The sequence below is a fragment of the Triticum aestivum genome, chromosome 5D (assembly GCF_018294505.1).
Source record: "Triticum aestivum cultivar Chinese Spring chromosome 5D, IWGSC CS RefSeq v2.1, whole genome shotgun sequence".
Taxonomy (NCBI): domain Eukaryota; kingdom Viridiplantae; phylum Streptophyta; class Magnoliopsida; order Poales; family Poaceae; genus Triticum; species Triticum aestivum.
Genome location: NC_057808.1, coordinates 165,255,168 through 165,543,525, shown reverse-complemented (window position 1 = coordinate 165,543,525; position 288,358 = coordinate 165,255,168). Strand labels below are relative to the sequence as shown.

At 45.7% G+C, this 288,358-nt stretch overlaps 1 protein-coding gene across 4 annotated transcripts in view; it reads left to right on the top strand.

Annotated features, from left to right (window-relative positions):
• Window positions 1–285,396: 285,396 nt before the first annotated feature.
• Window positions 285,397–288,358, top strand: part of LOC123119958 (SAGA-associated factor 29 homolog A) — a 58,377-nt gene continuing 55,415 nt past the window's right edge. For 2 of the 4 annotated variants that reach the window (XM_044539941.1, XM_044539940.1), the window contains exon 1: window positions 285,398–285,726. In XM_044539941.1, coding sequence (XP_044395876.1) covers window positions 285,567–285,726 — 160 coding nt within the window. In that variant the 5' untranslated portion in view covers window positions 285,398–285,566. Of the gene's footprint in view, window positions 285,727–288,358 lie in introns of all 4 variants that reach the window. The other 2 variants (XM_044539939.1, XM_044539938.1) reach the window with 2 other exon arrangements.

Here is a 288,358-nt window from a genome sequence, read left to right as displayed (position 1 = left end):
TACTTCTGTCGACCTTGTCTGCCTTCTGATCTACCAAGTATCTAGGGTAGTACTGCTTCAGTGACCGTTTCCCTCATTACAGAAGCACTCAGTCTCGGGTTTGGGTTTAACCTTGGGATTCTTCACTAGAGCAGCAAACGATTTGCTGTTTCATGAAGTATCCCTTTTTGCCCTTGCCCTTCTAGAAACTAGTGGTTTTACTAACCATCAACAATTGATGCTCCTTATTGATTTCTACTTTCGCGGTGTCGAACATCGCGAATAGCTCAAGGATCATCATAACTATCCTTGATATGTTATAGTTCATCACGAAGCTCTACTAGCTTGGTGACAGTGACTGTGGAGAACCATCACTATCTCATCTGGGAGATTAACTCCCACTCGATTCAAGTGATTGTGGTACTCAGACAATCTGAGCACATGCTCAACGATTGAGCTTTTCTCCCTTAGTTTGCAGGCTTAAGAAACTTGTCAGAGGTCTCATACCTCTTGACGTGGGCACTAGTCTGAAATCCCAATTTCAGTCTTCGGAACATCTCATATGTTCTGCGACGTTTCAAAAACCGTCTTTGGTGCCACAATTCTAAACCGTTAGCATTACGCACTGAACTATCACGTAGTTATCAAAACGTGTATGTCAGATGTTCCGCAACATCTACAGACGACGCTGAGGTTCAGCACACCGAGCGGTGCATTAAGGACATAAGCCTTCTGTGCAGCAATGAGGACAGTCCTCAGTTTACGGACCCAGTCCGCATAATTGCTACTACCAACTTTCAACTAAATTTTCTCTAGGAACATATCTTAAACAGTAGAACTAAAGCGTATGACATAATTTGCACAGACCTTTTGACTATGTTCATGATAATGAAGTTCATCTGATTATTGAACTCCCACTCAGATAGACATCCCTCTAGTCATCTAAGTGATACATGATCCGAGTCAAACTAGGCCGTGTCCGATCATCACGTGAGACGGACTAGTCATCATCGGTGAACATCTCCATGTTGATCGTATCTACTATACGACTCATGTTCGACCTTTCGGTCTCTTGTGTTCCGAGGCCATATCTGTACATGCTAGGCTTGTCAAGTCAACCTAAGTGTTTCGCATGTGTTCCGAGGCCATGTCTGTACATGCTAGGCTCGTCAACACCCATTGTATTCGAATGTTAGAATCTATCACACCCGATCATCACGTGGTGCTTCGAAACAACGAACCTTCGCAACGGTGCACAGTTAGGGGGAACACGTCTCTTGAAATTTTAGTGAGGGATCATCTTACTTACTACCGTCGTTCTAAGCAAATAAGATGCATAACATGATAAACATCACATGCAATCAAATAGTGACATGATATGGCCAATATCATTTTGCTCCTTTGATCTCCATCTTCGGGGCACCATGATCATCTTTGTCACCGGCATGACACCATGATCTCCATCATTGTGTCTTCATGAAGTTGTCACGCCAACGATTACTTCTACTTCTATGGCTAACGCGCTTAGCAATAAAGTAAAGTAATTTACATGGCGTTATTCAATGACACGCAGGTCATACAAAAAAATAAAGACAACTCCTATGGCTCCTGCCGGTTGTCATACTCATCGACATGCAAGTCGTGATTCCTATTACAAGAATATGATCAATCTCATACATCACATATATCATTCATCATATCTTCTGGCCATATCACATCACATAGCACATGCTGCAAAAACAAGTTAGACGTCCTCTAATTGTTGTTGCAAGTTTTTACGTGGCTTGTATAGGTTTCTAGCAAGAATGTTTCTTACCTACGTAAGACCACAACGTGATATGCCAATTTCTATTTACCCTTCATAAGGACCCTTTTCATCGAATCCGTTCCGACTAAAGTGGGAGAGACAGACACCCGCTAGCCACCTTATGCAATTAGTGCATGTCAGTCGGTGGAACCTGTCTCACGTAAGCGTACGTGTAAGGTCGGTCCGGGCCGCTTCATCCCACAATGCCGCCGAAATAAGATAAGACTAGTAGCGGCAAGAAGAATTGACAACATCGACGCCCACAACTACTTTGTGTTCTACTCGTGCATAGAAACTACGCATAGACCTAGCTCATGATGCCACTGTTGGGTAACGTAGCAGAAATTCAAAATTTTCTACGCATCACCAAGATCAATCTATGGAGTAATCTAGCAACGAGAGAGAGCAGTGCATCTACATACCCTTGTAGATCGCGAGCGGAAGCGTTCAAGAGAACGGGGTTGATGGAGTCGTACTCGTCGTGATCCAAATCACCGATGATCCTAGCGCCGAACGGACGGCACCTCCGCGTTCAACACACGTACGGAGCAGCGACGTCTCCTCCTTCTTGATCCAGCAAGGGGGGAGGAGAGGTTGATCGAGATCCAGCAGCACAACGGCATGGTGGTGGAAGTAGCGGGATCCCGGCAGGGCTTCGCCAAGCGCAAGCGGGGAGGAAGAGGTGTCACGGGAGGGAGAGGGAGGCGCCAGGGCTTGGGTATTGCTGCCCTCCCTTCCCCCCACTATATATAGGGCCAAGGGAGAGGGGGGCGCAGCCTTGGCCCTTCCTCCAAGGAAGGGTGCGGCCAGGGGGGAGTCCTTCCCCCCCAAGGCACCTCGGAGGTGCCTTCCCCCTTTAGGACTCTCCCTTTTCCTTGTCTCTTGGCGCATGGGCCTCTTGGGGCTGGTGCCCTTGGCCCATATAGGCCAAGGCGCACCCCCTACAGCCCATGTGCCCCCCCCCCCGGGGCTGGTGGACCCCCTTGGTGGACCCCCGGACCCCTTTCGGCACTCCCGGTACAATACCGATAAAGTGCGGAACTTTTCCGGCGACCAAAATAAGACTTCCCATATATAAATATTTACCTCCGGACCATTCCGGAACTCCTCGTGACGTCCGGAATCTCATCCGGGACTCCGAACAACTTTCGGGTTACCGCATACTAATATCTCTATAACCCTAGCGTCACCGAACCTTAAGTGTGTAGACCCTACGGGTTCGGGAGACATGCAGACATGACCGAGACGACTCTCCGGTCAATAACCAACAGCGGGATCTGGATACCCATGTTGGCTCCCACATGCTCCTCGATGATCTCATCGGATGAACCACGATGTTGAGGATTCAATCAATCCCGTATACAATTCCCTTTGTCCATCGGTATGTTACTTGCCCGAGATTCGATCGTCGGTATCCCGATACCTTGTTCAATCTCGTTACCGACAAGTCTCTTTACTCGTTCCGTAACACATCATCCCGTGATCAACTCCTTGGTCACATTGTGCACATTATGATGATGTCCTACCGAGTGGGCCCAGAGATACCTCTCCGTTTACACGGAGTGACAAATCCCAGTCTCGATTCGTGCCAACCCAACAGCCACTTTCGGAGATACCTGTAGTGCACCTTTATAGCCACCAAGTTACGTTGTGACGTTTGGTACACCCAAAGCATTCCTACGGTATCCGGGAGTTGCACAATCTCATGGTCTAAGGAAATGATACTTGACATTAGAAAAGCTCTTAGCAAACGAACCACACGATCTTGTGCTAGGCTTAGGATTGGGTCTTGTCCATCACATCATTCTCCTAATGATGTGATCCCGTTATCAATGACATCCAATGTCCATGATCAGGAAACCGTAACCATCTATTGACCAACGAGCTAGTCAACTAGAGGCTTACTAGGGACATGGTGTTGTCTATGTATCCACACATGTATCTGAGTTTCCTATCAATACAATTCTAGCATGGATAATAAACGATTATCATGAATAAGGAAATATAATAATAACCAATTTATTATTGCCTCTAGGGCATATTCCCAACAGTTTTCCCCTCTCTATCTTGTTGTGATGAATTGAGTTTTTCCCTTTGAGATTTCGTTGTTATCGGATTGAATACTTTTATGGATTTGAGAACACTTGATATCTGACTTGCAATTGAATACTCGTGGTGACAATGGGATATCATATTGATTCACGTGATATATGTTTTGGCACACAACTCGCGGATTCCCGAGGTGACATTGGGGTAATCTATGCATAGGGGTTGATGCACGTTCTTGTCTTTGTTTCTCCGGTAGAAATCTTGGGGCGCTCTTTGAAGTTCTTTGTGTTGGATTGAGTATTATGAATATGAATTTGCTCTGGTGTTATTTTAGTACGAACTCTAGGATAGATCGAACGGAAAGAATAGCTTTGTGTTATTTTAGTACGGACTCTTGAATAGATCGAACATAAAGAATAGCTTTGAGGTTGTTTCGTACCCTACAAACAATTTATTCTTATGTTCTCCGCTAGATAAGAACTTTTGGAGTGATTCTTCGTTGCACGTTGAGGGATGGTTATATGATCCAATTTTATTAGCACTGTTGAGAGATTGTACCAGCGAAAGTACAGACCCTAGGCCTCATTTTCAAGCATTGCAGTACCATTTTTGTGCCCGTTTACTATTTGCTACCTTGCTGTTTTTATATATTCAGATTATAAAAATATATTTCTACCATCCATATTACACTTGTATCATCATCTATTCGCCGAACTAGTGCACCTATACAATTTGCCATTGTATTGGGTGTGTTGGGACACAAAAGATTTCCTGTATTTGGTTGCACGGTCGTTTGAGAGAGACCATCTTCATCCTACACCTCACGGATTGATAAACCTTAGGTCATCCACTTGAGGGAAAATTGCTACTGTCCTACAAAACTCTGCGCTTGAAGCCCAACACGTGTCTACAAGAATAAAATTGCGTAGTAGACAGCTATATGATACCAATAGGATATGGTATGTATGCAATGGAAGGCGGATCGATGATCCCTAATGTGCACAAGTAGCGTGGCCCGGCAATACTCAAATGGCTAGTCTCGATGGGCAAGTAACATAAAATGGGCTAGGGGTTATCAATGCAATTGCAAGGGGAATATACAATGGTGGTGTCGTCGAGGTTACCGTCGAGGGTTTCTCGTTTGTACGCAATGGACGGATGATGGTGAAGTAGTAAAAGTCGATGACGACCTTGTGCCGATGATGAGTGGCCGTGTTCTCGATGTCGAACCGTTCCTTATTAGCTTAAACACCTTAGGAAAAAGAAAAACCGCAAACTCAAAATCTCAAATGTCAAATGGTGGTAGAGGAAAGTGGTGGTCATGTAATGATGGATTATGCGAGTAGGCAATGCGGAAGTGGAGGGTTAAGTTGATGTGGCGGAAGTGTATGGTGGGCAAGCCTATGCGGAAGTGGTGGTGGTTGATGAACAAGCAACTGTCCCTAAGTAGCCGAAACACCTTAGGAAACTCAAGTCACAACTCAAGCAACCAGTAGTGCTACGGTGAACAAAATGGGTTAGGGTGCGGAAGGCTACGGTGGTTATGCGCATAATGTGCTGGAAGCCCTCGGCAAAGATGCCAAAGTTGTCAAAATTTGATGATGTCAAATGATGTTGGTGGTATTTTTGTGGGATGGGGATGTCAATAGCTTCTAAACGAGCTAAAGAACGTCAAAATTGGAGTTCGGATGAATGAGTTATGGCCGAAACAAAAATCAGCCGAAGCTGATATCTACAGGTGTCGGACGTCCGGAAATGGACGGATGTTCGGTCGTCGCACGTTCGATCGAGCTCGGAAATCCACTGTTTCAGCTCGGGATCAGGGTGTTGGATGTCCGGTAAGTACCGGACGTCCAGTGGTTCCTAGGGCTCCGGACATCCGGTAAAGTGGCGGTCGTCCGGTGGGTCTGGGTCAACGCGAGATGTGAGTTTCGGCACACGATTTTGTGAGGAAATTGGGAATTTTTGGGTCAAAATTGAGGAGATTTCGTGGATGAAAGATGGGGAAACTTGGGGAAATGCTAGAGCCACTTGAAACCAAGCAAATCCATGGATCAAAATCAACAAAACATCATCAAACCAACAAATCACAAAAAATATTGGGGCTATTTTTGGTGGGGATTTTTGAAATTTAGGACGAAATCAAGCAAAATAAGGCTAGAAAAATGGGGGTAGGGGCTCCAAATTCATGATCAACGTGGCTCATGATACCAAGATGATGTAGGGTAGAACCCTAGTGGCCCGATCTTTCACGATTGGAGCGGAATCCCTCGAAGAACATGAAGAACACGGGGAAGAACGGAGAGACATCACAAGGGGAAACACTCAAGAACAAGTCCAATCACACATCCACTACACAATCAAACACACAAGATCCACAAGGTACATGAACAGCAAAGGGAAAGATACAAGGTAGAGTTCATCTCCATGAGGAGGTCGTGATGATATCCTAGACGGATCTTCCCTCAAGGGGGTCTTGAATCCAAGGTGGATCTTCTCCGTAGAGACCGTGGTCTCTCTCGATGGAGTAGATCTGTATGGATGAGCAAAGCTCTATCTCAAATGAGCTAATCCTTTGCTAACCATAGAAAGGAGGTGGAGGTGGTCTATTTATAATCTAAGCCACTAAGGGATAAGTGGGAGGGGGATACAAGGCCAAAGGCCCGCGGCTGCACACAGGCAGGTACCGGACGTCCGGTCGTTGTCGGACGTGCGACGACTCATGGGGGACTGGACGTCCGGCGCGCGTTGGAAGTCCGTCGTTTTGCTTCGGGAAAGGTGGCACAAGATATCCGGTAGGCGTCAGACATCCGGTGGCTGGAGGTCGACGGACGTCCAGAGGTCGTCGGTCGTCCGGCCGCTGTAGCACGAGTCGGCCAGGGTACTTCTGAATGGCGTGGACGTGTCGGACGTCCGGTGGACGCCGGTCGTCCGGGCGCTGTAGAGGGTTGGACGTCCAGTGGCTTCCGGTCGTTCGGTCGTTGTAGACTCTGCAGCTCCTTCTTCTTCCGTCTTTGCTTCCACGCTTCCCTCACGGATGGTGTAGGCGTTCCTTGGCGCTTGCACTCCTCCTCATCGTCCGTAGCGTTCCGACAATACCTACGCATGCACATGAGTGGAGTGTCAAGTAGTATACCATCCTCGAAGGGGTCAAGTGAACCCGTGTAAAGGAGATGATTCACCTTTATGTATGTGAAGTAGATGTCCCACGTGTCACTTGTCAAACAGACTCTTGACATGGTGATGTCCGTAGGGCGTTTGGCAGGCGTCATCTAAGAAACTTAGGGCGGCCTGCGTATGGAGATCGATGGGTAAGCTACACGGGCAAACCGGCATATGTTGACAATGGAGGCCTGGCGGCGGTGGTGGGGACCTTGCTAGGGTTTTGAGCAAGGGAGGGGGGTGTGTGTGTGCGTGTGCGTATCCCCGAGGAGGTTTTGGTGTGTGTGTGTGTGTGGAGGGGGGGCGGGGGTGTGTTTGAGGAAATGACGCAGGTACTGAAAATTTTACTACGCGGGAGTGAAATGCCGGGGCTATTTAAAATTTTGATGATGGTGCATCGCACACGGTCCAGAGATAACAACCGTGTGTTATGAAATAGAAAAACCCTCGAGGCGGGCAGATATTTTCAAGGGATGCAGGCAGGATTGGGAACAAGAAACATCACACACGGTCGAAATACAATAACCGTTATCAAAAAGAAAAAAGCTGCAGGGGGGTATATATTTTTGAGAGGGGAAGCCTCGTGGAGCCCAATGCACACGGTTAGTTTGAGTGAACCATGCCTGTTGCGTCATCCGACTTGTCTAATGTTCATAAATTTGGCAAAAAATGACACGGGAGAGGGTCAGAACACGAACACACTTGCATGTGGACCAAATTTATGTATGAAAAGGGTGGTTTGATTTTCAATACCAAATGCAACTTCGATGTGGCACCTATCTCGCAAAGCGCACGGTATTGCTTGCCCCCACCCCCGTCGTGTCGGCACAAAGGGAATCCTAAGCTATGAATGCATGCCCCCTCCCCCCAAACCGAGGTTCACCTAGCAAAGTGCGAAGTAGCTAGCAGCTCCCCTCCCTCGTGTCGGCACGAAGGGAATCCTAAGCTATGAATGCGTGCCCCCCCCCAACCGAGGTTCACCTAGCAAAGTGCGAAGTAGCTAGCAGCGCCCCTCGTGTCGGCACGAAGGGAATCCTAAGCTATGAATGCATGCCCTCCCCCCAACCGAGGTTCACCTAGCAAAGTGCGAAGTAGCAGCCCCCCCCCACACACACTTTTAGTCGGCGGGCCAGAGAGGCATATCTCACCAAGATGGATCGTAAAACGGACCAAGAATAATCCACCTTGGTCGTACAACCTCTCTCTTGTTGTTGGTCAAAGTGATGGCCGTCCATGCGACCCCAGAGATGGGCTAGCTCGCCAATAATCACGCAAGTAGCTAGTCCCCGAAGACAACCACTGCATGCGTGTGGCCCAAACATATGTATGGAGATGTGTGTTTTTTAGTACACAATGGAACAACTTTAATGTGGCTCCGTGATTTCAAACTAGAAATCCCCACACTGAGTGAGGGTTTCGTTGACGATGCATATGTATGTTACACCACACTTCAAGCCAACGACGGGGATTCATGCATGCATGCGTGCATAGTATATGCGCTCAAACTTAATTAGGTCTGAATCTCACCATGACCTATACTACGATAACACGAACCAAATGAAGAATCCGCCATGGTAACCTATATTGTTGTCGGTCAAGGTGATCATGGATGTCCACGCGGGCCCACGAATATATAGGCTTGTCGCCGATAACCACGCGAGGGAGTGTACCGTTCGAAGGCAACCACTACATGCATATGTATGGAGGTGATGCGTGCATGCATGTTTGAATACCATTTCACAACATTGATGTGGCGCGTGCGTCGAAAATCATACACTCTCCACACAGAGCGAGATCAGTTCATGACGTGTCGTTGTACTAGCCACTTCGACTCGATGGGAGGGATTCATGCGTACACATGCATGTGTGTGTGCTCAAACTGTATCATGCATGTCATCCCAGAGCATGACCTATATATATATACCGTATTACAAGCAAAAAATAATCCCCTCCTAAGTCAAATTAACCTCTCTCGTTGTCAGGCAAAAAGTAGTGATGGACCAAGCGGGCCCACAGATGGAAAGCATCGATATCGCTGATAACCGCTTAAGTGGGTGCGAGAGGACAACCACCATCGCTTTGCATGTGGGCCAAACATATATATGTTGAATACCCAAAATGCACAACTTTGATGTGCCACATGCCTCAAAAACCGTAAACCATGCACCCACACAGAGCGAGGTTCATGAAGTGTACTACATATGATGGTCCCCTCCCCCCTCTTTGATGCATACTATATGCTCCTGCCGTAATATGTACAACCCAAAAGAATCCTCATCGATGGTGAAATTAATTAACCTCTCCCGATGTAGGTCAAAGTGATGCATGCATGCATCGACGATGGCCTCGTGGGCCCATAGATGGAAGCGTCACACGTGAGTGTCCTAGCTAGGATAACCACCGCGTGCATGCATGTGGCCCAAAGAGGTGTTGTGTGATGTTTGAATAGCCAATTTCACAATTTTGATGTGGCACGTGCCTCGGAAACCGAAAAGTCCCGACACTGAGTGAGGTGTACTTGTTCACGGACGCGTACGTATAGTATATATGCTAGTCCCCTCCCACCTCTTCGACGCGTAATATATACCACCATAACACAAACAAAAAGATTCTACCTTGCTGGTCAAATTAACCTCACTGTCGGCTGTTCGTCAAAGTGATGGACGATGACCTCGCGGGCCCACAGAAAGCGTCACACGCGAGTATCGAGTGTCGTGTAGGACAACCATCGACTGCATGTGGCCAAAACATGTATGTATGAAAGGGTTGTGTAATGTTTTAAATAATAAATTCATGAATCTGATGTGGCACCGGCCTGCCTAACAAAACGGCCAACTCACATGGTGGCTCCCAACTCGTAGTGTACTGCGAGCCACCCGCCACCCCCAGACGCACACACCCACACACACACCCCGAATCCACCGCAACTACGATGCATGTTAAATTAATTATCCCGCGGTGAACATATGTTACCAAAGGAGGGACGTTTTAATTTCGAAAAAAATCACAGAGATCATTAAGACGTTTTAGTACATTAATTGATTGATTTTCTACGGGTATAATGTGCAAAAATCAAATTTGAGCTACATGCACACGTGACAGTGCACCTAAATGGATTGCAAAAACACATGTGTCTCACTGGGTGCATGTTTACTCCCCGTGCAACAAATTTCAAACATTGAGAATCTTGATTTTTAAATTCTAGTACATCCAAAACTTATTTGAAGTTCATGAAACTTATCGTGTTGTCATATGGACACCAATACAAAGTGGCATTGTACTTTTTTTGTCAAATGTTGAGACCGGTTTTGATGTAATCTTTATCTAATTACAAATGGGAGATTATTAATAATTGGGAACCAATATCTCAAACGAATTATTTATTCAAACCGTGAGCGTTAGACCAACAATGGATACGTGCCATGCTTCGGTTAAGCAATAAAGCGGCAACATTAACCATCCAAATAGAAAAACAATATATATGGCGTCGCGCGACCCGTGTGCCGTTCGAGCAGGCGTGAGTTGACAGGACGCATGCAAGCAGTCCACCGCACAGGCAGACCGGGAGGCGTGCTTGCCGGTGTGTGAATTGACGGAGGCGTGCTCGCTGCACAGTGTCATCGGGAGGCATGCGAGTAGCTGTGTGAAACTTTGGTAGGCATGCCAGCAGTGCGGAGCGCAGGCTCACTGGGAGGCGAGCCATCGGTTTGACTGCCGCCCGCCTCTCTCCCACAACTCCCACTACTCAATATTAATGGTGCGCCCGAGCGGCCGCAACCCCCATCCTCGCCACACACACACAATCCTCTCTCTCCGCTTGCATCCTCGACACTGCTCTCAGTCCTCAAAGCCGTCAGTGTACGAGGATGCCACCGAAGTGCCCCATCGGATGGAGTGGCGACGCCGGGGCTGCTACAGCACCGGAGCATGGCATGGAGATGGAGACAGAGGTTGCCATCACCGCCGGTGAGTTCTCGCTACACCCTGACATCGTCGACGGCGTCGAGCTTCCACAGCCGGAGGCGGAGTTCCACACCGACTTTGGTGACGACCCCGGCGACGACTCCGACGACCACTCCGGCGATGACGGACAGCTGGTTAGTCATCTATACCCATTTATGTGTCAAATAGATCACATGGTTTCTCTGGTTACTCCTGCCTCCCCCTTTTTGGAATAGAAATCCTATGGTTATGTTCTCCCAATCCATGAAATCTGAGTAAGTTTCGTTAGATCCGTGTAGTGTATTGATTGTTTGGATGGTACAAGTGATAAGTGATTAGTTGTTTTATCTGTGCAAATGATTTCTGCTAGTAATCCAACTAGGGTTAGTGTTCGTGCTAATTATTCCTGGCCAGGACTTGACAATTGATTTTGAATGACCTACATATGTTCGTGCCATTATTTTCTTCAAGATTGGTCTGTACATAGACGACTATGCTTAAAAATCGAACCATAATCTCTGGATATGTATAAATAAATAGCCATAAATTCCTAATCCTACTTCACGGCATGTAATCATTGATTTCATGCCAAATTTGTTTTACTATTTGTATAGGTGATATCTGACGATGTGGACAACGAGGATGAAGATGGCCAGAGGAGGTACAAGAGGCAAATCCTGTGGGAGCTTTTATGCGGGAATGCATAACAGGCGTATTAGGACCTGGAACGGCGGCTATCGATGCCCATTTTGCAACCACAAGCTTCATGACGCGTATCTAAGTGTTCTGGCGCATGAAAGAGGACGGGCCGTTGGCTCCTTCAAGCAGAAGTATTCTCGCAGGGTGGCGCACGGCGCGTACACAGAGTACCTGGAGAAGCTTCAGGATCGTGCCGGCATGTGAGATGAGATGTGGGATCAAACTATGTACGCATGAGTATGCTTAATGATGGTTGAACTATGTACATATGGTTGAACTATGTTTGTGTATGTGTACGCTTATTATCTATGTCTGAGTATGTTTAATCTATGTTTACTTATGTCTAACCGCGGGATATGGATGCAATCAGTTCGGTTGATGCAATCTACCTCCATCTTGGTTTATTGCTCGCCTTTGTAATTTGTGTTAAATTTTGACCAATGTTTAACTGACAAAATGTTAGTGCAGGCCAGCAAAAATTATATCGTTGGATGGGTATTTGAGCATAGTGTTCAATGATATAATTTTTGGTGACATGCATAAACATTTCTTAGTTAAATATTTGGTAAAAATTTGGTAAACATTACAAAGGGGGCCAATAAACCAAGACGGAGGTAGTACGTCAATCACACACGGTTCCCAAAATTGGAACCGTGTGCAATGGCTTTCATTTTGCCTGTTGCGTCAATCACACACGGTTGGCTCTAGCAAACCGTCGCCTCCAAAATTCTTTGTGGGACAGAAAACCCTCACCAGCCAATTCAAAAAAGAAAGAAAGAAAACCCTCACCATCCCCACGTCACAAAAACCCTCACCCCGCCCGCCACCCCCTCCAGTCCCCATTCACACCTGCACAAGCTCCTCCGCGTCTATGCATGGCACCGCCTATCATGGCGGTAACCACTTAGCTCGTTGCTTGCTGCCGCCAGGCTCCCGGCAAAGCCCACCGCATTTCGCCACTTCCGCTTGCCGCCGCCTATCGCCATCGACTTTCTCAACGCTGCTCGCGGTCTACCCAGCTCCGTTTGGTTGGGGAATCTGTCGTACTGAGGGTTCTTTCTCTTGGACAACAAGGTAACTAATTTAATGAGATATTATCTCATCTCTTATCCTAGTTCATCTGCCTCCTTCAATCACCCGGCCTAAATCGCCGTGAATTCATTTTTATTTGAGTTGATTTGAGGGTTTTCTTCCGTTCATAGAGTGTACAGTGCGCGGACACATCAGGACCTTGCGGCCTCTGCCAGACATTCCATCTCACTGTACCAGATGACTTGAGGATGCGCGCGGTATGTTCAATCTCACCCTAAATCGGATGGCATGGCCTACTTTCCTAAACATATTCTAAATATTACTACATTTGGATAAAAGGTGCCACATGCACCATATACGTCAAAGGGGATTTTCCCCCTCTTCTTTCTATATTAGGCAAATTAATGATGTATTGTTCTTTCGATTACTCTCATATTTCCATGACATCATGTTTACCCTATCTGTTTAATTATAGATTTTTGTCCTTCGATTTCGACTATTGTACAGCTCTTTCAATTTGGGACCATATTTGCATGTTACCATATTTTGTTTAACAATCCCACCATTTTCTGCAGCGCGTCCCTTGCTATGCAACAGAATTTGTAGTGCACAATCTTTCGCTTTACATAAATCAAGACTGCAGGGATGTCATACTGCACACAAACCATGGATATACAATCGTTGCTACTGTAAGACTTGATGAACGTGGCGACTCCTATTTGGCACAGGCTTTTGGAAAGAAATTGCTAAGTTTTATGAACTGAAAGCTGGCACTAGAATTGCACTGCACATAAATGTGCCTGGTCATGAGATATATGGTAACTTCCTTGATGATATCATCCGTCTAGACTTTGTTTGAAGTAAGTTTTCTTTTCAACTATCTGCATGTTGACTTACCCAGCAATATCAAATGAATTGTGTAGTATTTAAGCAACCAACTGTTATTCCCTTTTCTTACTATATTCCTACCTAATAACTTCTAGTTACCAATACACTTTTGTATTGCCCTGTTTAGCTTAATATTCCCTGTACTCCCATTTCTATCAGAAAGAGCCGCTGACAAGGAGACTCCGGAGGTGGAGAACGGGGCTGCCAGCAAGCGGAGGTGGGGCGAGCTAGAACCGCAAGCGACTCCAGCAGTCCTAGACTTCATCGGCAGCCTCCCTGATGATATGTTGACAGTCATCATCTCCCTCCTCCCAATCAAATATGGGGCGCGGACAACCATCCTTTCCCGGTGGTGGCGCCCCCTATGGAACTCCAGCCCTCTCGACCTCATCGACACCCACGAGCTCTGCCATGGCTATCGCAAAAGCTTGGATGCATTTTCCAAGATCCTCGGCAGTCACCTTGGCCCAACCAGAGGCCTTAGAATGGGCAAGTTCCGTTCCAACGGGAAGGACCGAGCCAAGCTTGACGACTGGTTCCGATCCCCCGCCCTAGATCAGCTCAAGGAGCTCACTTTTGATGATGGGCATATGCGGTCGCTGCCAACGTCCGCACTCCGCCTCGCGCCCACGCTGCGCGTCGCCAAGTTTAGGAACTACCATTTCCCCCCTTAATGACGCGCCCGCTCTTATTCTACCGTGACTGAAGCACCTCGAGCTCTTCGCCGTCTGCCTCTCAAACGGTGCCATGGAGTGCCTGCTCCGTGGCTGTACTGCACTCGAGTACCTTCGTCTTTTGGCGATCAATGGGTTGAGTACCTTCCACATCACCTCCATGACTCTCTGGACTATTTATGTGTGTTGATGGTGCGGCAGGAAGACATCACAAGATGTGTACCATGGTATGGTCATTGAGGACACACCTGCACTTGAGAGATTACTTGTAGTTGATCAAGAAGGTCCAACAAGAATCAATGTCATTTCTGCGCTGAAATTGACAGTGGTGGGCTACTCGTCTGACAAATACTCCGAACTTGTTATTGGATCCACACCCGTTCAGGTACAATAGCCGCCTTCTACCTCTCCATTTACAAATTAACATTATTTCTATTTTTGAATATGTTTGTTCGTCTGTCATTCAGAAAATGATTCCGACAAGCTTGATCCCGAAACTGCGCGCAGTGAAGGTCTTGGCACTAGATCTATCGGCCCCAACCTGGAGCAAGTTGTCAGTTTCCTGAGATGCTTTCCGTGCCTGGAGAAGCTATATATCGAGGTGATGTTCCTTTCCTGTTAAATGTTAACCATAAGGGAGTTCAATTTGTGACACCTTTTTCCAAGTTTACAATGACAATGTACTATGATTTCTGAAGGATTCTTTTGGAGGATTCCAGTACATACATGTTTCCCCTCCCCCATATTGGTTGCTTGATCCATATGGTTACAATAAATAAGGATTTCTCCTTTGGATTCATCTGTACTAGTTTTCTTAGGGAACTTTTCATCCACTCCAATCTCTTGTGAAGAAGGCTACATTTTTCTAGAATGTAATCAAATGCCCATGTTAATCATGTCAGATCGAAGATGGCATGTTAGTGCATTTTACAAATCCTGCAAACCAAATAGGCCTGTAGTAATGTTCAAAACTGCATGTAGACACTAACACGTTTTCTTCTTTTGCAGATAAGATTAGGCCGAGTGGTGGATAATGTGATACAGTATAACAATCACGTCAAATGCCTAGATCTGCATCTCTCAGAAATTACTTTGAACTCCTACCGAGGGACCTTACCGGAGATTATATTCGCCAGGTTCTTTGTTCTCAGAGCAAGGGTGCTGAAGGAAATGAGGTTTGCCCTACATTTATTTCACAAAAATGAATGGTTTGTTGATCAGCGCCGGCGCCTGCGACAGAATGGAATAGGCTCCAAAAATGCTGAATTTCGTTTTGGAACTTCAGATGATAGAGTAATCGGAAGTCATCGTGTCAACCCCATACATGACTTCTCAGTGGCTGACCCCTTTGCAAAAATTGTGAGGTTTCGAAACCAGACTTAGAAGTGGTAATATTAGTTTGAACCTCTCTGATATCCATGTTCAGCGGATCAGCGCGAGCGTTTGCAGCTGATGAGGTGAATTTCATTTCTAATATCAGTTTGAACCTTGTAATCTTTGAATTTGAGCCATATAACTCTGGAATTTGAACCTTGTAATATTTCAAGTTTTTCTGGTACAATTGTTGAAATGGCATCGTATGAGACTCGTATATTGGTAGCACTATTTTGACCTTAATATGCAATGGTCTTAGATTTTATTAACCATTCTCGAATCTGTTTACCTTATCGATCTCACAGCACACAATCTGTATAGCTAACTCGACTGCGATCTTCGACATTATTGCACACAGTTGGTTTCTTCCACCGTGTGCCCTGTAGACTGCAGAATTAATTGTCGCACTCGAGTGTCCATCATCACCCTTCTGTGTAACTTTGTCCTCATCACCCACGGGTAAACTTATGACCGAAGTCATTACACACACTTCGTTTTTACAAAGCTTTTTGCCAATAAACGCCCACGATTTGTCCCTCTTCTAGCTGACGCGTGGCCAAACTAGCCGAGCAGGAGGCTTGCGCGGTAAACTGCGTGGTAGTGCGGGAACAGGCTCACCGGTGATACATTTGGTGCCTCTTCGAGCCCACGCGTGCGGTGCGGTGTTGTCAAGCGTGCACTGGAATCCTCCGCTATGAACACCGTGACAAGATGTGACGATTACACGCCGGTCGGCCCCCATTTATTATAGAGGCCATTTAACCCATGTGTCTCTTCAACCTTTCGATCGCGCCCACCATTGCAACAAGCACACCCACCACGAGAAATTCTTAGAGGGTATCCTGCGCGGCTCCAATGGCGCTCCGAGTGGCTGTCGACGATGAGCAGCAGTTCACCATGCGTGCCATGGTGGACACCCACAGAAGGTTCATGGACCTGTCGGTGGTGTACAGCAACGACCCTATTTGGGTGGTGCACTCCATCCACATCATGGAGGTGTTGCTTGCCGAGGAGAAGTACAAGGTGGTCGGGTTAGACCTTGAGTACACCCGCGCTCGTGTCGGGTCTTGTCCCAAGGTCGCGCGTCGCCCAGATGTGCATGCGCCACCATGTCCTCTCTACCACTACTGCCTGGCCACAAGGCCTTGCGAGCGTTTCACCAGGTTTGTCAGCAGCCCCCACTACATGTTCGCTACAGTGGACATCACCAACGATGCAAAGGCGCTCAAGAATTTGGGCATCACCTGCCAGAATCTTGTCGACATCCAGGGCCAATACAAGATCTGGGGCAGCAAGGAGCATGAGAAGGACTCACTAGTTCACCTCGCCGAGGCCATCATTGACCCCTACTACAGAGACATGAAGGATTCGTGCAACAAGGACAAGCGTGCCTAGCACTTGACCTGGATGGAGAAACTCGACAAAGCTAATGTCGTGTACGCGGCCAAGGAGGCGTACACGATCTATGACATGTACAGGCGGATCGTTGACATGAGGAAGTGCCTCCTTCCCCAAAACGGCCAAAGATCCAGCCGGAAGCAGAGCAATGGCAAGCGTCATCGCAACAATAAGTAGATGATTAGATCCTCGTTTCTCCTAGTTTAGTATGCATGTAATTGCTTACTTTGGTGTGTGGAAATGTTATGTGTGTAGTCACTTGTGTAATTGTATGCTTAATTTGGTTATGCAATGCTGTCTTTTTAAGTTTATATGTTGATGCTCTGTAAATAGAGCGTAGATGTTGTGCGGACAAATAAAATCACATCGCACACGGACTAAACAATGGAACCCGTCGGTGATGTTTTCGTCAATCACTCACAATTGTATACCAGCAATCGTTTTCTCACAACACACACGGCTTGTTAGCAGCAATCGTCTGTGTTGTTATCGATGTTCGCACACGTTTCCGATTACATACCTATTTGCCATGTATCACACACATCTTGTTAAGTTGAAACGTTTCTGTTCTCTTGTCTCAACACAAACAGTTCATCCGAGTGAGCCACATGCCGTATATCGCACACACCTTGATCTGGCTGACCGTTTCTTTTGTGTTGCCTAATCACAAACAGTTCATCCAAGTGAACCGTATGATGTATATCGCACACACCTTCATCTGGCTGCCCGTTTCTTTTATTCCTCCTGATCGCAAACAGTTAATTGAACTGAATCGCATGCCCTGCATCGCACACGCAACTAAAATCTGAACCATGTTTGATGCATCCGTCATCAGAAATGTTTTGCGCCTTCTTTGACGGTTTTTTACACCACAGTTTGCGATTATTGCATCACACACAGTTTCGTCGAAGGGTCTCTGATCGTAGTGTCGCGTTAGCAGCATCCTGTAGTAGTGTATTTTTCATCCAATGAGCTCACGGTTTCATTAATTTCTTCTTCCATAGTCTCCTGCAAAATATTAGTCTCTTCTTGGACAGTGGAGACTTTCTCAATAAATGCATCAATATCGGAATTGTATTTATAATTATCATAGAAATATTTAAGGATAGAAAATTTTTCAGGTCTATAAATTGAATCATCAAAATCTTTAAACTTTTCAAACAAAGATTCAATTTCATAAGCACCCTTAAAAGCAACAAATTCTTCTATTCGTTCCACATCATAATAATCATATCTACCATTAGCATAAGAAACCAAGGTTTCATTATCACTAAATTTGCATGAAAAGGGAAGGTGTGGAGCGTTCATCCTAGAGCAACAAGTATAATCATATCTCTAGCGTAAATTCCAAGCATACCAATGCAACATATCAATTTGATCCCATAACAGTTTCCCTTTTTGTGTCAAGCGATAATCCCTAAAGTATTCACGTTGATCCAACGTTACTCCCATTATCAAGTTGAATGGGGTTTTCTCAGGATTATCAAAGTAGTGTTTAATATTTTTCACATAACGAGCATCGAAGGTTTTAGGAGGTTCCCCGTCTCCATGAGTAGCAAGTCCAACTATTTTTTTGGTGTTTCGTGTTCCATATCCATAGCTAAAGATAGAGAACAACTTAGAGCGGAAAATCAAAACTACTTAGTGATAAAGAAAACAAGCACACACGAGAATATTCACCCCATGCTATTGCTCCCCGGCAACGCCGCCAGAAAAAGGTCTTGATAACCCACAAGTATAGGGGATCGTTTGTAGCCTTCTTCGATTAATAAGAGTGTCGAACCCAACGAGGAGCTAAAGGTAGAACAAATATTCCCTCAAGTTCTATTGACCACCGATACAACTCTATGTACACTTGACGTTTGCTTCACCTAAACCAAGTCTGAAACTATTTTACAAGAATAAACTACGAGTACTTTGCATGAATAAAACTACAAATAAATTGCAAGGTAATAAAAGTGGATAGCTTTTGTCAACAAGAAAGTCATTTGTCCCTAGGCAATCGATAACAAGTACCGGTAATCATTCTTGTAATTTTATATGAGGGAGAGGCATGATCTAACATACTTTCTCTACTTGGATCATATGCACTTATGATTGGACCCCTAGCAAGCATTCGCAACTACAAAAGATCATTAAGGTCATGAAACCCAACCATAGCATTAAGTATCAAGTCCTCTTTACTCCCATACGCCATAACCCACTTATCCACGTTTAGGCCGCTGTCACCCCCGCAACACCGACAATAAGCAAACCATTAACATATTGCAACACCTTACAGTGGGGGGCCCTCCATTTGCATGACACAGAGGGCACCGTAGGACAGCATCATAAATAAAATATACAATCATACAAACCAAGATCACGATTAACCCACAAGACAAAACGGATCTACTCGAACATCATAGAATAATCATAGATCATTGGGAAATAATATATGGAGTTGAGCACCATGTTTAAGTATCGATTACAGTGGGGGGAAGGGGTGTCACACCGCTGCATAGAGGGGGAGAGAGTTGGTGTTGATGGTAGCAAGATTGTTGATGTAGATCACCGTCACGATCCTAGCCCCGGGGGCACTCTGGTGCCAACGGGAGAGAGGGGGAGAGAGCCCCCTCATTCTTCTTCTTCCTTGGCCTCCCCCCTAGATGGGAGAAGAGTTCCCCCTCTGGTCCATGGCCTCCATGGCGGCGGAGGGGCGGGAGCCCCTCTGAGATTGGATCTGTCTCTCTGTTCCCTTATGTTTCGCGTTCCTGTTTTCTGGCCCTTCACCGTATCTTAAATTCCCGGAGATCCGTAACTCCGATTGCGATGAAATTTTTACATGATTTTTTCCCATAAATTATCTTTCTTGCACCCGAAGAAGGGCCCGAACCAACTTACGAGGAGGGCATAAGACACCTGGGCACGCCCTGGTGGGTTGTGGTCACTGTGCGCCCCCGTTTGCGTTGATTCCAAGCCCCAAAAATCACATATATTCCAAATTAATTTTCCGTACATTTTTATCGCGTTTGGACTTTGTTTGATATGGATTTTCTGCGAAACAAAAAACATGCAAAAAACAGGAACTGGCACTGGATCAATATGTTAGTCCAAATAAATCGTACAAAATCTTGCCAAAAGTGTACTAAAGTTGTATAATATTGGCATGAAACAATAAAAAATTATAGATACGACGAAGACGTATCATGCTGCTACGGCCACGCGGCGGGACATGTCGGCTACTTTTGCGGAGAGGCGGGACATCTCTTGTGCTTCCACTTCCATGCTCGCCTCTCCCTAGTAGCAATATCTCGACCCAGAACTCATGCTGGCCATGCTGTATGCAAGGGAATGACGATGAATGACTTGTTTGTTTTGTGGATGAGGAGTTGAGGAGGAATGTGCAGTCATCTTGGAGTAGTAGTATTTATAACCGAGTACTAATACACTCCTAAGTGGGAAACCGTTTAGGTTTTGATCGGTGTGAACAGTTTTGCAATTAAATATAGCATGGTAGTAATTTGGAATGTAACAAGACGCACGCCCAAGATTTATTGACGGTTCTGTAATTTCTAAGTGCGGCACTATTCCTGGAAGGCGTAACGTGGGCATGCTTTCTTGACCACGTACGTGGCGTTTGCACCATAGGGTGCACTGCAATAGGCGATGTCAGCACATGTCTTGTTCCAACAACCGTGCGCGCTCGTTATTACCATCGCGAACACTTCTTTTAATTATAATGTTTGCCCATCTAGCGCACACACGTTGATCAGTCTAACCGTTTCTGTTTGTTGTGGCTAATCACAAATAGTTCATCTGTGTGAAGTGTATGACGTCAATCGCAGACACGTTGATCTGGATGACCATTTTTGTTGTGTTGCCTAATCGCAAACAGTTCGGCCGTCTGAAGTGTATGCCCTCAATCGCACACACCTTCATCTGGCTGCCCGTTTCTGTTATTCCGCCTCATCACAAACTGTTAATCCGACTGAACTGTATGTCATATATCGCACACACCTTCATTTGGCTGCTCGTTTCTGTTCTTCTTCCGTATCGCAAACAGTTCATTGAACTGAACCGTATGCCACGCATCGCAAACGCAACTAAAATCTGAACCATGTTTGATGAATCCGCCATCGCAAACATTTTGCATCTTTTTTGACTATTTACATCACCGTTTGTGATTAATGCATCGCAAACAGTTTCGTCGAAGGGTCTCTGATTGTAGTGTCGCGTTAGCAGCATCCTGCAGTAGTGAGTTTTGTTAGGGCTTGATCCCTAGTATCCACTATGTTCTGAGATTGATGTTGATATGACTTATCCATGCTTAATGCTTGTCACTTGGGCCCGGGTGCCATGATTTCAGATCTGAACCGTTTATGTTATCACCATTATATCTATGTTCTAGATCGGATCTTGCAAGTTATATTCACCTATTACGTGTTATGATCCATAAACCCCGGAGTGACAGTAGTCGGGGTACTTTCTGGTGATGACCATAGTTTGAGGAGTTCATGTATTCACTATGTGTTAATGCTTTGTTCCGGTTCTCTATTAAAAGGAGGCCTTAATTTCCCTTAGTTTCCATATGGACCCCACTGCCGCCGGAGGGTAGGACAAAAGATGTCATGAAAGTTCTTTCCATAAGCACGTCTGACTATTTACAAAATGCATGCCTACATTATATTTATGAACTGGAGCTAGTTTTGTATCGCCCTAGGTTATGACTGTTATGTGATGAATATCATCCAACGAATCCACCGATCCAATGCCTACGAATTTCTCTTATATTGTTCTTGTTAAGTTACTACTGCTATTGTTACTATTACACTTGCTACAAAATCATCGCTATCACTGTTACTGTTACTATTACTGTTGCTACTACTATCAAAACCATCATATTACTTTGCTACTAATCACTTTGCGGTAGATAATTAATCTCCAGGTGTGGTTGAATTGACAACTCAGCTGCTAATACTTGCAAATATTCTTTGGCTCCCTTTGTGTCGAATCAATAAATTTAGGTTCAATACTCTACCCTTGAAAACTGTTTTGATCCCCTATACTTGTGGGTTATCAAGACCTTTTTCTGGCACCGTTGCCGGGGAGCATAGCTATATTTGTTGAGTCACTTGGGATTATTATCAATTTATCACTATGACGAACCTGAAGGGCACCAAGACTAAGATATTTCCCTCTAAGATGAGGGGAGGCAAGGAATTGCCATCTAGCTCTGTACTTGATTCACCTTCTATTTTGAGTAAACTTGCAACACCACCACATGCTATTAATTCTGATATATTGCAATATTGATGATGCTACTTATGCTATGGATAATTCTTATGATGATGCTAGTACCTTGCTTGATGATAATGTGCCACTAGGTGAATTTATTGATGAACAAATTGCTAGAGCTAAAGATATTGAATAGGCTGAAACTGATGACATTATTGAATCTGAAATTCTTGAGACACCTATTAGACCTAGTCCTCTTATATATGAATTGCCTAAGATACCGGAAGGTTATGTTATGGACGAGGAGACAACTAGAGACTTTATTGCTTGCAATTCAGAAGGTTATGTTATGGACGAGGAGACAACTAGAGACTTTATTGCTTGCAATTATAGGGATGATCTTAAGAAATTACTATGCAAACTGAAAGAAAAATCTTTGAATGCTAGAATGAAATGTTGTCCTAAGTTTGCTACTTGGCCTATCTTCATTGATGATAAGGATTATGAATTCTCTGTCAACCCAGAGTTAATTACTTTGGTTGAATTTGATCCTTTCCATGGTTATGAAACTGAAACTATGGTGGCACATCTTACTAAGCGGAATGATATAGCCACCCCTCATGATGAGAAAATTCGCTATTATTATATTCTCAAATTATTTCCGTTCTCATTAAAGGGTGATGATAAGACTTGGTATAATACTCTTCCTCCTGGTTGTGTGCGTAGTCCCCAGGATATGATTTACTACTTCTCCGAAAAATATCTTCCTCCTCATAAGAAACAAGCTGCCTTACAGGAAATATTTAACTTTGTACAAATTGAAGAAGAGAGTCTCCCACAAGCTTGGGGGAGGCTTCTCCAATTGCTGAATGCTTTGCCTGATGATCCTCTTAAGAAAAATGAAATAATTGATATCTTGTACAATGGACTAACCAATGCTTCTAGGAACTTCCTAGATAGTTGTGTTGGTTGTGTTTTCAGGGAACAAACTGTTGAACAAGCTGAAGAATTATTAAATAACATACTGAAAAAGTATGATGATTGGACTCCTCCTGAACCACTTCCTAAACCCACTCCGAAGAAGAGGGGTATCTTATATCTCAGTCCTGAAGATATACAAGAGGCAAAGAAATGTGTGAAGGAAAAAGGTATTAAATCTGAGGATGTCAAAAGTTTACCTCCTATTGAAGAAATACATGGGCTTGATACACCACCACCCAAGGTGGTAGTGGTAAACTCTTTTATGAAATTTAATGATAAGGACAATTCTTATAATATGCATCTAGTTAGTGCCTACATTAGAGAACAAGATCACTTCAATGCAAATGTTATGAAACAATTGAAATACAACTCTGATATGATTGCTCGCTTGAGTGACTTTTTATTCAGAATTACCAATGATGTTAGAGGTGTAGGAAAACATGCCTCTATGGTTCATTCCCAGTTAGAACAAGTTGCTAAATCTCAATAAGAATTGCTTGATGAAATGAACAATAATATAAGTGACTTTGTTGTTAGAGTAGCATCTAGAGGAGGTAAAATGACTCAGGAACCACTTTATCCTGAGGGATAGCCTAAAAGAATTGAAGAAGACTCTCAAAGAATTAACACTAATGCACCTAGTCATTCTAAAAAGAAGAAGAAAAAGGAAAATGATAGGACTTTGCATACCTCTAGTGAACCTGAGATAGAAAAACCTCCTTAAGCTAATAATGATATTTCTATTTCTGATGTTGAAACTCAATCTGGCAATGAACATTCACCTAGTGATAATGAAAAATATAATAATGATGTTCATGAAGACACTCAACCAAACATTGATAAAGAACCAGATAATGATGATGAAATAGAACCAGCTATTGATCTTGATAACCCACAACCTAAAAATAAAAGATATGATAAAAGAGATTTTGTTGCTAGGAAACATGGAAGAGAAAGAGAACCATGGGTTTAAAAAACCCATGCCCTTTCCACCTAAATCAACTAAGAAGAAAGATGACGAAGAATTTGAACACTTTGCAGAAATGATTAGGCCAGTCTTTTTGCGTACTCGCTTGACTGATATTTTAAAGATGGCCCCTTATGCAAAATATATAAAAGACATCATCACTAATAAAAGGAAAATACCTGAAGCTGAAATCTCCACCATACTTGCTAATTATTCTTTGAAGGACGGAGTACCTAAAAAACTTGGAGATCCGGGGATACCATCTATACCTTGCCCCATCAAAAGAAGCCATGTGAAAACTGCTCTATGTGATTTAGGAGCTGGTGTTAGTGTTATGCCTTTCTCCTTATATAAAAGACTTGACTTGAATAAACTCACACCAACTGAAATATCTTGGCAAATGGCTGACAAATCAACTACTATACCTATCGGTATTTGTGAAGATGTTCCCGTTGTTGTTGCAAATGTTACCATCTTAACTGACTTTGCTATACCTGAGATGCCCGAGGACGACAATATGTCGGTTATCCTTGGTAGACACTTTTTGAATACTGCAGGGGCTGTTATTGATTGCAATAAAAGCAAGGTCACTTCTCATATCAATGGTAATGAGCACATGGTGCACTTTTCGAAGAAACAATTCCAAGTGAATGGTATAAATGTTATTGAAAAATCTTCGACACTCACTATTGGAACTTTTCAACTACCTCTACCTACTGCTAAAAATAAATATGATATACTTATTGTTGGGGATATGGATATCCCCGTTGAGGTAACTTAGTGTTTTACGAAAGTTCTTCGGTTTCATGCTAATCGAAGGTGGTTGTTAATAAGACTTGATCAACTTATTAATGGATCACTTTAGAGAGGTATGAAGTTGGTGAATTTAGTAGGCACAACCTTCTGTCCTTGCCTTTTGTTTTCTGTTTTTCTTAGTTAAATAAAATAAAATGCTATGTTTATCCTGTTTTCTGGATTTCCCGTGCAATAAAAATGACCCAATAAAAGTTCTCAGAATGTCCTGAAAATTTAATACGATTTTTTCTAAATATTTCTGAATTTTTAGTGCAAATAACATCGGAGTGGGTACACCAGGTGGGCACAACCCACCTGGGCGCGCCAGCAGCCCCAGGCGTGCCCTGGTGGGTAGTGGTCCCCACGTGGGCCCCCTCACTTATCTCTTTAGCCCATGTCATCGCCTACCTCCAGAAAAAAAATTCACCATTGCTCTCTCTCCCGTGTTCTTGCTCTCAAACCTACGGATTTTGATCTCTTTGCCCGAAGCTTCGTTTCCAAAACTGTTTTGGGGGATTGCTATTTGGTATGTGTCTCCTCCATTGGTCCAATTAGTTTTTGCTTTAGTGGTTTATATTCTAAATTAGTCCCTACTCTTGGTGCTGCTGTACATGACCTTGCATGTTGAATTCTTAGAGTACCACGTAGTTTGAATGCTCAATATAGCCTCTATGCATGCTTATGAGTAGTTGCTATTAATCTTGTAAAGTTTTGTTGACAAAAAATTTGTGTACTAATTTTTTTTTCAGAATTTATTCATAGGAATAAGATGAGTTTCTTTAGGAGTTCTTTGAGGAGGAGGTCTTTGGAGGCATCATCTAGTAGTGGCTCGGTGCGTCGGTCTTATGTTGAACCAAGCGCAAGTTCAATACTGGAAGCAGCCACCAAATCCTGCCTATGGCCATTGTCGGTGTAAAAAGTAGGGGCCTTCTGTTCCCCTTTACTTGCGCACGGGCAGTTGTATCCACACCTGCGCCCATGCTTGGCGGGGCAGAGGAAGCAAAGAACAAGACTACCCAGGACAGCACTCAAGCCAGAGGCATGAAGAGCAAAGGGGCAAGGTGGGCTTCCCCCGGCAAGAGCCTTGCTGGGGCAGCCTACGTGGCTCGGGCAAGAGCCTTGCCGGGGCGGCCTACGTGGCCCCGGCAAGGGCCTTGCCGGGGCAACTTACCCGACACCAGCAAGACCGCCACCCTTGAGCCTGAGAGTTCCGACACCATCGACAACATCAGGAACCAAGGCTCGGGAGGCACCTGCATGGTGGCATTGAGATCTTTGTGAAGACCGAAGGCCTGCAAGACTAGATGAGAACCAGAAGACGAAGGCCCCCAGCAAGACCCTTGCCGGGGACGCCCACGAGACCCCTGGAAAGATCCTTACCGGGGACGCCCACAAGACCCCGGCAAGACCGTCGCCGGGGACATCTGCAGGGCCGCGGCCAGGCCCACACCTACAAAGGTTTCGCTGCCTCGCACCCGTTCCGACGTGTCAGCCAGCCCACCAACTAGGCAAGCGCCTGCGTGGCAGCATGCAGCTTCTAGGCCAACTAGCCAAGCACTTGCGTGGTGGCATGCAAATCTTCATGAGGACCCTGCCACCGCACTAGCTCAGCAGCCAGCCAGCTAGCGTGGCACTGCATGGCTCGTCAGCTTGGACGTGCGTCGTAGCAATGTGAGGCGGTGACGGATGGGACGAGCTTCTTTGCCGTCCCCGATAAAGCAACATGGCACGTTGGCAGCACATTAAATGCGTTTGTCCTACGGTGCCAGGCGATAGACTTGTACACTGTACATACTTTCCACCTCCTGTATGCCACTGTGGCGACCCCTTTGACATATAAAAGGAGGCCCGAGGCGTACTGAGAAGGATTCGAACTTTTTGAGCTATGATGCACCGCAGCTAGTTCAAGAGCTCAAGAACACCAAATATACACCAAAGCAGGACTAGGGTACGCATCATTTGCGGCCCGAACCTGGCCAAAAATTCCCCCGCATTGATCTTCTAAACCAGCTCTTTGCACAGCCCCGCGCCCCGCCAACCGTAGTAGGGATTCCCTGTGATCCCATAGGTGTCGTTTCCCCGACGTCTTTGACGCGCCAGGTAGGGGGCTGCAATCTGTGAAAAATCTGGTTTAGAAGTTAGCTCATCGATTTCTTTGTCACGATGGCTCAAGAGAAGAAGGTGACGTCGATCAGCCACGCTCTGGTGCCATCGGCTAGGTGAGGCGGTGTTGTCCACAGCCGCAACAACCCTCTGCATGACGACGGAAAAGCTAAGTCTCGCAAAACCTTGAGCAATTTCTTCTTTTTATAAGGTTATCCTCCTCGAAAAATCTAGCCCCTTGTATGGGAAACCTGTACGCAATGGAACCCTTCCGCTATTGGCAACGCCCTTGTTCTGTTTCGAGTCCGCTCAACAGTTCAAGCGGCCGCGTTGAGAACGGCAAGGTGGCTTGTCCGGCTGTAAGCGCCCCCGGCAGGCTGCTAAGGATCCGTTCCTCAAAGCGCCATAGCATGGGTTTACGCACCGGCAAACCTATCCAACTAGGCGTGGGGCGTGTACATACAAGGAAAGATCAAATAGGAAGATAGCATGCTTCATTTCAAAGTACTGTAGAGTTATATTACATCAATAGTTGTTGCGGTTCTAACTTAAGATAAAATTGTCTTGGTCATGAACTCGCAGCGGCAATGAGAAATGCGGTGCCTAGTCCCGGCGCTGGCCCTACACCCTCTTGACTCCGTTGACGCAGCTGATGATGGGCTCGATACGCTCTTCGAGCGCCGTGAGGTCCGCGTCCTCTAGCAAGCTCTCCAGCGGGTCGACGAAGTCGACGCTGGGGTTCCAGAACGCCACCTTGGTGAGCACTTTGGTCAGGGCGCCCCGGCAGAGCCTCCCGGACTCGTTGGCCAGATAAGCTGCTCGATTGGAGTGAAGCTGCTCCAGGGATTCGAGGACGCCCTCGAAGAACAAGGTCAGCCTGGCATTGGGGCTTATGTCGCCTCTGGGGAGTACCTGAAGCTCGGCATGCCCATGGCGGCCAGCTGCATGGTGAGCCTCTCTGCAACGTCGATGAGGCGGCTGATCCAGAGGTTTACGCTCTTCACGTAATCCTTGTGGGCGGCAGCATCATCGCTCCGCAGCCGCTTCTCGTCCTCCAGGCCTTGTTCAGGGTATCCTCCCGAGCCCCGGCCTCCGAAAGCGTCCCCTCCAAGCCGTCCAGTTTCAGCTTCAGATTGTTGATGGAGTCGTTGGCCTCGGAGAGCAGCTTAGCCTTGTCAAAGATGGCGACCTCCGAATCCGCCAAAGAGCGGTTGGCCGTGTCCCTCTCCTCTGTCAGCGTCATGATCTCCTTGTTCAGCTGCCCCAGCTCCAGCTTCTCCACCTTGCCAGCATGGTGGGCTAGAGAATCAAGTGTGTCCTTATGCTTCTGCTCCAGCTCCTGGGCCTGCTGCGCGACAATCTTCCCGATTTCCTCGTCCTTGCTGCGGAGCGTGGCGGCGAGCGCGTGCTCGCGAGCAACGAGGTCCTCCTCCTGGCTGTTCAGCAGAGCCTGCTGCTGCTGTCGAGCAGCCTCATCCTTGGCGGCCTGATCCTTCGCCACCTCCTGGGCCTTCTCTATATCGGCCTGCTTCAGGATGAGCTCTCGCTTGCGCTCATCCAGCTCACCCTGGGCAGCCCTCAGTTCATCCCGGGCCGCGCCAAACCAGACATGCGTCTGAGCGACGCGCTCCTCAAAATCCGCCTCCGCCTTTTCCACTGTCGCCATCCTGGATTTCACTTTGTCTTGGAGGGCACGGTGCAGCGCTTGGAGCTTCTTGAAGTTGGCGCTCATGGCTCGGAGGAGCTACTCTTCTTGGGGGCCGCCGCTGCTGGTGCTCGGTTCATCGACGACCTGGAGCCTAGCAGTGGCGAGCGCTTCATCATCAAAGACCTCCCCCTGGGCAGGCGCTCTGGTCATTGCTGCCCCTGGGAGGCGGACGAACAGATCGTCGCCCACCTTCAGGTACTTGGCCGGCGCGGGGGCTGTAGGGGAGGAAGGTTGGTTATTGGCCACCTCCTCCTCGGCAGGCCCCTTGGCGGCCTCCCCGGCAGCGGCCTTGGCAGCCTCCTCGGCAGCGGCCTTGTCGGCCTCCCCGGCAGGCCCCTTGCCGGCCTCCTCGGCGGCGGACTTGGCGGCTTCCCCAGCCGCGATCCTGGCGGCCTCGGCTTCGGCGTCTTTGGCGACCTCCTCAATGATGGTGTCGATATCCTCCTGGTCCGTCGAGGGAGGATCTGGAAACCAGAAAGGAGAATGAAGCGAGGCCAAAATCAAGGTTCAGAGTGAAGAAATGAGAGAACATCACAAAGCAAAGATAACTGGAGACAGAAGGCAGGCGACTTACCCGTGCCGTGCTGCGGAGAAGTGTTTCCCTCCCCGCCCGCATCCGCTGACGGGACGGAACCACCGGCGCCCGTGCTTGTCCCCTGCTCCTCCTCCATGCGCATGGGGTCGGCAGTGCTCGCCCTTGCCGGGGACGCCCCTTCGGGTGGCGTGGTCGATGGGGGCGGCATGTCGGGGGCGGCCCTCAGCGGCTCCTCCTGCTGTCGCTCTCCTCCTGCAAACCGAGCAAGGTCAGCACCAAAAATTCATGCCCCAACGCCCGTCGATGGGGAGTGGGTAATGAACTTACGTTGGGGACTAAAGCGGAGGCTGCGTCGAGGGATGGTATCCGGGCTGATCTCCACCACCACCGGCGTGCGCGGAGTGCTCGCCGGGGGCTTGGCGCCCGTCAAAGCCTTGGCCCTCTTCGCCGCCCTCTGGGCCAACATCTCCGTGTCCCTACAGTCATGAGATCATGTCAGGGGAGATAGCACAGGCTAAGGGTCAGAAGTGATGAAGGGCGAGGTGCTTACTCCTCCTCCTCCTCTGGCCTCCTCCTCCTCTTCGGGCTGAAGGAACCGAGGTGCCGTCTGAAAGGGGAGGAGAAAGGGACGGGGTCCTGCGCCACTTGGACGAGGAAGAAGCAGCGGCCGCTGCCTTCTTCTTTGCTGCTGCGACCCTTGTCTGGTGCATGGACTGCGCCTGGGCCTATTGCCCCTGTGTGGTCCTGCCGGGCCGGACCGGCTCGCCAGAGCTAGCCCACCGCAGGACGCGTTTCCGCCCCGGGGCTGAGGAGTCATCTGCCTCGGTCTCCTCTTCGGCCGACTCCTCGGCCACGTCTTCGACAAGGGGGGCCCCGGCACCGGCATCGTTGGCTTCCCCGGCAGACCCCACCCATTCGGCGAGCTCTTTCTCTTCTGCGGCCGTGTCGGCCTCGTCCTCCATGGTGCCGACGCTGCCAGCCTCCTTAGCGAGTGCAGCCTCCTCCGCCCTGGCGGAAATGTAGGCCAGCTCTTCCCGAGTGGTGTCGTGGACGAGCAGTGGCTCGTCACGAACGAACCTCTCCGACATGTGGTCTAAGAAGGCCTGCACCCACTCCGCTTCCGGCTCGGCCCAGCTTGGATCGAGGCCGTGCGTGTTGAAGTACGGCATCATGGCAATAATGGCGGTCTGGCAAGAGTTGTTGCTCAACGGGACCACTCCCGCTAGCAACCCAAACATAGACCCGCCGGCCCTGACGGCCTTGCCGATCCTCTCCACCCTGCCGGCCTCGTCCACCTTGAACTGAAAGAGGCTCTGGCAAAGATGGGCATGTTGCAGCACGATGAAGTTGTGCTTCAAGCCAGGGCGGAGTCTCATGACGTCGGCCGCGTTCCTGAAGTCCCGGGCCGGCCGCCCGTTGTTGTGCAGTGTGGCAATCCGGTGGCGGATGAAATCGGCCCCGATCATCTCAAGGGGGATCCCGACCGGGGTGAGGCGATGGATCCTGGTGGTGGCGACCGTGAGCTTCTTGTCGTTGGCATCGACATCGCCCCAGTCCTTGCTACGGACCTGCGGCTTTCGACGGACTCGGCAGAACTCCCGCGGATCCTCCTCCAATATCCAGCACCACCGGCCCCGCCACTCTTCCCACCTCTCCTTCTAGGCACCCTCCAGGTATGTGCCCCTGCCCTGGGTCCTCGGGATCCAGGTGATGCAGCCAGAGATGGCACCCCCTAGCTGGATGCGATAGTAGAAGTAATGGCAGAAAAGTGCCGTGCTGGGGAGCACTCCGGCAAAGCCCTCGCGGAGATGGGCGAAGAAGGCCATGCACGCCATGGCGTTCGGCGTAAGGTCCGGGAGGTGGAAGCCGTAGGTGTGCAGGACGTCATTGAAGAAATCCGAGAAAGGGGGGCAGAGCCCGGAAGAGAAATAATTGACAAAGAAGGGTGCCGGTTTGGACCGGCCTCGGCAAAGGCGGCGGGGAAGATGCGCATGGCAGGGTGCCCCGATGTCTCCCTTCCCCACAAGGGCCTGAACATGTACCTGAGGGTGAGCGCGTCGACCGTCGAGGTGAAGAGGGCGCGCTGCGTCCGCATCTCCACCAGCTTGCTCTCCGGCGCATTCTTCCCCCCGGCGTCCTTGGCCGCTCCCTTGCCCTTGCTCGTCTTGGGCGCCATGGCGGCTGAGAGGGGATGAGGGATCGAAGTCAATGGGGGCGCGGCAGCGGCGAGCAGGGGTGAGAGCTTCGATTTGTGCTTGAGGAAGAAGAGGGGAACGGCGGTTCCGAGATTGGAAAAGGCACAGAGGGTAAATGAGCAGCGCCCCTGCGGTTTTCTCTTTTATGGGGAAGACGCGGGCCGCCTCTTTACTATTCACCGCGAAGTGACGCAAGCGTGCTGCAACCGCCCCACGCACGACCCCCACGTCACGCACTCAATGCGGGTCGTGGGGAAGTGCAACTAGCGAGGGAGTTACCACAGTAAAACTCTGCCACGCGTGCCCGCGCAATGTTCTGGGCCTGGCCCAACAACGCTCTGCGCTTATGTGTGGCCCAGGCCTGGGGGCTCCTGGGGGCTTCTGTACCCCTTTACTTGTGCACGGGCATTTGTAGCCACATCTGCGGCCATGCTTGGCGGGGCAGAGGAAGCAAAGAACAAGACTTCCCAGGGCAACACTCAAGCCAGAGGCATGAAGAGCAAAGGGGCAAGGTGGGCTTCCCCCGGCAAGAGCCTTCCCAGGGCGGCCTACGTGGCCCCGGCACGGGCCTTGCCAGGGCAACTTACCCGACACCAGCAAGACCGCCACCCTTGAGCCTGAGAGTTCCGACAACATCGACAACATCAGGAACCAAGGCTCGGGAGGCGCCTGCATGGTGGCATGCAGATCTTTGTGAAGACCGAACGCCTTCAAGACTAGATGAGAACTAGAAGACGAAGGCCCCCAGCAAGACCCTTGCCGGGGACGCCCATGAACACCTCCGGCAAGATCCTAGCCGGAGACACCCACAAGACCCCAGCAAGACCCTCGCCAGGGCCCCGGCAAGACTCTCGCCGGGGACATCTGCAGGGCCGCGGCCAGGCCCACACCTACCAAGGTTTCGCTTTCTCGCACCTGTTCCGACGTGGCGGCCAGCCCGCCAACTAGGCAAGTGCCTGCGTGGCAGCATGAAACTTCTAGGCCAACTAGCCAAGCACCTGCGTGGTGGCATGCAAATCTACGTGAAGACCCTGCCACCGCACCAGCTCAATAGCCAGCCAGCCAGCGTGGCACTGCATGCCTCGTCAGCTTGGACGCGCGTCGGAGCGAGGCGAGGTGGCGATGGACAGGACAAGCTTCTTTGCCGTCCCCGATAAAGCAAGAGGGTACGTCGGCAGCGCATTAAATGCGTTTGTCCTACGGTGCCAGGTGATAGACTTGTACATTGTACATACTTTCCACCTCCTGTAAGCCACTATGGCGACCCCTTTGACATATAAAAGGAGGCCCGAGGCGTACTGAGGAAGGATTCTGACTTTTTGGGCTAGGATGCACCGTAGCTAGTTCAAGAGCTCAAGAACACCAAATATACACCAAAGCAGGACTAGGGTATTACGCATCATTTGCGGCCCGAACCTGGGTAAAAATTCCCCCGCGTTGATCTTCTAAACCCGCTCTTTGCACAGCCCCGCGCCCCGCCAACCTTAGTAGGGATTCCCTGTGATCCCATAGGTGTCATTTCCCCGACAGCCATGCAACAATTTTATGGCGAGGGCATGTATTAAAGAAAATTTGAGCAATATGTTCACAATGCCTAGCTCGGTCCCTACATGAAGATAAGTGCAACCAACATCTCAGCCTCAGAGAGTCATTTACTAAAGAATTTAAATTTCATCCCCATGAGTCTAGAGTATCGTTTAAACTGTATGATAATCCATTTACCTTACCTTTACAGAGATTTGCTAACTACTGCAAAATTCCCTTTGGGGTTCGCTGGACGAACCACCAAGATCTGAGTACGAGACATTCTTGACTAGCCTTTGCTAGGGTGAGACTAGAGGAGTGACATAAGGCAAGTAGGATTGCAGCACACTTTGTGCCCCTGACTTGAGCCTTTTACACACTGTTCTCACCGGTAATAAATGTTATAACCTTGGAGCCATTGTTGCACGCAGACTGCAACACAACACTGGTAGTGGATATTTTTATGGTGGGATTTATGCTTCACGTCTAGCAAGGGAGCTGGGTGTATCACCTTGGCCTAATGACCCTATCCTGCCCACTCGGCTTAGACTTTGAGGCCATGAAGCGCCGTAAGCTCCTTAAGGGCGAGACCACTGATTATATTTATGACCTGCTCAGTGGGCTGAGGAGGCTGCACCAAGAGCTTCCATGAGCTATCATTCCAGTTATTATGCAGGCTACGAATGGTGATTATGAAGCTAGGCCAAAAGCCTAATCTTGGGGGAGTACATATTTTCACCGACATTACATTCATGTTCACACATTTCATTCCAGTTGGCGGTGTTCATACTTTTTCATTGTATCATCCATGTTGGATTTATTTTCTTGCTTTCTTCTTGTATGTTTGATAACTTTGAGAAAACCCAAAAATATTTCCTACTTATTTTCGGTTTTTCTTTCTAGTTTAATTAGTTGTAGTGTTAAAAGAAAAACCAAAAAGATTTCTCGATTCTTCTTTTTTCTTGTTGGGAGCTTTCCTGTGTAAATAGTTTTTCTCATTTTTTTTCATGTTTAATTTGCTTTCTTCTAGAAAAAATTAAACTCCAAAAATATTTCAATGTGTTTGTCTAAATTTCTTTTCTGATTATTGAGTCATACTAAGGTGAAGACCACGATGAAAATGTTGAGTGACTCTCATATGCATTATTGTTGATCTACAAAAAGCCCAAATTACCTTGTCTTCTCCTTTTGAATAAAATGTTCGCAGATTCTAGCTTAGACCACGGCACCTTTGCACTATTATTATTTGCGAATCGTTCGGTCATGCAAGTGAAAGGCAATAATGACGATATTTGGTGAACTGGTTGTGGCGGAGAGAAACGGGTATGAACTCAACTTGTTTTGTTTTTGTAAATATGTTTGACCTAGTATCCATGATTCATCATATTATGATCAAACATGTTTGCAATGACAATTAGAGATTGTAGTTTCTCATGCCATGCTTAAGTAGCTAGGAGTGGATAATGATTTATCTTGGATGTCAACATTGGGTTAAAATGATTGTGATGTAGTATGATGATATGGTATCCTCCTTTGACTGTTTCGAGTGGCTTGACTTGGCACATGTTCATACATGTAGTTGAATCAAAACCAACATAGCCTCTATGATATTTATGTTCATGGTGTTCATATCCTACTCATGCTAGTATCCAATGGTCATTATGCATAATGCATGTCATGACCATTTTCGCTCTCTAGCTGGTCGCTTCCCATCCTCTTTGCTAGCCTTCGACTGTACTAAGCAGAAATACTGCTTGTGCATCAAAATCCTAAAACCCAAGTTATTCCAGATGAGTCCAGCATAACTACCTATATGCGGTATTACCCTGCCGTTCTAAGTAGATTTGCATGTGCCACCTCTAAAAACTTCAAATAAATATCCTTTTTTGTGTGCCTGGATTGTTCATAGAGCAATAGGAGGTAGTCGGTATCTTCCATGCTCAGCGGGTTATTCTCATGATGAGCGTTTATTCACTCGTCCTTGCATGAGAGGGGCGGTAATAGGATTCCCAGTTCCGAAATCAAATTGCAAATAATTAAACAAAACTCCCCCAGGACTGATGTTGGTATGGACGGTACCCGAGGATTCGCCTAGCCATGGAGTGTGATTGTTGGTGGAGGGGGAGTAAACCTTTACTTTTATCGCTTGGGAACCGCCACTAATGTTTTTAGCATGGAAGATATCAATAACTAATAGTTGCGAAGTAAACAGGAAGGGTGCATTTCTCAAAATTTCATTTATCTCTGTTTTAAAAACCGAGGTCTGGCACCACTGCAAATCCCTGCTTCCCTCTGCGAATGGACTATCTATTTAATTTTATGTTGAGTCATCACCTTCTCAAATAAGAGCTATATTCTAAGAGAACTATTGTCATCCTCATGCATTGTGTATAGTTAATGTTGCATGCATCATGACTGGATCTTTTCTACCATTAATTACAATGTTTAGTCGCTGCTTGAACTTTGGAGGTGCTCTGCATTTATATGCTACGATCTCAGAAAGGGTAGTGAGATACCACTGTTGCCATATTATATCATGATTCTTTTGACAAGGTGTTGTCCTTTGAGATATGTTATCATTGCTCGCTAGTTGATTATGTCATTGATATAAGTTAATATAATTTTTAAGAGTTATTGTTGACATGGTTAGTTATAATCTTGTTGAAAACATGGGTGCTACTTAAGCTTATTTCTGTAAACAAGAGCAAAATAGTTCGTAAAAGTTTTTTTTCACTTTCAGTTTATCAACTAAATAGCTTGAGGACAAGCAAAGGTTTAAGCTTGGGGGAGTTGATACGTCTCCGTCATATGTTCTTTTCCTAACACTTTTCCTCTTGTTTTGGACTCTAATTTGCATGAGAATGGAACTAACCCGGACTAACGCTGTTTTCAGCAGAACTACCATGGTGTTGTTTTTGTGCAGAAATAAAAGCTCTCGATTGGAACGAAACTTTGTGGAGAGTTTTATGCAATAAAAGAAAAATACTGGAGCCAAGAACCACCGAAGGGGGCCCCTCGGTGAGCACAACCCACCAGGGCTCACCCCCCTAAAGCGCGCCCAGGTGGGTTGTGCCCGCCTGGTGGCCCCCCAGACCCTGATTCCAACTCCATAAATATTTATTTTCCATAAAAAAATTCAGGGACGAAGAATTATCTCATTTTTTGATACGGAGCCGTCGCCACCTCCCGTTCTTCATCGGGAGGCCAGATCTGGAGTCCGTTTTGGGCTCCGGAGAGGGGGATCTTCGATCTTCGTCATTGCCAACCCTCCATCGCAAATTCCGTGATGCTCCCCACTGGGAGTGAGTAATTCCTTCGTAGGCTCGCTGGTCGATGAGGAGTTGGATGAGATTCATCATGTAATGGAGTTAGTTTTGTTAGAGCTTGATCCCTAGTATCCACTATGTTCTGAGATTGATGTTGGTATGAATTTGCCATGCTTAATGCTTGTCAGTTTGGGCCCGGGTGGCATGTTTTCAGATCTGAATTGTTTATGCTATCACCATTATATCTATGTTCTAGATCCGATCTTGCAAGTTATATTCACCTATTATGTGTTATGATCCGTAAACCCCGGAGTAATAGTAGTCAGGATAATTTTCGGTGATCACCGTAGTTTGAGGAGTTCATGTATTCACTATGTGTTAATGCTTTGTTTCGGTTCTCTATTAAAAGGAGGCCTTAATTTCCCTTAGTTTCCATATGGAACCCGCTGCCATAGGATGGTAGGACAAAAGATGTCATGCAAGTTCTTTCCATAAGCACGTATGACTATTTACGGAATACATGCCTACATTATATTTATGAACTAGAGCTAGCTTTGTATCGCCCTAGGTTACGACTGTTATATGATGAATATCATCCAACGAATCCATCGATCCAATGCCTACGAATTTCTCTTATATTGTTATTGTTAAGTTACTACTGCTATTGTTACTATTACACTTGGTACAAAATCATTGCTATCGCTGTTAACATTACTATTGCTGTTTCTACTACTATCAAAACCATCATATTACTTTGCTACTAATCACTTTGCTACAGATAATTAATCTCCAGGTGTGGTTGAATTGACAACTCAGCTACTAATACTTGCAAATATTCTTTGGATCCCCTTGTGTCGAATCAATAAATTTGGGTTGAATACTCTACCCTCGAAAACTGTTGCGATCCCCTATACTTGTGGGTTATCAGCGTGTTTCCCTCTCTTGGCCCATAAGGCCCATTAAACTACCGGGGCTTCCCGGAACCCCTTCGGGTGATCCGATGACAACCCGATACACTTTGAAATCTTTCCGATAACCAAATAGCATCATCATATATATATATATATCAATCTTTATCTCCGGACCATTCCGGAGCTCCTCATCATGTCTGTGATCTCATCCGGGACTCGAAGAACATTTGGTCACCAAATCACATAACTCATACAATACTATATCGTCAACAAACGTTAAGCGTGCGGACCCTACGGGTTCGCGAATGATGTAGACATGACCGAGACACCTCTCCGATCAATAACCAATAGCGGAACCTGGATGCCCATATTGGTTCCTACATATTCTACGAAGATCTTTATCGGTCGAACCTTATGACAACATACGTAATTCCCTTTGTTTGTCGGTATGTTACTTGCCCGAGACTCGATCGTCAGTATCTTCATACCTATTTCAATCTCGTCACCGGCAAGTCTCTTTACTTGTTCCATAATACTCCCTCCTTCTCAAAATAAGTTACTCAACTTTGTACTAAGTCTAGTACAAAGTTGAGTCACTTATTGGGACAGAGGGAGTACATCATCTCGTAACTAACTCCTTAGTCACTTTGCTTGGAAGCTTCTTGTGATGTGTATTACCGAGAGGGCCCAGAGATACCTCTCTGATACATGGAGTGACAAATCCTAATCTCGATCCATGCCAACTCAACAGACACCTTCAGAGATACCTGTAGAGCATCCTTATGATCACCCAATTATGTTGTGGGACGTTTCATAGCACACAAGGTATTCCTCCGGTATCCGGGAGTTGCATGATCTCATAGTCAAAGCAATACATATTTGACATTAAGAAAGCAATAGCAATAAACTGAACAATCATATGCTAAGCTAATGGATGGGTCTTGTCCATCACATCTTTATCCTAATGATGTGATCCCGTTATGAAATGACAACTCATGTCTATGGTTAGGAAACCTTAACCATCTTTGATCAACGAGCTAGTCTAGTAGAGTCTCACCAGGGACACAGTATTTGTTTATGTATTCACACATGTATTTAAGTTTATTATTGCCTTTATCATGAATAAGGAAATATAATAATAACAACTTTATTATTGCCTATTGGGCATATTTCCATCAGTTTCCCACTTGCTCTAGAGTCAATAATCTAGTTCACATTGCCATGTGATTAACACCCATAGTTCACATCGCCATGTGAGTAACACCCAAATAGTTTACTAGAGTTAATAATCTAGTTCACATCGCAATGTGATTAATACCCAAAGAGTACTAAGGTGTGATCATGTATTGCTCGTGAGAGACGTTTAGTCAATGAGTCTGCCATATTTAGAGAGTTTGCAAATTTCTATGTCTACAATGCTCTGCATGGAGCTACTCTAGCTAATTTCTCCCACTTTCAATACATATCCAGATTGAGACTCAGAGTCATCTGAATCGGTGTCAAAGGCTTGCATCGGCGTAACCCTTTACGACTATCTCTTTATCACCTCCATAACCGAGAAACATTTCATTACTCCTCTTGGGTAACTAAGGATATTTTTGACCACTGTCCAGTGATCCACTCCTGGATCACTATTGTACCCCCTTGCCAAACTCATGGCAAGGCACACAACATGTCTGGTACACAGCATGGCATACTTTATAGAACCAATGGCTGAAGCATAGGGAATGACTTTCATTCTCTCTCTATCTTCTGCCGTGGTCAGGCTTTGAGTCTTACTCAACTTCACACCTTGTAACACATGCAAGAACCCTTTCTTTGACTGATCTATTTTGAACTTCTTCAAAAATTTGTCAAGGTATGCGCTTTGTGGAAGTCCTATTAAGCATCTCAATCTATCCCTATAGATCTTCATGCCCAACATATAAGCAGCTTCACCGAGGTCTTTCATTGAAAAACTTTTATTCCAACTCCGAGATACTTGCACCAGTCCATAGATGGATCGCTGGAGCTTGCACACTTTATTAGTACCTTTAGGATCGACAAAACGTTCTAGTTGCATCATATACAACTCTTCTTTAAGAAATCCATTAAGGAATGTAGTTTTGATTTCCATTTGCGAGATTTCATAATTATAAAATGCGGTAATTGCTAACATGATTCGGACAGACTTAAGCATCGCCACGGGTGAGAAAGTCTCATCGTAGTCAACCCCTTGAACTTGTCGAAAACCTTTTGCGACAAGTCAAGCTTTGTAGATAGTGACATTACCATCTTCTGCCTTCTTCTTGAAGATCCATTTATTCTCAATGGCTTGCCGATCATCGGGCAAGTCCACCAAAGTCCATACTTTGTTCTCATACTTGGATCCTATCTCAGATTTCATGGCCTCAAGCCATTTATCGGAATCTGGGCTTATCATAGCTTCTTCATAGTTCGTAGGTTCGCCATGGTCTAATGACATGACTTCCAGGACAGGATTATCGTACCACTCTGGTGCAGAATATGTTCTGGTTGACCTACGAGGTCCAGTAGTAACTTGATCTGAAGTTTCATGATGATCATCATTAGCTTCCTCTCCATTTGGTGTAGGCATCACATAAATTTGACGCGTCTAGTAGTTACTCACTTATAAATAATGGAGGGTCGGGAACCACGCATGAACGGTGCTGCGTCGGAGCTTGCACACTTTATTAGTACCTTTAGGATCGACAAAACATTCTAGTTGCATCATATACAACTCTTCTTTAAGAAATCCATTAAGGAATGTAGTTTTGATGTCCATTTGCGAGATTTCATAATTATAAAATGCGGTAATTGCTAACATGATTCGGACAGACTTAAGCATCGCCACGGGTGAGAAAGTCTCATCGTAGTCAACCCCTTGAACTTGTCGAAAACCTTTTGCGGCAAGTCAAGCTTTGTAGATAGTGACATTACCATCTTCTGCCTTCTTCTTGAAGATCCATTTATTCTCAATGGCTTGCCAATCATCGGGCAAGTCCACCAAAGTCCATACTTTGTTCTCATACTTGGATCCTATCTCAGATTTCATGGCCTCAAGCCATTTATCGGAATCTGGGCTTATCATAGCTTCTTCATAGTTCGTAGGTTCGCCATGGTCTAATGACATGACTTCCAGGACAGGATTATCGTACCACTCTGGTGCAGAATATGTTCTGGTTGACCTACGAGGTCCAGTAGTAACTTGATCTGAAGTTTCATGATGATCATCATTAGCTTCCTCTCCATTTGGTGTAGGCATCACATGAATGGTTTTATCATTTATTTATAAATGACGCAGCACCGTTCATGCGTGGTTCCCGACCCTCCATTATTTATAAGTGAGTAACTACTAGACGCGTCAAATTTATCACGTGGGCTGCATCATCTTACAGAAATGAGCTCCACCGTGTCATGTGTGTGGTTGGGGAAGACGCAAAAGACGCAAAGAGTGCTACTAGTACACTACGTGCATGGGTGTATAGCCCACTACTGTACTACCATGCGGTTATTATATATGGGCAAAGAGTATAGGCAGTAATAATGACTAATAAGCCATCAAATCACGAGGCCCGCCTTTCTCTATGTTTGACCGAGGAAGCAGCCATCATTTCACTCCTCGTTGAATATCCATCCGCTGCTACCTCAGCGAATAAATAAAAATCCGCTTCTACCTCCGTAGTATGGTTAATAATATAGCCATGTCAATCACGACGTAGAAATATCATTCACTGATACAATAGGGCTGGATCTAAGGCTGGTGATTTTTTTTACTTTGTCCCTTTCTCTTTTTGTCTCATTTACTCATTTTACATAGGAGCACGTGTAGAGGATGGATATTCCTTTCGATGGGACTTCTTCATGGGGTTTAAGACTAACAGTTCCGAATTATGCCCGCTACCCACCACTCTGAATCATGCCATCTATGATAGGGAGTACTCCCATTGCAACAATGAGGTCCACTAGGTCTAGCACGTCCTGTAAGAAGAGACTATCACGCAAAACATACATCTTGTTGCCTTCTTCCTCATACAGTACGTATGATACGTCCATTTTGCATCATGTTTTCTCACTGTTATTTATAATGTTTTTATCCATAATAATGCTTTATGGAGTAATTCTAATGCCTTTTCTCTCATAATTTGCAAGGAACACACCAAGAGGGAGAATTCTGACAGCTGGAAATCTGGACCTGGAAAAGCTACGTCAGGACACCTATTCTGCACAACTCCAAATAAGCTGAAACTTCACAGAGATTTTCTTCGATTATTTAAGAAATACTAGAGCCAATAACCACCAGAGGGGGGCCACGAGGTGGGCACAACCCACCTGGGAGCGCTAGGTCCCCCAGGCGCGCCCTGGTGGGTTGTGGCCTCCTCGGCCCACCTCCGGTGCCCTTCTTCTGGTATATAAGTCATTTTTACCTAGAAAAAATAAGGAGAGGGCTTTCGGGATGGAGCGCCGCCGTCTCGAGGTGGAACTTGGGCAGGAGCACTTTTGCCCTCCGGCGAAGCGATTCCGCCGGAGGTACTTCCCTCCCGGAGGGGGAAATCATCGTCATCATCATCACCAACAACTCTCCCATCTTGGGGAGGGCAATCTCCATCAACATCTTCAACAGCACCATCTCATCTCAAACCCTAGTTCATCTCTTGTATTCAATCTTGTTATCGGAACTATAGATTGGTGCTTGTGGGTGACTAGTAGTGTTGATTGCATCTTGTAGTTGATTACTATATGGTTTATTTGGTGGAAGATTATATGTTCATATCCATTATGCTATTTAATACTCCTCTGATCATGAATATGTTTATCATTTGTGAGTAGTTACTTTTGTTCTTGAGTTCACGGGAGAAATCATGTTGCAAGTAATCATGTGAACTTGATATGTGTTCGATATTTTAGTAGTATGTATGTTGTTATTCCCTTAGTGGTGTCATGTGAACGTCGACTACATGAAACTTCACCATATTTGGGCCTAAGGGAATGCATTGTGGAGTAGCAATTAGATGATGGGTTGCGAGAGTGACAAAAGCTTAAACCCCAGTTTATGCGCTATTCCTTAAGGGACCGATTGGATCCTAGAGTTTAATGCTATGGTTAGAATTTATTCTTAATACTTTTCTTGTAGTTGCGGATGCTTGTGGGAGGGTTAATCATAAGTAGGAGGTTTTTTCAAGTAAAAACAGCACCTAAGCACCTGTCCTCCCACATATCAAATTATCAAAGTAGCGAACACAAATCAAACCAACATGATGAAAGTGACTAGGCGAAATTCCCGTGTACCCTCAGGAACACTTTGCTTATCATTAGAGACTGTTTTGGCTTGTCCTTTGCCTCAAAAGTATTAGGCTACCTTGCTGCATACTTGTTACTATTATCATTACTTGCTCGTTACAAATTATCTTGCTATCAAACTACTCAACTACTTACAATTTCAGCACTTGCAGACATTACCTTACTGAAAACTACTTGTCATTTCCTTCTGCTCCTCGTTGGGTTCGACACTCTTACTTATAGAAAAGAGCTACAATTGATCCCCTATACTTGTGGGTTATCAAGGCCATTTTTTGGTGCCGTGGCCGGGGAGTGAAGCGCCTTTGATAAGTGGAATCCGGTAAGGAAACATTTATATAGTGTGCTGAAATTTATTGTCACTTGTTACTATGGAAAACAATCCTTTGAGGGGTTTGTTCGGGCTATCTTCACCTCGTCCGGAACCAGAATTAGTTACCCTCAACCTACTGAAAATATTGAATATGAAATTCCTTCGGGTATGATAGAACAACTGCTAGCTAATCCTTATGCAGGAGATGGAACCGAACATCCTGATATGCACTTGATATATGTGGAACAAATTTGTGGATTTTTTAAGCTTGCAGGTTTACCCAAGGATGAAGATATGAAAAACTTTTCCCTTTATCTTTGAAGGGAAAAGCATTGGCATGGTAGAGGCTATGCGATGATATTGGATCATGGAATTGGAATCGTTTGAAATTGGAGTTCCACCAAAAAATTTATCCTATGCATCTAGTTCATCGTGATCGAAATTATATATATAAGTTTTTGCCTCGTGAAGGAGAAAGTATCGCTCTAGCTTGGGGCAGGCTTAAGTCAATGTTATATCCAAGCCCCAATCATGAGCTCTCAAGAGAATTATTATCCAGAATTTTTATGCTCAGCTTTCTTGTAATGATCAAACCATGCTTGATACTTCTTGTGCTGGTTCTTTTATGAAGAAGACTATTGAATTCCGGTGGGATCTTTTGGAAAGAATTAAACGCAACTCTGAAGATTGGGAACTCGACGAAGGTAAAGAGTCAGGTATTAAAATTAAGTATGATTATGTTAAATCTTTTATGGATACCGATGCTTTTCAAAAGTTTAGCACTAAATATGGACTTGACTCTGAGATAGTAGCCTCCTTTTGTGAATCATTTGCTACTCATGTTGAACTCCCTAAGGTGAAGTGGTTTAAATATCACCCACCTATTAAAGAAGAAATTAAAGAACCAGTACCAGTTAAAGACGAAACTATACTTTATAATGTTGATTTGGTTGTTCCTTCTACTTATATTGAGAAACCACATTTCCCTGTTAGGATAAAGGAACATGCTAAAGTTTCAACTGTGGTTAGCAAAAGCTATATTAGAACACCTAAACCTGATGAACAAATTAAAGTAGAACCTAGCATTGCTATGGTTGAAGATCTCTTGGAAGAAGATATGGATGGGCATGTTATTTACTTCTGTGAAGAAGCTGCTAGAATTGCTAAACCTGATAGAAAAGATAAACATAGACCGGTTGTTGGCATGCCTGTCATCTCAGTTAAAATAGGAGATCACTGTTATCATGGTTTATGTGACATGGGTGCTAGTGTGAGTGCTATTCCTTACACTTTATATCAAGAAATTATGAAAGACATAGCACCTGCTGAGATAGAAGAAATAGATGTTACTATTAAACTTGCTAATCGAGACACTATATCACCAGTTGGGATTGTTAGAGATGTTGAAGTGTTGTATGGGAAAATAAAATACCCTACTGGTTTTCTTGTCCTTGGTTCCCCACAGGATAACTTTTGTCCCATTATCTTTGGTAGACCTTTCTTGAATACAGTTAATGCTAAGATAGATTGTAAGAAACAAACTGTGGGTGTTAGCTTTGGTGATGAGTCTCATGAGTTTAATTTTTCCAAGTTTAGTAGAAATCTTCATGAAAAGGAATTACCTAAGAAAGATGAATTAATTGGTCTTGCTTCTATTGTTGTTCCACCTACTGATCCTTTAGAACAATATTTGCTAGACCATGAAAATGATTTACATATGCATGAAAGAAATGAAATAGTTAAAGTTTTCTTTGAACAACGTCCTCTGCTTAAACACAACTTTCCTATTGAAACTCTTGGAGGTCCTCCTCCACCTAAAGGTGATCCTGTGTTTGAATTAAAACATCTTCCAGACACTTCAAAATATGCTTATCTTGACGCTACTGCAGGATGCTGCTAACGTGAGACTACGATCAGAGACCCTTCGAGAAACTGTGTGCGATCCAAAAACGGTGGTGTATGAAAACCGTCAGAAATGATGCAAAAACGTTTGCGATGAATGATCATCAAACACGGTTCAGATTATAGTTGCGTGTGCGATGAGGGGCATACAGTTGATCTGTACGAACTGTTTGCGATCAGACAGAACTACAGAAACGGGCAGCCAGATCAAGGTGTGTGCGACATACGGCATATAGTTCACTCCGATGAACCGTTTGCGATGAGTGAGGTGAACACAAATGATTCGGCGTAAAAAGATGTGTGTGATACCCGGCAAACAGGTCGGTAATCAGAATTGTGTGCGATCGTTATAGACAGCCCATACGGTCTTTTTTTGTGAATTGTGTGCTCGTCAGGGCACACAATTCAACAAACCAACCTGTTGGCGATAATGTAGAAGATATCTGTCGAATACATATTACTAACCGTCTGTGATGAGATTGACAGGATAAACAGAGATATATACAGTCTGCTTAATTTAATCCTTCTTCTTCTTGTTGCTCTTGTTGGATGGCCCCGCGACATCGTCTTGGGGAGGACGCTTCTTGCCGCTGACCGTTGGCTTTTCATCCCCGCCGACGTCGTCATCGTCGTTGTTGTTGTTGTTGCCCTCCTCCTCGTTCGACCATTCCTCCTCATCATCACCGTCGTCCTCTTCTTCGTCCTCCGACGGCTCCTCGCCCGTCTGGTTGTCGTCTGACGACTCCGGAGGCGGCGTCCCTACCATGAACCGGATATAATCAAAGTCTGGGCTCGACGCCGGACTCATGGAAGACGAGCGGGATGATTCCGATGTTGACCTATCATCGGGCGCCAGACTGCTGGCCGAACTGTCGTCCTCGCTATCGCTCGACATGGCTGCAGAGTGCGTGCCAGTGTGTAGCGCGGCCTGCCGGGGGCGATGAAGATGGTGGACACTTAAGCGGGGTATGCAGAGAAGAGGAACTGCCAATTGAAGCGGGGGTTGACGTATTATCTAACCGCCGATATAATCAACCACAATTATTTGTACCCAGTCGCTCCAAATTCCCGGGGTTGCGCAGGACTCCTATTGGCTATTTGGCTGGTTTCCTTTTTCAGGACAAAAACAAGGAACGAGTTTTGGGATTATGCACCTGTACCGGTATGAACGGACTAGGACAATTGGCAAGCAATACATTGAGCTCTTCTTATTGATAAAGCCAGTAATAATCAAACTAGAAAGGAAAAGAAAAAAGACAAAGAAAAATATCTGCACGAATCTTCGTGTAACATCAATGGCATATATAGGACCTAGATGTGCATTACTTAGAGCACATCTAGATGGGCTTTAGCAATACTGTCAAACAAAACCCCTAATCATCATTGCAAACAGCGCATAGAACATGGCTAATGCGACAACCACAACTACACATGCTAGTTCCTTCTTGTCTCTTGTTTTCATCTGTTGCCTGTGATTGATTCTTTCTTGCTTCATCGTACTGATTGTACATTCCAGATCAGCCAGTTTCTTCTTCAGCTTTATGTTATCTTCTGCGAGCTTGGTGATAACACTTCGAGCCCTGCCATGCCATTCTTCATCCAGCCAGTTAACAAAGGCACAAGCCTCATATCCCTGCCAATGTTAAATAGTATTCTGGATGAGCGGTGGCATTAACTGAAGTAAAATGATGAACTTAATTAGCACTAACCTCTAAGGGGCAACTGAGAAACCGCCTGCCAATGTCGAATCCCTCTGTGCATACACGTCGAGCGGGAGTGTGCTCGTGCACACAACTCAGCTTTTGGTACTTCTCGGTGGCACAAAACTCGGAGTCGAACTCGTGTTGCAGGAGTCTGGAGTCAAGCTCCGGATCCGGCGGCAGATCACTTTCCTGGGGGGGTCATTCAGGACGGATTCAGCAAGGAGCCATAGTTTGGACATGGTAAAAAAGAACGGGATAGATTTTAACCTGACAGGACGATTCGGAACCGTAGTACACCTGCCTTCTGATGACCTTAGGCAAGTGCTCGGCGGCGACCGCCGTCGTGGCGGTGATACGAGCGGGAGCAGCCGCACCGAAACCATCAGCACCACTCGTCCGCATTCCCCCAATGTCAGCGCCACGCGAGAGAATTTGGAGGGTATGTAGGGATTTGGAGGAAATGGTACTATATATATGTTGTATACGGCACACTGTTTGTACATGTCGTTTGTGTTAGGTATTACAATGTCACACACGATTTCCGCACCAAACCGTGTGAGAAGACAACGTAGGTTATACACAGTTGCCGTTACATAACCGTATGTGATGTACTACCCTGTCCACATAATTGAGTTACGGTGAGATACCGTGTAAACAGCCGCTCCACGGATATCCGTAAAAAAAACAGCCGCTCTGCATATAGAGATGGCGGCGGCAGCCTAGGCAGTGGCTACCGGAGAAGAGGTCAATCCTCGATCGGTGGGTGGTGGCGGCGTCATAGGAGGTCAATCCTCGTTCTGCGGCGGGAGATTGGAGGAGCTCAACCATCGAGGTCGGCGGCATGATTCGAACACATCCATCACGTTCGATGGCGAGATAGTGGAGGTCGAACTTCAGGCGGCAGCCGCACTAAGCTTTGCTCCTCGACCATGGTGTCTCGGCGTGCCGCCGCATCGTGCTTGTCTGTCTGCTGGGTGGAGGTCGCCGCGCGGCTAATTAATTAAGGTATTCTTTTCGTGAGTGGCTAAATTTAGGTATTCAATTCCTAAGTGTTGTGTTGTACTAGTACTCTGCGTGTAAATTGACTGGCCATTAATTTTGTCATAGCACGTCTGGATAACAACATGGAGCGCCCTCAGTAATTATTAAAATAAAACCTTGTGATTTATGCACGCATCTTTGGACAACAGTTAATTCGTGTATTAATGTTGTTGTTTTGTTTTTATTTACCATTCGTGTGCTGCAGATGGAACGATCTCGATGGATGAAGAATTGGAAAAATGCAGATTTTATTAGTGGCATGACAGAGTTCATGAATTTGGCTGAAAGTACAAAGAGGAGAATTGGTGACACAGATTACATCCTGTGTCCATGTATTGATTGTGCCAATACAGAGTCACATGAAGTTGCAGATGTCTAGATGCACTTAGTCTCTAGGGGATTCATGGATGGATATACACGTTGGACCAGACATGGTGAAGAGGAGATCACGGATGAAGATACCCAGGGCAGCGAGATGCCAAACCCCGATCAGTGTAACATGGATGTTGAATCCTACATCGGGGCACAGGCGTCAAGCTACCAATGGAACACCGGAAAGCCGAAACGCCCACTGGAAAACCAAGACGTCGACGCAGAAGACGACGATCTTGATATGCAAGATTTTGCTACTATGATTGCTGATTTCAAGGGCCCAGATAAGCATATGATTGGGTACAAGGATCTGCCAACCATTGATGCGGACTCCAAGAAAGAATTGTATCCCGGTGGCAAAAAGAAATATTCCAGGTTGAGTGCCACCCTAGCGCTTCTCACATTTAAAGCAGCAAATGGTCTATCAAACAAGGGCTTCACAGAGATGTTAGGTCTTTTGAAAGAAATTCTTCTGGAAGATAATGTGCTCCCCAGAAGCACGAATGAAGCGAAGAATTTTTTTTGCCCATTGGAACTTGAAGTACAGAAGATACACACTTGTTTGAATGATTGTATATTGTACCGTGGTGAGTACAAAGATTACGTGCATGTCCCACATGCAAGCATGCACGATACAAGTGCAGGAGAGCAAAGGACAAGTACAAATTGGACGACGAGATCAAGACAGGAGTCCCGTTCAAGGTTGTTTGGTACTTGCCTTTAATTCCAAGGTTGAGGCATTTGTTTGCAAACCATAGAGAGGCAAAGAGGTTGCGGTGGCATCATGATGAGCGAATTGCGGATAGGTATATGAGGCACCCAAAAGATGGGGCTCAGTGGTAATTAATCGACAAAAAGTTTGAAATTTTTGCCAAGGATCCTAGAAGTATAAGGCTCGGGGAGTGTACTGACGGGATGAATCCTTTTGGCGATATGAGCACCAATCACAGCACATGGCCGGTGCTTCTGTGCATATATAACCTAGCTCCTTGCTTTGTTACGAAGAAAAAATACATTATGATGTGAACGATTATCCAATGCCCAAAGCAACCTGGAAATGACATCGACATTTACTTTCAGCTAATGGTAGAAGAACTGCTGACAGTGTGGATAGATGCGCCTGCTGTAAAATGTTATGATGCTTACAGAAATGAGATTTTCGATCTACATGCCATGTTGGTGCACACCGTTCAAGATATGCCGGTATTAGGCAACACATCGGGACAGAAAATAAGGGGAGAAGTAGGGTATGTCACATGCATGGATAGGACAGCTAACAGAAGACTTCCCAACTCGCACAAAACAGTGTATTTGCGTCATCATAGGTTCTTACGAAAAAATCACCCATACTGAAAGATGAAAGCTGAATTTGATGGTACGGTAGAGGCTACTGCAGCCCCAAGACCCTATGAAGGGGTGGTGGTCCACAACATGGCTAAAAAAATTAATGTTGTGCTTTGCAAGAACCACCATTTGACAGTGAAACTAACACCCAAGGATCAAGTGTTTAAGAAGAAATTGGTGTTCTGGAAATTACCTTACTGGGAGATTCTACGTGTACGTCACTGCATCGATGTCATGCACGTAGAGAAGAACGTATGTGAAAGCATCCTTGGTACTCTGCTCAAGATTAAAGGTAAAAGAAAGGATGGTGACGATTCAGGCTCGATATGCTTGTTGATCAATCACAACGCAAGAGTGAAGCAGAAGATGATGAAAAATTCATCAAAGCTCGCCAAAGTTACAATTTCAGTACAAAAGAAGCAACACAGTTCTTCACCTATTTGTTGTCAGTTAAGACACCCTCTTCCTACTCCGCAAACATCAGAAGTCTCATGGATGTGAGCTCAGGTAAAATGAAGTTGGGACACATGAAGTCACATGATTGCCATGTAATGTTGACACAAATCCTTCCGGTGGCCATCAGGAATCTGATGGACAAAAATATAAGAAACACACTCATTGACCTCTGTGATTTCTTCAACCAACTATGGCAGAAAGTTGTAAATCCTGAAGAGTTGGATCATATGCAAGATGATATTGCAAGAATATTGCCCAACCTAGAGATGTTTTTCCCACCGTCATTCTTTGATATCATGGTCCATCTCACTGTGCACCTTGTCGACGAGATAAAGTATTGTGGTCCTGTGTTTCTTCGCAACATGTATCCCTTCGAGCGGTTCATGGGAATCCTGAAGTGCTTTTGTCGGAACCGTAACCATCCAGAGGCAAGCATCCTACAAGGTTATACCGCGGAGGAGGTGGTTGAGTTTTGCACTGAATACATGAAACAAAGACCTATAGGTTTGCCCCTCTCTCGCCATGAGGGAAGGCTGAAAGGTAAGCCAGTCCTTGCTGGCACGCAAACGGCTGCACCTGGAGAATTGGCAGAGAAAGCCCATTTGACGGTACTGCTTAACGGCCCAGTTCTCATCGCTTATGCCGAAGAACACTTGGCAGAGATACGCCAAAGATTCTTACCAATGGTGCCTTCATCAGAGGTGGAGATGAAGGAGCACAGTAAGGACTACGCCGAATGGCTGAAGAATCGTTTGGCACAAGGATCCATCGATGACATTGCTACGTGGTTGGCACAAAAGCCATCACCTACGATGCTGACGTACCAAGCATATGACATAAATGGATACATGTTCTACACTAGGTAACGTGATAAGAAGACCTCGTATCACAACAGCTCTGTTCGAATAGAATGCATGACTGTAAATGAAGCTGATAAAAGGGTATACTATGGAACCATCAAAGAGATTTGGGAGCTTGACTATGTGAAAGTTAAGGTGGCATTATTCAGGTGCGCATGGATCCCTCTTGGTCAAGTAAGGATTGATGAGTACAGGAAGACCTGTGTTAACAGGACAACGATGGCATATCACGCGGACCCATTCATTCTTGCCAGCGATGCTACCCAGATTTTCTTAGCGGAAGACCCCTTGCATAAGAACGGCCATTTAGCGATGCATGGGAAGAGAAGGGTACTGGGTGTCGACGATGTTGCCGATCAGGACGAGTACAGTGAATTTGATGAGTTGCCAGCCAAGGGATCACGCACCAGTGCAACAGAAAAGAAGTTTAAAATCATCAAAAACCCTAAGTTCATTCGGGGTCAACTTAATGATCCCAGTTCCCACATGTACATGGGAATTAAGCTGTAAGACTAGTCTTTATGCCTAACCTGCAACTTATTGTCGCGTGTACTGAATTTGTGAGTTATGCCCGGTTTTCTGTTGATGTAAGAACCGTTAATATGTTGACCTTGATATGTTGTCAGCTCGGGCAATGAATATGAACTGTTTTTTGTTATTATTATTATATCATAGAGGTAGCACACTCAATCGATCTCACTACAGTATGTGTGAAAAAAATATGCAATCTGGTTTGCGAATAGCACACGGTTCGTTGATGAAAGCCATGTGCCGACCAAACCCCGCCACCACCCTGCCCACGATCTGAGTCATGCTTTCTGATTGGCCAGAACCCAAACCTCACGGATCATACGTCTGCACCGTTGGATGCTCCCAGATCGAACGACGATCCTCCTCCCTTTTGACATCACATGCAGTTCCGGTTGTAATTTTATTTTTATGCACAAAATGCACGTTAATATCAAAAAATGTCTTAAATATAGCTCACAATACCTGAAATGCGCCAGAAAATCAAACCCGTGGTATAATGGTGATTGCATACCGTGGAAATTTTTATGAGGCCAAACGATGAAGTCACCGGCCACAGGAGTTTGAATTGACACGTCTCCTTTTGGAAAATCATAATCCTTCATGTGAGATGCTCCAGTTTGGAAGGAGCGGTCATCAAAACTTGTGCCAAACTTTACCAATTTTTTTCCACGGGGTCGTGACAGCACGCCACAGGCACACATCGATTTTGATGATGCCCGAACTCCATCTAAATTTTCTGTAATGAAAATACCAACTAGGCCTACGGCAGTGGCCGCACCTCGCGGCCGAAATGTTTGAAATTTCTCCCCGCTTCTCGAACAAACGGATGAAAACTCACAAAGTGATGCACAAATGATTTGTACCTTTGCTAGGCTGATAGTAACGGGGTATCATAGCTAGTATCATGCATGCTAACTAGGCAAATTTGATGAGCTGTGATAGAATTAATTAAATGAAGAAAGAGAGGGTTAAGTATCATATCATGAAACTGTATCATAATAAATGTTATGCTACTATGTGTCATGCATGACGATATAAATAAAGTACTACACATGATACTAGCTACTCTATGATACTATGCATTATTAGAGCAAGTAAGTACACAATAGAGTGACATAAGACTAGCCACAATGGGTAGTAACATGGAATGTTACTAGTCTATGTTACTACCTCTATAGTGGGGAGTAACATGCAACACTTCATTTATTAGCTATAGACTCATCTTTCCTTGAGATGTGTGATGTTACTCAGACTAGCCACAATGGGTAGTAACATAGACTAGTAACATGCCAATGTGTTACACTAGTCTATGTTACTACCTCTATAGTGGGGAGTAACATATATGTGTGGTAACATGCAACACTTCATTTATTAGGTTATAGACACATCTTGCCTTGCTATGTACATGTGATGTTACTCATACTACTAGTAACTAGCTATGTTACTACTTTCCTCTCTTTCTTCATTTATTGCTTGCCACATCATCTACTTTATCTAGATATGTGTGATGTTACTACCTATGTTACTCCCATTGTGGGTAGTCTCATACTATAATAAGACTATACCCACAGTGAGAGTAAGACTATACCCATTGTGGGTAGTCTCATACTATAGTAAGAGGTTGGTTGTATATGACATGCCAACTTCTTATAGCTGACCCTTGGCTGTATTATTAACCATGCTCTTAGTGAGGTAGCTAGTATATCATAGATGACTAGCTAGTATCAGACTAGCCACAGTGGGAGTAACTTCAGCAGCAACACCGACTCCAACTCAGCAAACTTGCTTATGTGGCAATAAGTTAATGAGGAGAGAGATAGTTTCTGTAACTTAGATAGTTATTGTAGCATCACATATCCCAATGCAATATGAGTCTGTAACCTAAGAAATGAAGCTTTGCATGACACTACACTTATGTTACAACCCACTATGAAGGTAGTAACATATATAGTCTAGGGATATGTGTATGTTACTAGTGTACTACTCTCCATTGTGGCTAGCTAGTCTCATACTCCCTCCTTTCCGGTTTAGCTAGGCTGGTTGTAATGGTATTATCATAAGCGATATCATGCATGCCAACTAGACTTTCTGGATGATGTGGCACACAAGAGAGGATGTGGTATCATATCATGATACCGTGACATATTAAATGTTGTACTACTACTTTGTGTGATTATTAAGGCAGCCTAAGATGTTAACTTATGATACTATGCATTACGGAAGTAGCTAGTATCCTAGCTACACTATCATATATATATGCATGATACTACTAGTATATATACATATACATATATATATATACATATACATATACATATATATATATATATATATATATATATATATATATGATACTCCCCATTACAACCAGCCTTATAGGGCTCAATTCAAAAATCTCACCAACCAAGGTAGATGGTGAGTGGTGGAATACCTTTTGTACGTAGTTTGCAAGAACACCCAATTAATGCTTTTGTGTTCCTCAAAAATTTATGTTTTCCAATGTATTAATTGCTATACATGTATGCATATATAAAGTACATGCATTGCTCAACTTTCTCTTAATACTTGCATGCAATGATTTAATGCACCTTGGAATCTGGACATGTGATGGGGAACAACCAAATTGAGCCTTATAAAATGGAAAAACTAAAATTTTGAGATAAGCCTATAAACCGGAAAGGAGGGAGTATATATGCATGATACTAGTATATGATTGGCAATACCTCCGTAATATAATGCGCGCATGCATAGTATCATGAGTTAGCATCTTAGGTTCCTTATTAATTACCATGCATGACACAAAGTAGTACAACATTTAATATGATACGGTATCATGATATGATACCACACACCCTCTCTTTCATCATTTAACTGTGTGCGACATCATCCAAAAAGTCTAGTTGGCATGCATCATACCGCTTGATACTCCCGTATTACGACCAGCCTTATTAGGGTGGCCATAGTGGGGGTATCATAACCGGTATCATGCACCCGGGAATAGAAAATATGATGATGTGGCAAAGAAGCAGTAACATAGGTAGATACCGTAACATATATATATATATACAATAAATGATATACTACTTTATGTCATGCATGGCCATAAATAAGGTCATCTATGATATATACTCCCTCCGTAAACTAATATAAGAGCGTTTAGGTCACTATTTAGTAATTTAAACGCTCTTATACTAGTTTACAGAGGGAGCTATAGTACTACTCTATGATACTATATATGCACTATGAAGGTACGTACGTAGTATCATACACTAGTATCATATGCATGATACTATATATATATATAGTACTATTGATACTCCCTATATAAGGCTGGCCATAGTGGTGGTATCATAGCCGACGATGTCATGCACTCGGAAATAGCAAGTATATATGCTGATGTGGCAAAGAATTAAATATATATAAAGAGGGTTAGAGTAACATATAGTAGGTAGATACCGTATCATGTTAAATGCTATGATAATTTGTGTCATGCATGGCAATAAATACGATATATATATATATGATATACTATACACTCTATGTATTATACTATGCGCTATAATTAATTAAAGGTAGTATCATATGTATTGTATATTCATGATACTAGTATATGACACTCTCCACTATACTCATGATTTCTTACCATGGAAAAAAATTAGAGGCGAAACGATGAACTCATGTTTTCATTCGAACAAAAATATGATGTTTGGTAATGTAAATGTTTTCAAAGAGCACACGGTTCACTCACGAAAGCCGTGTGTCCACTAAACCGTGGCCGATGCACCCCCCAACCCCTCTGCCATGCGCGCGATCTGGGTCGTGCGTTCTGATTGGCCGGAACCCAAACCCCACGGATCGTACGTCTGCACCGTTGGATTCTCCTTGATCGAACGGTGATCCTCATCCCTTTCGACAACACATGTACATGTTTTCAAATAGCCCCTCCCAAAAAATGTTTTCAAATAGCACACGGTTCACACACGAAAGCCATGTGCCTACCAAACCGTGGCCGATGCCCCCCCTTGCTGCGCATGCGATCTGAGTCGTGTGTTCTGATTTGCCAGAACCCATACCCCACGGATCGTACGTCTGCACCGTTGGATGCTCCCAGATTGAACGGAAATCCTCATCCCTTTCGATAGGAAATGCAGTCCGGCTAGGAATTGATTTATATGCAAACATGCACGGTAAATGCCAACAAATGTCTTACATATAGCACACGAGACCTGAAATGCGCCAGCAAATCATACCCGTGGTAAAATTGTGATTGGTTTACGTGCGAAAAATTTAGATGAGAAACGATGAACTCACGTCTTCATTTCAAAATTAGTACGTCTTCATTTCAAACGAAATTATTCTGTTTGTGCACACGAGGGCTTAGAGGCAACCGTTTGCATAGGCCTTTCCGCGCGCGGCGACCGGGGATATTTTTCACCCTTTTCACCTAGGCCGCCAACAAACCCCATCGTCCACCCGCGTTTCACTCAACTAGTCCACCCAATCTCCTTTGCCAGCTCTCCACTCCCCCAGATCCATAGCAGAACCCTCTCCAGCACCGCCGTGCTCACCCCGGCCGTGTGCCCGCTCTTCGGCGTCAAGCCTACCTCCACCGCCGTTCCCAACACGCGGCGGCCCACGCCTCGCCGTCTTCGTTTGCTCACCAGCCACCCTTGAGCATATCGATGCAGTAACCCTCGCCTCTCCTGTGGTTTGGCCAGGTTTGCATTAAGAAGCTTGTCAGTTACTGCTCTCCATCGTGGTGAGGCATATTTCCTCGCAATCACTCTTCCAATTTCGTTCCGTATGTTCCCAAATTGGCTATAAAATAACGAAGAGCATATATATGTTCATTATCTACCTTCCTTACTACATATAAGCTGTATTTGTTCCAATAAGTTACTGCCTATTTACATATCGCGGGCGCCCGAGTCACAGAAACTTAACAAATTAGCCGTGCATTTTCTAAATTATTGCAGGGCATGTTTACAAAGCTTGATACCAAGTTGTTAGTTTTATGATTATCCTCCTTTCCCGAGTTCTGCATGTGTCCTCTGTAGATGCCGAGTAGCAGTGACAGCACTCATTCAGGCCATGTATCTTCATCTGATTCGGACAACCCTAGGTCTTCAGCAGATTGTGAGGGATCAAGTAGTCTTGAACGGGATAGAGCTGCAGCAATTACCCTTCCGGCCAGGACATGGAGGAACACTCCAAGGAAGCCCACACACCAGCCTAAAGGTGTATATGAAGTAACCGAGATTGATTTAAAGTCCTGGGCTCCAACTAAACCAGATAAAGCACGCATGAGGTTCAGGAGTGTGTGTGGATTTGTTGGCAGGGCAAGGCTCAACATTAATCTGCCGGGATTTTGGAAGGCTGACACAGAAACACGGTGAAGGATAGTCCGGGAGATCATGGATCACTTCAACATTCCAGAGCAGTGGAGAATGCAGGTGGAACATGCTGCACTGAAGAAGGCTAGGGATGCTTGGAGAAACTGGAAGCACGTGTTGTACAAGAAGTACTTGAGTGAAGGCAAGGACCCAGTCCCCGCACACCCCCAAATTACAAAGGCAGACTAGGCAGAATTCAAAAGGGTCAGGGCAACTCCAGAGTTTGCTGCGAAGAGTTTCAAGCAATCGGAACTTCAGAAGAAGAACATACACCCCCACTGTATGGGTGTGGCAGGATACTACGGCATGAAACTGATATGGGAATAGGAGGACAAAGAAGCAGTAGCGGCGGGTGGGATTCCGGCCTTTAGTGAAATCAAGGGCGAACGCGCCAGAGACTACTTGCGGGCACGTGCAAAGAGGCGTGATGACGGAACTTATTACTTCGAAAACGCACGTGACGCCAAACTGTATGAAGTGATGGTAGAGGCTTCCAAGACCCTTGGAAGGTTCTACTGGAACTCAGGGCCATGCGACATTCTGTCCATTGCCCTGGATACAAAAGAGCCCCCTCGCCGTGCAAGGTGTATAGGCGTTAATGTCCTGCACAAGAGGGCTTTCACTCTCAGCAAAGAAGAAAGGCTTAGCATGAAAAAAGCAAGGAGTGAAATGAAGCAGAATGCATTGTTTGAAAAGCTGAAGAAGGAGATTTATCCGACTGTTCGAAAGGATGTTGAGGAGTCAATGATGATGATGCAGAAGACTCTAACACTGACAGATAGCCAGCAGATGGGAGGGGAGGCGGGCATGGATGATGCTGCTTATTGTGCGACAACACTGCACAAGAGTAGCTGTGCATCAGCTGACCCCAGTGACACTGAGACTACAGCTGCTTGTGATGATGCTATATCTGATCTATCTGGAATGAAAGATAGACTGAAGGGCGTGCTTACACATCATGAAGGTACATTAAAATGTGCAACAGCCTGGGTTTGCCCACCCTTCTTGGAAGATGACCTCTTGTTGGACAATGTGCCATCGAAGTCAGGCTGTGTGAAGTGCTACGTGACTGAAGTAAAGCCTGGATTCAATGAATTTGCCCTGAAGAATGTCCTAGGAGACTTTGACGAGCAAAGGACCTTGGGAGAAACACTGTTACATCACATCCAGTGGCCATGAAAGGAAATAGAGTTCATCGACGAGATTCCTGAAGCCCCGCCAAGAGCAACCAATGTCACCCCTCAACCAGTGACGCTCTCCTTGCAAGAGCAGCTCTCACGGGTTGATGCATCAACCTGTGATCAGCCGGACCGACTTTGTGGCGTACAGGCCATGTCATCCTCTGCCCTAAAGCAGCCAGTGGCAAGGCCTACAACTACTAATGACGCACCACCAGTTCAGTTGCGGGACGCTCAAGCAGCGGGCGGAGACCCAGCTGCAGCACATGCTCAGCAGACCAACCTGGTGGAACAGACTGCAAAGCAGTCTGATGCTTCGGAACTGCCTGCTAAGCAGTCTGTAGGTCCAGAACCAACTGATCATCAGTCCATCGGTCCATAGGCGCAGGATCAGCATACCAATGCATCAGCACTTCCTGCTCAGCAAACCAACGCGTTGGCACGGCCTCCTCAGCACACCGACAAGTTGGCACCACCTGCACAGAAACCTGACATAGCTTCAATGCATCATCAGCAGTCCGATGCCTCTGCTCCTACAGCCCAGCAGTCCGTCACTGTAGCATCGCCAGCTCAGCGGTCCGGCATACATAAACAGTCTGCTAAGAAGTCTGTCCAAGCTTCACCGTCTGCTCGGCAGTCTACCGTGCAGGCAACGAGACGTTCTGCCAGAAATGCTTCAAGTACCAAGAAGGAAGTGGCTAAAAAAGGCTACACCCACGACCACGAGGAAGCGAAGTGGGAAAGTGAAGAGGAAAGAGAACGATTGCCTCTTACTTAAAGCACTCATCGCCCAGAACCAAATTAACAGCAGCTTGTTTGAATCGGGGAGTAATATTATTTCTGACGCCATGGATGATGAGAAGTAGAATTGTTGCTTGCTAAAAGAAAAGCAGACGTACTTGAAGCACGCAATTACGTCCATGGTCAGCCATTTCCTGTTGGCGAATACTTTGATGAGTGCAGCTCCAGGTGCCGCAAGTTACATGAATATTGCATGGATCAAATGTGAGAAGGTCATCACCATTTGCTAGTCCACTACAACAGAGATCATTTCTGACACGATGCTGGTTCCATCATTGTGAGTTTCGAGGACTTACATCTCTTCTTCAACTTCAACCTGCTCGATGCCACTCTTGTTAGATGCGTGATTTTGTAAGTACTTAACAAACTCTGATCAACTTCTCCATACAAGGCTATAAATGATAAACAACTAACTGCATTTTATTCCTCTCAGGGGATTGAACGCGTAGAGAAGACAAAGTGAGAGTGTGTATTTCATAGATCCTGCATTAGCAAATGGCACAACATTACATGAGAAGGACCGACGGGACTGGGCCGTTAACATGGTCGTCCGTATCTTCGAAAACACGTCCCATGCAGAATCATTTCTCTGGCCATATCATGAAGGGTAAGTCAAGTAAACAACCACGCATACACTGATTGTCTTTCAGATTTTGACATCAGTCGTAAGTTCATGGCTTTCTTAATATGTAGCAATCACTGGATATTGGTATTCATTGTTCCAAACAAGAACACATTTTACTACATTGATTCTCTCGGAGAGTCAACAAACGCTCAGGATCTGACGCATCTTCAGCAATTCTTGGATAGGTATTGAATTCTATGATGTTGAAATTAATTTGCATTCATATCTGGTTCAATAATTGATGTTGTCAAAATTCATCATCATTTGTAGTGTGCTCGCATTGTGGGAAACTAAAACAGGGAACCTGTTCAAGAGGAAACTACCTCTGCAGCACGATATCGTTTCTCCGGTAACACACCGAATTCCATTATTTTCGGAAAATTTATCCAACAGTCTGCAAATACCTTTCCTTACGCTAGTCAAATGTTCAAGCTTCTAAATAAACCTCTTTCTATTTTTTCCAAAGAAAAAATAATACATCTAACACATGTTAGGTTGTTCCTAACGGGAGAAATACATAACTAATTTTGTACAAATAATTTCAGTGTCCTCAGCAAGAAGGAGGGACCAACCTTTGTGGATACTATGTTTGCAGACACATGATCTCTGTCTGCAAATCTGCTGATAGTTGTGACGATCCTCGCGAATTAGTCCCAGTAAGTCTATCTTAATTAATATCTTCTACTCCACTCATAGGGCACATTCTGATCTTAAAAATACTGCAGCTCATCTTAAAACCGAGGACCCCTGAACCGCTCCCGGCTGGTGAATTGTTGATGGTTCGGAGATTTATAAGCAACTTCTTCCTAGATCACTACATCAATCCCACTAGTGATGATGAAGATTTCAGCATGGTTTCTCTTGAAACATTGAGTAAGAGTTAGATGCTAAACATATAATGCAAGGATCCATTATTTTCCATCTAATGAGGTCTTCGTATTTCGTACACTATGATTAATTATGTAATGCATAATGTGTGGACAAATCATTGGAATTTAGCTACCATATGTTCAATTGCAATTGTTGCGAAATCTGATGAATGTTCTTCCTGTGGACACTATTTGTTCAATTGAATATTGTGGCGAATTTGCTTTTTCCATGCCAATTCAAAATGGGATATTTTTGTTTATTTGTTCAATTGAATATTGTGGTGAATGTGCTTTTTGCGTGCCTATTCAAAACGGGATATTTTTGTTTTAACCTAGCAATTGCTCCGCACACGGTTCAACTAAATGAGTGTGTGCGATCCACATCGGAAAGCATACGTCAATCGTATTGGAACTGTCGGTGATACACAACAGATCGCAAATGATTCGCAGCGCTACTACATGTGCATAGGTTCTCCCGAAACGTTTGTGATATCGCGTTATCGCACACGAGAACTGGGAGTAAACCCTGCCCAATGCAAAAAACAATCCCAGTCGTATTTTTTTCAGGAAACGTGTCGGATCCCAAACGAAAAGCACACGTCACTCTTGCGGCAACCATCGATGATACCTAACAAATCACAAATGGTCTGCAGCACTTGTATGTGTCCGAAGGGGCTCCTAAACCGTTTGTGATAGAACATTATCGCAGACGGTAATTGTTTGAAAACGTGTGCGATGGAGTCTAGCATGGCAGACGGGTTACGCAGAAAACTCATGTGCGATAGGGCACAAATCACACACAGTTCATATGTTGGCCCGTGTGCCTTACATACTGTTTCCCAAACGGTTCGTTACGACAGACTGTATGGTTTCACTGCGTCATTAGAAACGCTTAATCACCGATACCACATGTGCGAAAGAATTTAGTGTGTGCTGCATTGCACACGATTACATTTTGGAAGGCCTCTGGATCACTGTTCCATATCCCCGACGGTTTCTGGGTCGTGTGGGAAGGACCCCCTATCGCACACACTCACTTGGTGACGGTTCCGAAGGCCGTCGCGGAAAGGGGTAAAAAACCGTTTGTTTAGGACCGACGCGCACCAGTGTGATCAAAAGAAAATATATCCTGTTATTATCAGTGCTAACCTTTCAGAACATGAAGAAGCAAGATTATTGAAAGTTCTAAGGAAGCACCGGGCTGCTATTGGATATACTCTTGATGATTCAAAGGGCATTAGTCCCACTCTATGTCAGCAAAAAATTAATATGGAACCTGATGCTAAACCAGTTGTTGATCACCAACGTCGGTTAAATCTGAAGATGAAAGAGGTGGTAAGAACGGAAATATTAAAACTTTTGGAAGCAGGTATAATCTATCCCATAGCTGATAGTAGATGGGTAAGTCCTGTTCATTGTGTTCCTAAGAAAGGAGGTATTACTGTTGTTCCTAATGATAAGAATGAACTTATTCCACAAAGAATTGTTACAGGCTATAGAATGGTAATTGATTTTAGAAAATTAAACAAGGCAACTAGAAAAGATCATTACCCTTTGCCTTTTATTGATCAAATGCTTGAAAGATTATCTAAGCACACACACTTTTGCTTCCTTGATGGATATTCTAGCTTTTCACAAATACATGTATCTCAACCTGTTCAAGAAAAGACCACTTTTACCTGTCCCTTTGGAACTTATGCTTATAGATGTTGCCTTTTGGTTTATGTAATGCACCTGCTACCTTTCAAAGATGTATGACTACTATATTCTCTGACTTTTGTGAAAAGATTGTTGAGGTTTTCATGGATGACTTCTCTATCTATGGGAAGTTTTTTGATGATTGTTTAAGCAATCTTGATAGAGTTTTGCAGAGATGTGAACAAACAAATCTCGTCTTGAATTGGGAGAAGTGCCACTTTATGGTTAATGAAGGCATTGTATTGGGTCAAAATTTCGGAAAGAGGTATTGAAGTGGACCAAGCTAAGGTTGATGCAATTGAGAAAATGCCATGTCCTAAGGACATCAAAGGTATTCATAGTTTCCTAGGTCATGCTGGTTTCTATAAGAGATTTATCAAAGACCTCTCTAAAATTTCTAGGCCTCTTACTAATCTTTTGCAAAAGGATATTCCTTTTGTTTTTATGATGATTGTCTTGAAGCCTTTGAAACACTCAAGAAAGCCTTAATTTCTCCACCTATTGTTCAACCACCTGATTGGAACTTGCCTTTTGAAATTATTTGTGTTGCTAGTGATTATACTGTTGGTGTTGTTCTAGGACAAAGAGTTGATAAGAAATTGAATGTTATTCATTATGCTAGTAAAACTCTAGACAGTGCTCAAAGAAATTATGCTACTACTGAAAAAGAATTCTTAGCAGTGGTGTTTGCTTGTGATAAATTTAGACCTTATATTGTTGATTCCAAAGTAACTGTTCACACAGACCATGCTGCTATTAAATATCTTATGGAAAAGAAAGATGCTAAACCTAGACTTATTCGATGGGTTCTCTTGTTGCAAGAATTTGATTTACATATCATTGATAGAAAAGGAGTTGAGAACCCCGTAGCTGATAACTTGTCTAGGCTTGAAAATGTGCTTGATGACCCACTACCTATTGATGATAGTTTCCCTGATGAGCAGTTAGCTGCAATAAATGTTTCTCATAGCACTCCTTGGTATGCTGACTATGCTAATTACATTGTTGCTAAATATTTACCAACTAGCTTTACATACCAGCAAAAGAAAAAATTCTTCTATGATTTAAGACATTACTTTTGGGATGACCCACATCTTTCTAAAGAAGGAGTAGATGGTATTATTAGACGTTGTGTACCTGAGCATGAACAGGGACAAATCCTACGAAAATGTCACTCCGAGGCTTATGGAGGGCATCATGCTGGAGATAGAACTGCACACAAGGTATTGCAATCTGGATTTTATTGGCCTACTCTCTTCAAGGATGCCCATAAATATGTCTGATCTTGTGATGAATGTCAAAGAATAGGTAATATCGGTAAGCGTCAAGAAATGCCTATGAATTATTCACTTGCTGTTGAACCATTTGATGTTTGGGGATTTGATTACACGGGACCTTTTCCTTCCTCTAATGGGTATACAAATATTTTGGTTGCTGTTGATTATGTTACTAAATGGGTAGAAGCTATTCCAACTAGTAGTGCTGATCACAACACCTCTATTAAAATGCTTAAGGAAGTTATTTTCCCCAGGTTTGGAGTCCCTAGATATTTAATGACTGATGGTGGTTCACACTTTATTCATGGTGCTTTCCATAAAATGCTTGCTAAGTATTATGTTAACCATAGAATGCATCACCTTATCATCCTTAGTCTAGTGGTCAAGTTGAACTTAGCAATAGAGAAATAAAATTAATTTTGCAAAAGACTGTTAATAGGTCCAGGAAGAATTGGTCTATAAAATTAGATGATGTACTTTGGGCTTATAGAACATCATATAAAAATCCTGGAACATAAAGCTTATTGGGCAGTCAAAGAGCTCAACTATGATTTCACACTTGCTGGTGAAAAGAGGTTATTTGATATTAGCTCATTAGATGAGTAGAGACCCAATCTTATCAAAATGCAGAATTATTCAAAGAAAAAGTTAAAAGATGGCATGACAAAAGAATTCAAAAGCGTGAGTTTAAAGTCCGAGAATATGTTCTTTTGTACAACTCTCGTTTTAGATTTTTTTGCAGGAAAGCTCCTCTCAAAATGGGAAGGCCCATATGTCATCGAGGAGTTTTACCAGTATGGAGCCATCAAAATAAATAATTCCTAAGGTACTAACCCGAAGGTTGTCAATGGACAACGAATAAAGCATTATATCTCACGTACGCCTATTACTGTTGAAAGTAATATTATCCGAACTTTGACACCGGAAGGACACATAAAAGAGTCCTTCCGGAACACTCCAGAATCGTGAAAATAAGGAGGTACGTGATACGGTAAGTAAATGGACTCCGAAAAATCCGCAAAAATATTTTCTATCAGTTTTGGAATATTTTAGAATTTTGGAAATAAAGAAACTTCCAGGAAGCATCCCCTGGTGTGCACAAGACACCAGGGCGCGCTAGGCGCCTGGCGCACCCAGGTGGGTTGTGCCCACCTGGGACACCTCCCGTACTCCGTTTTTCTTCCATGTACTTGTCCTCCAAGATAAAAAATCTATATATACTTCCTGAACCTGTTCTCTTTTTCCCTTGTTGTTTTCTATCAGATCCCATCTACCATGGCTCCTTCAAGCTCCTCCAAAGACAAGTTCTTCAAGAACGTCATCAACCCATATTCGCGGGAGGTGGTGCAGCGCCCTCAGGTCATTGAGATGCATGAGGGGGTGCTTCACCTTCGCGATGTGCCCTGCCCCAAGGGGGCTTGATGCTTTGGAGAAAGATTTCTTCCGGTGCAAGGGGATGGTGGAGCGTGGACTCCATGCCAATCACCTCATGATCACGGACCTCTCTCGTGATCTCAAGGTGGATGGCAAGCCCATGAAGGACATCATCTTCACCTTCAACGAGCAAATCAACTTCCTCCAAAGCCAGACCTATGACCTCCAGAACCAAGTCTTTGAATATGAGGCGAGGTTTAAAGGTATGAGTTTGGCTGCTAGTTGCAGGACCCGCGAGACTCACTCTTCCTCTTATGATGGTGGACCATTTCCATGGAAATATGAGGACAAGGCCTCTTCTTCTTCACCACCACCATCTTCTTCACCACCAAAAGAGAACTGAGTATCGGGTATGGGCACTCCCCTTGGCTCCCGCCAAGGTTGGGGGAGGTGCCCGGTATCGTATCATCCCACTATCTTTTGCTTGTTACCTATCTTAGTTCAATATTTTGCTTTAGATGAAATAAAGTTTATTTCGATCCTTTCTTATTTGAGAGTTTTCTTAGTGATCTATCCTTGTCATCATGTGCAAGTTATATAATAAAGTTAGTTTGAGTTTCTGCTTTCTTTACTTTCATGTTGCAAATAAAGAAAAGAAATAAGAAAGAAAGAAAAAGAGAAAGGAAGTAAATAAAAGAAAGGAAATAAATCAATAAGATCATATACTAATCCTATGGTAGGTGATAGCACCACATAAGGAAACGTATAAGTAGGAAATTTTATTAGAGATTGACAAACATAGCGTTAGTCAATGATGTAACTCATGAAACAATTAATAAGGGAAGAGAACATTCACATATAGATATACTATCCTAGAACTCTTTTGTGATTGTGAGCCCTCATCAAAATATTATATGCCAAAATTGTTGACGTTGGACAAGGAAGACAACTTAATGGTTTATGTTTGTTTATATTCACATAGAAGTCATATTGTCATAGACCCTTTAACATGTGATGCTTGCCCTATCTTTGCTTGCCAAAAATTCCACACTAAGTAGAGATACTACTTGTGCATCCAAAAACACTTAAACCCAAATATTTTTCAAGTGTCCACCATACCTACCTAGGGATTGAGCAAGCTCCCTCAAGTAAGTTGTCATCGGTGCAAAAAGGCAATAAAAATTGCTTCTAAAAGTGTGAGATCATATAGTGTAAGAGAAAATTGAGCGTTGTACGAACTTGGATGACAAAGAATAAAAGCGACAGACTGCATAATAAAGGTTGTCATCTTAAGGGGCAATACAACGTGACGTTCTCTTGCACTAAGGGATTGAGCATACAAACGAATAAGCGCATGGAAACCTCTGCTTCCCTCTGCGAAGGGCCTATCTTTTACTTTTATGTATTTACTTTTATGCAAAGAGTCAAAGTTTTCCTTCTATTCCTTTTATTTTTCTCCTTTGGCAAACATCATGTGGTGAGGAAAGATCTAGGCACATATGTCCAGTTGAATATAGACAGCATGAGTTATTATTGTTGACATCACCCTTGAGGTGAGTATGTTGGGAGGCGAAACTATAAGCCCCTATCTTTCTATGTGTCTGGTTGAAACGTTTTGCTCATGGGTATGAGGTGAGTGTTAGCAATCATAGAAGACTATAGGATGGTTGATTATGTGGACTTGCTAAAGGCTCCGACACGTGACCCTTCCTGAAAAGATGATGAATTGTAGTTGCCAAGTTGACTAAGAACATAGTTTGTTGGTTTCTAATAGAGTTTTTGCTTTATACTTTGATTGTGTGATGAACTATTACTTATTCATGAGAAGTATATGATAAAAGTCCTATGTTTAATTTTGTTGCTGCTATAATCAACATGATTCTTCTATGTCTGATTTTGTTTTTATCGACACCTCTCTCTCAAAGCATGTGGACATGTTTTTCGATTTCGGTTTTCGCTTGAGGACAAGCGAGGTCTAAGCTTGGGGGAGTTGATACGTCCATTTTGCATCATGTTTTCTTAATGCCTTTTCTCTCATAATTTGCAAGGAACACACCAAGAGGGAGAATTCCGGCAGCTGGAAATCTAGACCTGGAAAAGCTATGTCAGGCCACCTATTCTGCACAACTACAAATAAGCTGAAACTTGACGGAGATTTTTTATGGCTTATTTAAGAAATACTAGAGCCAGTAACCACCAGAGGGGGTCCACCAGGTGGGCACAACCCACCTAGGTGTGCCAGGCCCCCCAGGCGTGCCCCGGTGGGTTGTGGCCTCCTCGGCCCACCTCCGGTGCCCATCTTCTGGTATATAAGTCATTTTGACCTAGAAAAATAAGGATAGGGATTTCGGGACGGAGCGCCGCCGTCTTGAGGTGGAACTTGGGCAGGAGCACTTTTGCCCTCCGGCAGAGCGATTCCGCCGGAGGAACTTCCCTCCCGAAGGGGGAAATCATCGTCATCATCATCACCAAGAACTCTCCCATCTTGGGGAGGGAAATCTCCATCAACATCTTCAACAGCACCATCTCATCTCAAACCCTAGTTCATCTCCTGTATTCAATCTTGTTACCGGAACTATAGATTGGTGCTTGTGGGTGACTAGTAGTGTTGATTGCATCTTGTAGTTGATTACTATATGGTTTATTTGGTGGAAGATTATATGTTCAGATCCATTATGCTATTTAATACTCCTCTGATCATGAACATGTTTATCATTTTTGAGTAGTTACTTTTGTTCTTGAGGTCACAGGAGAAATCATGATGCAAGTAATCATGTGAACCTGATATGTGTTCGATATTTCGATAGTATGTATGTTGTTATTCCCTTAGTGGTGTCATGTGAACGTCGACTACATGACACTTCACCATATTTGAGCCTAAGGGAATGCATTGTGGAGTAGCAATTAGATGATGGGTTGCGAGAGTGACAGAAATTTAGACCCAGTTTATGCGCTATTCCGTAAGGGACCGATTGGATCCTAGCGTTTAATGCTATGGTTAGAATTTATTCTTAATACTTTTCTCATGTTGCGGATGCTTGTAGGAGGGTTAATCATAAGTAGGAGGTTTTTTCAAGTAAGAACAACACCTAAGCACCGGTCCACCCACATATCAAATTATCAAAGTAGCGAACACAAATCAAACCAACATAATGAAAGTGACTAGATGATATTCCCGTGTACCCTCAAGAACGCTTTGATTATCATAAGAGACCGTTTTGGCATGTCCCTTGCCTCAATAGTGTTGGGCTACCTTACTGGATACTTGTTACTATTATCGTTACTTGCTCGTTACAAATTATCTTGCTATCAAACTACTCAACTACTTACAATTTCAACACTTGCAGACATTACCTTGCTGAAAACTACTTATCATTTCCTTCTGCTCCTCGTTGGGTTCGACACTCTTACTTATCGAAAAGAGCTACAGTTGATCCCCTATACTTGTGGGTCATCAACGTACCACTGGTACGTACTACTAGTACTACTACTCGTTCTCCTATAAACCTTGCGTTGGCATCTCCAAATTATTAACCTTGCGCTTGGCTCTTCGCCTCTTCGGGAAGTTGAGCAATATATCGTTCTGGCTATCTAAGACCGAATGAATTGTTTCACGTCCACCACGTGGGCGACGGTCGAGCGAGGGGCGAGGGAGAGTGTGTACTATTACATATGTTTCAATATGGACTACATACGGAGCCAAATGAGTGAATCTACACTCTAAAATACGTCTATATACATTAGTGTTTGGAGTATGTACTAGTAGTTCATATTGAAATCGACTAAAGGACATATATTTCAAACGATATGATAATCTCTCTAACCAAGGTAGGGACGAGGAGTAAACGGAGGGAGTAGTAAAATTTTCTCCTCGTCCTGCGACCCACCGCGAGCGTGGGCGAGGGAGCGGGCGTAAGGTATAGTAAGCAAGCTTCACCTCGTCCTGCGAGCCACCGCGCCCGTGGGCGGGGGAGACAGCGTACTAAGCAATCTTCTCCTCATTCTATGAGTTGGCGGGACACATCAAAAGTAATACGTACAGATCATATCCAGTGTATAGAGCCTTGCCACTAAGGTAGGCCCCACATGGTTTGCCTCTTTTTTAACATAATGCGTCAAGTCGCAATTTGTTTGTTCACCCGTGGTAGAAGATCCTCCATCAAGTGGACAACCAACACACATGTCAAATTATCACGTGGGCTGCCTTTTCGTACAGAAATGAGCTCCACCATGTACTCGCGCGGGTGTGGTTGGGAAAGAAACGGGAGTACGTGCGTCGTGCGTGTACCTCTTCTCTTCGTGCACGTCCCCCACCTACGTGGGTGTGTGAGAGAGAGATACAAACCTAGACAGATGGCGTGTGCCTTCATGAGTGTTTTTTATTGGGGGGTGTGATTTCGTGAATGTATTTGTGGGAATATGTGTCGATGATATCTCAAACAAAAATTTGACACATGCAATGTGTCTGAAATAGAGGCGTATCTGTATCATATATAGAGGGGGCAATCCACGAGAAGAGAGGAAGGGGTCATAGATATTGATAGAGTCGAAGAGAGGATCAAGTGGGTGGGTGCGAGATCGATGAAGATAGCCATCGAAATTATGTGTGTGCAAGTCAAAGGTATAGGGCGACTGACCTACTAGAACGTCAGAGGGCACATGGCAAGTTTGTGTGTGGCAGGGAGACATGACTAGAGTGCTTGATGTATCAGTGTGTGTGGGGGGGAGGGGGAGGCATAGACCTAACTAGAGAGGTAGAACGACTCGTATATGTGTTGAGAAGAGACCCAGCTATGTCTTGAGGGAGATCGGTCGACATCCATACATAAGTGAAGGACGGGAAATAGGTTGGGATAGAGAGAGAGAGAGAGAGAGAGAGAGGAGAGAGGGAGGGAGGGAGGGAGGGAGAGGGGTAGAGTGCTGGATGGGTGACGGAGTTTCTTCTCGAAGATGGTGGGAGAGGCCTACTAGACAAACTGAGGGTAGAACTGCAAGATTATCAATAAGAGTGGGGATGTGTTTTTGTGTGTGCGTGTGCGTGATAGATGTGTCGGGACGCATGCATGGATGATGACGGGGGGGCCATGTGTTTGGTAAGCGAACCTAACTAGATCGGTAGATCAATTGTTGCCTGTCAGAGGAAGAGAGAGACATAACTAATGAGGTAGATCGATCGACGCGTGGGAAAAAACGAGTTATAACGACCTAGCTAGCTATATGTATAGCGGGAGATCGGTCGGTGTACATCCATTTGTTAGAGGCAAATAAGGCCCAGCGAGACGGATAGACAGAGAGAATGGAGCTAGGAGGTGGTGTGAGAGGCCTAGCTACTAGCTAGATACGGGGAAGAGTGTGCGATTGTGAGAACGATGAAAATAGGGGCGAGAGTTTACACGTCTGTGGGACCATATGAGAGACACGAGGCATGGACACAGAAAGGAGGAGATGGAAGGTGCGTGTGTATGTTGCAGGCAGACATCGCTGGAGAGGTTTATTGATCGGTGTGTGTCGGAAAGGAGTTGTCGAGAGTGTGGGAGAACGACCTAAAGAAAAAAAATGAATGTGCGCGATGGATAGAATGCTGAGGGAGGGGGAGGGCGAGGAGGGCGTGTGCATGCACGAGAGAAAGTTAGTGCTAGCTACACAGGTTAGAGGATAGTGTGGGTGTAAGAGACTAACAAAGATCATAATTCGATATGAAAGTGGATTCATATATTTGAATAGGAGATCATACTGTTATAAACATATGCATGCATGAATATAGCGGTGATACGCATGTTGTGGTTTTGCACATGTTATACCATAATGTGATAATGCATGGTGTTTGCAACTCACAGCTAAATATCGAACAATCTAGACCATACTATACATCAAACAATCTCACATTTTATTTGAATTTGTGATAATGTGTGGCGTTTGTAGCTTACAACTAAATATCGAACAATCTAAACCATGCTATATATCGAACAATCTCACATTTTATTTGAATTTGTGGTAATGTGTGGCGTTTGCAACTCACATCTAAATACTTGTAGGCGAAGGGGGCGGGGCACCATAGATTATCTGATAAACACATTATACATATGAGACATGGTTTAGATTATGAAGATCTAGCTAGAGCTTGAAATGTACTGTGATTTGAAATCAACATAAAGTGGATTGAAAAAATCGAGTTCGAGTTCATATAGTACACATAGTTCATGTCGACTTAAGAGTCCATTTTCTTTCCTTTTTTGAGAGCCCGACCTGAGAGTCATAATTGACCTATTTGGCATTGCGTTACTACTCGGCCCATATTCAACGACACCTCACTGGCCCAAACAAGTGTACATCATCGAAAAGACACTGAGCTCAAATTATAACTTGAAGAAAGGAGATATACTCTGAACACTGGAGAATGGTGATGCCATCATTTAGCCCACCAGCAGTTCGACACAATAAACAGTTCGAAACAACGATATATACAACATTCAAACACTGACTAGTGACTACTACTGACATAAACAGCAAGACATGATAGTTCATAAGAAGTCTTGCTACACCACCAAAATGCACCTATCTGCAGCGCTCAAAATCTCGTGATCCAGACGAGAATGACATTCCAAATAGAGGCAACTATTACATAGTAAGAGTGACATAGAAGAGGATGACCAAATGACAATGAATGTGCATAACAAAAGAGAGAACTACCCATCCAGAACAAGCAGCTAAGACAACAGGTCTTTCGAAGAGGGATGATCCAACACCATCATAATTTGCAGCCCCACTTCAGCCACCAGTGATTCAGAGACACCAGAACTCCACCCTTTCGACGCAACATCCCAATTACCTATCAACCTGGCTTGAACCACATCATTGCCTCTCGGACTTGAGAAATCCAAGGATCAAAGTTAATCCAGATGCCTTTGTCATTGTTGACAATCAGGGGAGTCTGCTCCCGAAGTCCTAGGGCTCGCCGTGTAGACATAGTTTTCCCTAGCAAACAGAGCCTCTCTGCCATCAAGGTCCTTGCCAACGGTGATCTCTTGGTTAATGGGATAATTGAGTCTGCGAAACATAGAGTGTGAACCAAGGCTGTTTACCCGCCTCCAACTCAAAACTCCTAAAGGCCCCAACAAGCTAGTATCCTGCTCATAGACGTAACAACCACTGTCCAGATACTCACGTATTTCACGGTGCTTGTACACAGTGGGGCTTTTGCAATATAGCTTTTCCGACTCATGTCTGTGAATGATCATCAGTCTTTTGCCGTCGTCTGATCGAGAGAGGAACCATTTGTGCTTCCATGTTTTTGTCAAAGGTGGTGTGATTACAAAGGGCAATAACTCTAGGAACACTTCATCATATCAAAAAGGGCAGGCATTGTTAATGTAAGATCAGCATTATTCAGAGTATGAGTAGGATAATGCAAGAAACAACATTGATCTGTCCCTGATGGAACTGAGAGGAAAATACAGGGAAATGTATACTTGGTTCGAAAATATAGAAGTGCCATGCATGGTTATACTCATGTTATCTCGCAATTGATTCTTCATAGGAAACTACCTGTCATGCATGTCATGTAATCATGTTCTGTCCTCCCAAACAAATTCTTCAAGGAAACAAACAGACCATGCATTGTTATATACTCATGTTCTGTGGGAATTTTTTTTGTGAGGATATTATTCTAGCAATTGATTGCTGAAGGGCGAATATAGGTATGTACACATGGTAAGCATTACAGGATTTCACTACTTCCAAATAGAGAGTTCTCCATATGCACATTTACTTCCCTAATGTATGGTCAGATGAAACCAATAGCGTGATGCATGTTTCTACATCATGAAAATGAGGAAAATAACATGGCTATCGATACACACTCATATTTAGTAGTATATATATTTCTATAAAGTAAGGAGAATATCCATATCTTCCTAACCATTCGATTATTCAAGGGTACAAATTGGCTGTAATGATATGGTCACAATCGCATGAATTAACTCATTCCAAATATAGCTGATTTATGACGTCTCTAATAAATTGCCATAGTTCTACTCAAATTCTGGTCAAAAAGGGATATGTCAATCATCACAAAAAGTTCAAACAGTGTCATGGCATTATCATTAAAATCAGACAAAAACAACTTACACGCACCGTCCCAGCAATACTTGGTGCCATCTACTTTGTCGATCATGTAGATGATGCCATTGTGTCCGATAGCATCACAGAAGTGTGTATCAGCTTTGACGATCCACTACGAGGTGAGTCGTCTCCAACTAAAGAAGGCACTGGCGGAAAGATAGGCGAGTCCGCGGTCCAACAAGGCAATTAGCTTGAAGTCTGCATAATCCGCATATTGTGTGGGCACATGGCAGATTATAATCTTCTGCAAAACAAGGTCCGTCCAACCGACGTGGTAATCGAGATGACTTGGACCGCGACTGTAAAACCCTACATACTCCAACAAAGCAAGGATAATCTCATGGGAGGTGTGGAAGTTCACGCGCACCAACTTTTTCCCATCTTCTCTGATGGCATCCATCCCGTGGGAGTTCATGCCGACCCAGTACATACCTGCCAAGAAGTTTTGGGCGATGCTGATCGGATCGAAGTCGAGGGAAATGGTGTATGGTGACCCACTACATACCTGCAAAGAAGTTTCGGCTATTGGAGGCCAGATTGAAGTCGAGGGGCATGATGTACGCCTCTGTATCATGGTGGGCAAATTTTGCTACACCAGATAACAGCAAGCAGGGTGTCCTGAAAAGCTGAGGCCTCGCTTCGACAATGGATGCGTGCATGTCCCTCGAGCATGCAGCCAGCCATACGGCACTCAAAATATCCACACACAAACAACAAAGCTCGAGGATGTCACTGGGAGATTGCTCCAGTCGCGGCTCATATGGATGCTCTATGGTTCACGTTCGGCCATGGTAGAGTTTGGAAGGTGGGGTTTTTGGGGGCTTGATTTACGGGGGAGAAGGCTCTCGGTGCTGGAGTGGCTAGCAAGGGAATAGTGGTACTGGGGTAGGCGAGCATACCCGGGGGCATAGTGAGATGATGAAGAGTGACGACCTCCGGCGAGATGGAGATGGAGATGGAGTGATGCTAACAGAGAGGGAGACGATGCGAGGCATGCTATACAGTGGCGATGACAGTGACTGCACAGTGCACAAGGTGAGGCTGACTTTGTAACCTGAACACGCCACCTGGACTAGTGTCACCTCGGGCACAGGGTCTTGTCACTTCACTGTGAGGACCGTATGAATAATATTTTTACCATCAAGTGTAGCAGAGTTGTACTACTACTAGTAGTAACATACAGAGTAGTACTGTAGTATAGCGGAAATAGGTCTCCCATGCTAGCATGCCTCTGGGTTCACTTCATCCTCCAGGTAGCATCTATATTGTGAGCGGAACCAAATTCTCGTGTATGCGGAAGCGCGAAGTAGGGCTTTTCTTCTTTTAGGATAACCGCATATTCCTTAACCAGAAAAGGTTGTGTCTCGCAGCCACACGCCAATATCAATCTGAACCAGCTACGACACATTTTTTGTGCAAAGAGATGGATATGTTTGTATATCTGTTCGCCCACCCAAGTGGGTTTTGCATAGATCCCACCTGTCAGGAGGGGTGCAGAAATAAAAAGGAATCATAAAATGTTTCTCCACGGTGATTCGAAAGGGTGATCTCAACTAACCAGTGGCACATGTAGCGATAGAAGGATGGGCACGTACACGGACATGGAACACTCCTCAGTAGGCTACACGCATAGCCTTTTTGTTTTGCAGGTTGGTCTACCTAGTCGTCTAATCAACTGCCTGCATGCCACTTCTCTCATTTACTTCTCCATCGGGAACCGACTTTCCTAGGCTTCTTCACCTCGCCTTCATTTGCATTCAAACCCCACTAGATTCACATCCTCTTGGAGTAATTCCGAAGCCCCTTTAAATAATCATCTTCTTCAGTTAGACTAGCCATCCTAATCCTAATTCTCCAAACCATAGCCCTCATTCCAGCGGTTCCAAATGGCGAAAGAGATCCCTATGCAGGTTTTTAGCATCAAACATGTCCTCTTCGAAGGCTCATTGAGCATAGTTGCCACCGTCACCGACCACCCAAGGGTCATTCGGGAGTGAATCAACAATGGATCCAACTCCCTCCAAAAGGTGGAGATGAAGGTCGTCGATCTCGACGCAGAGTACACGGAGTGTGCCACTGGGAAGATCTAACTGTTTGGAAACATTGCATGGAAAACAAAAAAATTCTACGCACAAGTAAGATCTATCCATGGAGATGCATAGCAACGAGATGGGAGAGTGTGTCTACGTACCCTCGTAGACCGTAAGTGGGAGCGTTTGTTAACATGGTTGATGTAGTCAAACTTCTTCGCGATCCAACCGATCGAGTACCGAACGTACGGCACCTCCGCGTTTAGCACACATTCAGCTCGGTGATGTCCTCTCCTTCTTAATCCAGCAAGACGGCGAAGCAGTGGATGAGTTCCGACAGCATGACGGCATGGTGACAGTGATGGTGAAGCCATCTCCGCAGGGCTTCGCCTAAGCACTACGAAAATATGACCGAGGGACTAAACTGTGGAGGGGGGCGCCGCACACGGCTAAGATATTGTCGTGGTTATGTGTGGCACCCCCTCCCACATATATATATATTGGTGGGCGGAGGAGGGAGCAGCTAGGAGGCGCCCGCCTTACCATATTTGCCGGAGGGGGGAAGGAAAGGGGGAGAGGGAAGGAAGGGGGGGGCCGAATCCCCTCCTTTCCTTTATCCCACTTGGCCGGCTGCCATAGGGGGTGCACCAGCCCCTTGTGGGCTGGTGTGCTCGCCTCTAATGGCACAATAGGCCCATTACCCTCCCGGGGGTGTCCAGTACCCCCTTCGGTATTCCCATGACTACCTGGTACACTCCAAAATACTTCCCGTGTCCAAATACCATCGTCCTATATATCAATCCTTACCTCCGGAGCTCCTCGTCATGTCTGTGATCTCATCGGGGACTCCGAACAACATTCGGTCACCAAATCATATAACTCATAAGACGCTATATTATCAACGAACGTTAAGCATGCAGACCCTACGGGTTCGAGAACTATGTAGACATGACCGAGACACCTCTTCGGTCAATAATCAATAGAGGAACCTGGATGCCCATATTGGCTCCTACATAATTTACGAAGATCTTGTAGCGACCAGACCTCAAACAGTCTGATCTCTGTGCATCAGTGTCATCCCTGGATCGGTAATGCTGACACGCATAGTACTTGAGGATTTATAACAGAGTAGCAATCACACACTTATTACATCGAATGTCTCAAAAGAGAACTTATTACAATAAATATGGCTTAAGGCCATCTAATACGATAATAGCGGAAGGCTTGGAAGATAAACTGAGTCCATCAACTCCAATGGCATCACTGAGTGAAAGACCATGATCTAAGGCACCTTAATCGTCGTCTGAAAAGTCTGCAACATGATACGTTGCAGCCCGAAGCGGGTCAGCACATGGAATATGCTGGCAATGTAACACAAGAGAGTAATGAACAAAATAATGCTATCACTACATGCATATAAGGCTGGTGGAGGCTGTATGGTTAAATTGTTTTGCGAAAAGCCAATTTTTCCCTACAACAAAGGAATAAATTTTATTTAACTATCATGGTAGTTGTTAAACATTGAGAAGGTTCACCCAACTCAATCCCAATTAAGCATCATCATTAAACCCCAATCAAATTTTAGAGTGATGAGATCCACATGATAATCCAAGAACTAGATACTCAAGATGTCCATAACCGAGGACACGGCTAACCATGATTAGTGTGTACACTCTGGAGAGGTTTGCACACTTTTCCCCACTAGACTCGATCTCCTCCGTTGGATTTCTCGCACTTTATAATGTTTGAGAAACGGATGACCGAGACACAGTCTTTCCGAAGAGGTCCCCTTAACCTATAGATAGGCATGTAAACCTACAATCCCCTACATCTGCTAGCCCATCATGGAAAGGTTTCCCACAACTTACTCAACTATGCCAGAGCCCATAATGGCATGTGGCTGCACACGGAAGTTTCTATCATGAATAATCTTATGATCCCTTTGAGCCTGGGTGGCAGTCCATAGGAGAATCACACGGTACCCCGAGAATTACAAAAAATACAGGCAACACTGGGTTCCCCAGGTGCCTCAATCCACCCAGATGTGAATTAAAGTTGCCACCTTAAGTTAACCATTAATTAACAATACTCACATCTGTCATGAATACACTCAAACCCAAACCACGTCTACGAGCATAGCATAGCAATATAAGCAACGTAGAAGTAACTCCCATAGGTTTGATAATAAATGGGTGAATAGGTACTACCTCATCTACTTCCCAAACCCACAATTTAAATCAGATCCTAACCATGCAATTGTTTGAGGGTTGATCTAATGCAATAAAACTGGGTAGTAAATAGGTATGATCAAAGTGTTACTTGCCTTGCTGATGATCCGTGAAACCTAGAGAGTCGTAGTAGCACGCTTCGCACTTCGGGTACTCTATCGCAAACAAACAAGCGTACAATAAGCAATCAAGCAAAGATGCACAGATAAAAGTCAAATAAGAAGATCTAACCAGAAAGTTCAACTTAAGAACTCTGGCTTGCAAAAAGAATCAAATCAAACGACGCGACAAAACTCAAACTGTGAAAGAAACAAGCTTTGATTACTAATCTGGACTAAAGTCAAATTTTACAGTAGCAAAAACATGTTTAAGTTGATTAAACAGAAAGAGGGCTTCGAGACGAAACTCTAGGTGCCTGAATCGCCTGATTCCGATAAACGAGCGAAAAGATAAACTAAAACAAAAATCGGATCAGAAATCGCGATCGAAAATAATCACGGAAAAAATCCGAGAAAAAGAAAAATTGACGAACAGGCTAACGAACGAACGTTCGCTGTCTGTGGTTAATGAGCGAAAACCTTTCGTTAAAACGAACCTACGGACGAACGTCCCCTAAATAACTAAACCGGGAAAAAAATAAAACTGATCTAAATAAAAAACGGGATCTAGGGTTTCAAAAAAAAACGATCGGTTTTTCTCACGAAAATCGAGGGCGGCGGCGGCTACCTCCGGCGGGCTCCGGCGAGGCGGCGGCGGCGACGAGCGGCTCCGGCGGCGGCGGGGCGCGGAACGAGGCGGCGGCGGCGCGCGGTTCCGGCGGCGGCGCGCGGTTCCGGCGGCGGCGAGTTCGGGTGGCGCTAGGGTTCGGGTGTGGGGCTGGCGGCTCGGGCCTTCGGCCTTTAAAGGGCCGGCCGGGTACAGTGTCCCAAGCGGACACGGCCCGGTTAGGTCGGTAACTTTTTTTAAAAAATTATTCCGTGCAGAAAAATAAATAAAAGAAATACTAAACGGACTCCAAAAATCCTGAAATAAATTTTCCCCGTCCTCTAAAAATATAGCAGACAAGGTGAACATTTATTTGGGACTCTAATGCAATTGTGAAAAACGCATATTTTTCCTAATTCAAATAAAATAGCGATAAAACTCTGAATAAAATTCTTATTTGATTTTAAAATTAAATCTCCAATATTTCTTTATTTTGATGAAGTCATTTTATCCTCTCTATTTTATTTTCATAAAATAAATATTCGAAGAGAAAATAATTAAAATCAAACGATCCTCTTTTCAAAATTAGAGAAAACTCATATATGAAAATAACAAAATCCCCAACTCTCTCCGAGGGTCCTTGAGTTGCTTGGAATTTCGAGGATCGAGCCAAAATGCAATAAAATATGATATGCAATGATGACCTAATGTATAACATTCCAAATTGAAAATTTGGGATGTTACAAACCTACCCCCCTTAAGATGAATCTCGCCCTCGAGATTCAGGTTGGCTAGAAAATAGGCGAGGGTGATCCTTCCGTAGGTCTTCCTCTTGTTCCCAGGTGGCTTCATCTTCGTTATGGTGGCTCCACTGAACCTTGCAGAACTTGATAACTTTGTTGCGTGTAACTCGGCTGGCAAACTCTAGCATCTTGACTGGCTTCTCCTCGTAGGTCAAATCGGTATCCAACTGAATCGCTTCCAGTGGCACGGTATCTCTCAAAGGAATACCAGCCATCTCTGCGTGGCACTTCTTCAACTGAGAAACGTGGAACACATCGTGAACTCCTGACAATCTTTTGGACAATTCCAACTTGTAAGCAACTTCTCCCATGTCCCACAAAACGTGGTGCTAACTTTCCCTTAACTCCAAAGCGCTTCACTCCTCAAAGTGGTGATACACGAAGATACACTCTGTCTCCGACTTCGTAAATTGTCTCCTTGCGTTTAGAATCCGCATAACTCTTCTGCCTGGATTGGGCTACCTTGAGTCTATTGTGAATCAACTTAACCTTCTCTTCAGACTCTTTAATCAAATCTGGTCCAAACAACTGTCGGTCTCCAACTTCATCCCACAACAACGGTGAACTGCACCTCCTTCCGTACAATACTTTGAAAGGGGCCATCTTCAAACTGGCTTGATAGCTGTTGTTATAAGAGAACTCTGCGTAAGGCAAATTATCGTCCCAGCTAGATCCATAATCTAGCGCACAAGCTCTCAACATGTCCTCCAAAATCTGATTGACTCTCTCAGTCTGTCCATCTGTCTACGGGTGAAAAGTTGTACTGAACTCTAGCCTGGTTCCCAAAGTTTCATGCAACTGATTCCAAAACTTTGAGGTAAACTGGGTTCCTCTATCTGATACAATGGTCCTCGGAACTCCATGCAAACATACGATCCTGGTCATGTATATCTTTGCCAACTTAGCACTGGTGTAAGTGGTCTTCACTAGGATGAAATGAGCTACTTTCGTCAAACGATCGACTACAACCCATATCGAGTCATAGCCTCAACGAGTCCTGGGCAATCCTGTGATAAAATCCATGCCTAGCTTGTCCCATTTCCATTCGGTTATCGGCAATGGTTGTAGCAATCCTGCTGGCTTCTGATGTTATGCCTTCACTCTCTGACATACATCACAAACCGCTACATACTCTGCAATATCCTTCTTCATTCCGGTCCACCAGAAGCTATCCTTCAAATCCAGATACATCTTGGTATTTCCTGGGTGAATCAAATATGGCGAATCATGGGCCTCCTGCAAAATCAGCTTCCTGATCTCCTGATCATTTGGCACATATACGCGGTCCTCAAACCATAAGGTGTCGTGCTCATCCTCACGAAATCCTTTAACCTTTCCTTTGCTCATCCTTTCATTTATCTCGGCTATCTCCTTGTCCGTCTTCTAAGCTTCTCTGATCTTATCCATCAAAGTAGATTGAATCTCCAATGCTGCTACATAGCCTCTCGGAACTATCTCCAAACATAGCTCGCGAAGATCCTCTGCTAACTCCTTGGGTAACTCTTCCGTCATGAGTGTATTGACATGACTCTTGCGGCTCCACGCATCGGCTACTACGTTAGCCTTTCCGGGATGATAATGCAACTTCATATCATAATCCTTAATGAGTTCCAACCATCTCCTCTGCCTGAGATTCAACTCCTTCTGCGTGAAGATATACTTCAAAATCTTGTGATCCGTGTATACCTCACAATGGTTTCCGATGAGAAAATGTCTCCAAGTCTTCAATGCATGCACTACGGCTGCTAATTCCAAATCATGGGTAGCGTAGTTCAACTCATGGGGTTTAAACTATCGTGAGGCATATCAAACAACTCTTACCTCCTGCATAAGTACGGCTCCAAGTCCTCGACGAGAAGCGTCGCAATACACTTTATAATCCTTGCGTTGATCTGGCAGAATCAACATTGGTGATGTAACCAAGCGTTTCTTCAACTCCTGAAAACTGGCCTCACATTCCTCAGTCCATTTGAACTTGGTGTCCTTCTTTAACAACTCCGTCATAGGCTTTGCAATATTCGAGAAATTCTCAATGAACCTCCGGTAGTATCCTGCGAGTCCAAGAAAACTCCGGATCTCTCCAACTGACGTGGGTGCCTCCCAATTTGTCACAGTGACAACTTTGGTGGGGTCTACCGCTATTCCTTCTCCGGATATAACATGTCCAAGGAATCCAACTTCCTTCAACCAAAACTCACACTTGCTGAACTTGGCATATAGCTGATGTTTTCTCAACTTCCCAAGTACTAAATGCAAATGCTCTTTATGCTCCTCTTCATTCTTCGAGTAGACCAGAATATCATCAATGAACACCACAACGAACTTATCCAAAAACTCCATAAACACCTTGTTCATCATGTTCATAAAATAGGCAGGTGCGTTAGTCAGGCCAAATGACATAACGGTATACTCATATAGCCCGTACCTCGTGGTAAAAGTTGTCTTAGGTATATCCTGCTCTCGAATCTTCAGCTGGTGGTACCCTGATCGCAGATCGATCTTGGAAAACACCTTAGCTCCTTTCAGCTGATCAAACAAATCATTGATCATCGGCAGTGGGTACTTGTTCTTGATCGTCACCTCATTCAATCCTCGATAATTAACAACCATCCTTAACGATCCATCCTTCTTCTCCACTAGAAGCACTGGTGATCCCCAAGGTGACGAACTTGGGCGAATATAACCTTTATCCAGTAACTCCTTAATCTACTTCTTAATTTCCTCCAAATCTTTTGCGGGCATTCGGTACGGTCTCTTAGATATTGGTCCTATGCCTGGCAAAAGTTCAATCAAAAACTCAATGTCTCTATCCGGTGGCATGCCTGGCAACTCTTCTGGAGATACATCCGGGAAATCCTTCACCACTGGTACTTCCTCTTGTACAACTCCTGATAAGGAATTTACTTGAGTCCTATTCGGCACATGCCGGGATACATACTTGATCCTTCTTCCTTCTGGGGTGGTGAGCAAAATCGACTTACTAGCGCAATCGATGTTTCCTCCATACATCGATAGCCAATCCATACCCAGAATTACATCCAAACCTTGTGACTCCAAAATTATCAAGTCTGAGGGGAAAACATGCCTACCTATGGTCAATGGCATCTGAAAACATCGTTGGTTTGCCATATACTCTGATCCTAGCGAGCTCACTAACAAAGGTGTACTAAGAACTTTGGTGGGCAGTTTATACTTATCCACAAATCCCCTTGATATGTATGAATGCGATGCACCAGTATCAAAAAGAACGACTGCACTAAATGACTTCACCAAAAACTTACCTATTACTGCATCTGGTTGGGCTTCAACCTCCTCCGCGTTAACGTGGTTCACTTGTCCCCTGTTGAAAGGGTTGGGATTCTTCCCAGAGCTTCCATTGCCGTTACCATTCTTAGCTTCAAGACATTCATTGGCGTAATGCCCAGTCTTCTGGCACTTGTAGCAAGTAACGTGGCTTAGATCTTTCTTGGCGGGCGTTGCTGGGTTGGAACGGTTCTGTCCGTTGCTTCCTCCATACCATTCCCGTTCTTTGAGCCACTATGGTTGTGCGAACTTCCTCCAGTGTGATTGTGACCTCCATGGTTATGGACAAGTCCTCCCGAGTTCGGGGTGAAACGGGGTCTCTGCTAAGCTCCAGAATTATACTTCCCTTGTCCATACTTCCTCTTGCGGTTGTCAATCTGCTACTGCTTCCCTTCAATCATGAGAGCTCTATCTACCAACTCCTGGTAGTTATTGAAATTTGCCACCATCAACTGCATGCTCAGCTCATCATTCACTGCATATGTAGCGACGTCATCTGGGGCATAACGTGCTAGCTTACTAAAGTCATCCACATACTGGCCAACTGTGCGTCCTCCTTGGCGTAAGTTGCGAAACTCACGCTTCTTCATGGCCATAGCTCCTGTTGATACATGGGCAGTGCTAAAAGCCTGCTGGAACTGGTCCCATGTAACAGTGTCGATGGGGTAAGTGGCTGTGAAATTCTCCCACCATGATACTGCGGGTCCATCAAGCTGATGTGCGGCAAAACGCACTCTCTCCGCATCTGTGCATCCTGCAGTGGTTAACTCCCTTCCAATCTTGCGGAGCCAATCATCTGCAACTATCTGCTCGGTGCTACTGGAGAACACCGGCGGATTCGGCCTTAAAAGCGGGCTAAGTGATCAACAGGTGGTGGTGGTGGTGGGTTGTTGTTGTTGTTGTTCCCCTGATTCTGATTCTGGACTAGTATCTGCATCAATGCATTTTGCTGCTGGATCAACTGAGTGAGCTCCAGTGGGAAAGCAAATCCATTGTCGCATCTCGGAGGCATCTGCTGGGTTTAGAAAAGATGATAAAACAGAGTAGAATGAGGTCTAGGGGGAAAACACTACCCATATGCACATGAGACAAACACAATCATATCACTCAATCAATCAAGCAAGGGCATACAATCGGTCTAGAACAATCGTTACAAAAGTGCTCGGACTATACTATATACAAGGTGGAATATTACTACTGATATGGTGGTCGACTAGAAAAATTGATCGGTCATAGACTCCATGATATCCGCTCCAGCTTCATCCGCATAGTCATCATCGCTATCGTCGGGGTCCGAGTCGGTGTCCTCGATGATGATGTAGTTCTCCGGGCAAGTGGAATCGTCGTCTTCTCCTCCTGGCACGGGATCTCCCATGGATACTCCGATCTTCCTTGTCAGGTTGTCATTCTTCAAATTTGTCATGCCTGCGCACATCTGGTTCTCCTGGCATCGAATGTGCTGGTTTAACTCCTGGATGAATGCTGCAATCGATCTATCCTTCCTGGTGCTGATCATCTCCCATTGCTCATCTCGGCGCCCACAAATCTGGTAGATAGTATCCTTGAGATCCTTGTGGTAAACTTCTCCAATGCGTCCCATGGCGATGTGGGCTGCCATACTCTTTCCTAGACTCCAGGTAGGTGCATCAAAGGAAAACTCTTTGGGCTCAGTGAGTGGCATGACCGTCCTTCCTGGAATTTGAACTTGAATCATCCAGCGCTCCTGTTCTGGTAAAGTGGCGTTGTAAGTCCCGGTGAAGCTTGGTATTCCGATGTTCAGGTATCTGGTGACTTCCTTCAAGTGTCGTCCAAAGGGGGTGTCTTTATCCGGTTGTGCAAACTTGTTCCTTGCGTCTGCCATCCTAAAGAGTAGAAAATGGAGAGGAGTCAGAAATGAGAAGAGAGTAGTGGTCTAGGGCTTTAGCTTAGTGGTCGTGTCCTACATTCAGCGTGTGCTCTGATACCATCTTGTAGCGACCAGACCTCAAACAGTCTGATCTCTGTGCATCAGTGTCATCCCTGGATCGGTAATGCTGACACGCACAGTACTTGAGGATTTATAACAGAGTAGCAATCACACACTTATTACATCAAATGTCTCAAAAGAGAACTTATCACAATAAATATGGCTTAAGGACATCTAATACGATAACAGCGGAAGGCTAGGAAGATAAAGTGAGTCCATCAACTCCAACGGCATCATTGAGTGAAAGACCACGACCTAAGGCACCTTACTCGTCATCTGAAAAGTATGCAACATGATACGTTGCAGCCTGAAACGGGTCCGAAGAGGCCCCCTTAACTGATAGATAGGCCTGTACACCTACAATCCCCTACATCTGCTAGCCCATCATGGAAAGGTTTCCCACAACTTACTCAACTATGGTAGAGCCCATAATGGCATGTGGCTGCACACGGAAGTTTCTAGCATGAATAATCTTATGATCCCTTTGAGCCTGGGTGGCAGTCCATAGGAGAATCACACGGTACCCCAGGATTTCCAAAAATACAGGCAACACTGGGTTCCCCAGGTGCCTCAATCCACCCAGATGTGAATTAAAGTTGCCATCTTGAGTTAACCATTAATTAATAATACTCACATCTGTCATGAATACACTCAAACCCAAACCACGTCTACAAGCATAGCATAGCAATATAAGCAACGTAGAAGTAACTCCCATAGGTTTGATAATAAATGGGTGAATAGGTACTACCTCATCTACTTCCCAAACCCACAATTTAAATCAGATCCTAACCATGCAATTGTCTGAGGGTTGATCTGATGCAATAAAACTGGGTAGTAAAGAGGTATGATCAAAGTGTTACTTGCCTTGCTGATGATCCGTGAAACCTAGAGACTCGTAGTAGCACGCTTCGCACTCCGGGTACTCTATCGGAAACAAACAAGCATACAATAAGCGATCAAGCAAAGATGCACAGATAAAACTCAAATAATAAGATCTAACCAGAAAGTTCAACTTAAGAACTCCGGTTTGCAAAAAGAATCAAATCAAACGAAGCGACAAAACTCAAACTGCGAAAGAAACAAGCTTCGATTACTAATCTGGACTAAAGTCAAATTTTATAGTAGTAAAAACTTGTTTAAGTTGATTAAACAGAAAGAGGGCTTCGAGACGAAACTGTAGGAGCTTGAATCGCCTGATTCCGATAAACGAGCGAAAAGATAAACTAAAACGAAAATCGGATCTGAAATCACGATCGAAAATAATCGCGGAAAAAATCTGAGAAAAAGAAAAATTGACGAACAGGCTAACGAACGAACGTTCGCTGTCTGCGGTTAACGAGCGAAAACCGTTCGTTAAAACGAACGTACGGACGAACATTCGCTAAATAACTAAGCCGGGAAAAAATAAAACCGATCTAAATAAAAAAAGGGATCTAGGGTTTCAAAAAAAATCGATCGGTTTTTCTCACGAAAAACGAGGGCGGCGTTGGCGGCTACCCCCGGCGAGGTGGCGGCGACAAGCGGCTCCAGCGGCGGTGGCGAGGGGATCCGGCGGCGGCGGGCCGCGGAACTGGGCGGCGACGGCGTTGCGGGGCGGCACGGGCGGTGCGGCGGCGGCTCGGGACGGCGACGCGGCGGCGGCGATGCGCAGTTCGGGCGGCGGCGGGTTCGGGCGGCGCTAGGGTTCGGGTGTGGGGCTGGCGGCTCGGGCCTTCGGCCTTTAAAGGGCCGGCCGGGTACAGTGTCCCAGGCGGACACGGCCTGGTTAGGTCGGTAACTTTTTTTTTAAAATTATTCCACGCAGTAAAACAAATACTAAACAGACTCCAAAAATCCTGAAATAAATTTTCCCCGTCCTCTAAAAATATATCGGACAAGGTGAATATTTATTTGGGACTCTAATGCAATTTTGAAAAACGCATATTTTTCCTCATTCAAATAAAATAGCGATAAAACTCCGAATAAAATTCTTATTTGATTTTAAAATTAAATCTCCAATATTTCTTTATTTTGAGGAAGTCATTTTATCCTCTCGCTTTTATTTTCATAAAAGAAATATTTGAAGAGAAAATAATTAAAATCAAACGATCCTCTTTTCAAAATTAGAGAAAACTCAAATATGAAAATAACGAAATCCCCAACTCTCTCCGAGGGTCCTTGAGTTGCTTGGAATTTCGAGGATCGAGCCAAAATGCAATAAAATATGATATGCAATGATGACCTAATGTATAACATTCCAAATTGAAAATTTGGGATGTTACAGATCTTTATCGGCCGAACCTCATGACAACATACGTAGTTCCCTTTGTCCATCGGTATGTTACTTTCCCGAGGTTCGATCGTCGGTATCTTCATACCTAGTTCAATTTCGTTACTGTCAAGTCTCTTTACTCGTTCCATAATACATTATCTTGTAACTAACTCTTTAGTCACTTTGCTTGCAAGGCTTCTTATGATGTGTATTACCGAGAGGGCCCAGAGATACCTCGCCAATACTCAGAGTGACAAATTCCAATCTCGATCTATGCCAACTCAACAAACACCCAGTTACATTGTGACGTTCGATAGCGCACAAGGTATTCCTCCGGTATCCGGGAGTTGCATAATCTCATACTCAAAGGAATATGTATTTGACATTAAGAAAGCAATAGCAATAAACTTAACAATCAATATGCTAAGCTAACGGATGGGTCTTGTCCATCACATCATTATCCTAATGATGTGATCCCGTTATCAAATGATAACACATGTCTATGGTTAGGAAACCTTAACCATCTTTGATCAATGGGCTAGTCTAGTAGAGGCTTACTAGGGACATGGTATTTGTTTATGTATCCACACATGTATTTAAGTTTCCGATCAATACAATTCTAGCATGAATAATAAACCTTTATCATGAATAAGGAAATATAAAATAACAACTTTATTATTGCCTCTATGGCATATTTTCCTTCAGTCTCCCACTAGCACTATAGTCAATAATGTAGTTCACATTGCCATGTGATTAACACCCATAGTTCACACCGCCATCTGATTAAACACCCAAAGAGTACTAAGGTATGATCATGTTTTGCTTGTGAGAGAAGTTTGGTCAACGGGTCTGTCACATTTAGATCTGTATGTATTTTGCAAATTTCTATGTCTACAATGCTCTACATGGAGCTACTCTAGCTAATTGCTCCCACTTTCAATAGTATCCAGATTGAGACTTAGAGTCATCTGAACCGGTGTCAAAGCTTGCATCGATGTAACCCTTTACGATGAACTCTTTATCACCTCCATAACTGAGAAATATTTCCTTAGTCCTCTTAGGCAACTAAGGATAATTTTGACCGTTGTCCAGTGATCTACACCTGGATCACTATTGTACCCCCTTGCCAAACTCATGGAAAGGTCATAATAGGTCTGGTACATAGTATGGCATACTTTATAGAACCTATTGCTGAGGCATAGGGAATGACTTTCATTCTCTCTCTCTATCTTCTGCAGTGGTCGGGCTTTGAGTTTGACTCTATTTTACACCTTGTAACACATGCAAGAACCCTTTCTTTGACTGTTCCATTTTGAACTTCTTCAAAACGTTGTCAAGGTATGTGCTTTGTGAAAATCCTATTAAGCGCCTCGATCTATCCCTACAGATCATGATGCCCAATATATGAGCAGCTTCATTGAGGGCTTTCATTGAAAAATTCTTATTCAAGTATCCGTTTATGCTATCCAGAAATTCTATATCATTTCCGATCAACAATATGTCATCCACATATAATATCAAAATTGCTACAGAGCTCCCACGCACTTTCTTGTAAATATAGGCTTCACCATAAGTCTGTATAAAACCATATGCTTTGATCACCTCATCAAAGCGTATATTCCTACTTCGAGATGCTTGCACCAGTCCATAGATGGATCGTTGGAGCTTGCACACTTTGTTAGCACCTTTATGATCGTAAAAACCTTCTGGTTGCATCATATACAACTCTTCTTTAAGAAATCCATCAAGGAATGCAGTTTTGATGTCCATTTGCCAGATTTCATAATTACAAAATGCCGCAATTGCTAACATGATTCGGACTGACTTAAGCATCGCTGCGGGTGAGAAGGTTTCATCGTAGTGAACCCCTTGAACTTGTCGAAAACCTTTCACGACAAGTCAAGCTTTGTAGATGGTGACATTACCATCAGCATATGTCTTCTTCTTGAAGATCCATTTATTCTCAATGGCTTGCCGATCATCGGGCAAGTCCACCAAAGTCCACACTTTGTTCTCATGGATGGATCCTATCTCAGATTTCATGGCCTCAAGCCATTTATCGGAATCTGGGCTCATCATAGCTTCTTCATAGTTCGTAGGTTCGCCATGGTCTAATAACATGACTTCCAGGACATGATTATCGTACCACTCCGGTGTGGAACGTGCTCTGTTCGACCTACAAGGTCCAGTAGTAACTTGATCTGAAGTTTCATGATCATCATCATTAGCTTCCTCTCTAGTTGGTGTAGTATCACGGGAATGGATTTCTCTGATGTGATACTTTCCAATTCGAGAGAAGGTACAATTACCTCATCAAGTTCTACTTTCCTCGCACTCACTTCTTTCGAGAGAAATTCCTTCTCTAGATAGGTACCATTCTTGGCAACAAAGATCTTGCCTTCGGATCTGTGGTAGAAGGTGTACCCAATTGTTTCCTTAGGGTATCCTATGAAGACGCACTTCTCCAATTTGGGTTCGAGCTTATCAGGCTGAAGCCTCTTGACATAAGTGTCGCAACCCCAAACTTTAAGAAACAACAACTTAGGTTTCATGCCAAATCATAGTTCATACGGCGTCGTCTCAACGGATTTAGACGGTGCCCTATTTAACGTGAATGAGGATGTCTCTAATGCATAACCCCAAAATGATAGTGGTAAATCGGTAAGAGATATCATACAACACACCATATCTAATAATGTACGGTTACGACGTTCGGACACACCATTACGCTGTGGTGTTCCAGGTGGCGTGAGTTGTGAAACAATTCCACATTGTTTTAAATGAAGGCCAAACGCGTAACTCAAATATTCGCCTCCGTGATCAGATCGTAGAAACTTTATTTTCTTGTTACGATGATTCTCCCCTTCACTCTGAAATTCTTTGAACTTTTCAAATGTTTCAGACTTGTGTTTCATCAAGTAGATATACCCATACCTACTCTAATCATGTGTGAAGGTCAGAAAATAACGATGCTCGCTGCGTGCTTCAACACTCATCAGACCGCATACATCGGTATGTATTATTTCCAGTAAGTCATTAGCTCACTGCATTGTTCCGGAGAATGGAGTTTTAGTCATCTTGCCCATGAGGCATGGTTCGTAAGTATCAAATGATTCATAAGCAAGTGATTCCAAAAGTCCATCCACATGGAGGTTCTTCATGCACTTTACACCAATATGACCTAAACGGCAGTGCCACAAGTATGTTCCACTATCATTATCAACTTTGCATCTTTTGGCGTCAATATTATGAATATGTGTATCACTACGATCAAGATTCAATAAACCATTCTTATTGGGTGTATGACCATAGAAGATTTTATTCATGTAAAAGAACAATAATTATTCTCATACTTAAATGAATAACCATATTGCAATAAACACGATCCATTCATATTCATGCTCAACGCAAACACCAAATAACATTTATTTTTGTTCAACACTAATCCCGAAGGTAGAGGGAGTGCGCGATGGGGATCATATCAACCTTGGAATCACTTCCAACACACATCGTCACCTCGTCCTGAACTAGTCTCTATTTATTCTGCAATTCCTATTTCAAGTTACTAATCTTAGCAACTGAACCGGTATCAAATATCAGGGGTTGCTATTAACACTAGAAAAGTACACATCAATAACATGTATATCAAATATACCTTTGTTCGCCTTGCCATCCTTCTTATCCGCCAAGTATTTGGTGCAGTTCTGCTTCTAGTGACCATTCCCTTTGAAGTAGAATCACTTAGTTTTAGGGTTAGGTCCATCTTTGGGCTTCTTCACGGGAGTGGCAACATGCTCGCCATTCTTCTTGAAGTTCCCTTTCTTTCCCTTGCCCTTTTTCTTGAAACTAGTGGTCTTGTTAACCATCAAAACTTAATGCTCTTTCTTGATTTCTACCTTCGCCGATTTCAGCATCGCGAAGAACTCAGAAATTGTTTTCGTCATCCCTTGCATATTATAGTTCATCACAAAGTTCTAGTAGCTTGGTTGTAGTGACTAGAGAACTCTGTCAATCACTATCTTATCTGGAAGATTAACTCCCACTTGATTCAAGCAATTGTAGTGCCTAGACATTCTGAACACATGCTCACTTGATGAGCTATTCTCCACCATCTTGTAGTCAAAGTACTTGTCAGAGGTCTCATACCTCTCAACATCGGCATGAGCCTGAAATACCAATTTTAGCTCTTGGAACATATCATATGTTCTATGTTCAAAACATTTTTGAAGTACCGGTTCTTAGCCGTAAAGCATGGCGTACTAAACTATCAAGTAGTCATCATATCAAGCTTGCCAAATGTTCATAACGTCTGCATATGCTCCTGCAACAGGTCTGTCACCTAGCGGTGCATCAAGGACATAATTCTTTTGTCCAGTAATGAGGATAATCCTCAGATCACGGACCTAGTCCGCATCATTGCTACTATCATCTTTCAACTTAGTTTTCTATAGGAACATATCAAAATTAGGGGAGCTATATCGTGAGCTATTGATCTACAACATAGATATGCAAAAACTATTATGATGGAGTTCATGATAATTCCAGTTCAATTAATCAAATTACTAATGAACTCCCACCTAAATTAACACCCCTCAAGTTATCTAAGTGATACATGATCCAAATCAACTAACCCATATCCGATCATCACGTGAGATGGGGTAGTCATCAATGGTGAACATCTCTATGTTGATCATATCTACTATATGACTCACGTTGACCTTTCGGTCTCCAGTGTTCCGAGACCATGTCTGTACATGCTAGGCTCGTCAAGTTTAACCCAAGTATTCTGCATGTGCAAAACTGTCTTACACCCGTTGTATGTGAACGTAGAGTCTATCACACCCGATCATCATGAGGTGCTTCGAAATGACGAACTTTGGCAACGGTGCATACTCGGGGAGAACACTTTCATGTTGAAATTTAGTGAAGGGATCATCTTATAATGCTACCGTCGTTCTAAGCAAAATAAGATCCATAAAGGATAAACACCACATGCAATCAAAATATGTGACATGATATGGCCATCATCATCTTGTGCTTTTGATCTCCATCTCCAAAGCATAGTCATGATCTCCATCGTCACGGGTTCGACACCTTGATCTCCATCGTTGCATCAAGGTCGTCTCGCCAACTATTGCTTCTACAACTATTGCTAACGCATAGCGATAAAGTAAAGAAATTACATGGCGCTTGCACTTCATACAATAATTAAGAGACAACCCTAAGGCTCCCGCCGGTTGTCGATATTACAAAACATGATCATCTCATACAATAAAGTATATCACATCACGTCTTGACAATATCACATCACAACATGCCCCACAAAAACAAGTTAGACATCATCTACTTTGTTGTTGCGTGTTTTACATGGCTGCTACGGGCTTCTAGCAAGAACCGGTCTTAACTACGCAAAAACCATAACGGTGATTTATCAAGTTTGTTGTTTTAACCTTCTTCAAGGACCGACCATAGTCAAATTCGATTCAACTAAAGTAGGAGAAACAAACACCCACCAGCCACCTTTATGCAAAACAAGTTGCATGTCAGTCGGTGGAACCGGTCTCATGTACGTGGACATGTAAGGTTGGTCCGGGCCGCTTCATCCCACAATACCGCCAAATCAAATAAGACGTTGGTGGTAAGCAGTATGACTATCACCGCCCACAACTCTTTGTGTTCTACTCATGCATATCATCTACGCATAGACCTGGCTCGGATGCCACTACTGGGAAATGTTGCATGGAAAACAAAACAAAATCTACGCACAAGCAAGATCTATCGTGGAGATGCATAGAAACGAGAGAGGAGAGTGTGTCTACGTACCCTCGTAGACTGTAAGCGGAAGCATTTGTTAACGCAGTTGATGTAGTCGAACTTCTTTGTGTTCTAACCGATCAAGTACCGAACGTACCGCACCTCCACGTTCAGCACACGTTCAGCTCGGTGACGTCCTCGCCTTCTTGATCCAGCAAGATGGTGAAGTAGTGGATGAGTTCTGGCAGCACGACAGCGTGGTGATGGTGATGGTGATGGTGAAGCTATCTCCGTAGGGCTTCGCCTAAGCACTATGAAAATATAACCGAGGGACTAAACTTTGGAGGGGGGAGTCGCACACGGCGAAGCAATTGTCATGGTTATGTGTGGCGCCCCCTCCTACATATATATAGGTGGGGGAGGTGAGAGCAGCCAGGAGGCTCCCCCAAGTAGGTCGAATCCTACTTGGGGCCCATCCCAAGTGGCGCCCCTTACCATATTTGTCGGAGGGGGGAAGGAAAGGGGGAGAGGGAAGGAAGGGGGAGGCCGAATCCCCCCTTTCCTTTCTCCCACTTGGCCAGCTGCCATAGGGGGTGCGCCAGCCCCTTGTGGGCTGGTGTGCTCCCCTCTAATGGCCCAATGGGCCCGTTACCCTCCCGGGGGTGTTCGGTACCCCCTCCGGTATTCCAATGACTACCCGGTACACTCCGAAACACTTCCGGTGTCCGAATACCATCGTCCTATATATCAATCTTTACCTCCAGACCATTCTGGAGCTCCTTGTCATGTCCGTGATCTCATCTGCGATTCCAAAAAACATTCGTTCACCAAATCATATGACTCATATTACACTATATTGTCAACGAACGTTAAGTGTGTGGACCCTACGGGTTCAAGAACTATGTAGACATGACTGAGACACCTCTTCGGTCAATAACCAATAGCGGAACCTGGATGCCCATATTGGCTCCTACATATTCTAAGAAGATCTTTATCGGTCGAACCTTATGACAACATACGTAATTCCCTTTGTCCATCGGTATGTTACTTGCCCGAGATTCGATCGTCGGTATCTTCATACCTTGTTCAATCTCGTTACCGGCAAGTCTATTTACTCATTCCATAATACATCATCTTCTAACTAACTCATTAGTCACTTTTCTTGCAAGGGTTCTTATGATGTGTATTACCGAGAGGGCCCAGAGATACCTCTCCGGTACTCGGAGTGACAAATCCCAATCTCGATTTATGCCAACTCAACAAACACCTTTGGAGATACCAGAGCATCTTTATGATCACCCAGTTATGTTGTGACGTTTGATAGCACACAAGGTATTCCTCCAGTATCCGGGAGTTGCATAATCTCATAGTCGAAGGAATATGTATTTGACATTAAGAAAGCGATAGAAATAAACTAAACGATCAATATGCTAAGCTAACAGATGGGTCTTGTCCATCACATCATTCTCCTAATGATGCGATCCTGTTATCAAATGACAACACATGTCTATGGTTAGGAAACCTTAACCATCTTTGATCAACAAGCTAGTCTAGTAGAGGCTTACTAGGGACATGGTATTTGTTTATGTATTGACACATGTACTTAAGTTTTCGATCAATACAATTCTAGCATGAATAATAAACCTTTTCATGAATAAGGATATATAAAATAACAACTTTATTATTATCTCTAGGGCATATTTCCTTCACCAACGCGCCGCCGTCCTTCAGCTGTGCCTCGAAGATAAAGTTTTGGTACGCGCCCTCCATACCAGGTGAGCTCCAAGATTTCATGTCTCGAGAGGACATATACTTCTGTGGGGGCAGCCATCGAAGGGGACAAACAGAAGCTGGCACCCTACAACCTTGACTTGAAAATATCACTTACCTACAAACCAGAATTCATGTAGACGATTGTGATAAAGAAACGCCATACCTATTCGACATAGCAAATTTTGTGCTTGGAACAAATCTTGAGAAGGGTGATGAGATGCTGGGATTAAGGTTGTCTGGACTGCAGAATTATCCCTTGACCAACGAGCAGATAAAATATGCTGCCCTCGATGCCCGTGTGAGTTTCGAGATAGCTGCAAGGTCGAAAGAGCTTGTTGCAAAGCCGTGTCCCACAGAAGATGAGAAGAAGAAGAAGAAGAAGAAGAAGAATAAGAAGAAGAAGAAGAAGAAGAAGAAGACGAGGAGGAGGAGGAGGAGGAGAAGAAAGAAGAGGAAGAAGAAGAAGAAGAAGAAGACGAGGAGGAGGAGGAGGAGGAGGAGGAGGAGAAAGAAGAAGAAGAAGAAGAAGAAGAAGAAGAAGAAGAAGAAGAAGAGGAGGAGGAGGAGGAGGAGGAGGAGAAGAAAGAAGAAAGAAGAAGAAGAAGTTGCACCAGCAGCAGGGCATTATAGATGGATGAACTACTTCCACTCTTGTAAAAATTATATCTCCTCTTTGTGTACATTGATCACTACAAAAAAAGACACATCCGTGACATTTTGGGCCCAACGAAATTTTTTCTGTCATGCTTATGACACTTCTATGACGATAATTGTGACAAAACCCGATATCATCATAGATGTGGTAGGCTCCTACTTCTATGACAAAAAATCATGACAGAAAATTGGCTTTTTGTCCTGGGCGGGCCGGAGACACACCTGCATGACATTCTTTGGGCCGTCCATGACAGAAAAAATCATGGTAGAAGCGAGGGCGAGGAAAATTTTGGGGAATTCCCAGTTACGATGGGTGGTCGGGGCCGAGCGATGCACGGAGGTTTGTGCGTTTCTATCGTACACGTACGAGCGTGTGTGTGAGGTGTTGCGCTCTAACTAAACCCGAGCGAGGCGGTCGCTTACTAAACCTGAGCAATTGCACTAGCTACGTTACTGAACCCAAGCGATCGATCCCTTGCTGTTAACTGAACCCGAGTGATTCCTTCGCTACTGCTGCTAACTGAAGCCGATCGAAGCTGCCTCTTGATGAACAGTTCCTGGTGGGGGTTGGTTGAACAGTTCTCGGTGGGGGTTGGATGAACAGGATCCCGTGGTAGTAGAGGTCATTGCCGCTGGATGAACAGGACCCCGATCAAGGAGGTGGGGGTGGATGAACAGTAGCCGATGGAGGGACCCCGTGGAGGGCTAGTTGAACAGGACCCCACGGAGGGCTGGTTGAACAGGACCCCGTGGAGGGCTGGTTGAACAGTAGCCGGTGGAGGCTAGATGAACAGGACCCCGTGGAGGGCTGGTTGAACAGTAGCTGGTGAAGGCTGGATGAACAGGACCCCGTGGATGAAGAGTAGCTGGTGGAGGCAGGAGGAAGTCGACGGTGGACAAGCAGTAGCTGGTGGAGGCTGGAGGAAGTCGACGGTGGATGAATAGTACCCCGTAGAGTCCTGTTTTGCGGTACGCCACACCCCTCCCGATCAATAGCACCCTGTTTCGACCCTAGGCACTCGAATAGAAGTCTGTTTCCTCCGCTTTGCAGTTCACCAGACCCTTCCCAATGAACATGACTTCGTATTGACTGTAGCAGTCGAACAGAAGGTCGTTTCCTCCGTTCTGTGCTATGCCATACCTCGTTTCGGCTGTCCCGTCCAAGCCGGTTGGCTCCCGATGAACACGTGACACTGTTTACTCCGTTCCGACCCAGCTTGTTGACTGCCGATGAACAGGACGACATTGTTGTACGCGCTAGAGACCCCGCCTGTATGTACGTACGTAGCTATATTTACTATCTTGCAGTGTGGTCGTACGTACGTGTACACGATATAGACGGGACTGCGTGACATGCTATGTCGGCGCCTCTACTTCAACACATGCCACTCCTTAGTCGGGCACAGTACGTCACTGTAGAGAGACCGATCGACCGCTATGTATGTACACGTTCGCGGCCGGACAGATAACGCTACCTTCGCTTCAACCTGGTGGGTCCCAGCTGTCAGGGGGTAAGAAGGCAGTTCCTTCCATGCGAAGACAAAGCCGGTGGGTCCCAGCTGTCAGGGGGAACGTTTTTTGTGGAATACAAAGGCCCTACCGGTAGGTCGGAGGTGTCAGCTAGAGGAATAATTATTTTGCGCGTAATAAGGAGGCACTTCCTTGCGTGCGGCCGTTGGACCCAGCTGTCAGCCTCTCCACTTATAGTACTCTTCTGATGGCTGTCATTCATTGACTGTGTTGACGACGCCGTACCGCCCGAGAGCACCAAGGTAGTGGACGACGGCGCGACCTAGGAAGGGAACGACCCAAAGCCATGGAATACAGAGTAGTGGATGCCCACGCGGAGGGGAGCACGAGGGCTGACTTCTTCGGCTGCGATTTGAGGCTGCCGACTTCAGAGAATAACACGGGGTGTGGGTGAGTAGAGGGAAGGCCTGGCCAGCGGTGGGAGTAGGGTGGGGCGGTGAGGCCACTGATCCATGCTTTGACCCGGAGGAATAGCTCGCCTCCGCCGTCGCTGACTTTGGGCGTGCTCTGGCAAAGATGAAGTGCCCCAACAACTACCTCTTAGAACTTACCAAGTATGTACTCACGAGTTCAATCTTACAGATACCAGTTGCAATTAATGGTTGTGTTCTGTACGGTTGATGTATTAAGCATGTTCTAGTAAACATGCCTAACACATTTTTTCTACTTTCCCTGCCTTTTTATAGACATCTGGGCCATTCTCTGCTCTGGAAGCACCTGCCTTGTGATGTTTAACTATGCCAATTGCATTTCTATCAACACCGTTTTCAATGTCTATTAAGCATGTTGCAATTAACAATTGAATCCATTTTTAAACAGTTGTATTTCAATGGCTACAAACTTACAAAACATGACTTAGGATGTTGTTAAGCCCGTTGCAATTAACAGTTGTATCCATTTTTTAATCTGTCCATTTGCTACCATGCTACTCTCCGCAATGAAGATATATTAGAGATGATGCCCATTTGCTATTTTTGGCGGATGCTAACCCTGTTGTACTTAACATGCATGTCGATGTTAGCTGCATTCCATGTCTTACAGTATTTCACATCATTTGTGCAATTGTAGTTTAACTTCTACCATTTACTGGTTGCCTGTAGGTACACATGTCAGTGGCACTGATCCATGCTTCGACCCGGAGGAACAGCTCGCCTCCGCCGCTGCTAACTTTGGGCGGGCTCTGGCCAAGATGAAGTGCCCCAGCAACCACCTCCCAGGACTTACCAAGTATGTACTCACCAGTTCAATCTTACCAATACTAGTTGTAATTAATGGCTATGTTTGTACGGTCGATGTATTAATCATGTTGTAGTAAACATGCCTAACACGTTTTAGCTATTTCCCCTCCCTTTTTATAGACAATTAGTCCATTATTTGCTCTGGCAGCACCTGCGTGTGATGTTTAACTCCGCCAATTGCATTTTTATCAATACCGGTTTCAATGGCCATTAAGCCTATTGCAATTAACAGTTGTATCTATTTTTAAAGAGTTGCATTTCAATGGCTACAAACTTACAAAACATGAATTAGGATGTTGTTAAGCCTGTTGCAATTAACAATTGTATCCATTTTTTAATCCGTCCCTTTGCTACTGTGCTACTCTTTCGCAATGAAGATATCACTACAGATGCTGCCGTTTTATTACCATTCGCTATTTTTAGTGGATGTTAACCATGTTGTAGTTAACATTGGCTTTCCATGTACTTAAGCAGGGTTACAATGGGCGATGCTGTTGTTTGCCGTCGAGGTTAGCTATATCCCATGTCTTGTACACCATCTATTCCTAAATATAAGTATTTTTAGAGATTCCAATATAGACTACATAAGGAGCAAAATGAGTGAATCTAGATTCTAATCTAAACTATATCTATAATTCTATACACATCTGTATGTAGTTCATATTAAAATCTCAAAAAAATAATTGTACTTAGGAACATAGGTAGTTGTATTTTACATCATTTGTGCAATCTCAGTTTAGCTTCTAACATAGGCAACTAAGGTTAAAGTATATAATTCATGCTACCATGATAATGCTCTAGAAGTCTTCCTAAAGGCGGTGAAGGATGGGTGGGCGATCATCACAAGGGGTTGGACAAAAGTGGTTCGTGCCTATGGCATGCAGGAAGGCACATTATGGGCATTCCGCTTCTTCAACACCGTCGGCAGTCAAAATGATTTACACTTGTCTCTTCACCTTTACCGCCTTTAAATATTGTGGTTCATCATAGTTAATTGTTGCCTAATCCTGTAATTACAGAACATATTGTACTGGCAATTTTATTTATGGATTCGTTGTTGAACCATTGTGCTGAGAATTTGAATTACACATTTCATATTTCAAAATTTCCAATTCGAATAATAAATTACAGGAAAAAATAACAATATACAGGAGCTAATAAAATAATGTGCACACGGTTAGAAAGAAAACAGCTTGTGCAATGTAAAAAGACAACAGACGGTCATGGAACTTTGCAAACGGTTCTGGCAGTAAAAGCGCTTGTGATGGATAGCCCAATGCCACACAGCTTTCTACATCAAATCGTTTGTGATGTAGTTCATAAAAGCAAACAGTTAACCAAGGCAGAGCGTGTGTGATAGTTACACCTTTGACACACGAGCGTATACATAAAACTGTGTGGGATGTACATAAGAACGGAAACGTTTTCCCTGGATTGACTGTGTGGGATGTACATAAGAACGGAAACGTATTCCTTGGATTGACTGTGTGTGATATACATACCTACGGAAATGGTTTCCTAGGATTCGCCGTGTGGGATGTACATACCTACGGAAATGATTGGGTTTCGATGCCTCGCCCCATCGCACACGAGCTCATTTGGTGTCCCAGGAGGGCCTATCCCCGACGATTTCTGGGTCGTGTGGAAAGGACCCCCCTATCACCCAGACTCACTTGGTGATGGTTCCAAATGCCGTCGCGGAAAGGGGTTAAAACCCGTTTGTATAGCACCGACGCATACCAGTGTTTAATGAAGTTGCAAAACAAGATAATGCTTACACTGCTCCTGATGTAGAAGATTCCACAGATGTTCCTATCACCTCAATGATGCTAGCGAAAAGATTGCTTGTCGGGCTATGGACATACGAGAGTTGATCAATAAGACACCAACATTAGAGGACATTGAGGATGAAGAAGAAGATGACACTAGGGGGAATAACAATTCAGACTGATACACATGGCGAAGATGTTGACGCCGCTGCTGCGGATGATGATTAGATTGCTTTTGTCGTATTTGCCTGTCAGAAGACGTTTTTTATCTACTATGTGAAACTGTGTTTGCTATGACAACTGAAACCTGATGAACTTGTTGTTTAGTATTTTGCTATGAGAAGATAACTTATTATGTATATAGATTTGTGTTTGGTGATTGTATGACGACTAAAACATGATGACATTGTTGTTTAGTTGTACTCATATTTGGCTGTGAAACTTGTATTTGATGAGATAGTTTGCTGTTGGACTGCAATTTGCTCAACGTTTTCGAATGGGAACAAAGCTGACCCGAGAGGGCCTCTGCTAATTTATTTAATTATTAGCAAAAGGGCCTCTACTATTTATTTATGAGAAAAAGGGGATACCCCTCGATTTCCGTTAATAGAAATCATTAGATGTTCACAACACTACGCCCAGCTTGCTAAACAGGTTTCATTCATTACTAGTTATAGCAAAGCGGTCATGTCATAGCCACTGAATACATCATGAGTGCTACATACACTGCAAATAAAGAGACAATCATCCTACAGAGCACATCGATTTTGCCCATTATCTTCACAAGCTCTTTCATCTCCTCATTGCTCTCAATGCCGTTCAGCAGCTGTTGCTTGGCCATGATTAGAGGAACTACATCTTTGACCTTCTTCTCTACATCTTCCTCTTCTGTCGTTCCTTCAGTTACTTGTCCAACACCCCAACCTGCTGGTATTGGGATTCCTCAGCTAACCAAATAATCAGCGTAGTTGCATTCCCCCACATCAGCAACTTCCCAGAAATACAAATCACATGAATCTTCCCTTTTCTGCACGAATCAAATTGGAAGATCATCAACCAAACTATTAAAAAATCAGCAACTGAAAGCAGCGGAACAACACTTAAACATGTTATTACCCCATGATTCGGGCATTTGTAGAAGACTCGGCCAGGGTTGAGGATTGTGGTTGAGACGCGACGGATGACTGCGTGATTTGCAGCAGTGGCACCACACCAACGGCTGCGGGTTGCGATGAGCAACCGGCTATGGTGTGTGTGCCGGCGGGGGGGTGATGAGACCCACATGCGATGGTACAGGTGACGACTTGGCGCGTATCTGGTTGTTGCCTGCTGAAGAGCAGATGGACGAGCCGCCAGCGGATATGGTTGCTGCGGCCAGAGCTTCTGATGCTAGGTAGAGTAAGTAGAGAAGAGGAGAAGTGAACGTTGGATATGTCAGTTTCATTACTTGCAGAGTAGCATAGCAATATATATAGTCATAGTCTAGGTTTGGATTCGAACCAGCTACAGGCGCATCTCTCTTTTTTTCTAAAACTTAGCAACGTCTCCTTACTGGTACACTAGCTTGTTCTGTACGCCTTCTCAAGTCTTTGATTTTCTTTCTCTTTTTTTTGCAAGGAATGAAGGAGGACAAAATTGAGGGTTCCTGGGACTAGAACCCAAGACCTCTCGGTTGAAAACCAAGGGTGCTAGTCACTTATGTGGCGAATGTTCCCTGGGAGGAGGACGGCAGACGAACGCATTTTCCTTGCAGTTTTAGTTGCGACGCAAGATCAAACGGCGGTTTCGGGAATGTTATCTGGCGAACGAGCCTAGTTTTTTTCTTTTCTTCCTATATATAAAAAGCATGCTACTTGGTGTCAGCTTAGTCAACAAACGATTGTGCCAACCTTGACCGTTGGATTGACATTCAACGTCTGTCGTGTTTCTTCAATCTCTTCTTCCTCCAGCCGCCAAAGCTAAACCAGCGCCGGCGCGACCACCTGCTCCCGCCTCCCACGGCTAGTTGTGTTGCCGCGGACGCTTCGTGGCCACATCGCACCCTAAAACTCTACGCATCTTCCCCGGCTCCTATTTGTTCCTGTCCGAGGCCGCACCATCGTCCTCCGCCTTGGTTCGCTCGCCGCGGCACCGCCCTCCGGTGTTGTCGACATGGTCAACAACCGAGAGGAATAAGGAGATGACTGTACATGGTGAGGATGATAGTAGGTTCCCACCAGGATCATGGCAGTAGGCAAGCAAGTTCCTCCTTTATTACAAGAAAAAAGGGTTCCTCCTGATGGTTTCCTGACATCTGAGTCGCACGCCACTATCAACGTAGTCAATAAGCGAGATAACTACACAAGGAGCGGCAAACACCCGGGACCTAGCAGCGCGCGCAGTAATTTTTTTATTTTTGCGACGGAGAAGGGTATCACCTGGGTTCTGCGGGAGCTATGGCCCGTCTAGCCCAGGCTTTTATTTCATATGTTTACCACATAACTAGCCTAGTTTTTTCCTTTCTGAAAATGGCTAGCCCAGCTATTTTGTTTTTTGCAGAATAACCAACGTAGGCCTACTTGCTTTTCTATGCCCTGTTGGGCCGGAAATCTTTCAAGACGAGGAGGGATGCATTCGGGCTTGCCCAGAAAATGGGCTATAAGTAATAAGAAATGGGCTGTAAAATGAAAAAAAATATAGCAAACAGGCAATTAGTTCCAAAATACTTTTTTCTTTTAGATTTTGATATTTAAAGTTTCATTGTTTTTGTGCGGGTAAATTTTCATTGGATTTAAATTAAGGTATGTTTAGTTTTTAAATTAATTTGAATCTGGCTAGAAATTTCGGGCTGTATGTTGTTTGGGTCAGATTTGGAGGCTGACTTGTGGGTCTACTAGGTTGACGTGTACGAAAGGCTTTGTCAACTTAGTCCACAAACGATTCTAGCAGCAGTGACCGTTGGATGTTCATCCAACAGTTGTGCTGCTTCTTCAATATCCTATCTTCTTGCTCCAGCCGCCCAACCCAGCACCAGTGGGACTGCCTGCTCCCGCCTCTTGTGGCCGGCTGTACTGCCGCACAGGCCACATCACCCCACCCTACTCCATCGCTGGCCAGGCCATTCCTCTACTCACCCACACCTCCTGTCATTTTCCGGCAACGGCAGCCGAACCAATAAATCCTCGTGCTCCCCACTGCATGAGCAACCACTGCCGAGTCTTTCCCGGCTCCGGGTCGTTCCCTTCCTAGGCCTCGCCGTCGTCCATCGCCCTGGTGCTCTCACCGCGGCATGGTCAACATGGTCAATGAATGGCATCCATCGGAAGAGGACTGTACGTGGAGAGGCTGACAGCTGGGTCCATGGCTGCACGCAAGGAACTGCCTCCTTATTACACGCAAAATAATGATTCCTCCACCTGACAGCAGGGACCCACTGGAAGGGCCTCTGTATTTTGCGAAAAAACGTTCTTCTAGCTGACAGCAGGGACCGAAGGAAGTGCGTCCTTATTACGCTCACAAAAATGAATACCCCCCTCCTATCTGGGACCCACCATAGTGGGAGGCTGACTTGTGGGCCTTCTAAGTTGACATGGACGGAGGGCTTTGTCAACTTAGTTAATATGAACGATTCTAGCTCCAGTGACCGTACAATGTCCATCCAACGGCCGTAGTGCTTCTTCAACCTCTGGTCTTCTTGCTCCAGCCGCCCAAACCAGCGTCGGTCGTGCCGCCCGCTCCTGCCTCCCGTGGCTAGCTCTGCTGCCGCACAGGCCTCACAGACCCACCCTACTCCCATCGCTAGCCTAGCCATCCCTGTACTCACCCAGTCCTGTTGTTATTCTCCGGCGACGGCAGCCTCACACTGCAGCCCAACTAGTAAACCCTCCTACACTCCTTCGCATGGGAAACACCTCTTGAGTCGTCCCCGTCTCCAGGTCATTCCCTTCCTAGGCCTCACCGTCATCCACCGCCTTGGTGCTCTCGGCGCGGTGTGGTCTACATGGTCAAGGAACGACTTACATCGGAAGAATACTGTACGTGGAACGGCTGACAGGTGGGTCCACGGCCGCAGCAAGGAAGTGCCTCCTTATTGCGTGCAAAATAATGATTCCTCCACCTGACAGCAAGGACCTACCGGAAGGGCTTAGCTGTATTTTGCAGAAAAAAATGTTTTCCCCCCTGACAGCTGGGACCCACCAGCTGTATCTTCAGACGCAAGGAAAGTGCCTCCATATTAGGTGCGAAAAAATGAATCCTCCCCTTGACAGCTCGGACCCACCATCAATAACTTCGCATGCAAGGAGGTGCCTCCTTATCCTCCCTGACAGCCGGGACCCACCTGGTCGAAGCATACGTAGCGTTGTCATTCTGGTCGCGAACGTGTATGTACATACTGGTCGATCGGTCTCTCTGCAACGATGAACCGTGGCTGAGCAATGTCACGACCGGTTTTTCAATAAAATAATATTGAGAAACCAATCCCTGTTACGGACCAGCGAGGAAGAATTCCTTCTCACTGATAGACAATATATTGGTCACAGAAAAAAATACAGGAGTACTAAATATAATACAAGGTTGAGCAGAGACTGCCCAACAATTTATTACATGCACGCCGATAAAACAATACGGCGGATAGGGTGGCAAACTACTAACTCACGATAAAAACGGTGGTGGAAATATCATCGCGAAGCGAGTGACATGATTCCAGAATACTACAACTCTTCGAGCGTCGGAGTGAGGCTCGAGAAGACTTATTGCGGGTGGCAGAAGCGTAAACGGTACAAGTGACCAATATCCGGGATCGCGCAGGACTGACTGGGACTCCTCTAGGCGTCGGACGCGCTATCAAACTCTTCATCCAAGAGATCGCCTTCGTCAACATCTGGCCAAATCAACAAGCCAGGTGAGTACTATGAAAGTACTCGCAAGACAGTTCGGACGTAAGGTATAACAAATGCAAACATGAAGCACATGAATAAGTTAACCAGTGCGATCAGACACAGAGATAATAAATACTGGGTGCCAAGCGAGGGTCTGAATGACGCCTCGAGCGGAAACTGCAGAATAGTAATACTGGTGCCAAGCGAGTGTCTGAAAGACTCCTCGAGAGGAAAATGCGGAATAATAATACAGGTGCCAAACGAGTGTCTGAAAGACTCCTCGAGAGGAAAATGCGGAATAAAAATACAGGTGCCAAACGAGTGTCTGAAAGACTCCTCGAGAGGAAAATGCAGAATAATAATGCCACAGTCGGGCGTCGGGGCGACACCACATAAAGGGCTTATAACAGAAAGTAAAGACAGTGCATGCCGCAGTCGGACGTCTGAGCGACATCACATAAAGGGCTTATATCGAAAGTGAGAAACGAGTACACGCCAAAGTCGGACGTCTGCGCGACGTCACATAAAGGGCTTATATCACAACTCATTAATACAATAGCTCGGAGACATAAATTATCACAAGCATGAGACACAAAATAAAGTTAGTCCATCAACTGGAATAACAATAAATCTGAGATTTTACCACTTGAGCTTGTTCACCGGGGGCAAGATTTTCACACGGATAGATTTGGATGTAAAGTCTACATTACTGATCATGGATACGATGATTTGGAAAGAATTGACTCTGCAGAGTTTGTACTTAACCACAGCCAACGGATTTCAGTAGTCACGGGGACTAGTTCCGTCTACAGTGTTCTGAAAGGAACATGTCTAACCAGTACACACCCAATTCAACCATCCGAAGCCAGGGATCACCCTCGGCAACATTCAAGAAAAACCTTGAGTCGGGGAGGCTACAACCTCGCGTAGCATGGGATCAAATTTCTATACGCGCGCTATAAGGGGGTGCCCCCCGTCTCGGTCCCAACCGGAAACACCCATGTCCCCTGACCGAATGACTGGCTTTAATCCTGGGCCAAGGTACCATCATCCCGGCCTCTCTGTTTGGTGTGTACACGGAAAGAGGTTACCAACTTACTAAACCGTATCCTGGCAATGAGACACGTGGTAGCACGGAAAGGGGAAGGGACGATAACACGGCTCCAACCATGTTAACGTCGGAAAAGTCGGATGACACAAGGCTGGCATGCTACAACAGTACCACCTTGCTGCCCTTCATGTCACCACATGATTAGGCCACCTCTCATCAGAGGTCATCGCAACTTTGGAACATGCGGGAAAAGATCGATAACGTGGCTCCAACCACGTTAACGTCGAAGAAAGTCGGATGACGCAAGGCTGGCATGCTACAACAGTACCACCTTGCTGCCCTTCATGTCACCACATGATTAGGCCACCTCTCATCAGAGGTCATCGCAACTTTGGAACATGCGGGAAAAGATCGATAACGTGGCTCCAACCACGTTAACGTCGAAGAAAGTCGGATGACGCAAGGCTGGCATGCTACAACAGTACCACCTTGCTGCCCTTCATGTCACTACATGATTAGGCCACCTCTCATCAGAGGTCATCGCAACTTCGGAACAACCGGGTCGTTGCCTTACAAGCAACGAGATATTTACCGACACTCATATGCCACACACAAACTTTCACATGAACATGCAAAACATCTGCCATATCAAATGTTCAAACATGCTTGCCTAGTTCGGAGAAGTCGGAGTCTAGCTCGGCGAAGTTCGCGGCTCCGTCCCCTCTCCCGGAACCTACGGCAATCACGAAACGGGGTACTAACGTGAAAACCAACACATGCACAGAAACTTTGCCAAATATTTTTCAAATAAATCCCATAAAAAACTAGACAAAATTTGGAGATTGACAGAAAAGGAATCACTCAAAAATACCTTTTCATTAAAAAGTTATAAAGGTTTCTGTCCAGGGACCTTTCTGTAATGAAACAGAAAAGTTCCAGGGTTTTAACTGAGAAAACAGAAAACGCTTCGGCTGGAAATGCGCAAGCGCAAGGAGAAAACGTATTTTGCCCGAAGGCGCCAACAGAAAACGGTTCGGGGAAATAAAATAGAGGCTGACACGCGGGGCCCGCATGTCAGGTTTGAAAGCTCGCCGGCGCCCGAAGACGGCGGTGGACGCCGGCGTCGAACCACGGCGAGTTAGGAGAAACGGAGGGTACCAAGAGCTTCAGTGTCTTCTTCCGCGTCGGTGGGTGGTGGACTCGTCCAACGGGGAGCACCACGTCGACGGCGACACTATCTCCGGCGGACGGCAGTTCGTTGAGGTTGGGGAACTCCGGTGGAGGGCTGCAAAGTATGAATTGAGGCGCGGGTCAGAACGGGTGATGCAAGGAGAAGCTACTGGCAAGAGAATGGGGGCTGCGGAGCACACACGGGGGCGAATCGGGCTGGATCCCGTGGCGGGTCGCGGCGGCCGGAGTCGAGGAAGGAGACCCCCTCGCGGCTCTTCCAGTGGCTGGGCGTGCTCTAGGGGAAGTGTAGGGCTGGTGGGTGCTCGAGTTGAAGCTCGGGACCTCTATTTATAGGCAGATCGACGGGGTGGCCGTGAACGGAGAATCTCCGGCGAGCGATTACGGCGGAGCAGTGGGTTGGCAGAGGGTTTGAGCGGTCGGGCAGCATCAGTGGATGTTACGGGACTCGTTTTGCAGCTAAACGGAGCTGGCCCTGGCGTAATGGCGTCTGCCCATGGTGAGGTGACCGCACGGGCTCAACGGCGGCAGAGAGCGCGCTCCGCGCCCTGCGGTTCACGACGAGAGCGGCAGCGCATTCGGGGGAGTGGACGGCCACGCGGCGGTCTCCGGTGGTTTGGGCGGTGCTGGGTGGAGTCGGCGGCGCCGTGTCTCCCGCTGGCGCCCGCAAAGCCGCCGCCGGCGTCGGTGACGGGGCGGCGCACCTTCTGCCGCTCGTCGCCGACGCCCACAAGATGCCAGGCACTCGTGCGGTGCAGGAACAAGTGGGCGAGGACGAGGAGCAAGGCGACGCGATGGCACTGGCGAGATCGATGCCCGTTTCTGAAGAAAACGACAGCCGCCACTTGACTGAATCTCTGAACATACTGAATTTGACAAAGACCATGCACTGCAGGTGTTCGACAGTAGGTTTTGGTAAAGAGATGAATTTTGCTGGAGCTGTAACTTGGTGAGCTGGTCACTCAATGCACCCAGAGGCTGCATGAATTTACTTGGAATTTTTGAAGAAGGTTTTGAATGAATTTCACCAAATTTGGCAAATCTGGTCCAAACTTGCAGTTGATGTAGTTTGAAATTTTTGAACTGGAGACCAGTGGATCTTCATGGTTCTAGGTTGAGGGTTCAAAGGACTAGGAGGGGAAAGAAGTTTGGGGCCAAAAATCAAAACAGACAATGGGGTTCCTTTGTAAATCTCCAAGTGGTAGAATAGAAGACAGAAAATCTTTGAATAGAATTTGAATGGAAAATAAATACATGGGGGGGTTCAACTTGCTGGATTTGATGCAAATCATGATCCAGAGGTGAGGGAAAGGTTAGGAGAGAGGATTTGCACTTATGCCATGGCAAGAAGGAATAGTTGAAAGTGGCAAAGGACTTTCCAAAAGCCATAGTGCATTCTCAAAAATATTTCAAAGGTTATTTTCTCAAATGAAAAACATTTTGTCTTGAGTCCAATGAAAAGCAAGAACCTCCAAGACCAAAGGAAGATCTTGGGTGGATCCAAACAAAACTTTTGCCATAAAGAAAAAAAAATATTTGAAAGTGAGAGTTCTCTTGAAGAAATTTTTTTTAAAAAAAAATCACTCCCTTCAAGTCAAATAAAATCTTTTGAAAGATCCAAATAAAAACTTGGGTGTCACAAGCAAGCAGCGGCATGTGTAGTAGTAGAGCCCCCGGCATAGCAGTTCAGGCTGTCCCTTCTAAACCGTGTACACGTACGTACAACCACATGCCAAAAAATACGGCCACGTACGTACATACGGGCGGGGTCTCGAACACGTACTCGCGCATACGTACGACCAGGGCTCATGTACATGGAGAGGCAACGACGGCAGCAACGACCTCCTATTCATCGAGCAGCCAATCGACTGGGTTGGAACAAAGAAACAACGTCATAATCATCGGGAGGCAACAGACTGGGTCGAAATGCATCCTGTTCAACGGGAGCTAACCGGCTTGGACGGAACTGCCGAAACGGGGTCTGGCGTACTGCAGTACAGAGGAAATGGCCTTTCGTTCGACTGGCTACGGTCGAAAAGGGGATCCTGTTCATCGGGAGGGGTGTGGCGTACGGCACAACGGAGGAAACAGACTTGTGTTGGAGCGCTATGGTTGAAATGGGGGTCGTGTTCATCGAGAGGGGTGTGGCGTACCGCAAAATGGAGGAAACAGACTTGTGTTGGAGCGCTACAGTCGAAATGGGGGGTCTTGTTCATCGGAGCGGTGTGGCATACCGCAAAACAGGACTCCACGGGCTACTGTTCACCCATAGTCGGCTTCCTTCAGCCTCCACCTGCACTGTTCATCCACCGCGTCTTCCTCCTACCTCCACCAGGTACTGTTCATCCACGGGCTATTGTTCATCCAACCCTCCACCGGCTACTGTTCAACCAGCCCTCCATGGGGTCCTGTTCATCCAGCCCCCATGCGGTCCTGTTCAACCAGCCCTCCACAGGGTCCTGTTCAACCAGCCCTTCACGGGGTCCCTCCACCGGCTACTATTCATCCACCCCACCTCCTCGATCGGGATCCTGTTCATCCAGCGGCAACGGCCTCTACTACCACGAGATCCTGTTCATCCAACCCCCACCGAGGACTTGAAGAGGCAGCTTCAATCGGCTTCAGTTAGCAGCAGTAGTGAAGGAATCACTCGGGTTCAATTAACAGCAAGGGATCGATCGGGTTCAATAACGTAGCCAGTGCAATCGCTCGGGTTCAGTTAGAGCCCAACACCTTGCTCGGGTTCAGTTAGAGTGCAATGCCTCGCACACACGCGCGTACGTGTATGAGAGAAACACACAAACCTCCGTGCATCGCTCGGCCCTGACTACCCACCGTAACCGGGAACTCCCTGAAATTCCTTACCCTCGCTTCTACCACGATTTTTTCCATCACGGTCGGCCCAAAGAATGTCATGCAGGTGCATCTCCGGCCCGCCTAGGATGAAAAGCCCATTTTCTGTCATGATGTTTTGTAATAGAAGTAGGATCCCACCACATCTATGATGATACTGGGTTGTGTCATAATTATCGTCATAGAAGTGTCATAAGCATGACATAAAAAATTTCGTTCGGCTCAAAATGTCACGGGTGTGTCTTTTTTTATAGTGATAGCGGTCCCCGGCAATCCAAACAGATAAGTTCCTTCTTATCCATACATGTTCTGTAAAGTGATGTAACGACCAAACCTCGAAGGATTTGAGTCTCTGTGCTTACCGTGCTAGTCCCAGGATCGAACTCGCTAGCACACACAGTATAGATGAATACCAGTGTATGATCCATAATGTACAAAATAAAATAATCTGCATAGCACTTGGATAGCTTTATTCAATCAAACAGCACAAAAGTAGCAGAAAATAACGATGAGTCCCATCATAGCCCACTAGCGATGTTGAGTGCAGACTTGCGACCCTAACGGTACCTTACTCTTTGTCTGAATATCCTGCAACATGAGACGTTCAATATAGTTACTTCATGTGTGATTCTATGTGTACAAAAAATTTGGAAAATGCAAACTAGTTGTTTGTGTTGTAATTTCTCATCGCAAACAGTTCATCCGAGTCGGTTATTTTCCATGTATCACACACATCTTGTTTACACGACTCGTTTGTGTTCTTTTGGCTCATCGTAAATAGTTCATCCATGTGAACTGTATGCCACATATCACACACATCTTGTTAAGTTGAACCGTTTCTGTTGTGTTCCCTAATCGAAAACAGTTCGTCCGAGTGAACCGTATGACGTATATCACACACACATTGATATGGCTGCCCGTTTCTGTTGTTCTACCTCATCGCAAAAAGTTCAAATGGATTAACTGTGTGTCCTGCATTGCACACACATTGATATGGCTGCCCGCTTCTGTTGTTCTCCCTCATCGCAAACATTTGGAATGGATTAACCGTGTGCCCTGCATCGCACATGCAACTAAAATCTGAACCGTGTTTGATGGCTCTGCCATCGCAAACGTTTTGCACCTTTTTTGACAGTATTTTTATACCACCGTTTGCGACTATTGCATCGCATACAATTTCGGCAAAGGGTCTGTGATCGTAGTGCCGTGTTAGCAGTATCCTGCAGTAGTGAAACGAATTCCTCTGCGCAAACCTTTGCAATACTCTCCAGTCATCGCTACGTGCAATTAAATGTGTCTTGCAAGAAAAATATCTGTGTTGCTTGATTTTCCAAAAAAACGCTCGTTGGTCCGGTACGCCGCCTTGACATTGATGGATTTGAAATAATCATCAGCTCTAGGTTTTGCAATCCTGGAAAACAGGTAATACCAATGACAACACAAGAGAACCACACACCGATGAACCTCGAAACTGGAGATATACTGCAACTAAACAATGTCTATTATGTTAGCATACATTTCAGTTGTCTCTTCGTCATACTTATCCGTGCTCATGATGGCACAGTTTTGTGTCTTCCTGCCTTCGTCGCGTGCAAGGGTGTTGTAGCGCAAATCTCCAACAACGCAAGATTCATAATGTCTTACCCGAGTATCAGGACCCATTGCTAGTGCGTAAAGGGCATCATTAACCGCCTGCCCATCCTCCCGCGTCTTCTTAACCTATGGTTAGAAAATAGACAAGCTGATCATCTTATGTACTCAATAAATTAAAAATACTGACAGTGCAATTCAAAAGCTTACATGGCTCCTGAACCATTTCGCAAATCCTGCCATAACCAACTTGTCAATGTTTCTTGGATTTTGCGGTAGTAACTCCTTTTATAGATGCTGCACAACATAGTGATTGCGTCAAACATCTAAATATATAAGAATGTGTTGCAAGTTTAATAGATTACAATGTACAAGCTGCAGTACTTAGCAATTACTCGATATAAGGTAGAATCTCAGGACAGTTATTCAACACAAACCAAACCATTTTGTCCAAATCTTTAGGTTTGTCGTCTTGTCGACTCTTCCCTGTAACTCGAACAGGACAATCGAAAACATTGAGCTCGGGATTGTCTTCACCCACCTCTTTGCTAAGCTCATCAACTGTTTCAATGTATTTTGAGCAGAATGTCAACGCTTCTGTAGCAGTGTAGGCCTCTGCAATGGAACCCTCAGTTCTAGCTTTGTTCCTAGCATAGCCCATGAAAGTGCCTAGCCGCCTTTCAATAGGGTACATCCAGCCATACTGTACTGGACCTCTAAGTAGTGCCTCATCAGGTAGATGAACAGCCAAATGCACCATCACATCAAAGAAGGCTGGAGGATATATCTTCTCAAGGTCGCATAGGATAGTTGGTATCTTGTCTCTAAGATTCTCCAAATCATCTATCCTGATATTTCTACTGCAGAGTTACCTGAAGAATTTTCCCAACTCTGCAACTGCTCTATATAAGTCAGGGCAGCCCAATCCTATAAGATAACAGGTAAAACCCTTTGAAGTAGGACGTGGCAGTCGTGAGTTTTTAACCCTTGTACCTTGTTTCCATCTGCACTGACTCTCCTTTCAGGGTCGGAAGCAAATCCATGTGGGAATCTCACACGTGACAGGACCTTGGAGAATTCTTTTCTTTTTACCTTGTCCTAGACGTACACAAATGGTGCCATATCCCGTGGTTTACCTTCATCTTCCACCTGCAAATCCTTTCTGATACCCAGGTGTGTAAATCAATCCTAGATTTTAAGGTATCTTTCGTCTTGCCTTCAATATTAAGAAGTGTGCCGATAATGCTGTCACATATATTTTTCTCTATGTGCATCACGTCAATATTATGCCGCGGATCCAAATCTTTCCAATACTCCAAGTCCCACAAAGTGAACCTACAGGTAAACAATAATCTCTCTTGTGCCCTACCACGCTTCCTTTTCCCGCTACCATTATCAGGATGGTTTCCTGGTGTAATATGCCTGACCTTCTCTAATTCCACTTGCAACTCATCGGCGGTGAGCCTCTTTGGCGCATCACAGTTTTCATGCTTTGTATTGAACAGATTTCTTCGGTATTTTGTAGCACACGGCTTGTCCTTGGCAAGGAAAGGGCGGTGTTCAATGTAGCGGATCTTGCTAAGTATTGCGTATGACAGCGGATTTCTTGTCACAGCAAACACATGCATTGTAACCATGTGTCGTTCGCCCTGACATAGTGCCCAAATCCGGATAATCATGGATGCACCAAATTATAATAGCACACAGAAATAAATCAGCTGGTGGGCTGCTATATAGGGCTCGAGTGAAAACACCCCTCCATAGTTGTTGAAGTTCCTCCACAAGAGGCTCCATGAATAAATCAAAATCCTTTCCAAGACTTTTTGGACCTAAGATGAGCAAGGCCATCATGTAGTTTGATTATTTGGTGTAGACATTTGGAGGCATATGTAAGGGATAACAAGCACTGGCCACATGCTATATGTGGCGCTCTAGTGGCCAAATGGGTTAAATCCATCTGTAGCTAAGCCAAATCTAATGTTTCTTGGGTCAGCAGCAAACTTCTTGTGTTTCTGATTGAAGCTTTTCCAGTCACTACCATGAGATGGATGGCTCATTACATTCTAATCTCTGTACTCCTGGTTCCTAGAATGCCACAGTACATCCTCTCTTGTTTCAGCATCATGAAAAAACCTCTGCAATCTTGGTATAATTGGAAAGTCCCAGAACATGAGGAATCCTCTTCACAGCATCGCCATCTTTCCATCTTGATGATTTGTATTTTGGGCATTCACTTAAGTTGGCATAATCCTTCCAGAATAGAACACAATTATTCTTACAAACATGGATCATATCATATCCAATTCCAACTGCACGAAGGAAATTCTTCATTTTATTCTAGGTGTGTGGCAGCTCAGACGCATTCAGGAAAGATTTGCAAAAAGCAGCCAACATTGCATCGAATGATTTGTTGGTCATTCGCTCATATGTCTTCACCTGAAGAAAGGTGACCATAGCTTAGAATACTGACAGCTTATTTCCTGGGGTGACAGACACGTTGCATTGTTCCAACATGCGGGCCCACCGTTTTTCTTCTATAGGTGAAAGTTCATGAAATGCATGAGCATTTTGTAGCATTGTTTCAATGTTCATCAAACTCACGGGCTCCGCCACCACCACCTCCGCCTCCTCTTCCACCTGAGCATCAGGCAGATCAAGATGGTGATCTGCTGCTTCCACATAGTCAGTAACATTGACGTTCACAACTTCACCATGATGAACCCACCTAGTATATGTGACCGACATCCCGTACAAGTGTAGATGATTTTGCATAGTTGACTGGGGTCTTGTAACTGAATTCATACAACTGCTACACGGGCAGAGCACATCTGATTTCGGACCACCATACTCAACTCTGATAAAGTTCATGAAGTTTTCAACCCCCTCGACATATGCAGCACAAAATCTTTGAGCAGAAGTTATCCAAGTCTTGTCCATCTGTTAGACATACAAATTAGTTCTTCTACTGGATATTACAGGAAAAACATATATGCTTTTTTATGAAGTCCAGAAAAAATACCTAGGTCGATGTATAAAGCTATGGCAAGATATTTGGACAAGCAGATCTAAGTAACGAAATATATGTAAAGCTAATTCAGCAAACATATTTGAGTGCTAAATTATGGCAGGCTGTTTCAGCAGTCAATGAGGCTGAGCACACAGCCATCGAAGGCCATCTCAGCAACAAAGATCGAGTATAAAATGGTATAGAGCTATTTCACCTAGTCGCCGGAGTTAGTTCCTCGGGCACCGAGCCTCTTAATAACGGCATACGGACGGACGGCATGAATGCGGGCAGTGATACGTCCCGAACGTATCTATAATTTTTTATTGTTCCATGCTATTATATTATCTGTTTTGGATGTTCTATATGCATTAATAGGATATTTTGTATTATTTTTGGGACTAACCTATTAACCTAGATCCCGGTGCCAGTTCCTGTTTTCCCCTATTTTTGAGTTTCGCAGAAAAGAAACCAAACGGAATAAAACCTTCGCAATGATTTTTCTTGGACCAGAAGACAACCAGGAGACTTGGATATGAAGTTTGAGGAGCCACCAAGCGGCCACAAGGACGGAGGGCGCCCCCGGGGGGGTAGGGAGCGCCCCCCCCCCTTGTGGGCCCCTCGTGCACCTCCTGACCTAATTCTTCCGCCTATATATTCCCATATATCCCCAAACCACTAGTGGCATCCACAAAAACACTTTTCCACTGCCGCAACCTTCTGTACCTGTGAGATCCCATCTAGGGACCTTTTCCGGCACCCTGCCGGAGGGGGATTCGACCATGGAGGGCTTCTACATCAACTCTATTACCCTTCCGATGAAGCGTGAGTAGCTTACCACAGACCTACGGGTCACTAGGAGTTATATGACTTCTTCTCTCTCTTTGATTCTCAATACCATGTTCTCCTCGATGTTCTTGGAGATCTATTCGATGAAATACTTTTTTGTGGTGTGTTTGCCGAGATCCGATGAATTGTGGATTTATGATCAGCTTATCTATGAATATTATTTGAATCTTCTCTGAATTCTTTTATGCGTGATTTGATATCTTTGTAATTCTCTTCAAACTATCGGTTTGGTTTGGCCAACTAGATTGGTTTTTCTTGCAATGGGAGAAGTGCTTAGCTTTGGGTTCAATCTTGCGATGTCCTTTCTCAGTGACAGTAGGGGCAGCAAGGCACGTATTGTATTGTTGCCATGGAGGATAAAAAGATAGGGTTTTCATCATATTGCTTGAGTTAATTCCTCTACATCATGTCATCTTACGTAATGCATTACTCCGTTCTTTATGAACTTAATACACTAGATGCATGCTGGATAGCGATCGATGTGTGGAGTAATAGTAGTAGATGAAGAATCGTTTTGGTCTACTTGACACGCACGTGATGCCTATATTCATGATCATTGCCTTAGATATCGTCATAACTTTGCGCTTTTCTATCAATTGCTTGGCAGTAATTTGTTCACCCATCGTATTATTTCTATCTTAAGAGAAGCCTCTAGTGAAACCTATGGCCCCAGGTCTATTTTCCATCATATAAGTTTCCGATCTACTATTTTGCAATCTTTTACTTTCTGATCTATAAACCAAAAATACCAAAAATATTTACTTTACCGTTTGTTTACTTTCCTCTATCTCTATCAGATCTCACTTTTGCAAGTAACCGTGAAGGGATTGACAACCCCATTATCGTGTTGGGTGCAAGTTATTTAATTGTTTGTGTAGGTATTTGGTGACTTGTGCGTTGTCTCCTACTGGATTGATACCTTGGTTCTCAAACTGAGGGAAATACTTATCTCTACTTTGCTGCATCACCCTTTCCCCTTCAAGGGAAAAACCAACGCAAGCTCAAGAAGTACCAGGCAGTTGGCGCCGGCTGGGAACGCACCGTGCGACACCACGAGGGACGAGGGTTTTTGTTGTGCCGGGGTAGTCAGCTGATGTCGTGGCAACGTTGTAGATGCCATCTGCTCACATGTGAACCCCACATGTCATTGAAAAAGCAAGACGGCCCGGCATGGTCTCGGCACCTGGGGATGCAGTTGGCCACGCTAGCACACTCCGCGGACGCGTCGCGGCGCACGCGCACTTCGGTGCCCCGTGCATCCTCGACGAGCCGGGTGTTGATCTGCTGGTCGTGTCATAGCCCTAACACCACCCTCGGCACCCTGAAGCCAACGGTGTCCAGCGACGATGAGCGTGTCGCTCACCGCAGTCACCGTTTCCAGAGGCGGTGCGGGAGCTGCGCCATGTTGCTGGCCCCCACGACCCACATGAACGGTTGCCGGTGGCGAGGAGGTCGTGGGCCAGCTCCTCCATTGGACTAGTCTGCGCCACGTTATCCCGACAGGTGTGCCCCACATGTCGGTTTTCCCTATTTTCCTAGCCAAATTCGAGCGCCAGTGCTCCTCGTTACGCATTGGGCACAGAACAGATGGTTTTTGTGCCCTGGTTCAGATGTGGTACAGTACCAAGTTGTTAACCTAGCCCCAAGTGTGGTGGTTTTGGGTACGGTACCACCCTTTTCCTTTTCAACTAGTGAAGCGTAACACTTGATTAAGTAGCCGGATGGTGTGCTAATGTAGGTGACCGACTGTTTGAAGGAATAATTGAGGTGTGCCCGGTCCGTGCCCGCATTTAGGGGTCCAACTTACCATGTTCCGGCAGTAGTAACTATATACTAGTCCCTGTGTACTCCCTCTGTTTTTATTTACTCCGCATTTTAGCTTTGCTCAAAGTCAAACTTTGTAAACTTTGACAATGTTTATAGATAGAAATAATAACATATACAATAACAAACCAATACCATTAGATTCATTATTGAATATACTTTCACATCATCTAGATTTGTTATTGTAAATGTTCATATTTTTCCTATAAATTTGGTCAAACTTTATGAAGTTTGACTTCAGTCAAACCTAATATGCAGAGTAAATAAAAATGGAGGGATTATCTTACTCCCTGACCAAGACGGAAGGGAAAACGAGACAACGTAATGTTTATTTCGGCCATTCAAGTATAATAATGTGGTGTTGCTTATTTCTCATTCCTCTCCAACCCTCTTCTCCATCGATCATGCCGCCCTTCGGTTGAGTCCATCCTCCGGCATGCCTCATTTGAACATTATGTCGAGTATCATTCGGATGTGGGCCTAGACCATGCTTGTATTTCCAATGTGGTAATTTGTCCAACATGCATACAAACAAACGGTTCGTTTAGAGTTGCACTTTGCCTCCACTATGTGTCGGTTCCCATCTTAGTTTTGACATCCCATTGTTGGTGTCAAAATCGGAAGATCTCGGGTAGGGGATCCCGAACTGTGTGTCTAAGGATCGAAGGTAACAAGAGGCAGGGGACACAATGTTTACCCAGGTTCAGGCCCTCTTAATGGAGGTAATACCCTACTTCCTGCTTGATTGACCTTGATGAGTATATGAATTACAAGAGTTGATCTACCTCGAGATCATAATGGCTAAACCCTAGATGTCTAGCCTGTATGATTATGATTGCCTCTACGGACTAAACCCTCTGGTTTATATAGACACCGGAGGGGGCTAGGGTTGTACAGAGTTGGTTTACAGACAAAGGAATCTTCATATCCGCACGCCAAGCTTGCCTTCCACGCCAAGGAGAGTCCCACCCGGACATGGGGGAAGGCCTTCTATCTTGTATCTTCACGGCCCATCTGTCCGACCCACGTTACATAGCCCGTACACCCGAGGACCCCATAATCCAGGACTCCATGAGTAGCCCGTGAACCGGTCTTCAATGACGATGTGTCCAACATGCAGATTGTGTTCGGCATTGCAAGGCGGGTTTCTCCTCTGAATACTTCAAAGCAGTTGATCGCCAGTACTATATCCGGCTCTGTACAATAGTCATACCTCTGAATCACAAGGGCCGAATACAAATAAGTTCTGTCTTCCGAAGATTTTACTGGTGAGACGTTACGTCTGGTCACTTTATTATTTCGAACCGTTTTTCGGCCTCCCATTTTGCGTTTCAAGACGCAGCCACTGACAACACGTCTTGTCAAAGCAGAGATCATGCCCCCTTATTACGGGATTCTCATCAACACGGTTTTGGGAATCCCAACCGTGCCGTTTCGCACGACCCCTTGGGAATTGGCGAGTTTTCAGGTTCGTGGGGGACGCATGATATTCACTGCCTTTATAAAGAGATAAGGTTTCCCCTCTTTACCCCACGCCTTCCTCTTCCTCAGCCCATCCGTCCTCAAGCTCCAGCGCCCAAGCTTCAATCCTCTCCATCCCCAGAAAGTACTCCTGCCATGTCCGGCTCCGGAGCGCAGGGCAAATGGATGGCTTCCTCCGTTACGGAGAAAAACATCAAGGTACTTCGAGAAGCGGGGTACTTGGCCAAGGAGATCGCCCACCGGCTTCCGGCCAAAAAGAAGATCATCCCCACTCCAAAGCCTAATGAGAGGGTAGTGTTTATCCCTCATTTCCTCCGCGGACTGGGGTTTCCCCTTCATCCTTTCGTCCGTGGCCTCATGTTTTACTACGGGCTAGATTTCCATGATCTAGCCCCAAATTCCTTCCTCAACATTTCTGCGTTTATCGTCGTATGCGAGGCATTCCTCCACATTTCCCCCCACTTCGGCTTATAGCTCAAGGTCTGCAACGTGGAGCCGAAAGTGGTGGACGGCCAGCATGCAGATTGCGGAGGCGCTATGGTGAGCAAGCTTCCCAACATCACTTGGCCCAAGGGCACCTTCGTGGAGACCGTGAAGGGATGGCAGTAGGAGTGGTTCTATGTCACAGAGCCCCGTGACCCCGCGTGGGCTGCTCCAACTGAGTTCAAGTCCGGACCTCCAATGTGGCTGGCATCCTGGCTCAACAAGGGCCTTGACTGGGCATCATCTGGCGAGGTGATGATGCTGCAAAAGCGTATCAAGAGCATGGTAGACAAGGATACCAGCCTTGCCAGCATGATCCGGGTGATGCTCTTCCGCCGGATTCTCCCCTGTCAGGCGCATCAAGAGTTCATGTGGGAGTTTGACCCGGCCGGTCCCCCGACACTGTAGCGGTTCTTCGGCACGAAGCATGAAGACATGTGGAAGCTATTGTTCAAGACCCAGAAATCGTGGCCGAAGACAACTGAAGACCTCGGCTATGACAGCACCCACGCTGCATCCCCCGTAAGTTCTTTGATAACCTTACTTTGCAAATCCAAGGAGCATACTAAACTCCCCATTTTTTCACAGGGCTGGACAAATAAAGCGGAACGGATTCACTGTCCAGCTCTGCTGCCCGAAGACCCAGCTATTCCTCTGTTGACGAGGATGTTGGTCCCGGCGCCGTACCAGGCGCCATAAAAGAAGGCCAAGAAGAAGGTCAAGGAGGCCAAGAGGGGCCTCCGCTGTAAGGGTGCCTCAGACGCAGTGTCCGAGGACACTGGGACCCTCTCCTCTCCTGACGAAGAGGAAGAGGAGGAAGAAGAGAGCAATTCCCCCCCCTAAGGGGGAGAAGAAGAAAAGGGCAGCCTCCGCTGATCTATAAGCGGAGGCGTCCAAGAAAGGAAGAACCTCCCTCACGGATGACTCCGAGTCGGACGCCGACGAGTGGCGCCCCAGGCCGAAGCCCCTGGCCAGATTGTAAGTACTCAAAGGTATATATATGTATCAGGCTTTTCTGGCTTATAGTTGTAATACATTTAAATTGTGTGCTGCAGTCCGGTTCTTGTCCTCCCCCAGCGATCTTCCTCTTCCGGGAACTCACTGGGTCCGAACATGATGGAGAGAGAGTCGCCTCCACTAGCTTCCTCCCCCACTGCTGCGGATAACACCGAGGTGTTGTCTCGAAGGACCCTTCCGGAACAGGGAGGGGTGCCGGAGGCTACCAAGACGGCGCCGAAGGGTGACACCTCGGCTGCCGAGAACACGGGGTCCAATTTGGCCCCCAACCAAATGTCATTCCAGAAACCCACACGGTTCCGGAAACAGATGAGCAACCCTCTTTGCAAGAAAGGGGCGCGCCTACTACGCCGGCGACCTCTGTCAATGCGGAGACGCCGGACACTCCGGTGAGAGCGCTTCAGAGCGCCACCATCGTGGAAGAACATCGTACCCTTATGGGTATGGTGATTGAAAAGGTTCAGTCCGCGAAAAGCGGATTGACCGAAGCCTACAGTAGCCTTTTAAGAGGCTTTGAGGTATGTGCTTTATAATGCTTTTTAGCTGTATAAAAGGAATGCCTATTGTATAGATAGTAGCCCCTGAGACTCTGTTCGGTGTTCGGCAAGAAAGACCGAACAGAGGATCTAATGACTCATGCAGGAGGTTAACATATGTATCTGTTGGAACAAACAGGCTGCGAGGCAGGTGTCAGCTGCCCATGCCGCCGAAGCGTCCGAGCTGAGGCGGAAGTTAGAGGAAAAACAAGGTATGTGATACCGAAAACATGTCTGAAATTAGATCAGTTCTGAATTGTTATCTCAATGAGCTTTTATAATAATGCTCATAGCTGGCGCGGGGGAGGTCAAGACCCTCAAGAACGCGCTAGCCGAAGCCAAGAAGGAGGCGGAGGAGGAGCGAGCCTCCCGTCTGAAACATGAAGCATGGGTGGAGGAAGTCCAGCAGGAGCTCAAGGATACATAAACAAATCTGAGTCCTTAGAGCGCAAGATTTCAGATCAAAATTCCGAACTTGCTAAGGCCCTCCAAAGTGCACAGGAGGCCCGGACTGAAGCCCAATGTGCTGTCCGGGAGATCCAAGAGGCAAAGCAGATTGCGGCGGGTAAGGCATTTAACATGCAGAGCAAATTCGTGAGGAAAAGGTATATATTGCTAACCCGGATTTGGAGTTCTCCAGGAGTGTTTGCGGACCTGCCCCGCAGTATTCCTGATGCTGCGGAGTTCTTCCGAGCCGAAGAGGGGAGCTCAACGGAGAAGTTGTTCTGGTCACAGTACCTTGCGCCAGAGCATCCTGTGCCCCTCAGCGATTAGCTGAAGCAGTGGACCGACCTGCATAGGGTAGCCGAATTGGCCATGAAGGATTTGATAATCCGTCTTTGGCCCGCCGAACCCATGCCCAGTAGCTACTTCGGTCTTGTTAAGCGGCTGGTCCGTGCCTGCCCTCGGCTTGATGCTGTGAAGCGGTCCGTCTGCATCGAAGGTGCGCGGATGGCCTTCGCCCGTGTCAAGGTGCAGTGGGCGAAGATGGACGCCGTCAAGCTTGCAACCAAGGGACCGCCCACAGGCAAAGAGCACCGCACACCGGAGCGGTATTTCGATGATGTCCTGAAAGGATCCCGCATTGTAGAGGGCCAGTGTTCGAAGGACTTCATTTTTGAATGAATGTATCTATGATGTCCAATCCTGTATTATGAAACAAGGCTTTATGTATGCTATGTTTGAAAATTTTCTCCTCCTGTGCGGCTGTTTATGATATCTGAGAGTTGTCCAGTCGTCGGCTTCAGCCCCCATGTAGGTAGTACGAAGTTGTTCGGGATAGCACATAAAATACACTTGACCCAACATCTTGGTCCGTGAAGGAGGTGTTAGTGCAGCGAACCAGGCAATCGAACTGTGTGGCTTTATCGCTCCCACTTAGCCATAGGAGTTTTACAGTAGTAGTGTAGGCGCAGCTCGTAGTATTGTTCGATTATCCGAACTTAGGTGTTGTGAATGCCCGGCCGGGTGGACGCCGGCCTATCGCATAATGCGGAAAAATCGGAAGAGATTTATACTTAGTCACCGAATAGCTGACCGGCTCTCGCCGCATCATGACAGTCAGTTTTCGGCTTTCTCTACAGAGGTGTTTGTCCGGACGAACCAGAAACACAATCGCTGTAGTTCTCCCTTTACCACCTTAGCTGGTCAAGCGGAACATAAGGTAGCAACCACAGGAGCCGGGCAACCCAACTATTGACCAAAGACATGATTCAGAGCCAATGCATATAGTGTTATACTCGGGACGCCGAGTTGCACTGTAAAAGTGTTCGGACTTTGTTTTATTCTTTTAGCAAATGTACATGGCCTAATAGAGCCCCTGGCGATTTAAGTCATACCAAGGTGTACATGACAATCCGACAAAAACAGGGAAATATATATATAAGCCAACAACGCATAGGTTTGGCAAAAAACTGCTTCCATTATAGTCTAATTGATACGTCAAAACGTATTGGTACAAATAGTGCACTAAGCAACAAGGCTATTTTACATGCCGAACACAAGGGAAAGTTGTGTAAGTGTCCTGAAAACGGACAAGTGATCTTTAGGGATCCGTTAGGTACTCTGCCACGCATCTATGCTGTTGTTCTCCTTGGTGTATTGTCCTTCGAGAGGATTATCGACCGGTGTTTGCATAGTAGGCCTCAAAAAGAGGCCTTGGTACCGTCGAGAAGGTGATGTGGGTTGTAAGGAACCTGAAAAATAAAAGGAAGGAAAAAAAGAAATATGAGGGTGTAGATAGGTCGAGCCGTATTCTGGACTATATCCTTACTATGCCTCCATCCTTTCCCATGGTATTTTTAGTGCGTAATTATGTACGCGTGGTACATATGCCACAATTTGGTAGGGGCTGAGATGGAGGCCGAATTGCTAATCGAGCTCCTGACGAGCTGGACCATCATGCTGAGGGGTAGCCCGGGCTCGTTTGACAGTGTCCGAGGGCTTGGCTGTCGATATAGTATTCGGTATAATAAGGCCGCTCTGTACCTCTGCTGCCAGGGCCGCGGTATGCTCCTCAGTACGGAGGGAATGCTCCATGTTTCCATTGACTATTATAACACCGCGGGGTCCGGGCATCTTGAGTTTGAGATAGGCATAGTGCGGGACCGCATTGAAGCGAGCGAACGCGGTTCGTCCGAGCAGTGCATGGTAGCCACTACGGAAGGGGACGATGTCGAAGATCAAGTCTTCACTACGGAAGTTGTCCGGCGAACCGAAGACGACCCCCAATGTGATTGAGCCCGTGCAGCGGGACTCGACACCAGGTATTACTCCTTTAAAGGTGGTTTTACGGGGCTTGATTCTTGACGGATCAATACCCATCTTGCGGACTGTGTCCTGATAGAGTAGATTAAGGATACTGCCGCCGTCCATGAGGACTCGCGTAAGGTGGAATCCATCGATGATTGGATCGAGGACTAATGCGGCAGAGCCTCCGTGACGGATACTGGTCGGATGGTCCCTGCGATCAAAGGTGATCGGACAGGACGACCATGGGTTGAATTTTGGGGTGACTGGCTCTATCGCATAGACGTCCCTTAGCACGCGCTTGCGCTCCCTCTTGGGGATATGAGTGACGTATATCATATTCACCATTTTGACCTCGGGGGGAAATTTCTTCTGCTCCCCTGTTTTTGGTGCGCGAGGTTCCTCATCGTCATCCTCGCTGGGTGATCCTTTCTCCTTGTGTTCGCCATTTAACTTGCCGGCCTGTTTGAAGACCCAACAGCTTATGTTGGTGTGGTTGGCAGGCTTTTCAGGAGTGCCATGGATCTGGCAAGCTCGGTCAAGTATTCGGTCTAGCCTTGATGAACCGTCTTTGTTTCGTTTGAATGGCTTCTTCCGTTGACCAGATTTGGAGCCATTGAATCCAGCGTTGACTGAGGGAGTCCTGGACTAAGGGGTCCTCGGGTGTTCGGCCTGTTAGCCATGGGCCGGACTGATGGGCTGTGAAGATACGAAGACCGAAGACTACACCCGTGTCCGGACAGGACTCTCCTTGGCGTGGAAGGCAAGCTTGGCGACCAAATATGTAGATTCCCTTCTTTGTAACCGACCCTGTGTAACCCTAGATCCTCCCGGTGTCTATATAAACCGGAGGACTTAGTCCGGAGGGAGACATACTCATTACCATAGTCATACAGGCTAGACTTCTAGGGTTTAGCCATTATGATCTCGTGGTAGATCAACTCTTGTAATACTCATATTCATCGAGATCAATCAAGCAGGAAGTAGGGTATTACCTCCTGTTACCATCGACCTTAGACGCACAGTTCGGGACCCCCTACCCGAGATCTGCCGGTTTTGACACCGACATTGGTGCTTTCATTGAGGGTTCCACTGTGCCGTCCTCAAAAGGTTTGATGGCCCCTTCAATCGTCAACAATGACGCTGTCCAAGGAGAAACCTTCCTCCCCGGACAGATCTTCGTGTTTGGTGGCTTCGCGCTGCGGGCCAACTCGTTTGCCACCTGGAGCAGATCGATAGCTATGCCCTGGCCATCAGGTCAGATTTGGGAGCTTGAATTACGTCACGGACATCCGTGGAGATTTGATCTTCGCCGGATTCGAGACCGCGGCGACCGCTCCTGGTCACCTCGATGAACATGACCTAAATCTTTCATCGGACCGCGTTCAGGAGATAGCTCCTGTAACTGCTCTAGCCTTAGATCCGGGGCATACTGCGCCATCCAAGGACTGGAGGCTCAACCCCACCACGGAGGCCACAGATCCCCCAGCATTGGAGCCGCACATGGACTTAACCTCACACAATATTTGTGTCATCGGAACTCCGGACTCTTCTCTGTGTGTAAGTTCGGAACCATGTGAGTTCACGAATGCCGAACTTGATCGTTTATCAATCTTCGAGTTCAGCGCCGCAGACATCTTCCAGCACTCGCCCTTGGGCGATGTGCTGAACTCATTAAAGAGCTTGTCCTTGGCGGGGGACTCACAGCCGAACTATGTTCGGTTCGAGCGAGGGGCTGACGATGGAGAATCTTGCTTCCCACCCGCCACCCACTTTATAGCCACAATCGAGGATTTAACCGACGCGCTTGATTATGAATCCGAAGACATCGACGGTATGGACGACGATGCTAATGAGGAGCAAAATCAAAGTCCGCCATTCACTGGACGCTGGACGTCCACTTCTTCGTACGATGTGTACATGGTGGACACACCCAAAACAACCAACAACGACGACAAAGAAAATCCAGTCGAGAATAAACCTCCTGAGACACAGCAAAAACGTCAGCGTCCTCGACGTCTCTCTAAGTCACGTCGTTCAAAAGACAGCAATGCTGGCACCGGAGAAAATAATACTTCGGACGAGGACGAAAACAATGAAGACCTCGCTGAGGTAACATCCGAACAGGAGGAGCAAGAAAACGGGCAAGTGAGCCCCGATGAACAGGCCAGGCCCAACGACTCGGAGGACGGTAGTTATCGTCCACTCTCTAAGGATGAGGAAAGCCTCGGCAACGAAGATTTCATCATGCCTGAGTGTAGCGACCCGACCTCAAACGTTCAAGTCTCTCTGCTTCAGTATCATCCCTGGATCGGTAATGCTGACACACACAGTACTCGAAGGATTTATAACAGAGTAGCAATCACACACTTATTACATCGAATGTCTCAAAAGAGAACTTATTACAATAAATATGGCTTAAGGCCATCTAATACGATAACAGCGGAAGGCTTGGAAGATAAAGTGAGTCCATCAACTCCAACGGCATAGCTGAGCTGCACGGCAACGACCTAACGAACCTTACTCCTCGTCTGAAAAGTCTGCAACATAATATGTTGCAGCCCGGAAACGGGTCAGCACATGGAATATGCTGGCAAAATAACACAGTAGAGCAAGAACATAATAATGCTATCACTACATGCATATTTGGCTGGTGGAAAAGCTCTATGGTTATAGTTTTTGCGAAAAGCCAATTTTTTCCTACAACAAAGGAATAGATTTTATTAACTATCATGGTAGTTGAAACATCACTGAGAAGGTTCCTCCAACTCAATCCCAATTAAAGTAATTATCAACCCAACAATATTAATTTAGAGTGATGACATACTTAGGATACTCCAAGTACTAGATACTCAAGATTGTCCATAACCGGGGACACGGCTAACCATGATTAGATTGTACACTCTGCAGAGGTTTGCGCACTTTTCCCCACAAGACTCGATCGCCTCCGTTGGATTTCTCGCACTACATGGTGTTTGAGAAACGGATGACCGAGACACAGTCTTTTAGAAACATTAACTCTTTACTCCGGGCAGACCATACCAACCTACATCCCTCTACCTGCTGATCCACCTCTTCGAGAGTTCATGCAACCTACTCAACTATGCTAGAGCCCATAATAGCTTGTGGCTGCACACGGAAGTTTCTAGCATGAAAATATCTCATTTCCCTTTGAGCCTGGGTGGCGGACCTTAGGATGATCACACGGGTACTCCGGGATATCCTAGGGCAACACTGGATTCTCCAGGTGCCCGACAAGCAATCCACCCAGATGTGTATTAAAGTTGCCACCTTAAGTTGAACCATTAATTAATCATCTCACATCTGTCATGGATTTCACTCACCCAATCCACGTCTACGAGCATAGCATAGCAATATAAGCAATACGTAGAAGTAACTCCCAAGGTCTGAATATAACAGGGCAATAGGTTCTACCTCATCAACTACTTCCCAACCCACATGTTAATCACATCCTAATCATGCAATGTTTGAGGATTGGAGCTAATGCATAAACACTGGGTATGAAAAGAGTATGATCAATGTGTTACTTGCCTTGCTGACGATCCGCAAAACCTAGAGACTCGTAGTAGCACACTTCGCATTCCGGGAATTCTATCGCAAACCAACAATAGCATACATAAGCAATCAAGCAAAGAAGCATGGGTAAATCTCAAATAAGAAGAACTAACCAGAAAGTTCAACTTAAGAATTCCGGTTTGCAAAAAGAATCAAATCAAACGGAGCAACGAAACTCAAACAGCGGAAGAAACAAGATCCGTTTACTAATCTGGACTAAAGTCAAATTTTACAGTACCAAAATCTTGTTCAAGTTCATGAAACAGAAAGAGGGTTTCGAGACGAAGATGTAGGCGCTTGAATCGCCTGATTCCGATAAACGAGCGAAAAGATAAACTGAAACGAAAATCGGATCAGAAATCGCGATCGAAAATAATCGCGGAAAATCCGAGAAAAAGAAAAACTGACGAACAGGCTAATGAACGAACGTTCGCTGTCTACGGCTAACGAGTGAACACCGTTCGTTAAAACGAACGTACGGACGAACGCCCGCTAAATAAACTAAATCGAGGAAACAGGCGAAACGATCTTAAAAAAACGGACTAGGGTTTTCAAAAAAACCGGATCGGTTTTAAAATAAAACCGAACGGCGGCGGCGACGTATACCTCCGGCGAGGCGGGGCGGCTCCGGCGAGGTGGGGCTACCGCGGCGGGGTGTGCGGGCGGCGGCGGCGGCGCGGGAACGGAAGGCGGCGGCGCGCCGCTAGGCGGCGCGGCGGCGACGGCAGCGGTGGGGTTCGGTGGTGGTGGGGGCTCCGGGGCAGCGTATTTAAAGAAGGGGGGCTTGCTTGGGGGAGGGGGCAAGGCGGCGCGGGAGGAGTCCCGGCCGGACTCGGGGTCGGGCGGCGGCGCTGGCGCGGTCTCATGGAGGGAGACGAGGCGTGGGGCGGTGGGCCGGCTCGGCTGGGCTTCGGCCCAGTCGGGCGCTGGAGTTTTTTTTAATAATTTCGCCGAAACTTAAATAAATCCTAGAAAACAAAACAAAACAAAAATCTAAAAATTCTAAAACAAATTTTCACCGTCTAAATAAAATATTTAGAACGAGATTAACATTTTCTTGGCCCTAAAATGCAATTTTGAAAAACGTGCAATTTTTTAATGCAAATAAAATAGCAATAAAATCCGAATAAAATCAAATATTTAATTTTAATATTTTTCCTCCAATATTTCAATTATTTTGGAGAAGTCATATTATCTCCTCTCATATATTTTAATATGAAATATTTTCGGAGAGAAAAATAATTAAAACCAAAATCCTCGTTTCAATATTTGATAAGATTCAAATATGAAAACAGTGAAATCCCCAACTCTCTCCGAGGGTCCTTGAGTTGCTTAGGATTTCGAGGATCGCGAAACGAAATGCAATAAAATATGATATGCATGCATGATCTATGTGTAACATTCCAAATTGAAAATTTGGGATGTTACACTAAGGAACCTCTCGAGCAGGAGCGCTTCAAGCGCCAGCTAATAGCCACCGCAAGGAGCCTGAAAAAGAAGCAGCAGCAGCTTCATGCTGACCAAGATCTGCTCGTCGACAGGTGGACTGATGTTCTGGCAGCCGAAGAATATGGCCTCAAACGCCCAACCAAGAGTTACCCAAAGCGATGGTTGCTACTTCAGTTTGATGAAGAGGCGCCGGAGCCCATACCTCCCTCGCGTAATGCGGCCGACCAAACACTACGCGGTCGGGACAGTGCGGGGGACCGACCACCCCGTGGTCGGGATAGAGCGGCAACTCAAGCCGAACAGCAGCCCGCCCCACCGCCACGAAAAAACAGAGACAAAACAGTTCGAGGTCATACATACGACCTCCGGCAGACCCTGGATAGTAGAGCAGGATATACCCGATCGATTTATGGATCGCGAGGACGTTCCTTGACACGTGATGATGGCTACCTATTCGGACATGACAAACCTAGTCACACCCGAGCCGACAACCGCAGACGGACTCCATCGGAGCTACGTCGCGACGTGGCCCGATACAGAGGCGCCGCACACCCTCTTTGCTTCACCGATGAAGTAATGGATCACGAATTCCCCGAAGGGTTCAAACCCGTCATTATTGAATCATACGACGGAACAACCGATCCCACGGTATGGATCGAGGATTTTATTCTCCATATCCACATGGCCCGCGGAGATGACCTCCACGCTATCAAATACCTCCCACTAAAGCTCAAAGGGCCAGCTCGCCACTGGTTAAACAGCCTGCCTGAAAACTCTATCGGCAGCTGGGAGGACTTGGAAGAAGCCTTCCTCGACAACTTCCAAGGTACATATGTCCGGCCACCAGATGCCGATGACTTAAGCCACATAGTCCAACGACCTGGAGAGTCAGCCAGGAAATTTTGGACTAGGTTCCTAACCAAAAAGAACCAGATCATCGACTATCCGGATGCCGAAGCCCTAGCGGCCTTTAAACATAGCATCCGCGACGAATGGCTCGCCCGCCACCTCGGCCAAGAAAAGCCGAAATCTATGGCAGCCCTCACGGCACTTATGACCCGCTTTTGTGCGGGTGAGGATAGCTGGCTGGCTCGTAGTAAAAATACGGCCAGCGACGCAGGACCCTCCGAGGCCAAAAACAACAACAGCAAGCTCCGACGCAGCACACATAAACGCCGAAGCAATGGCGACAACATCGATGACACTGCCGTGAACGCCGGATTCAGCGGCTCCAAGTCCGATCAGCAGAAAAAGCCATATAAAAGAAACAATCAAGGACCATCCCGCTTTGACTGTATACTCGACCGTCCGTGCCAAATCCATGGCACTCCAGACAAACCAGCCAACCATACCAACAGAGTTGCTGGGTTTTAAAGCAAGCCGGCAAGTTAAATGTCGAGTACAAGGAAAAGGGATCGCAGAGCAAGGACGAGGACGAGGAGCCCCTATAGCCACACACAGGGGGACAGAAGAAGTTTCCCCCTCAGGTCAAAATAGTCAACATGATATATGCTACACACATCCCCAAGAGGGAGCGCAAGCGCGCACTCAGGGACGTCTACGCGATAGAGCCAGTCGCCCCAAAATTCAATCCATGGTCATCGTGCCCGATCACTTTTGATCGTCGGGATCATCCGACCAGTATCCGGCATGGCGAATCAGCCGCACTAGTCCTAGATCCAATCATTGATGGATTCCACCTGACGTGAGTCCTCATGGACGGTGGCAGCTGTCGGTGTCAAAACCGGCGGATCTCGGGTAGGGGGTCCCGAACTGTGCGTCTAAGGCGGATGGTAACAGGAGGCGGGGGACACAATGTTTACCCAGGTTCGGGCCCTCTCGATGGAGGTAATACCCTACTTCCTGCTTGATTGATCTTGATGATATGAGTATTACAAGAGTTTATCTACCACGAGATCGTAGAGGCTAAACCCTAGAAGCTAGCCTATGGTATGATTGTTGTTGTCCTACGGACTAAACCCTCCGGTTTATGTAGACACCGGAGGGGGCTAGGGTTACGCAGAGTCGGTTACAAGGGATGAGATCTACATATCCGTATTGCCAAGCTTGCCTTCCACGCCAAGGAGAGTCCCATCCGGACACGGGACGAGGTCTTCAATCTTGTATCTTCATAGTCCAATAGTCCGGCCAACGGATATAGTCCGTCTATCCGAGGACCCCCTAATCCAGGACTCCCTCAGTAGCCCCTGAACCAGGCTTCAATGACGATGAGTCCGGCGCGCAGATTTGTCTTCGGCATTGCAAGGCGGGTTCTCACTCCGAGTACTCCATAGAAGATCTTGAACACAAGGATAGTGTCCGGCTATACAAAACAGATTCCACATACCACCATAGAGAGAATAATGTTCCCACAAATCTAATCTGCTGACGCATTTTGCAGCATGACATCACACCATGGCCCGGTCATTATTCGAACCGTTTTTCACAACCAGCCACTGCAGATATCGCGAGGCGGTTTCCTTGGCACGTCTTGTCGAAGTAGAGATCCTGTCCCCTTATCACGGGATTCTCATCAATACGGTTGCGGGTAACCCAACCGCGCCATCAATTACGGTGCTTGGCGAATAAGCGATTTTACCAGGTGAGTGGGGAGGCGCATCACCTCTTCCGCCATTATAAAGGAACAATGATTCACTATTTTCACCCACACCTTCTTCCTCCTTGCTCATCCATTCTTGCGCACTCGAGCTCCAGCGCCCAAGTTCGCGTTTTTTCTCCTCAAACCACTCCAAGCATGTCCGGAGCGGGAGGCAAGTGGATGGTCTCCTCCGTCACGGAGGAGAACATCACAAAGCTACGGGGAGCCGGATATCTAGCCGCGGATATCGCACACCGGCTTCCAGATGCGGGGCAGATCATCCCTATGCCAGAGCCCCATGAGAGGGTGGTTTTCCTTACCCACTTCGTCCGCGGACTGGGATTTCCCCTCCACCCGTTTGTCTGCGGGCTCATGTTCTACTACGGGCTGGATTTTCATGATCTGGCCCCCAATTTCATCCTCAACATCTCGGCGTTTATCGTCGTGTGCGAGGCCTTCCTCCGCGTCAGGCCCCACTTCGGCCTATGGCTGAAGACCTTCAATGTTAAACCGAAGGTGGTGGTCGGTCAGCAAGCGGAGTGCGGAGGCGCCATGGTGGGAAAAATGCCTAACGTCACCTGGCTCGAAGGCTCCTATGTGGAGACCATAAAGGGGTAGCAATCGGGGTGGTTCTACATCACCGAGCCACGCGACACCAACTGGGTGGCGGCCCCCAAATTCCGATCCGGAATCCCCACGCGGCTCACCTCCTGGAAAGAGAAGGGCATGTCCTGGGGTTCATCGGTGGAGCTGACCGGACTCCAGAAATGCATCAGAAACATGATGAGCAAAAAAATCAAGCTTGTCAACGTGGTCCAGGTCATGCTCTTCCGCCGGATCCTCCCGTGTCAACGACGGGCATTCAATTTGTGGGAGTTTGACCCGGCCGAGCACCAGACTTTGCGAGAGCTCTTCGACACGACGCACAAGGACGTCTGGAAGGTGCTATTCAAGGGCGCCGAGGTACCTCCTCCCCTTACCGAGGACCGCGGACTCAGCACAAAGCGTCCTGCCAATCCTGTGAGTTTTTCATATCTCATAGGATGTATATTTTCCCCAGTTTAATCATGTGAGGGATCTAAGCCTCCATGCCATTTAACAAGACTGGGTAGAGACAGCGGAGCAGATCGATTGCCCAGCCCCCCTGCCTGAAGATCCTGCAGATGCTCTCCTAACGGAGATGCTGGTTCTGGCGCCTTACGAGGTGCCGGTGAAGAAGGCCAAGAAGAAGGCCGCGGGGACCCGAAAGGGTCTCCGGCGCAAGGTTATATCGGACTCATCGTCCGAAAACTCTGAGACGCACTCTTCCCACGAAAACAAGGAGGAGGAACAGGAAAGTTCTCCCCCCCCCAGCCGGGGGGACAAGAAAAGGAAGGCCGCCCCAACCGGGGAGGCCGAAGGGTCCAAGAAGGGAAGGACCCTCCTCCCGTACTGCTCCACGACGGCCGCCTACAGCAACGATGACTGGTTGCCCAGGGACAAGCCCCTGGCGAAGTCGTAAGTATCTGGATTCCATAGTAATTAATGGTATGTTTTATTGCACTGCTTCTCATCACGCCAACATGATTATGCATTCCATCCCGAGCCCATATCGACGTATCTTCGTTGGATGGTTCTTTGGACCCGTCGGATATGAATAGCGATTCACTTCCGACCGCCTCCACCCCTCGCCCTATGGACAACATCGAGGTGTTGTCTCAAAGGGCACCGAGCCGAGGGGAGGTAGTCCTGGAGGCGCCTCAAGGCGACGTTCCAGACCCTAGGCGCAAGGGGATCAAGACTCCCATCGGCTCCGAATTCGGCCCCCAGGCGCCGGAACCTCCAGTGGTTCCGGACTCTGTCAGGCGACCCCCCGTTAAGAGGGGCAAGCCGCCTGTGTCGGTGGCCTCTGTCCATCCAGAGGCATTGGACAACTTGCTGGAAGGGCTTCGCGGTGCTTCCATTGACGAAGAACACCGCATTATCATGAGTGCGGTGGTCAAGAAGGTTCAGTCCGCCAAGAGCGGACTGACTGAAGCATGTGCCAGCCTTCTAACAGGCTTTGAGGTAAGTAACCAGATTATAAGAGAATGTTACTGCATAGACACTAGCCCCTGATGCTCTTTTTGGCATTTGCGAAGAAAGGCCGAATAGAGGATCAAATAATAACCGCAGGAGTGTAATCAAAATATGTCTATGTGCATATGCAGGCTTCACTGCTAGCCGCTGCCGCACGTACTGCGGAGGTCGCCGCACTGAAGCGGGACCTTGAGCGGTCCAAGGAAGAGCTCGGCCTTGCCAAAAGGCAGCTCGAAGAGAACAAAGGTAAGTTATACCCCGTCTGTATGTTGATAAGAAAAAACAAGGATAGTTGCTTAGATCACAGGATCGTCATGAATTTTGCCAGGGGCCACGACCGAAGTGGCGACCTTGAAGAAGGCGTTGTCCGAGGCCAAGGAGCGCATTGACCGGGAAAAGCAAGAGGCCCGGGTGGGCTTGGTGCAGCAAGAGCTCCAGGCTCTCATCAAGAAACACGAGTCCTTGGAGCTTGACTCTAAGGCGCGAGAGTCCGAGCTTGCGAAGGACCTCGAAAGCGCACAACATGCCAAGGCCGAAGCCCAAAAGGCCCTCCAGGAAATTGAGGCGGTTAAGAAGATAGCGACGGGTAAGGCATTCAGTATGCAAAGCAAACATGTGAGAGAAAATTTCCTTTTACTTACCCGAGTTCGGAGCTCTCCAGGAGCGTTCGCAGATCCACCCCGCAGTGTATCAGATGCCGCGGAATTCTACCAGGCCGAGGAGGGGAGCTCAATGGAGAAGTTGTTCTGGTCTCAGTATACTGGGACCGAACACCCTATGCCCTTGAGCGACCAGCTAAAGCAACTGGTCGAGCTCCACAAGGCGGCCGAACAGGCCATGAAGGGTCTTATAGTCCGGATGTGGCCTGGCGATCCCCTGCCTGATAGCTACTTCGCCTTGAGAGGCGGCTTGTGAATGCCTGCCCGTGGCTTGACGTCATAAAGCGGTCTGTCTGCATCGAGGGCGCGCGCAAGGCTTTTGCCCGAGCAAAGGTGCACTGGGCGAAGCTGGACGCCGAGAAGCTGGTGAAGGAGGGGCCGCCAGAAGGCAAGGAGCATCGCCACCCCGAGATGTGTTATAACAATGTCCTGAAGGGTTCTCGCCTTGTGGCGGAGGAATGTACTAAGGATGTAATATTCGAATGAATGTACTCATGCGATCCTGTAATATGAAACGAGTTCATTTGTGCTATGCAACGCTTGTGAATTTAAAATATTACCTTCTGTGCGGCCGTTTATAAAATCTGAGAGTTGGCCAGTCGTCGGCTTCTGCCCCCATGTAACTAGTACTGAGGTGTTCGGGATAAACCTGAGCACTCTTTATCCAATTTTGGGTCCTTCGAGGGAGGTGTTCAGCACAACGAACCAGACAATTGGACTATAAGGCTTTATCACTCTCACTTAGCCATAGAAGTCTACAATTTTAAATTTTGGCGAAGCCCCTAGTATTCGGAAGGCTGAATTTGGGGCGCTATATACGCCTAAGTCGGGCAAGGCCGACTCCTCGCCCGAAGCGGAAAAAGTCTTTAAGGACTTGAGACCTCTCGAACAGCGACCAGCTCTCGCCTTATCATGACAGTCGGTTTTCGGCTTTCTCTACTGAGGTGCTCGTCCGGAAGAACCGGGACACAATCGCAGTAGTTCTCCCAGCGCTACCTTAGCCGATATTGCGGAACGTAAGGTACCAAAACATGGGAGCAGGGCAAACCCAACTATTGACCCAAGACATGATTCGGAGCTGATGCATATAATGCTATAAGTTCGGGGTGCCGCACTGTCGAAAGTGTTCGGACTTCTCACGTTGTATTATGGGGTATACTGAAGCCCCTGGCGTACTGGTCGTACCAGAATGTACGGGTGCAAGTTGTCGTAAATAAACAGACAAGAAAAAACAAGGGTAATGCAATTATAGACTAATGCTATACATTGTTATTTAAATAATACGTCGAAGCGTACTGATACAAGTAGTGCAATAAGCAAAAAATAGGACTATTTGACATGTCCTATCCAAGGGTAAGCTGCGTATGGGTATTAAAAATGGGTACTTCGATTGTTATCAGAGACCACCTGGGAATTCCCTTGTACGTCTTAGCTTCTTGCCTCGTTGGTTGTTCCTTCCCGTAATGTGTCCAGCAATCAGACTGTCGGAAAGGGCTTCCAGAGAGTAAGGTCCTGAAAGAGAGGAAATGATAAAGGTATACATCCCCTGGGGCGGTTGAGCCGCATTGTGGGACGTGCCCTGGTCGTGCCCCCGCCTATGCCCATGGTATTTTTTAGTGCGTAATTATGTACGCGCGACACAGATTTTGTCGCTTGACTGGGACTAGGACGGGGGGCCAAATTGCTAGGCAAGCTTTGAATGTGCCAGGAGATCCTATTGCAGGTTACTCCGGACTCGCTTGAAGGTGTCCGGGGGCTTTATCGCCGAATTGGCGGTTTGCCTTAAAAGGCTGCTTTGTGCCTCAGCTGCGAGGGCCGCAGTGTGCTCCTCCGTGCGGAGCGAGCGTTATGTGTTTCCATTGACTGTTATAACCCCACGAGGTCCTGGCATTTTGAGCTTGAGGTATGCATAATGCGGTACCGCATTGAATCTGGCAAATGCGGTTCGCCCAAGCAGTGCGTGATAGCCACTGCGGAACGGGACGATATCGAAGATTAACTCCTCGCTTCGGAAGTTGTCCGGAGATCCGAAGACCACTTCCAGTGTGATTGAGCCCGTGCAATGGGCCTCTACACTTGGGATGACACCTTTAAAGGTGGTTTTAGTGGGTTTGGTCCTCGAGGGGTCTATACCCATTTTGCGCACTGTATCCTGATAGAGCAGGTTTAGGCTGCTGCCGCCGTCCATAAGGACTCGGGTGAGGTGAAATCCGTCGATGATGGGGTCAAGGACCAATGTGGCAGATCCGCCATGACGGATACTAGTGGGGTGGTCCCTGCGATCGAAGGTGATCGGACAAGAGGACCATGGGTTGAACTTTGGGGCGACTGGCTCCATCGCATAGACGTCCCTTAGTGCACGTTTCTGTTCCCTCTTGGGAATGTGGGTTGCGTATATCATGTTCACCGTTTTCACTTGTGGAGGGAACCTCTTCTGTCCTCCTATGTTCGGCGGCCGGGGTTCCTCCTCGTCGTCGCTATGCAGCCCCTTGTCCCTGTTTTCGGCATTCAACTTGCCGTCCTGCTTGAACACCCAGCATTCTCTATTGGTGTGATTGGCTGACTTATCAGGGGTAACGTGAATTTGACATGAGCGATCGAGTATGCGGTCCAAACTGGACGGGCCCAGATTGCTTCTTTTGAATGGCTTCTTCTGCTGACCGGATTTAGAGCCGCTAAATCCGGCATTGACTGCCGTGTCCTCGGCGTTGTCGCCGTTGTTGTAGCGCTTGTGTCTATTATGACGCGGTCTGCCGTTAGTATCCTTTGTATCTGAAGTGACATGACTTCTTGATGTGTTGTTGCTGCGAGCCAGCCAGCTGTCTTCGCCCGCGCAAAAGCGGGTCATGAGCGTCGTGAGGGCTGCCATAGACTTCGGCTTCTCCTGGCCGAGTTGCCGGGCGAGCCACTCGTCATGGATGTTATGCTTAAATGCCGCTAAGGCCTCTGCATCCGGACAGTCGACAATTTGGTTTTTCTTAGTTAGGAACCGAGTCCAGAATTTCCTGGCCGATTCCCCTGGCTGCTGAGTTATATGGCTCAAGTCATCAGCATCCGGTGGTCGCACATAAGTGCCCTGGAAGTTGTCAAGGAATGCATCTTCCAAATCCTCCCAACTGCCAACGGAGTCAGCTGGCAAGCTATTCAGCCAATGCCGAGCTGGTCCTTTGAGTTTTAGTGGGAGGTACTTGAAGGCATGTAGATCATCACCGCGAGCCATGTGGATGTGGAGGAGGAAATCCTCGATCCATACCGCGGGATCTGTTGTACCATCATATGACTCAATATTTACGGGTTTAAAACCCTTTGGGAATTCGTGATCCATTACTTCATCAGTGAAGCATAGGGGGTGTGCGGCGCCTCTGTGCCGGCCTATATCACGACGCAGTTCATATGAGTCTTGTCTGCTCTATTCGGCCCGGCCGGATTTGCTTTTAGTGTATCCGGCGTGACGGTCATCGTCCCGCGTTGGTGCGTGCCCCCATGATCCATAGATCGATCTTGCATGTTTTGCCTTGTTTCCCAATACGTCTCGCAGGTCCCGCGTGTTGCCCCGGGCCTTGGTATTTTTATTTGATTGGCGGCAGGGTGCGGGCTGGACTTCGGCTGAAATGCCTCTCTGTCTCGGCCACGAGGTGTCCGATCAGCCGCATCATATTATGGTGATGTAGGTTTCAATGCTTCCTCATGGAGGTGAGGTAGCAACCTGCGCTTTGGATAACTCTTGGTTGGGTGCTCGAGTTCGTATTCCTCGGCTGCCAGGACTTCGGTCCATCTACCCGCTAGCATATCTTGATCAGCTCGAAGCTGTTGTTGCTTTTTCTTCAGGCTGTTTGCTGTGGCTATAAGCCGGCGCTTGAAGCGTTCCTGCTCGACGGGATCCTCAGGCACGACAAATTCTTCGTCGCCGAGGCTCACTTCGTCTTCGGAGAGAGGCATGTAATTGTCATCCTCTGATTCTCCGTTTGCTGCCTGTTCCGGAGGGCTAGCTTGTTCATCCTCCCGCTCGAGGTCTGGCTGGAGGGGATTATCGTCGTCTTCGGCACTATCCGGAGCGTTATTGTCTCTTGTGCCGGTATCGCTGCTTTTGCTATGGCGAGACTTAGAGCGGCGCCGCTGACGTCGGTGCTTGGGTTGCTTCTTGGAGGGATTATCCTCCGTTGTCTTGTCGCCATCCCCTTCTTTGGGGGTGTCCACCATGTATATGTCATACGATGAGGTGGCCGTCCAGCGCCCTGTGGGCGGTGGTTCTTGTTCGTCTCCTGCATCGTCGTCCATACCGTCGATGTCTCCGGAGCCGAAGTCGAGCATGTCGGTTAAATCGTCGACAGTGGCTACTAAGTGGATGGTGGGTGGGGCGCGAATTTCTTCGTCGTCCGCATCCCATTCTAGCCGGACATAGTTCGGCCAAGGGTCTCCCGACAGGGAGAGAGACTTCAACGAGTTTAGTACGTCGCCAAAAGGCGAGTGCTGAAAGATATCCGCGGAGGTAAACTCCATGATCGGTGCCCAATCGGATTTGATGGGTACGGACACAAGCGGCTCAGAGTCCGTGGCCGGGGACGAATCCAACGGTTCGGCAACACGGGTCTCGTAGGAGGTGAGGTCAGTATTCGACGCTATCACCACTAAGTGTGCGGCCTCCGTGGCGGGGTCCATCCACCCGTTCACAGATGGCGCAATTTGTTCCGGATTGAGGGCCGGAGTAGTTGCAGGTGTGATCTCCCGAACACAGTCCGACGGCAGAGCTAAATCATGCTCGTCGTGATTGTGCGGCGCACCTGACATGGGCTCGAATCCGTCGAAGATCAAGTCTCCGCGGATGTCGGCAGTATAGTTCAAGTTTCCAAACCTGACCTGATGGCCAGGGGCGTAGCTATCGATCTGCTCCAGATGGCCAAGCGAGTTAGCCCGCAGTACGAAGCCACCGAATACGAAGATCTGTCCGGGGAGGAAAACCTCACCCTGAATCGCATCGTTGCCATCAAGTTGTCCGATGATCGAAGGAGCCATCAAGCCTTACGGCGACGGCACAGTGGAACTCTCAATGAAAGCACCAATGTCGGTGTCAAAACCGGCGGATCTCGGGTAGGGGGTCCCGAACTGTGCATCTAAGGCGGATGGTAACAGGAGGCGGGGGACACAATGTTTACCCAGGTTCGGGCCCTCTCGATGGAGGTAATACCCTACTTCCTGCTTGATTGATCTTGATGATATGAGTATTACAAGAGTTGATCTACCACGAGATCGTAGAGGATAAACCCTAGAAGCTAGCCTATGGTATGATTGTTGTTGTCCTACGGACTAAACCCTCTGGTTTATATAGACACCGGAGGGGGCTAGGGTTACACAGAGTCGGTTACAAGGGAGGAGATCTACATATCCGTATTGCCAAGCTTGCCTTCCATGCCAAGGAGAGTCCCATCCGGACACGGGACGAGGTCTTCAATCTTGTATCTTCATAGTCCAATAGTCTGGCCAACGGATATAGTCCGGCTGTCCGAGGACCCCCTAATCCAGGACTCCCTCGGCAGCAGCCTCAATCTGCTCTATAAGGATACAGTGTGCAAAATGGGCATTAACCCATCACGGATCAAGCCCACAAGGACTACCTTTAAAGGAGTCATACCAGGCGTAGAGGCCCGCTGTACGGGCTCAATCACACTAGAGGTCGTCTTCGGATCTCCGGACAATTTCCGAAGTGAGGAGTTAATCTTCGACATCGTCCCCTTTCGCAGCGACTATCACGCACTGCTTGGACGAACCGCATTTGCTCAATTCAATGCGGTACCTCACTACGCTTATCTCAAGCTCAAGATGCTGGACCACGTGGCGTCATAACAGTTAATGGAAATACGGAACGCTCCCTCCGTACTGAGGAGCATACCACGGCCTTAGCAGCAAAAGTACAGCGCGACATTTTCCAGCAGAACCTTAATTCGGCGGCCGAGCCCCCGGACACCATTAAGAGAGTCCGGACTATTCTGCAGCAGGACAGCCTGGCTCATCAAGAGCTTAACTAGCAATTTGGCCTCCGTCCCAGTCCCAATCAAATGGCGGCATTCATACCGCGCGTACATAACTACGCACTCAAAATTCCATGGGCATCGATGGAGGCATAGCTAGCTCGTGATCCACAGTGCGGCTCGACCGACCCTGGATCCGCACAACTTCACTTTTTCTTTTTCATTTCGGGTTTTTCTCTTCTCGAGGCTTTTTGTGATAACCTGATCATTGGACCGATCATGGGACGGATACACCAAGGAGGCAAGGAGCTTTGACGTACAAGGGAATCCCTAGGTGGTCTCTGCTAACGATTGCTATACCTGTTTTACATACCCGCACAGAGCTCGCTCTTGGTCATGGCATGTTAAATAGTCTTACATGCTTATCGCATTACTTGCACAAGTACGCCTCAACGCATTAATCAAATTACAATGAAAAATAATTGGCAGCGTCAGCTTATTACTTGATTTTTTCCTTGCCTTTGTATTTATTACTCATCGCACCCGTACACTCTGGTACGTATTACTTTGCCAGGGGCTTCATCACGCCCCGCAATATGACAATAAAGTCCGAACACTTTTTACAGTACAGTTCGGCACCCTGAACTTATAGCATTATATGAATCGGCTTCGAATCATGTCTTTGGTCAACAGTTGGGTTGCCCGGCTCCTGTGCTTACTACCTTACGTTCCGCTATATCGGCAAGGGTTGTAAAGGGAGAACTACTGCGATTGTGTCCTGGTTCTTCCGGACGAGCACCTCAGTAGAGAAAGCCGAAAACTGACTATCATGATGCAGAGAGAGCTAGTCAGCTGTTCGAGAGGTTTCAAATCCTTAGAGATTTTTTCGGCTTTATGCGAGGAATCGGTTTTTATCTGATCAGGTGTGTATAGCGCCCCTAGTTCGGCCTTTCGACTACCAGGGGCTTCGCCAAAATTCTCATTGTCAAACGCCTATGGCTAAGTAAGGGTGATAAAGGCGTATAGCCTGATTGCCTTGTTCGTTGCGCTAAACACCTCCTTTAAGGACCAGAATGTGGAGTAAAGAGTGTTTAGAATTATCCCGAACACCCCCGTACTATCTACGTGGGGGCAGAAGGCGACGACTGGCCAACCTTCAGATTTCATAAACGGCCACACAGGAGGTAAAATTTTAAAGTCGCAAGCATTATATCACATAACGATCTTGTTTCATATTATAAGACAGGATAGCATGAATGTTTTCGTGGGAATATAACATCCTTCGCACATTGCTCCGCCACAAGACGGGATCCCTCCAGGACACTATCAAAATATAGCTCGGGTCGGCGGTGTTCCTTGCCCTTGGGCGGCCCCTCGGTCATCAGCTTCTTGGCATCCATCTTCGCCCAGTGGATCTTGGCGCGGGCAAAGGCCATCCGTGCACCTTCAATGCAGACCGACCGCGTCACGACTTCGAGCCGTGGGCAGGCACTCACAAGCCGCTTCACAAGTCTGAAGTAGCTGCTGGGCATGGGCTCGGCAGGCCATAGCCGGACTATTAGATCCCTCATGGCTAGCTCGGCCGCCTTGTGAAGCTCGACCAGCTGTTTCAGCTGGTCGCTGAAGGGCATCGAATGCTCTGGTCCAAGGTATTGAAACCAGAATAGCTTCTCCATAGAACTCCCTTCTTCGGCTTGATAGAACTCGGCAGCATCCGATACGCTGCGCGGCAAATCCATAAACGCCCCTGGAGAGCTCCAAATTCGGGTGAGTAAAAGGAATGTTTCCTTCGCATACTTGCTTTGCATAATGAAAGCCTTACCCGCCGCGATCTTCTTGGCCGCCTGGATTTCCTAGAGGGTGCTCTGGGCTTCGGCTCGGGCATCTTGTGCGTTTTGGCGGGCCTACGCAAGCTCGGACCCTTGTGTCTTAGAATCACGCTCCAAGGACTCGTACTTCTTGACGGCGCCCTGGGGCTCTTGCTGAACCTCGCTGACCCGAGCCTCGTGCTTCTCGCGCGCGGCGTATTCCTTGGCCGCTTTGTTCTCAGCCTTGGCTAACGCCTTCTTGAGGGCCGCCACCTCGGTCGTGGCCCCTAATAAATTTCATGACACTTTAGTCAGCACGAACCATTCATCCTTCCTAAATATACACGCAGGTTACTGCATACCTTGGCTGTCCTCCAGCTGCTTCTTCACTAGGCCGAGCTCTTCCTCAGCCCACTCCAGGTTCTGCTTCAGTCCGGAGACCTCTGCGGTATGAGCGGCAGCAGCCAGCAGCAACGCCTGCTTATTCACATAGACATCTTATGTTAGACTCCTGCGAAAATTATTTTGATCCTCCGTTCAGCTTTTTCTTTCCGAACACCAAACAGAGCATCAGGGGCTACTATCTACACTGTGATATTCTTTCTAAAATTACATTACTTACCTCAAAGCCTGTTAGAAGGCTAGCGCAGGCTTCGGTCAGCCGCTTTTGGTGGACTGAACCTTCTCGATCACCATACCCATAAGGATACGGTGTTCATCCACAATGGAAGCGCCTCGCAGCGCTTCCAGCAGATTATCCGATGCCTCTGATTGGACAGAGGTCACCGGCGGAACAGGCGCACCTCCTCCTTTCGGTGAAGGTTGTTCGCTTGACTCCGGAGCCGTGTAGGTCTCCGGAATGGCATCCGGCTGGGGGCCGAATTGAACCTGGCCCCCATCACCAGTCCCCATGGGGGCTTTTTCCCCCATGTGTCCGGCGGCCGAGGAGTCATCCTTTGGCGCCACCCCGACGGCCTCCGGAACCTCTCCCTGACCTGGGAAGGTCCTTTGGGACACCACCTCATCATCACCCTTGGCTGAGGGAGAGTGAGCGGGCGGCGGTGAGACGCTGGCCATCTCCTTTGAATCTAGCGAACCTCCTGTTGAGGATCGCGGGGAGCTGTCGCGGGCCGGACTGCAATGGCATATTTTAAACATATTAATATTACAAAGCAGAAAGGCCAGACATTTGGACGTGCATAAGGTTTTTGGTACTTACGAGGCGGACCGAGGCTTGGTCCGGGGGGGTCGCTCCAGACTGCTATCGACATCCCACGCAGAGTCATCCACGAGGGAGCCCTTCCCCCTCTTGGGCGCCTTCGCCTCCAGATTTGTGGAGGCCCCCCTTTTCTTCCTTCCCCCTCAGGGGGGGTCGCTTTCTTCCTCCTCATCCTTGTCATCTTCGGTGGCTGAAGAGTGAGTCTCGTCTTCGGACGTCACGTCCGAAGCACCTTTTCGGCGAGGGCCACTCCTGGCCCCATTGGCCGTTTTCTTGGCCTTCTTCTCCAGCACATCATAAGGCGTCGGAAACAGCATCTTCGTCAGAAGTGGGGTTTCTTGGTCTTCGAGTAGCGGAGCCGGACAGTTAATCCGCCCCGCTATATCGATCCAGGCCTGAAAATTTGATAGGAAGGCTTAGACTCCTTCCTCAAAATATGCCAGTAAAGCGTATACCTTGAAAACATGAAAGAACTTACCGAATTAGCCTGGCGTTTTAAGCTAAGCTGATCCTCGATCGTGGGTGGTGGTGTCTCGCCGGCCTTGAAGAGCACTTTCCAGATGTCTTCGTGCGTCATGCTGAAGAGCTCTAGTAGCGTCTGGTGCTTGGCCGGATCGAACTCCCACAAATAGCAAGTCCGGCGTTGGCACGGAAGGATCCGGCGAATGAGCATAACCTGGATCACATTGACAAGCTTGATTCTCTTGGTTATCATGTTCTGGACGCACGTCTGGAGCCCAGTCAACTAATTCGAGGAACCCCAGGTTAGGCCCTTCTCTTGCCAGGAGGTGAGCCGCATCGGAACTCCGGATCAGAATTCGGGGGTCGCCGCCCAGCTGGTGTCGCGCGGCTCGGTGATGTAGAACCACCCCGACTGCCACCCCTTAACCGTCTCCACAAAGGATCCTTCAGGCTAGGTGACGTTGGGTATCTTTCCCACCATGGCGCCTCTGCACTCTGCTTGTTGGCCACTCACCATCTTCGGCTTCACATTGAAGGTCTTCGGCCATAGGCCGAAGTGAGGTGGGATGCGGAGAAAGGCCTCGCACACAACAATAAATGCCGAGATGTTGAGGATAGAGTTGGGGGCTAGATCATGGAAGTCCAGCCCGTAGCAAAACATCAATCCGCGGACAAACGGGTGGAGAGGGAATCCCAGCCCACGAACGAAATGTGTGAGAAACACAACCCTCTCATGGGGCTCCGGGGTAGGGACGATCTGTCACATGGCCGGGAGTCGGTGAACGATCCCCTTGGCCAGGTATCCGGCCTCCCGGAGCTCTTTTATGTCCTTCTTCTTGACGGAGGATGCCATCCACTTGCCTCCGGCTCCGGATCCGGACATAATTGGAGTGCTTTCTCGGGCGGGGAAAGCTAGAGCTTGGGCGCTGGAGCTCGAGAATGGATGGGCAGAGGAAGAGAGAAGGCGTGGGAGAAGAAGGAGGAATCCTTATCCCCTTATAAAGGCAGTGAATACTGAACGCCTCCCCACTCGCCCTAAAACTCGCCTATTCCCAAGGGTTGTGTAAATAGCACGGTTGTGTTACCCACGCCCGCATTGATGAAAATCCCGCAATAAGGGGACACGATCTCTGCTTTGACAAGACGTGCCAATGGAAACCGCATCTCGAAATGCGGAACGGCGGACAAAAACAGTTTGATATAATGACCGAACAAATGTGATGTCATCTTGCAAAAAGTTGTCAGCGGATTGGACTCGTGGAATATTATATTCTCTCTGCGGTTGTGTGTGGTGTGTGTGTTACAGGTCCGTACACGTTCAGTACGTCCGAAGACTATCTTGGAGTTCGGAAGGAGGAACCCACCTTGCAATGCCGAAGACAGATCTACGTGTCGGATACCTTGCCATTGAAGTCAGGTTCAGGGGCTACTGAGGGAGTCCTCGACTAAGGGGTCCTCGGGCGTCCCGCCTGTTAGCCATGGGCCGGACTGATGGGCTGTGAAGATACGAAGACCGAAGACTACACCCGTGTTCGGACAGGACTCTCCTTGGCGTGGAAGGCAAGCTTGGCGACCAAATATGTAGATTCCCTTCTTTGTAACTGACCCTATGTAACCCTAGATCCTCCCGGTGTCTATATAAACCGGAGGACTTAGTTCGGAGGGAGACATACTCATTACCATAGTCATACAGGCTAGACTTCTAGGGTTTAGCCATTACGATCTCGTGGTAGATCAACTCTTGTAATACTCATATTCATCGAGATCAATCAAGCAGGAAGTAGGGTGTTACCTCCATAGAGAGGGCCCGAACCTGGGTAAACATTGTGTCCCCTGTCTCCTGTTACCATCGACCTTAGACGCACAGTTCGGGACCCCCTACCCAAGATCCGCCGGTTTTGACACTGACATTGACTGTCGTACTCTCTCTATCATCATTGTTGCTCCGACGCTTATGTTTGTTGCGTCGGGGCCTTCCGTTGCCGTTTCTGGCTTCGGAAGTGCTAGGGTCACTAGTACTGTTGCTGCTACGGGCCATCCAGCTATCCTCGCCCGCGCAAAAGTGGGTCATTAGTGCTGTAAGGGCTGCCATGGACTTCGTCTTTTCCTGGCCAAGGTGTCAGGCGAGCCATTCGTCACGGATGCTGTGTTTAAAGGCCGCTAGGGCTTCGGCGTCCAGACAGTCAACAATATGGTTCTTTTTAAATAGGAACCTAGTCCAGAATTTCCTGGCCGACTCTCCGGGCTGTTGGACTATATGACTGAGGTCATCGGCATCCAGAGGCCGGATATAAGTGCCTTGGAAGTTGTCTCTAAAGGCATCCTCCAAGTCTTCCCAGCTTCCAATAGACTTTTCTGGGAGGCTGTTCAACCAGTGCCGAGCTGGCCCCTTAAGTTTTAGGGGACGATATTTGATTGCGTGTAGATCATCACCGCGAGCCATGTGAATGTGGAGAAGAAAATCTTCAATCCATACTGCGGGATCTGTTGTGCCGTTGTATGGTTCAATGTTCACGGGTTTAAACCCTTCTAGGAACTGGTGCTCCATTACCTCATTGGTGAAGCACAGGGGTGTGCGGCGCCTTTGTATCGGGCCATGTCTCGATGCAGTTAGGATGAAGTCCGTATGCGGTTTTTGGCCCGAGCGTGATTATGCTTGTCGCGCCAAGCTTGATAGCCATCTTCTCGCACCGGGGAACGCCCCCGCGATCCGTAGATTGATCTGGTCTGACCTGCTCTGTTCTCCGGGTCTTGTCATAGGTCATATGTGTATCCCCGAGCTATTGTTTCGCTGCTTTTACGGCGAGGTGGTGCGGGCTGGTGTTCGGCTTCAGTTGCCATTTTGTCTCGGCCACGTGGTGGTCGATCGGGTCCGTCAGCCGCATTACGCACAGGTGGTATGGGCTCCAATGCCTCATCGTCGAATTGGGGTAGCAGCTTACGCTTCGGGTAACTCTTTTTTGGGCGCTCGAGGCCGTATTCTTCTGCTGCCGGGACATTAGTCCATCTGTCGTTAAGCAGATCTTGGTCGGCTTGAAGCTTCTGCTATTCCTTTTTTAGGCTTCTTGCCGTGGCTATTAGCCGGCGCTTAAACTGCTCTTGTTCGAGGGGTTCCTCTAGCACAGTAAATTCTTCGTCGCCGAGGCTCACGTCGTCCTCAGAGAGTAGTAGATAGTTGCTATCCTCTGAGTCCTTGTTCCCTGCTTGCTCATCAGAGTCGACTTGCCCGTCCTCCCGATCATCCTGTTCGGATGTTGGTTCGATGGGGTCTTCTTGGTCTTTGGTGTTTTCTGGAGTATCATTGTTTCCGGTGCCGGTATTGCTGTCTTTTTCGCGACGCGATTTAGAGCGGCGCCGCTGACGTCGACGCTTCGGTGGTATCTCAGGAGGTTCGTCCTCGACTGGGTTCTTCTCACCATCGTCGTCGCCTTCCTTAGGTGTGTCCAGCATGTATACGTCATATGAGGAAGTGGCCGTCCAGCGTTCGGTGAACGGCATGTTTTGGGCCTGCTCCTCTCCGGTATCGTCGTCCATACCATCGATGTCTTCAAAGGCGTAATCGAGCATGTCGGTAAGATTGTCGACAGTGGCTATGAAGTGGGTGGTGGGTGGGAAGCAAAATTCCCCGTTTTCAGCCCCTAGTCCGGGCTGGGCGTAATTCGGAAGCGGTTCCTCTGTGAGGACGAGGGATCGCATTAAGTCCAAAGCCTCGTTTAAGAGCGAGGTTTGGACGGGGACAGAAGTTTCTGGGCCGAGCTCGCATGACGCGGACTTCCAAGGTTCGGAATTAGTGTCCGGATTAGAGTCCGGCTTTGTAATGATTGACGGAGATGCTATTCTCTCCAGTTTTTCGGTATTGAGCTCTAAGGCCGCAGCGAGTCCGGCGGGCTCTAGACTCCCGTCTTCGGACCTGGTGACGCGCTTTGGATCTAAGGCCGGAGTGGTGGTTGGGGCCACGAGCCCTAGGAAGATCAAGTCTCCTCGGATATTAGCGACATAGTTCGGATTTCCAAAACTGATCTGGTGATCAGGGGCATAACTGTCGATCTGCTCCAGGTGGCTAACCGAGTTGGCACGCAGTGCGAAGCCGCCGAATACAAAGATCTGGCCAAGGAGAAAAATCTACTTCGCGGCAGCATTGTTGTAGATGATTGACGGAGCCATCCAGCCTTTCGACGACGGCACAGTGGAACTCTCAATGAAAGCACCAATGTCGGTGTCAAAACTGGCAGATCTCGGGTAGGGGGTCCCGAACTGTGCGTCTAAGGATCAAAGGTAACAGGAGGCAGGGGACACAATGTTTACCCAGGTTCGGGCCCTCTTAATGGAGGTAATACCCTACTTCCAGCTTGATTGACCTTGATGAGTATATGAGTTACAAGAGTTGATCTACCTCGAGATCATAATGGCTAAACCCTAGATGTACAGCCTGTATGATTATGATTGCCTCTACAGACTAAACCCTCCGGTTTATATAGACACCGGAGGGGGCTAGGGTTGTACAGAGTCGGTTGACAGAGAAAGGAATCTTCATATCCGCACGCCAAGGAGAGTCCCATCCGGACACGGGGGAAGGCCTTCTATCTTGTATCTTCATGGCCCATCTGTCCGGCCCATGTTACATAGCCCGGACACCCGAGGACCCCATAATCTAGGACTCCCTCACCCATTCGGTTCATGCCCCAACACATCTTGACAAGATCGATTGATGTTGAGAGATCAAGTGCGTGTCGTGCATGGAGATAAAGTTTTGGTGTGTTTCTATGGTAGAAATGACCCGGGGGGTCTGTGTGGATCGGAGGGAGTATATTGCACGTTCAAAAGCGAAACGAACGCACTGTACCCACCCTAGTCCTCTTTCAATCGATCTCCGGACCCCGAGATGAAACCGAGAGAGAACGAGTGGGTGCATGTGTGCTACCTAAGGCGGATTCAAAATTTTAAACCGGTGAGCATAGCATCAGCAAATCATATATAAAGGGTATTCAATGTTCATTTTGATTTTGAACGTACAATATACTCCCTCTGATCCTTTCTAGTTTACATATAAGTTTTATGTGTAGTCAAAGTATCTCTACTTTGATCAAACTTATAGGAAAAAGAATCAACATTCAACAACGCCCAATCAATATTGTTAGATTCATACGTACTCCTAGATTTGTATTCAAACAGAGATGGTTTCCAGTTTGTTTTCAAACACGTGAATGTGCTTGGTCTCGCGCATGCTCTTCCTACTAGGATTTCGCCACGTATAGTCAGTCCAGTAGTAAAAAAATTAAGCTCCCTGTCCAATAGTAGTAGAAGTAGTAGTACTAGTGGAGTACTGACAACATCTGCAGTAGAGTATGCAGTACTCATAGTACTAGTAGTATACTCCGTCCGTTTTTATTTACTCCGCATAAAACGGAGGGAGTACTAGTAACACTCGGCCGACCTCTCTCTCTTCTAGTAGTATAAATGACGCGGGCGGGGGAGGGGGAGGGACATCAGTTTGCTCTCAACTGCGGTCCCACAAGCGACCAAAAATGCAAGACGAAGCGCGTTCCATTCGGTGAGCGACTTGGAGGGTCCAGCGTGCCGGGGTGCAACACGAACGTGACAAGAGTGATGTACACCGTACGTTCCTTATGAACTTGCATACTTCGAGTACTTCTTTTTTTTAACACAGTACAGATGCAAGCGCTCATACATGTGTGCATACACTCACCCCTATGAATGCACACACGCACACCCTATCCCTGTGAGCACCTTCAAGAGACTGAGCCGTCATACCTCTATCTCTACTCTTCGTGATGATGGTGTGCCTGCCATCTTGCAATATAGACCGTCTGATCTATATCTGACGGATAGAAAGCAAACTATGGCAATTTTGCAAAAGGATACCCGCACCTCTATCGTTCATCCATATCTCCCACAACTTCATTGTTGAGTAATTAAAAAAGACAGCCTCTAGAACAATCTGGCATGGTGGCTGCTGTCGGCGTTGTCCATCCCCATGCCTCCACTAAGTCTGACCACCAATCACCACCGCGCCCCACTCCTCCTCACCTTATCTCTCATCTTTCTTCTCGAGATATCATTTTTCGATGAAATTCTCGAGATACCATTTTTCAATGAAATTCTCGAGATATCATAAAAAAATGCATCATGATGTTCCGTGCAATGCACGGGCATCTTGCTAGTCATCTTGAGATTTACAAAGCCACCGCCTCGTCGTCAACAGGAACGGTGGGGAGGTCCAGACGTCTGCACAGAATCAAGTCAACTATCACCATAGACCATCCCAAAGGTCTTACTTTGCACTTTATTGAAACAAAAGCTATAAAACATGATTACTATAATAGCATAATCATGTAAACACACAAAAACAGTAGGGGTAAATATTGGGTTGTCTCCCAACAAGCGCTTTTCTTTAATGCCTTTCTAGCTAGGCATGATGATTTTGATGATGCTCACATAAAAGATAAGAGTTGAAACATAATGGGAGCATCATGAAGAATATGACTAGCACATTTAAGTCTAACCCACTTTCTATGCATAGGAACTTTGTTAGCAAACAATTTATGGGAACAAGAATCAACTAGCATAAGAAGGCAAAACAAGCATGACTTCAAAACTTTGAGCACATAAAGAGGAAACTTGATATTACTGCAATATGTAGAAGCACATGTTCCTCTCTCATAATAATTTTCAGTAGCATCATGAATGAATACAATAATATAACTATCACATAAAGTATTATTTTCATGATGCACAAGCATAGAAATTTTACTACTCACCACATAAGCAAAATTCTTCTCATTCGGAATAGTGGGAGCAAACTCAACAAAATAACTATCATGTGAGGCATAATCCAATTGAAAATTAAAATCGTGATGACAATGTCATGGTTATCATTTCTTTATAGCATACATGTCATCACAATAATCATCATAGATAGCAACTTTGTTCTCATAATCAATTGGAACCTCTTCCGAAATAGTGAAATCATCATTAAATAAAGTCATGACCTCTCCAAATCCACTTTCATAATTATACGATTCAACACCCTCCAAAATAGTGGGATCATTACCTAGAGTTGATCCAAACCCACTTTCATCAATATAATCAACATAAATAGGAGGCATGCGTCATCATAATAAATTTGCTCATCAAAACTTGGGGGACAAAAAATATCATCTTCATCAAACGTAGCATCCCCAAGCTTGTGGCTTCGCATATCATTAGCATCATGGATATTCAAGGAATTCATACTAACAACATTGCAAGCATGCTGATCATACAAAGATATTGTGCCAAACATTTTATAGACTTCTTCTTCTAACACTTGAGCACAATTTTCCTTTCCTCCATCATTTTCACGAAAGACATTAAAAAGATGAAGCATATAAGGCAACCTCAATTCAATTTTTTTGTAGTTTTTTTATAGACTAAACTAGTGATAAAACAAGAAACTAAAAGATTCAATTGCAAGATCTAAAGATATACCTTCAAGCACTCACCTCCCCGGTAAGGGCACCAGAAAAGAGCTTGATGTCTACTACGCAACCTTCTTCTTGTAGACTCATGTTGGGCCTCCAAGCGCAGAGTTTAGTAGGACAATAGCAAATTTCCCTCAAGTGGATGACCTAAGGTTTATCAATCTGTGGGAGGCATAGGATGAAGATGGTCTCTCTCAAACAACCCTGGAACCAAATAACAAAGAGTCTCTTGTGTCCCCAACACACCCAATACAATGGTAAATTGTATAGGTGCACTAGTTCAGCGAAGAGATGGTGATACAAGTGCAATATTGATAGAGGCAAAGGTGTCCCATCTTTCGATGAGATGGTGGCTATCGTTTTGGAGGAAGTCGACTTTGACAATCCGACTACGAACGTGCGAGGACGTCGCGCCTTAGCAATCGCTAAACCAACTCCGAGAGGTTATTGACCACGCCGGAGCACGATCAACCTGACCATGAAGGTCTGTTTCCTGCACGCAAATGAAGAACAAGCAAGAAACTAAGATTGCAATCTGGATATTGCGAATATAAGAGGAAAGCTTTATTGATCAAGGTGGGGTTTTGTGACGCCTTTGTCTGGTCGTTGAACACAAACAAAGTACGCGAAGTTGCAGCTATGGCGAACTTTAATCTAAACAAAACCCAAAGTCTAAACGATGCCCTAAGGGTTGTATATATGGAGGAAGAGGGGGAATTTCGTGGCCCTTGAGGGAGGGGTCCAAAACCAACCCTAACTCTTGTTTCCCCACACATACGGACTCTAAAAACAGCCTATACTTAAGTATTTCGAAATTACATGGGCCTGGCCCAATAATAAGATGGCGCGGCACCTAGAATAGCCTCTGGACAAAATTTATGAAGTGGCATCTTGTATATTTCGTCCAAGGCTTCATGCACTCCTTATGGTGGCTTCAAAGTCCTGAAATCATCACTTGTAACTCCGTTCTTGTTCCCCTTGCGCATGCCATCATCCAGGCTTGGTCTTGCTTCAGTGTTCATCCCTCTTCTCCATGCCAAGCCCTTCATTTGTAAGCAAAACAAATGTATCCAATTTAGGCAGCATCATATTCTCATGAACATTAGAATCATTACCAAGAAACGGAAATACCTGATAATTTAATTGGCGTGTGCGAGCTCTAGTAATTGGTCCAGTATATGTAGCAATAGGGGTTGTGGGTGTAACAATGGTATTGATGTCCTCATCATCCTCCCCTTCTTGAAATGAAGTCGTCCTCGACGGAAGCTCATCTTCCTCACCCAAATAAGGCTTCAAATCTGCAATGTTAAAAGTGGGACTAACCCCAAAATCTGGAGGTAGCTCAAGTTTATATGCATTATCATTTATTTTCTCTAACACCTTAAAAGGACCATCTGCACGTGGCATTAGCTTTGATTTGCGCAAATCAGGAAATCTATCCTTACGCAAATGTAACCAAACAAGATCTCCAGGTGCGAACACAACATGTTTTCTACCCTTATCTCCAGCAAGTTTATATTTAGCATTCATACGCTCAATGTTTTCTTTAGTTAACTCATGCATTTTTAAAATCAATTCAGCATGTTGTTTAGCATCAAAATTAACCTTCTCCGAAGATGGAAGAGGCAACAAATCAATAGGTGCACGAGGGAGGAAACCATAAACAATTTCAAAAGGGCACATCTTAGTAGTAGAATGCAATGAACGATTATAAGAAAATTCAATATGAGGCAAGCATTCTTCCCACATTTTCTTATTATTCTTCAAAACAGCCCTAAGCATAGTAGACAATGTTCTATTGACTACTTTAGTTTGTCCATCAGTTTGGGGATGACATGTAGTACTAAAAAGCAGTTTAGTCCCCAACTTAGCCCATAAACAACTCCAAAAGTGGCTAAGCAATTTACTATCACAATATGAAACAATAGTATTTGGCACACCATGCAAGCGAATAATTTCACGAAAGAACAAATCAGCAACATTAACAGCATCATCGCTTTTATGACATGGTATAAAGTGTGCCATTTTCGAGAACCTATCCACAACAACAAATATGCTATCCCTCCCCTTCTTTGTTCGAGGTAAACCTAAAACAAAGTCCATAGATATATCCTCCCAAGGAACACTTGGTACAGGCAAAGGTATATATAAACCATGAGGATTGAGTCGTGACTTAGCTTTTTGACATGTAGTGCAGCGAGCAACAAAACGCTCAACATCCCTTCTCATCTTTGGCCAAAACAAATGTGTAGCAAGTATGTCCTCCGTCTTCTTCACGCCAAAGTGTCCCATTAATCCTCCTCGATGCGCCTCCTCCAACAACAAAAGACGAATAGAGCTAGCTGGAATGCATAGCTTGTTAGCACGGAACACAAAGCCATCATTAAAAACAAACTTGTTCCATGTTCTTCCTTCTTTACAATTCTGCATTACATCTTTAAAATCAGCATCATGCACATATTGATCTTTGATGGTCTCCAAACCAAATATTTTGAAGTCAAGTTGTGAAAGCATAGTATAGCGACGAGACCATGCATCAGCAACAACATTTTCTTTACCCTTCTTGTGTTTAATGACATAAGGGAAAGTCTCAATGAATTCAACCCATTTAGCATGTCTACGATTCAGTTTAGCTTGACTTTTAATATGTTCCAAAGATTCATGATCAAAATGTATAACAAATTCTTTGGGCCATAAATAATGTTGCCATGTCTCTAAAGTCCGAACAAGAGCATATAATTCTTTATCATAAGTAGAATAATTCAGACTAGGCCCACTCAATTTTTCAGAAAAGTATGCCACAGGTTTGCCATCTTGTAATAACACACCTCATAATCCAATTCCACTAGCATCACATTCAAGCTCAAAAGTCTTATTAAAAACAGGAAGTTGGAGTAAAGGAGCATGTGTCAACTTACCTTTCAATACCGTGAAGGCTTCTTCCTATGCGGTACACCAAACAAAAGACACATCCTTATTTGTAAGCTCATTGAGAGGTGCAGCAATGGTGCTAAAATCTCTCACAAAACGCCTATACAAACCAGCGAGTCCAAGAAAACTCCTCACTTGTGTGACCGTTTTGGGTTGCGGCCAACTCTCAATAGCTTCAATCTTGGCTTTATCAACTTCAATTCCCTGTGGAGTAACAACATAGCCAAGAAAAGATACTCGGTCGGTGCAAAAGGTGCACTTCCCAAGGTTACCAAACAAACGTGCATCACGTAGAGCAATAAAAACAGCACGTAAATGTTCCAAATGTTCTGCCAAAGATTTGTTATAAATCAGTATATCATCAAAATAGACTACCACAAATCGTCCAATGAAAGCACGTAAAACTTTGTTCATTAGTCTCATGAAAGTACTAGGTGCATTAGTTAACCCAAAAGGCATGACTAACCACTCATATAAACCAAACTTTTTTTAAATGATGTTTTCCATTCATTGCCCAATTTCATACGAATTTGATGGTATACACTACGCAAATCAACTTTGGAGAAAATTGTAGAGCCGCTCAATTCATCAAGCATATCATCTAGCCTAGGAATAGGATGACGATAACAAATAGTAATATTATTAATGCCTCTACAATCAACACACATACGCGACGTACCATCCTTTTTAGGCACTAGTAAAATAGGAACAGCATAAGGACTAAGAGATTCGCGTCTATAACCTTTGTCGAGCAGCTCCTGTACTTGACGCATAATCTCCTTCGTCTCCTCTGGATTGGTACGGTATGGTGCACGGTTGGGTAGCGATGCACCGGGAATTAAGTCAATTTGATGCTCAATCCCTCGAATAGGTGGTAATCGCGGTGGCACATCTTGTGGGAAGACGTCAGCGAACTCCTGCAAAATGTTAGTGACAGCAGCGGGCAAAGAGGAAGGCATGTCCTCGAATGAAAATAATGCCTCTTTGCACACAAAATCATAGCAAACAGATTTGGTAAAATCTAGCTCATCAATATCAGATTTGGTGGCAAGTAAACATGCACTTTTCAATTTAATTTCAGAAGAACCACTAGATGGTTTATTATTAGGCTTCATTTGTTGCTCAAATTATTTTTCCACAATCTGATTTTCACTCTTATTTTTCTCCTATTTTGCTTTATTAGCTCTATTAATATCATCTTCCAAAATGGAATCAAGAGTCATAGGAAGCAAAGTAATATTTTTATCCTTATGAACAAGAGTATACTGATTGTTTCTACCATGGTGTACAGAATTTTTATCAAATTGCCATGGTCTACCAAGTAATAAGGAACATGCTTGCATAGGTACCACATCACAATCAACATAATCAGCATATGTAGAGATACTAAAATGCACACAAACAGTACGTGTTACCTTAACCTTGCCGCTGTTGTTGAACCATTGGATGTAATAAGGATGTGGATGTGGTCTTGTGGTGAGAGATAGCTTCTCCACCATCTCCATGCTAGCCAAGTTGTTGCAGCTCCCTCCATCTATGATCACGTGAACAGAACATTCCTTCACAACTCCCTTGGTATGGAACAAATTATGCCTCTGATTTTTCTCAGCTTGCGTGACCTACACACTCAAAACACGTTGAGCAACTAAACAGTCATACATGTCTGCGACTTCAGGAGCCATGTATTGCGTCTCATGATCAGAATCATCTCCACCGTGTTCTTCACGTGTAATAAGAGCCAAAGTCTCCTCATCATAGTCACAAGTAGACTCATACCCACCATCCTCCATAGCAATCATCACACACTGCGATTTGCATTCTCTCGCATAATGACCTCTTCCCTTACAACAACGACAAATAATATCACTTGTGTGCCCTGTTGATGCCATGGAAGAAGAAGAGCTCTGTGCAGGCCCGGCAGGTGTGCTCTTGGCAGATAGTGGTGGTTGTGCCTGCTTTCATGTATCACGGTTGGAGGTGGCACCTGATGGAGGTGATGGTGCAGTGGAAGTAGAGGATGCACGTGGTGTCCATGATGAAGGGCGACCTGCAGAAAAGTTAGTTCGCGCCAATGCCTGTCGATCATGCACTTCACGTTCAGCTTTACAAGCAAGATCAATAAACGAGTGATATTATTATACTCCTTATACTCTAGAATGGTCTGAATCTCTCTATTTAATCCACCCATAAAACGTGCAAGCATAGCTTCATTATCCTCAACAATACCACATCTAATCATGCCAGTTTGTAATTCCTGATATTCCTCTACAGAATTTTTTCCTTGTCTTAAACACTGCAATTTTTGAAGTAATTCACGTTGATAATATGGTGGAACCCAACGAGTACGCATAGCAGTTTTCAAAGAAGCCCAAGTAGTGGGAATATTATTCGGATATAATCTACGATGTTCAAACCACCACACACAAGCAAAACTAGTGAAAGCACAAAGTGCAGCAGCAACACGTCTCTCCTCGAGGTATTGTAAACATGTAAAACGATGTTCAGTTTCTAACTCCCAAGTAAGATATATATCAGGAACATATCTACCCTCAAAAGGTGGAATATTCAATTTTAGTTTAGGGAGATGGTCAGGATCTCGTACCTGAGCTAGTGGTGCAGCCCCACCGTTGCGATTATATGCATGTGGACGACCTGGTGCTGGTGGTTGCACGTAGTTCTGATTTTGATCAACCTCATCCTCGTAATCGCCCGCATAATCGTCATCCTCCTCGGCACCAGCAGCAGTAGTAGTAGGAACCAAAGAAGCATCAACAATAGGTATAGCAGCTCCAGAAGTTTGACCATCCACAAAAGGAACACGCTTCGCTCGTCCGAACTGATTCGGAAGGGGGCATTGTTGTTGTTGTTGTAGATGTGCGATAGGTGCAGCCGGTGGTGGTGGCGGAAGACGCGTGAGCAATTCATTAAACTTGTTATCCAGCTTTGTCTCGAACGACTTCTCCATTCCATCTATCTTCTCCATGGCCTCTTCAAATCTGTTTAGCACATCTCCCACCTGTCCACTCATCATTTGCTGAAATTTATCATGCAACTCCTTGTTCGTCATTTTCTCCCAATCAATCTCGTCGGCTTATCATCCTGGCATGGTTAGAAGCAATAGAAACACACAAGAATATGATCCTACAGACTACTAACAAGTGGTGGTGGTGGGTGTCACAAATCCGTCAAGCAAAACTCAAATTCTTACCAGTTCTTACCCAGCAGCAGGCGGTGATCGGCAACCGTTGTAGTCAAAAGTCTCAAAGCTTGGATAGAGCGATTACCAGGGAGAGTCAAATGCACGACGTAGATGTATGTGGAGCTGGGAAGGCTTATAATATGGTAGCAAAAAGGGCCAGCCATAATCAATTCAGATATGCAAAGTTGAATAAACGCTCAACGACGGTACTGTGCTGGTCCTAGGCTAGACCGTGCCAGAGACGCGAGCCTAGAACACTAACAAAACCACGGCGCTGCTTTTAAACAAGGAAAAAGCACACACTTGAAAAAAAAATCGCTATGTTTTTTTTTGCGCTCCTCTTTTTTTTCTTTTGTGAAAAATCACTATAATGGCGAGTGTCTCAAAACTCTTCCCAGGTCAAACTGACAGGACGGGCACGAATTTTTTTTGACAATTTTCGGAAATCAGGGCAGCGACGACGAAAAATTGCGACAAAAATTCACTATGATGGCGAGTGTCTCAAAACGCTCCGTGGGACATAAAAATAGGATAAGGAAAAATATTTTTGGTCACCGAAATTTTGGCCTAAAAACTGCCCGGGGGTCTCCAGACTCTTTTTTTTCGAGACCTACTCAGGCAAGGAAACACAAAACAAAAACTAGATGGATCTCGAAAACAAACCTAATATGAAAAGAACTCGGATTGGTGGTGGAGAGGCAGATGTATATGTGTACTCGGATTGGTGGTGGATAGGCGGATGTATATGTGGACTCGGATTGGTGGTGGCCAGGAAGATGTATATGTGGACTCGGATTGGTGGTGGACATGCGGATGTATATGGCAGCGGTAAGGAATATGTTGGTGGTGGTGGTATATGGTAGGAACGATGACGATGGTGCGGCGGCGACGTGACAACTTGTGAACAAAACTCGAAACTCTAAGGGAAACCAGACGCTAAGACTAGCAACTTGACACGACGATGCAACCGCAAATTCAACATAGCAAAATACTGAAAAGACTATGCAAAGGCTCAGACTGGTTCGGATATGATGAACTAACCCTAATTGTTTTTGTGGCTTTTTCGTGGACTATAGGTATGAAGAACAGACTCGATCTAAACTATGAAAAATTGTAAAATCTCACCGAGCAACCTGAAAATCTGATACCACTTGATAGAGGCAAAGGTGTCCCGTCTTTCGATGAGATGGTGGCTATCATTTTGGAGAAGTCGACTTTGACGATCCGACTACGAACGTGCGACGACGTCGCGCCTTAGCAATCGCTAAACCAACTCCGAGAGGTTATTGACCACGCCGGAGCATGATCAACCTGACCACGAAGGTCTGTTTCCTGCACGCAAATGAAGAACAAGCAAGAAACTAAGATTGCAATCTGGATATTGCGAATATAAGAGGAAAGCTTTATTGATCAAGGTGGGGTTCTGTGACGCCTTTGTCTGGTCGTTGAACACAAACGAAGTACGCGAAGTTGCAGCTATGGTGAACTTTAATCTAAACAAAACCCAAAGTATAAACGATGCCCTAAGGGCTGTATATATGGAGGAAGAGGGGGGGAATTTCGTGGCCCTTGAGGGAGGGGTCCGAAACCAACCCTAACTCTTGTTTCCCCACACATACGGACTCTAAAAACAGCCTATACTTAAGTATTTCGAAATTACATGGGCCTGGCCCAACAATAAGGTGACGCAGCACGTAGAATAGCCTCTGGACGAAATTTATGAAGTGGCATCTTGTATATTTCGTCCAAGGCTTCATGCACTCCTTATGGTCGTTTCAAAGTCCTGAAATCATCACTTGTAACTCCGTTCTTGTTCCCCTTGCGCATGCCATTATCTCCAGGCTTGGTCTTGCTCCAGTGTTCATCCCTCTTCTCCATGCCAGGCCCTTCATTTGTAAGCGAAACAAATGTATCCAATTTAGGCAGCATCATATTCTCATGAACATTAGAATCATTACCAAGAAACGAAAGTACCTGATAATTTAATTGGCATGCGCGAGCTCTAGTAATTGGTCCAGTATATGTAGCAGTAGGGGTTGTGGGTGTAACAATGGTATTGATGTCCTCATCAAATATCGATGGTAGATATAGGTTTTGTAATCTGAAAATGTAAAAACAGTAAGGTAACTAGTAACAAAAGTGAGCAAAAACGGTATTGCAATGCTTGGAAGCAAGGCCTAGGGTTCATACTTTCACTAGTGCAAGTTCTCCCAACAATGATAATGTAATTGGATCATATAACAATCCCTCAATGTGCAACAAAGAATCACTCCAACATTTCTATTGGAGAGCGTAGGACGAAAAACGTGCATCAACCCCTATGCATAGATTACCCCAATGTCACCTCGGGAATCCACAAGTTGAGTGCCAAAACATACATCAAGTGAATCAATAGAACATCCCATTGCCACCACGGATATCCCATCGCAAGACATACATCAAGTGTTCTCAAATCCAATACTCAATCCAACATAACGATACCTAAAAGAGCAAGACTCAATTCATCACAAGATCATAGAGGGGGAGAAACACCATATGATTCAACTATAGTAGCAAAGCACGCGGTACATCAAGATCGTGCCAAATCAAGAACACGAGAGAGAGAGAGAGAGATCAAACACATAGCTACTGGTACATACCCTCAGCCCCGAGAACTACTCCCTCCTCGTCATGGAGAGCGCTGGGATGATGAAGATGGCCACGGGTGATGGTTCCCCCCTCCGGCAGGGTGCCGGAACGGGCTCCCGATTGGTTTTCCATGGCTACAGAGGCTTGCGGCGGCGGAACTCCCGATCTAGGTTTATTTCTGGGGGTTTCTATATATATAGGAATTTTTGGTGTCGAGAACAAGTCAGGGGGATCCATGAGGAGCCCACACAGACTGGGGGCGCCCCCAAGGGTAGGGAGCGCCCTCCACCCTTGTGGAGGCCTCGTGGCTCTTCTGGCCCAACTCTTTTGCTTCAGGGGCTTCGTCTGGTCCATAAATAATCACTGTAAATTTTCAGGTCATTTGGACTCCGTTCGTTATTCCTTTTCTGTAAAACTCAAAAACAAGGAAAAACATAAACTGGCATTGGGCTCTAGGTTAATAGGTTAGTCCCAAAAATCATATAAAATAGCATATAAATGCCTATAAAACATCCAAGATAGATAATATAATAGCATGAAACAATAGAAAATAATAGGTACGTTGGAGACGTATCAAGCATCCCCAAGCTTAATTCTTGCTCGTCCTCGAGTAGGTAAATAATAAAAACAGAATTTTTTATGTGGAATGCTACCTAACATATTCATCCATGTAATTTTCTTTATTGTGGCATGAATGTTCAGATCCATAAGATTCAAAACAAAAGTTTAATATTGACATAAAAACAATAATACTTCAAGCATACTAACAAGACAATTATGTCTTCTCAAAATAATATGGCCAAAGAAAGCTTATCCCTACAAAATCATATAGGTTGGCTATGTTCCATCTTCATCACACAAAATATTCAAATCATGCACAAACCCGATGACAAGCCAAGCAATTGTTTTATACTTTTGATGTTCTCAAACTTTTTCAACTTTCACACAATACATGAGTGTGAGCCATGGAGATAGCACTATAGGTGGAATAGAATATGGTGGTTGTGGAGAAGACAAAAAGAAGGAGATAGTCTCACATCAACTATGCGTATCAACGGGCTATGGAGATGCCCATCAATGGATATCAATGTGAGTGAGTAGGGATTTCCATGCAACGGATGCACTAGAGCTATAAGTTTATGAAAGCTCAAAAAGAAACTAAGTGTGTGTGCATCCAACTTGCTTGCTCATGAAGACCTAGGGCAATTTGAGGAAGCCCATCGTTGGAATATACAAGCCAAGTTGTAATGAAAAATTCCCACTAGTATATGAAAGTGACAACATATGAGACTCTCTATCATGAAGATCATGGTGCTACTTTGAAGCACAAGTGTGGAAAAAGGATAGTAACATTGCCCCTTCTCTCTTTTTCTCTCATTTTTTGGGCCCTCTTTTTTTATTTGGCCTTTCCTCTTTTTTCTCATCGCTGGGACAATGCTCTAATAACGATGGTCATGACACTTTTATTTACTTTACAACTCAAGAATTACAACTCGATACTTAGAACAAAATATGACTCTATATGAATGCCTCTGGCGGTGTACTGGGATGTGAAGTGAATCAAGAGTGACATGTATGAAAGAATTATGAACGGTGGCTTTGCCACAAATACGATGTCAACTACATGATCATGCAAAGCAATATGACAATGATGATGCGTGTCATAATAAACGGAACGGCGGAAAGTTGCATGGCAATATAGCTCGGAATGGCTATGGAAATGCCATAATAGGTACGTATAGTGGCTGTTTTGAGGAAGGTATATGGTGGGCGTATGGTACCGTGATAGTTGCGTGGTACTAGAGAGGCTAGCAATGGTGGAAGGGTGAGAGTGCGTATAATCCATGGACTCAACATTAGTCATAAAGAACTCACATATTTATTGCAAAAATCTATTAGTTATCGAGACAAAGTACTATGTGCATGCTCCTAGGGGGATAGATTGGTGGGAAAAGACCATTGCTCGTCCCCGACCACCACTCATAAGGAAGACAATCAATAAATAAATCATGCTCCAACTTCATTACATAACGGTTCACCATACGTGCATGCTATGGGAATCACAAACTTTAACACAAGTATTTCTCCAATCCACAATTACTCACTAGCATGAATCTAATATCATCATCCTCATATCTCAAAACAATCATAAGGAATCAAACTTCTCATAGTATTCAATGCACTTTATATGAAAGTTTTTCATTATATCCCTCTTGGATGCCCATCATATTAGGATTAAATTCATAATCTAAGCAAATTACCATGTTGTTTCAATACTCTCAAAATAATATAAGTGAAGCATGAGACTTCAATAATTTCTTCAAAATAAAACCACCGCCGTGCTCTAAAAAGATATAAGTGAAGCACTAGAGCAAATGACAAACTACTCCAAAAGATATAAGTGAAGATCAATGAGTAGTCGAATAATTATGTAACTATGTGAAGACTCCTTCTCATAAATAAAATTTCAGATCTTAAGTACTTTATTCAAATAGCAAGCAAAATAAAACAAAATAAAATGACGCTCCAAGCAAAACACATATCATGTGGTGAATAAAAATATAGCTCCAAGTAAGGTTACCGATGAATGAAAATGAAAGAGGGGATGCCATCCGGGGCATCCCCAAGCTTAGGCTCTTGGTTGTCCTTGAATATTACCTTGGGGTGCCTTGGGCATCCCCAAGCTTAGGCTCTTGCCATTCTTTATTCCTTAGTCCATCACAACTTTACCCAAAACTTGAAAACTTCACAACACAAAACTCAACAGAAAACTCGTAAGCTCCGTTAGTATAATAAAACAAATCATTCACTTTGGTACTGTCAAGTTAAGATTCATAATATTTCTCACATGATGCCTACTGTACCCTATCATTTCAACAATTTATATTAAGCAATATAAGCCATAGAAACTAGAAAATAAGCAAACTATGCATCGAAAACAGAATCTGTCAAAAAAAGAACAGTCCGTAAAGATCTGAACTGAAATCATACTTTTGTAACTCCAACAATTCTGAAAAATAGGATAATCTAGGAAATTCCTATATCAATCTTGTGTCAAAATTTCAGATCAAAAGCACGTTCCGGTGAATTTTAAAAATTACTGGACTTAGAGCAAAAGTTTCTGTTTTTGCACAGAATCAAGTCAACTATCACCATAGACCATCTCAAAGGTCTTACTTGGCACTTTATTGAAACAAAAGTTATAAAACATGATTACTACAATAGCATAATCATGTGAACACACAAAAATAGTAGGGGTAAATATTTGGTTGTCTCCCAACAAGCGCTTTTCTTTAATGCCTTTCTAGCTAGGCATGATGATTTCGGTGATGCTCACATAAAAGATAAGAGTTGAAACATAATGGGAGCATCATGAAGAATATGACTAGCACATTTAAGTCTAACCTAATTTCTATGCATAGGGATTTTGTGCGCAAATAATTTATGGGAACAAGAATCAACTAGCATAAGAGGCAAAACAAGCATGACTTCAAAACTTTCAGCACATAGAGAGGAAACTTGATATTATTGCAATGTGTAGAAGCATATGTTCCTCTCTCATAATAATTTTCAGTAGCATCATGAATGAATTCAATAATATAATTATCACATAAAGCATTATTCTCATGACGCACAAGCATAGAAATTTTACTACTCACCACATAAGCAAAATTCTTCTCATTCGGAATAGTGGGAGCAAACTCAACAAAATAACTATCATGTGAGGCATAATCCAATTGAAAATTATAATCATGATGACAATGTCATGGTTATCATCATTCTTTATAGCATACATGTCATCACAATAATCATCAAAGATAGCAACTTTGTTCTCATAATCAATTGGAACCTCTTCCGAAATAGTGAAATCATCATTAAATAAAGTCATGACCTCTCCAAATCCACTTTCATAATTATAAGATTCAACACCCTCCAAAATAGTGGGATCATTACCTAGAGTTGATCCAAGCCCACTTTTATCAATATAATCATCATAAATAGGAGGCATCCGTCATCATAATAAATTTGCTCATCAAAACTTGGGGGACAAAAAATATCATCTTCATCAAACATAGCATCCCCAAGCTTGTGGCTTTGCATATCATTAGCATCATGGATATTCAAGGAATTCATACTAACAACATTGCAATCATGCTCATCATACAAAGATTTATGCCAAACATTTTATAGAGTTCTTCTTCTAGCACTTGAGCACAATTTTCCTTTCCTCCATCATTTTCACGAAAGACATTAAAAAGATGAAGCATATGAGGCAACCTCAATTCAATTTTTTGTAGTTTTTTTAAGACTAAACTAGTGATAAAACAAGAAACTAAAAGATTCAATTTCAAGATCTAAAGATATACCTTCAAGCACTCACCTTCCCTTGGAGTCACCCCCCTGTTGAGCGCAATAAATCCGAAGAGTCACCCCCCTTGCCTCCTCGCATTCTACTCCCCTGCCTAGCCTCCATGCTCCACCAGTCGCCGTCTCCACCACCACCAACGCCATGGCCTACTAGCCGTGCAACCCATACCCTCACCTCCCCGCAGGCACCACGATCATTGCTCCGGGCCCTGAACGCGCACAGCGAGGCTACGTCGTCCTCGGCGGTGAGCTCCCTATGGTCTGTGATGAGTGGGCTATCGCTACTCTGGTTCCTGCTGTCCCCCTGAAGATTTCCCTGCCGCCAATGCAATGATCATTGAGTACCTCGAAGCCAAGGGATGGAGGATCAACTACACCTCCAGATGTGGTATGGGTACTGCTCTGATCCAATTTACAACTGCTTGTTCGAGAGATTCTGCCATAAATAATAGTCCCTATGAGATCGGGGACCCTGTTCTTCGCATTACCAGGCATGATAGGAGTTTGAACTACCGTAGCATCACTTTTACCCATGGTGTTTGGCTCATGTTGATGAACTATCCCCTGGAATGCTGGGAGGTATGAGTTGTTAGCCGCACAGTCTCTCAATACGATAGATTTCTGATCTGGAACAAGGACCCGAGAGACAAAACTAGGATTATTGTTAAGATCAGAGTTATGAATGTGGATACTTTACCTGTCAGTATTGTTGTTCTGCACAATTTGGACGATGTTGGGTATGGTGATTCATGGACTTGTCCTACATATATTCTATCTTGTGAGCTCATTGGCCAACTTGGTGGTGATGAGGATCCTCTTCCCCCCGATGGAGGAAATCCACATCCTCTCCTGCATGTTCAGGAGGGTTTTTGGCATGACGAAGTCCTTGGTAACATCCCCATGGAGCAGGTTGTTATCAACCCACACAATGAGCATCTTGGAGCTCCTTATGAGGATGTTCATGCACCTGCTGCTGACAATGTCAACAATAATCTAAATGAGGTGCTCCCCACTGCTGTCATGCCCACTCCTATGCAGGTTGACTCTGCTGCACATGCACTCAATGAGGAGGTGCAGGAGGATCAAATGGACTTCATTCCTGTGCCTGTAGATGGATCACAGGATATCCAAGCCAACAGTCCAGCTTTTGTGCCTGCTAATGTGTCCATGGATTACGAGGATGCACATTTTACTAGGAATGTTGAGCCAAACAACTATATGTCTGACGACATCTCTGTTCTTCAGGGCCTCATTGGCAATATTGTGTCCAATGCCCATGACATGTTCCCAAACTGGGTGGCTCTAAAATTGTCAATGCTAAATGTAACATTGTGGATGTTGAAGGCACTCAGGGTTTCAGCAAGAAGTGTTATCTGCAAATAATGACTGTCCAAGACCAGCCTGCTCCTGTCAGCTCTGCTAGTCTTACTGAGATTACTGAAGAAGCATTTGCTGAGGTTTGCAAGCCATCTGGGAACAACAAGAGAAAGAAGAAAGCAATTGTTGATGAGGCCTTTTGCAGAAGGAGCAATAGAATTGCACAGATCAAGATGGGCTTCAAAGACAAATATGATGTTGTAGCTGCAATAGGCAAGGCTGGCACCTCCAACATGCAGCCAACCAAGCAGAACAAATCATCTGAGAAAATCTAGAAAACAGAGGTTGCTATCAATCTTGGGCCAAGATTTGAGGCTGTGGTGATGGACAAAAATGCTCCTCCACCTCCTGTGCTACCATTAGAAACTATCCAGGCTATTGGGACAGGTCCTTGCAAGATGGCACCTCATGAAGTGTCATCCTCAGCCCTGAACTATGATAGTTCTGATGATTAGTAGGCCTGCTCTGCTATGGGGCTTTGACAACTCCCCTAACTGTTGTCTTCTTTGGTTTAATTCCAGTTATCATCAACCTTCCTACTTTATGATCTTCTATGTTATGTGCATGTGTGCACCTTTGCTTATTTTGGACTGTAATAAGTACTTTGGCCTGTGTGCACCTGTGTGGTTATGTACCTCTTCAGATAGACCATCTTATATGATCTGTAATGCCAGTTATGCCTGCTATTATGTTGTTCCATGCTTCACCTGCCTGTTGATTTATATGCCACCTCATATGTGTTCTTACCTCCCAAGGAAGATAGCAAAAGAAGTAATCCCCCATGTCATGCTAGCCATGCCATGTCTTATGCTCCTTTACACATGTATAATGAATAGAAGTTGGAATATTCTCAATTGGAATGTTAGAGGGATTAACTCAAATGATAGATGGGATGATATCAGGCTGAAAATTGATGAAAGCTCATGTTGTGTTATGACTTTCCAAGAAACTAAGAGAGAACAATTTGACCTGGCATATAATAGGAATTTCTGTCCTAAAAGGTTCAACCAATACAGTTTCATGCCATCTGCTGGTAATTCAGGTGGTCTGATTACCATCTGGAATGGTAATCTTTTCAAAGGCAGAGAAATATCCAAAGATTATTTTCAGAATACTGTGGAGCTCACATCAAAACTGGATAATACTGTTTACTTCATAACTAATGTTTATGGGCCAAACTCTATGGAGGGCAAAACTGAATTTTCTAACTGGCTTCTCAATGTTAATATCCAACCTATGCAGTTGTGGCTCATTGTTGGAGATTTTAATTATATCAGAGGGCCTGAGAATAGGAATAGAGGAGGAGGTGACCACAATGATATGATGCACTTCAACAACATCATTATCAATCTTGATCTAGTTGAGATACCACTGAAAGGCAGGCAGTTCACCTGGAGTAATATGCAGGATACTCCTCTACTGGAAAAGCTTGATTGGATTTTCACAAGTGCTGATTGGACCAGCAAGTTCCCAAATACTCTTGCAACCCCCATGGCCAAACTCTCCTCTGATAATGTCCCCATAAATATTCAGATTGACAGCATGATCCCCAAGTGCCACATATTCAGGTTTGAGGAATTTTGGTTGGACTTTGAAGGTTTTATTGACACTGTCTCTAATTATTGGAATAACTGCACTTTCTATGCTGACTCAGCAAAGAACTTGCTGGCTAGGTTTAAATCCATTAGAAAAGGACTGAAAATTTGGAGCAAGCAACTTTCACAGCTCAATAAAACCATTGAAAACTGCTGCTTCTATGTTAAGCTCCTTGATGGTATTGAAGATCAAAGAGATCTCTTTCAACATGAGAAGAACTTCAGGAAGTTATTGGTCAAGCACACTAATAAACTTCTTGAGGCCAAAATGAAATATTGGAGAATCAGAGCCAATATTAGATGGGCTCAGCTGGGTGATGAAAACACCAAATTCTTCCATGCTATTGCCACACATGTTTTCAGAAGTAATTATATTACTTTCTTAATCAATACTGATAACCTGATTGTTAATGATCATGAGCAGAAAGCAGCTATTTTGTGGAACTCATTCAAAAACAGGATTGGCACTGCTGGCACATCCCAGATGAACTTCAACATTGATCACCTTTCCACATCAATTAATCAAGAGGAGTTGGAACAACCTTTCTGTATGAAAGAAGTGGATGATATCATTAGTTCTATGCCTAATGACAAATCCCCTGGACCTGTTGGTTTTAATGGCATTTTCATGAAGAAATGCTGGCATATCATTAAAGAGAGCATCTATAAATTTCTTCAGGATTTTCAATTAAAGAGTGTGGATCTTGCTCCAATTAATACTGCTTATATTGCCCTGATCCCTAAGAAGAAATCCCTGAAACTCCCAATGATTTCAGGCCCATCTCCTTGGTAAGTATGCCTATCAAAATACTTACTAAGCTTCTTGCTAACAAAGTCCAAAAATGCATCATTCCTGTGATAAGCAAGAATCAATATGGCTTCATCAAAACCAGGAATATTCAGGATTGTCTTGCATGGTCTTTTGAGTACATCCATATGTGCCACAAGTCTAAGAAAGAAATTGTCATTTTCAAAGTAGACTTTGAGAAAGCTTTTGACAAAATCAACTATGGGGCCATTCTTTTCATGCTCAAGCAACTGGGATTTGGAGACAAATGGATTAGATGGATAAATAACATCCTACAGATTGCCTCTGCTTCAGTAATTTTAAATGGTATACCTGGGAAGAAAATCAATTGTAAATGTGGAGTAAGACAAGGGGACCCTCTCTCCCCTCTTTTATTTGTTATTGCTTCTGAATTGCTACAGATCCTGATCAACCAAGCTTGGCACAATGGCCACATCAATACTCCCATTGAGCAACCTGCTTCCATGTCATACCCTATTGTCCAATATGCTGATGACACCTTAATTATTCTGCCAGCTGTGCCTCATCAGATTTCACATGTTATGGAGACTTTAAAGATATTCCTAGATTCGACTGGACTTCAGGTGAATTTCCACAAATCTTCTCTTGTACCCATTAACATCTCTGATGAAAAAGCCACTCAACTTGCTAATATTTTGGGCTGTAAAAAAGAAAGCATGCCTTTCACCTACCTGGGACTGCCAATGGGGTCCACCAGACCAAGAGTTGAGGAGTTCATGCCAATGGTTTCTAGACTAGATAAAAGGTTATCTGGGATTGCAACAATGATGTCATATTCAGGTAGGCTCACCCACCTAAAGGCTATTATCACCGCACTACCTATATTTGCCATGTGTTGTATCAGGGTACCCTTCACCATCTTGGATCATTTGAAAAATCTGGCAGAAGTTTTCTTTGGTATGGTAAGGACATCAATAAATTTGGCAAATGCCTTGTTAAGTGGGATCAAGTTTGCTTACCCAAGGATGCTGGTGGTCTTGGTGTTCTAGATCTTAGAGCACACAACAAAGCATTGTTGACCAAATTCTTGCACAACTTTTTCAATAAAATGGATATCCCATGGGTGCAACTTATTTGGAGCAAGTACTATGGAAATGGTGAATTACCACACTTCCCAACTAGGCTTGGCTCATTCTGATGGAGAGATTGTTGCTCTATTCTTGACAAGTACAAGAACCTCACAACCTGTTCTGCTGGTATTGGTGACACCATTTCTTTATGGCATGACAAATGGAATGACAATCCAATGAAAGACAGTTTCCCACACCTATACTCCTATGCCATAAACGAAGACATCACACTCCAGAAGGTTTGCATTGAAAGTGAGAATGACTTCTATAGCATGTTCCACCTACATATGTCTTCTGTGGCTGTCCAACAAAGCACAGAGCTCATGGCCCTCATTATTGGTGTGATGAGTAACAGTGAACCTGATATCTGGAAGTTTAAATGGGCCTCTGGACACTACAATGCTAAGAAGGTCTACTTTGAATATTTGGGATGCCCCGAGAAAGCTCCCAAGCCTTTCCAATGGATTTGGAAATCTGGTTGCCTACCTAAACAAAAATTCTTTTTCTGGCTCCTTCTTCTGGACAGATTAAACACCAGAGATCTTCTCACCAGGAAAAGCTTCTACATCGAGAGTTCCATCTATGTGTTATGTGATGATGAGCCTAATGAATACATGAAACATCTATTTTTCTCATGTGATTTCAGCCAAAACTTTTGGTTATCAATTGGTTTTGAATGGAACACTAATTTGAGCTGCAATGATATGCTTATTGAAGCCAGAAACAGAATTCAGATTCAGCCCTTTAAAGAATGCCTAATTGCTGGTTGTTGGACCATCTGGAAACACAGAAACAACATCATTTTTGACAACAAAGAAAGGGATTTGAGCTACTGTATTTCCTGTTTCAAGGATCACTTTGGCACCATCATGAAAAGAGTCAGACCTAGTTTAAAGGAGGGAATGCAAAGCTGATTGGATTATTTGTAAATTTTTCTGTTTTATGCTACTGTCCTTTGTTGTAATCCATCTGTATATAACACCCCCCCCCATATCAATGAAAAAAGAGTTATAGTAGGGTTTTTAGCCTACTGTGTTTGCTCAAAAAAAAGCACTCACCTCCCCGGCAACGGCACCAGAAAAGAGCTTGATGTCTACTACGCAACCTTCTTCTTATCGACTCATGTTGGCCTCTAAGCGTGGAGTTTTGTAGGACAGTAGCAAATTTCCCTCAAGTGTATGACCTAAGGTTTATCAATCAGTGGGCGGCGTAGGATGAAGATGGTCTCTCTCAAACAACCCTGCAACCAAATAACAAAGAGTCTCTTGTGTCCACAACACACCCAATACAATGGTAAATTGTATAGGTGCACTAGTTCAGCGAAGAGATGGTGATACAAGTGTAATATGGATGGTAGATATAGGTTTTTGTAATCTGAAAATATAAAAACAGTAAGGTAACTAGTAACAAAAGTGAGCAAAAACGGTATTTCAATCCTTGGAAACAAGGCCTAGGGTTCATACTTTCACTAGTGCAAGTTCTCTCAACAATGATAACGTAATTGGATCATATAACAATCCCTCAACGTGCAACAAAGAATCACTCCAAAGTTTCTATTAGAGATCGTAAGACGAAAAACATGCATCAACCCCTATGCATAGATTACCCCAATGTCACCTCGGGAATCCACAAGTTGAGTGCCAAAACATACATCAAGTGAATCAATAGAACATCCCATTGCCACCACGGATATCCCATCGCAAGACATACATCAAGTGTTCTCAAATCCAATACTCAATCCAACATAACGATACCTCAAAGAGCAAGACTCAATGCATCACAAGAAGGTAGAGGGGGGGAAACACCATATGATTCAACTATAGTAACAAAGCTCGCGGTACATCAAGATCGTGCCAAATCGATAACACAAGAGAGAGAGAGAGAGAGAGAGAGAGAGAGAGATCAGACACATAGCTACTGGTACATACCCTAAGCCCCGAGGGTGAACTACTCCCTCCTCGTCATGGAGAGCACCGGGATGATGAAGATGGCCAGCGGTGATGGTTTCCCCCTCCTGCAGGGTGCCGGAACGGGCTCCCGATTGGTTTTTCGTGGCTACAAAGGCTTGCGGCAGCAGAATTCCCAATCTAGGTTTATTTCTGGGGGTTTCTACATTTATAGGAATTTTTGCATCGAGAACAAGGTAGGGGGTCCATGAGGAGCCCACAAGACCGGGGGCGCCCCCAGGGGGATTGGGAGCGCCCTCCACCCTTCTGGAGGCCTCGTGGCTCTTCTGGCCCAACTCTTTTGCTTCGGGGGCTTCTTTTGGTCCATAAAAAATCACCATGAATTTTCAGGTCATCTTGACTCTGTTTGATATTCGTATTATGTAAAACTCGAAAAGAAGGAAAAAATAGAAACTGGCACTGGGCCCTAGGTTAATAGGTTAGTCCCAAAAATCATATAAAATAGCATATAAAATGCATATAAAACATCCAAGATAGATAATATAATAGCATGGAACAATCAAAAATTATAGATACGTTGGAGACATAACAGCAACCACGGTGCGGAGACACACGTCGGCAGCTACGGCTGGTTCTCGCTGGCAGCCAAAGACGACGAGGTCGTCTCGTTCCACGAGCAGTGATAGTTTCTCTTTATGTTGTTGTTTTTAGGGATCTTTTGCTGTGTAAAAACATATATTTATGCAAGTCGCCTGACTTTCATCATTCAGGTCAGTCGACCATTTCGGGCGGTTGGATGAATATCCTACATCTCCCAACCCTTCTTCTTCCTCACCTCTTCTTCTTCCCCAACAAACCACTGCATGGGCCATACGGATCTTCCCCAACATGCGGTTAGATAAACATACTATATGAACGAAAATTATGTGTCAGAGGTAGGATGGCTGAGTTTAGTTTGATCACATGCGGTAGCACGTGTCAGTGAGGGTGTGTTCCCTTGGTTGGGTTTGCGGCGTGCAGGAGCGACTGTGTGAGGGTGCGGTGCGACCGCGACAGCCGTGCGCAAGTGTACCTCCTTTTCATTTTGAAAACTTTAGGCAAGCTTGGCAAAAATGGTGGTGAAGTATGGCAATGCAAGGCCTAGACCCAAACAAGATACAAGTACGTACGTACTACTTGTGTTAAAAAAGAAAGGCGGGGTTTTCCTTCGCGGGATTGATGGATACAAATCCTCATTTGATGTGTCAATTAATGCGTATTTTTTCTCCAACGCCTAAAGAGCTAACCATCTCAGTCCTCATTGCTTGATTAATGCAGCGCCATGCAAACCAACCTTCTCACTTCCGCATGCATGCAAGGGTATATTAATGTCCTTGGTTGCTAGTATGAGGAAAACCCCATCAATTTTGCCTTGATTAGTGTTAGTGGCCTTCTACAAATTGTAATTTTGATACTGGCCTTGTGTACAAAAAAATGGAGGTAGTAACTATTTGACTTCCTTCCCAAATGCGGTGGCGTTGACGATATCTCGAACGTTATGGTTTGGCGAAGTGCGTTCGACGGAGAACACCATTGAGGGAGACCACGGTAAGTCGTTCGCAAGTACCGCCTACAAGCCGAGACAACCGCCTTCTTTGCATCCAGGAAGTCTGTTGAACCAAAGGACGCGTAAATGTACTAGTACTACACAATGGCGTCGTTCGTCCAACTTAGTGCGGTAAGGTGGTTTCTCGAAGAAGACGATGGAGAAGTGGAGTCAGCAAAGAGTGAAATGATGGTTGCTTCATCCGTGCTTTTTGATTTGACGCCTACTGCTTTGTGATTTGTGATAGAAGGGACAGGGGAGTAGACTCTATGCTCTATACTATACATGCGTCCAAGCACGGGAGAAAGAGGAGAGAGGTTGCATTTTTCTATTCCTTCAATCAATCAATTAGGGAGCATCGGTCCCATCTTTTTGGCTTTGGCAGCACCGTCCACAATGGTTCCCATTGATGCCGAAAGCTATTTTCACATTTGGCTACACATTGTGGATGCCATTAACCGTACCACTTGGTTTTGCTCCTGTGTGTTATCTATACAAATCTCAATTATATTGATCAAAAAAATTATAGTATCAGGATTAGTAAGAAAGAGGTTATTTTACCGTGCGTAAGGTGGGAGAGGTTTCTTATTTTTAGAGGACGTTGGCCTGGCAGTTTGCTAACATGCAGTCCCACGTGTCAGTTCTTTACCAAGCCGATCTGTGTCCCACATGAGGCAGAACAACGGTAGAAGCAACACATGGTTAACTTGAAGAAGATGAGGGAGAAGCGGATTTAGCAACAAGTGAAATGATGGTTGCTTCATCCCTCCAACTTCTTTTTTAGCATTACTTCATCCCTCCAACTTAACTGTGGGAGAGGTGCAGCTTTGTGATTTCATGCCTCATTGCTCATTACTACGCCGGCGCCATGACTGGGGTGCTTCACCCCTGCTGCTCTGCACTGTTATTTCGGTATGGCACGTGGACATGGTTGCTTGATGTCCCACATGTCGCTGAAAGAAACTAGAACATTTATGAAAGCGAGCACTCCACTCTTACGACGGAGGAGTACACGACACGGCGGCCCAGTGAACTCTTACTTGTACTGTAGTACTACTATAGTTTTGCTGTTTCGCACGATCCATCGATACAAACCCAATTAAACAGGCAAGGGCGGGATTTTTCCCACGCGGTAGATGATACTAGCCATACATTTCAAAGGAAATTTTAATGTATGCAAACTGAATAATTAAGTAACAATACGAGATCTAGTAAACTAAAAACACATATGATTTATTGTGTTAGAGTGTAGTAGTACTCCTGTATTGCATAGTTGTTAGATGTAACATGCAAGAACGTGTAGAGATGTACAGAGAGAAATTGGGCATAAAGTGGATTCAAATATTTGTATTCGTCTTCATAGCATTTGTAACTCATATCTACAGTTTGTACAGTAGACGTGAATGCTTGTTCGCTCTTACCAAACCAGTACAACAATAATGGGTGGCGTGCGCCAATTCAGGCACTGGCACGTTGGCCTACTCAGCTCCACAAAGAGAGCAAGAGAAGAGATAAATACATGGGCAGTCAGTGTATTTCAAGTGAAAAGCGTAATACGGTCACCGAACTTCAGAGTATGCTCATTATGGTCATTATATACGTTTTGCGGTGATTATATGGTCACTTGCTCACCGTTCAGCATCGGATTGCACTCTGTTGACCGGCCAAATAGTCTGCGTGGCACTATGTTGACTGGTTAAATTGACCATGTTCCTTGTGGGTCCCACCTGTCAGTTCGCATAGGAAAAAGGTAAGATAAACACAAATTTACGCAGGCATGACAAGACTCCAACCCGTGCAAGGGAACCACCTGGTTGTGTATGTGTCTGTCAGGGCCTGATGTGTGCGCATGCACGTGTAGGTTGAACACTTGAGCGTGAGAGAGTGTGTTGGTCGTGTGGTGTGTGCATGCATGCGTGCGTGTGTGCGTGTGAGTGTTGCGTGCGTGCGTGGCTGTGTGTGTACCTGTGAGTGTTGCATGCGTGTGTGGCTGCGTGTGTTCGTGTGAGTGTTGTGTGCGTGCGTCATCGTGTGAGTGTTGCGTGCGTGAGTGGTTGCCTGTGTTCGTGTGAGTGTTGCGTGCATGCAGTTCGTGTGCATGTGTGCGTGTGTGTATAATCACCACACCAGCTCCTGTGTGTTAAAACAGACGTCTCAGCATACCAATACAAGGCCACCTTGTCCGCTGTGCCCGCCGTCATGACTTCGAACCACCGTCCAATATTTTTTATCATTTGTTTTCATTCTTATACACGCCGACAGGTGGGCCCAATGGTAGTGAGATAATGTGATGCAACACTAGAGGTGCCACGTGGAGCGTTTAACTGGTCAACTAGTCGTGTCTTGAGCAAATACAGAGCTGTACGGTGAGCCCGTGATTGTATAATAACCAAGAAACGTAAATGGTGACCGTAATGAGTTGATTCTGAAGTCCAATGTACGTATCCAGCTTTCGCTTCAAATACAATGATTGTCACTGTATATATTGCGAGAGAAAGATGAAACATGCATGAATGTGTTGGGGGCATAACTTTAGAGGACATGGATATAGTTTGTGTGCGTACATGAAAGGGCCGTGTGTCGGTGGGAACGAGATATATGGGGTCACTGGGATCCCTTCTACGGTCGGCGGGCGCGAGGTTGTGCAAAGAGCAGGTCTGACAGGAAGCACACGGATCGTTTAGCCAAGTTCGGGCCGCGAAGATGCGTAATACCCTAGTCCTGCTTTGGTGGATGTATTGAGTGTTCTTATGTTCTTGAGCTAGCTACGGGGTGCAACTTGCCCAAAAGAGCCGAATCCCTCTCCTGGTCGCCTCGGGCCTCCTTTTATAGGCAAAAAGGGGTTGCCACAGTGGCACACAGGAGGTGGAAAGGTCTACAGTTGATAAGCCTATCCCTTGGGACCGTCGGACAAAAGCATTTAATGCGCTGCCGACGTGTCCCCCTTGCTTTCTTGGGGACGGCAAGGAAGCACGTCCCAGCTATCGCCGCCTCGCCTGGCCTTGACACGCGTCCGAGATGACGAGGTGTCGCGGCACCATGTTGGCTGGCTACTGGGCTGGCGCGGTGGTGGAGCCTTCACGAAGGGTTGCATGCCACCACGCAGGTGCTTGCTGAGTCGGTGTAGAGGCCGCCCATCGCCACGCAGGTGCCTGCCCAGCTGGTTGAGCTAGCAGCTGCTTGGGGATGGTGGTGGAGTCTTGGCTGGCGCGGGCCTGGCAGTGGCCCCGCTGATGCCCTCGGCAAGGGTCTTGCCGGGGGCCCGGCAAGGGTCTTGCCGTGGCATTGCAGTCATCCCCGGCAAGGCGCTTGCCAGGGGGTCTTGTGGATTTCCTCGGCTAGGATCCCGCCGAGGGTCGCCGTCTTCTGGTCCTCATCTGATTTCACATGTTTATGATCTTGACGAAGATCTTTATGCCACCACAAAGGCGCCTCCCGAGCCTTGGTTCCAATGTAGTTGGTTGGGTTGGAACCCATGGGCTCAAGGGTGGCTTGCTCCGCTGGCATCGGGCAGGCTGCCCCGGCAAGGCTCTTGCCGGGGCTGCGGAGGCTGCCTCGGCAAGGATCTTGCAGAGGGAGTCTACCTCGCCCCCTTGTCCTCCTGTATTTCTGATCTTGGCATTGCCTTGGTTGTCTTGTGCTTTGGCTTCTCTCCGGCTTCCCTCCTCTGCCCTGCTAAGTGTGGCCGTGGCACGTGGCTCTGATTGCCCGTGCACAAGTAAAGGGGTCAAAAAGAGAGCCCCTACTTTTGTACACCGACAGGACCCCCCGGGTCTGGGCCACACATAAGCGCGACGCGTTGTTGGGCCAGGCCCAAAATGGTGCGCGGGCAGGTGGGGCGGATTTTCACCGTAGTAACTGTTTCGTCCGCTGTGCTTCCCCACGACCCGCGTTGAACGCGCGACGTGGAGGGTCGTGCGTGACGTGGGGGTCATGTGTGGGGCGGTTCCCGCACGCATGCGTCACATCGCAGTTAATGGGAGAAGAGGCGGCCCGCGCCTTCCCCGTAAAAAGGAATAACCGCGGGCGCGCTACTCATTTACCCCCTGCGTCTTCTTCAATCTCGGAACCGCCGTCCCCTTCTCCTTCCTTCCCAATCTTTCGCCTTTGTTCGCCGCCGCCGCGCTTTCGCCATCCTTCATTCCTCGCCCCCCGCAACCGCCATGGCACCCAAAACCAGCAGAGGCAAGGGAGTGGCAAAGGATGTCGGGACGAGCGAGCCGCCGGAGAGTGAGCTAGCGGTGCGGCCGACGCAATCCGCCTACTTCCCCACGGCGGTCGACGCGGTCCACCTCCGGGACTACTTCAAGCATCTGTGGGGGTGCAAGACAGGAGGTGAGACGACGGGGCACCCGGTCACGCACGTCATCCCTGCTGCCTTCGCGAGGCCGGCCCGAATCGGTACCCGTTCTTCATTGACTACTTTTCCTGCGGCCTCCGCCCCCCTTCTCTAATTTCTTCAGTGACATCATGCACACCTACGGCTTTCACCTTCTGGATTTTACCCCAAACACCGTGGCGTGCATGGCTCTTTTTGCGCACCTCTGCGAAGGCTTCGTCGGGGTGCATCCCAACACGGCGCTCTTCCGCCACTACTTCCCTCGGATCCAAAAGGGGGGCGCCATCTTCCGTTGTGTCGCCTGGATCCCAAGGTCCAAGGGGACATACCTGGAGGGCGCTCAGAAGGAGAGGTGGGAGGAGTGGCGGGGCCGGTGGTGCTGGATTGAGGAGAAGGATCCACCAGCATTCTGCGAGGTTTGCCAGCCGCCGCCGGTTCGCCGAAGTGACTGGAGCGATGTCGACGCCGACGACGCGAAGCTCACGGTCGCCACCACCAGGATTCTTCGCCTCACCGAGGCCGGGCTCACCCTTGAGATGATCGGGGCGGATTTCATCAGCCGCCGAATCGCTCCGGTGCACAACAAGGGGAGGCCGGTCTGGCTCTTCATGAATGCGGCCGACATCTTGAGGCTTCGCCCCGGCCTCGACCACAACCTCACGGAGATGGGGCACGCCCACTTTTGCCAGCGGCTCTTTCAGCTCAACGTGAACCGCGACGGCCAGGTCGAGCGGTTCGTCAAGGCCGCGAAGGCCGGAAAGGTCGCCAAGGGGCCCTTGTTTAAGTTGTCGGCGAGGGTGGTCCGCTGAGCAACAACTCGCGTCGAAAAGACATCATCGCATGATGCCGGAGTTCAATGCGCACAGCCTCGTCCCAACTTGGGCCGAGCCGCCGGAAGACGAACTGCAGGAATTCTTTCTTCGACACCTTGGAGGAGAAGTACGTCTGCGATGAGCCGCGGCTCGTCCAGGACACCACCTAGGCGGAGCTGGACTACATTGTCGCCAGGGCGGCGGAGGCGGAGCTCGCCAAGGAGGCCGGCAGCACCGGCGGCATGGAGGATAAGGCCGCGGCAGCGGCGGAGGAGAAGGAGCTTACCCAGTGGGTAGAGTCCGCTGGGGAAGCCAGCAGCGCCACGGGGCACCTCTCGTCGAAGATGTGGTCGACGAGTCATCGGAGGAGGAGCCGAGGCTGTCGACCCTCCGGTCATGGGGAGAGGGCGAGTCCTGCGGCGGGCCACCTCTGGCGAACCGGTCCGGCCTGGCAGGGCCGTGCAACCGCAGCAAGCCTAGGAGGGGTCCGCGCGCCAAAGGAGGGTCGCGGCGGCGGCGAAGAAGTTGGTGAGGGCCGCGGTGGCGAAGAAGAAGGCAGTTGCCTCTTCTGCGTCCAAGCGTGTTCAGACCCCACCCTCTTCTCCCCCTCCGGCAGACGTTGACGCGGAGGTCGTCTTCGACTTTGGACCCCTCAGCCCAAGGAGGAAGAGGAAGGCAGCAGAGGAGGAGGTGGAGGACGAGTAAGTATCTTGTTCCTTTCTGTCATCTCCGTCCCCTCAGACCGTGCCACTTATCTTGATTCGTTTCCATCTTTGTAGGGATGCGGAGACACTGGCCCAGAGGGTGAAGAGGGCCAGGGCTTTGGCGAGCGGCTAGCCCCCGGCCGGCGCTTCCGGTACGCCACTGGTGGTATTCAGCAGCCCGGACAGCAGCCCCCGGCACAGCCCCCAGCGTAAGTCCATCACTCATCCCTTGTCAATGTGTGTTGGGGGCACGATCTCTTGGTGCTGATCTTGTCGTGGTTGCAGGAGGAGGACAGCAGCAAGAGGAGCCACAGAGGGCTACCCCCAACACGCCGCCCCCATAGACCACGCCGCCCCGAGGGGCGTCCCCGGCAAGGGCGCCATGCACCGAGCCCATGCACACGGAGGAGGAGGAGGCGAACTCAGGCGCTGGCGGCTTCGCCTTGGCGCCAAGTGTTGGCGGAGAGGGGACCTCTGCTTCCCAGCCCGGCACAGGTAAGTCACTTGCCTTTCGTCCCTGTTCTTTTTCCGTTCTTTCTGAATCTTGGTCTCAGCTTCGCCTCATCCCCTTCTCGGTATCCAGATCCTCCTTCGGTGGATCCGGAGGACATAGATACTATCATCGAGGATGTCGCCAAGGATGCCGCGGCAGAGGCCGACAAGATCGCCGCCGAGGAGGCCGCCAGGGGCGCTGCTGAAGATGCCACCAAGGGGCCCGCCGGGGAGCCCGGCAAGGCTGCTGCCGAGGAGGCCGGCAAGGGGCCTGCCGGGGAGCCCGGCAAGGCCGCTGCCGAGGAGGAGGTGGTTGATGACCAGCCTTCCTCCTCCACTGCCTCTGGCTCCGCCAGGTATCTGACGGTCAGCGACGATCTTTTCGTCCACCTCCCAGGGTCGTCGAGCTCCAGGGCGCCCATCGAGGGAGAGGAGTTCGACGAAGAGGTGCTTGTCGCCGCCGGCCTCGAGGTTGTTGACGAGCCGAGCGCCAGTGGCGACGGTTCTCAGGAGGAGCGGCTTCTCCAGGCCATGGGAGCCAGCTTTCGGAAGCTCCAGGCGCTCCACCGCGCCCACCTGGACAAGGCCAAGTCCAGGATGGCAATGGTGGACAAGGCGGAGGCGGACCTCAAGGTACGCGTCGCCGAGACGCAAACTTGGTTCCGCCAAGCTTGTGAGGAGCTGAAGGCCGCCCAGGGCAAGCTGGCCAAGCGCGAGGTGGAGCTCACCATGAAGCGGGCCGACATCGAGAAGGCCCAGGAGACGGTGAAGAACCTGGCCGCCGAGGCTGAGGCCGCTCGAAACCCAGCACCAGGCCATGCTGAACTCCCAGGAGGAGGACCTTGCCGCGTGTGAGGAGAAGCTTGCTGCAACACTCCGCGGCAAGGATGAGGAGGTGGAGAAACTCATCGTGCAGCAGACCCGGGAGCTGGAGCAGAGGCCCAAGGAGGCACTCGATGCCCAGGCTCTGGTTCACGCCGACAAGGTGAGGGAGCTGGAGGTGGAGCGGGATGGGCTGAAAGACCAGGTCCTGAAGCTGTCCAAGGAGAAGGACACGCTCAACGGCGCCCTGATAGAGGCGCAGGGCGCGGCCCTCAGCAGGGCCGGGCAGCTTTCCGAGGCCAACAACTCCATCAAAGACCTCAAGCTGAAGCTGGAGGGCCTCGAGGGGGCGCTGTCGGAGGCCAAGGCCCGGGAGGGGACCCTGGCCAAGAGCCTGGAGGCCAAAAAGCAGCTGCGGAAGAACGAGACCGCCAACCACAAAGACTTTGTGGAGGGTGAGAATCGCTGGATCGGGCGCCTCGAAGACATCGCCGGCAGGATCACCATGCAGCTAGCTACCATGGGGATGCCAAATGTGAGGTATACCTAGGAGCGCAACGTGAGCCCCAACGCCAAGCTGACCGTCTTCTTCGAGGGCGTCCTCAGGGCCCTGGAGCAGCTCCACTCCAATCGAGCGGCCTCGCTAGCCGATGAGGCCCGGAGGCTTTGCCAGGGTGCTACGACCAAGGTCCTCACCAAGATGGCGTACTGGAACCGCAACCTCCACTTCGACACCGCGCTAGATAGCTTGCCGGAGGGTATGGACCTCGCGGCGCTCAAGGAGCATATCAAGCCCATCATCAACCGCATCGGCGGAATTCAAAGGATAGAGGGCCAGCGCCGGGATTAGGCACCCCGTCTCTCACTGCCGCTGCAGGTTCATCACCAAGACAATTTTTATCTTTAGTTAGAACCGCAGCAACAATCGATGTAATATAACTCTGTAGTACTTTTGATATCATGGATGTTATCTTCCTGTTGGATCTTCCTTTGTATGTTCACCCTACGTTGACCGGGTAGGCTTGCCGGCGCGTAAACCCAGGGCGGCACCTTGAGGACGAATCCCCAATGGCCTGCCGGGTGTGCTTGCTTCCAGGCGCGCCACCTCACCACCCTCAACGCGGCCGCTCGAACTGTCGAGCTTGACTCAAGTCAGAATCGAGAGCGTCACTAATTGCGGAAGGCTACCCTGCCGCTCTCGACGCGGCCGCTTGAGCTGTTGAGCGGACTCGAAATAGGGCAAGGGCGTTGCCAATCGCGGAAGGGCCCCTTTGTGTGCAGGTTTTCCATACATAGGGCAGGACCCTTGAGGACAATAACCTTATATATAAAAAGAGATTGCTTAAAGTCTCGCACGACTTAGCTTTTCTGTCATTGCACAGGCGTCCACCGCATCTGCAGATGGTGCCGTCAAGCTTGGTCATCTTCTTCTTGGGAGCCATGGCGATGAAGAACTGCTAGGCTAACTGCTGGACCGGATTCTCACAACTGTGCCCCCCTACCTGGCGCCCCAAAGATGTCGGTGGGAACGACACCTATGGGGTCACTGGGATCCCTTCTACGGTCGGCGGGCACGAGGTTGTGCAAAGAGCAGGTCTGACAGGAAGCACACGGATCGTTTACCCAGGTTCGGGCCGCGAAGATGCGTAATACCCTAGTCCTGCTTTGGTGGATATATTGGGTGTTCTTGTGTTCTTGAGCTAGCTACGGGGTGCAACTTGCCCAAAAGAGCCGAATCCCTCTCCTGGTCACCTCGGGCCTCCTTTTATAGGAAAAAGGGGGTTGCCACAGTGGCACACAGGAGGTGGAAAGGTCTACAGTTGATAAGCCTATCCCTTGGGACCGTCGGACAAACGCATTTAATGCGCTGCCGACGTGTCCCCCTTGCTTTATTGGGGACGACAAGGAAGCACGTCCCAGCTGTCGCCGCCTCGCCTGGCCTTGACACGCATCCGAGCTGACGAGGCGTCGCAGCGCCACATTGGCTGGCTGCTGGGCTGGCGCGGTGGTGGAGCCTTCACGAAGGGTTGCATGCCACCACGCAGGTGCTTGCTGAGTCGGTGTAGAGGCCGCCCGTTGCCACGCAGTTGCCTGCCCAGTTGGTTGAGCTAGCAGCTGCTTGGGGATGGCGGTGGAGTCTTGGCTGGCGCGGGCCTGGCAGTAACCCCGCTGATGCCCTCGGCAAGGGTCTTGCCGTGGCGTTTCCGTCGTCCCCGGCAAGGCGCTTGCCGGGGGGTCTTGTGGATTTCCTCGGCTAGGATCCCGTCGAGGGTCGCCGTCTTCTGGTCCTCACCTGATTTCACATGTTTATGATCATGACGAAGACTGCATGCCACCACAGAGGCGCCTCCCGAGCCTTGGTTCCAATGTAGTTGGTTGGGTTGGAACCCGTGGGCTCAAGGGTGGCTTGCTCCGCTGGCATCGGGCAGGCTGCCCCGGCAAGGCTCTTGTCGGGGCTGTGGAGGCTGCCTCGGCAAGGATCTTGCCGAGGGAGTCTACCTCGCCCCCTTTTCCTCCTGTATTTCTGATCTTGGCGTTGCCTTGGTTGTCTTGTGCTTTGGCTTCTCTCCAACATCCCTCCTCTGCCCTGCTAAGTGTGGCCGTGGCACGTGGCTCTGACTGCCTGTGCACAAGTAAAGGGGTCAAAAGGAGAGCCCCTACTTTTGTACACCGACACCATGGAGGGGTGTATGTGATGGAGAGAGAGATGCTCTTCGTTTCTCTTTATTATGACCAACTTTATATATAGTATAAAAAATATAAAAATTCAAGTGCAGAATTAATATCAATTGGTGCACCATGCAATGCAAATTAACGTTCATACTCCTCCATATAACTTTGTAATGTTGTATATACGTAGAAATTCTAAAATAAATTTTTGGCCACACTTTGTGTGGTTTTATTCATGTTGTATGCGAAATAAACGTGAAGAGAGGGTTTTTAGATCAATGGAGTACGTGATGTGACATGTGTGAATGTGTAGTTGACGCATTTGGCGGGGCCTAGAGAGGTATGTGTATGTATTACGTTTTCGAGAGAGGCATGGATAGAGGGGCCGGCGGGGGTCATGGGAGAGATAGCACGAGAAATGAGAGAGGTCTAGAGAGAGAGACGAATAGGATGTCATGGCAAGAGATGCCCTTGACTGTGTATATGCAAGGGGGGATAGAGGCACGAGGAGAAAATATTTTGTGTGGTGTCTATGTTGGTATGCGTGGGTGTGAGAAGATAACGAGACCTGGGGGCAGAGGGTGTGTCACCGCGTGAGGTCCGATGGGCCGAGGTGAGGCCCTTGGTTCGTTTCCATCCCGCGCCACATTGGTCGGCTCGTGACACATTTAGGGAGACCCATGGAGGACTAGTCGTACGAGACATAGATGCAGAGTCGTGAAGGACTCTGTGTTCATTGACAAAGCCGGCTAGGATTTGTAACCCTAGGTTTCAGACAGAGGTAACCCCTTATCTCTGATATTACCATTCATCCAACCTAACTTTAAGGGGCATCCTACAGAATGCTCTGCTAGAATCATACTCGTCAATTAGGAAGAGAGGTGGAGACAATGTGTGCGAGACAGGCCTAAAGATAATGTGCGCGGGGGAGACACATAGGCAGGTCTATATAGAAAGGGTCGATGGGGATTGTGCGTGTGTATGCTTGTGAGAGGAAGAGTGCTTGTGATAAAGATTAGTGAAAACAGTCGTAAATGGTTGCGAGAGGGAGGGAGGGTTATATCGAGAGCATGTCTGCGAGAAAGACACCTCAGGAGAGAGTGTGTGAGCATGTGTGAGAGACCACCGATGGATATACATCGTGTGCGTGTATGTGTGAGAGAGAAAGTCAGCGTGTGTGTGATGAGGGGCCTATGGAGAGTGAAACTACACGTAAAAGACTGATGTACACATTGATTAAAAATATAAATTGTTTCCAAATATTAGGATGGGACCATGATATTTGCAATTCGCGTAAGGAACGGTCATTGGTCCATCAGACATCTATATTCTATCGAATTTGAGCATGTCTATTTTATTATTCGACATAATTGATCCACAAAGTTAGTATTTTGAACTCCAGACAATGCATCGCTTTAGCAATAGAATATAAACGTGAGTATAGTTCATGTTGTGTGTGTAAAGCACACTATACATACAAAAGTTACACAATGAACATTATAAATAGCTAGCTATGAACTAGAATACATTTGAATTCAACGTAAGATGGTTTAAAAAATTCTAATTCAACATGAAGTCCATTCAATTATTTGAATTCGAGATCATGGCATTTGTAAATCATACCTAAATTATGGGGGCACCAATCTTTGCTCTGCTTTTGTACATGGTAGCATATATAGTCGTGTAAAAAATAGATTCAAATTTACCTCCTCCATTCCAAACTAATCATAGTTATAGGATTTTCAAGTGTCAAAATTTCAAAAAGAAGCGCATAATTTAATGAGGTTTTCAAACATACAAGGTCAAATTTAACGTTGTCTATTTAGGTCAATCCTCAAAGTTCAAGAGTACTCTAAACGTGAATGCTTCTGTTTCAAAATTTCGAATGAAGCTCCAAAAGAGCCTCTACTCGCCCGAAACCGCGTGAGACCAATGTTTGGTAGAAGGAAATTACTTTTCTAAATCCGACCCATGAAGCCTACCGGCCCGACGTCTATAGGTCTAAACCGGGGTAGGTTTGTAACTTCATCTAGACTCCACGCAACCGCCTCCGAAATACATTCATACACCGTGGCCGCCTAAACACACATTCGCTCGGCCGAAATCGCTCCCGCCCACTATTTGGGACACCTGGGATTACCGTCCTACCCCCGGCCCGTAGTAGGTCCGAAATTTAAGAGGGGGGCAAAGTTTGTACTTTCCCCAAATTTCAAAAAAGCGCGTCCCATCTGTTGAAAAACAAACAAGCGCGTCCCAGACCAAAACATGTTTCCCCCTTAGCTCCCCCCCCCCCGTCTGATTCCCCATTCGTACTCTGTGGGCGCCAAAACTACCTCTCCACTAGCCGCAAAACCCCAGCGTCCTCCGCCCGCCACCCCATCCCACCCATCAACCGTCACCCTCCTCCATCACGCTGGAGCCGATACCCCGACGTCGTCGTCCACCGCAACCGCAACACCCTCCATGGCTAGTAGTTGAAGCCGAGGCCAAGCTGCCTCCAGGATGCCGACGTGCGCCGTACCCGAGCCAGTTCAACCACGACGTCCTGCACCTCACCGCTGCCGCTCCAACGTCGCCACCGTCCACCGCACCAGAGCTATTCCCGCTACGCCGTCCTTCGCCGCCTCAGATCTGCTTCCCCTCCGCTAACAGACGGCCACCGCAACACAGTCAACAATTTGGCCATGGGTTCGTCCAAGGCTCCACCCTCCTCCAAAACATCGGTTCCCCGGTAAAAAGAAGATCATCGCCGTGATATCATGATGACATAGCACTGGCAATCGGAAATGGTACTCCTCTTCCCTTATTCATGCAAATCTTACGTGTCTGCTTGCATGGTATTCATCCCACAGAAGACACAAGTTGACCGCTTCTTCCTACACCTTCTTCTTGATACTAGATATTCCTAGTAACTCGCGATGCACAAGGTTTCTCCTCATATACTATTTCACCTTAGCTAGAGGTCCGTCGTCCCCCTGGATTTCAATTCCTGGTCAGTTGATTCCCAATTAAAGGAAGCATTCCCGGGTGTAACAGGCGCTAGTCCGCCTATTACGTCGGGGAAGTAGTGCCTCAGTGTTTATCTTAGGGGTGTGTGGGGCCTAGGAGCTGCCGGCGCCCGATCTGGAGGTCGGCCGGGCTTAAAGGGATGGCCAGGGGCGCTGCCAAGCACGCGGTGGTGTGAGGTCGAGGGGAGGGCGGGGCGGCAGAGGCAGGAGTCTGGGCCGGTGGTCGCTGGCGGTTCGAGAAAGATCGTCAACAATGACTGGCGGGAGGAAGATGAAGGCCATTTGCCCGTTCCTTGTAGATCGGATCGTTCATAAAAAAATCGACTGGCCTATTTATTTTCAGTCGACTGTTATTTTGATAGGACCACATGTGGTGGTGTGTTGGAGGAGTACCTGCATTTCCCAGCCATCCCTATGCTCATATATTACAAAATCATACGGAGTAGAATCTAATTTTTTTTGCCATGCAATGTTGTAGAGATATCATATGTCTCCTGTCATTTATTTTTCAGCCACCTGCTATCTGCTACTTTCACAGTGCACTAGTTCTGCACACACTTCACCCATACTCTCACTATTGTTTTTTTATGCATGGGTATTTTAGACTCTGCCAACCGGTTGATAGAAGCACGAAATAAAAGAGAGAAGCAGCTCCAGCTTTCTTTAGGCTTAGGCAAGACACATTTCAGCGCTATAAAGGGTGCAGTGTAAGCAGATGGAGACGGTAAACGTAGCTCTGGAGTTGATGATTTCGCTCACCATGAACCACCATCCCATGTGCTTGCTTTAACTTCGCGGTGTCATATGTGGTTGCATGTTGCATATGGTGTCTAGCTTGTATTCGAAAGTCCAAAGTCGGTCTTTATTAAGATAAGGAAAGATATTTTTTACATGAACCACCATCCCGAGAGCACCAGAAGACAAATAGCTAGTCAGGGCACTGGTCGAGCCAGTGACAAGCCCAGCACAGACAGGCATCACCTGGAAGCCAACTAAAAAGCCATGATGGTGACGAAGCAGCCAGCCTCCCACCAGGCTCTCAGGTCCTCGATGATCATGCTCACCACTCCAGCCGGATGTCTAGCTTGTATTGCTTCCAATTTAGTTAAATTGCATCTGCTTAGCTTACACATTATACCTTTGAATATGACATGCCTTTCTGTTTTTTGGTACATACTAGTACATCTGTCTATTAACCATGTTCTTACATCAAACTAGTGTTCTTGTGTATCCCTCATCAATCACTTATGATGATACAGTCAAGCCCACGGATTACTGTGAGAAAAGATGCTCTTTTAAAGAATGCAGTGTCAGCCTCCCCACATGATTCTCAAGAAACAGCAAGGCTAGATGAAGATAGTGAACGTAGCTCTGTAGTTGATGACAGCATTTCCCCTACACCACCATCGCAGGTGCTTGCTCTAACTTGGTAGCATGATATGTGGTTGCATGTTGCATATGGTGTCTAGATTGTAATTCTCCCAATCTGGTTAAATTACATGTGCTATTCTGCTTAGTTTATACATTATACCTGTTAATGTGACATGCCTTCCTATTTTTAGTACATAGTACATCTGTCTATTAAGCATGTCCTTACATAAAACTACTGTTTTTTGTATCCCGCATCAATCAATATGACGAGACACCTTTAGTATATGTAGTGTGATATTGGTTGCATCTTCATATGATTTATAGCATGCGCTGCTTGTAATTTGTTGAAACGCCATTTATGTTGGGACACTTTTAACTTGGCAGAGTCATATTGGTTGCATCTTTCATGTGGTGTCTAGCTTGCATTGCTTCTTATTTGTTGAAATGGCTTCTGCTTAGTTTACACAAATAGTTGTGAATATGCCATGTCGTACTATTTTTCATACATATTCCATCCTGGTATCATGTGTTTGCCTTACATGAAAGTAGTGATTGTTACTATCATGCATGAATGAGTTATGAAGAGTGATTTTATTGCTTTTTCTTGTCGGTTTTACTTGACAATTCAAAATCAATAAAGCGGAAGGAAATTAGCAAGGCAGCGAATAAAGGTTCTACTCCGCCACCCCCCCCCCCCCAAGAAGATTTTGAAGACAACACACGCATAGACACTCAACGTAGCTGTGTTGACGATGAGCACGTCTCCCCTAGTGCACCATCACAGGTGCTCCCTCTAACTTGGTACTGTTATATGTGGTTGCATGTTATGTATGATGTCTAGCTTGTATTGCTTCTAATTTTGTTGAATTCCATCTGCTTACTTTACACATTATACTTGTGAATAAGAATGTGTTCATGTTTCTAGAACATACAATATCTGTCTATCACATCATGTTCTTACATCAAAGTACTACTGTTGTGTAACCTGCAACAATCACTTATCATAAGACACGCTTAACTTGGGAGTGTGATATAGGTTACATTTCACATTCTTTTCTAGCTTGTACTACTTCTAATTTGTTGAAATAGCACTTATTACGAGACAGATTCAACTTGGTAGAGTGATATTTGTAGCATCTTTCATATGGTGTCTAGCTTTCATTGCTTCTAATTTGTTGAAATGCCTTCTCCTTAGTTTATACATCATAGCTATGAATATGCAATGTTGTCCTTTTTTCCTACACATTCAATCATCCTATCATGCGGTCGCCTTACATTAAAGTAGTGCTCGTCGGCATCCTGCATCAATGAGTTCTGAAAAGCGAATTTTTATTTATTTTTCTTGTGGGTTTGATTTGAAAGGCAATACAATTAAGAAAAAGGAAGGAAGAAAATAAGGCAGAGACTGATGGCGGTCTTCCGGCGAAACCGGCATCCCAGGTGCTTTCTCTAGCTTAGTAGTGTGATATTGTCTTGAATGTTGCATATGGTGTCTAGCTTGTATTTCTTGTAGTTTGATTAAAGTGCTTCTGCTTAGTTTACACAAATAGTTGTGAATATGCCATGTCGTCCTGTTTTTCGTACATATTCCATCCTCATATCATGTGTTTGCCTTACATCAAGGTAATGATTGTCAGTATCATGCATGAATGAGTTTTGAAGAGTGAATTTTATTGCTTTTTTCTTGTCGGTTTTACTTGACAATGCAAAACCAATAAAGCAGAAGGAAATTAGCAAGGCAGTGGAGAAAGGTGCTTCTTCCAAACGGAGGGCCTCTACACATTCTACTCTGCCATCCCCCAACAAGATTTGGAAGACAACACATGCATAGACACTCAACGTAATTGTGCTGATGATGAGCACGTCCCCCCTTGTCCACCATCACAGGTGCTCCCTCGAACATGGCACTGTTATATGTGGTTGCATGTTATGTATGATGTCTAGCTTGTATTGCTTCTAATTTTGTTGAATTCCATCTGCTTACTTTACACATTATACTTGTGAATAAGAATGTGTTCATGTTTCTAGAACATACAATATATGTCTATCACACTATGTTCTTACATCAAAGTACTACTGTTGTGTAACATGCAACAATCACTTATCATAAGACACGTTTAACTTGGGAGTGTGATATAGGTTACATCTCGCATTCTTTTCTAGCTTGTACTACTTCTAATTTGTTGAAATAGCACTTATGACGAGACAGTTTCAACATGGTAGAGTGATATTTGTTGCATCTTTCATATGGTGTCTAGATTTCATTGCTTCTAATTTGTTGAAATCCTTCTGCTTAGTTTACACATCATAGCTGTGAATATGCAATGTTGTCCTTTTTTCCTACACGTTCAATCGTCCTATCATTCGGTCGCCTTACATTAAAGTAGTGCTCATCAGCATCCTGCATCAATGAGTTCTGAAAAGCGAATTTTTATTTATTTTTCTTGTGGGTTTGATTTGAAAGGCAATACAATTAAGAAAGATGAAGGAAAAAAATAAGGCAGGGACTGATGGCGGTCTTCCAGCGAAACCGGCATCCCAGGTGCTTTCTCTAGCTTGGCAATGTGATATTGTCTTGCATGTTGCATATGGTGTCTAGCTTGTATTGCTTCTAATTTTGTTGAATTCCATCTGCTCACTTTACACATTATACTTGTGAATAAGACACGTGTTCATGTTTCTAGAATATACAATATCTGTCTATCACACCATGTTCTTACATCAAAGTACTACTGTTGTGTAACCTGCAACAATCACTTTTCACAAGACACGTTTAACTTGGGAGTCTGATATAGTTTACATCTCGCATTATTTTCTAGCTTGTACTACTAATTTGTTGAATGGCACTAATGACGAGACAGTTTTAACTTTGTAGAGTGATATTCGTTGCGTCTTACATATGGTGTCTAGCTTTCATTGCTTCTAATTTGTTGAAATGCCTTCTGCTTAGTTTACACATCATAAGCTATGAATATGCAATGCTGTGAATATGCAATGGCACTAATGACGAGAGACCTTTAACTTGGTAGTGTGATGTTGTTTGCATCTTGCATATGATTTATTTCTTGTACTGCTTCACGTTTGTTTAAATGCCAGTTATGACAAGACACTGTTAACTTGGCAGAGAGATATTTGTAGCATAATTCATATGGTGTCTACCTTCCATTGCATTGCTTCTAATTTATTGAAATGCCTTCTGCTTAGTTTGTGCATCATAGTCCTGATTATCTCATGCCGTCCTATTTTTCGTACATATTACATCCTCTTATCATGTGGTTGTCTAACATGAAGTTCAGTTCGTATGTATCACGCAGCAATTTGTTCTGAAGAAATACATTTTATTCCTTTTTCTTGTCGGCTTCACTTGACATGGCACAGAGAAAGAAGAAGGAACATAGAATGTCAGGGGATGGTGTTAGTACTGAGGACACATGGAAACGAAAGCAGAAGAATTATGCAGATTCTGCTGGTACTGATGGTGCAATAGAAGGTCAAAGTCCACCAGAAAATTGTACAAACACGGTATCCCGTGCTACATGAGTTGCAAAACAAGCCAAATAGAAACTAATAGCTGCCACCAAACAAGCAGCGACATCCCTAATTGTTGCAACACCTTCCACAGTACCACCAACTGCACGAGTTACTCGTTTGTCAACTCAACTAGCAGCACGTTCCCCAGCTCCATTGCCACCTGACACTACTTCTGAAGCACTCTTGACACAAGACAAATTGGCAAGATTAGATGAACCTTGTGAGCTTCAACAGCAAGAAGGTAGTTGCTGGAGTCAAGCTACAGTTGCATGCTTCTTAGTCTCACAGTTTGATGCACACTAACACTTCCTATGTTCGTTGTTGGACTAGCACCTAGGCACAAGAGGAAACAAACATCAGGATAATGCTTGATAGGTTACCTAAATCTAGAGGAGGAAGAATGGAGATCCGTTTTGAGGCAGGTTTTAAAAGGCCACGTGATGCTACAGAGTCAGCCAAGTTAGTATCAGAGGCAGCGGTTGCCATTAGGTGTCATGCACGTATCCTCCCAACATGGATTCAGTACAGGAATGACAAAGACGAAACCCACTTCAACACCTTTATCGACCATTTATCTGTAAGTATGGTTATGTATGGAAACTAGTAATATCCTCTTGCTTTGTCACATACTTTCTAGGTTGCTGATAATGAGACTCCCATAATTTTCAATAGATGAGGTTCAAGTTGGATAGCCAAGATAATGCAACCAAAAAAGCTTGCACCCATGTTTTCAAGTCTGCTCTGTGACAGTATCGGTATAACTTGAGGACAACTCACTGCAAGGCTAACAGTGAACTTGCCCAAACATCTCCAGTGGAAAATATATCGGATGAAGACTGGAGAGGCCTCGTTAAACACTAGTCTGATCCAAAGTATCAAGTACGTTATATATACGTGATCAGATCACATGTTGAACTCCTATTTACGCATGTGCCTCACAAATCTATCTTTTTGTAGGTGAACTGCTCAAAGAACAAGGCCAGCCGTACGAAAGTGAAATTCCAACAGACGACAGGATCTTGTAGATATATTGCACACTGCGAGGCTCTTGTAATTAGCTGTTGTTTCACTCTTTTCGATGTGCCACATTATCAGATCTACATTGACTTGTTCTAAATGCAGAGGAAAGCCCACAAGGACCAAAAAGTACCTGAACCAAATGTTGTGGAAATCTTCAAGGATTGTCACACCAGCAAGACGAAGGGCATGACTACACCAGTCAAAGCCGCTATTGTAAGTCCTTAATCCTCATGACTTTTAACTGCTACTTACTCTGACTTATGCATTGAACTGCATGGTTTGCAGCCAATGTCTATTACTCTTTTCAATTTTATACACAATTGTCTTAGTGTATCATTGCACGTTACAAGGTTTAAAAGAGAGGAGTGATGTTCCTTTGATCTTGATCTGTAATCTAGTTCCGTGCTGGACTTGCCCACACAATGTTACAATTGCCTGTTTGTCTGTTCTCAGTTGTTTTGTGATATGAATGATGTCATACTATGCTTACCGTATTATAAAGTTTGTCTCTTTATCCTTAGTTGTCAATACAATGTGAAGAAATAGACAATACATTAGCCATGGTACATGGTCATATGTTTGGAACCTGGTTTTATTATGTACTTTGCAGTAAAATACAACTAATATTTTAGCCGGGTTCACCAGAATAAGTTCTGTATATAGACCAAAGCTATTTTGTTTGGTTTTGCTGCCTCCTTAATATCTTCTGTTCTGGTACTACTAATGTAAAAAACACAACTTTTCAGCAAGGTATGGAACAAATGGTGGAACCGCCACCTTCTGAAGGTGACGAGGCAACTATAACTGCAATGTCACCTCTTGCTGCAGTTGGTTAGTACCTGTCCACTAACAGTGCCAAAAGCACGTTCCTGCGTAATAATGGGTTGGTTGTTAAGGCAATCTCGTCCAAACTACCTCATGATCAAGATATGCAAGCTCAAAACAATGTTATATCTGCGCTCCAGACACAAGTCCATTCCCTAACAAAGACCCTTTGTGAAACAAGGACAGCCATTGTTTGATGTCGTCAACATATGCATGGTTTTGAAACCACACTATCAGACATTTTCTATATTGTTCAGGAGCCTAGGAGAAATGAAGGCAAAGGTTATGGTGCTCCATCGGATAGTACAACATGAAAATGTAACAGTCAGGGGAAATAAACTTAGCTTCTGAACTTCTGGTGGTGCATTTATCTGCCGGACTGTTAACTTTTTTGCCAACCTTCCTTTTGTTTTATGGTTGTAATTTGTTTTGTTGCGATACAATATTTGTTCTTCACGTGTAGCCACTGGCTGAAGAAAACAGCAAGCCATTTTTGTATAATGTAGGGTGATACGTCTCCAACGTATCTATAATTTTTTATTGTTCCATGTTGTTATATTATCATTCTTGGATGTTTTATAATCATTTTATAGTCATTTTATATCATTTTTTGGTACTAACCTATTGACATAGTGCCAAGTGCCAATTGCTGTTTTTTGCATGTTTTTTACATCGCAGGAGTCCAAACGGAGCAAAACTTTTTGTGGATTTTTTTTGGACCAGAAGACATCCAATGGGCCGAAGAAGCACCTAGGGGCTGCTTCGAGGGGAGCACAACCCACCAGGGCGCGCCTAGAGGCCCAGGCGCGCCCTGGTGGGTTGTGCCCACCTCGGGTGCCCCCCGGACTGCCTCTTTATAAATACCCCAATATTCCAGAAACCTTAGGGGAGTCGACGAAAATCAATTCCAGCCGCCGCAGAGTCCAGAACCACCAGATCCAATCTAGACACCATCACGGAGGGGTTCACCACTTCCATTGGTGCCTCTCTGATGATGCGTGAGTAGTTCTTTGTAGACCTTCGGGTCCGTAGTTAGTAGCTAGGTGGTTTCCTCTCTCTCGTTTGATTCTCAATACAATGGTCTCTTGGAGATCTGTATGATGTAACTCTTTTCGTGATGTGTTTGTTGGGATCGGATGAACTTTGAGTTTATGATCAGATGTATCTTTTTATCCATGAAAGTTATTTGAGTTTCTTTGATCTCTTATACGCATGATTGCTTATAGCCTCGTATTTCTTCTCTGATGTTTGGGTTTTGTTTGGCCAACTTGATCTATTTATCTTGCAATGGGAAGAGGTGCTTTGTAGTGGGTTCGATCTTACGGTGCTTGATCCCAGTGACAGAAGGGGAACCGACACGTATGTATTGTTACTACTAAGGATAAAACAATGGGGTCTATTTCTACATAAATAGAACTTGTCTACATCATGTCATCGTTCTTATTGCATTACTCCGTTTCTCCATGAACTTAATACACTAGATGCATGTTGGATAGCGGTCGATGTGTGGAGTAATAGTAGTAGATGCAGGCAGGAGTCAGTCTACTAATCTTGGACGTGATGCCTATATAATGATCATTGCCTGGATATCATCATGATTATTTGAAGTTTGATCAATTGCCCAACAGTACTTTGTTTACCCACCATTTGCTATTTTTCTCGAGAGAAGCCACTAGTGAAACCTACGGCCCCCGGGTGTCTTTCTCATATTATTCGCCTTTGCGGTCTATTTTTCCTTTGCTTTTATTTTCTGATCTATTAAACCAAAAACCCAAAAATACCTTGCTGCAATTTATTCTTATTTATTTTATCTTGTGTTCCCGTGATCCAATCAATCATATTTTTATCACGTCCGTTTGCCAATTTCCGGCACTGCTACCCAAAAGGGTTGACAACCCCTTTTACACGTCGGGTTGCGAGTATTTGTTATTTGTGTGCAGGTGTTGTTTAGGTACTGTTGCTTGGTTCTCCTACTAGTTCGATAACCTTGGTTTCATCACTGAGGGAAATACCTACCGTCGTTGTGCTGCATCATCCCTTCCTCTTTGGGGAAATACCGGCGTAGCTTCAAGCCGCATCAAAAGGAATTTTTGGCGCCGTTGCCAGGGAGACATCATCAATAGCTACCAGGTTCCTAATCACAAATCTCATCTCCTTGCAATTTACATTATTTTCCATTTGCCTGTTGTTTTCCTCTCCCCCAATTCACAAAACTTTGCCATTTTATTCGCCCTCTTTTTCGTTCACCGTTTTCTTGCCGGATCTATCCGTGTTCTTTCTTCCTAGTCATAATGGCTAGCGTGCCTACTCCTCCTTTGTCACCAGATTTTGAAGTTCTTTACTTCAAGCAAATACAAGGAGTAAATTTGAAAGATGCTTGGTATAGGCTTATGGAATCTTATCGTATTTGCACTACATAGGATTGGCTTTGCATCATAGACAACTCCTAGATTTTGCCGCTCAAGGGAATTTTATTGAGCTTGATGCCAATGTTGCCTATGAAATTTTAGAAGAATTTTGGGGGTTCCACCTCAAAAGAAGGGGTTTTCTTTCACCCCTGAGGGAGTTCAAATGTTGGACAAACTTGGTGATTTGCATAAACATATGGTTGCAAAAATATAATGAACCCCTCAAACATCTCAATGGTAGTACCAATCGCATGAATACCTTGATTACTCTTTGCAACAAGCGATTGGATATTTTGGATCTAAAGATGGTTTCATTTCCTGAGAATTTAGGGAAGCGCAAAGAGCCTCCCGGGTTTGAGAAAACCCTTACCAAAGTAGCCAAAACTACGGATGACAAAACTTAGATCCTTGCTTTATGCCTAGCTAAGGGTGTAAAACGATAGCGCTCGTTGGGAGGCAACCCAATGAATAATTTTTTTTTGCTTTCTGCTTTCTGTTCTTGAGTGCTAGCACAATTATGCTACTGTTATGATTGTGTTTTTTGTGTTTTAATTAGTGTTTGTGCCAAGTAAAGCCTTTATGATCTTCTTGGGTGATAGTTGTTTGATCTTCTTGAAAAACAGAAACTTTTGCGCTCACGAAAACAATTCTCATTTATAACCAGAGCGTGATAAAATACCAATTCTTTTTGCAGAAGATTAATATACAAATTTCTCAGGCTTTCCTAATTTCTCAAGATTTTTGGAGTTTCAGAAGTATTCAAAATTTCCAGATTGCTACAGACTGTTCTATTTTTTGACAGATTCTGCTTTCTTTGCGTTGTGTGCTTATTTTGATGATTCTATGGTTTTCTTTGATGAGTTTTTGCCATAGAAAAGTTGGAATACAGTAGATATAATTCAAGAATAAAATATGAATTGGTTTGCTACAGTACTTATAGTAGTGATTTGCTTTCTTATACTAACGGATCTCACGAAGGTTTTGTTGAGTTTTTTGTGATTGAAGATTTCAAGTTTTGGGTTATCTTATGATGGATGAAGGAATAAGGAGTACGAAGAGCCTAAGCTTGGGGATGCCCCAGCATCCCAAGCTATTATCCAAAGAGAAGCAAGCAACTAAGCTTGGGGATGCCCCGAGTGGCATCCCCTCTTTCTTCTAAAGACCATCGGTATTTTACTCGACGCTATAATTTTATTCGTCACATACTATGTGTTTTGCTTGGAGCGTCTTGTATGATATGAGTCGTTGCTTGTTTTGTTTTGTGTTGTTAGTCTTGATTCCTTGCTGGACACACCTATTTGAGAGAGCCAAGAATATGCCATGACTTGTTAGAATTGCTCTCTATGCTTCACTTAAATTTTTATGAGCTATGGACTTGCTCTAGTACTTCACTTATATCTTTTTGAGCATGGTGTGCTTTAGAATTTTTGAAGAAATTCTCTCTTGCTTCACTTAGATTTATTTGAGAGTTAGTAAAATTTTCAAGAAATTCTCTCTTGCTTCACTTAAAATTAATTTGAGAGAAAGAAATTTTATGCTCATGATCTTCACTTATATTTGTTTGAGCTTATCAAAAGCAACATATGAAAATTAGTCCCGAAGTGATAGATATCCAAGGAGGATATAATAAAAACTTTCATGAAGATCATTGAAAAAATAAACTTGATTCTTAGTAATAGTTTTGAGATATGATGATGTGATATGTGAGTCATGTTGATGAGTAATTATGCTTTAGTAAGAATATTGGTGTTAAGGTTTGTGATTCCCTATGCAAGCACGGAAGTCAATAGTCATGCAATGAAATTACATCCTACTTGTGGGGCATTATTTGGTGTTAATTATGCTTAATTCTTGCTTATGAGATTATTCGTTTCTTGGTTGGTCGCTTCTCAATCTTTTGCTAGCCTTCATTTTGCACTAAGTATGATCACTACTTGTGTATCTAAAATCCTTTAAACCAGCTTTGCCACATGAGTCCACTATACCTACCTATATGCGGTATTCTTTTGCCATTCTAAGCAATTTGTATGTGCCATCTCTAATATTCAAAATAAATTTCTCTTTTGTGTGCTCATACTGCTCGCGAGGCGGTGTGGGTTGGCTAATATTTTCCATGCTAGATGTGTTATTCTCACAATGAGTGTTTATTCACTTGTGATTGCACGACAGTAAGGCAAAGGTATTAGGGATGCCTAGTCCCGAAATGAAAAATGAATTTACTTTATGTTGTCAAATAATAAATTCCTTGGAAAGTGTTGGTATGGAAGGCACCCATGGATACGGTTAGCCATAGAAAGTGAAAGTATGGTGGAAAAGGGAATAAACATTAATTTCTGTTTGGGAACCGCCTATGATATATCTAGCATGGATAGTGTTGGGAACTCTAAGTCGTTTTCGTTGGTGGGAAAAGTATGCCTCCCAAAATGTTTTTTATCTCTCAATTTTCGCTTTGAGCTCTGGCACCTCTACAAATCCCTACTTCCCTCTGGGAAGGGCCTTTCTATTACTTTATGCAATTTTTATTTTTTTAATTTGAGTCTCCATCTTCTCTTATAAAAGCACCAACTAGGGGGCACTATGATCGTACTTGAGCATTGGGTGTAGTTAATATGCAAGTGTGTTTCATGAATGGATCAATGATTGAGCATGATGGGCTAGGGATAGCTTATTTTAGCGTTGATATTTTGAAAGACATGGTTGCTTGTTGATATGCTTGAGTATTTAAGTTATCATGTCAAAACTAGACTATTGCTTTGAACAATATAAAAGTCCAAATGTCCATGCGATAAAGAAAAGAATATGATATGACATGTTAGGCAGCATTCCACATCAAAAATTCAGTTTTTATCATTTTTCTACTCGAGGACGAGCAGGAATTAAGCTTGGGGATGCTGATACGTCTCCAACATATCTATAATTTTTTATTTTTCCATGATGTTATATTATCATTCTTGGATGTTTTATAATCATTTTATAGTCATTTTATATCATTTTATGGTACCAACCTATTGACATAGTGCCAAGTGCCAGTTGCTGTTTTTTGCATGTTTTTTACATCGCAGGAAATCAATACCAAACGGAGTCCAAACGTAGTGAAACTTTTTGTGGATTTTTTTGGACCAAAAGACATCCAATGGGCCGAAGAAGCACCTGGGGGCTGCTCCAAGGGGAGCACAACCCACCAGGGCGCGCCTGGAGGCCCAGGCGCGCCCTGGTGGGTTGTGCCCACCTCGGATGCCCCCCGGACTGCCTCTTTACTCTATAAATACCCCAATATTCCAGAAACCATAGGGGAATCGATGAAAATCAATTCCAGCCGCCGCAGAGTCTAGAACCAGCAGATCCAATCTAGACAACATCACGGAGGGGTTCACCACTTCCATTGGTGCCTCTCCGATGATGCGTGAGTAGTTCTTTGTAGACCTTCGGGTCCGTAGTTAGTAACTAGATGGCTTCCTCTCTCTCGTTTGATTCTCAATACAATGGTCTCTTGGATATCCATATGATGTAACTCTTTTTGTGGTGTGTTTGTTGGGATCGGATGAACTTTGAGCTTATGATCAGATCTATCTTTTTATCCATGGAAGTTGTTTGAGTTTCTTTGAACTCTTATAAGCATGATTGCTTATAGCCTTGTATTTTTTCTCCGATATTTGGGTTTTGTTTGGCCAACTTGATTTATTTATCTTAGAATGGGAAGAGGTGCTTTGTAGTGGGTTCGATCTTACGATGCTTGATCCCAGTGACAGAAGGGGAACCGACACATATGTATCATTGCTACTAAGGATAAAACGATGGGGTTTATTTCTACATAAATAGATCTTGTCTACATCATGTCATCGTTCTTATTGCATTACTCTGTTTCTCCCTGAACTTAATACACTCCTCATCCATGTGTCTTATGGATCAAGGAAGCAAACCGACGCTCCTGAACTCTCTCATCACGTCCCTCATGATCTATCCCATGTGTACCATCAAGCTCCCTCCAAAGCTAATAGAACATCTTGACAAACTCAGGAGGAGATGCTTGTGGCGCAAAAATAGAAACTGGAGAGACTAGTAATTCCCTCGCGGCATGGAACCTTGTGTGTCGGCCAAAAAAGCATGGAGGGCTCGGGGTGCTGGACATCAAAATCCAAAACATGGCTCTGCTATTGAAATCTTTGCACTCCTACAAAAAAAAGATGTCCCCTGGTGCAACCTCGTATGGTCTACATATTATGAGGAGGTGATTCCGCACACAGCTGAGTCATGTGGATCCTTCTGGTGGCGAGATGTCATGAGCCTCAACGACGTTTATCGAGGGATAACCCGTGTGAATGTGGGCGACGGCACCAGTGCACTGTTCTGGAAAGATCTATGGCTAGATCACACCTTTGAAGTTTCCCATCTGAGAGCTTTCTCATTTACCAGAACTGAAGACGCGTCGATAGCAGAATTCTTGTCCATTGAGACTGTGAATGAAGGATTTTATACACCACTTACGACGCAGGCCCGATTGGAGATTCAGGAGATGCAGGCCGCTACAGCCCACGTGGAGCCCCGTGCTGAACCTGACACTTGGGTATGTATATGGGGTACGACATACTCATCCAGGAAATTCTATGCACACTACTTCAGAGATGTAGAGGCTGATGATGCTTTTCAGTTGATATGGAAATCTCGATGCACTATGAAAATCAATGTTTTTGTGTGGCTCCTTGCAGCAGACGGGATAAACACACGAAACATGATGCGTAGAAGACATTACAATGTCAGAGACGAAATCAACTGTGCTTTATGTCAGGGAGGGGTGGAAGAAACAGTGGAGCATCTATTCTTTGAGTGCCCCTTCAGTACACAATGTTGGTCCTCCATGGGTATTACCTGGATGGTAGATTCCCATCGTCTCAATGTCATTCATTCAGGACAGAGATGCTGGACACAACCAATGTACATGGAGGTTTTCACGACTGGAGTGGAGTATATGGAAGGAACGTAACAACAAAATTTCCAGGGGGATGCCACACTCCATCAGCTCCTGGAGGGAAAGATTCAAGAAATACTTCGCCCTCCTCATCCATCGTGTCAAACCTGACCTTAAAGGGTTTGTGAGCACCTTTGTTGCTTCGTTAAACTAGATTGTGTGTATAGGTTGATCGACCCTGATTCTGTATTACTCCTCCACACATGTATCCATAGGAAAATGGTGCTTCTGGGATGGGCAATAGAGGCAAATGAGACCTTGCTTCCGAGGGCATGAACGTATTGCATGAAGGCGCGGCTTGTGAATTGGGTGCCATTGTCAGTGATGACTCTGGCGGGTACTCCAAAATGGCACACCAATCCTTTCAAGAACTTGATAGCTGATTGTGCGGTTACCTCCCTCACGGGCTCCACTTTCGACCATTTTGTAAACTTGTCGATTGCAATGTACAAGAATTCAAAGCCCCTAGTAGCATGGGGGAAGGGGCCCAAGATGTCGAGCCCCCAGACCGAAAATGGCCATGAAAAAGGGGTCGTTTGGCGAGCTTGAGCAGGCTGATGGATATTCTCGGAGTGGAACTTGCAGGCTTCACACTTGGTGACTAGCTCAACTGCATCTTGGAGGGTCGTGTGCCAGTAGAAACCTTGCCGGAAAGCTTTTCCAACCAAGGCCCTTGATCCAATATGGGAGCCACATACCCTTGTGTATCTCTGCCAGCAGTTCCTTTCCTTCTTCCCGGAAAATGCACTTCAATTTCATACCGTTGGGCCTTCTTCTGTATAGCATGTTGTCAACGAACTGATACATACTGGCCCTCCAGGCTACTCTTTCAGCTTCTTCTTGCTCTTCGGGAAGTTCTCCTATTTGGAGGAAATGGACTATGTGTCGCGCCCAAGTTGGAGTCTGAGGCTCGACAACAAGGACCAGCAGCACCTCCTCGTTCACGGGAGCGCATGCCTCAACCGCAAAGACTGGTAGTTCGGTGGGAGGGTGCAGCTCAGCGATCGAAGGGGAATTGTTCCCACCAAGCCCTCTGCCGGGGGCTTCGGGAAGCTCTGTCCGGAGAGGCTTGCTGGAGTCCATTTTCCTCCTCTTTCTGGCCATTGTTGCCGGGGATATGGAGGGTTGAGTTAGATGGAGAACAAAAGTCCCTGGTTCCACAGGGAGTTTTTGCGCAGCGCACTTTGACACATGATCAACAATGTTGTTTGCCGCAAGTGGCACATGCTCTATTTGTAATCCATCAAAGCGCTCCTCCAACTTTCTCACTTCCTCGATGTATGCCACCATCAATGGGCTTTGATAATCCTTGTTTACTTGCCTCACCACAAATTGTGAATCTCCACGAATGATCAACTTCTTGATTCCCAGTTCTGTTGCGATCCTGAGCCCAGCAAGGAGTCCTTCATATTCTGCAGTGTTATTGGTAGCCTTCTCCTGGGGGAATTGCATTTGAACCACGTACTTGAGGTGCTCCTCGGTAGGAGCAACGAGAAGCACGTCAGCTCCTGCACCTTGAAGGGAGAAGGCACCATCAAAGTACATGATCCATTGTTGGGGCGCTTCCTTGCCGGAGATAACTGTCTCCAGCACTTCTTCATCAGGGGTAGGCGTCCACTCCGCAATAAACTCCACTAGTGCTCCACTCTGAATAGTTGACGTGCTCTCAAACTTCAAACCAAAGCTGGATAACTCCAAAGCCCATTCCACTATTCTGCCAGTGGCCTTAGGGTTCCTCAGTATGCGTTGCAAGGGGAAGCGGGTGAAAACCATGATCCCGTGGGCTTGGAACTAGTGGCGTAGTTTCCTTGAGGCCATGATGAGGCCAAAAATTAACTTTTGCATGCCAGAGTACCTCGACCTAGCCCCCTGTAGCAGGGAGCTGACGAAGTACACTGGCCGCTGCACCACCTTCTTCTTGTCGAGACCTTGGAATTGTCCCTGTTGCCCCGCTCCTCCTTGTTTTTATCTGTATCTGACCTTGCCGGGATGAGTTCTCTTTCCTCTCCAGAGGGGACGGTGGTTGCGGCTACTGCTTCATCCAGTTCCCGTTGTGCCACCAGCGCTGCACTAACCACTTGATTGGTTGTCGCTAGGTATAGCAGCAACGACTCTTGTGGTTTAGGAGCGACTAAGGTGGGAACAGAGGAAAGATAGGTCTTCAAATCTTGCAGTGCAGCGTCTGCCACCGGGATCCACTCCACGGGCCCTGCCTTCTTCAAAATTTTGAAGAATGGCAGGGCACGCTCGGCGGACTTGGAAATGAACCTGCTTAGCGCGGCAACACATCCAGTCAAACGCCTCACGTATTTAACTGTCTTGGGTGCTTGAATCTGCTCAATTGCCTTGATCTTTTCAAGGTTGGCCTCTATCCCCCCGTGGGACACAAAGAAGCCAAGTAGCTTGGCGGAAGGAACGCCAAACACACACTTCTCTGGGTTCAGCTTCAAGTTGATCTTGCTTAGATTTGCAAAGGCCTCTTCCAAGTCCTGAATGAGAGTCAATTTGTCCTTGGTTTTGACCACTATATCGTCCAGGTAGGCTTCAATATTCATGTGCGGCTGGGACTCAAGGCCAATCTGTACTACTCTTGCAAAAGTGGATCCAGTGCTCCTTAACCCAAAGGGCATCCGTACAAAACAGTACATGTCGCATGGGGTTATGAACGCAGTCTTCTCTTCATCTTCCTTGGACATGAAAATCTGGTGGTACCTGGAGTAGGCATCCAGAAAGGAAAGCAGGTCACACCCAGAGGTGGAATCCACAATCTGGTCGATGCACGGCAAGGGGAATGGGTCCTTCGGGCACGCTTTATTCAGTTCTGTGAAATCTATGCAAAGCCTCCATTTCCCATTCGCCTTGCGCACTACCACTGGATTTTCCAACCACGTTGGATGCAATACTCCTCTTACCAAACCAGGTGCCTCAAGTTTCTTGATCTCTTCAACAATAAACTGCTGCCGCTCCAAAGCTTCAAGAGCGGGGCATGTGGGCAGACAGCAAGGTGGTGCTCGATTACCTCCCTGGGAACACCGAGGGTGTCAGATGGTTGCCAAGAAAACACATCGATATTCGCCCGCAGGAAGGGAACGAGCATGCTTTCCTATTTGTCGTCGAGGGTGGCACTGATAGTAAATGTACCATCAGCACCAATCGGCCCTGCCAGCGGGCGCGGCAACCTTTGATCTCTTGCTATTGGAACTCTCTGGCAAGTCATCAACAGGTGAAGCGCACTCCAAAGAGGCATGCTTCCCGGATTCTTTGCTGGCATCCTTGCTATCATTCTTCCGTTTCTTGCTTTCCTTGGTGGGAGCGGTAGCTTCTGCAGCGACTGCTTCTCGGTACATCTTATCAACGCATATGATTGTGTCCTTCTTGTCCGATGGAATGGAAATGACGCCCATTGGCCCTAGCATCTTCAACATGTTGTAGGCATAGTGGGATGCCGCCATGAATTTTGCCAGGGCTGGGCGACCAAGGATTCCATTGTATGGCAGGGGGAGACCAACCACATCCAACATGATCTTCTCAATCTGGTAGTTTAACTCCCCCCCCCCCCCGAATGTTACTGGCAGTGTGATCTTCCCCTTAGGACGACTCGTGCCGGGGTTGATCCCTTGGAAAGTACGAGTAACCTTGAGCTCTTCATCTGCTATCTAGAGCTTGCTGATGACCTTGGGAGAAATCAGATTCAACCCGGCCCGCCGTCAACCAACATCTTTGTGACTTTGAGGTTGCGGATTGTTGGTGAAAGCAACAACGGCAAACACCCTCCCGCGGTGGTGCGGTCAGGGTGATCCTCTTCATCAAAGATGATGGGCGGGCGGAACCACTTGGGTGGCTTTGGAGAATCTGCCGCTGGCTCCACGACATTGACCTCGCGCGCCCACTGTTTAAGCTGGCAGTGAGAGGAGTGCAAAGATGCGCCTCCGTCAATGCATAGGGCATTAGTGGCTTTCTGGAACTCATACTCGTTGGTTTCCTCTTCATCTCCTTCATCACTCCCGACATCGTATTCCTTCTTCTCACGTCCTCTAGCAGGCTTCCCTTGATACTGAGGGGACTTGCCGGGGCGACCTGCTCTGCTGCCTCGGCCCTTCCCGCCAACGCCATCTTGGTCTCTCTCTCTTTGTCACGCTTCTCGTACTCAGACTTATGCTTCTTGACGAGTTGCTCAACCTGATGACACTCTTGAAGATTGTGGCCCTTAGTCTGATGGATCTTGCAGTACAGCCTGTCAGCCTTCCCAGCCTTCTCGGCAGCCGCATCTTCCTGGCAATTAGTGCACGTGGCAACTTCCTTGCCGGGGGCCTCGGTCTTGGCCTTCTTGCCGGTACTGGGAGTGCCCGACCCTTCAACAGCCAGCACTGCTTTATCCTTGCACTTCTTGTTGCGTTTCTTGTTCTTCTTCTTCTGATTGGTAGCGTTGTCTTCGTTCTCTGAGTCAACATTGACGCCATCTTCTTCACCGGGGAGTCGCCTCCCCTCCTCTGTCTGGGCACAATTATCCACCAGAGTGTATGGCTCATTCACTGTCTTGGGCAACCGGATGTTCATCTTGGAATGTATCCTGCGGTTGCCTACTTGGATTGGAATGCAAGTATCACAGCTGCCGGGTGGATATCTGGAATGCTCGTGTGTACCCCGCTGAACCTCTATATGTACTTCCGCAAACTCTGTCCTTCCTTCTGTGGGAGGAGCTGCAAGTCGCTAGGCCGCCCTGGTTCTTGATGGCCGCCCGTGAAGGCGCCAACAAACTCATGGCACAAGTCGGCCTAGGTCGAGATGGAGTTCTCCGGCAAGTGCATCAGCCACGACCTCACATTTGGCTTGAGCGCCAAAGGGAAGTAGTTGGCGAATACCATCTCATCTCTTCCTCCGGCGGCTTGAACGGTGATGGTGTAGATGCTCAAGAACTCTGCCGGGTTCAATCTTCCATCGTACTTTTCTGGTATCTCTGGCTTGAATGTATGGGCAGATGGCCAACGGACTTGCCGCGGCTCGTGAGTGAAGGCGGGGCACCCAACCTCGAAAGGAAGGTAACCGTCTCCATCGGGCATTGGCTCGTCGACGTCGGGGCCATTGCGCCTATTAGACTGGCGACGGGTTTCGCGGCATAGTTCAATGGTGACGCGCGTGTCTTCCCTCCACCTATCTTCCAGGACTCGTCGCTGGTCTCGATGTGCCCGAGGATCAGATGAAGCCTAATGAGGACATGGCTACCACAGTTACACCCATAACCCCTGCTACTATACCTATTGGACCAATTACTAGAGCTCGCGCACGCCAATTAAATTATGAGGTACTTTCGTTTCTTGGTAATGTTTCTAATGTTCATGAGAATGTGATGCTACCTAACTTGGATACATTTGTGTTGATTAGAGTTGAAGGGCCTAGCATGGATCAGAAGGATGAACATTGGACCATGATGAAGCATGGAGATGAAGGCACGCGCGAAGGGAACAAGAATGGAGTTCCAGTGAAGATTTCTGCACTTTGAAGCCTCCATGATGACATACAAGAAGATGGACGAAATATCAAGATGCCTGTTCATAAAATTCATCAATAGCTTATTATTGGTGTTGCGCCACCTTATTTGTGGGCCAGGCCCATGTAATTTCGAAATACTACTTCATAGGCTATTTTTAGAGTCCGTATTATAGGGGAAACGACTCAGGAGGTGTTTTAGTCCCACCTTGCCGACGGTGGACAAAATCCCCTCTCTTTTCCCCTATAAATACAGCCCTTAAGGCATCTTTTAGACTGGGTTTTAATTAGTTAAAAGTTAGACATTGCTGCAACTTCATGTACATCAAAAGATCAGGACCCCCGCCTCTATCAAAGCCATCGATACGTCGTCGGGTTCTTGGTCGCGTGGCTCTGGCTGTGGCCCGTGCGTTGGCTACCGTAGAGGGGATTGCACCATAGGGGTGGCCCCTTCGGTACGGCCAGCGGCTTGGGCCGTCGTCACCGCATGTGGAGGCCGTGGCGGGCCTCCCCGCTGAGATCCTCCCGCCTAAGTGAAACCAATCAAGCTCTGAATGGTGGCTCTCCACTCATCCATCTGATCGGCCGCCAGCAGAAATCTCAACAGGAGTTGGGCCCGCGCCATGGCGTCCATAGCGGTGCTTGGCATAGACGATGACGTAGATCACAATGTCGCTTGGCTTCTGACGGTGCCGGTAGTGACGGTGTCGTGCTCTCGTCGCTGTGAACCGGTCGCCAGGATGGCGTGGTGACGAGGTGGATGCGCTTGGGGATTAGCGACCCCATTCGGCACATTGTCTCATCTAGCTCATATCGGGGGTGGCACGTGCATTGTAACTGCACCCGCAACAAGGGTGGCTAGAGGGTTGCGGTCTGCCCCAAAGCGAGTGCCATCGCTGTGGCTGAGTCCACCAGTGGGGTGGAGAGGCGGAGATGGGATAGTCTCTCAATTCGCATCTTGTGGAGCATGGCCGCCGCGATGCTGTTGGCGTTGTCCTTCTCTGGTGCCTGTTGCTCCTGTTTCGGCCGCAGGTTGAATGGTGACGACGCTGCCTGCACCGGCCACGTCCCCCGTAGCGTCCATGTCCCCGTGCACCCCCGTAGCCCCCACGGCATTAGTGGCTGCGTGCGAAGGGGCCTTCGAGGTGGACGGGTGAGCCGTAGCACCAGACTTTTTCTTGGGCGCCATGGATGATGAAGCCATTGATGAAGAAAACGATGATGAAGATGACGCGCTGCTCACACCCTTGGGTTCGGATAAGCACTTCCCCCTACCTGGCACGCCAAAGATGTCGTGGTATAACACGGCCACCTATGGGGCCATCGGCCCCCTTGTGGTTCAGCAAGGGGTAAGAGCACATTGCACAAAGAGCGGAGAGCGTAGAGCAGCACGACAGTGATTACACAAGCAGTTTTTACCCAGGTTTGGGCCGCCGCGACGCGTAAAACCCTACTCCTACTTTGGTGGCTTGATGAAAGGACAGTGGTGGAGATGCATCGCTCTAGCCCGGCAAGGTCGCCTCGGAAGGAGAGCAGCTACGCGCGTATGAGTGTACAAGGGTCTGAATCCTTTCTAAGGTTGCCACGGCCCTCTTTTTATAGGTCAAGGGGTCACCACAATGGCAAAACAGTCATTATCCAGTGATTAGATAGCCACAATGCTATCATACCTAACTCTGCAGACAAGACAAGGCGCATTAAATGCGCCGCTTAGTGTCACATTGTGGGTATAGCCCGGCAAGCCTTTCCATGCTTCTTATCCACCTTCTCATCTGCCTGCGTGACACGCCCCTGGACGGGTGTCATTTGGAGGTGATTTCCTTCAGAAATGGCTGCCACGTGCCAAATAACAGCCACTTAATCACTTGGGGGCTCGACACCGCACCGATAGGTGACTTGCCTTGCTGCAAGGTGGAGCGGTGAAGCCTTGGCGGGGTAATCTACCCTTGGCATCCTCGGCAAGCTGAGACTTGTCTTCTGGGTGACCTCGACCTTGTCAGGCTCGCCTACCCAGCAAGGGAGGTTTTTCCTTAATGATATCTTGCTCGTTTGGCTTGACTTGGTCTTCTTGATCTGCCCTTTGGTTTCTCAAAGAGCTATCTCTTCTACTTGGCCTTGTCTTGGATGTTGCAACCTTGCTCTTGAGCCAGTGTACAGTCCGGGAAACACACGCCTCGGGTTTGTTGCACCGACAGGTATGATCAGTGAAAAGTCTAGATTGCATTATATTTTGTCATTTTGCTGCCCATATGAAAATTAATTTGACTTGCAAACATCACAAATTGAACCTAGTGCAATAATTAATATGATAGGAAAAAGACCACATTATTTGTTCAAAATGCAAATACAAAGATACCATCTACTTGGCATAATCTACTTTGGTCAATGTCTTCCATAGAGATCACATTGCCTAATTTAAATGAAGAACCATTATTTATTGAAATTCAATGCTCCAAGTGGCTGGTTATTATCATATAGCAGCACCACCTGAAAGCATCATATAGTAGCAGTAGCAGCTAGCAACTCACCATATACCAGCAGCAGCTCATAGCAATTCATCATATAGCAGCAGCAGGAGCAGCTCATAGCAATTCATCATATAGCAGCATCAGGAGCAGCTTATAGCAACTCATCATATAGCACCAGCAGCTCATAGCAATTCATCATATAGCAGCAGCTCATAGCAATTCATCATATAGCAGCAGCAAGAGCATCTCATAGCAATGCATCGTATAGCAGCAGCAGGAGCAGCTCATAGCAATTCATCGTATAGCAGCAGCAGGAGCAGCTCATAGCAATTCATCATATAGCAGCAGCAGGAGCAGCTTATAGCAACTCATCATATAGTAGTAGCAGCTCATAGCAATTCATCATATAGCAACAGCAGCTCATAGCAATTCATCATATAGCAGCAGCAGGAACATCTCATAGCAATGCATCGTATAGCAGTAGCAGCAGCAGCTCATAGCAATTCATCATATAGAGGATCAGAATGAAAATTTGGCAAAAAAAATCAGAGGAGATCCTCACCTTGTTGGATGAGCTCATCCAGCACCTCAAGGCCACGGCCTGGGAGGACAGGAGGGGAACGAGGTGCCTTCTGCCAGAGTGGGGCATTGGCCGTAGTTGTGCGGCGACCGCCGGAGTAGTGCATTGGACGGACCATAGCAGAGCAGCTGTTGGAGACCATGAGAATGAGGGGCGGTGCCTGAGGGAGGAGCCGCCGGGGAGATTTGGCCCTACCCGCCAGCCATGTAGCCTAGCTGGACAGAGCATCGTCAAGGAGCAGGTCAAATGGGACTAGTGGCGATGGCTCGCTGGAGGAACCCTAGCACTGCAGGCAGGGGATCGAGGTAGAGGGAAAGGGAAGAGGAGATGCAAGCGGGCAGGGCAATGAACACTTGTGTGTTTGTTTTTACTTGAGGGTCAGGTGTGACGCAGGCGTGAGCAGTGGCGTTTTGAGTGTAATATAGGCAGACAACAGAGTCATTTCACTATTCCCCTTCCCTTCAATTTTTAGTGAGATTCTACCTGAAGCACCCCCCCCCAAGCGAAATAAGTTAGCCCAAGCCCATAACTCAAAAATGACTTCTTTATATCTTTTATGGCTTATTTTGACAAATAAGCTCTGAAAAGGCAGAATAGAAATTGCCCTTAACCTGCAATTCAATTGTGCGTGCAATGATGAATCACTCATGCCTGCTATAGTGTACATTTAGGCATCATACATGGCATAACCTAATACATGTGCATTTCATTATAGAATCTGAAATATGCAATGTTTATGTTAGTTCATATGTTGCGCCTGATGTTTAAATGACCCTTAAATCTGGTCAGTCAAGTGATGATCTTTAAGCCTCCTTCTATGCTTCTTTTCTTGATATGTAATTCAGTGTTGTGCAAGATTTGCTCACAAATCTGTTCAATTGCTTGTTTGTATCAGCCAGCCATACTAGGACTGTTTGCTTTGATTACTTGATGTTCTTGAACTAACAGAGCTTGTCAACGATTTAAACACTAAGGGCTGCTGTAGTGGGAGCTTGTATAACTCATATGTGACATAAAGGTTTGGTTGTAACTAAAGTAGGCTCTCCAAGAGTACCTGGAGATCCAGTTCGAAGGTATGCCTAGTTTTTACACAGTGCACACATAGTAAATGCTCATTTCATTGTGTGCAAGAGATGTGGCATGTTTCATTATGTGGTGTTTTTTTGTTATAAACTCATCCTTTTGTGTTGTTCACAGCCTGGAAAGTATGCATATTTATCTTCCAAGGAGACTAGTAACTAGTTTGTGTCACCTTGCAGAGGTGGTGCAATGAAGATAAGATTGAGGATTTCCAAGTACAAGATGTTAGGAAAGAGCCTTGCAAGAGGAGGAGGAGCATTGAGCCTGTTCAACCAGTTATGGTAAGTCACTGTATTACAATTACAAGGGCACCCAGTCATTGGGCCATTGATTAAAAACCCCTCCGCTCACTACTATATTATGTTCTAACTTTTTTGTAAATCAGATGTATGTAAACACATTTTAATGTGTCTGTTCACTCATTACAGATGTGGTCTACTTTTAAATATCTAAAACATCTTATAGTAGTGAACAGTGTGAAACTGCTTCCTGCTATGGTAGAGTTGTCGATGTCATAAATGTCATAACCAAACGCATATTCACATCATTAGCCTCCCTATCATTACTAGGATCTTGATTACATACTAGTAGAGATACTTATATAGTAAATGTAGCTAGGCCATGGATGTTATTGAGGCGTGCATGTATGCATGCTACCAACTCAATAGTTCAATTGCTTGTTTGTTTCAGGCATAGTTAAATTGCTCTTCTCAATTGCTTTATTTGTCCTCAATTAATGATATGCCCAAACAATGATGCCTGGTGTTGGGTACTTGTATAACCATTTGTTGAAATAACTAAAGGCCTTACCATTTAATTACTCTGGCGAAGTGTGCCTGAAGCTTTGAAGTCTATTAACCAACTATTACTGCATGAGGCTCACAATCTAGTTTATACTAGGCTAATGATTACATAGTTTTGCTTGTTGTAGTAGGTTTGTATGAATCCCTCTATTGTTCATTATGCTCCCTAAGACTCTAATTGAGCTACAGAATGGCCAACTGCTTGCTTACTTATATGCAAGATATATAATGTTCTGTAGTTGCTTGTGGTCTAAATTTGTAAACTGTCTGTGTTTTGGATTTGGCCCCAACATCATGCTCCTCTGGTGAGCTAAGAGAGATTTCTGTATGCGGGCTGCATAGACTACCATTTTTATAATTTTTTAAATATCACCTGCTTATGCTTCATGACGTGTAACATTATTGCTAGTCCTGTTTTTCCATGTACAAAATAGTTTGTCTTGCTCGTTTCACTGTTGTAACTATATTTTTGCCCTAGTCATGTGTACTTACAGAAACATTTCAGGATGAAGTGACATCAACACAAATATCTAAGAGCAGTGTGGCATGGCCGTTACCAAATGATTATGGATTGGAATTGGAATGTGCTGATGTTCTCGAGCATCAACTAGAGATGGCAAGACAACGTGTACATGATTCTCAACATGCAATGAACACGTTGAGACTGGAGTTTTAGGTATTAGATGCAGGAGTCAAAAAAGGAAACAACACACTGAGGTAACCACAAAGGAATTCGAGATTTTGCAGACTGAAATTTGTGCTATCTGAATCCGGCCAATCCTATTTTCTGAAGAGATTATAGTTCAAATGGTAAGTTATGTTGATGCGTGTCCATGATGTATGAGCTTTATTTGCCTAGTGTATGTAATTTGCTATTTGTGTACGCTTTATTATCACCGGTGCCGAACTATAATGCCCAGTGGGTATAATATGTTGTAATTTCTTTATTGTGTAGTGTAGGATTATTCTTTCTTTGTATGCCTTAGTCTCTTTATTGTATAGTGTAGGTTTTTTAGAGGCGATAGTATAGAGTAGGATAATTCTTTGTATATGCTATATCGTTGAAACGGGGGCCAACACATCCAAACATTGCCTGGACGCCATTCGAATGAACAAACATGTGTAGTCAAAGCGGGCGTTAATTGGGTTGGTTAACTTAATATTTAGTGGATCCCAAATGATGTGGCCCACCGTAACAACGGCTCTTAGCAGGCCGTTAACCGGCCGAAAGCTCGCTAGGGCCGTATAAATGGAAATGGCCTGCGGTCCTCTAGCAGGCCGAAATAAATGTCAATTTTGTCTCGGCCCTTTTACTTGACGGGCAGTAAGAGGCTGAAAGTGTTTTCGCCTAGAAGAGGCCCAATTTGCAAACTAGGCTTTTAACAGGCCGAAAGTCGCGTCGGGCTGAAATTGTGCCTTGCGGAACATGGGCCGCCAATGGACCCAAAATCAGGTTGCACCATCAAAGGCCCAACTATTTTGCAGGCCATTAATAGGCCGAAAGACAAAATGGGCTAGGAATTGGCACATTTACCGAATGGGCCGAGGAAAGGCCGAAAGTCACAACGGGCTAGAAGTTGGCCCAACTGCAGAATGGGCCAAGAAAAGGCCGAAAGACGTACCGGGCCATTAATGGGCTGGAACTGACGATTGGCTGGTAATAGGCAGAAAGAAGGTCGGGCCGTAATTGGGCCCAAAGACATAGCGGGCCATTCACGGGCTGGAACTGACGATGGGCTGGAAATTGTCAAATCTAGAATGGTCCTTTGATAGGTAGATTCTATGTAACTTGTATGGGTCGTGCTTGCGAATGGGCCTGACTCAAGTAAGCCGCTAATGGGTCGGCCCGCTTATTTCGACAGGCCCGGCCTTTTAACCTAAACGGGCCACTATTGAGCCAAGCCATGTGTCGACGTACCATAGGCTTGTCCCGTCCACTCGCTTGATGACACATGTCCCAACGCGGAGTTGACACGTGGATACTAAGCCGAATCAGAATTTTACACATCGAAAATTCCCATTGGTCCGGGCAGTTAACGGGTTATCGGATCCAAACCGGAACCCGATAACTTAACAGCAAACCGTTACGGTGGATGCCACGTGTTAGTTACCCTTGACGAAAGAACTTCGATGATGCGCCATTTATCGTCATGGAAGTGGACACTTCTGTGATGATAATTTTGGTATTGTCATGGAACACTTCTATGAAAACACATGTATGACCATCTTGATTCTGTCATAAAATCGTCATGGATGTAGATGCATGACAGTAAATGTGACCTACTGTAACAAAGACGTATCATCACGGAAGTGGTTTTTTTTTGTAGTGCCAACGACTGGGCTTGCCGGAGGGGGGCCAAGGGTGGACACAAGTCTAGGTTACTGAAGGAACAAAGAAGATCTCAAGGTATAGATATCATCTTGATGAAATCCGACATCAATCTTTGCCGCGTGTCTGTGCATCATTTGGGCCTAGCCCAACGACACTCAGCAGTGCGTGTGGACCAGGCCCAGGGGCTCCTCTCGGTGTAAAAACATGGGTGTTTTACACCCTGACTTATGCACAGACAAGTAGCAGTTCCCTTACCAGCCAAGGGACTTGCCAAGGATTGACAAAGACCAAAGTCGACAAACTATGAAGAAGATTCCCAAAGCAAGGAGACCACTCTTTGGAAGATCAAAGACCGCATCAAGAAGACCAAGATTCAAGGCTAAAATGACTTGAGGAGAAGAGCAAGACAAGACATTGGAAGTAGCCCTTGCCTGCAAGGCTGAGCCGGCAAGGTGAAGGCCCGACAAGCTCTGTGGCCAGCAAGCTCTTGTCAGCCACCAGCGCTCCACCACATCGATCAACTAGTCACTAATTGAGGAGGTGTCAAGCCTGCAGGTGGTTTGGTGGGATCTGCCAGGCACGTGGCAGCTTGCTGGAGGGAAAATTACCTTTACTGACACCCATCCCATAGGCATGTCAAGATAAAGGAGGCGGTTGGGCAAGCGGTGCCGCAGTCTTGCCGGGGATCCTCCTCCTCACAACACCTAATAGAGCATTAAATGCTTTTGTCCTAGCCCGGCAGAGTTAGGTATCATAGCACTGTTGCGGTCTAATAAACATGTAGTTACCTTTTTGCCACTATGGTTACCCCTTGAGCTATAAAAGGAGGGCCATGGCATCCTTTACAGGGGTTCGAACCCATTCTAACTCCACGCACATTAGCACGTTGATAACCCACAAGTATAGGGGATCGCAACAGTTTTCGAGGGTAGAGTATTCAACCCAAATTTATTGATTCGACACAAGGAGAGCCAAAGAATATTAGCAGTTGAGTTGTCAATTCAACCACACCTGGATAACTTAATATCTGCAGCAAAGTATTTAGTAGAAAAGTAGTATGGAAGTAACGGTAACGGTGGCAAAAGTAACAGTAGCAGTTTTGTAGTAATTGTAACAGTGGCAACAGAAAAGAAACTAAGCAAAGAGCAATATGTGAAAAGCTCGTAGGCATTGGATCGGTGATGGAGAACTATGCCGGATGCGGTTCATCATGTAACAGTCATAACATAGGGTGACACAGAACTAGCTCCAATTCATCAATGTATGTAGGCATGTATTCCGAATATAGTCATACGTGCTTATGGAAAAGAACTTGCATGACATCTTTTGTCCTACCCTCCCGTGGCAGCGGGGTCCTAATGGAAACTAAGGGATATTAAGGCCTCCTTTTAATAGAGTACCGGAACAAAGCATAACACATAGTGAATACATGAACTCCTCAAACTATGGTCATCACCGGGAGTGGTCCCGATTATTGTCACTTCAGGGTTGCCGAATCATAACACATAGTAGGTGACTATAGACTTGCAAGATAGGATCAAGAACTCACATATATTCATGAAAACATAATAGGTTCAGATCCGAAATCATGGCACTCGGGCCCTAGTGACAAGCATTAAGCATAGCAAAGTCATAGCAACATCAATCTCAGAACATAGTGGATACTAGGGATCAAACCCTAACAAAACTAACTCGATTACATGGTAAATCTCATCCAACCCATCACCGTCCAGCAAGCCTACGATGGAATTACTCACGCACGGCGGTGAGCATCATGAAATTGGTGATGGAGGAAGGTTGATGATGATGATGGCGACGGATTCCCCTCTTCGGAGCCCCGAACGGACTCCAGATCAGCCCTCCCGGGAGAGATTAGGGCTTGGCGGCGGCTTCGTATCGTAAAACGCGATGAATCCTTCTCTCTAATTTTTTTCGCCCCGAACGTGAATATATAGAGTTGGAGTTGAGGTCGGTGGACCACCAGGGGGCCCATGAGGCAGGGGCGCGCCCCCCACCCTCTTGGACAGGGTGTGGGTCCCGTGGCCTTGATTCTTTCGCTAGTATTTTTATATATTCCAAAAATATTCTTCGTGAAGTTTCAGGGCATTCCGAGAACTTTTATTTCTTCACAAAAATAACACCATGGCAATTCTGCTGAAAACAGCGTCGGTCCGGGTTAGTTCCATTCAAATCATGCAAGTTAGAGTCCAAAACAAGGGCAAAAGTGTTTGGAAAAGTAGATACGATGGTGTGGGGACCCCGACTCATAAGTCGTGATCACCGAATGCACGTGTACAGTGATCCTAGAGATCAATGCTCACTGAACACACAGAAGCTGAATAACAAGAGTCTTACATCCGTACATACCGTTTTACACAAGTAGGACCATTACGGTCTAGTCCTGAGTATATTATTGCAGCGGAAATCTTTGTTGACAACTTGGACCCATGCCATCTGCCTTAACCCTACAGGCATTCTGATTGGGAAGCGTCCTAGCTCGCATGTTTGTCACCGAAGTATTCTTCATCATATCCTGTTCTTTCATGCCTGGCCAATAAAATAACCAATGGCAAGCCAATGAGTACTTTGAATGTACTCGCAAGCAACCCAACAGTGGTAGTAGAATAAATATGCACGGCTCTACTGCTAAATTGGCAGTTTTGCGGAAAGCTAGTTTTCCTCATGCAAGTATGATCAACATTTATCAAGGACATGAATGCGTCTACAACAAGTATCAGGAGGTTACAGACATTAACATCGAAAAGGCGTTGTGAACAACTCGTGCTCAAGCTCATCGTGACTTCCTCACGAATCACATCAGCATATTTACCAAACCGTGTTGTTTGTCAAAAACATATGGACGTAGCCCAAGAGCGGTTACCCAACTGTCCTTGACCATGGACACGGCTATTTCATCCACGACCCGCGGTACTTCAAGTACCCGGGGTAAGCACCCAATCTCTATCTTTCCCTAGACGACACTAACATAGAGTCCACTCGATTGGTAGTAACCCCCGTGCCCAACATTATCACATAACACTTTCGTGGAGCCACGCTCCATAATCATCTCACATCACAAGCACGGGGTACCAACGGTGTGTCCGGTGCCCTGTGAAAACAGTCATGGCCGCCCTACCTGGCACGACCCCGTCCCGAGAGAGCGCAACAACAACTCTCCCGTCACTAGTAATGCGGGCTCCAAGCTAGTATCGGCCTAGGTAATCAATAATGCCCTTTCCCATATAAGGGTAGAGTGGTTGCGCATGTAAGGTTGGAATAACGGTCGCAACTTAAACCAATCCATTTTGAAAACAACACACACACTTGCCTCGGTACACCACTTCATCATCAAGTGGTTACCCAACTCATTATCTCCCTCGGGCATAAGTCGCACCCGACGTGGTTTTCGAAAAGTCTTTTGAAAATACTTTGTCTCCATCACCATGCATATACCAATCCCATTTGCGTAGCAGCTACTTAGCATCCTAACTACTCCCATCGGCATAACCCTCATAAGAAGGTAGGGTCATGCACAATGCAAGTATCAACAAGGAAGTAATGGAGGCAAACCACCCCAAGTGGTCACCTCATCATCATGACTCCGATGCAAGCACTAAAAGTGTTATATGACATGCATAAAAAGGGTTTCATAGACATGGTCAAAGGGCTGCTTGCCTGGTTCATCAGAGTCTTCAAGTCTTCTGGTCCATCTCCAAGTATTCCGTCTACTTCGTCAACTAACGTCGGAAACAATCACAATAAGCAACACAACGAGGCAAAAATAAAAGTGCTCTAAAAATGTGACTTGGACTTTTCTAGGATACCTCTGGTCATATGAGGAATGAACAAAGTGATTTCAATGGAATTGGATAAGTGAATATTTTGGAACATTTCAATATGAAGGATATAAGGGATTTAAATGGATCTGCAAGTTGTCTACAGAATGCCTTTTTATAAAAATGAGTAAAAGTACCCATTAAATCAGGCATGATTTTAGAAACATTTAGAAATTGGTTTCACTGGATTTGGAGTTGAAATGGATTTTTAAAGTGGACTTATGTGGCTAAATGACCTTTTTATAGATCCAGGGGAAACTAGGCAGGGTAAAAATGTTCACTATGGCTCACTAAATAGATCTTGATTTATTGAGTCAGCAGAAATTTGAATCATCAAATTTGGAGTCCATTTGAATTATTTAGGAATTTAACAATATTTATGAAAAAAAGGAAGAAAGGGAGTCAACCTTATAAAGCGCACTGGGCGAAGCCCAGCTAAACAGCGCCTACTGGGCTCGGCCCAGTGGCTCAGCTGCGCGAGGGAGGAGGTGACGCCGAAGGCGCACTGCGGGAGGGCGCCACCCAGCGGGCCAAGCGGATCGGCCCAAAGCCGTTTCCACTTAACCCAACTGGTGGGCCGGCTCGGTCGCCTCTGCCGCTGATGGGCCGGCCCCCTGCCAGCTGGAGGGGCGGTCGTCCTCTACCTCCCGCTCGAGGTAGAAGAGGGGAGGCAGAGCGCATGCCGACGCTCGTCCGGCGATAGCCGGCGCCTCCGGCCGTCTCCCGCGGCGCTCCGCCTATGGGCGAGCTCAGCGCGGAGCGGCGCATCCGGTGGTGCAGGTCACGGAGGCCGGAGGGGGCCGAGGTGACCGTAGCTTTGATGGTGGTGGGGGAGGTCGTCGGCCATTTATGGCTCTCGGCGTTCGAGCATCCCCGCGACGGTTCAAGGAGGTGGGGATGGTCGCCGGACCACGGGGAGTCTTTGGGTGGAGGAAAGGGAGGGAGGTGAGCTCGGTGTTGCTCAAATTTGAGCGAGCTGAAGCGGCGGCCGTGCGGTGGTAGGAGGAGAAGGAAGGTGCAGGAGGAGGAGCAGGCTGCTCGAGGAGGTCCCTGGGGGAAGAGGGAGTGAACCGAGGCCAGAGAGGGCTCGGGGGTGGCCTTTTATGGCGGGGCGATGGTGCATCGTGAGCTCATGCGCCGGCGAGGCTGTTGCCGTCGCTGCAAGCCACGGGGGCTCACGTGGGCGTGTCCGGGGTGTTTGTAGGGGTGGTCTACGCCCAGAGGAAGGGAGAAAAGGAGCGGGGAGCGTCAGGGCAGCGCGCGTGTGAGCGTGCTTATTAGAGCTCTCGGGCGGCCATGGTGCGCGTGCGAGCAGGGGCAGGAGAGAGTGAGGAAGAAGGGGGTCGACCAGCTGCCGTGTCTCGCACGTCGAGGCGTCTCGTTGGGCGCGCTGGGGAGGCCTGAGGTGGCCGGAGGTGGTTGGCAGGGGGCGGCTACAGTGCGGGAGCGCACTATAGCGTGCTCCAGAGCGCGTGTGTGGCCGGCATGGCCATTTTTTGGCAATGTGGGCGCGGCCAAGTGTGTCTGGTAGCTCTAGGGGTAGTAAATAATGTGGGAGGGGAATTGGATGCCATGGAGGGCCACTAGAATGAGGAAGGAGGTGAGAAACGAGAAGAATGCTGCTGTCTAGAAGGGTAAATGGGGGTGTTTCACCCCTCAATCATTGGGGTGAGGCCAGGGAAGAGTTACTGGAGGTAGAAGAGGACTAGGAGTAGATGTGGTAGAAGTTTGAGCCCATGGAGAAGAGTGGAAGAGGTCAAAAATGAAGTTCTGGTAAAGTGGCAGAAAGTGTTTGTTGTTGGTTTGGGCAGGTAAATGAATTCCATTTGGCATGAGACTCCACAGGGTGAAATGGCACATACAATTAGGGCCTTCCACCAACTTGAGCTCATTTGGGCAAAGTTCACAATGTAACTTTTGTAAACCCTAGAAATCAACAGAAATGCATTTACCAAGATCTAGTCATGCAAAACCAATCCCCTTGATGCACCACTTGGTGTAGTATCATCATTTGTGCTTGTGAGCATGACCACAAGGTTTGGGGGCATTTGGAATAAGTTGGCAATGTAAAGTTATTCAAATTTGAACCTGAACAGAGATGGTTTTGGGGCACTTTTGTGATCCAAAACAATTTGGATTGAGTTGAAACTCTGTAATATCATCACATTATGCATATGTGACTTGCTAGAATTTTCCTGGATTTATTGGAAAATATTTCTTGTAGAAATATTTCAAATACTTGAAATGGACAGAAATGGTTTTGGAGGGTTTTGCCCAATATTTTGAACATGACCATGTGTTGAAACTCTTATATATGGAAACTATATGTCCACTGAGTTTCCCTGATTTTTATCAAACATTTTTGAAGCTTTAAAATAATTTTAACCTATTAAAGACCATTTCTGGCCTTAAGAAAAAGCCTTTAAATAAAATAGGAAAATAACTTTTAAAACTATATTTTTGTGGTTTCTTGGTATCCTATATCTAATAGGAGTCAAATATATTTTTGGAAAGATTTTTACTACCCTTAATTAAGTACTTGCAGTGCAAACCTCAATTCAGGGGTTTTTGGAAAACTAATTTTTGAAAATACTATTTGGCCAAATTATTTTTGTAAGAAATTATTTTTATGTCCTATACACATGGCATGATCATTGATTCAAGAGTTTGGAGCAAGGAGATGAAGTATAGGAGTTGGAGGATTTATTTGATTTTTAGAGCACTTGCAAACAACACACAAAATCCAATCAAGGCAAGGCAAGGTCCAAAACACTTAAAAAGTTTTTGTCAAACCACATTTTATCATGATTTATTAGCTTAAGTGTTGTGGCATGAAAATCAGGGTGTGATAGACCTACCCCCCTTACAAGAATCTCGTCCCCGAGATTCCCAGACTAGGCGCGGAAAGGAATACGAGACTTAAATCTGGGGTAGTCCTCATGTCCTCGTACTGTTTCTGCTTCCGTGTGGTGCTTCATTGGTCCTTGAAATAATTGATGACATGGCTTCGTGTATGACGTCCTGCTTGATCCAGGTTGCTAATGGTCTCTCGGATAGGTCAGGTCAGGCTGGAGGTCGATGGCTCGCTGATCGATGACCTTGTAGAGATCGGGCTAGTTAGGAAGTTGGAAACACTTCTGGTGTGGTGATACGTGGAAAATTCTTTGTGTACAGTGGGTAACGCAGGTGGTAACTCCAGCTTGTGACCGTCTACTCTTCGTCTTGTAGTGATCTTGGAGGGGGCCGGTAAATCTTGGTGTGAGCTTCCCTTTGACATGGAAATGCTTGGTCCCTTGGAGAGGAGTGGCTTGCAGATACACATGGTCTTCGATGCAGAAGTGTACTTCTTGACGATGGTGGTTGGTATAGTCCTTCCTCCTTGGCATGGCGGTCTTCAAATGTTCCCTAACCAGCTGAACGACTCTTCTTCCGTCTTCGGGTAGACAAGTATATCACCAAATAGCGATGACAACCAGGTTGTTCGAGTACTCCGTGAAGACTTGCCCACGGGGTACATAGGGTATAGGTTGGGGTATCGGTGGTGGTCACGGTTGAGTATTGGTCAGGGTCTTCTTAACATGGGGCCAAAGCCCATGGTCATGGTCTGACCATGTTGTGACTTGGTAGGGCTTAAGGATTTCAAGGATTCTAGTGTGCGAGTGAACGTTTATCATCTTATCCTTAAGCACGATTCTGAGATGCCAATAGTTCTATCTAGTCCTTTAAACAAATAACCTTATACCACCGAAAGAATCAACTCTAACAGCCCATTATCTACCATCAATTATTACACAATCCATTAATTCTACAAATCCAATGTTTATGGTGTTCCACATGATCTCCTAAAGTCCATGTAATCCCCAAATACTTGAAAAGGCTATCTCTACTATAGTCAGTCCACCAATTCCCATTATCATGATCAAGTAAATTCCAAGATCAAGCTCATACATATCCCTAGATAAACTCCGACAATTATTCCAATCTCCTAGTTTATTGTCCACCGAGAAACATGGTATCACGATCAAGATTATCAATCTGAATCCAATTTACTCCGAACCATGTAGTCTTACTCAGCATCTATACTCAACTAGAATCACCTACTTAAATCCAAATCTCATGTCCAACGAGAATTTCTATATGTCTCCCCCAAGTCATTATCGTAACAACTATCTCCTATCAATATCCCCTGGCTAAGTCAAATCCTTATACTTCCAAGAATTTTAGCTTGCGATCATAATTGTCCTACTAAATCCAATTTACTCAGGGGCAATGAGAGTCATGCTACTCTATTAACTGATCCCACCAAGTTCATCTACCAACAAGAAAGCCTTATAATCCACCGAAGCGTCTCAGATAATTCCTCAAGGTCCTTGATACAAACTCATCAAGTCACTTGTCCTCTATTCCTATATCCTCAAATTGGTCTTCCCAATGGCATTGCCAGTTTTGGTGCTATCATAAGATGATAATGTGCTCGTTCACTATGTCCACTAGTTCCATAATGAACCCAGTGTTGTGCAAGGTTACGAAGGCTTAACTGGTTCTCTTGCAATACTGCAGGTTAAGCACATGGTTAAGGATTTGAGATGGGGTATCTTGTGAAGTCTCGATGGGTCTAGGGATGGGTTTCCAGTCATGAGGTGTAAACATAGCTCTACGGGGTTCCACTTGGTCGAGGAGGCTGTAGAAAAATCCTTCAGTGCTTGTTGGTCGCCGAGGTATAATGCTTGGTGTATCTTGTCTTGCTGGTCTTCAATTGAGGAGAGAGATGAGAGGGAAAAGTAGCATAGAGTAGGTGGGATGCCAAAATCGGGTTCTATAGTGCAAGTGTAAACAAACAGGTGCAAAAAGGGCCAAACACAAGCATTAAGATAAGGAAGGTGATATAGACGCGTACTTGTTGCCTAGGGCAAAAAGGGCGACTGATATCAAAACACAGACAAATAAAAACAAGCAACACACAATCATGGTTCTATTTGAACCATCATACGGACTCGACTGCGCATAGGGGGTTACACGACTCATCCTACCCTAGGGGTTCTCGGACTTAGTAGTCGTGCCTTGTGCCTCATGCAGTCTTCTGAGTTTTCCTCAGGTGTTGCTACGTCTCTTGTTCAATGAAATGATCTGGGTTGAGCCTGAAGAATCTTCAAAAACTTCTCGCCCGATGAGGTGATGGGGTGAAGGTGGCTCCTCGTAGCTGGCATTGACTCAATCTTCTGTTGTCTTCTTAATCATGAAGATCCCTTTTTGTCTCCTAAGGCGTCGATGGTACCAGGTAGGTAATCCTTTATGCAATGATATTAACAAGGCATAGTAGAGGTCCAACCTATCGATTACGTTGATGACAACATCGACACCAAGAGCGGGGGATGAAGAGAACTGTTTTCCTGCTCACTATAGTGAGGCGGACCAAAGGGCTAGGTTCTCATTCACTGGTGGTTGCCGATGCAACAACAGTAAGGACGTGGTTACTCTATTAGCGATGTATATCATGATCTTGCATTTCCTATGCCCTGATCATCGTAGGCTAAGGTTGTATCATCTTGGGAAATGTCAAAGCTGTCACCATCCTCTGAGTCTTCATGTCCTCATTCCTTGAGACGGTCTGTTCTGTTTGTATTGTCTCATCTGGTGTCGCCAAACTTGTGTTCCGAAGATGTGGGTGAGTGCCAGGCAAGGCGTCTTCCTCCTAGATTATCCACGAGGATTACAAGGAATCCAGTGGTTAGGGGCATAAGGGTTCTAGCGACCAAAAGTTTTGAAGGGGAAGAGATCAATAAGGAAAGTATACCTTAGTTTTTCAGCAAAATTCAGAGGGGAAGAGAAGTATAGATAATTTTGAAAACTAGTAATAGTTTTGGAAATAGTTTCACCCTAACTAACGACAATGCTAACTAAGGCTTCCTACAGTCAGGATGGCTCTGATACCAGCTCTGTGGGGACGCCGACTCATAAGTCGTGATCACCGAATGCACGTGTACAGTGATCCCAGAGATCAATGCGCACTGAACACACAGAAGCTGAATAACAAGAGTCTTACATCCATACATACCGTTTTACACCAGTAGGACCATTACGGTCTAGTCCTGAGTATATTATTGCAGCGGAAATCTTTGTTGACAACTTGGACCCATGCCATCTGCCTTAACCCTACAGGCATTCTGACTGGGAAGCGTCCTAGCTCGCATGTTCGTCACCGAAGTATTCTTCATCATATCCTGTTCTTTCATGCCTGGCCAATAAAATAACCAGTAGCAAGCCAATGAGTACTTTGAATGTACTCGCAAGCAACCCAAGAGTGATAATAGAATAAATATGCACGGCTCTACTCCTATATTGGCAGTTTTGCGGAAATCTCGTTTTCCTCATGCAAGTATGATCAACATTTATCAAGGACATGAATGCGTCTGCAACAAGTATCAGGAGGTTACAGACATTAACATCGAAAAGGCGTTGTGAACAACTCGTGCTCAAGCTCATCGTGACTTCCTCACGAATCACATCAGCATATTTACCAAACCGTGTTGTTTGTCAGAAACAAATGGACGTAGCCCAAGAGCGGTTACCCAACTGTCCTTGACCGTGGACACGGCTATTCGAATAGTTTTACACTCTGCATAGGTTGCACACTTAACCCACAAGATCCGGGGAACTTCCGTGTCATCCACGACCCGCGGTACCTCAAGTACCCGGGATAAGCACCCAATCACTATCTTTCCCTAGACGACACTAACATAGAGTCCACTCGATTGGTAGTAACCCCCGTGCCCAACATTATCACATAACACTTTCGTGGAGCCACGCTCCATAATCATCTCACATCACAAGCACGGGGTACCAACGGTGTGTCCGGTGCCCTGCAAAAACAGTCATGGCCGCCCTACCTGGCACGACCCCGTCCCGGGAGAGCGCAACAACAACTCTCCCGTCACTAGTAATGCGGGCTCCAAGCTAGTATTGGCCTAGGTAATCAATAATGCCCTTTCCCATATAAGGGTAGAGTGGTTGCGCATGTAAGGTTGGAATAACGGTCACAACTTAAACCAATCCGTTTTGAAAACAACACACACACACTTGCCTCGGTACACCACTTCGTCATCAAGTGGTTACCCAACTCATTATCTCCCTCGGGCATAAGTCGCACCCGACAGGGTTTTCGAAAAGTCTTTTGAAAATACTTTGTCTCCATCACCATGCATATACCCATCCCATTTGCGTAGCAGCTACTTAGCATCCTAACTACTCCCACCGGCATAACCCTCATAAGCAGGTAGGGTCATGCACAATCCAAGTAACAACGAGGAAGTAACGGAGGCAAACCACCCCAAGTGGTCACCTCATCATCATGACTCCGATGCAAGCAATAAAAGTGTTATATGACATGCATAAAAAGGGTTTCATAGACATGGTGTCATCATCATAACTTGTTTTACCTGTTCCTCTTTCGTTTCTCCCCGGTGCCATCCTAGATCTCGGACGAGATCTCTTGTAAGTGGAGGAGTGTTGTGACGCCCCGAGACCTACGCTTCAGAAGACTTCTATATTTTCGTGATCACCGTGTGTTTCTTTTGTGCTTGCTCTATTTATTTTTGCATTGCATCATGTCATCATGCCAGCATGTCTTTTAATTTTTAAAACCTCAACTAAATAAATTGCATAGATCTTTTGATCTATTTAAATCGAGGGAATTCACATGGTGATTTCTCTTTATAACTTATCCTCCCAATATTAGGGAGCTATTATAAAATATTCCATTGATGTGGAATTACCTTTGACACAGTTGCAAATAAATCCCAATGCCTTTGTTATCTCAATTCTTGGTCTCCGACTTGTCCTCATATTCTTTTATCGTTTTATCGAGGCTCTTCCTAAATGCTCAACATTTTGGAAACTTCGGATTCATACTCCTTGTTTAAACCAATTGAATTAAATTCAAATGCATTTGAATTTATATCTTTCAATCATGCCACTTCTATTTTTCCTGGATCAAGCGTTTTTTGAGCTCGGGAAAATTAACCGCATGCGCAAATTCTTTCTCTAACCCTCTCTTTGTTTTTCTTTTCTCTAATTCTTTTCTGCCAAAGAAAATAAGGAAGAGAGAAGAGAGAGACCCCCAGCGCACCCCAGCCGGCCACTTGGGCCTCCTGTAGGCGCAGCCCGTTAGGCCCAGCCTCAGCCTCCTTCCGAACCCTAGCACCCCTGGTTCGATCCCCTTCATCTCTCCCGATCGATCCCATCTCCCTCTCCCTCTCGCTCCCTTGCCGCCGCCACTCAACCACGTGCCCGCGCCCGATCTCCTCACCCCCTCCGTGCCTCTGCGTCGCCCCACGCGCAAAGTAGTGGCGCCCCGCGCACGGCTTCGTTCTCACCGCCGGCAACGACCAAGACTCCTCCCGCGCCGCCTCTCCTCCTGCTTCTCCTCATCTCCACCAACCCGCCTCGACCTCGCCGCGGGCAGCAGCAGTTGCTGCTGCACCCTCTTGCTGACGCCGCGCCCTCGTCCCGTCCCCTCTGCCTCCTCCTTGTTGCCTGCATCCGCCGCCTGCCACTGCAGAACCAGGCTGCTGCCGCGCCATCTCGCCTCCTCCTCACCTCACCATGCGCCGGCACTGGTGACCTCTGCCTCCAGCCGTGCCGGCGAGCAAGCCGCTGCCGTCCGCCTCATCGCGGTCCCCTTCGCCTTCGTCACCTCAAGTTCCGCGCCCGAGCCCTCTGCTCGACCAGGAGCTCGTCACCTCCAGCGCCTCTACATGTCCAAGCCCCCTACCCCGCCTCTGCTTCGTTCGAGCGGGGAGGAGGACGCGCCTCTGCTCGCCCGCATCGACCAGCGCCAAGTCCCTGTCGCCGGCCTCCTGTCTTGCTTCTTTTGGACCAGCAAGAACTCCGCCAAGAACCGTACGCAGACACATCGTCTCCAGGACTTTTCGCCAAGTACCTCTACGTGCGGACTCGCCAAGTACTCGACCCGGATGCTCCAAGTTTGACTATGACCGGCTGCACGTCCGACCCCGTATTCGAACCTCAAGCACCAAGTTCCACTACCGTTGTCGTGCATCCGACAAGACCAAGTGTACGACTACGCCCGGTGATGCGGCAAGTCCCTCCACGATGACCCGAACATCTACAGAAAAACGTGTACCAGTACCGTCGAGGACCGATAGTACCACTACTTCCACTACCGTCGCGAGAACGTCTACTTCCACTACAAACCCGACCCGCTCCGAAAAGGCACGCTTCGAAGGTATAACCCCAAGACGACGTTCATGGAACGAATGCATGAGTGATGTGTGAGATGCCCGTGGTTGCACCGTTTCTGAGTTCTCATTGCACGTTACTCCTCGTTTTCCATGCCACCGACATGTGGGAACCCGGTAATCGGGATCACCCCACCATCTCTAGCATGTTCCGCACATCCGCGCACTTGCTTCTTTTGCATCGATATCTCAATGAGTTGTCGGAACCGGAATGTTGCCGTGGCACCATTTCCGTTGTCGTTGCCGTTGCCATGGCACCCCTTTCGTTCCGCCATGGTGACCAAATGCTTCATAACATGCTCATGTCAACATTTTCATAAAATGGCATAAAACTTGCATATGTCATCCGCATCATGATAACAACATATAAATGGTTAAAATTGTTGTTTGCATTAAATTCAAAATATGCATATGGGGATTTTTCGGAATCGTTGTTTGTTGTTTCCGGCCTCATTTAAACTTGCCTAAATAGATAGTTTTATTATGCTTCACCTCTTGCCATATTAATCAACATTTAATATTGTTGGGTACATAATCGAGAGAGAACTAAATAACTTAATGTGGTGTTTCGTCAATATGCAACTCGTTGCATATTGAGCTCCACTTAACTTGTAGTTTTGTTTGTGCACTTTGCCATGTCATGCATATTTAAACCGGACATGCATCATCCTTGGTTGTGCATCATGCCATGTTTACGCTTGTGTGTTTACCATGTTGTTTGCTTCTTTCCGGTTTGCTTCTCTCGTTAGCTTCGGTTTCGTTTCAGAGTTGTGAGGATTCGTTCGACTACGTCCGTTTGTCTTCTTCATGGATTCGTTCTTCTTCCCTGCGGGATCTCAGGCAAGATGACCATACCCTCGAAATCACTTCTATCTTTGCTTGCTAGTTGTTCACTCTATTGCTATGCTGCGCTACCTACCACTTGCTATATCATGCCTCCCATATTGCCATGTCAAGCCTCTAACCATCCTTTCCTAGCAAACCGTTGTTTGGCTAAGTTGCCGCTTTTGCTCAGCCCTTCTTATAGCGTTGCTAGTTGCAGGTGAAGTTGAAGTTGGTTCCTTTTGGAACATGGATATTTTGGCATATCACAATATCTCTTATTTAATTAATGGATCTATATATTTGGTAAAGGGTGGAAGGCTCGGCCTTATGCCTGGTGTTTGGTTCCACTCTTGCCGCCCTAGTTTCCGTCATACCAGTGTTATGTTCCTTGATTTTGCGTTCCTTACACGGTTGGGTGATTTATGGGACCCCCTTGACAGTTCGCCTTGAATAAAACTCCTCCAGCAAGGCCCAACCTTGGTTTTACATTCGCCTACCTAAGCCTTTTTCCCTTGGGTTTTCGCGAGCCCGAGGGTCATCTTTATTTTAACCCCCCCCCCCCCCCCCCGGGGGGGGGGCCAATGCTCCTCCGAGTGTAGTTCCAAACTAGAGCACCGTGCGGGACCGTCCCTTGGCAACTTGGGTTACGTTGGTACCTGTACGCTTCACTCATCCGGTGTGCCCTGAGAACGAGATATGTGCAGCTCCTATCGGGATTTGTCGGCACAGTCGGGTGGTCTTGCTGGTCTTGTTTTACCATTGTCGAAATGTCTTGTAACCGGGATGCTGAGTCTGATCGGGCTTCCTGGGAGAAGGAATATCCTTCATTGACCGTGAGAGCTTATAATGGGCTAAGTTGGGACACCCCTGCAGGGTATTATCTTTCGAAAGCCGTGCCCACGGTTATGAGGCAGATGGGAATTTGCTAATGTCCGGTTGTAGAGAACTTGACACTTGACTTAATTAAAATACATCAACCGCGTGTGTTGCCGTGATGGTCTCTTTTCGGCGGAGTCCGGGAAGTGAACACGGTTCGGGTTATGTATGAACGTAAGCAGTTTCAGGATCACTTCTTGATCATTTCTAGCTTCGCGACCGTTGCGTTGCTCCTCTTCTCGCTCTTATTTGCGTATGTTAGCCACCATATATGCTTAGTGCTTGCTGCAGCTCCTCCTCATTACCCCATCCTTCCTATAAGCTTAAATAGTCTTGATCTCGCGGGTGTGAGATTGCTGAGTCCTCGTGACTCACGGATTCTACCAAACAGTTGCAGGTGCCGACGATACCAGTGCAGGTGACGCAACCGAGCTCAAGTGGGAGTTTGACGAGGAACTTGGTCGTTACTATGTTTCGTTTCCTGATGATCAGTAGTGGAGCCCAGTTGGGACGATTGGGGATCTAGCATTTGGGGTTATTTTCTTTTCATTTGGATTTGACCGTAGTCGGTCTATGTGTGTATTTTGGATGATGTATGAATTCATTTATGTATTGTGTGAAGTGGCGATTGTAAGCCAACTCTCTTTATCCCATTCTTGTTCATTACATGGGATTGTGTGAAGATGACCCTTCTTGCGACAAAACCTACAATGCGGTTATGCCTCTAAGTCGTGCCTCGACACGTGAGAGATATAGCCGCATCGTGGGCGTTACATTATAGATCCACGGGAAACTAGGTAGGGTAAAAATGTTCACTATGGCTCACTAAATAGATCTTGATTTATTGAGTCGGCAGAAATTTGAATCATCAAATTTGGAGTCCATTTGAATTATTTAGGAATTTTACAATATTTACGAAAAAGAAAAGGAAGAAAGGGAGTCAACCTTATAAAGCGCACTGGGCAAAGCCCAGCTAAACAGCGCCTACTAGGCTCGACCCAGTGGCTCAGCTGCGTGAGGGAGGAGGTGACGCCGAAGGCGCACTGCGGGAGGGCGCCACCCAGCGGGGCAAGCGGATCGGCCTGAAGCCGTTTCCACTTAACACGACTGGTGGGCCGGCTCGGTCGCCTCTGCCGCTGACGGGCGGGCCCCCTGCCAGCTGGCGGGGCAGTCATCCTCTACCTCCCGCTCGAGGCAGAGCAGGGGAGGCAGAGCGCATGCCGCCGCTCGTCCGGTGATAGCCGGCGCCTCCGGCCGTCTCCCGCGGCGCTCCGCCTATGGGCGAGCTCAGCGCGGAGCGGCGCATCCGCTGGTGCAGGTCACGGCCGCTGGAGGGGGCCGAGGTAACCGCGGCTTTGACGGTGGCGGGGCAGGTCGTCGGCCATCCGTGGCTCTCAGCGTTCGAGCATCCCCGCGACGGTTCGAGGAGGGGGGATGGTCGCCGGACCACGGGGAGTCTTTGGGTGGAGGAAAGGGAGGGAGGTGAGCTCGGTGTTGCTCAAATTTGAGCGAGCCGAAGCGGCGGCCGTGCGGTGGTAGGAGGAGAAGGAAGGTGCAGGAGGAGGAGCAGGCTGCTCGAGGAGGTCCCTGGGGGAAAGAGGGAGTGAACCGAGGCCAGAGAGGGCTCGGGGTGGCCTTTTATGGCGGGGCGATGGTGCACCGTGAGCTCATGCGCCGGCGAGGCTGTTGCCGTCGCTGCAAGCCACGGGGGCTCACGTGGGCGTGTCCGGGGTGTTTGTAGTGGTGGTCTACGCCCAGAGGAAGGGAGAGAAGGAGCGAGGGAGCGTCAGGGCAGCACACGTGTGAGCGTGCTGATTGGAGCTCTTGGGCGGCCATGGTGCGCGTGTGAGCAGGGGCGGGAGAGAGAGAGGAAGAAGGGGGTCGACTAGCTGCCGTGTCTCGGACGTCGAGGCGTCTCGTCGGGCGTGCTGGGGAGGCCCGAGGTGGCCGGAGGTGGTTGGCAGGGGCGGCTACAGTGCGGGAGCGCACTGTAGCGCGCTCCAAAGCGCGTGTGTGGCCGGCATGGCCATTTTTTGGTAATGTGGGTGTGGCCAAGTGTGTCTGGTAGCTCTAGGGGGTAGTAAATAATGTGGGAGGGGCATTGGATGCCATGGAGGGCCACTGGAATGAGGAGGGAGGTGAGAAAGGAGAAGAATGCTGCTGTCTAGAAGGGTAAATGGGGGTGTTTCACCCCTCAATCATTGGGCTGAGGCCAGGGAAGAGTTACTGGAGGTAGAAGAGGACTAGGAGTAGCTGTGGTAGAAGTTTGAGCCCATGGAGAAGAGTGGAAGAGGTCAAAAATGAAGTTTTGGTAAAGTGGCAGAAAGTGTTTGTTGTTGGTTTGGGCAGGTAAATGAATTCCATTTGGCATGAGACTCCACAGGGTGAAATGGCACATACAATTAGGGCCTTCCACCAACTTGAGCTCATTTGGGCAAAGTTCACAATGTAACTTTTGTAAACCCTAGAAATCAACAGAAATGCATTTACCAAGATCTAGTCATGCAAAACCAATCCCCTTGATGCACCACTTGGTGTAGTATCATCATTTGTGCTTGTGAGCATGACCACAAGGTTTGGGGCATTTGGAATAAGTTGGCAATGTAAAGTTGTTCAAATTTGAACCTGAACAGAGATGGTTTTGGGGCACTTTTGTGATCCAAAACAATTTGGATTGAGTTGAAACTCTGTAATATCATCACATTATGCATATGTGACTTGCTAGAATTTTCCTGGATTTATTGGAAAATATTTCTTGTAGAAATATTTCAAATACTTGAAATGGACAGAAATGGTTTTTGAGGGTTTTGCCCAATATTTTGAACATGACCATGTGTTGAAACTCTTATATATGGAAACTATATGTCCACTGAGTTTCCCTGATTTTTCTCAAACATTTTTGAAGCTGTAAAATAATTTTAACCTATTAAAGACCATTTCTGGCATTAAGAAAAAGCCTTTAAATAAAATAGGAAAATAACTTTTAAAATTATATTTTTGTGGTTTCTTGGTATCCTATATCTAATAGGAGTCAAATATATTTTTGGAAAGATTTTTACTGCCCTTAATTAAGTACTTGTAGTGCAAACCTCAATTCAGGGGTTTTTGGAAAAATAATTTTTGAAAATACTATTTGGCCAAATTATTTTTGTAAGAAATTATTTTTATGTCCTATACACATGGCATGATCATTGGTTCAAGAGTTTGGAGCAAGGAGATGAAGTATAGGAGTTGGAGTATTTATTTGATTTTTAGAGCACTTGCAAACAACACACAAAATACAATCGAGGCAAGGTCCAAAACACTTAAAAGTTTTTGTCAAACCACATTTTATCATGATTTATTAGCTTAAGTGTCGTGGCATGAAAATCATGGTGTGACAGATGGAGACGTATCAACTCCCCCAAGCTTAAACCTTTGCTTGTCCTCAAGCAATTCAGTTGACAAACTGAAAGCGATAAAGAAAAACTTTTACAAACTCTGTTTGCTCTTGTTGTTGTAAATATGTAAAGCCAGCATTCAAGTTTTCAGCAAAGATTATGAACTAACCATATTCACAATAACATTTAGGTCTCATGTTTACTCATATCAATGGCATAATCAACTAGCGAGCAATAATAATAAATCTCGGATGACAACACTTCCTCAAAACAATCATAATATGATATAACAAGATGGTATCTCGCTAGCCCTTTTTGAGACCGCAAAACATAAATGCAGAGCACCTCTCAAGATCAAGGACTGACTAAACATTGTAATTCATGGTAAAAGAGATCCAATCATAGTCATACTCAATATAAATTAATAGTAATGGATGCAAATGACAGCGGTGCTCTCCAACTGGCGCTTTTTAATAAGAGGGTGATGACTCAACATAAAAGTAAATAGATAGGCCCTTCGCAGAGGGAAGCAGGGATTTGTAGAGGTGCCAGAGCCCGGTTTTGAAATAGAGATAAATAATATTTTGAGCGGCATACTTTCATTGTCAACATAACAACCGAGAGATCTCGATATCTTCTACGCTACACACATTATAGGCGGTTCCCAAGCAGAATGGTAAAGTTTATACTCCCCCACCACCAACAAGCATCAATCCATGGCTGGCCCAAAACAACGGGTGCCTCCAACTAACAACAGTCCTGGGGGAGTTTTGTTTGCAATTATTTTGATTTGATTTGAGCATGGGACTGGGCATCCCAGTGACCAGCCATTTTCTCGTGAGTGAGGAGCGGAGTCCACTCCTCTTTAGAATAACCTGCCTAGCATGGAAGATACAGACAGCCTTAGTTGATACATGAGCTATTCGAGCATGCAAAACAGAATTTCATTTGAAGGTTTAGAGTTTGGCACATACAAATTTACTTGGAACGGCAGGTAGATACCGCATATAGGAAGGTATAGTCGACTCATATGGAATAACTTTGGGGTTTATGGAAGTGGATGCACAAGCAGTATTCCCGCTTAGTACAAGTGAAGGCTAGAAAAAGACTGGGAAGCGACCAACTAGAGAGCGACAACAGTCATGAACATGCATTAAAATTAATAAACATTGAGTGCAAGCATGAGTAGGATATAATCCACCATGAACATAAATATCATGAAGGCTATGTTGATTTTGTTTCAACTACATGTGTGAACATGTGCCAAGTCAAGCCACTTGAATCATTCAAAGGAGGATACCACCCTATCATACCACATCACAACCATTTTAATAGCATGTTGGCACGCAAGGTAAACCATTATAAACTCCTAGCTAATTAAGCATGGCATAAGCAACTATAATCTCTAATTATCATTGCAAACATGTTTCATTCATAATAGGCTGAATCAGGAACGATGAACTAATCATATTTACAAAAACAAGAGAGGTCGAGTTCATACCAGCTTCTCTCATCTCAATCAGTCCATCATATATCGTCATTATTGCCTTTCACTTGCACGACCGAACGGTGTGGATAATAATAATAGTGCACGTGCAATTGGACTAAGCTGGAATCTGCAAGCATTTAATACACAGGAGAAGACAAGGTAACATGGGCTCTTTTGTTAAATCAACAATAATGCATATAAGAGCCACTTCAACATTTTCGTCATGGTCTTCTCCTCTCGACCCCCAAAGAAAAGAAAAGAAATAAAACTATTTACACGGGAAAGCTCCCAACAAGCAAAAGAAGAACGAGAAATCTTTTTGGGTTTTATTTTAATTATTACTACTACAAGCATGGAAAGTAAACTAGCTAGAAGCTACAACTAATTTTTTTGGTTTTTCTTAAGGTTATTCAAACACACAAGAAGAAAGCGAGAAATAGAAAATAAACTAACATGGATAGTACAATGAAAAAGTATGAGCACCGACAACTAGAATGAGTGTGTGAAAATGAATGTAATGTCGGTGAGGAATACGTACTCCCCCAAGCTTAGGCTTTTGGCCTAAGTTGGTCTATGACCATGGATCAAAGTTGTAGCTGGGGTCGTACTGAGATGCAGCAGCTATTGCCTCATGAGCTATAGTTTGGAGGCGAGCTGCCTCCATCCTCCTCTCATACTCGTTCGCCTCCTCCCTGGTTATAATATATCTCCCTTTTGCCTGAAAGTGAAAGAAATGAGGAGCAGGGAGAGCAACATGGACAGTGCGGCGCCTGTCAAACATTAGTCGGTACTGGAGAGGTTGTTCATTCCTCTCAATAAACTGATGGCGAACCATAGCATTATAATCTAAATGAGCGGGAGGCAATTCCATATCATTTTCATGTACGGGTATCTCAAGAAAATTAGCTACACGGGTTGCATAAGTTCCTCCGAACAAATCTCCATTAGTACTGTTATTATGCAACCTACGTGCAACAATGGCCCCCAAGTTGTATTGTTTATCTCCTAATACGGCACTCTTGAGAACACTAAGGTCAGGAACACACATGTGACATGCCTCGTCCTTGTCGTTAATGCATCTACCTATAAAGAGAGCAAAATAATGTATAGCAGGAAAATGAATGCTACCTATGGTAGCTTGTGTTATCTCTCTAGATTCCCCCATAGTGATACTAGCAAGAAAATCTTTAAACTCAGGTTTGCGAGGTTCACTAGCGCTACCCCATTGCGGGAGTTTACAAGCAGTATTAGAATCTTCTAAGTCCATGGTATAAGATTTATTATAAAGATCAAATAGGACAGGGTGAGAATTGCGTGAAGATGTAAATTTAAACCTTCTCATAAAGGAATCAGTTAGGTGATAATACTGAGGGCACTTATCTAGCATGAAGCCCTCGAGTTCAGCATTGCGCACATATGCGTCAAATCCCTCCTTAATTCCTGCTCGGACCATGAAATCTTCTGACGGCCATTCACAAGGCCGCACTTGAGCTTCTCTTGGTAGTTCATGGTCCCGCTCACGTATTGCGGGCCTGGGTCCTTGCTTCCTTGAAGAACCACCTTGGTCCATTTTCCTAAACATATTTCTTCCTCTGAGAAATTTCTGAAAATTTTAGTAACTCAAAATAAAAGTGAACCAAACTCAACAAAATTGATAGCAACTACTCCCACCAGTGCCTGGAGACTATATCATGCATTAGAACTACTTGGGACCATATAAATTTGACATGCAAGCTCAAGAACAGGGTCACCTAGGCAGCAAAAATTTGCAATGAATAAAGCACTAGAACAAAAACTAATTGGACCATCGGAGGAGTCACATACCGAAGAACAATCCCCCAAAGCAGTTTTGTGAGTGGAGCTTTGAGCAAGGAGATCGAAAATGGCAGCAAGATGAGCTAGAACTTGTGCTTGAGCTGGTTGGTGATTTTTTTTGGGCGGAAGAAGGAGTGTGTGGGTGCTGGAATAAGTGGAGGGGGCCACCAAGGGCGCACGAGGCAGGGGGCGCGCCCAGGGGGTGGGCGCGCCCTGGACCCTCGTGGCCAGGTGCTGGCTCCCCCTGATGTGTTCTCAGTGCCAGATATTCTCAAATATTCTAGAAAAAATAATATTTCATTTTCAGGGCATTTGGAGAACTTTTATTTTCGGGGTATTTTTTTATTCGATGGATAATTCAGAAAACAGACAGAAAATACTATGTTTGCTTTATTTAACCTAAATAACAAAAAGTAAAAGGAGGGTACAGAAAGTTGTGCTTTCTAACTTCATCCATCTCATGCTCATCAAAAGGAATCCACTAACAAGGTTGATCAAGTTTTGTTAACAAACTCTTTTCGAATAACATGGAACCGAAGAAATTTCGAATAACACTAGGTTACCTCAACGGGGTTATGCACATCCCCAACAATAAGAATATCATATTTCTTCTTGACAGTAGGAAGAGGAAATTCAAAACCTCCAATAGTAATCGTTGAAATTTTTCCAATAGAATTGATACTGTGGACTTGAGGTTGTTTCCTCGGAAAGTGTACCGTATGCTCATTACCATTAACATGAAAAGTGATATTGCCTTTGTTGCAATCAATAACAGCCCCTGCAGTATTCAAAAAGGGTCTACCAAGGATAATCGACATACTATCGTCCTCGGGAATATCAAGAATAACAAAGTCCATTAGGATAGTAACGTTTGCAGCCACAACAGGCACATCCTCACAAATACCGACAGGTATAGCAGTTGATTTATCAGCCATTTGCAAAGATATTTCAGTAGGTGTCAAGTTATTCAAATCAAGTCTACAATATAAAGAGAGAGGCATAACACTAACACCGGCTCCAAGATCACATAAAGCAGTTCTAACATAGTTTCTTTTAATGGAGCGTGGTATAGTTGGTACTCCTGGATCTCCTAGTTTCTTAGGTATTCCGCCTTTAAAAGTATAATTAGCAAGCATGGTGGAAATTTCAGCTTCCAGTATCTTTCTCTTATTAGTAACAGTATCCTTCATATACTTAGCATAAGGATTCATTTTAAGCATACCAGTCAAACGCATACGCAAAAAGATAGGTCTAATCATTTCGGCAAAGTGCTCAAAATCTTCATCATCCTTTTTCTTGGATGGTTTAGGAGGAAAAGGCATGTGTTTCTGAACCCATGGTTCTCTTTCTTTACCGTGCTTCCTAGCAACAAAGTCTCTCTTATCATAACGTTGATTCTTTGATTGTGGGTTATCAAGATCAACAGCAGGTTTAATCTCTACATCATTGTTATTGCTAGGTTGAGCATCAACATGAACATCATCATTAACATTATCACTAGGTTCATGTTCATTACCAGATTGTGTTTCAGCATTAGAGATAGAAATATCATTGGGATTCTTAGGTGTGCCAACAACAGGTTCACTAGAAGCATGCAAAGTCCTATCATTTTTCTTTTTCTTCTTTTTAGAAGGACTAGGTGCATCAACATTAGTTCTCTGAGAATCCTGCTCAATTCTCTTCGGGTGGCCCTCGGGATACAAAGGTTCCTGAGTCATTTTACCCCCTCTAGTCTTAACTCTAACATCATTATCATTTTTCTTATTGTTTAATTCATTGAGAAAATCATTTTGAGCTTTAAGCACTTGTTCTACTTGAGTGGTAACCATAGAAGCATGTTTACTAATGAGTTTAAGTTCACCCTTAACTCTAGACATATAATCACTCAAGTGTTCAATCATATAAGCATTTCGTTTCAATTGTCTACCAGCATAAGCATTGAAGTTTTCTTGTTTAACAATAAAATTATCAAACTCATCTAAGCATTAGCTAGTAGACTTATAACGAGGAATATCACCTTCATCAAATCTATAGAGAGAATTTACCTTTACTACCTGTGTCGGGTTATCAAGACCATGTATTTCTTCAATAGGTGGTAAATTCTTAACATCTTCAGCTTTAATACCCTTTACTTTCATAGATTTATTTGCCTCTTGCATATCTTCAGGACTGAGAAATAGAATACCCCTCTTCTTCGGAGTTGGTGTAGGAGTTGGTTCAGGAAGTGTCCAATTATTTTCATTACTCAACATATTATTCAATAGCAATTCAGCTTGATCAACTGTTCTTTCCCTGAAAACACAACCAGCACAACTATCCAGGTGGTCTCTGGAAGCATCAGTTAGTCCATTATAAAAGATATCAAGTATTTCATTTTTCTTGAGAGGATGATCAGGCAAAGCATTAAGAAATTGGAGAAGCCTCCCCCAAGCTTGTGGGAGACTCTCTTCTTCAATTTGCACAAAATTATATATTTCCCTTAAAGCAGCTTGTTTCTTATGAGCGGGAAAATATTTAGCAGAGAAGTAATAAATCATATCCTGGGGACTACGCACACAACCAGGATCAAGAGAATTAAACCATTTTTTAGTATCACCCTTCAATGAGAACGGAAATAATTTAAGGATAGAGTAGTAACGAGTTTTCTCATCGTTAGTGAATAGGGTAGCTATATCATTTGATTTAGTAAGATGTGCCACAACAGTTTCAGATTCATAGCCATAAAAAGGATCAGATTCAACCAAAGTAATTATCTCATGATCGACAGAGAAATCATAATCCTTATCAGAAATATAGATAGGTGAAGTAGCAAAAGCAGGGTCATATTTCATTCTAGCATTCAAAGACTTTTCTTTCAGCTTAGCTAATCATTTCTTAAGATCATATCTATCTTTGCAAGCAAGAAAGTCTCTAGCAGTTTCTTCATCCATAACATAACCCTCAGGCACAACAGGCAATTCATATCTAGGGGAGAATCTTCATCATCACTTTCATCAATATTATCAGTTTCAATAATTCCATTCTCTCTAGCCCTAGCAAGTTGTTCATCAAGAAATTCACCTAATGGCACAGTAGTATCAAGCATAGAAGTAGTTTCATCATAAGTATCATGCAAAGCAGAAGTGGCATCATCAATAACATAAGACATATTGATACGTCTCCAACGTATCTATAATTTTTTATTGTTCCATGCTATTATATATTCTGTTTTGGATGTTTAATGGGCTTTATTATACACTTTATATTATTTTTGGGACTAACCTATTAACCGGAGGCCCAGCCCAAATTGTTGTATTTTCCCTATTTCAGTGTTTCGAAGGAAAAGAATATCAAACAGAGTCCAAACGGAATGAAACCTTCGGGAACGTGATTTTCGGAACAAACGTGATCCAGAGGACTTGGAGTGGACGTCAAGCAACCAACGAGGAAGGCACGAGGCAGGGGGCGCGCCTACCCCCTGGGCGCGCCCTCCACCCTCGTGGGCCCCTCGTGGCTCCACCGACCTACTTCTTCCTCCTATATATACCTACGTACCCCCAAACCATCAGCAGAGGAGCCAAAACCCTATTTCCACCGCCGCAACCTTATGTACCTATGAGATCCCATCTTGGGGCCTTTTCCGGCGCTCCGCCGGAGGGGGCATTGATCACGGAGGGCTTCTACATCAACACCATAGCCTCTCCGATGATGTGTGAGTAGTTTACCTCAGACCTTCGGGTCCATAGTTATTAGCTAGATGGATTCTTCTCTCTCTTTGGATCTCAATACAAAGTTCTCCTCATTTCTCTTGGAGATCTATTCGATGTAACCTTCTTTTGTGGTGTGTTTTTCGAGATCCGATGAACTGTGGGTTTATGATCAAGATTATCGATGAACAATATTTGAATCTCCTCTGAATTCTTTTATGTATGATTGGTTATCTTTGCAAGTCTCTTCGAATTATTAGTTTGGTTTGGCCTACTAGATTGATCTGTCTTGCAATGGGAGAAGTGCTTAGCTTTGGGTTCAATCTTGCGGTGCTCGATCCCAGTGACAGTAGGGGAAACGACACGTATTGTATTGTTGCCATCGAGGATAAAAAGATGGGGTTTATATCATATTGCATGAGTTTATCCCTCTACATCATGTCATCTTGCTTAAAGTGTTACTCCGTTCTTATGAACTTAATACTCTAGATGCATGCTGGATAGCGGTCGATGTGTGGAGTAATAGTAGTAGATGTAGGCAGGAGTCAGTCTACTTGTCACGGACGTGATGCCTATATACATGATCATACCTAGATATTCTCATAACTATGCTCAATTCTATCAATTGCTCGACAGTAATTTGTTCACCCACCGTAATACGTATGCTATCTTGAGAGAAGCAACTAGTGAAACCTATGGCCCCCGGGTCTATTTTCCATCATATTAATCTTCCGTCAACAAGCTATTTTTATTACCGTTTATCTTGCAATCTTTACTTTTAATCTTTATCATAAAAATACCAAAAATATTATTTTATCATCTCTATCAGATCTCACTTTTGCAAGTGGCCGTGAAGGGATTGACAACCCCTTTATCACGTTGGTTGCAAGGTTCTTATTTGTTTGTGTAGGTACAAGGGACTTGAGCATGGCCTCCTACTGGATTGATACCTTGGTTCTCAAAAACTGAGGGAAATACTTACGCTACTTTATTGCATCACCCTTTCCTCTTCAAGGGAAAACCAACGCAGTGCTCAAGAGGTAGCACATATCAAAATTAATAGTAGAAGCAGGTTTAGGTGTCGCAAGTTTACTCAAAACAGAAGGAGAATCAAGTGCAGAGCTAGATGGCAGTTCCATACCTCCCCTCGTAGTTGAGGGAAAAATCTTAGTTCTTTCGTCTTTAAAGTTCCTCATAGTGATCAGCAGATATAAATCCCAAGTGACTCAAAGAATAGAATTATGCTCCCCGGCAACGGCGCCAGAAAATAGTCTTGATAACCCACAAGTATAGGGGATCGCAACAGTTTTTGAGGGTAGAGTATTCAACCCAAATTTATTGATTCGACACAAGGGGAGCCAAAGAATATTCTCAAGTATTAGCAGTTGAGTTGTCAATTCAACCACACCTGGATAACTTAATATCTCCAGCAAAGTATTTAGTAGCAAAGTAGTATGGAAGTAACGGTAACGGTGGCAAAAGTAACAGTAGCAGTTTTGTAGTAATTGTAACAGTGGCAACAGAAAAGTAACTAATCAAAGAGCAATATGTGAAAAGCTCGTAGGCATTGGACCGGTGATGGAGAATTATGTTGGATGCGATTCCTCATGCAATAGTTATAACATAGGGTGACACAGAACTAGCTCCAATTCATCAATGTAATGTAGGCATGTATTCTGAATATAGTCATACGTGCTTATGCAAAAGAACTTGCATGACATCTTTTGTCCTACCCTCCCGTGGCAGCAGGGTCCTATTGGAAACTAAGGGATATTGAGGCCTCCTTTTAATAGAGTACTGGACCAAAGCATTAACACTTAGTGAATACATGAACTCCTCAAACTACGGTCATCACCGGTAAGTATCCCGATTATTGTCACTTCGGGGTTAACGGATCATAACACATAATAGGTGACTATAGACTTGCAAGATAGGATCAAGAACTCACATATATTCATGAAAACATAATAGGTTCAGATCTGAAATCATGGCACTCAGGCCCTAGTGACAAGCATTAAGCATAGCAAAGTCATAGCAACATCAATCTCAGAACATACTGGATACTAGGGATCAAACCCTAACAAAACTAACTCGATTACATGGTAAATATCATCCAACCCATCACCGTCCAGCAAGCTTACGATGGAATTACTCACGCACGGTGGTGAGCATCATGAAATTGGTGATGGAGGAAGGTTGATGATGACGATGGCGACGGATTCCCCTCTCCGGAGCCCCGAATGGACTCCAAATCAGCCCTCCCGAGAGAGATTAGGGCTTGGCGGCGGCTCCATATCATAAAACGCGATGAATCCTTCTCTCTGATTTTTTTCTCCCCGAACATGAATATATAGAGTTGGAGTTCAGGTCGGTGGAGCACCAGGGGGCCCACGAGGCAGGGGTGCGTCTAGGGGGTAGGCGCGCCCCCACCCTCGTGGACACGGTGTGGGCCCCCTGGCCTTGATTCTTTCGCCAGTATTTTTTATAGTACTGGACCAAAGCATTAACACTTAGTGAATACATGAACTCCTCAAACTACGGTCATCACTGGTACGTATCCCGATTATTGTCACTTCGGGGTTAACGGATCATAACACATAATAGGTGACTATAGACTTGCAAGATAGGATCAAGAACTCACATGTATTCATGAAAACATAATAGGTTCAGATCTGAAATCATGGCACTCGGGCCCTAGTGACAAGCATTAAGCATAGCAAAGTCATAGCAACATCAATCTCAGAACATAGTGGATACTAGGGATCAAACCCTAACAAAACTAACTCGATTACATGGTAAATCTCATCCAACCCATCACCGTCCAGCAAGCCTACTATGGAATTACTCACGCACGGCGGTGAGCATCATGAAATTGGTGATGGAGGAAGGTAAATGATGACGATGGTGACGGATTCCCCTCTCCGAAGCCCCGAACGGACTCCAAATCAGCCCTCCCGAGAGAGATTAGGGCTTGGCGGCGGCTCTGTATCGTAAAACGCGATGAATCCTTCTCTCTGATTTTTTTCTCCCCGAACGTGAATATATAGAGTTGGAGTTGAGGTCGGTGGAGCACCAGGGGGCCCACGAGGCAAGGGGCGCGCCCAGGGGGGTAGGCGCGCCCCCCACACTCGTGGACAGGGTGTGGGCCCCCTGGCCTTGATTCTTTCGCCAGTATTTTTTATAGTACTGGACCAAAGCATTAACACTTAGTGAATACATGAACTCCTCAAACTACGGTCATCACCGGTAAGCATCCCGATTATTGTCACTTCGGGGTTAACGGATCATAACATATAATAGGTGACTATAGACTTGCAAGATAGGATCAAGAACTCACATATATTCATGAAAACATAATAGGTTCAGATCTGAAATCATGGCACTCGGGCCCTAGTGACAAGCATTAAGCATAGCAATGTCATGGCAACATCAATCTCAGAACATAGTGGATACTAGGGATCAAACCCTAACAAAACTAACTCGATTACATGGTAAAAACCCTAACAAAACTAACTTGATTACATGGTAAATCTCATCCAACCCATCACCGTCCAGCAAGCCTACGATGGTATTACTCACGCACGGCGGTGAGCATCATGAAATTGGTGATGGAGGAAGGTTGATGATGACGATGGCGACGGATTCCCCTCTCCGGAGCCCCGAACGGACTCCAGATCAGCCCTCCCGAGAGAGATTAGGGCTTGGCGGCGGCTCCGTATCGTAAAACGCAATGAATCCTTCTCTATGATTTTTTTCTCCCCGAACGTGAATATATAGAGTTGGAGTTGAGGTCGGTGGAGCACCAGGGGGCCCACGAGGCAGGGGCGCGCCCCCACCCTCGTGGACAGGGTGTGGGCCCCCTGGCCTTGATTCTTTCTCCATTATTTTCTATATATTCCAAAAATATTCTCCGTGAAGTTTCAGGTCATTCCGAGAACTTTTATTTCTGCACAAAAATAACACCATGGCAATTCTGCTGAAAACAGCGTCAGTCCGGGTTAGTTCCATTCAAATCATGCAAGTTAGAGTCCAAAACAAGGGCAAAAGTGTTTGGAAAAGTAGATACGATGGAGACGTATCACACGTGTAGCTTCCTTTCCCTTGCACCTTGCCAGGGGAAAGCGCTCCTTGTACTTGTGCTCCCACTTTTTCAATCCACCAAAGCGACAGTAGGGTGCTACACCTCAAAGGTGGCCCGAACCGAGGTAAATATCCCTACGTCCTTTGCTAGACCTGCTCTTTGCATTCTGTGCATTTCCCTTGCCAGACCACAAAGGGGCTGGATTGCCCCATAGATCGTCGTTCCACACCGACACCTAGCCTATATAAAGAGAGGGGAGGCGCATGGGGGCATCAACTCTCTATCCCTTGGCTGCCTCCTCCCTCTCCCTCCACCTTCCCGCTCCATGCATCACTTGGCGAAGCCCTACTGGTGTTCCGCTGCTGCCACCACCACCATGTCGTTGTGTTGGATCAGATCTCATCTACTTCCTCTCCCTCGCTTGTTGGATCAAGAAGGAGAGAATGTCACCAAGCTGAACATGTGCTAATCTCAGAGGTGTCGCACGTGCGGTACTTGGATCGGATTGGATCGCGACGCGAGTACGACTACACCAACCATGATCTTTAACAGGCGGCTCTACCACCTCATATACTGCTCCTACCACCAGTGAAAGGGTGATTCTTTTCGGGTTTAGAGCGGCACTTGAGCAGTACCCGACCGGTAGTCCCGGTTGTAGTTCTATACGCTCTTTTACCGATGGACTGGGTGGTTGTACCGCTTCAGCCGTTTTGGCTAGGGTTTGCCGCCCAAGCGGATTTACCGCTAGCCTAAGCGGTTGTACCGCTCATGTGTTAATCTGTGCGCAACTTTTGGATTTTGGGAAGGACTATTTAAGGAGGGGGTTCTTCCTCCTCCCACTCACCTCTTTCCTCCATCTCTCCTCCTTTTTTGCCCTAAGCTCATTCTTGCCTGATCTCCTTTCCTAGCTAACCAAACTTGTTGATTTGCTAGGGATTAAGGGAGGAGACCCAAATCTACACTTCCACCAAAGGAAATTTGATCCCCCCATACTTTCACTTGTGAATCTTGTTACTCTTGGGTGTTTAGGCACCCTAGACGGAAGACGTCGCCTTGGAGCCATATTCCCTTGTGGCAAAGCTTCGTGGTGGTGTTGGGAGCCTCCAATTAAGTTGTGGAGAGAGCCCCAACCTTGTTTGTAAAGGTTCCGGTTGCCGCCTTCAATGGCACCGCTAGTGGATTCGCGACACCTTGCATCGTGCGACGGCGTGAGGAGAATAAGGTGGTCCTAGGGACATTTGGGGAGCATTGTGCCTCGGCACCTCTCCAACGGAGATGTACCTCCCCCAAAAGAGGGAACTTTGGCAACATATCCTCGTCTCCATCGACCCCACTTGTGGTTGCTTTGTGCCTTTACTTTGTGCAAGATTTTATTGTGTGTTTACTTTATGCTTGTACTTTTTGTTGTGTTGCTTGTCATATAGGTTGTTCACCTAGTTGCATATCTAGACAACCTACTTTCTGCTGAAGCTAAAATTTGTAAAAAGGGGCTAGAAATTGCTAGTCGCCTATTCATTCGCCCTTTTAGTCGAACATATCGATCCCTTCACACATCCTAGTCACGAAATTGGTACCCAAGTGGACAATTTATACCTATCCCAAACATCCGGCCATTTGGCACCCCTCCAAACGCAACCCATGAGGCGGATATGTGGCGGTCTAGACGGTGCCGCCACACTAGACCGGTCCACCCGACCCTACAAATATATCGTCCATATTCGCATCTCGAACCAAACCCTAGCCATTTACCACTCCACTTCCACTCCACTCTGCCACCCTAACTTCTCTCTGGTGATCTCTGGCATTCTCTGGCAAGGCGGACAGCGGATCCGAGTCTGACACCTCTGGATTCGTTGATTGGATCTGCAGAGACGAGGAGGAGTTAGCCATCAGGCTGGTTCTCGGTTGGTCCCGTGAGAAAACCCAAGCTTCATCGTCAGAGTCACTGAAGCGGGAATCCATTATCTCCACTCGGATGTGGTTGGGATTCAGTGGTGCTAACGGCATGAAGCGCGTGATCACAATGGATCCAGGAGCGACGGGCGGCTTGAGGTACATGCATGCAAACAGACAGCCTCGGGCTGGCCGCGCAAGCCCTGCGTTGGCTTCTCATTCCGGTGCGTTGAGGTCCGAATCCATGAGGAAACCCGCGGCTGACACTACTACAGGATGCTGCTAACGCGACACTACGATCAGAGACCCTTTGACGAAACTATGTGCGATGCATTAATCGCAAATGGTGATGTAAAAAACGTCAAAAAAGATGCAAAACGTTTGCGATGGTTGATACATCAAACACGGTTCAGATTTTAGATGTGTGTGCGATGCGGGGCATACAGTTGATCCATATGAAATGTTTGCGATGAGATAGAACAACAGAAATGGGCAGCCAGATCAAGGTGTGTGCGATACACGACATACAGTTAACTCGGATGAACTGTTGTGATTAGGCAACACAAAAGAAACGGTCAGCCCGATGAATGTGTGTGCGATATACGGCATATAGTTCACTCGGATGAACTATTTGCGTTGAGCTAAGCGAACAGAAATGGTTCAACTTAACAAGATGTGTGTGATACGCGGCAAACACGTCTGCAATCGGAAATGTGCGGGAACACCGATAACAACACAGATGATTCATGTTAACAAGCCATATGTGTTGTGAGCAAACGATTGTTGTTATACAATTGTGAGTGATTGATGAAATCATCAACGATGGGTTCCATTGTTTAGTCCGTGTGTGGTGTGATTTGCTCTGTCTGCACAACATCTACGTGCGCTCTGTCTATAGATCATCAACATATATACTTAAAAAGACAGCAATGCATAATGATAGAGGCGAGGGTGTCCCGATGTTTCGATGAGATAGTTATCGTTTTCTGAGGGAGTCGACTTTGACGATCTGACTACGAACGTGCGAAGACGTCGCGCCTTAGCAATCGCTAAACCAACTTCCAAGGGGTTATTGACCACGCCGGAGCACGATCAACCTGACCACGAGGCTCTATTTCCTACGAGCAAACGAAGAACAAGCAAGAAACTGAGATTGCAATCTGGATATTGCGAATAAAAGAGGAAAGATTTATTAATGAAGGTGGGGTTCTGTGACGTCTTGGTCTGGTCGTTGAACACAAGCGAAGTACGCGAAGTTGCAGCTATGGCAAACTTTTAATCTAAACAAAACCCAAAGTCTAAACGATGCCCTAAGGGCTGTATATATGAAGGAAGAGGGGGGAATTTCGTGGCTTGGAGAAGGGGTCCGAAACCAACCCTAACTCTTGTTTCCCCACACATACGGACTCTAAAAACAGCCTATATTCAAGTATTTTGAAAATACATCGGCCTGGCCCAAAAATAAAGTGACGCAGCACCTAGAATAGCCTCTGGACGAAAATTATGAAGTGGCATCTTGTATATTTTGTCCAAGGCTTCATGCACTCATTATGGTGGCTTCAAAGTCCTGAAATCATCACTTGAAACTCTGTTCTTATCTACCTTGCGCATGCCATCAACTCCATGCTTGTTCTTGCTCCAATGTTCATCCTTCTCCAAGCTAGGCCCTTCATTTGTAAGCAAAACAAATGTATCCAATTTAGGTAGCATCATATTCTCATGAACATTAGAATCATTACCAAGAAACAAAAGTACCTGGTAATTTAATTGGTGTGCGCGAGCTCTAGTAATCGGTCCAGTATGTATAGTAGTAGGGGATGTGGGTGTAACAATGGTATTGATGTCCTCATCATCCTCCCCTTCTTGAAATGAAGTCGTACTCGACGGAAGCTCATCTTCCTCACCCAAATAAGGCTTCAAATCTGCAATGTTAAAAGTGGGACTACCCCAAAATCTGCAGGCAGCTCAAGTTTATATGCATTATCATTTACTTTCTCTAACACCTTAAAAGGACCATCAACACGTGGCATTAGCTTTGATTTGTGCAAATCAGGAAATCTATCCCTACGCAAATGTAACCAAACAAGATCTCCGGGTGCAAACACAACATGTTTTCTACCCTTATCTCCAGCAAGTTTATATTTAGCATTCATACGCTCAATGTTTTCCTTAGTTAACTCATGCATTTTTAAAATCAATTTAGCACATTTTTTAGCATCAAAATTAACCTTCTCCGAAGATGGAAGAGGCAACAAATCAATAGGTGCACGAGGTAGGAAACCATACACAATTTCAAAAGGGCACATCTTAGTAGTAGAATGCAATGAACGATTATAAGCAAATTCAATATGAGGCAAGCATTCTTCCCACATTTTCTTATTATTCTTCAAAACAGCCCTAAGCATAGTAGACAATTTTCTATTGACTACTTCAGTTTGACCATCAGTTTGGGGGTGACAAGTAGTACTAAAAAGCAGTTTAGTCCCCAACTTAGCCCATAAACATCTCCAAAAGTGGCTAAGAAATTTAGTATCACGATCTGAAACAATAGTATTTGGCACACCATGCAAGCGCATAATTTCACGAAAGAACAAATCAGCAACATTAACAGCATCATCGCTTTTATGACATGGTATAAAGTGTGCCATTTTCGAGAACCTATCCAAGACAACAAATATGGTATCCCTCCCCTTCTTTGTTTGAGGTAAACCTAAAACAAAGTCCATAGATATATCCTCCCAAGGAACACTAGGTACAGGCAAAGGCATATATAAACCATGAGGATTGAGTCGTGACTTAGCTTTTTGACATGTAGTGCAGCGAGCAACAAAACGCTCAACATCTCGTCTCATCTTTGAAAAAAATAAATGTGTAGCAAGTATATCCTCCACCTTCTTCACGCCAAAGTGTCCCATTAGTCCTCCTGCATGCGCCTCCTACAACAACAAAAGACGAACGGAGCTAGCTAGAAGGCATAGCTTGTTAACACGAAACACAAATCCATCATTAACGATGAACTTGTTCCATGTTCTACCTTCTTTACAATTCTGCAATACATCTTTAAATTCAGCATCATGCACATATTGATCTTTGATGGTCTCCAAACCAAATATTTTAAAGTCAAGTTCTGAAAGCATAGTATAACGACGAGACATTAGCAATAACATTTTCTTTACCCTTCTTGTGTTTAATGACATAAGGGAAAGTCTCAATGAATTCAACCCATTTAGCTTGTCTACGGTTCAGTTTTGCTGGACTTTTAATGTGTTTCAAAGATTCATGATCAGAATGTATAACAAATTCTTTGGGCCATAAATAATGTTGCCATGTTTCTAAGGTCCGAACAAGAGCATATAAATTAGTATATCAGTATATCATCAAAATAGACTACCACAAATCGTCCAATGAAAGCACGTAAAACTTCGTTCATTAGTCTCATGAAAGTACTAAGTGCATTAGTTAACCCAAAAGGCATGACTAACCACTCATATAAACCAAACTTAGTTTTAAATGTTGTTTTCCATTCATCTCCCAATTTCATACGAATTTGATGGTATCCACTACGCAAATCAACTTTGGAGAATATTATAGAGCCACTCAATTCATCAAGCATATCATCTAGCCTAGGAATAGGATGATGATAATGAATAGTAATATTATTAATGCCTCTACAATCAACACACATATGCGACGTACCATCCTTTTTAAGCACTAGTATAATAGGAACAGCACAAGGACGAAGAGATTCGCGTATATAACCTTTGTCGAGCAGCTCCTGTACTTGACGCATAATCTCCTTCGTCTCCTCTGGATTGGTACGGTATGGTGCACGGTTGGGTAGCGATGCACCGGAAATTAAGTCAATTTGAGGCTCAATCCCTCGAATAGGTGGTAATCCCGGTGGCACGTCTTGTGGAAAGACGCCATCGAACTCCTGCAAAATGTTAGTGACAGCAGCGGGCAAAGAGGAAGGCACGTCCTCGAATGAAAATAATGCCTCTGTGCACACAAAAGCATAGCAAACAGATTTGCTAAAATCTAGCTCATCAATATCAGATTTTGTGGCAAGTAAACATGCACTTTTCAATTTAATTTCAGAAGCAACACTAGATGGTTTATTATTAGGTTTCATTTGTTGCTCAAATTCTTTTGCCACAATCTAATTTTCACTCTTATTTTTCTCTTGTTTTGCTTTATTAGCTCTATTAATATCATATTTCAAAATGGAATCAGGAGTCGTAGGAAGCAAAGTAATATTTTTATCCTTATGAACAAGAGTACACTGATTGTTTCTACCATGGTGTACAGAATTTTTACCAAATTGCCATGGTCTACCAAGTAATAAGGAACATGCTTTCATAGGTACCACATCACAATCAACATAATCAGCATATGTAGAGATACTAAAATGCACACGAACAGTATGTGTTACCTTAACCTTGCCGCTGTTGTTGAACCATTGGATGTAGTAAGGATGTGGATGTGGTCTTGTGGTGAGAGATAGCTTCTCCACCATCTCCATGCTATCCAAGTTGTTGCAGCTCCCTCCATCTATGATGACGCGAACAGAACGTTCATTCACAACTCCCTTTGTATGGAACAAATTATGCCTCTGATTTTGCTCAGCTTGTGTGACCTGCACACTCAAAACACGTTGAGCAACTAAACATTCATACATGTCAGCGTCTTCAGGAGCCATGTATTGCGTCTCATGATCAGAATCATCTCCACCATGTTCTTCACGTGTAATAAGAGCCAAAGTCTCCTCATCATAGTCATACCCACCATCCTCAATAGCAATCATCACACGCTGAGATTTGCATTCTTTCACATAATGACCTCTTCCCTTACAACGACAACAAATAGTATCACTTGTGTGCCCTGTTGATGCCATGGAAGAAGAAGAGCTCTGTGCAGGCCCGGCAGGTGTACTCTTGGCAGATAGTTGTGGTTGTGCCTGCTTCCTTGTATCACGGCTGGAGGTGGCACCTGATGGAGGTGCTAGTGCAGTGGAAGTAGAGGATGCACGTGGTGTGCATGATAAAGGTCGACCTGCAGAAAAGTTAGTTCGCGCCAACGCGTGTTGATCCTACACTTCACATTCAACTTTACAAGCAAGATGGAATAAATGAGTGATATTATTATACTCCTTATACTCTAGAATGGTCTGAATCTCTCTATTTAATCCACCCATAAAACGTGCAAGCATAGCTTCATTCTCCTCAGCAATACCACATCTAATCATGCCAGTTTGTAATTCCTGATAATATTCTTCTACGGAATTTTTTCCTTGTCTTAAACGCTGCAATTTTTGAAGTAATTCACGTTGATAATATGGTGGAACCCAACGAGTACGCATAGCAGTTTTCAAAGCAGCCCAAGTAGCTGGAATAGGGTCTAATCTACAATGTTCAGACCACCAAACACATGCAAAGCTAGTGAAAGCACAAACAGCAGCAGGAACACGTCTCTCCTCAGGATATTGTAAACATGTAAATGTTGTTCAGTTTCTAACTCCCAAGTAAGACATATATCAGGAACATATCTACCATCAAATGGTGGAACATTCAATTTTAGTTTAGGAAGATGGTCATGTACCTCAGGTGGTGGTGTAGCCCTACCGTTGCGATGATATGCATGAGGACGACCTGGTGGTGGTGGTGCTGGTGGTTGCACGTAGTTCTAATTTTGGTCAACCTCATCCTTGTAATGGTCCTCCACCTCTGCAGTAGCAGCAGGAGCTACGGAAGCATCAACAGCGGCACTAGAAGTTTGACCAGGCTCAAGGGGAACACATTGTGCTTGTCCCACTTGATTTGGAAGGCGATGTTGTTGTTGTTGTAGAGGTGCGACAGGTGCAGCGGCCGGTGGTTGTGGAAGACGCGAGAGCAATTCATTAAACTTGTTATTGAGCTTTGTTTCGAACGCCTTCTCAATGCCATCTATCTTCTCCATGGCCTCTTCAAATCTGTTTAGCACATCTTCCACCTGTCCACTCATCATTTGCTGAAACTTATCATGTAACTCTTTGTTCGTCATGTTCTCCCAGCCAGTCTCGTCGGCTTGTGATCCTGCCCTAGTTAGCAGCAATAGAAACACACAAGAATATGATCCTACAGACTACTAGAAAATGGCGGTGGTGGGGTGTCACAAATCCGTCAAGCAAATCTCAAATTCTTACTAGTTCTTACCCAGCAGCAGGTGATGAACGGCAACTATTGTAGTCAAAACTCTCAAAGCTTGGATAGAGCGATTACCAGGGAGAGTCAAACGCACGACGTAGATTTATGTGGAGCTAGGAAGGCTTATAATATGGTAGCAAAAAGGGTCATCAATAATCAATTCAGAGATGCATTGTTGAATAAACGCTCAATGACGGTACTGTGCTGGTCCTAGGCTAGACCGTGCTAGAGACGCGAGCCTAGAACACTAGCAAAAACACGGCGCTGCACGTAAACAAGGGAAAAGCACACTCTGGAATTTTTTTTGCTCTGTTTTTTTGTGCTCCTCTTTTTTTTGCGAAAAATCACTATAATGGCGAGTGTCTCAAAACTCTTCCCATGTCAAAATGACAGGATGGGCACGAATTTTTTTTGACTATTTTTTCGGAAATCAGGGCAGCGACGATGAAAAAGTGCGACAAAAAATCACTATGATGGCACGTGGCTCAAAAGACTCAGAAACACCTAAAAATAGGATAGGGAAAATATTTTCGGTCGCCGAAATTTTGGCCTAAAAAACTGCCCGGGGGTTTCTAGACTCTTTTTTTTTTAAACCTACTCAGGCAAGGTAACACGAATCGGGAAATAGATGGACCTCGAAAACAAACCTAATATGAAAAGAACTCGGATTGGTGGTGGATATATGGTGGTAGGATATGGCAGCGGTGGTGGTATATGGGTACGGATCGGTGGTGGTATATGGATACGGATTGGTGGTGGTATATGGATACGGATTCAGAGCGGTGGCGGATAAGCGGTGGTGGTAGATGGCAGGGGTGATGATGATGGTGCAGCGGCATCGTGAAAACTTATGACCAGAACTCGAAACTCTAAAAGACTAGACTCTAAGACCAGCAACTAGACATGACGATGCAACCGCAAATTCAACAAAGCAAAAACCCTAAAAAGATTATGCAAAAGCTCAGATTGGTTCAGACATGATGAACCAACCCTAATTTTTTATGGCTTTTTCGTGGACTGTAGGTATGAAGAACATACTCGATCTAAACTATGAAAAACTATAAAATCTCACCGAGCAACTTGGAAATCTGATACCACTTGATAGAGGCGAGGGTGTCCCGATGTTTCGATGAGATAGCTATCGTTTTCTGAGGGAGTCAACTTTGACGATCTGACTACGAACGTGCGAAGACGTCGCGCCTTAGCAATCGCTAAACCAACTTCTGAGGGGTTATTGACCATGCCGGAGCATGATCAATTGACCACGAGGGTCTATTTCCTGCGAGCAAACAAAGAACAAGCAAGAAACTGAGATTGTAATCTGGATATTGCGAATAAAAGAGGAAAGCTTTATTAATAAAGGTGGGGTTCCGTGACGTCTTGGTCTGGTCATTGAACACAAACGAAGTACGCGAAGTTGAAGCTATGGCGAACTTTTAATCTAAACAAAACCCAAAGTCTAAACGATACCCTAAGGGCTGTATATATGGAGGAAGAGGGGGAATTTTGTGGCCCTTGGAGGAGGGGTCCGAAACCAACCCTAACTCTTGTTTCCCCACACATACGGACTCTAAAAACAGCCTATATTCAAGTATTTCGAAAATACATGGGCCTGGCCCAAAAATAGTGACGCAGCACCTAGAATAACCTCTGGACAAAAATTATGAAGTGGCATCTTGTATATTTTGTCCAAGGCTTCATGCACTCATTATGGTGGCTTCAAAGTCTTGAAATCATCACTTGAAACTCTGTTCTTGTCTACCTTGCGCATGCCATTAACTCCATGTTCGTTCTTGCTCCAATATTCATCCTTCTCCAAGCTAGGCCCTTCATTTGTAAGCAAAACAAATGTATCCAATTTAGGCAGCATCATATTCTCATGAACATTAGAATCATTACCAAGAAAGGAAAGTACCTGGTAATTTAATTGGCGTGCGCGAGCTCTAGTAATCGGTCCAGTATGTATAGTAGCAGGGGCTGTGGGTGTAACAATGGTATTGATGTCCTCATCACATAACCAAATTAAGCATACAATTACACAAGTGACTAAACACATAAAATTTCCACACACCAAAGTAAGCAATTACATGCATACTAAACTAGGAGAAACGAGGATCTAATCATCCACTTCCTGTTGCGATGACGCTTGCCATTGCTCTACTTCCGGCTAGATCCCTGTCCGTTTTGGGAAGGAGGCACTTCCTCATGTCAACGATCCGCGTGTACATCTCGTAGCTCGTGTACGCCTCCTTGGCCGCGTACATGACATGAGCTTTGTCGAGTTTCTCCATCCAGGCTGAGTGCCAGGCATGCTTTGTTCGAAATATGCCCTAGAGGCAATAATAAATAGGTTATTATTATATTTCCTTGTTCATGATAATCGTTTATTATCCATGCTAGAATTGTATTGATAGGAAACTCAGATACATGTGTGGATACATAGACAACACCATGCCCCTAGTAAGCCTCTAGTTGACTAGCTTGTTGATCAGTAGATGGTTACGGTTTCCTGACCATGGACATTGGATGTCGTTGATAACGGGATCACATCATTAGGAGAATGATGTGATGGATAAGACCCAATCCTAAGCCTAGCACAAGATCATGTAGTTCGTTTGCTCATAGCTTTTCTAATGTCAAGTATCATTTCCTTAGACCATGAGATTGTGCAACTCCCGGATACCGTAGGAATGCTTTGGGTGTACCAAACGTCACAACGTAACTGGGTGGCTATAAAGGTGCACTACAGGTATCTCCGAAAGTGTCTGTTGGGTTGGCACGAATCGAGACTGGGATTTGTCACTCCGTGTAAACGGAGAGGTATCTCTGGGCCCACTCGGTAGGACATCATCATAATGTGCACAATGTGACCAAGGAGTTGATCACGGGATGATGTGAGTTACGGAACGAGTAAAGAGACTTGCCGGTAACGAGATTGAACAAGGTATCGGGATACCGACGATCGAATCTCGGGCAAGTAACATACCGATAGACAAAGGGAATTGTATACGGGATTGATTGAATCCTCAACATCGTGGTTCATCCGATGAGATCATCGAGGAGCATGTGGGAGCCAACATGGGTATCCAGATCCCGCTGTTGGTTATTGACCGGAGAGTCATCTCGGTCATGTCTGCGTGTCTCCCGAACCCGTAGGGTCTACACACTTAAGGTTCGGTGACGCTAGGGTTATAGAGATATTAGTATGCGGTAACCCGAAAGTTGTTCGGAGTCCCGGATGAGATCTCGGACGTCACGAGGAGTTCCGGAATGGTCCGGAGGTAAAGATTTATATATGGGAAGTCTTATTTTGGTCGCCGGAAAAGTTTCGCACTTTATCGGTATTGTACCGGGAGTGCCGAAAGGGGTCCGGGGGTCCACCAAGGGGGTCCACCAGCCCCGGGGGGGCACATGGGCTGTAGGGGTGCGCCTTGGCCTATATGGGCCAAGGGCACTAGCCCCAAGAGGCCCATGCGCCAAGAGATAAGAAAAAAGGAGAGTCCTAAAGGGGGAAGGCACCTCCGAGGTGCCTTGGGGGGGAAGGACTCCTCCCTGGCCGCACCCTTCCTTGGAGGAAGGGCCAAGGCTGCGCCCCCCCCCCCTCTCCCTTGGCCCTATATATAGTGGGGGGAGGGAGGGTAGCAATATCCTAAGCCCCTGGCGCCTCCCTCTCCCTCCCGTGACACCTCTCCCTCCCGTTAGTGCTTGGCGAAGCCCTACCGGGATCCCCGCTACTTCCACCACCACGCCGTCGTGCTGCTGGATCTCCATCAACCTCTCCTCCCCCCTTGCTAGATCAAGAAGGAGGAGACGTCGCTGCTCCGTACGTGTGTTGAACGCGGAGGTGCCGTCCGTTCGGCGCTAGGATCATCGGTGATTTGGATCACGACGAGTACGACTCCATCAACCCCGTTCTCTTGAACGCTTCCGCTCGCGATCTACAAGGGTATGTAGATGCACTCCTTCCCTCTCGTTGCTAGTAAACTCCATAGATTGATCTTGGTGATGCGTAGAAAATTTTGAATTTCTGCTACGTTCCCCAACAGTGGCATCATGAGCTTGGTCTATGCGTAGTTTCTATGCACGAGTAGAACACAAAGTAGTTGTGGGCGTAGATGTTGCCAATTCTTCTTGCCATTACTAGTCTTATCTTGATTCGGCGGCATCGTGGGATGAAGCGGCCCGGACCGACCTTACACGTACTCTTACGTGAGACAGGTTCCACCGACTGACATGCACTAGTTGCATAAGGTGGCTAGCGGGTGTCTGTCTCTCCCACTTTAGTCGGATCGGATTCGATGAAAAGGGTCCTTATGAAGGGTAAATAGAAATTGGCATATCACGTTGTGGCTTTTGCGTAGGTAAGAAACGTTCTTGCTAGAATCCCATAGCAGCCACGTAAAACATGCAACAATAATTAGAGGACGTCTAACTTGTTTTTGCAGGGTATGCTATGTGATGTGATATGGCCAGAAGATATGATGAATGATATATGTGATGTATGAGATTGATCATATTCTTGTAATAGGGATCACGACTTGCATGTCGATGAGTATGACAACCGGCAGGAGCCATAGGAGTTGTCTTTATTTTTTTTGTATGACCTGCGAGTCATTGAATAACGCCATGTAAATTACTTTACTTTATTGCTAAGCATGTTAGCCATAGAAGTAGAAGTAATCGTTGGCGTGACAACTTCATAAAGACACAATGATGGAGATCATGATGATGGAGATCATGGTGTCATGCCGGTGACGAAGATGATCATGGTGCCCCGAAGATGGAGATCAAAGGAGCAAAATGATATTGGCCATATCATGTCACTATTTGATTGCATGTGATGTTTATCATGTTATGCATCTTATTTGCTTAGAACGACGGTAGTAAGTAAGATGATCCCTCACTAAAATTTCAAGAGAAGTGTTCCCCCTAACTGTGCACCGTTGCGAAGGTTCGTTGTTTCGAAGCACCACGTGATGATCGGGTGTGATAGATTCTAACGTTCGAATACAACGGGTGTTGACGAGCCTAGCATGTACAGACATGGCCTCGGAACACATGCGAAACACTTAGGTTGACTTGACGAGCCTAGCATGTACAGACATGGCCTCGGAACACAAGAGATCGAAAGGTCGAACATGAGTCGTATAGTAGATGCGATCAACATGGAGATGTTCACCGATGATGACTAGTCCGTCTCACGTGATGATCGGACACGGCCTAGTTTGACTCGGATCATGTATCACTTAGATGACTAGAGGGATGTCTATCTGAGTGGGAGTTCATTAAATAATCAGATGAACTTAATTATCATGAACATAGTCAAAAGGTCTTTGCAAATTATGTCATAGCTTACGATTTAGTTCTACTGGTTGAGATATGTTCCTAGAGAAAATTTAGTTGAAAGTTGATAGTAGCAATTATGCGGACTGGGTCCGTAAACTGAGGATTGTCCTCATTGCTGCACAGAAGGCTTATGTCCTTAATGCACCGCTCGGTGTGCTGAACCTCAGCGTCGTCTGTAGATGTTGCGGAACATCTGACATACACGTTTTGATAACTACGTGATAGTTCAGTGCATAATGCTAACGGTTTAGAATTGTGGCACCAAAGACGTTTGTGAAACGTCGCAGAACATATGAGATGTTCCGAAGACTAAAATTGGGATTTCAGACTAGTGCCCACGTCAAGAGGTATGAGACCTCTGACAAGTTTCTTAAGCCTGCAAACTAAGGGAGAAAAGCTCAATCGTTGAGCATGTGCTCAGATTGTCTAAGTACTACAATCGCTTGAATCGAGTGGGAGTTAATCTTCCAGATGAGATAGTGATGGTTCTCCATAATCACTGCCACCAAGCTATTAGAGCTTCGTGATGAACTATAAATATCAGGGATAGTTATGATGATCCTTGAGCTATTCGCGATGTTTGACACCGCGAAAGTAGAAATCAAGAAGGAGCATCAATTGTTGATGGTTAGTAAAACCACTAGTTTAAGAAGGGCAAGGGCAAAAGGGATACTTCATGAAACAGCAAGTCATTTGCTGCTATAGTGAAGAATCCCAAGGTTGAACCCAAACCCGAGACTAAGTGCTTCTGTAATGAGAGGAACAGTCACTGAAGCAGTACTACACTAGATACTTGGTAGATGAGAAGGCAGGCAAGGTCGACAGAAGTATATTGGATATACATTATATGAATGTGTACTTTACTAGTTCTCCTAGCAGCACCAGGGTATTAGATACCGGTTCGGTTGCTAAGTGTTAGTAACTCGAAATAAAAGCTACGGAATAAACGGAGACTAGCTAAAGGTGAGATGACGATATGTGTTGGAAGTGTTTCCAAGGTTGATGTGATCAAGCATCGCATGCTCCCTCTACCATCGAGATTTGGTGTTTGCGTTGAGCATGATTGGATTATGTTTATCGCAATGCGGTTATTCATTTAAGGAGAATAATGGTTACTCTGTTTATTTGAATAATACCTTCAATGGTCTTGCACCTAAATGAATCTCGATCGTAGTGATACACATGTTCATGCCAAAAGATATAAGATAGTAATGATAGTACCACATACTTGTGGCACTGCAATTTGAGTCATATTGGTATAGAACACATGAAGAAGCTCCATGTAGATGGATCTTTGGACTCACTCGCTTTGAAAAGATTGAGACATGCAAACCATTATATGCATGAAGAAACTCCATGCAGATGGATCGTTTGGACTCACTTGATTTTGAATCACTTGAGACATGCAAATCATACCACATGGGCAAGATGACTGAAAAGCCTCGTTTTCAGTAAGATGGAACAAATTGGAAGTAATACATTTTGATGTATGCAGTCCAATGAGTGCTGAGGCATGCAATGGATATCGTTATGTTCTTACTTCACAGATGATTTGAGTAGATGCTGAGTGTATTTACTTGATGAAACACAAGTCTGAATATTGAAAGGTTCAAGTAATTTCAGAGTGAAGTTGAAGATCGTCGTGACAAGAGGATAAAATGTCTATGATATGATCATAGAGATGAGTATCTGAGTTACGAGTTTGACACACAATTAAGACATTGTGGAAAGTGTTTCACAAGTAATACCGCCTGGAACACCATAGTGTGATGGTGTGTCCGAACATCATAACTGCACCCTATTGGATATGGTGCATACCATGATGTCTCTTATCGAATTACCACTATCGTTTATGGGTTAGGCATTAGAGACAACCGCATTCACTTTAAAAGGGGCACCACGCAATTCCGTTGAGACGACACCGTTTAGAGAAACCTAAGTTGTCGTTTCTTAAAAGTTTGGGGCTGCGATGCTTATGTGAAAAAGTTTCAGGCTGATAAGCTCGAACCCAAAGCGGATAAATGCATCTTCATAGAATACCCAAAACAGTTGGGCATACCTCCTATTTCAGATCTGGAAGCAAAAGCAATTGCTTCTAGAAACAGGTCCTTTCTCGAGGAAAAGTTTCTCTCGAAAGAATTGAGTGGGAGGATGGTGGAGACTTGATAAGGTTATTGAACCGTCACTTCGACTAGTGTATAGCAGGGTACAAGAAGTTGTTTCCTGTGGCACCTACACCAATTGAAGTGGAAGCTTATGATAGTGATCATGAAACTTTGGATCAAGTCACTACCAAACCTCGTAGGACGACGAGGATGCGCGCTACTTCAGAGTGGTACGTGATCCTGTCTTGGAAGTCATGTTGTTGGACAACGATGAACCTATGAGCTGTGGAGAAGCGATGGTGGGCCCATATTCTGACAAATGGTTAGAAGCCATGAAATCCGAGATAAATGGATCTTTAAGAAGAAGACGGACGTGGACGGTAATGTTACCGTCTATGAAGCTCGACTTGTGGCAAAGAGTATTTCCACAAGTTCAAGGAGTTGACTACGATGAGATTTTCCCATCCGTAGCGATGCTTAAGTCCGTCGGAATCATGTTAGCATTAGCTGCATTTATGAAATCTGGCAGATGGATGTCAAAACAAGTTTCCTTACCAGTTTTCGTAAGGAAAGGTTGTATGTGATACAATCAGAAAGGTTTTGTCGATCCTAAGGATGCTAATAGGTATGCTAGATCCAGCAATCCTTCCATGGACTAGAGCAAGCATCTCGGAGTCAGAATATACGCTTTGATAGAGTGATCAAAGTTTTTGGGTTTATACAAAGTTTGTTAGAAACTTGTATTTACAATAAAGTGAGTGGGAGCGCTACTACATTTCTGATAAGTATATGTGAATGACATATTGTTGATCCAAAATGATGTAATATTTCTGGAAAGCATAAAGGGTTGTTTGAAAGGAGTTTTTCAAAGGAAGACCTGGATAAAGCTGCTTGCATATTGGGCATCAAGATCTATAGAGATAGATCAAGACGCATGATGATACTTCCAAAGAACGCACACCTTGACATGATTTTGAAAGAGTTCAAAATAGATCAGCAAAGAAGGAGTTCTTGGCTGTGTTACAAGGTGTGAATATTGAGTAAGACTCAAGACCTGACCACAGCAGAAGAGAGAGAAAGGACGAAGGTCGTCCCCTATGCTTTAGACGTAGGCTCTACAGTATGCTATGTTGTGTACCGCACATGAAGTGTGCCTTGCCATGAGTTGGTCAAGGGGTACAATAGTGATCCGGGAATGGATCACATGACAGCGGTCGAACTTATCCTTAGTATCTAGTGGACTAAGGAATTTTCTCGATTATGGAGGTGAAAAGGAGTTCGTCATAAAGGGTTACGTCGATGCGAACTTTGACACTAATCCGGATGACTCTGAGTAGTAAACCGGATTCGTATAGTAGAGCAATCATTTGAAATGGCTCCAAATAGCGCGTGGTAGCATCCACAGGATGACATAGATATTCGTAAAGCACACACGGATCTGAAAGGTTCAGACCCGTTGACTAATAACCTCTCTCACAAGCATAACATGATCAAACCAGAACACATTGAGTGTTAATCACATAGTGATGTGAACTAGATTGTTGACTCTAGTGAACTCTTTGGATGTTGGTCACATGGTGATGTGACCTATGAGTGTTAATCACATGGCGATGTGAACTAGATTATTGACTCTAGTGCAAGTGGGAGACTGTTGGAAATATGCCCTAGAGGCAATAATAAATAGGTTATTATTATATTTCCTTGTTCATGATAATCGTTTATTATCCATGCTAGAATTGTATTGATAGGAAACTCAGATACATGTGTGGATACATAGACAACACCATGTCCCTAGTAAGCCTCTAGTTGACTAGCTTGTTGATCAATAGATGGTTACGGTTTCCTGACCATGGACATTGGATGTCGTTGATAACGGGATCACATCATTAGGAGAATGATGTGATGGACAAGACCCAATCCTAAGCCTAGCACAAGATCGTGTAGTTCGTTTGCTCAGAGCTTTTCTAATGTCAAGTATCATTTCCTTAGACCATGAGATTGTGCAACTCCCGGATACCGTAGGAATGCTTTGGGTGTACCAAACGTCACAACGTAACTGGGTGGCTATAAAGGTGCACTACAGGTATCTCCGAAAGTGTCTGTTGGGTTGGCACGAATCGAGACTGGGATTTGTCACTCCGTGTAAACGGAGAGGTATCTCTGGGCCCACTCGGTAGGACATCATCATAATGTGCACAATGTGACCAAGGAGTTGATCACGGGATGATGTGAGTTACGGAACGAGTAAAGAGACTTGCCGGTAACGAGATTGAACAAGGTATCGGGATACCGACGATCGAATCTCGGGCAAGTAACATACCGATAGACAAAGGGAATTGTATACGGGATTGATTGAATCCTCAACATCGTGGTTCATCCGATGAGATCATCGAGGAGCATGTGGGAGCCAACATGGGTATCCAGATCCCGCTGTTGGTTATTGACCGGAGAGTCGTCTCGGTCATGTCTGCGTGTCTCCCGAACCCGTAGGGTCTACACACTTAAGGTTTGGTGACGCTAGGGTTATAGAGATATTAGTATGCGGTAACCCGAAAGTTGTTCGGAGTCCCGGATGAGATCCCGGACGTCACGAGGAGTTCCAGAATGGTCCGGAGGTAAAGATTTATATATGGGAAGTCTTATTTTGGTCGCCGGAAAAGTTTCGCACTTTATCGGTATTGTACCGGGAGTGCCGAAAGGGGTCCGGGGGTCCACCAAGGGGGTCCACCAGCCCCGGGGGGGCACATGGGCTGTAGGGGGTGCGCCTTGGCCTATATGGGCCAAGGGCACCAGCCCCAAGAGGCCCATGCGCCAAGAGATAAGAAAAAAGGAGAGTCCTAAAGGGGGAAGGCACCTCCGAGGTGCCTTGGGGGGGAAGGACTCCTCCCTGGCCGCACCCTTCCTTGGAGGAAGGGCCAAGGCTGCGCCCCCCCTCTCCCTTGGCCCTATATATAGTGGGGGGAGGGAGGGCAGCAATATCCTAAGCCCCTGGCGCCTCCCTCTCCCTCTCGTGACACCTCTCCCTCCCGTTAGTGCTTGGCGAAGCCCTACCGGGATCCCCGCTACTTCCACCACCACGCCGTCGTGCTGCTGGATCTCCATCAACCTCTCCTCCCCCCTTGCTGGATCAAGAAGGAGGAGACGTCGCTGCTCCGTACGTGTGTTGAACGCAGAGGTGCCGTCCGTTCGGCGCTAGGATCATCGGTGATTTGGATCACGACGAGTACGACTCCATCAACCCCATTCTCTTGAATGCTTCCGCTCGCGATCTACAAGGGTATGTAGATGCACTCCTTCCCTCTCGTTGCTAGTAAACTCCATAGATTGATCTTGGTGATGCGTAGAAAATTTTGAATTTCTGCTACGTTCCCCAACATGCTTGTCCTTGTTGCAGGAATCCTTAATGTCTTTGTAGTAGGGGTCGATGATGGCCTCGGCGAGGTGAACCAGTGAGTCCTTCTCATGCTCGTTGTTGCCCCAGATCTTGTATTGGCCCTGGATGTCGACAAGATTCTGGGAGGCGATGCCCGAATTCTTGAGCACCTTTACATCGTTGGTGATGTCCATGGTAGCGAACATGTAGTGGGGGCTGTTGAAAAACCTGTCGAAATGCTCGCAAGGCCTTGTGGCAAGGCAGTAGTGGTAGACGAGGACGTGATTGCGCACGCACATCTAGGCGATGTCCACCTTGGGACAAGACCCGGCACGAGCGCGGGTGTACTCAAGGTCGAACCCGACCACCTTGTACTTCTCCTTAGCAAGCAGCGGCTCCATGATATGGATGGAGTGCTCCACCCAGACCGGGTTGTTGGTGTACACCACAGAGAGGTTCGTGAACCTTCTGTTGGTGTGCACCACGGCATGCATGGTGAACTGCTACTCGTCGTCGGCAGCCGCTCGGAGCGCCATTCGAGCCGCGCAGGATACCCTCTAAGAATTTGTTGTGGTGGGTGTGCTTCTTGCAATGGTGGGCGTGATCGAAAGGTTGAAGAGACACAAGGGATAAATGGCTGTTGTAATAAATGGGGGTCAGCCGGCCTGTAATCATCACGTCTTGTCACCACGTTCATAGCGGAGGATTCCAGTGCATGCTTGACAACACCGCACGCGTTTCATTTGACCACACGTGGGCTCGAAGAGGCGCCAAATGTATCATCGGTGAGCCTGTTCCCGCGCTGCCACGCAGTTTACCGTGCAAGCTTCCCGCCCAGCTAGTTTGGCCACGCGTCGACTAGAAGAGGGACAAATCATGGGCGTTTATTGGCAAAAAGCTTTGTAAAAACTAAGTGTGTGGAATGACTTCGATCATAAGTTTACTTGTGGGTGATGAGGTTAAAGTTACACAGAAGGGTGATGATGGACACTCGAGCGTGATAATTAGTTATGCGCTCTATAGGGCACACGGTTGAAGAAACCAACTGTGTGCAATAATGTCGAAGATCGCACTCGAGTTAGCTCTATAGATCGTGTGCTATGAGATCGACAAGGTAAACACATTCGAGAATGGTTAATAAAATCTAAGTCCATTGCATATTAAGGTCAAAATAGTGCTACCAATATACGAGTCTCATAGATGCCATTTCAACGATTGTACCACAAAAGCTCGAAATATTACAAGGTTCAAATTCCAGAGTTATATGGCTCAAATTCGAAGATTATAAGGTTCAAACTGATAGTAGAATTGAAATTCAGCTCATCAGCTACAAACGCTCGCGTTGATCCACTGAACATGGATATAAGAGAGGCTCAAACTAATATTACCACTTGTAAGTCTGGTTTCGAAACCTCATAATTTTTGCAAAGGGGTCAACCACTGAGAAGTCATGTATGGGGTTGACACGATGACTTCCGATTACTCTATCATCTGAAGTTCCAAAATGAAATTCAACATTTTTGGAGCCTATTCCATTCTGTCGCAGCCGCCGGTGCTGATCAACAAACCATTCATTTTTGCAAAATAAATGTAGGGAAAACCTCATTGCCTTCAGCACCCTTGTTCTGACAACAAAGAACCTGGCGAATATAATCTCCGGTAAGGTCCCTCAGTGGGAGTTCAAAGTAATTTCTGAGAGATGCAGATCTAGGCATTCGATGTGATTGTTATATTGTATCATGTTATCCACCACGGGGCCTAATCTTATCTGCAAAAGAGAAAACGTGTTAGTGCCTACATGGATCTGAACATATAATCTTCCACCAAATAAACCATGTAGTAATCAACTACAAGATGTAATCAACACCACTAGTCACCCACAAGCACCGATCTTAGGTTCCAGTACAAAGATTGAACACAAGAGATGGACTAGGGTTTGAGAGGAGATGGTGCTATTGAAGATGTTGATGGAGATTGCCCTCCCCAAGATGGGAGAGTTGTTGGTGATGATGGTGACGATGATTTCCCCCTCCGGGAGGGAAGTTCCCCCGGCGGAATCACTCTGCCGGAGGGCAAAAGTGCTCCTGCCCAAGTTCCGCCTCGAGACGGCGGCGCTTCGTCCCGAAAGTTCTCTCCTTATTTTTTTTCTAGGTCAAAATGACTTATATACCAGAAGAGGGGCACTAGAGGTGGGCCGAGGAGGGCACAACCCACCATGGCGCGCCCAGGTGGGTTGTGCCCACCTGGTGGGCCCCCTCTGGTAGTTATTTGCTCCAATAATTCTTAAATATTCCATAAAAATTCTCCGTGAATTTTCAGCCAATTTGGAGTTGTGCGGAATAGGTGGCCTGACGTAGCTTTTTCAGGTCCAGAATTCCAGCTGCTAGTATTCTCCTTCTTTGTGTGAACCTTGCATATTATGAGAGAAAAGGCATTAGAATTACTCCATAAAGCATTACTGTGCATAAAAATATCATAAATAACAGTAGGAAAACATGATGCAAAATGGACGTATCAACTCCCCCAAGCTTAGACCTCGCTTGTCCTCAAGCGGAAACCGAAATCGAAAAACATGTCCACATGCTTAGAGAGAGAGGTGTCGATAAAAAAATACGGACATAGAAGCATCATGTATATTATTATAACATCAACAAGCTTTATTATAAAAAATTATCACATAACTTTTGTCATAAACTTCTCATGAACAAGTAACAATTCATCACAACATCGAAGTATAAAGCATAAACTCTATTGAAAATCAACAAACTATGTTCTCAGTCAACTTTGCAACTACAATTCATCATATTTTCAGAAAGGGTCATGTATCGGAGCCTTTTTGCAAGTCCACATATTCAACCATCATATAGTCTTGTATGATTGCTAACACTCACCGCATACACATGAGCAAAAAGTTTCAACCGGACACATAGAAAGATAGGGGCCTATAGTTTGTCTCCCAACGTATTCACCTCAAGGGTGATGTCAACAATAATAACTCATACCCACCCGTATCCAAGTGGATATATGTGCCTAGATCTCTCCTCGCCACATGGTGCTTGCCAAAAGAGAAAAATAAAAAGGAATAGAGAGGTACTTTGACTCTTGCATAAAAGTAAATACATAAAAGTAAAATATAGGCCCTTCGCAAAGGGAAGCAGAGGTTGCCATGCACTTTTTGGTTGTATGCTCAATCTCTTAGTGCAAAAGAACGTCACGTTATATTGCCCATTATGATAGCAACATTGTGCAGTCTGTCGCCTTTATATTTTGCCATCACAAGTTCGTACAAAGCTCAATTTTCTCTTACACTAAATGGTCTAACACATTTAGAAGCAATCTTTATTGCCTTATTGCACCGATGACAACTTACTTGAAGGATCTTACTCAATCCATAGGTAGGTATAGTGGACTCTCAAAACAAGATTTGGGTTAAGGGTTTTGGATGCACAAGTAGTATCTCTACTTAGTGCGGAATTTTTGGCTAGCAAAGATGGTGGACAAGCACCACATGTTAAAGGATCTATGACAATATAACTTCTATGTGAATATGAACAAACATAAATCATTACGTTGTCTTCCTTGTCCAACGTCAACAATTTTGGCATTTAATATTTTGATGGGGGCTCACAATCATAAAAGATGTCCAAGATAGTGTATTTGCATGTGAGTCTTCTCTTCCCTTATTAATTCTTTCATGAATTGCATCATTGACCAATGCTATGTTTGTAAATCTCCAATAAAATTTTCTACTTATACTCTTCCTTATGTGATGTCATTACTTACCATAAGATTAGCATATGATCTTTTTCATTTATTTCCTTTCTTTTTATTGAACATGAAAGTAAAGAAAACAAAAATTAAACTAAACTTCATTATATATCTCGCACACGATTACAAGGATAGATCACCAAGCAAGCACTTGAAAAGAAAGGATCGAACTAAACTTTTATTCAACTAAATTGAAAGATAACTAAGGATCGAACTAAGATAAATAAAGGCAAAAGATAGTGATGGTGATATGATACCGGGGCACCTCCCCCAAGCTTGGCACAATCCAAGGGGAGTGCCCATACCCGATACTCAAGTCTCCTTTGGTGATGAAGAAGGTGGTGGTGATGATGTAGTGGGTTTATCCTTCTCTTTCTCCAACTTACGTCAGAGAGTAAAATTATCTATCCTCAACTCATCGTTCTCCATCTCAAGCTTTATTATCCTCTTGCATAACGCCTCCATGTTTTCGTGCTTGAAATGAGGAGGGACTGGTTCATCTTCATCTTCCTCATCGGAGAACCATATGTAGGGATAGGTGTCCTTGAAGATACTTTTATCTAAAGGCTGATAAGAAACTGGGCACTCCTCCTTGGAATCTTGAGATGACATATTTTCAGATATGTCAGGAAAAAAGCAAGAAATGAAAACAGAAGATTTCTCCGTGATACGGTGGTCAATAGGTTCAGGTGGTATATAAAGATTTTTTTAATCTTGGGAAACAAGCAAACGTGAGAAAAACGGAGTCCGGAAGGTACCCGAGGTGGGCACAACCCACCTGGTAATCCAGGCGCGCCCTGGTGTCTTGTGCCCACCAGGGTTGCCTTCCTGGTTGTTTCTTATTTTCCTAATTTTGAATATATTCCAAAACTGACAGAAAATATTTTTGTGGATTCTTTGGAGTCCGTTTACTTACCGTATCAAATACCTCCTCTTTTTTCACGATTCTGGAGTGTTCTGGAAGGTTTCTTTTATGTGTTCTTCTGGTGTCATAGTTTGGATAATTTGCTTTCAACATTAATGGGAGTACCTAAGATATAATGTTTTATTCTATGCCCATTGACAACCTTCGGGTTAGTACCTTCGGAATTATTTATTTTGATAGCTCCAGATCGATAAACCTCCTCGATAACATAAGGTCCTTCCCATTTGGAGAGAAGTTTTCCCGCAAAGAATCTAAAACAAGAGTTGTACAAAAGAACATATTCTCCAACTTTGAACTCATGCTTTTGGATTATTTTATCATGCCATCTTTTAACTTTTTCTTTAAATAATTTGGCATTGTCACAAGCTTGGGTTCTCCATTCATCTATTGAGCTAATATCAAACAACCTCTTTTCACCAGCAAGTTTGAAATCATAGTTGAGTTCTTTAATTGCCCAATATGCTTTATGTTCTAACTCAAGAGGCAAATGACAAGCTTTTCCATAAACCATTTTATAAGGAGACATACCCATGGGGTTTTTATATGTTGTTCAGTAAGCCCAAAGTGCATCGTCTAATTTCTTATACCAATTCTTTCGGGACCTATTGACAGTTTTTTGTAAAATTAATTTTATTTCTCTATTGCTAAGTTCAACTTGACCACTAGACTGAGGATGATGGGGGGATGCAATTCTATGGTTAACAACATACTTAGCAAGCATTTTACGAAAAGCACCATGAATAAAATGTGAACCACCATCAGTCATTAAATATCTAGGGACTCCAAACCTTGGGAAAATAACTTCCTTAAGCATTTTAATAGAGGTGTTCTGATCAGCACTACTAGTTGGAATAGCTTCTACCCACTTAGTAACATAATCAATGGCAACCAAAATATGTGTATACCCATTAGAGGAAGGAAAAGGTTCCATGCAATCAAAACCCCAAACATCAAATGGTTCAACAGCAAGCGAATAATTCATAGGCATTTCCTGACGCTTACCAATATTACCAATTCTTTGACATTCACTACAGGAAACAGCTACTTTGCCGTCTGCCATGGCGGACGGCAAAGGCTCGAAAGGCGGACGGCAAAGACCTTTGCCGTCAGCCGCGGACGGCAAAAGGCTCCGGCAAAGAAGGCTACGGTAAACAGCTGCTTTGCCGTCTGCTTCCTGGCGGCGGACGGCAAAGGCTCTTTGCCGTCTGCGGCGGACGGCAAAGAGGGCGGACGGCAATATTTGCGTTGTCAGTCCGTTAAGTGGCTAACGGCAGACCTTTGCCGTCCGCCTTATGATGTCATCTACACGTCACTAGATGGCAGGTTCTTTGCCGTCTGCCACTGATGGCAAAGTGCAGGTTCTTTGCCGTCTGCCACAGACGGCAAAGTCTTTGCCGTCTGCCACTGTAGGCAAACTGACCAAATGGGTCAGCTCCCAGGAAGCACAGTTGGCTGCCACGTGGCTTCTTTGCCGTCCGCGGCAGACGGCAAAGGCTCTTTGCCGTCGGTGGCAGACGGCAAAGAGCCTGCATATTGTCTGTTTTTTCTGTTTTTTATTAAATCCCACAATTTGCAGCACATATCACATATATAAGTTTCATATCCAGCACATATCCAACACATATCTAGCACATATCACATATCACATATCCAGCACATATCACATATCACATATCCAGCACATATCACATATCACATCAGTTTCATCCATACACATTGTTCATACATAAGGAAGTTCCATCCATACACATTGTTCCATCCATATATATATTACAATGCAAAGTGTCATGAAGATAGCAAGCTAGATACAATGCAAAGTTTCATCAAAGGCACTCCATCATAGCAAGCTAGCTTCCATCAAGTGAATGAAATCTGCAAAATGGTAAATAAGAAAGTTAGAAATAGGTGACTAGAACAAGAAGAAGACTAGAACAAGAAGAAGACTAGAACAAGAAGTATATGTCATTTATGAGCTAACTTAGGTGAAATGGATCATATATGAGCTAACTAAGTTGAAATGGGTTGTTTATGAGCTAACTTAGTTGAAATGGATCATTTATGAGCTAACTTAGTTGAAATGGGTCGTTTATGAGCTAACTAAGGTGAAGGGCATCGTTTTTGAGCTAAGTAAGGTGAAATGGGTCATTTTGGAGCTAACCTAGTTGAAATGGATCGTTTTTGAGCTAACTTAGTTGAAATGGATCATTTTTGAGGTAACTAAGGTGAAATGGATCTTTTTTAGCTCACTTAGGTCAAATGGATCGTTTTTGAGCTAACTTAGTTGAAATGGATCGTTTTTGAGCTAACTTTGTTGAAATGGATCATTTTTTAGCTAATTTAGTTGAAATGGATTGTTTTTGAGCTAACTTAGGTGAAATGGATCATTTATGAGCTAATTTAGTTGAAATGGATCTTTTTGAGCTAACTTAGGTGAAATGGGTCATTTATGAGCTAACCTAGGTGAAATGGGTCGTTTATGAGCTAACCTAGGTGAAATGGGTCGTTTATGAGCTAACCTAGGTGAAATGGGTCGTTTATGAGTTAACCTAGGTGAAATGGGTCGTTTATGAGCTAATTATGCAATTTTTGACATAAGTAAGCTAAGTACATATCGTTTTAGAGCTAACTTAGGTAAAATGGATGGTTTATGAGGTCAGTAAGCTTATTAAGTCATTTTGGAGGAAAAGAAGCTAACTCTAGGTCATTATGGTAAGCATATTGGAGGAAATAAAGCTAAGTCTAGGTCTTTATGCATTTGTTAAGCAAAACACTAGAGAAACTTACCGTGATCAGGGAGGTGTAGGAGCGGGCTGGCTAGTGCCGGTAGCTGGAGAAGGATCATGCGATGCGTTTCTGGAGTTAAGCTGCACCAAAGATCATTTCCAATGTCTCGTTAGCATTATGACACTCAAATGTTAAGACTAGCAAGTAATGTCCATTCAAATTAAACTCACCGTGGTCCCAGGAGCAATCACTGGCATCGGCGGAGCGGTCTGACCGGTCTTCTCGCACACAGACTGCACATCCCAACCTTTCAGATTTGGATTAGTTTGGCAGGCCCACGGTAGATAGAATACTTGGGTCGCCTGTTGAGCCGTAATATAGACATCAGGAACATCTAAATGGGTGCTTTGGTTGATTTCAACTAGCCCTATATGTTCATGAGTTCTTCTAGTCTCCTTCGGCTGAAACCAATAACATTTGAAGACTACGACATTCGGTGGGTTTTCACCATAGAATAGAAGTTCATAAATTGCTTCAACTCTCCCATAATACTCGGTACCTCCTTCGCCGATAGCAGATACACAACAATTTGTAGACTTTCGGTCGGCCATAGATAGCTCTTTGCCATAGGTACGAAAGCGATACCCGTTGATGTCGTATTTGTCAAATGAACGGACCTTATAGTCAAAACCATTAGCGACTTGTCTCAATTCGGCGTCCATAGACTCTGAATTAGCCTACAAGTTTAATATGAAAGGATTGTTGCATTACACACAAATTAGCGAATGAAACCGGGATAGCCGCCTACAAATTAGCCTACAAGTCTAACAGAAATTACCGTTTGTTTGAACCAAGAGATGAAACCGGGATAGCCGCCACCTTGCTTTGCGAGAAGCTCATACTCTTCGACAGAATCCTTTTGGATCACCGCTCCATACGAGAATAAGGCGACGTATCGACTGTATGAAATATCCAGGAATAAGAGCAGTTCAAAGGAAATAGAAGTTGCGAAACTATGTACCGAGAACTTACTCGATGTACGGCCGCACTTCTATCAGGTTGTTGAAGATATACAACGAAATGGTCCGCCATTGTTCGTTATCCAAAGATACTGGATTTGAAACACTGGCTGGTGCGAGATTCCCTTTGAATAGGCTGAGGTTGGATCCACCCTTTTTAGGGTCGTCAGCATTGTACCGAGGCTTCGGATTATGCAAATGACGATTTTTGGCTTCGTAGTGTGCTGTCACGAAGTTTGCCGCCTCCTCAGTGATGAATGCCTCAGCCATCGATGCTTCAATTCTACGTTTATTTTTACATTTTTGTCGAAGCGTCTTCTGCATCCTCTCAGTTGGGTAGCACCAACGATTTTGCACGGGCCCCCCCAATCTTGCCTCGGTCGGGAGATGCAAAATCAAATGTTGCATTGGATTAAAGAAGCCCGGTGGAAAGATCTTCTCTAACTTGCAGATCAACTCCGGCGCCAACTCTTCCATTTCTTCTAGCACGCTAGGCGATAGTTCTTTCGCACAAAGAACACGGAAGAAATAGCTGAGTTCTGCCAGTACTAGCCATTCATCCTCAGGGATGAAGCCACGCAACATCACCGGCATTACCCGCTCAATCCATATGTGCCAATCATGACTCTTGAGACCAAATATCTTCAATTTATCAAGACTGGCTCCCCTCTGTAGATTCGCTGCATACCCATCGGGGAACATCAACTGCATTTTCACCCACAAGATAATTTCCCTCATAGCCGGCCTTTCAAGATTGAACCATGCCTTTGGCTTCGTCCAGTTCTGCTTTCCTTTCGGTTCTTTCATGTTTTGTAACGGCCTATCACATAGCGCCTCCAGATCGACTCTAGCCTTAGTATTATCCTTTGACTTCCCATCTATGCCGAACAATGTACCAAAAAGTGCCTCGGCGATATTCTTCTCAGTGTGCATCACGTCGATGTTGTGTGGGCAAAGGAGGTCTTTGAAGTAAGGCAGATCCCATAAGCATGTTTTGTGAGTCCAGGCGTGCTTAGAATTATACCCCTTGAAGTACCCTGGACGCTCGGGATCTGGCTCGAGAGCGTTTAACTGATCCAGGGTCTGTTGGCCTGTCAATGCATGTGGTGCAGAGTTTTTGACAACTCTACCTCTGATGAAGTTCTTCTTGTCTTTCCTGAACTTATGGCGAGGATTCAGGAACTCTCTATGCATGTCGAAGCAAGAAAACTTGCGACCGGCCTGAAGCCAACGAAACTCAAGAGCTCCCTTGCATGTGGGGCACGGGAACCTTCCATGCACACACCAGCCAACGAATAGCGCATACGCCGACAAGTCATGCGTCGAGTACATGTACCAGACACGCATTATGAAGTTCCGTTTGCTATAGGCATCGTATGTCTTGAACCCATTATCCCAGGCTTCTTGCAATTCGTCCTTAAGCGGTTGCATGTACACATTCATATTTTTCCCCGGATAGTTGGGCCCTGGAATTATCAACGTCAGGAAAATGTTCTTTCTTTGCATAATCTGTCCGGGGGGGAGATTGAGTGGAAAGACAAATACGGGCCAACAACTGTATTGGGCTGCCGTCATACCAAACACACTGAACCCATCCGTGCTGATGCCGACTCGAGGATGCCTCGGATCTGCCGCTTTGTCACCATGTAATTCATCAAACTTTTTCCACGCAACACCATCCGATGTGTGTACAATCATCAGATTCCCATCTGCATCTAGTTCGGTTCTTTTGCCCGTTTTGTGCCATGTCATCTGTTTGGCCGTCTCTTCGACCATGAAAAGACGTTGAAGTCTTGGTACGATTGGCATATACCGAAGAACACTAACGGGGATTTTGGTCTGTGTCTTCTCACCCATACCGTTGTCTACCACAACATACCTGGAAGACTTGCAAATGGGACAACAGTTCAAGTCCGCATAGTCAAGCCTAAACAAGACACATCCTTTCTCACAGGCATGTATCTTATCATAGGGCATCTTCAGTGCACGGAGGATTTTGTCCGACTGGTACAGGTTTGCAGGCATTACATGGCCTTTGGGTAGAAAGCGTCCAAATACTGTCATCATTGCATCGTAGCATTCTCTGCCCAAGTTGAACTGAGCCTTCAGAGCCATTACTTGTGAGATGGCATCCAACTGACAAAGCTCAGTGTGCTCATGGAGCGGACGTTTTGAAGACTCCAACATTTCATTGAAGGCCTTTGCAGATTCCTCCATCTCCTCGTCCGAATCCCGAGCATCATCAAAGTCTTGCACCATGTTTTCCATACCGGTACCATGCTCGTCGGTGCGACGACGATCCACCTCAGCTCGGTCACGTTGGGCAGACTCACCATGAAATGTCCACACCGTATAATCGGGCGTAAAACCACTCTTCTGCAGGTGTTTGCCCATTTCAGCCTCTGTCCTCTTTTCCCAATTGCCGCACCGTAAACAGGGGCACCAGGTTTTCCTCTGGCCATTTGCAAATGCGGCTCGCACAAACCCCTTGGTTTTTGTGAACCATTCAGTGCTCCATTTGTTCTGACCAGTGTGACCGGTGTACATCCACGCACGATCACTCATCTTGACTTTCAGAGCTACTAGACACACAACAAATATATATATATATAATTCACCATGTATGTATTCATCAGTTGATCTACTTTGTCAATTTTATTACGTCCATGCAACCTACACTCTAATAGGTAATGATAGGTCCTAATCCCACCCGAGTATGTTTAGATTGGGTTCATTTTCCCATGCTATGCCCCGGATCCTACGCAAAATTTCGGCAGCACCTCCCCGCTGTTCTCCTGATACACGTCTCTGCAATAAACAGAGAGGATGTGTACCCGGAGAACAACAGGGGAGGCACTGACGAAATTTATGCGTCGGATCCGGAGCAAAGCATATGGGAAAACGAACCCAATCTAAACATACTCGGGCTGTCCATGGATAGCGTTGGACAATTCGAAAGAATCAAGGTTATAAATATGCAAATGCATGCATATTTATAACTATGACGCTTTCGAACGGGAGACACATATTGGTTACGCATACTAATGATTCAAGACACATATATATCTAGCTATCAAGTTTCATCGGAATAGATCAAATAATTAATGGGGGAGGAGGACATGTCATTTGTGCTCACCCACGAACGAAGGGGCAGAGCTCGTCAAACGCACGGCGAGGTCGTCGAACACCAAACCTCGCAGCGATGAAACAACTGCACATTTAAAACTACCCGATCAACACAATTATATATGATGTTTTTCATAACAAAATCGAAAGATATATGACCTAACTAATAATTCAGAAATATATGACCCCGTCGGCTTCTGGAAGGTCAAAGAACACCTTTTCAGGGTCGGGGTCTCGGGGTCGGGGTGTCGGGTCGGGGTGCCGGGTCGGGGTCGGGGTGCCGTGTCGGTGTCGGGGTCGGGGTGTCGGGTCAGGCTCGGGGTCGGGGTGTCGGGGTCGGGGTCGGGGTGTCGGGGTCGGGGTGTCGGGGTGTCGGGGGTGTCGTGTCGGGGGTCGGGGTGTCGTGTCGGTCTCGGGGTGCCGTGTCGGGGTCGGGGTGTCGTGTCGGTCTCGGGGTGCCGTGTCGGGGTCGGGGTCTCGGGGTCGGGGTGTCGGGTCGGGGTGCCGGGTCGGGGTCGGGGTGCCGTGTCGGTGTCGGGGTCGGGGTGTCGGGTCAGGCTCGGGGTCGGGGTGTTGGGGTCGGGGTCGGGGTTGGGGTCTCGGGGTCGGGGTGTCGGGGGTGTCGTGTCGGGGGTCGGGGTGTCGTGTCGGTGTCGGGGGTCGGGGTGCCGGGTCGGGGTCGGGGTGCCGGGTCGGTGTCGGGGTCGGGGTGTCGGGTCAGGCTCGGGGTTGGGGTGTCGGGGTCGGGGTCGGGGTCGGGGTCGGGTTCTCGGGGTCGGGGTGTCGGGGGTGTCGTGTCGGGGGTCGGGGTGTCGTGTAGGTGTCGGGGTGCCGTGTCGGTGTCGGGGTGCCGTGTCGGGGTCGGGGTGCTGTTTCGGGGTCGGGGCTTCGGGGTGTCTCCTCCTCCTCCTCTTCTTCTTCTTCTTCTTCTTCTTCTTCTTCTTCTTCTTCTTCTTCTTTCTCCTCCTCCTCCTCCTCCTCTTCTTCTTCTTCTTCTTCTTCTTCTTCTCCTCCTCTCCTCCTCTTCTTCTTCTTCTTCTTCTTCTTCTTCTTCTTCTTTCTGCTCCTCCTCCTCCTCCTCCTCCTCCTCTTCTTCTTCTTCTTCTTCTTCTTCTCTTCTTCTTCTTCTTCTCCTTCTCCTTCTCCTTCCTCCTCCTCCTCCTCCTCCTCCTCTCTCTTCTTCTTCTTCTTCTTCCCCCTTCTACTTAACCTAAACCTAAACTAACCTAAACTAAAAACCTAAACTAATTAAAACTAAACTATTTAAACTAATGAAACCTAAACTTAAACAGAAAAAAACAAAAAAACAGAAAAAAACAAAAAAACAGAAAAAAAAAAGGGAGGAGGGGCTCACTATGGGGGAGGGCCGGGGCGGGGCCGGCGACGGAGGGCCGGGGCGGGGCCGGCGACGGAGGGCCGGGGCGGGGCGGCGGGGCCCGGCCGGCGGGGGGCCGGGGCGGGGCGGTGGAGGAGGCGGGGCGGCGGGGGCCCGACCGGCGGGGGGCCGGGGCGGCGGGGGGATGGGGGGCGGGGGGCAGTGGAGGAGGCGGCGGGGGGCCGTGGCGGCGGTGGGGCGCGGGGCGGCGGTGGGGCGCGGGGCGGCGGGGGCCGGGGCGGGGGGGGGCGACGGGGCGGTGGGGCGGCGGGGAGCCGGGGCGGCGGGGCGACGGGGCGGCGGCGCGCGGCGGGCGGCGGCGACGGCGGCGGGGTGGGAGGAGAAGGGCGAGGCGAGGACGAAGTGAGTAACGGGTGGGGGGTACCTGCCGTTAGGCAAGTGCCCTCTTTGCCGTCCGCCAGCCTTTGCCGTCCGCCTTTCTGCCTCTTTGCCGTCCGCTAGCGGACGGCAAAGAGGTGGGCCGTTAGGATTTTTTCAAACGAGCGGGGGGTGGGGCCACCACACTCTTTGCCGTCCGCCAGCGGACGGCAAAGATTATTTGCCGTCCGCTGGCAGACGGCAAAGACCTGGCAGATGGCAAAGAGTGTGTTTGCCGTCAGCCTTTTCTTTGCCGTCTGTTTATGTGTAGCTGATGGCAAAGAGCTTCTTTGCCGTCAGCTAGCAGACGGCAAAGATCTGGCAGATGGCAAATTAGCTGATTCCAGTAGTGATTCATCACAAGATAAAACAAACTTACAGGCATCCTTGAAGAGCAGGCCAATAAAAACCAGATTGCAATACCTTGTGAGCAGTTCTGTCTCCCGCGTGATGCCCTCCGTAAGCTCCGGAGTGACATTTTCATAGGATTTGCCCCTATCTGTGCTCATGTACACAACATCTAATAATACCATCTACTCATTCTTTATAAAGATGTGGGTCATCCCAAAAGTAATGTCTTAAATCATAGAAGATTTTTTTCTTTTGTTGGTATGTGAAGCTAGGTGGTATATATTTAGCAACAATGTAATTAGCATAGTCAGCATACCAAGGAGTATTATAAGAAACACCTATTGTAGCTAATTGTTCATCAGGAACACTATCATTAATAGATTGTGGGTCATCAAGAATATTTTCAAGCCTAGACAAGTTATCAGCCACGGTTTGTCAGCTCCCTTTCTAGCAGTGATATGTAAGTCAAATTCTTGTAGCAAGAGAACCCACCTAATGAGTCTAGGCTTAGCATATTTCTTTTCCATAAGATATTTTATAGCAGCATGGTCAGTGTGAACAATTACTTTAGAATCAACAATGTAAGATCTGAATTTATCACAAGCAAACACAACTGCTAAGAATTCTTTTTCAGTAGTAGCATAATTTCGTTGAGCACTATCTAGAGTTTTACTAGCATAATGGATAGCATTTAATTTCTTATCAACTCTTTGTCCTAGAATAGCACAAACAGCATAATCGCTAGCATCACACATAATTTCAAAAGGCAAGTTCCAATCGGGTGGTTGAACAATAGGTGCAGAAATCAAGGCTTTCTTAAGTGTTTCAAAGGCTTCTACACAATCATCATAAAAAACAAATGGAACATCCTTTTGTAAAAGATTTGTAAGGGGCCTAGAAATTTTAGAAATAAAAATGAACTTATTCCACATGGTGCTAATAAAAGGTTACACCTGCTTCTTAGGGACACAATGAACGGGACTTACCCATCTACTATCAGCTATGGGATAGATTATACATGCTTCCAGAAGATGGTGCTGTTGAAGATGTTGATGGAGAATGCCCTCCCCAAGATGGGAGAGTTGTTGGTGATGATGATGATGATGATTTCCCCCTCCGCGAGGGAACGTCCCCCGGCGAAATCGCTCCGCCGGAGGGCAAAAGTGCTCCTGCCCAAGTTCCGCCTCGAGACGGTGGTGCTTTGTCCTGAAAGTCCTCTCCTTATTTTTTTCTAGGTCAAATGACTTATATACCAGAAGAGGGGTACCCGAGGTGCGTTGAGGAGGGCACAACCCACTAGGGCGCGCTTGGGGGCCCTGGCGCGCCCAGGTGGGTTGTGCCCACCTGGTGGGCCCCCTCTGGTAGTTATTTGCTCCAATAATTCTTAAATATTCCATAAAAAATCTTCATGAAGTTTAAGCTCATTTGGAGTTGTGCATAATAGGTGGCCTGACGTAGCTTTTTTAGGTCCAGAATTCCAGCTGCCGGTATTCTCCCTCTTTGTGTGAACCTTGCATATTATGAGAGAAAAGGCATTATAATTACTCCATAAAGCTTTATTATGCATAAAAATATCATAAATAACAGTAGGAAAACATGATGCAAAATGGATGTATTAGTGACTGCCGAGGATCTGGGAGAATGCATCCAAGCTTTTGTGATAGCCATGGCAGAGCTCGTGGGTGCCGATGAGGTCGAGAGGGGTGGAGTTCCACAGGGGGCGCCACCACCGAGAAACGACGGTTGTTCGCGCCCCATATTTGATTGGGAGGAGGGAGATGCTGACTATCAACATATCATTGGGGAGGCTGCTGATGAAGTCTAGGCCTGTTGGAGTCGCCTGCGGTTCTTGCTCGACCCGCCTCCCCTTGTTGGCAGCCCCGTTCTCCACCTCCGAAGTCTCCTCATCAGCAGCGCTTTCTGATAGAAGTGGGAGTACAAGGAATATTTAGTTAAAATAGGGCAATAGAAAAGTGTATTGGTAACTAGAAGTTAGTATGTAGGAATAGACTAAGAAAATGGAATAACAATTGGTTGCTTAAATAATACACAATTCCTTTGATATTGCTGGGTAAGTCAACATGCAGATACTTGAAAAGAACACTTACTTCGAACAAAGTCTGGACGAATGATATCGTCGGGGAAGTTAGCATATATCTCATGACCAGGCTCTTTTATGTGCAGTGCAATTTTAGTGCCAGCTTTCAGTACATAAAACTTAGAAATTTCAGTCCAAAGTCCCTTGGCAAAATAGGAGTGACCACATTCATCAAGTCTTGCAGAAGCAACGATTATAAATCCATGGTTTGTCTTCAGTATGGCATCCCTGCAGTCTTGATTTATGTAAAGGGGAAGATTGTGTACTACATATCCTGTTGCATAGCAAGGGACGCGCTGCAGAAAATGGTAGGGTTGTTAAAGAATATGGTAACATGCAAATATGGGCGAAATTGAAAGAATTGTACATCAGTTGAAATCAAAGGAAAAAATTTATAATTAAACAGATAGGGTAACCATGATGTCATGGAAATATGAGAGTAATCGAAAGAATAATACACCATTAATTTGCCTAATATAGAAAGAAGAGGAAAAAATCCCCTTTGACGTATATGCTGCATGTGGCACCTTTTATCCAAATGCAGCAATATATAGTATATGTTCAGTAAAGTAGGCCATGCCAACCGATTTAGGGTGAGATTGAACATAACGCGCGCATCCTGAAGTCATCTGGTATGGTGAGATGGAACTCCATGGATGTCTGGCCGAGGCCGCAAAGTCTTGATGTGTCTGTGCACTGTACACTCTATGAATGAAAGAAAATCCTCAAACCAGCTCGAATAAAAATGAATTCAGGGCGATTTCGGCCGGGTTATTAAAGGAGGCAGATGAACTGGGATAAGAGATGAGATAATATCTCATTAAATTAGTTACCTTGTTGTCCATGAGAAAAAACCCTCAATACGACGGATTCCCCAATCGGGCGGAGCTGGGTCGACCGCGAGCAGCGTCGAGAAAGTCGATGGTGATAGGCGGCGGCAAGCGAAAGTGGAGAAATGTGGTGGGGTTCGTCGGCAGCCTGGCGGCGGCGATAGGCGTCGAGCTAAGTGGTTGCTATGGCGATAGGCGGTGCCATGCATAGATGCGGAGGAGCTTGTGCAGGTGTGAATGCGGACCGGAGGGGTGGCGGGCGGGGTGAGGGTTGTTGTGACGTGGGGATGGTGAGGGTTTTCTTTTCTCTTTTTTGAATTGGGTGGTGTGGGTTTTCTGTCCCACAAAGAGTTTCGGAGGCAACGGTTTGCTAGAGCCAACCGTGTGTGATTGATGTAACAGGGAAAACGAAAGTCATTGCACGCGGTTCCAATTTTGTGAACCGTGTGTGATTGACGTACTACCTCCGTCCTGGTTTATTGGTCCGCTTTGTAATTTGTGCCAAATTTTGACCAAAGATTTAACTAACAAGTGTTTATGCATGTCACCAAAAATTATATCATTGAACACTATGTTCAAATACGCATCCAATGATATAATTTTTGCTGACCTGCACTAACATTTTGTCAGTTAAATCTTTGGTCAAAATTTAACACAAATTGCAAAGGGTACCAATAAACTAGGACGAAGGTAGATTCCATCAACCGAACGGATTGCATCCATATCCCACATTTAGACATAAGTAAACATATATTAAACATACTCAGACATAGATAATAAGCATACACAAGCGTAGTTCAACCATAAGTACATAGTTCAACCGTCATTAAGCATACTCAAGTGTACATAGTTCGATCCCACATCTCATCTCATCTGTCGGCACGATCCTGAAGCTTCTCCATGCACTCGGCAAACGCGGCGTGCGCCACCCTGCGAGAATACTTCTGCTTGAAGGACCAACGGCTCGCCCTCTTGCATGCGCCATAACACTTTGATACGCGTCATGAAGCTTTTGGTTGCAAAATGGGCATCGATAGCCACCGTCCCAGGTCCTAATACGCCTGTTATGCATTCCCGCATAAAGCTCCCTGAGGATTTGCCTCTTGTACCTCCTCTGGCCATCTGCATCCTTGTTGTCGACATCGTCACACAACACTTATACATATAGTAAAAAATGTGGCGTCAAATTAATGTTTACAAACAAATCTCTGGCGAACATTTGGCAGTTGCCAAAATTTGTCATCAAATGAATGTTTACATGCTGTGAAGTAGGATTAGGAATTTATGGCTATTTTTTATACATATCCAAAGATTATGGTTCAACTTAAGCACAATCGTCTATGTACGGACCAATCTTGAAGAAAATAATGGCACAAACATATATGTAGGTCATTCAAAATCAATTTTCAAGACCTGGTTAAGAATTATTAGCACGAACACTAACCCTAATCGGATTATTAACAGAAATCATTTGCATAGATGAAACAACTAATCACTTATCACTTGTACGATTCAAACAATCAATACACTACACAGATCTAACGAAACTTACTCAGATTTCATGGATTAAGAGAACATAACCATATGATTTCTATTCCAAAAATGGGGAGGCAGGAGTAAGCAGAGAAACCCAAGTATGTATTTGACACATAAATGGGTATAGATGACTAACCAGTTGTCCGTCGTCGTCGGATTCGTCGCTGGAGTGGTTGTCGGAGTCGTTGCCCGAGTCGTTACCAGAGTCGGTGTCGACCTCCGGCTCCGACTATGGAAGCACGATGCCGCCGACGACATCAGGGTGCAGCGATACCTAGCCGGCGGTGACGACAACCTCTATCTCCATCTCCACGCCGTGCTCCGGTACTTCAGCAGCCCCGGCGTCGCCACTCCCTCTGATGGGGCGCTTCTGCGGCATCCTCATACACTGACAGCTTTGAGGACTAAGAGCAGCGTCGAGGATGCAAGTGAAGAGAGAGGATTGTGTGTGTGACGAGGATGGGGGGTGCGGTCACTCGGGCGCGCCATTAATATGGAGCAGTGGGAGAGGGGCGGGCGATGGTCAAACCGCTAGCTCGCCTCCCGGTGAGCCTGCGCACCGGACTGCTGGCATGCCTACCATCATTTCACACAGCTACTCGCACGCCTCCCGATGACACTGCGCAGCGGCACGCCTCCCGTCAATTCACACACCTGCACGCACGCCTCTCGGTCTGCCTGCGTGGCGTACTGCTCACATGCGTCCCGTCAACGCATGCCTGCTCGCACGACACACGGGTCGCGTGGCGGCACGTATATTGTTTTTCTTTTTTGATGATTAAATTTTCCGCTTTATTGCTTAACCGAAGCATGGCACGTATCCATTGTTGGTCTAACGCCCACGGTTCGAATAAATAATCCGTTTGTGATATTGGTTCCCAATTATTAATAATTCCCCGTATGTAAGAAGATAAAGATTACATCAAAACTGTCTCAAATTTGACAAAAAAGTACAATGCCACTTTGTATTGGTGTCCATATGAAAACACGATAAGTTTCATGAATTTGAAATAAGTTTTGGATGTACTAGAATTTAAAAATCAAGACTCTCAATGTTTGAAATTTCTTGCACGGGGAGTAAACATGCACCCAGCGAGATACATGTGTTTTTCCAATCCATTTAGGTGCAATGTCACATGTGCATGTAGCTCAAATTTGATTTTTGCACATTATACCCCTAGAAAATCAATCAATGTACTAAAACGTCTTAATGATCTCTAATTTTTTTTCAAAATTAAAACGTCCCTTCTTTGGTAACATATGTTCACCGCGGGAAAATTTAACATGCACCGTAGTTGCGATGGATGTGCGGTGTGTGTGTGTGCGCGCGCGCGCGCGTCTTGGGGTGGGGTTGGCTGGCAGTACACTACGAGTCGTGAGCCACCATGTGGGTTGGGCGTTTTGTGAGGAAGGTGCCACATCAGAGTCGTGCATTCGTTATTTAAACATTAGACAACCCTTTCATACATACATGTTTTGGCCACATGCAGTCAGCGGTTGTCCTACACGACACTCACTCGTGTGTGACGCTTTTTGTGGGCCCGCGAGTCGTCGTCCATCACTTTGACCAACAGCCGGCAGAGAGGTTAATTTGACCAGCAAGGTAGAATATTTTTGTTTGTGTTATGGTGGGAGTATATAGTATGCGTCGAAGAGGTGGGAGGGGACTAGCATATATACTATATGTACGCGTCCATGAACAAGTACACCTCACTCACTGTCGGGACTTTTCGGTTTCCGAGGCACGTGCCACATCAAAGTTGTGAATTGGCTATTCAAACATCACACAACACCTCTTTGGGCCACATGCATGCAGGCGGTGGTTATCCTGGGACACTCACATGTGACGCTTCCATCTATGGGCCTGCGAGGTCATCGTTGATGCATGCATCACTTTGACCTACATCAGGAGAGGTTAATTAATTTCACCATCAAGGAGGATTCTTTTTGGGTTGTATTACGGAAGGAGCATATTACTATGCGTCGAAGAGGGGGAAGGGGACCATCATATGTAGTACGCTTCATGAACCTCGCTCTGTGTGGGGAGTTTACGATTTTCGAGGCATGTGCCACATCAAAGTTGTGCATTTTGGGTATTCAACATATGTTTGGCCCACATGCAAAGCGATGGTGGTTGTCCTCTCACACTCACGCGGTTATCAGCGATATCAATGCTTTCCATCTGCGGGCCCACTTGGTCCATCACTACTTTGCCTGACTACGAGAGAGGTTAATTTGACTTAGGAGGGGATTTTTTTGTTTGTAATACGATATATATATAGGTCATGCTTTGGGTTGACATGATACAGTTTGAGCACACACATGCATGTGTATGCATGAATCCCTCCCATCGATTCGAAGTGGCTAGTACCATGACACGTCATGAACCGATCTCGCTCTGTGTGGTGACTGTACGATTTTCGAACATGCATGCACGCACGCATCACCTCCATACATATGCATGTAGTGGTTGTCTTCAAACGGTACACTCCCTCGCGTGGTTATCAGTGACAAGCCTATATATTCGTGGGCCCGCGTGGACATCCATGATCACTTCGACCGGCAACAAGATAGGTTACCATGGTGGATTCTCCCTTTGGTTCGTGTTATCGTAGTATAGGTCATGGTGAGATTCAGACCTAATTAAGTTTGAGCGCATACTATGCATGCATGGATGCATGAATCCCCGTCATCAGCTTGAAGTGTGGTGTGACATACATATGCACCGTCAACTAACCCTTGCTCCATGTGGGGATTTCTGGTTCGAAAGCACGGTTCCACATCAAAGTTGTTCCATTGTGTATTCAAACATCAACACCTCTCCATACATATGTTTGGGCCACACGCAGGCAGTGGTTGTCTTTGGGGACTAGCTATTTGCGTGATTATTAGCGAGTTAGCGCATCTTTGGGGTCACATGGATGGCCATCACTTTGACCAATAACAAGAGAGAGGTTGTACGACCAAGGTGGATTATTCTTGGTCTGTTTTACGATACATCTTGGTGAGATGCCATCTCCGGCCCGCCGATTGAAAGTGTGTGTGTGTGCGTGTGTGTGTGTGATGGCGGGGACTGCTACTTCGCACTTTGCTAGGTGAACCTCCGTGGAGGGGCATGTGTTCATAGCTTAGGATTCCCCTCCTGCCGACACGAGAGTGCCACATCGAAGTTGCATTTGGTATTTGAACATCAAACCACCATTTTCATACATATATTTGGTCCACATGCAAGTGTGTTCGTGTTCTGACCCTTTCCCGTGTCATTTTCGCCAAATTTATGAACATTAGACAAGTCGGATGACGCAACAGACACAGTTCACTCACACTAACTGTGTGCCACGCTGGTGCCTCTGTCATGCACATCCACACAGTACATTGGGCTCCACGAGGCTTCCCCTCTAAAAAATATCTACCCGTCCGCAGGTTTTTTTATTTGATAACACATGGTTATTATGTTTCGACCGTATGTGATGTTTGTTGTTCCCTCTCCCGCCTGCATCCCTCGAAAATATCTGCCTGCCGCGAGGGTTTTTCTGTTTCATAACACAAGATTGTTATTTTCGGGCCGTGTGCGATGCACCATCATCCAAATTTCCAATAGCCCCGGCATTTCACTCCCGCGCTTGACTCCCGCGTAGTAAAATTTTTAGTAGCCGCGTCATTTCCTCAAACACACCCTGCCCCCCTCCACACACACACACACACACACACACACACCCCAAAAGCTCCTCGGGAACGTGCGCGTGCACACACACACACACCCGCCCACCACAACCCCTCCCCTCGCTCGAAACCCTAGCAAGGTCGTCGCGGCCGCCGCCGCAAGGCCTCCGTTGTCAACATCTGCCGGTTCGCCCGTGCAGCTTACCCACCGATCTCTATACCCAGGGCGTCCTGAATTTCTTAGATGACGCCTGCCAAATGCCCCCTTTCCCACAGATCCCCATCCCCATTCCCCACTCTAGAGCATCGCAGCCTAAGCCCGGCTACGCTTCCCGTGGAGCGACTGGCCCAAAAGAGGTGTATCGCGGTCTCTTTGCCTGACGTCGCCGAGGTGGCCACCGAGGAAGCCGATGACCATTACTGGCCGCAAGCACTCAATCAGCGGGCTAGAGTATGCGGGTATGTCGCGGACGCCGGCTACGACATCGAGGTCGTCGACAGCGACGGCCTGATGCGGGCTATGTCACAGGTTAAGTGGCCCACCCCCAACCCCTCGGGTTCAACCGCCGTCGATCTCATCCATGGCCCGCCGCTGATGTCCTCTGGCTCGCTGTCAAGAATTTGCCATCCTACATCGCCATCGAGCCCCTTTTGTCATTTCTGAAGGACACATTATGTGACGTGGCTTGGGATCCACAGCTGCCAAGTCAAACCTCATCGACGGCGACCACGAGGAGGGCACCCTCCCCGGCTCTTCCAAGGGGAAAGATCCCATCTGCTCTTCCAAGGGGAAATATCCCGTCTGCGACATAAGGGAGGGCACCATACAACCGTGCTCTTCCAAGGGGAAGGAGCCCATCTGCGACAACATGGAGCGCATCCAGGGTCCGTGCTCTTCCCACGAGGATGAGCCCATCTATGAAAAGTGAGGAAACCCATGATTTGTTTTGCCTTGCCTCTTCACAGGGGGGAACCTATGATTTGTTTTGTCGAGTCCCTTTTGTAGTGTAGTGAGAATATGTCCAGTTTTAATTGCTATATTTGGTTGTTTGCACTATGCCTTGTTAATTTCAGTTGTTCATAATGTGATGCTCTATATGTGCAACTATTTACTGTGCAATACATTTTCATCAATCCAGATATAAACATACCGATAGGAATGCATATATTTGCTTGTTGTTAAGCCTGTTATAGCTAGCATATGCCTCTTTTAAAGTTTTTTTATTGTTTGGTTGTTTGTAGTTAGCATATGTCCAGTTTCAAATGCTATCATTGGTTGTTCGTAGTATGCCTTCCAGTTATTCACAACGTGATGTTCTATATGTGCAAGTATGAACTATGCAGTTCAATTTCACCAATACCAGTTTCGATAATATACTGTGAATGACTACATTTGGTTGCTGCATCTTGTAGTTAACACGTCTTTCCATTTTTATCTAACAATAACCAGTGTACTTAGACTGGCACAATACCAGTTTAAATGACTATGTTTGCTTGTTGTTAAATGTTAGGCTTGTTGCAGTTAACACACCTTTCCACTCGTTTTGCTTTACTAGCGTGCTTAAACCTGCACACTGAAGCTATCTTTCGGAGATTATTTTGTCCGCCATGGATATATTTGGTTGATGTTTAACCTGTTGCGCTTAACATGCCTCTCGATGTACTTACACAGGACAGTTTTGGGAACAACTATTGTTTTCCATCGAGGTTAGTTTCAACCCATGGCTTATACATACTCACTATTCAGGATATCGGTAACTGGTACCATATAGGCCCGGGGCTGATAAGGGACTAATTGGTGAATCAGACTTTTAACTGAATATATCTGTAACCCATTTATCGTTAGGTTAACAAGGGCCATATGTAATATATCTGAGGCTACATAGCAACATGCACTGTACTTAATGTCTAAATATGCAATCCTAGACTACATAGCAACAAGGAAGAGTGTTACCTTAATGTTCTGATAATGTCTAGATATATGTAGAAGAGCAGCAGTAGCAACAACAACAACAACACAACCCTGTTTGGATACTCAACTTAGCTAGAGGTTAAAGTTAGTTTCTAGCTCATGACTAACCCTGAACTAACTCTAGCCAAAGAGGTGGTTGGATGACATGGTTAGATTGACAATAAATACACTAGGAGAACTAGCTCCAATTAGCACCTCTTGGGTGGAATAGTTTTTTTGGGTGGGGTAGATGCAACTAGCTCAAACTAGCCCTCATATTTGGATATACTTTAGGGCTATTTGAGCCCAAACTAGCTCAAACTAACTCTAACCAATGGATACAACAACAGTTAATCATCCGATAATTTGTAAAAATGCAATCAACTCCCTCCGACCCATAATATAAGATGTTAATTCATTTAATATGTGAGTATATTGGATGTTATAAGATATTATAGAAGAGTGTTGTACTACATCATTGTGCAACTGCTGTTTAGCTTCTAATATTAACTTGGTGCTTTTAGGTACATATGTCATTGGGAAAGATCCGCGCTTCGACCCTTTCTGCGTATGGGGCAATGAGATATCGATGAACCAACATCAAGTGAGAAAGCTGATAAAGATTGTTAGTAAAATGGGTCAAAAGATGACAATTAAACTATTTGTTTATATTTTATCCAAGACAACAGCGAACTGCAGGATGGTAAGTAAGAACTCTGCAACCTTCTTTTTACTGCCCATAATGAGTTGTCCATAATGAGTTGTGTTAGATGACAATGTCTGAATCTTTTTCCTTTGCAGTGGTTTCCAAAGCAGTTTACTCAAGATTACCTCTCAAACTACATGATTGGTGGGCATGCAAAGGTTAAAGTATTTCTTCCGAAACACGATGATTATCTAGATGTTTTCATGAAGACCGTGAAGGATGGGTGGTCGACCATCACAAGGGGTTGGACTAGAGTCGTGCGTGCCTTCTCCATGAAGGAGGGCACAATATGGGCATTCTGCTTCACCTTGTTCAACAACCAGAATGTATTTCGCGTCTTTCTTTACCGTCTTTAATAGTACAAGTATACAACTGTGGTTCATCATTCTTTATTTGATGCTTATGTAATTCTTGAACATATGTACCTATGGATCGAATAATGCATTGGTTGTTTGAACTTGATGGATATGAATAAAGCTATAGCATACTTTTAAATTCAAATCTGGTACAATTTGAAATAGCAGCAATTAAATTACAGTGAAATTATGCTCTGCAGGTCGTTACGGCGCACACGGTTGGTAAATCACAAATGTTTGTGATATACACCATAATCCGACACGGTTCAGAGAGAGGAAACGTGTGCAAGCATGCACACAGTTGCCGTTTGCAAAGCGTGTGCAATGTCAGACAATATTACAAACGATGTGGGCAAACTAAACGTTTGTGACAGTTGCCTTATCGTACACGATTTGCAACCATGAACTGTTTCTAATGTGATACACATCGTAAATGTTGCACCACAGAATAGCGTATGCGATAGTTGTCGTGTACGACGATGTTACGACGGTCCGACGTTTCATAATGCTATCTGACACTCCTACGATGATTAGCTAATCTTCTTAATTAGTTATTGCATACGGGTTGAGAAAAGTGAATGTGTGTGAGTGTCTACTTATTATAACCGTTTGTGATGGGCCGTGCATGTAAACGTGGCACCACAGAATACTAACTGCGATGGCAATGCGAGCACAAACAAGTTGCAAGGATGCAACATTTGGGTGGCTCCCTATCCCCGACGGTTTTCGGGTCATGTGAGAATGACCCCCCTATCGCAGTCACTCACTCGGCGACGGTTCCAAATGCCATCGCAGAAAGGGGTTAAAAATCGTTTGTATAGCACATCGTTGTACCAGTGCGAGGCCGGGGCATACCCGCCATGAGAGGGCGAAGGTGTGCCGCGCCGCGGACGTCGAGTCACACTGCCCCGTGTCAGACAAGCCCGTAGAGGACATGTGAAAGGAGGTCGTCCGTGCTCGCATCATGATGAATCGGCAAGCCGAAACAGTGCATGCCCCTCCCACTGGAGCAAACCTGGGTAGTTCGTACCCTCGCCGGCCTGTCCCCAAAGAGGAGGCTAGGATGCCGGTGTGTACAACTCAGGCAGCGAGCATATCCTCCTCGACCCGCATTGCGTCTTCGATCGCTACGTCGACAAAAAGGACAAGGAAAGGGAAAGGGCAAGAGCAAAAGCGGACGCCGGTGAACTTCCTCCATAGCCATAGATAGTAGAACATGCCAAAGTTTGGTAGTCCGATGGCATGTATGATTCTCCTATGCCATCCTTTGATCTACGTGTGTTGAGCTATATGAAGTATGTGTGTTGTTTTATGTTGCATGTGATTGTACGAATTTTATGATTTGTATATGAGAGACGGCTATGGAAGCAGACATATGAGGAGCGAGTGGACGCTGTCCATGAACATTTTCTTAGGCTGGTCATAGTGGGGAGTAACTTATACTAGTGTTATGCATATGACACTAGTCTAAGTTACTATCTCAAGTAAAGTACTAATAGTGTCATAAACGGCTCTATTTATTAGCTCATAGACTCATTTTGCCTCGGAAAACGCTATGTTACAGTAACATATCATGTTACCACAAGCACCTCTTTCCTCATTAAATACTTGTCATATAAAGCAAAACGTGTTAAGTTACTGTACCTAAGTTACCCCATTATGACTAGCCTTAATGATAGTACAAACACAGATGATTAGACATACCGTATATAACACGCACAAACACAAATGCTTATACATACCATATATAAACACACGCATCATAGACATTACATCTATGAGTATTTTTGAGATACTGAGCTGACACAACATAATACAACATATTGAGATTATATGTCTTGTAGTTGACGAAAACACCTCCTCCTACTTAATGAACATCGGTGAAATATCTGAAATAAATGCAGGAATCCAGAACGTCCTGAGAAGCTAGTTTCGTCACAAGGAACCCAATCATTTAAGCTACACTCAGTTTTGTACAGACATTCAGAGGTTCAAATTAAACAAGTCCCGTGGATGCTCTCTAACACGCAAAAATCGAATGGAGCTGACGACCAATAATTGCCTTGCCTCTCGCGGCAACGGTATCAAACTCGGCATCAATCATGAAGCGACCGCATTAATTGTCTTGCCTCTCGCTGGAAACGACCCCCATTTCCCCATTCTCCTCTCCGCTCCTCTCCTCTCCTGCCGCACTCCACGGCTGCACGCCTGCACACGTACAAGAGAACCCTAAGCGTCAGGCCCCAAGTCGACTGGGCTCTCCCATCGGATCCAAGCCGAATATGTCGTCGTCGGTCGGAGGCGGAGGGGGAGGCGGCGCGGCTTTGGCCGGAGGAGACGTCGCTGGCCTTCTGGACAAGGCCAAGGAGCTGGACCAGCTGCGGAAGGAGCAGGACGATGTGGCCACCGAGATCAATAAGATCCACAAGAAGATCATCTCCTGTAAGCAATTTGCTCGAGGCCCGTCTCCCTTTTCCATGCTGTCATTTGTCTGGTTGTCATTTAGGTCGATTGATACGGATTTTGAGCTCCTTCGTATTAGTTACTTCCATTAGGGAATTTTGGTGGTATGTTCGACATGCTTAGCTGCTTGATTGCATTTTATTTGTCGTGCATGTGAGTGCGAGATTTGTGCACGAAGGGCTCTTGTCTTCACTCTGGGATGTTGGAAATGTTTTTCTTTTGGCTTTGTGTATCAGATATTCAGATACGTTGTTCTTTTCCCTTTCTTCACTGATATATTTATGCCTTCATTGATTTGTTATGCCCCACTGCCTGGCGAGGGCTTTCTTGTTGGTGGGTCAACATTCGAGCTGTGAACTATGTGTCAACAGAAGTAAAAGTTACTCCATGACAATTCTTCTCAACACGTCCCGAAGAGCAACATTAGATGCCATAGAGGTGGGCAAAGGGGTGGTTTCCAGGAAGGGGGAGCAAGATAATTTCGAAGAATTATTTAAAAACACCATGCGTTAAGTTATCTAGCTTAACTCTATACTATTCATCAACATAAACATAAAAGTATAGTTAACAATCCTGTGTTGGCATTTTGTAAGATACTAAAATCTGTAATATAGGCACTAATTGCTGATGAAATGCTGATGAACAGTTGATTAATTGCTGATAAAAATATTAATTGAGTAGTATCATAGCACACAAAAAGATGTTGTAGCACTATAATTAATAACGAAAGAGGTGATACTACCTCCGTTTCAGTTTACAAGTCCTGCGCGTATATCTAGGTTGCCAATTTTATCACCCTAATATAAACTATATAACACAAAAATTATACCTTTTTGAAAGTAGAAACTCCGAAGTTTATGTTGGTATATTTTTTGTAATATATGACTTGTATTAGGTTGGTCAAATTGACGACCTAGGGGTACGCGCACGCCCTGTAAACTGAGAGAGAGGTAGTAGTACATATAGAACGAGAACATTTAATGCTAAATAAATCTTGTATACTCCCTCCTTTCCGGTTTATTAGGCTCATCTCATTTCTTGGTTTTTCCGGTTTATTAGGCTCATGTCATTTTCTCTTACCTCATTTATTGCTATGCCATGTCATCAATATGCCTAGTTGACATTGCATTAGGATGTATGATACTACCCTATGATAGCCCATGATTAGAGCATCTCCAGCCGTTGGCCCCCCCAGGAGGCATAAAAATCGCCGCCTGGGGGCGAGCCGGCGGTATAATCGGCTCTGGGGGCGGTTGGGCACCCAGCCGTCGCCCCCAGGCGCCGATATCGGCCCATTTTTGGCGCAAATGTGCCCGCTTTTCGGCCCACTTTCGGCGAAAAATGGCCCGATATCGGCACGAATCGACCCATATTCAGCGTGGTTCGGCGTGAGTTCTCAACATAAGTAATTTTTTTATCACATATTTCATCACAGAAAATCAATAGAAATCAAATAGTTCAACAAATAGTTCAATACAAATTATATAGTTCAACAATAAAGACTCATATTTCATCACACGTCGAGCTAGGCGTCGCCCTTGATCCTCCATAGGTGCTCCACCAGATCCTGCTGCAGTTGTTGATGCACCTGTGGGTCTCGGATCTCCTGAAGCATATTGAGGTAGGCAGTCCGGGTTGCCGGTAGCTGGTGATCAACTTGGGCAAGAGGACCCTGCCTGTAGTATGGTTCAGTGTCAAACACTGGCTCTTCCTGCTCGCTCTCAATGATCATATTGTGCAAGATGACACAAGTCATGATCTCCCACATTTGATCTTTTGACCAGGTCCGAGCAGGGTACCGGACAACAGCAAATCGAGATTGGAGCACACCAAATGCCCGCTCAACATCCTTCCTGCAAGCCTCCTGAACCTTGCCAAAGTGGGACTTTGGTAGGAGCTAGGATCCTACCTGGTCTATGGTGTAGGTTGTACGGGAAGGGGGAGGGTTGACGGAGATGCGATCGCGGCTGCCGGCGGCGGGGCGCCGTGGCGCGATGAAGAAGAGGCGGTGGCGGCGCAAGAGGCGGCTAGGGTTAGATTTCCCGGCTCCCTTCGGGAAGCCGAGCAAATAATGATTGCTTCTTGCTTGATTAGATTGATACATCTCCTCTCCTTATATAGAGAGGTTTACTTGACTCCTAAGCAAACGATCCTAATAACGATAAGATAATTGGGCTAAACCCCTAATAACGATAAGATAACTTGGGCCACAACCCACTGGGCTAAGCCCCTAATATGCCGGTCATAACACTTCTCCCCGCCTGCACAAACAGCTCGTCCTCGAGCTGTAAGGTGGGGAAGCGCTTGCTGAACTCCTCGAGGTGATCAACCAGCGTCAAACACCTTCGCGACAGCTGGGGCGGCCAGGTCGACGACGGCGTCCTCAATGTAGTCTGCAACCTCCAGGTAGAAAAGTCGCGGGCAGACGTGGCCGGGCGTGTAGGGCTCGTCGCAGTTGAAGCACAACCCTTGGCGGCGACGCTCGAGTAGCTCGGCCGAGGTGAGCCGGCGGAACGGGCGCGCCGCGGTCGCGGCGAGGGGTGCCGCGGAAGCCTGAGCAGGCCGACCCTGCGTGGGAACATCCGGCCAGGGTAGCGGCCCAGCGGCCCGG